Source organism: Schistocerca serialis, chromosome 7 (genome assembly GCF_023864345.2).
Source record: "Schistocerca serialis cubense isolate TAMUIC-IGC-003099 chromosome 7, iqSchSeri2.2, whole genome shotgun sequence".
NCBI lineage: Eukaryota > Metazoa > Arthropoda > Insecta > Orthoptera > Acrididae > Schistocerca > Schistocerca serialis.
In genome coordinates, this window is record NC_064644.1 from 516,463,053 (window position 1) to 516,705,992 (window position 242,940).

The window sequence follows — 242,940 nt, forward strand, 5'->3', positions numbered from 1 at the left end:
TGACTTAGAAAAGATTTCTATTTGGTGAAATGAATAGCACCTAGTTGTAAATGTAAAAGTAAGTCAATGCTGATGAGTTGGTAGAACAAACCAGTAATGTTGGGATACAATATTAGTAGTGTTTTGCTTGAGACATTCAGTCGCTGAAATACTTGCGTCTAACGTGCAAAATAATATGAAATGGAACGAGCGTGTGAGGTTTGTGGTAGGGAAGGTGAATGGTCGACTTCAGTTCACTGGGAGAATGCTAAAAAAGTGTGGTTCATCTGCGAAGGAGATCGCATATAGATCGCTAGAGCGACGCATTCTTGAGTATTGCTCGAGTGTTTTGGATCCTTACCAGATCTGATTGAAGGAAGACATCCAAGCAGTTCAGAGGCAGGCTGCTCGATTTGTTACTGGTAGGTTCAGACAAGGTGCAAGTGTTACAGCGATGCCTCGGAAACTCAAATGGGAATCCTTGGTGGGAAGCTGACATTCTTTTCGAGGAACAGTATTGTGAAAATTTAGAAAACCATCATCTGAAGCAGACTGCAGAAGATCCCACTGTCTCCGACATACATTGTGCGTAAGGACCACGAAGATTAGATGTGAAAAATTAGGATTCAAACGGTTGTATATAGACAGTCCTTTACCCCTCAATCTGTTTGTGAATGGAACAGCGCAGGAAGAGGCTAGTAGTGGTATTGGGTACGCTCCGCCACGCGTCATACGGTGAATTGCGGAGTCTCTGCGTACAGGCGTGCTCAAAAGTATCCGAACGACCTGAATTGCATTTCGCCTGATTCGCATGCAACCGGCATAACGCAGCTGTCGAGCAGATCCTCTAATCGCTACTCGGTACAGTCGTATACATCATTTCCTCTTCGAATTAACATACTGTACTTATTATGTAACAGAAAAGACATTAAAAATTTAAGTTATTCATGAGCAGCTAGTTGAGACTGTGTATGAACTCCAAATGTCACGAATAACCGTGTCGTTCTTCATATGGATTAAAACCCAGGTCATGCAGACTAAGTAAAGATTTCGTGACTGACGGAAACTAACAGTCATCCCTGACTAGGCATATAGAGATTGATATACTTCGATTATAGACAATATTAGTTAGCAAACATCAACTTTGTATTACAGAACGTAAACATTTTTAATGGACGCGAATTCTTACCCATCGTCTATTGTCCCTGTTAACAAACTACGAGAGATGTTAAATATCGCTTCTTCACAAGTAATTTACTCGAAATGCAGTGAGGTAAAGCTTTGTGTTGTGCGGGGATTCGAACCCAGAACCTAATCGGATTGTTATGGAAGCACAATCAACTGTGACATATCGGATTTTCTCAGCAATAGCTAGATCTTTTAACTGAAATGACGAAACGAAACATTAATTTTTTCCTACCCAGGACTCCAACCCGGCACATATCGCTGTTATATTCTAGAGGACACGAACGTTAAATATGGGTTTGTTACACCAGCAGTGACATGTGAGCATGTTTGAACTAGAAATAATATGACGAAGAGTTCAGTGCTGACTGGGAATCGAACCCAACACATATCGATGTCGTAGATGACTACACACAACGAGACGTCAGCTGCCGAATTTTGCTCCACCAGCAGCTCGGAACAACATCCTTGAACTTACAGTGATCTCGCAAATAATTTTGTGTCTCGCTGAGACTCAAAACTGTCAGATATCGTTAGTGTTGACAACGAATGAAAATACATTAAAAATCAAAATTATTGTCCATCAGGAGATAGGTGTTGTCATGCTAGAGCGTGATAATACATAATGAAAACTTTAGTACCGGGTCAAGATTCGAACCCATTCACGCGTAATATGAGGAGATGTTGAGGAATCTGCAGTTTTGAACGAACAACAAAGTGTAGTCGAGCTGTATTGTCACGAAAGGGTCAAATTAATCGTTAGGGGCGGTCTAGTTGAATTCCCAGATTAGAAACAATTTTATCGACATACAGAAGCTCAAATAAAAGATGGAATAAGTGTCCTGTGACTCAACATAGCGTTTGTTTCGTCACTAGAAATAAATAACTAGTATAAGAGAGGTTACTAGTGATAGAATTTCTACATGTCGCCACTCCTGAGTTTATTGTGGTTCAACCTAACGTCTACTTGGTAGAGAAGGAATATCATGTTTAATGTGAATTTCAGACCACAATGCTAATATATCTTTTTCACTTGGCGTAGCCAGAGGAGTACAGAATCTGTCTCTCAGTATCAAAGATAATCGGGAGAAGTTGGAATTGAACCCACATCGTAAGTATATGAACCTATCATAAATCCAACAACAACACCATTTCCTCTTGTCTGTGAATCATTTTTCCGTCATAACACCGTTGAGCCACGCTGGATGAGAATTCTGACACACAGACTCCTTGTAGTGGCTTGCAGCATGTTCAGTACATTCATTTACTTGGTTGACCGAATCGCCATGAACTAGCTGACTCAGCTACCCAGTGCATATATTCGACTCTATTTTATAATCACCGAAATAAAATGACGTAACTGCCACCTACACAGAACTTCCAACAGTGTAGTATGCAGAAATTTAAATAGGAAGTGTTCCTTTCCACTTGAGCTGCTCTATTGCGCTATCTGTTTGTTGAAAACTTCGTGCAGTGCAAAAGAAAAGCTGTAACTGTCTGACTCTCAGAAGTCTAGATCCGGCCGTATGCATTATCTCACAGCACTGTGGAATGCGGAAGTTCTGGAGGAATTGTTATTGACTTCTGAAGCTGCTGTAGCTACGTGTCAGCTAGAAGTGTAATGGTGGTTGTCGTGCACCGTATGCAAGAAGTTGCAAGTTCGTGTACAATCACTACTACATTTTTTAAACCGCAATTCTGCTGTCTGCTGAAGTCATCAATCTGGTGGAACTTTGAACATAATTCCCTTCACTTCTCAACCCAAAATAGTCGAATGTGGAAAAAGGGCTAACTTCTGTGACATTTAATAAATGGCCAGGCAGGAGATGCATCTCGAAGCTTTTGTATTATGTATGGGAGCAGTGCATCGTACCAAAATACGTCAGAAAAGTATTTTCAGCCAGCCGGGGTGGCCGAGCGGTTCTAGGCGCTACCTGCCACGGTCGCAGGTTCGAATCCTGCCTCGGGCATGGATGTGTGTGATCTCCTTAGGTTAGTTAGGTTTAAGTAGTTCTAAGTTCTAGAAGACTGATGACCTTAGCAGTCAAGTCCCATAGTGCTCAGCGCCATTTTTTGAAAAGTATTTTCTACATTAGCTGTCATGTGGTAGTGGCATTTTATTCTCCTTCAAACCTTGTTTGACAGATTTAAGTCAGAACAATTTTTCTACATGCATGTAATCAATAAACTCCATGTGCATTATCAGACTGTTATAGATAACATCAGAGAATTCGCATATATCGTTGATGATTAATTGCTCTCTCATGTTTACTATTGTTTTAACAACACTAAAAGAAACATAACGAAAATTGTGCACAGTATTATCTGAAATGAAATAAAACTACCCACAATAACCTTACGACGAAAGTCTGTTTTAATAAAACTAAGTATCTGTACACAAGCGTGCCTCTATCGGCACGCATTAGTAAAATACTGCTTACTTAGATTTCGACTGTGTGATATGCGAATGTGGTATTTCATAAATAAAGTTATGTATTCTAGAAACCCAAAATTTGCTTGTCAGCAGCGGAAAGAGGCGTTACCTGTTGTGCAGCATTGTACGTTTTTCACCATTGCACTATGAGCTGAAAGTATTTTCTTGCCATTTCCTTATCGATGTTTGATCTGACTGCTTGTAGCCCTTTCACATAAGGGATGAAAACGTTGCAGTCACCAAGACTGGAAACGCGAACTATAACAGACCCTTTTCCACAGGTCAGCATGTTACCTCAGAGCTCAGGTTTATGTCTTGGCTGCCTATTACGAGAGATATAGGGGCTAGAACTCGTAAACCGCTATTAAAAGGACGAGATTAGTTGCTATTTCCTCGTGCAACAACTTTCCTGGACTGAAAACAGTAAATTTACAGTCTTTTGTTACACCTCAAGCGCTAATAACTCAGATTATTCAATGGAAATGACAGGAAAAATCAAGTGAAGTTTGGGGCTTAATTCCGTGCACACGAGGAAGTAACTCGTCGGTCACAGCGTTGCCAAACATATCTTGCCTTGCTGAAAAATCTCAGTTACAGTACCAGCAGGAAGAAGACGAACCGATGTGTTCCTCCAGTGGGCTGGGAAGTGACCATAGCTGGCGTCTCAAAGACAGCTGCCACGGCCTGTAATACGTAATACGTCTGATTTGCATTTCTATAACTAGCGTTAGGGACTGGAGCGTAGTTATTATTAATACTCAGAACTGACTGCAATCTAAGCATCATAAATCAGTAACTCTCATAGTTTTTTTTATATTTCTTTCGTAAGTGTACTCAAAACTAAGAAACTCATTCACGGACGTATACGTGCCTCGCCGATAGTTGAGCACAACAAATAAAAAAAAAGAATGTGTGTGTGTGTGTGTGTGTGTGTGTGTGTGTGTTTGTGTGTGTGTGTGTGTTTGTGTGTGTGTGTGTGTGTGAGGGAGAGAGAGAGAGAGAGAGATAAAAATAAAAAAGAATGAGAGAGAGAGTAAAAATTGTTGAAAGAAATTGAATCATGTTGTGTAAAGAAATATTTCGTTAGTTTCATACTTACCTTTGGAGGTGACCTGGAGAAGAATGCAGTGTTGGGAAAAGGAACTTAATATTGAACTATACTGTTCCGAGAGATTCAGATCCTCGATACGAATTCGAATCACAGTCCAGCACCAAATTTTTCAACGTCTCTAGTTCAATCAAGAAGAAGTAAAATAAGAGCCCTGTTCCTTTAAATGGCTATCGGTTCATCAAATAAAACTACATTTTCTAATGTATATAAGTTTACTGGCGACAGTATTTCTGTTTACCATGACTTCGCCTATGTCATTTCCCAACGTAAACCGGCTCTGCCCAGTTGGTAATCAAGGAACGTGGTGTTTCATGCGGATTCTGGATTATAACGTCTTTCTCTTGAGGTTACCAGAGGTAAATTAAATCTGTTTGTGCCTCTTAAAATTAAATGCCTGAACTTACGCATTGCACCTGTGATAGTTCGTTCCACCAGACCATTGTGACAACGTTTCCAAGCCCCAGGAGTGTGCTGTAATGGATGATGTACTTAGCTTACAAAATTAGTCACGGTGGAAAAAATTCGAGTCTATTAGATGGTTAAGTAGAAACTACCTTCTGACATGGAGATTATGCTGTTCTTATGTCAGCAGGATGTAAAGGCTCTTCTAGGCACCATAGCCTCGATGTGGAGCCATTTCGAAATTTTCACTAATTCAGCAAATTTCTTAGTTCGAGAAAATCCACTGTGAAATGTGAAGTTACCGGATAATTCGATTATTACCGTCCTTATGACTATTATTTTCTTCATTCTGCTGATGGAATACATGTGCTTGAAGATCACTTAATGCCTTTTGATCATTATAGAAGTAGTTGCCCAAGAACAGGTTCTTTCCCTGTCTACGGAATCCATTTCATGTTAATATCAAACATCAGCAATTACTCGTAGATTACATCAAAACTAAAGTAACTGATGAAGACGTTACTTGATAACAAAAACGCGCTGCCTTTCTTAATTTACTTGCGCCTAGAAATGGATGTCGAATACTGCCAAACCAAAAGCCAAGGGATCTTACTGCCTTCCGATATACGTCGCTATCAGTTCTTCCATATGATTTGGTCGACGTGACCTGTTTCAAGTTGTGTATGACAGAGACTGTCTTAGAAAATCAATTGGTTCCCTTTGCAATAAACAGAAAGATATTCTTTCTAGACTATCCAAGTTCAAAAGTTTTGCGGTATTAGTTCAAATTTAATATTCGCTTCTATAATGTCGGAAAGTATTTCGCAGTTGCAAAATCCGCATCCAACTCATTGACCTTACACGTAGTCGCTGACCATAAATTCTAGCTCAGATGACACCAGTTTAAGTAACCTAATGTAGCGAAGACTGTTTGCCAGTGCTCTTTCTCCCCGAATAATACACAATTCACTCCTTGGGCTCCATAAGTACACTGTACCAGTAATTTCTGCCTGTATGCAATACATATGGATTGTATAATTCAGTGGTGCTCTCTCTTCCACTTCTGTATACATTATGCCTGACCTAAACGGGCCCTTTAGCATTACACGCCCTGGGCAGTGCAACATCATACTGACAGTAGTAATGTGCTTATACTGACAACCTCACTGTTCGTTTTACCTGATTTTATAATCATTTAAGTGAAACAACATGACCTTCCAGTGGTAGACATTTCCTCCCGCTTTTCCTTCTGTGAAATTTGCCAGTAAGCTTTTTGCCTTCCAGCCAGCGAAATCCGGCAGAGTACGGCCGGTAAACGATTCACAAACCACGATTTAGTCCCGTAAAGACAGTTTCTTTAAATATTGTCGTAGCTGAAGGAGTTTAGTTTCTTCTTAAATCGTCTTATGCAGCAACGTTCACAGATAACTCAAATAGGAAAAGCTCTTTATTCAGGTACGAAGGTTGTAAAAGAAACTTCACACAGTTTGTGTCAGGTTGATCTTTTCGTCTTATAGAACTGCGTAAGTATATTGTCTAAGAGGTATCACAAGTAGTGTTCCTGTAGCTGTGCGAATCATTGGTTGAAAACGAGTTTAACACCAATGGGTACAGTACTGCTAAATATTCTAAATGATTATCAACCTAAGTCTGAGTTCAAGCTCTAGAATGACTTACCTATCTGCTGGTGGATAATAATTTTGATTTTTAATGTATTTTCATTCGTTGTCAACACTAACGATATCTGACGTTTTTGACTACCAGTGAGACACAGAACTATTTGCGAGATCACTGTAAATTCAAGGATGTTACTCCGAGCTGCTGGTGGAGCAAAATTAGGTAGCTGACGTCTCTTTGTGTACAGTCATCAACGATAACGATATTTGTAGGGTTCGATTCCCAGTCAGCACTGAACTCTTCGTCATATTATTTCTAGTTCAAACATGCTCACATGTCACTGCTGGTGTAATAAACCTATATTTAACGTTCGTGGCTTCTAGAATATAACAGTGATAGGTGCCGTGTTGGAGTCCTGGAAAGGAAAAAAATTAATGTTTCGTCTCGTCATTTCAGTTAAAAGATCTAATTACTACCGAGAAAATCCGATATGTCACAGTTGATTGTGCTTCCGTAGCAATGCGATTAGGTTCTGGGTTCTCACGGCAAGTTACTTGTGAAGAAGCAACATTTAAAATCTCTCGTAGTTTGTTAACAGGGACAATAGATGCTGGGTAGGATTTCGCGTCCGTTAAAAATGTTTACGTTATGTAATTTAAAGTTGATATTTGCTAACTGATACTGTCTAAAATCGAGGTGTATCACTCTCTGTATGCCTTGTCAGGAATGTCTGTTAGTTTCCGTCAGTCACAAAATGTTTGCTTAGTCTGTATGACCTGGATTTGAATCCATATGCAGAATGAGACGGTTCGTCGTGTCATTTGAAGTTCGTACATATTCTCAACTAGCTGCTCATGAATAAATTAAATTTTTAATGTCATTTTGTCTTACACAATAATTAAGGTATGTTACTTTGAAGAGGAAATCATGTATACTACGAACTTACTACATGCATTACCTATCTGACGTAATAATGAGAGGGGTAACATTTCAGGTATGTCATTTATTGTAATAAATGTGAGCTTACAAGCCGTAAGGACAGTCTTATCTGTGATAAGGTGTTCCGTGATATTTGTAGTGTCTTGGTATTACTTTACATCTTGAGTTTTTGCGGTACAGAGCAGTGTTTTCTAGTAGTGACTTGTTGGAACCATTTTCAATAGTCAAACGACTGTACTGAGGAGCGATTAGAGGACCTGCTAGGCAGCTGCGTTATGCGGGTTGCATGCGAATCAGGCGAAATGCAATTCAGGTCGTTCGGATACTTTTGAGGACGACTGTACATGAAGATGTCTCTGTGTCCGATCTCCATAAAATGGATCGTTTGTAGCGCGTTCACTGGCGATCGCACAGGCGCGAGAATGAAATATTCATAACATCCATCATTTCTTCTAACCCGGCTGATGCATCGAAACGAGGTTCTTGCGAATAATATCACACAAGGAGGAGAATATTTTTCTTGTGCATGGCGCATAGCTGGAGTTATAAATTTTATTTCATCTCTTTTCGATCCATTACTAGAATTTTTAAGGTTTATTGACAGATATTGTATTTCTGTTTATTTATTTACAGAAAGCAACACTACAGTGTTTGAGATACTATGTATATCTATTGTGTATGTGTGTGGATCGTAGTGTTTTTTGTGTAGTATCACTACGATAAAAGGGTGAAACCCGGTGCGGGCACGCGAATAGCATGAAGGATGCAGTCAAGCTTAACGTCCCCATCTGACGGACGGATCACCAATAGTGTCACGTGTCTTCACTTTATGAGACTCTGCGAAGACCAAAACTTCTCGTCCCCTTGTCGGCAGAGTAGAGGGAGCGAAAATTTTTTCTGCGCCGGATTCGAACCAACTTACCACAGTGTCGAACACCACCGCGCAATCGAACGTAATCGAGCTCGGCTACAGATACGGGTCATTAACGCAACTGCTGGAAAGGGAATTTCATAGTACGAAAACAAACATGAAGTTTCTTCTCGTATGTTACTGCAAACTGACACAATGAGATTTTCCGTAAGCTTTTGACCTTCCTGGTCGCCAACTACTTGCTTAATGAGACACACTGTATCAGTATTCAGTTGCCACAGCTGCTGCAAGGTGAGTTTGCGTAATTCTGCTGTGCTTTGACAAAGGAAGCATAGTTAAACCTGTTAACAGGAGAAGTGTAGCCGTAACTCATAAATGATGATGCATCTTCGATTGAGAAAAGGTTAACAATTCACACAGGAATAAACAGACAATTCTGTTGCAATTTTGGCGACATACCGATAATCCATTGTATTTTTAGTAGTGAACGACTGCAAGGGAAACTTACCGAAGGATTTTCTTCCTGTTATGTATCTGAGCAATAGGATAATGACGGATGTGCCCTTCAGGCAGAGTGACACTGGTTACTCAGCTAGGGTTTGCCAAACTGACAATGTGTGATTCGCGAATAAAAGAGTTGTTATTGAGAAAAGTAAATATTTGATGCACCACACAACTCGATAGTCAGTGTACTGTTAGCAACTGAGACAAATGCACGCGACACGGATGCGGAAGCTAGCCGTGTATCCCTTGTGTGCGGAAGAGTTCACGTCGTTCGAAAAACATTGTCACGAATGTAGGCCTGCCTTTGTCTGCAATACATTTCAACACATTAAACATATCAGATAATCACAACCTTTCAGGATACTCATAATTTAGGAATAATACCGATCACATATTCATTTGTATAGCCTGTCATGTAGTTAGTGATACCGTGTATGCAACCACTGAACTGCTTTTCCTCGTCACTACACGACGATTAAAACATTGTCATTTGTGGGAGTTTCTCGACTGTTTTTAGGTTAGTGTGAAAATTTGATGTACTCATGCATTCCGTATAATGTCTCTTATTACATCCATACCCATGTAATAACTGTGAAATTTATATACTTCAGATCTTCACCGCGTTTTAGCAGAAGCACAAAGGGAAATTTCCACTTCTCGAATTTTTGTAACAATTCGTACAGATACACCAGCGTAATAGGCGGCACTGTTTCACTGTATAATATTTAAAATTTCTGGCATTGTTACTTGATCACATGATTTTACAATATTACTCCCTATTTCACTACCCACACCACGAACCGTCCGTCCCTTCTTGTGATCTGAAGACATTGTGCAGTCAGAACATACAACAGCAAATCACAACATGAATGGACGTGGCTTGGGTAGTTGAAACCACTACTCAACTTCGACGTCCTGGGTCGGTGAACCACGAAGCTCGTAACGATCACACAGCTCCACACACGCTCCGACACTGTGCAGGGACCGCCAGCGGACCCAGCCGACTGCACCGCGGAGATAACTTCCCTCGTCCGCAACAACTGACCGACTCACTGCCAGTACGCTGACAATATTTAAAACAAGTTGTCAGTGAAAATGACACCAACTACATAGACAAGCTGACAAACACTTGCACGAAGACCTGAACGATACGCAACTAAACACGCACGAAGACAAATCGAGAGTCGATGCACACACACACGGCCGACTCATGAACGATCGGCGAGCCAAAACGTGTCGTCCGGCAGGACGATCCACCAAGACCGTGGCCCGGCTAAAGCGATGCGTGGCGGCAATGGCCGGGTGAGTCATGTCGACGCAGACCTCACTGCTGCTCCAACCCGACTCCACTAGTGCCGCATTGCAACTCCCCGACTGGCAGGTCCGGACTGCGCTGCAGACGCATTCCAGCTGACTTGCAGCTCGAACTCGCGACCCGATCTCCCTTTACGACAGACAACGAGAGGGAAGTAATAGCAGTGAAGCAAAGATACTACGAGAGGGGATATATCGATACGAGCTGCTAGCGCCGGTCACGCTGATGCAAACTAGCAACTCAATTTAAATTAACGTAATGAGGTGGAAGTACGTTAAAACATGGTGTAAAATAGATGACGGGGGAAACATGAGCCACACACGATTGAAGTAATGTATAAAATGCATATTTACCCAACCGGTGTTTTTACTTTAAACTCAAATTCTAACGGTTCTGCCTTGGACCATCTTCATGGATGAAGGGTTAAAATGCTTCAAGACGCCATATTCTGTCAGTCATTACTGAAAATGTGTAGTGCGTTTCATGAATATAAATATACACTCCTGGAAATTGAAATAAAAACATCGTGAATTCATTGTCCCAGGAAGGGGAAACTTTATTGACACATTCCTGGGGTCAGATACATCACGTGATCACACTGACAGAACCACAGGCACATAGACACAGGCAACATAGCATGCACAATGTCGGCACTAGTACAGTGTATATCCACCTCTCGCAGCAATGCAGGCTGCTATTCTCCCATGGAGACGATCGTAGAGATGCTGGATGTAGTCCTGTGGAACGGCTTGCCATGCCATTTCCACCTGGCGCCTCAGTTGGACCAGCGTTCGTGCTGGACGTGCAGACCGCGTGAGACGACGCTTCATCCAGTCCCAAACATGCTCAATGGGGGACAGATCCGGAGATCTTGCTGGCCAGGGTAGTTGACTTACACCTTCTAGAGCACGTTGGGTGGCACGGGATACATGCGGACGTGCATTGTCCTGTTGGAACAGCAAGTTCCCTTGCCGGTCTAGGAATGGTAGAACGATGGGTTCGATGACGGTTTGGATGTACCGTGCACTATTCAGTGTCCCCTCGACGATCACCAGTGGTGTACGGCCAGTGTAGGAGATCGCTCCCCACACCATGATGCCGGGTGTTGGCCCTTTGTGCCTTGGTCGTATGCAGTCCTGATTGTGGCGCTCACCTGCACGGCGCCAAACACGCATACGACCATCATTGGCACCAAGGCAGAAGCGACTCTCATCGCTGAAGACGACACGTCTCCATTCGTCCCTCCATTCACGCCTGTCGCGACACCACTGGAGGCGGGCTGCACGATGTTGGGGCGTGAGCGGAAGACGGCCTAACGGTGTGCGGGACCGTAGCCCAGCTTCATGGAGACGGTTGCGAATGGTCCTCGCCGATACCCCAGGAGCAACAGTGTCCCTAATTTGCTGGGAAGTGGCGGTGCGGTCCCCTACGGCACTGCGTAGGATCCTACGGTCTTGGCGTGCATCCGTGCGTCGCTGCGGTCCGGTCCCACGTCGACGGGCACGTGCACCTTCCGCTGACCACTGGCGACAACATCGATGTACTGTGGAGACCTCACGCCCCACGTGTTGAGCAATTCGGCGGTACGTCCACCCGGCCTCCCGCATGCCCACTATACGCCCTCGCTCAAAGTCCGTCAACTGCACATACGGTTCACGTCCACGCTGTCGCGGCATGCTACCAGTGTTAAAGACTGCGATGGAGCTCCGTATGCCACGGCAAACTGGCTGACACTGACGGCGGCGGTGCACAAATGCTGCGCAGCTAGCGCCATTCGACGGCCAACACCGCGGTTCCTGGTGTGTCCGCTGTGCCGTGCGTGTGATCATTGCTTGTACAGCCCTCTCGCACTGTCCGGAGCAAGTATGGTGGGTCTGACACACCGGTGTCAATGTGTTCTTTTTTCCATTTCCAGGAGTGTATGTCACAGGACTTTAAAAGCGAACATCCAAATTATATACAATTTGTATTTGGATGTGGTGCTTTAAATATGCATTATATACCGTTATTCGGCTATGTGCTGCAACTTAACTTTCTTTGGGAAATACTGTAGGTTGATGTTGGTGAGACTTATGGTATGGAGAAGCCTATGCATTAGATTGTTTAGTCTTTCAAATGAGATCCCAGGTCTGTAAGTCAGCGTTTGGAATGTTGGTATCCCGATGAAGGTGGTTAGTAAAATAAGCAAAGTAAAACGCCCCATTACGTTGTGCGGGTGCTGAACGTAGAAATCCACATGGCGGTTAGCAGTAAAGCAGTGGAGGTGAACACTTCAGAGAGTGGACCTACAGCCAGGGCTACAACCAGCGATGGTGACGGTAGGTGGAACTGCCTAGAAGACCAAGGATGGCGTGGGCACTAGGATGGACACTAGGGTGGAATGGATAATGCTTATCTCTACGGATGGGAGCAGGCATAATTAATTACCTGTGAACATTGGTAGGTGTGGAAGTGACTGGCTTATACTAGACAGACAGTGATACAGACATGTAGCCACTCACTCTTCAGTTCACCGTGTTCTCTGAAGGTTTTGAGCTTTGAAGTCTCGGGTCAGAGGGGGTGGTTGCAAAGGTGGCATTGTCAGCTTGAAACTGCTAGTTAGCGCCGGTCACAGGTTTTCTTATCGAGTGTTGGTTGTAACAGGACATTCGATCTCAGCATGGCGTGAGTACCAATTTCTAGTTAACATGAGAGCCCGGAATCGGCATACATAATCTGAGATGTTTACATGGCAGGTACTAATTTTCAAAGTTACTGAGTGCTATAAAAGGAAATAAAACACACAGCTCGTGTGTACAACATAATTTGCTTGAAGGTTAATATTGACCGGTTTAGTGCTGGGCTAATTGCAATGTTATGAATTTACATGCGGAATATTATTTTTTCAGTAGCATTAGGACACGTGATTCCCAATCCAACCCATCGCTTTCCAATGATTATAGGTATTGTGCACTGCGTAAGACTGCTGACTCGGTACCGTACTGAAAGTAGGAGCGAATTAGAACAGACTGACCAGTCGTGGTTTGGGAATAGGTGGATAGTAATTGGGATGTCATGGCTAGACTGGGCCTATGACGGGTGGACGTGACAAAGGAAATGTATGTAGTGTGCTGAGATACTACACACGAAAAGTTTGTGAAAGTTGGTACAAGAAGTATCACGGACGTCCGTCTGCAGCAGGAACATCGATGCACGCGAGAACCACGCCCCCTGGAGCGGCAACAGCACCACGAAGAGAGACGTACGCGTTAAGTAGCCGTGCACGAGCAGAAATTGTGAGCTGCAACTTGTAAGTCAGTGCAAGTTTCGCTAGGGAGCTCCTGCAGGATGTTCGTCGTGTCTACAATTCGTCGAGTGGGATAGAAACAGTGGTCGACGGATAGACAGCAGTTAGTTTTCAGTAGAAACAGAACACTGAATAGTGTTATCGCGTGTGGACAGAGACCGTCCGCCTAGAGATTTAACTGAGTTCGAGTCTCGGTCGGGCACACAGTTTTAATCTGCCAGGAAGTTTCATATCAGCGCACACTCCGCTGCAGAGTGAAAATCTCATTCTGGAAACATCCCCTAGGCTGTGGCTAAGCCATGTCTCCGCTTTATCCTTTCTTTCAGGAGTGCTAGTTCTGCATGGTTCGCAGAAGAGCTTCTGTAAAGTTTGGAAGGTAGGAGACGAGGTACTGGCAGAAGTAAAGCTGTGAGTACCGGGCGTGAGTCGTGCTTCGGTAGCTCAGATGGTAGAGCACTTGCCCGCGAAAGGCAAAGGTCCCGAGTTCGAGTCTCGGTCGGGCACACAGTTTTAATCTGCCAGGAAGTTTCATAACTGAGTACTGTTATCAAGACGAAAACTAGTTTTCTTCCGACTTTAGTTCAGATTAAGTTACTTAGTTTGTGTTCCTGGGACTGTAGAGCGCGAGAAGAGAGTAGTGTTTAACGTCCCGCCGACAACGAGGTTATTAGAGAAGAAGCACAAGCTCTGATGAGGGAAGGATGGAGAATGAAAGTGGCCAAGCCCTTTCGAAGGAACCATCCCGGCATTTGCCTGAAGTGATATAGGGGTGTAACCAGCATTACCAGAGCTGAGTAATATATTTTACTATTCTCTATTCTGCGTTACTTTTATTGTGTGTGTTTGCTGCCCTAGAACCTACGCATACGTCTTAAGACGACACCATTTCATCTTTTATCAACGGAGGCGAGATTTTCGTCAAATTACCAGAGCTGAGAAATATATTTTACTATTCTCTATTCTGCGTTACTTTTATTGTGTGTGTTTGCTACCCTAGAACCTACGCATACGTCTTAAGACGACACCATTTCATCTTTTATCAACGGAAGCGAGATTTTCGTCAAATTGGACTCCCCGAGTCCACAACTGGAAAGGCACAGAAACAAAACGGGTACCAATGTACTTCAATCCAACGAGGATTTTTAGCGACAAGGTAGCAGCACTAATCATTTACGTGCTGATAAATAAAACTAAAGAGATCACACCCGACGGAAAATCCGGGAGAAGAGTACTAATTGGACTCAATAAAAAAGGTGTGGCGATATCTCAGAATTCTGAATGCAAAGATAACGTATGAAATAGGTACTGCCGGGAGGGTTTAGCTGAAACCACCCTCCTCCAACAAAAGAAAGAAGTACAGGATAGCTTCTGTAGCTGAAGAGAGGGTAAGAGACACAAAGCGTTGGACAAAATATATCCTATGTTAAGCCACAGACTGCCGTGAACTGAAATCTGCACAACATACGATGGCGATCGGACAGCCTGAACAGCGTAAATAATCTCGCTATGGGAAAAGTGGTCCGAACTTGACTCTGGTAGCTGTAGATAAGAATCAGTCTCCTCACGAATCTCAGACAGCAAAATACCAGCCAAAACGGGAGGTAAAATGGTTCCGGCATTTTGCTTGTTCCTCACCCAGGCTTTAGGCAGATGACAGGCAGATAATACTTGTAATCCCTACCACGCATTGCTGTCAATCCACTATCAATGTTCTGTCACAAAAAAAAAAAAAAAACAAGTCAGCAGCATGACAAGCGAGATAGGCTGGAACACTGTACAGCTGGGACCGCGTTTATTTTACGAATATGCACATCGACGCCTTAGGTTTTAAAGCGAACGGTTTTGCGTTTGTGTACCGATAAACGAGGTGTGTATAATGTATTTGCCGGTAGTGTGACCAAAGCGTTTGGCAACCGTTAGGAGTGTTAGCCTGTCACGCTGAGATACTTAACTCAGCGGAAAGGTAGCTGCTGAGCACATCCAGGGAACCGATGTGCAGAAACTCACACAGCCAGTGATCGTGTATCGCTGGTTGCCATATCGGATTGGGGTTTTAGCAGAGCTATAATGAACAGTATAGATTTAAAGGTAATCAGGCGATTAACACAATGATGGCTTGTTAGCACAATGGCACGCAAAGGGATGCAGTAAGTATGGAATAAAGGTCAATTCTGCGAGTGAGATTGTTACAGTGAACTGACAGTTCCCGACAAAGATGCAACAAAATTCAGCTCTAACACAGGGGAACTTTGGAATCTCATGGGTGAGTTTCTAGCACATCAATATGTCAAAAAGCAAATAATGACATATAAACAATAACAGAGCAACAGACAATCATATATCATAATCAAATTACGATAATAAATAAGACAAGATCACCCAGGCTGCAGAAAGTTAAAGAAGGTCCTGCGGTGACGTGACTGTTCACTAGCACGTTATCTCAGTATGATTGCACTGGTTCAGTGTCAGAGACGGCTACACAAATAAAGAAGCCAAATAGAATGACTGGATAAGTACACTCACTCCATGCGATCCGCTAACATTGGCCAGCATGGCAAGCTGTTAGCTCATTGGCTCTCCATGTAACGTGATGTCACGCGGCGAGTGACTTGTGTCAATGGAAGGTGTGACAATGTAGTTCCATCGGCTGCAGTGCCCCCGTGAGGCGGCCATTGCTATCAGCCTTGTCAAGCATCCCAGCCTACTGATTATGCAACTGAAGACACTGTGCCATGCAAAGATGTATGGGTGGGTGCCGGACGACGTAACATCTCCCCCCCCCCCCCCCGGTCCCTCCCTAGGAAAGCACCTCTAGCGTGGTCTAGAAGGGCGTGTAGGACGACGTGCGTCTGGTGCCTTGTCGTTTGTTGATGGAGTAGTGTTAGTCAGCCAGCATCATCTGGTGGCAACAGAAGCAGCAACATGGAAGAAACCGATTTTGTGACTTCTAACGAGTTCATCTGTGTGGTCGATAATTCCTTGAGTTTCTGCACCTTAATTTAATATCTAATAGACACAGTTCTTCGTTTGCGTCGCAAAGTAAACCGATTTTATGACATATTGCAAGTTCCAATTCAGGGGAGAATTATATAGTCTCACCAGAGTGCTTCAGTAGTTCGATTTTTCAATCTATACATATTAATGTGATTTATTAGATATAGCTCTTGCGTTTTCGTCAGGGTCTACAGTAGAGTTCCACTGCACGTGTCGATAGTAAGTTTTTCTGAATAGTGTAATTTTCCACGATGTTTGGTATAGATAGGGAATGTGATGGTTGTGTGCAGATGCAAGCCGAGTTTGTGACACTTCATTCTCACCTCCAGGCTGTGATAGCTTCGGTTACACAGTTTGAAGCTGCAGTGTGGGCTGGCCATGGGGATCCAATGGAATCCAACATGTCCAAGTCCTCTGGTCGTCCTCACTGGTAGCCAGACAAGTTACTGATGGCACTGAAGTTGACCTCTCACCTGTGGCCGAGTTGGAGGTCTTTTCGAGTTTGGCTTGCTGCGAAAGACTTCCCAGGGGGCCACATTTAAGCCCTCCCTAGTTAGTCAGACAAACAGGTTAGAAGTGCTGCCTGTGGCTGACACTATCGCTCAGCCAGATGCCATCGCCTGTCCCATTCCAGAGGAAATCTCTCAGCCTGCAAGATTTGGGCAAACACAGAGTGTGGGGTTATTGGTTGTAGCGAGCTCCAATGTTAGGCACATTATGTGACCCCTTAGGGATATGGCTACCAAGAAAGGGAAGAAAGTCAATGTACATTCTGTGTGCGCATTGGGTGGGGCAGGTCCTCTTGGACCTCTTGCTCCTCGTGGAACAGGTTCTCTAAGATGCCATGAAGAGCACAGGGTGCAGCCAACTGCAGGTGATGCCTTACGTCAGTACCCATGATGTGTGTCACTTTGGATCAGAAGACTACTGACCTGTGGCACAGAGCCAAGTAGAGGATCTCAATAAGAGGCTCTGACAGGTCTGCAACCGTGTAGCCTGCAGATTTCTCGACTTGCGCCATAGGGTGGTTGGGTTTCGGCTGCTGAATAGGTCAGGAGTCCATTACACACAGGAGGCGACTGTACATGTAGCAGGGACTGTGTGGCATGGACTGGGCAGTTGTTTAGGATAGAGGGTCTAGGAAAAACACAAACTGGGCTTCATTTCAAAGGGTGCAGGGAGAACATAGGAAGAATTTAAATACAGAAACCATCGGTATAACAGTTCAAATTGTCATAGCTGTGTTGGGAAAGTACCACAGCTCCACGCGCTAATAGAAAGCACTGATGTTCAAATCCTTATAGGCATTGAAAGCTGGCCAAAGCCGGATTTAATTTCAGTCGAAAGTTTTGTGCAGAACTTAGCGATGTTCCGAAAGGATAGGCTAAACATAGTTGGCGGTGCCGTGTCACTTTTAGAAGTAGTCTGTCTTGTTGCGAAATTGAAGTAGATAATTTCTGTGAGTTAATATGGGGAGAGGGCATTCTTGGCAACGGAAATAAAATAATAATTCGATCCCTTTACCGACCTCCCAGTTCAAATTCAAAATGGTTCAAATGGCTCTGAGCGCTGTGGGACTTAACGTCTGAGGTCATCAGTCCCCTAGAACTTAGAACGACTCAAGCCTAACGTAAGGCATCACACACATCCATGCCCGAAGCAGGATTCGAACCTGCGACTGTAGCGGTCGCGCGGTTCCAGACTGAAGCGCCTAGAACTGCTCGGCCACAACCGCCGGCCCTCCCAATTCAGATGATACAATTGCTGACAGGTTCATAGAAAATTTGAATTTAATTTCAAACATGTACCCGGATCATACAATTATATTGGTGGTGACTTTTACGCACGATATGTTGGCGAAAATACATGTTTAAATCCGAAGGCATGCATAAAACATCATCCAAAATTGTGCTACATGCATTCTCTAAAATTTTTTAGAGCATGTAGTTCATGAGCCCACCGAATAGTAAATGGTTGTGAAAATACACTTGACTTCACAGCAACAAATAATTCTAAGCTAATGACAGGCATCAAAACGGATACAGGGATTAGTCAACACAGGGTTGTCGTGGCACATTGAATATGGTAATCCCCCAAAATCGCCTAGAATAAACGAAAAATATACCTATTCAAAAAAGCAGATAAAAATTCACTTGACGCTTCCGACAGACAATCTCTACTCCTTCCAAATTAACAATGTAAGTGTAGAGCAAATGTGGCCTGAATTCAAAATAATATCGGCAGCAACTGAAAGTTTTATATCAAATAAATTAACAAACGACGTAGCTGAGCCTCCTTGGTACACAAAACGGTCAGAACATTGTTGTAAAAACGACGAAAGGAACATGTCGAATATAAACGACCGCAACATCGTAAATATCTGCGATCTTTTACAGAAGCTCGAAATTTAGTGGGACGGCAGTGGAGATGCTTATAATAGGTTCCACAACGAAACTTCATCTCGAAACCTGGCAGAAAATCCAAAGAGATTCTGGTCGTATGTGAAGCATGCTAGCGGCAAAACACAATGAATGCCTTCTCTGCGCGGCAGCAATGGAAATACTGTCAACGACAATGCTACCAAAGCAAAGTTACTAAATACAGCCTTCCGAAATTTCTTCACCAAAGAAAATAAGTATAATATTCCAGAATTCAAATCAAGAACTGCTGCCAACACGAATAACGTGGAAGTAACCATGCTCGGTGTAGTGAAGAAACTTAAATCAACTTAACAAAAGCAAGTCTTCCGGTCCAGACTGTATACCAATTAGTTCCTTTCAGATTATGCTGATACAATCTTTGTGTGGGCACTTTAAGAGTGGACAAGGAAACGCAGATGCTGGAAAAAATCGAGGCCTGAAATTTTAGCTGACATATACGAGTGCATCGGAATGCTGGCTGAATGGTACTGCACAAACAAATGACTACTACTGTGAAGCGAAGCTTCATGGTTATTATAGTTCTTGGGAGTGTCTGAACAGGAAAAGGGTCTGAAATGAATCAAAGGCTAAGTATCCGCATTAATATTAGGCTTAGGAGACGCAGTATTGATTTGAAATTTAACATTATGTCCACCACTGTCCAACTTCACGAAGTTCGCACACCTAAATGTTTAACGATGCAGGCCACATTCTGTTGAATAGAATTATCAATAGGACAATCAGTTTTATGTTTATCGGCGTTATGCGTAATGGAGCGTACAGCAGGACAAATATGTTGAGCAGTATAAGCATGAGAACTTCATAATACCGTATTTTCAAAGCCATCGCCATAAAAATCAGTTTCACTGGCTTGTAGGGACGAATCACATAGAAACACTGTAACACCCATAGAATCTGAGCGGCGCTGTTTTTGTAAACATACTTCAGCTTTGTAACCACTTTTGTGGCAAAAGGCTTTGTAGGTATTGCATAGGACAAGACAGTTTCACATGGAGTATGAAGCTCTGGGCACAAGATTTGACAGGCGACGACCGACTGCCGTGAGGTGGTAAGTGTTAGTCCCATGCCAGGGGTCGCGGTTATAAGCGACTTTCAGGCAAAGCAGTGCCTGGGGTCATGAGGCATATCCCACCCTATGCGACAGACAACCAGAAAAAGAAAGCAGGGCCAGAACCTGATGTGTGGTCAAAGGTCTGGGTGCCTGGCACAGATGGACCTGACCTAGAACCTCTGGTAACGGCAGGGTGCCGGAAAGTCGTCTGAAATACATCAAAATCGACTCAGAGGAATGTCCATGCAGAGGTTTGAGCTTGTTCAAATGAAAGCACCACTTGTAACGTGGTATTTTTGGTTTTTCTTATTCTAGGATTGAGGACAACTGTGCAATTTGAAATTACATGTTTCATGTCGTAATATTAGCACAGAAATACACACTTTTACAGAGTTTTCAATGTGACAACATTAAAACAGCTGTCAGGATAACGCATCTCGTCAATATCAAAAGAAGTGAAATAATCCTAAACACCACAATATGAAACTTTAACTCTCAGAAAGAAAATTAATTTTAAACACAACAATATAAACAGAAAGTTAAATAATTCTAAACACAACAATATTAAAGTTTAACTAAAAGTTTCTTTACAAAATTGTTCCAACACTTGCGTTATGATATTGGTCAGTACTACGAAAATCATCCGATTGCGGTTCAAAGTTCGGTACTATTTTTAGGATGACAATCAAGTCTACGGTGGATGGCTAGTTATGTGACAAATTGAGTAAAAGATTACTCAAGGTCGCTCGAGTTTACTGTGGATACAAGCTGGTGAGCCAACAAGTTTACGCCTCTGCACGCGGTATTTACCTTAAGCTGCGATGAACTGTCGAAATTAAAAACTTTGCTGACACTTTTCAGCATAAATTCTCCCTTTGTTTCTCGTTAGGCTACAAAACATGACCTCATCCCTAGTCTTAGAATGTGGCGATACACACGCACATGGTTGGAGCAGCGTGCATATTACAATGCTCTCTCAGTTCTCGCAAGAACAATTAACTAACTGGCTGATTCGTTACTCCACAGTTGGAGCTAAACGAAGCTACAGCTAATTTCTAGCTGGATGTCAACCGCTGTGAACGCAGTGTTCACCCAAATTTCTTCTCTGTGTCGTACAGAGCGTTATGCACTCCATTCTGCACTAGGCGCTAGTTCAGCGAAGAGTCTCCTGAAATTTCTATCTTGTCTTACTCATAGCTGAACTGTCTCCCCACCTAGGTTCTTCCGTTCTTCACGTCATGGCTATTTCTATCAATAGGAGCATTCCTCTTATTTTGTGGAATCTATCTCTACCAATTGCAAGGTCCCTATCATTAAATTCCATATAAGTTTTGGCTCTTTTCTTCTTCCTAGCGCGTTTCCGCCAATCGGGCATTTTGTCGCTGTTTCAGACTCCTAAATGCGTACATTGACTCTCACATGTGTGTAGCACTCGCCGGACATCGAAAATGCGTCACTGTTTTTTTTCCAACACGCAGTTTTTAAAAGCTCTCCTTCCTCTCCTCCCTGATGGGCCATTATACTCGCTCTCACCCCCCTGAGTCACCTGGCCAGTCGTTAACCCGACTTGGAATGCCCCTTTAAGTGGTTTCTGTGGTACCTCCAGTGCGCGGCCTTGCCTCTGCTTGCCCCTCTTGAAATTCCAAAGTAAAACGCCTCTTGCTGCTTGTTGCACCTTCAACTCATAGATATGCATTATACAGAAATGGTGTGTTAATTACCATCGATTGAATGTCATCCCTGTTTTGCATTACATACTGATAGGCAAATTTGTTCATTGCCACCGAATTACTTTAGGTGTCATATTCACCTTCCTGTTGAAATGTTTAAAGCTCTCATGTAAGGTGTGAATCTGACATTCATTTATTCTTCCACCTTACAAACTGATAAATATCTCTTTAAAGATGGGTTGGATTAGGAGCCCTAATTTTGGAGTGTGGAAATGTCCTTGACCTCAGAATCTGCATAAGGCAAGACACAGTTCGGCTTTCCCCATATCAACTGACAGTCACAAGGAGATTGTATTTTAAGTACATGATTTTACAGAATGTTTATATGTATGAAGAGACACATGTTGCTATCAGAGGAAGGCTTTCCTGAAAATATATGATTCATTTATATTTTATGCTTGTACATCTCAATTCACTTGGATGCTTATCCAGAACAAGTTGTTTGACAAGTTCAAAAACAGGAGCATCAGCAGTGGACAAGAAATGTGCACAGTTCATTGCATCACTATAAGGTTCACATGCAGCAAAGTATTGATCCAAACGGTTCACATAGCAGAACCACTGGTCCTGCACCAAGTCGACTGGGGGAACGCTGGTGATGTATGCCAAACGTGTAGATTGTGTTGCGACTCGTCCTGCGAGTAGTGTAGGAACCAGCCTGCAGGGACTGGATGAGAGTAAACATTTGAACTGAGAATTCCACAGGCTCCACCATCTGGAATAATACACACACAATAACAATTCGTTGCATCAAACGTACAAGAAGCAAAACATTCTCTAAGGCTCCAGCACGAAGTCATGAAGGAAATGGGAAAGCCATTACAAAATACCCAGGGATGTATGTTATTCAGCGTTGTACACAATGGTTCCGTTATCGAATCGAGAGCTCGGCACGGACATTTTGTTTATTTACGGAAAGGCAAATGGTAACTGGCTGCATCCAGCAAGGTTGTATCAGGAGACCTATCACCACCGACAACAACTACAGCATACAATATCTGCAACAGTGTTTCACCGTTTGTCTGAAACAGGGTCGTTTCAGGAAGGAGACAATCATGAAGAACATACCTGAAATGGTCTGACACCAGACCTGGAGGAAAATGTAATTAACACTTCGCAAGGCGACCGCCGTCTCAATACCATGCCGTCTCAATACCATGCAGTTACCCGACCACTCGAGGGTAAGCGAGACGTCCGGGTGTAGCATTGTTACTACCCTTATCACTTAAAGGTATGCATGGCTTACTAGCGACGGCTTGCCGCATCGGGAGCAGTTTTATCACTTCACCAGGCAACCACGATTCCGGGAGTTGTGCAACCCATCTTATTCACAGATGAGGCCACCTGTATTCACAAGTCATCTGCAGAATCGTCAGCATCGGTACAGCCGGAATGGTGGGCCAGGGTGATTGGCGACCATGTTTTGGGACCAGACTAACTTCTACATCGCATAACAGGCCGGCGTTTCTTGTGGGTGACTTTGCCTCCCTGCTGGGAGGAGTGCCGCTGATGATTCGAAGAGTTGTGTGACTGCTACATGATGGTGCTCCAGCAGACTTCGCCGTTAATGTCCGGACGCATCTCAATCGTGTCTTCCCTGGACAATGGATCGGACGAGGGGGTCCAGTTGTATGGCCTGCTCGTTCACCGGATCTCACCATGTGCGATTTCTGGTTATGGGACAGTTTCAAAGCTATCGTGTAAGCTGAGTCCCTTGCAGATGTGGAGACACTGGAGCAGCGTTTTCATGCTGCCTTTGGCACTGTTTGGATGCAGCACGGCCGATATGAACGTGTAAGACAGAACATGCTACGGCGCGTACATGCCTGGGTTGAGGCAAATGGGAACCAACTTCAAAACGTACTGGGTAAGTCGTCTTTTTCTATGTCTGAATGTTGGCAGCACGATAGATTGCATTAATGTCACTGACAGCGCTGTGCGCACTCTGTAAGAAACTCTGTGACTGGTCGGACTCGTAGTAAGAAGTTAATAGTTAGCAGTGATGGAAGTTAGCAGTGTTAGCGCGAGCGGACGGTTTGGACATGTGTCAGTCATGGAGATTTAGTTTTGGTTGGAAATGGATTTTAAATGATGATTGATGTATTTGCTGATGGTTGGGAAAAGGAATTATTGACGATGGTGTAATTTGGGAACTGGATGTCACATGATTAAGGTAAAATCTGCTAAATACATTGTTAGCTCTGCAACAAAATCTTTCTTTTGCTACCATATGCCTATTAGTAGTTAGAGCCGACAGTAGTTAGAATCTTTTTATTTAGCTGGATGTAGTTGCTGCATGCTGTCTTTGCTGTAGTTCGTGTCATGAAGATTTTCCGTAAGTGACTTATGAGACACATGGGTTATTATTACGATTTCTTCCAATTTAGGACCATTCTTTTGTGTTAATTATTTGCACTCAGCATTGCGTCTGTATATTGTGGGTCATAAATGAATTGTATAAGTTTCAGTTGTATTTGTCAGGGAAAATTCTGTAGCTCAGTGTTGAATTGATAAAAACAAGTAAAGCATTCAGCAGTTTAAGCAGGTTCAGTTTAAGTAAAAAACTCAGAAGCTTCACCTATCGACCATTAGCGGAGGATACTTCACTGGGATCGTCTGATATTCTTGTAGTTTGAATAATTTGTGCAGCATTAGAAATTAGTTATTGTTTACTGTTAGCGCGTACTGTATACAAAAAAGTTGCTTCGTAGTTGTAGTATCTTATTGTTATACTGTATTGTAATGAGCAAAGCAATTGTGTCACGCATGTGTATTTGCACTAAATATCTCGCAGTCGCTTCTGCAACTCATTAGATATTTATTATTTTCAGTGCTATTTTAGTGTGTCTTCCTATTTTTTCTTTTAAGATTGTTCTTTGTGTGTTATCGCGTGAAATAAGTGTGACAATCATGGCGTGTGGTAAACTGAAAACTATGGTGCAAAGCAAATTGAGAAATGGCAGTGACGACAAGCGTAGCTTGTTAGCACCACCTTATAATGAAGTGACAAATGTTCGGGACAATAATTTGATAACTGTGCACAGGGACATTGATGAGGCAGTAAATAACGGGGTAGAAACTGAACAATTAGTGAACAGGCAAGTATTGTCGATCGATCGGTCGGTAACAGTTCGCCTCAGGAATGTGAAACAACAAAATAAAATCTTGCAAATACCGTAGATTCAAGTTTTACGCCATTGCATTTTCCTCAATTAAGTCAAGACACACTTTCTGCTTTGCGAAATATGAGCATTTCCTGTGTGAATGCACTGTCGTAAAGCACAAAGGAACATGAAACAATAGAACAAAATCTTGCAAATACCGTAGATTCAGGTTTTGCGTCATTACTCTTTTCTCAATTAAGTCAAGATTCATTCTTCGCCTCTTCAAAATCCGTATATTGCCGGTACCAGTGCACTGCCGAAAAGCACAAAGCAACATGTTTCATTTACTAATACATTGTTACTGCAATTAATGCAACAAATGGAAAAAATCAGAAACAAGGTAAAGAAGCACTTAAACAACCGCGTGAAGGTTTAAGCGCAGAGTTACTCAAAAACTGAATCGAAATATCAAAAAATTTCTGAACATGTAAAAACACACATTTGTGAGCATATTCAGCCTATTTTTTCGCGACATGAAAACGCATTACAGAATCATGAAACAGCCATAAAAGAACTGCAGATTATTTTTCACAAAAATCACGACACCTTGCAGGCTAAAACTAACTCTTTTGCATCTACCGATACGCTCATGCAACTTGTAGAAAATCAGGAAAACTTAAAGGACACAGTAGATACTCTAAAATTTGCTCAGAAAAGCAAGCGGAGGAAATCAGCATATTATCGGAAAAAGTAGCCGAATTTTCGGATCAGTTAACAAACTTATCTACGAAGGTAGATAATGATTTAAATGACACAAGACCGGTAGTCTTTACTGACGGAGAGGAGTACCAGGAAATTAGGAAATTTAAACAGAATCAGAAACAAATAAATACGCATCATAAAAGAGAAATGTGGGAAGTACAAAATCAGTTGCCACACGTGATACAAGAAGTACATATTTCAGAGGATACTCGCGCTCCGACACGGGAAGTAGGATTTAGAAATACGGAAAAGTCACATAGTAACAACACAGGGTATTTCGGAAATTTTGCAAGAAACCGGCAAGGTGCAGCGAGCTTTTGAGATGGAACCGCCGATACGACGCAAGAATGACCGATTTGCGACTCGCCGACATGATGACTTTGACTACAAGCTTGTCATCACAACGCCTAAATTTAAAACATTCAAGAATTTTAGTGATGACATTCATCCACAAGCTTGGCTTCATCAATTTGCACATTCTTTTCCTTATAATTGGTCATTAGAGCACATATGGGAATATATGTGTGGATATCAGTAAAATGAGCCAGCTGTAAGAATGCGATCGGTAATCCGCGACTGTCATAGTGAAGGAGATTTTTATTATGCCTTCCTTTCCGCATTTTGGTTTCAGTCTACTCAGGATCGAGTAAAACACAGCATTGCAATGACGAAACATTTCGAGCAGTCCGAATTTTCCTGTCCTGTAAAATATTCTGAACATATGTTACACAAGAATCAGTATTTCTCAAACCCATTCAGTCCCTCGTAACTTATCCGCATTTGCTTAATTAAGTTGCCTGAACATTTAAGACATATTATTTTGGCAGGACGTTGTAAAGATGACATCGAAGCTTTTCAGGGACTTTTGCAAGAGCTGGAATTCGACACGGACAATCGCATGATGCGAAAAAAGGAAAACGACAATAATTACAGGTCACATCCATAACTATTCCGTGTTGATATAAATAATAACCGGACACGACAAGGCTACGGTTATAACTCAAGTCGTGCCCAAAACAGACACCACATGTATGACAACCATTGGCAGAATAACAATAGTTACAGAAAAAGATCACATTTCCGTGGTAATGACTATGACAGAGAAAACCTTAGAAGTAGACAATATGGGAACTAGAATAATTATTATCAAGAGAAACAAAATGACTTCAGACGCATCGGTTCACCCCGTAATTACGATTCCGGGAGAAATTCTCCACCGCTTAAGAAATTACATACATTACCGACATGACGACAGACTTGAATCAGAACTGGCGTGATTCAAATAGGGCAGGGCCCTCTCGACAAGCTGAGTTTGACGAAATTAGACCTCCAAATCCCAGTAACTGCGCGCGACAAGAAAGAGATAATAGACAATGACTCACACTGCAGGCAGCAACAAAACATATCTACGAAACTGACGACGTAGCCGGCATGAATATCAATTAGTACAGTAATTTTACGAGTGCACTTTTATGGGGAACAGACGACATACTCATTGTATGTACATTTTTGGTTGTTGGTTGCATGATTACGTCACGAGTATAAGGTTCACATTCTTGGAGCACATACTGCTAATGAAGTTTTACTGGAACGTTTTGGTTTACTTGAAAAGACATTTTTATTTAAAGCACTTTCTGGAAGATCACAGATGAGACAGTATTTGATTTGTTTCTCAGGTACACGATTATATCATGACGCTACTAACGGGTGACACAATTTTTATTTTTACTTTTACGCTGTATCTGTTTTATGTCAGCACAGTTTTTCTACATTCTTCTGGAAAGTAAAACATATTTTTGTAATGATGTAAGTGGCACGGTTACAATGAGACAGCTTTTTTCGCAACACAGCTATACATTACAGTATAGTACTTTCAAGGTCAAAGCAATGAATGTAATAACTACGATATTTATAAGCAAAGCACTTTACTTTTGTATATGAGAAGGTACGTATATTGATTTTTGGAGAACTTTGATTATGGATGACGATAAATACGACACTTGGTCCATGTTTACTGTTAAGCAACGACAGATATTTCCTTACAACAAGAAGCATAGTTTAGCGCTACATGACACCCATTTCAGTGATTAATTTATGGACTTGGATTATTTTTAGAAATATTTTTTAACTGCAATGATACATTTCATTCCGCAGTTTTAATCTGCAACATCTTAGGTATAATTACATTATCTCTCATTGGGGTACACCTACTTTGTGTACCTTGCGTGCGGCAAGCGCAAAGAGCCCTAGCTAATATGGTATTTGCTTATACAATTTTACACATCGGTACCATATTTCTCTAACACAGAATTACACAGCTATCTGGTCATTTAGCAGAGAGAAATGGATATTTTTACTAGGTCAGTGATATACATCTAAATAATTACACAGTAGTTTGTCTGCATTTTGGGAACTGTTCACATTTACTTTTGGAACCATTTGCAGCTTTGGGTGATGTGTATTATATGGGATCATGATTTTTAAATTACGTTTGATGTAAATGACACAATTGAAACGAACAGAAAGCATTTTTTAAGGTTTTGAGTTTATTGAAGGAACCACAACGATTTTGAGATTTGATTGATGTGTTATGATGATATTATTATGAAGACGATGTGTGTTATCATGGTGAAATATGGTTATGGTGATATGAGGAATAAGCTCATGCTATGTGTTTATTATAACGAAATATTGTAGCAGGATCGACATATATGTATATGAATAATGAGTAGGGGTTAGGGACTCTGGTTGTTGTAGCGAACCTTTTTTCTATCCCAACTTCCGTATCTTGCATGAAAGTAGGAATGTTAATTTATCTGTATATTGACTGGTATTGAGGGGTTTTGTTTTATCCCGGCTAGTTCTTAAATTAACCCCAGTGAGTCACTACACGTATTGTCTTCCCAGTTCTGAAGGAAAAAACCATAAGTTAATTACTACTAGTGTTTTCGATAGATTCTCGTTCACTTGTTTCAGTTACTAGTCTGCAGTTTATTCTTGGTGAAAATCACATAACCTAATTATTTATGAGCCTAAATCGAAGTAAAGTTCAAGACGAATAGTCAGTTTCAAATTAACACGTTATTTTATTTAACAATAATTATTAATAAATCAGTTCATTCACACGATCGCATTCAAAGGGGTTCTTAAAATAAGTATCTTGTCTGGAATCCCGTCAATATCAGAGATACTCAACAATGTTCCGTCACTTTCGATAAAAAGATTGTTCCCGTTTAATATCCATGAACTGTCACGAACTATGATTACTAGTCGCGTGAAGTAAAGCTTTTCCACTATCAGAATAAAAAGTCCGAATCTGTCCAGAAATCTTTAATTCCGTAAAATATTTAAATCTTCACACAAAGTGACGTTAAACTCAGAGACATTATTGGTCACCTTCCCGTTCCTCTGACATGACAAAAGTTCTAATTCTGATCTGAAATTAATGCTTCCCAAAAAACAATCTCGTCGCGATTTATTCTTGCGCCCTGGTTTAATAAAGCTACTATTGTTGCTTCCTAAAGCTGTACGTCCTAATTGACTTCGAACAGACTAGAGGATAGAGACTGGAGTAACATAATTGCATTGTACGTCTATTTATACTTTAGTAAACGCTATCTTGGTGTTAAAGACCTACGTTCTGTGACTATAATATTGATTTTCTCATATATAAGAATAACTAACAATTAAACAATTTCTACCGTTTTCCCCCCTCCCATGCTTCCAAAATTTATGATTAAAATTTTCTTTTTCTATTATTTTTCTACTGTAGATTTCCCTCTATTTGTCTCTTATTTCTATTTCGTAAATTACGACTTGTGGAGGGGCTTGGGACATTTTCTGAATTTATATTTCGAGGGCATGGGAGCTAATTTGGCAGCTATTTTGGTTTATTAACACTGAGAGGCGTTGTAGGTGTTACATTGTGGAAAAAATTGTTGGAAAACAAGAAATGTACCTTAAGAGTTGTGAGATGTGAGTATATACGTGAAAGTGAGTACCAAAATTCCGCCGGAAATTTTTGGACACTGTTATTGATGACATTTCGTTTCTATGCACTTCTTCTGTAATTTTTCAACCTGTGAAAATTTTATTTGTATAAAACTGTCATTGTAGCTGAAACTGTTGTAAAATTTTGGTAAAAAGTATATGTGACCTTGACGTAATGCTCTGCTGCACCCAGCTATGCGCTAGTCGCCAGGGAAAACACATTGTTGTGTTGCCTGTCGACTTTAATGGTGTCGCTTTAAATGCTTTTAAGCTTACTGCACTCCCACAAATGCTCACACAGCTGTAGGAAAGAGAGGCTGTTGACCTTGCTATTGATATTTCTTTGCAGACACAACACAAACACGACACACTATTACTTGGAAACATATGAATACACTCCAGAGGTTGTATTTTGTGTTACTGTAATGCTTATGAAGTGATGAGAAATGTTCATATGTCTACACACCTGATTATGATAAGTATCTACGAGAGTTGAGAGAATTTCTACTGACCTATGAAATGACACATGGCTATTGAATGGTGTTTTTATGCCTTACTTTGTACATACATGGTTATTTTATTTTATATCTGGTTTCCAGCTGCCCTGCAGCATTGGTTTTATAATATAAAATTTAATACATATGCTAATGTGAACACTTTCTGTCAACAGATCCATTAAATAATAATTTTATGATCCATATTCTTAAAAAGAAACATTTGGAAAGGAAAGAACACTAAGGAGAAGGGACTAGTAACAGGAATTCCTTATATAATTTTCTTTTCAGCGATTTGGTAATTTTTTTTTTGCTAGAATAAGTTGTGGTGCACCACTTTAGTGTTAAGATGTGACATAGACATTAAGATGTGAATAGACATTTCCCTTACCTGCATTGCTGTCTGTCTGCTTGTGTTTTGTCATGTTTAGGTATAGGTTATTGCATTTGCTGCTGCTATTTGTCATTGTCCTACTGAGTTTTACGTTGTGTTCCTGAGATAAACCAGTTTTACCACCGATTTATTTTTCTTATTTGCTGCATATTGCCTTATATTAGTTGTAATGTTGCATTTTCTTTGTTAATTTAGATATGCCGCTACTTGCTTTGCTAATTTGCATTTTGGTTGTGGTTATTTGTGCTATTTGTTTTGTGCTGCTGCATCGACTCAGTCTCTAGTTTACGTATCTGAGCTCAGTAGATTTAAGTCAGTTAAGAGGGGGTATGCTACATAAGAAAATGAATTATGAGTGAGTTGGAAAGAAATGCACTAAGATTCTATAAGAAAAAGTTCTGGCCGAAAAGTATTGTATAATAAGGAACAATTATTTTTAAAGGGAAAATGAACAGATATAAGTAGGGAATAGCGACCACAGGTTTCGGTAGTATTTTCTTGGAAATTAATGATGGGCTAGGAAATATATAAAAGTATAAATGCAGATAGAATGCGTATGCAGGATTTTTGTGGAAACAAACATTGCAGAAAGAAAAGTCTATTCGACTTAAATGAAGTTGTGGTAGGAAATGAATTAGTGTTGGCTGAAACTAAAGGAGGTAGAAATAAGAGGTATATTATTGAAGAGAAAAATGAAACAGAATTATAAAATGCCCACCATAAGTATTGGAGTACTAAATGCTGCACTGAAAACAGATCCTGTCCTTTCGCTTTGTGTTATTCTGCTATATTTATGTTTACCCTTGTGTCTCTGTGTTCTTCCTGTCTCTGTGTGTTTACCTGATAATATAAATTTGGTAGAATTTGTTTTCTAATACTAAGCTCCATTCGCCATAATGAGGAATGCTGTTATCCACAAATCTAATTTGTTTCTATTCCAAATTCCTAACTTTGTGAGGATGTTCAGACATTATTTTTTCTGATATGTTTTCTTTTAATGCTCATGTGTCAAGTTAATGTTTCTAAGGACATTCTGATTTTTCATTTATTTACTTATTTCATGATTCCTGTAATATGTATATAGTTATTTTTATTCGTTTTGTAAAGCCTGTATTACTACAAATGTTATTTGTATTACCATGTTCTTTACTATAATGTTTTCTTTACATTCGTAATTTTGTTCTTATGCTGTAAAATTGTAATTGTATAGACACCAGTTCACCAAGTTAGGTACATAGCAGGGATTCATTTTACCGCACACATTTGTCTGTTGCTCATACTATATGTATAAAATCTCAGAGGTTATATGACTGTGTTAGTGCTTCCACGCGTGTTGATACTCCAGCAAGGGACTGGATAACAGCATTGCTGGTTCTAAGGATATTATAAAAAAATATTGAGCGCACAAGTGCTGGTTCATGGACTTGCTACATTATCCTCAAGATGGTTGCTGACCATCTCTACAAGGACTACAGTGCGTCTGCACCTTTGATGGCCCATTACTACCATAATGTCTACAAGGACTACAGTGGGTCTGCACCTTTGGTGGCCCATTACTACCATAGCCTACACAAAGAATAGTGTGGGTCTAATCTGTAGTCACCTACTCTGCTGTAGCCCATTACCAATCTTCTCAGCTGAAATCCTCATATCAAGAGTCAGCACTGTGTTTCATGGCGAGGACAAGATTATTTCTTCCAGACAGCATGGTGGTCCACTACTTACATGTGTGTCCTTTTTACTGCTCAGCCTTCGTGTATAGAACTGTCATAGATTTCTCTTCTGATGAATGATTAGGACTGTCTTTATGGACTTTAAGGACAATTTTGCTTTATTGACCAACAGTGTATTACTAATTGTGTGCTTCTGATCTATTTAAAATTGTTAAAATAAAAAAAATTAACAAATCTGTATTGGCCACTGCCCAAAACACTATGTAAAATATTTTGAGGGGAGCAAGGGGGCTATGTAATTAGCTTGTTCATATGTTTGTATGTTGGCAGCACGATACATTACCTTAATATCACTGACAGCGCTTGCACCCTCTGTAAGAGACTCTGCAGCTGGTCAGACTTGTAGTAGGGAATTAATAGTTAGCAGTGATGGAAGTTAGAAGTGTTAGTGCGAACGGACGGTTTGTACGTGTGTCCGCCATGGAGATTTAGTGTTGGTAGGAAATAGATTGTAAAATGATGATTGATGTATTTTATAATCTTTGGGAAAAGTAATTATTGACGATTACATAATTTTTGGAACTGGATGTCATATGAGTAAGGTAAAATCTGCTAAATACATTGTTTCCTCTGCAACAAAATCTTTCTTGATGAAATAAATCTCGGGTGAACGGCCTGATATGAGTGTGGATAGTGTCCTATGCACACTCATACCAGGCTGTTCACCCGAGATTTATTTCGTCATAAAATACGCCCAGAGAAATTGAAGAATTACAAAATCTTTCTTTTGCTAACCATATGTCTATTAATAGTTAGAGCCTACAGTAGTTATAATGTTTTTAATTAGCTGGCTGTAGCTGCTGCATGCTGTATTTTGTATACTTCGTGTCATGATGATTTTCTGTGAGGTAAGTGACTTATGAGATGTATGGGCTATTGTTAGGATTTCTTTAAATTTAGGGCCATTCATTTGTGTTAATTATTTTCAGTCAGACTGCATTGCGTTTGTATGTTGTGGGTCGTAAATGAATAGGATAAGTTTGAGTTGTATTTGTCGGGGAAAATTCTATAGGTCAGTGTGGAAATGACAAAAACAAGTAAAGCATTCAGCAGTTTAAGCAGGTTGAGTTGCATTCAGCAGTTTAAGCAGGTTCAGTTGCACTCAGCAGTTAAAGTAAAAAATGCAGAAGTTTCAATTGTAACTCTAGCTGCATGGTTCAGCGCATGTTAGACTGCAGTCTCTGTAACAGTGTATGACTGAATAAATGGTCTCTAGCATGGAAACCATACGTTCTTGGTAATAATTCCATTACACCTTTTTCCTTCTGTATCCTCTCATCGATCAATCCTAGAACCTATGCATGGTGAAAAAAGCACTCTGTATAGCTTGTTTCATTAAAAGCATTTTTATTAAATAGGTGGCACGTTATTGATCTGTGATTGATATATTTTTTATGTAAAATTAATTGATGGTTTCTATTAGTTGTCATTAGGATATTGTGCAGGGTGATACTTATAGTTAACATAGGGTTTACGTTTGCTAAATGGTTTCATATTTTGCTAGTATATGACAACATGTAAGTAATGTTCCTTAAGATCTTACCCATCAGTATGTAGTTGTTATTGTTTCGTTTCAACAGATTCAGAGGCATTGACATTAGGATTAAATTCTAGGCGTTTCTCTATTTGTGACACTGTAGTTATTCTACAATGACATGTAATTTTGATCTCGGATTAGTAGATCCACTTTACTATTACATACTGTATACTGGGTGTTACAAAAAGGTACGGCCAAACTTTCAGGAAACATTCCTCACACACAAAGAAAGAAAATATGTTATGTGGACATGTGTCCGGAAACGCTCACTTTCCATGTTAGAGCTCATTTTATTACTTCTCTTCAAATCACATTAATCATGGAATGGAAACACACAGCAACACAACGTACCAGCTTGACTTCGAACACTTTGTTACAGGAAATGTTCAAAATGTCCTCCGTTAGCGAGGATACATGCATCCACCCTCCGTCGCATGGAATCCCTGATGCGCTGATGCAGCCCTGGGGAATGGCGTATTGTATCACAGCCGTCCACAATACGAGCACGAAGAGTCTCTACATTTGGTACCGGGGTTGCGTTGACAAGACCTTTCAAATGCTCCCATAAATGAAAGTCAAGAGGGTTGAGGTCAGGAGAGCGTGGAGGCCATGGAATTGGTCCGCCTCTACCAATCCATCGGTCACCGAATCTGTTGTTGAGAAGTGTACGAACACTTCGACTGAAATGTGCAGGAGCTCCATCGTGCATGAGCCACATGTTGTGTCGTACTTGTAAAGGCACATGATCTAGCAGCACAGGTAGAGTATCCCGTATGAAATCGTGATAACGTGCTTCATTGAGCGTAGGTGGAAGAACATACTGACGAAACTAAAATGAGCTCTAACATGGAAATTAAGCGTTTCCGGACACATGTCCACATAACATCTTTTCTTTATTTGTGTGTGAGGAATGTTTCCTGAAAGTTTGGCCGTACCTTTTTGTAACACCCTGTATATCTATTGTTCCTGAATTTATACAGGGTGTTTCCATAAGAGGGCGGAAAACTTTAACAGGACGTGAAGGATGCTCCACTGATCAATTTGAGGTAGGAAATCTGGGGTCGGAGAAGCTATCATAAGATGATAATACGAATAAAATCACATTACCGTGCATTTTTTAATTTACTTAGTTACAATTACCTACGAATACCATCATTGACACAATGAATGTACCATTCGTACTGCATCTTGCAAAATGTCCTGAAACTGATGGTCATCAACCCCAATGCAAGCATAATGTCGGCGAACAAGATTCTGACGCAACTTGAGAAATATCCCTGGTGAGGCCCTCATGTTGACAGGTCCCTAATTTCTTCTTTCCAATGAACCAATCTCTCGCATTCATCGGTCGAGTGAAATAAACACCCATTGTGACGGATGATGCCTGTTAAAAAAATCGTTCCCTGTGCACTCTTTCAGCAATGAAAACACTGCAATGTACTTCCCGATACACAAGGTGCATGTGAGTGCGTTCTGCGTAACTGTACCGCTCCATGTTATTGAACTGTACGTCTCTGAATAGCACTGAGTGATGAATGGGTCTGTCGTTGATTCATAATGGACATGATCAATGTGAATACGATACAACATGGCCATCTTATGCACAGGTAAAGTAAACGAAACTTGCATCGTAAGTTCCCAGTAATCAGGATCGTCCTCCTTGTTTCCTTGCAGGAAATAAACACAGCACAGTACGTGTAAAGTTGTAAATCAGCTGGAGAATAGTAATGTGAGACAAAGTGGTGGAGAAGCTTACTTCCATATCTCTAGCTTCTCCAATTCCAGGTCCCTTACCTCAAATTGTTCAGAAGAGCATTCTATATGTGCTGTTACATTTTTGCACGTTCTTACGGAAACACCTTGCATATTCAAACATTTGTCAACAGTTCTTCCATTTTATTTCTCTGTTTGTCATTGACTTTGATCTCATACCTTATACAGTTTGGTTTTTGTAAATGTTTATGACATATTACCGCTATACACAATTGATCTCTTGTGTTTTACCCCGCCCCTTTATTACGTAGTTCACACTGTCATTGTTATTATCTTTACGCAGGGGACTGAAGATGCCTTATTGAAACGCTTAAACTGGTCGCGTAAATAAATTACATTCAAAATATAAGTGGCAAAAAACGTTTCAGTTTTACATTTTTATCCTCATACAATATTGAAAGCTTGTCTCTCCTCCCGCCTGCAACACCTGCAGTGATACCTACCCAACCAACTCTGTCAGTTGCAAGGCCAAGTCCACACCCACCAAACTATAACTATGCCCATCCACCCTATTTGGTTAATCACTGGAAAGCATATGTTTGAGAACAAAACAACATCGGGAAATTGTCATGAACCTTGCGCTGTACAACACTATCTGGCATAACATCAAAGGGGCAAACTTAAACATTCTTGAGACAGTAACTGAGACGTCGATGTCATATGGATGTCAAGAGAACCTGATGTACATAGGAAACAATATTTATATAATATGTTAAATTATGTAATTATAAACGTGAAATATTGCACCCAATTGTGAACTTTCCACAGAATACCTGAAGATAGCAATCACACATAAATAGGCCTACTGTAATAAACAATATAGTCGAACACAGTAGGGTCTTGGGCTCATAGCAAATTACAAATATAGGACTCACAAGTGTTCTAATGACTAACCTGCTAGGTTAGCCGAGAGCGCTAATCCACTGCTTCCTGGATTCAGATAGGCTCGCCGGCCGTGGATCGAATGTGTCTGGCGGATTAACGACGTGGGCCGGTGTGCTGGCCAGCCTGGATGTAGTTTTTAGACGGTTTTCCACATCCCACTAGGTGAATACTGGGCTGGTCCCCACATCTACATCTACATCGATACTCTGCAAGCCACCTGACGGTGTGTGGCGGAGGGTATTGTGAGTACCTCTATCGGTTCTCCCTTCTGTTCCAGTCTCGTATTGTTCGTGGAAAGAAAGATTGTCGGTATGCCTCTGTGTGGGCTCTAATCTCTCTGATTTTATACTCATGGTCTCTTCGCGAGATATACGTAGAAGGGAGCAGTATACTGCTTGACTCCTCGGTAAAAGTATGTTCTCGAAACTTCAACAAAAGCCCGTACCGAGCTACTGAGCGTCTCCCTTGCAGAGTCTTCCACTGGAGTTTATCTATTATCTCTGTAACGCTTTCGCGATTACTAAATGATCCTGTAACGAAGCGCGCTGCTCTCCGTTACATCTTCTGTATCTCTTGCACCAACCCTATCTGGTACGGATCTCACACCAGTGAGCAGTATTCAAGCAGTGGGCGAACAAGTGTACTGTAACCTACTTCCTTTGTCTTTGGATTGCATTTCCTTAGGATTCTATCAGTGAATCTCAGTCTGGCATCTGCTTTACCGACGATTAATTTCATATGGTCATTACATTTTAAATCACTCCTAATGCCTACTCCCAGATAACTTATGGAATTAACTACTTCCAGTTGCTGACCTGCTATATTGTAGCTAATTGATGAAGGTTCTTTCTTCCTGGTTATTCACGGCACATTACACTTGTCTACATTGAGATTCAATTGCCATTCCCTGCACCATGCGTCAATTTGTTGCAGATCCTTCTGCAGTTCAGTACAATTTTCCGTTGTTACAACCTCTCGATGTACTACAGCATCATCCGCAAAAAGCATCAGTGAACTTCCGATGTTACCCACAAGGTCATTTATATACATTGTGAATAGCAACGGTCCTACGACACTCCCCTGCGTCACACCTAAAATCACCCTTACTTCGGAAGACTTCTCTCCATTGAGAATGACATGCTACGTTGATATCTACGAACTCTTCAATCCAATCACACAATTGGTCTGATAGTCTATATGCTCTTACTTTGTTCATTAAACGACTGTGGGGAACTGTATCGAACGCCTTGCGTAAGTCAAGAAACACGGCATCTACCTGGGAACCCGTTTCTATGGCCCTCTGAGTCTCGTGGAAGAATAGCGCGAGCTGGGTTTCACACGATCGTCTTTTTCGAAACACATGCTGATTCCTACAGAGTAGATTTCTAGTGTCCAGAAAAGTCATTATATTCGAACGTAATACGTGTTCCAAAATTTTACAACTGAACGGCGTTATAGACATAGGTCTATAGTTCTACACATCTGTTCGACGTCCCTTCACGAAAACGGGGACTACCTGTGCCTTTTTCCAATATTTTGGAACGCTTCGCTCTTCTAGAGACCTACGGTACATCGCAGCAAGAAGGGGGGCAAGTTCCTTCGCGCTCCATGTGTAAAATCAAACTGGTATCCCACCAGGTCCTACAGCCTTTCCTCTTCTGAGCGATTTTAATTGTTTTTCTATCCATCTGCCATCTATTTCGATATCTACCATTTTGTCATCAGTGCGACAATCTAGAGAAGGTACTACAGTGCAGTCTTCCTCTGTGAAACAGTTTTGGAAAAAGACAATTAGTATTTCGGACTTTAGTCTGTCATCCTCTGTTTCAGTACCATTCTGGTCACAGAGTGTCTGGACATTTTGTTTTGATCCACCTACCGCTTTGACATAAGACCAAAATTTCTTATGATTTTCTGCCAAGTCAGTACGTAGACTTCCTGGCACTCGCCCCAGTTGTACAACCGACTTTGCTAGCGATGGTTCACTGACAAAAGACGCTCTCATTTGCCGAGACGATAGTTAGCATAGCCTTCAGCTACGTCATTTGCTACGACCTAGCAAGGCGCCATTACCAGTTACTATTCATACTGAATCATGTACCGTCAAGAGCGACGCTCATCATTTATGGATTAAAGTTAAGTATTCCACCAGCTACGTCCGTTTTTGCTAAAGTCTAATTTCCTTGGCTTGTTCCAGACCTCACGCCAGCCTGCGTGAGCTAAAACGCGTGCCTTTCGGCTTCCTCTAATATCACGGTGTTGGCTCTCGTGCCAACCCATAACACTTCTTATTGGAAACAATGAAAATAAGCCCTACATGTCTCTGGGCTGTATTCAAAACAAACACGAAATCAATGGAACACTATTACTAGTACTCGAATATTAAAGCTTCCTAAATGCAAAAACACACGGAAAAAGAAGTGACAAGTAAGAAAAACACAGTTAATACTTAAATTTATGTAGCTTGCTGCACAGCAGATGCGAAGCAGACGGCAGTTACACGACTCGCAGACATTTGATACGTGTTCACATTATTTCTTGGTTTACACTAGACACAGACAGCTGGGGTACACTGATTCTGTCCTGGGGGGTACGGGGTGGCGGCAGGAAGGACATCGGGCCCCCCCTTCTCATAACCATGCCAAATCCGATTGTAACAATGCCGACCCTGTGAACTGCGGGATAAAGGCACAAGCGAAAGATGAAGAAGAAGTGTTATAATTGTTGTCATTTCATGTCATGTTGTGCAACTTACGTACAATAGTACGAACGTGGTAAGCCACAGGTCGAGTTACAGAGTTTTTTAAATGCCAGATATTCAAATTTGTCACCGCATTAAGGATCAATATCGGCTACGTAGTCGTGTGAACAGTTTATATCCTCAGCAGACGCCCATTTGCATTAAGAATTGTTTTGAGCTACAGTTTCTGCAGAGTGTCTTACGAAAACCTTCTGAACAATCAGAGACGACGATTTTTATGTTCCTGTACCTAACCGGTACAAACAGAACCCTTACAGAATGATTCTGCTGTCCGTCTGTCTGTCTCTCCGTCTGTTATGATCCCTTTTTCTCAGGTACAGGTGGAGCTATTAAGTTGAAATTTATGACAAATACTTATGTCTACGGTTCCTTAGAGGTTTAAGAAAGTTAAGCTTCTACATAAGTGCATTCGAAATGTACCGGTACTATACATATATCTTATCAAATTTGTTTGTAAGGAACCCTCAGAGCACAAATTATACTCACACTTGCCTATTCTTTTCTTTTTTTTGATTTCACAAATTTGGCCGTTAAAGACCGTGAAAACAGTTATTTCTTGCGCTTCTGGGAAGTCTTCTTTCTCTCAGTCCACACTTCTTTCATTCTTGCGCTGAAGGCGGCTTTTCTCTCTTCAGACCATTTAGTTCCACAAGTCTTCTTAATTTTCACACCAAAACCCGTGAATGAATTCAGTTTTTTTCTACAAAGGTTTCTGTTAAATATTGTTTCCTGATCTATGTCCATTTCTTTTAGATCTCTTTCTGTGTTGATAAACCATAAATTTTTATTTTTTAGATTTGCGATGTACGAAAATATTTGTTTTGTATGCCTATTCGGGTTCATCCTCATGATGTGAGCATAAAAGGAGCATCTTCTTTTTCTAATTTCGTCTGTAATTTTGCTGCACTTCGTATACACTTCTTTGTTGCTTTTTAGTCTGTATACAGGCTTGCCTTGATCATCTGTTATTTTCCTGTGTCCAAGAATTGTCCTCACAATTCTTCTTTCACGATTTTCTATCTGTTCTGCGTATGTAAAATTTGCCAGTGTTTCTGATGCATATAGTATCTGCGGTCTAATGACAGTCTGGTAGTGTCTGAGTTTAATGTTTTTGGATATACATTTTTTTGAACACATTTGTCTGCAGTAGTGAGTTGCTGTCTCTAGTTTTTGTATTCTAGCCCTGCAGGCTGGATGACCTTTTGCCACAGTCTGAATTAGTTCACCAAGATATTTAAAATGTTTAGATACCTGTATTTTCCCGTATTTCGTAGTTATTTTCTTTGGTGGATTTTTGATATTTGTAATGATTTCTGTCTTTTCAAATGAAATTTGCAAGCCTGCTTTTTCAGCAGTTTCTTTAAGTAATTCTATTTGTTTTATTGTGTCTTTTTGTGTGTAAGCTAAACAGGCGAGATCGTCAGCGAAGGCAAAACAGTTGGTTTCAATGGCTTTGTAGCACTTCCCTCCAATTTGGACTTTCTCAACTCCATGTTTTTGCGTGAGTTTTCTCCATTCCGCTATGACTTTATCCAGAACACAGTTGAAGAGTACCGGGGACAGCGCATCTCCTTGTCTGACGCCGGTTTTGACCTCGAAATGCCGTGAAATTTCTCGTTGGCATTTTACTTTTGATGTTGTATTTGTTAATGTTTCTTTGATTATGGTGATTGTTGTTTCATCTATTTCATATTCTCGAAGTGTTTTGATGAGTGTGTCCCTATCGATTGAGTCATAAGCTTTTTTGAAATCAATGAATGTTATGAAATATTTCTTGCTCCTTGTAGATAAATAGTTCATTGTTGTTTTGAGGTTAAAAATTTGATCGGCGCAGGATCTCCCTGGTCTGAAGCCAGCTTGATATTCTCCAAGTTTTCCCTCTATAATTGGTGATAAACGATTGAGCAGGGCTTTTGATAGAATTTTGTATGGGACTGGGAGAAGCGATATTCCACGATAGTTGTTAACATCCCTTTTGTCACCTTTTTTAAACAAAGGGTGAATTAGGGCAGTTTTCCAGTGACTTGGGATTTTCTTGGTTTCCCATACTTGTTCAAGTTCTTTGTGTAGTGCTTCTACTGATGTTTCTCCCCCAAGCTTGAGCATTTCTGCTGTAATTGTGTCTTCTCCACATGCTTTCCTGTTTTTGAGATTTTTGATTATGTTTGTGATTTCCTCTCGTGTCGGAGGTGTTGAATGTGTTGGTAATGTTTCTGGCTGCATAAAACTGAGAGTCTGGATGGGTGTTTGGCAGTTTAGGAGTGTCTCAAAATATTCAGCCAGGATTTCACAGTTTTCAGTATTGTTGGTGGCGAGAGTCTTATTATTTCTCATAAGGTTTAGGCAAGGGGACTAGTATCCTCGGAGTTTCTGGTTGAATGTTTTGTACCAAGCTGCCGTGTTGCATTTCTTGAAATTCTCTTCGATTGAGTCCAGTTGCTGTTTTTCATATTGTCTCTTGGTGTTGCGAATAGTTTTCGAGGCATTCTTTCTGGCTTGCTTAAATTCATCAAGGTTGTTTTCAGTTTTATGTGAGTTCCACTTTTTCCAGGCTTTAAGTCTTTCATGCAGAACTTCATTACAGTTGCTGTCCCACCACGGGTGTCTCGGTTTGCTCTTTTTTGGAAAGGTTGTTTCTGTTGCCTCAATCAAGTTGTTCTGAAATTCTTGGAGGTTTTGTGAAGGGGAGAATGTCTTTAGTTTTTTCTGAAATTCCTTGAGGTTAGAGTTGGACTTAAGGTTGTAATATCTCAGGGTTGTAAGATCAAAATTTATTGTATTTCTGTTTTCATATTCACCGTTTCTGCTTTTCTGTGTGTTTTGTGGGATCAGTTTAGTTTTTATTTTCGTGAGATAGTGATCGGAGTCGAGGTTAAGAGATTTTCGGACACGTGTGTTCAATATTTCTTTTTCACATTTGGAGGAGATGGCAACGTGATCTATTTGAAAATCTCCGATACTCTTTATCGGAGATACCCAGGTTTTTTGTTTTCTGGGAAGATGTTTAAAACGTGTTGACATTAGCTTGAGTTTAAACTGCTTACAGAGCATAATTAACCTTTCTCCATTTTTGTTGGTTCGTTTGTGTGCGGGAAAGTTGCCGACAATATCGCGGAATTTCTTTCTTTTCCAATCTGAGCGTTAAAATCTCCTAGAAGTATTTTTGCATTGTTTTCTGGGATTTCTGATATATGATCCTTAAGGTTTTCCCAGAATTAATCTGTTTCTTCCCTATTTTTAGCATTATTTTTGTCATTTGTGGGAGCGTGAACATTAATTAATGTGTATTTTTTATTTGCGCATCGAAAAGTGAGGAAAGATGTTCTCGATGATGTTGACCAAAAATGTTCGACAGAGTTCAGAATTTTTGTGTTTACAGCAAAAGCTGTGCCAAGCTGAGGGCATTTCTTCATTACAATTTTTCCAGGTTTTCCTTTAAATATTCTGAATTTCTTTGATTCAAATGTGTTTTCATCAGTGAAGCGAGTTTCTTGTAGCGCCACAATTTGTATGCCTTCCGTGTGTAACTGGTCCGTAAGGTGCTTAAGTTTTCCCACTTTGAGAAGGGAGTTTATGTTGAGAGTTGCTATGTTGAAGATTTTTCTGGGTTTAATCTTGTTGGATTTGCATGGTGTTGCAGACTCCCCAGAATCCATGGGTCTGCTTGCGTCGTTGCCGACGGTGGATTGGCCACCTGGGGTAGTTTCGTTATTGAAAGACATTTCCATCATGCGTTAAGATTGTAACTATTGAAATTCTTCAAAGTTGGGGAGATTACTTGCGTAACCTACCAGGAATACGACTAACGTTGTTAGCGTTAGAAGGTTTTCTTGAAACAGCCGCCTCTAACATGAGGAACAGACGCTGCCCACAAGCCGCCCAATCTGGGTACAGACGCTTGCAGTTATAGATTTTTGGTTCCTCCGCTCTCTCAGCCGTTGGGAGTTAAAAATTCTTCATCCGCCTACGAGACCGTTGACCGGTTTTCACCCGTAACCCTAGGCAGGGGCCCTCACAGGGTGCTACCATCCGGAGCCAGATGGACTCAGGTTTTTTTACGAGGTTGTTACTCCTCCCCCTCCTCCTCCCTCATCACTTGTAAGATGAGGATCCGGGCTTGGGACCGGCAATGGCGGAGTTTCTTTTTTTTTCTTTCTTTTTTTATATTATCTTTTAAAAGGATCGTGCATTGAAGTCTGCACTAATTTTCTAATTCCCTAAAAAGTCACCCATGTTGGAGATTTTGCGTTCTTTTGAAACTTACATACTATTTTCGTTGCTTTTGCAACAGTTTTTTGACCTGTTTTGTTTTTCATACGGGGTTTGTTCAAGTTCTTATCAATTTTCTTGTTATAAAAATTGTAATTACCATTACGTAACTATTATCAGCTGCAGCATTTGTTACTAGCATTCACGTTTATAGTTTCTTCTTCTATTAATCGTAGATTCACAATTTGGCAGTCCATTGACTCTTCTCTACTAAGTATTATTAACAATGGTAAGTGTATTTTTACAATTTGCCTCTTATATCCGGTGTTTTAAATGCTGAATATACTTTAGTTGTAATAGGAACGTTGTTTGTTTCTTAACAATATTAAAGCTTGTTGTCATTTTTGTGAAGGCTTCTCATATTTCAGTAAGTGCATACTATTTGCATTACGTGTCTTTGCACGTTCGCCATTTTTTGCATGAGGAACTCTTCCCTTGCGTTGTGTGATCTTCCCGCGTTCCTATTGGCCTGTCGACAGACATTTTCGTGAACAAGGTGCTGTGTATAACTGAAGTAATCGAATTTCACAATTTTGATTTCTTGTTTTTTTGTAGTCAGATTTTAAGAGTTCCTATGTGTGATGAACTGCACATGCTCTCTAAGAGACATATTAGAAATACAATTTATTAGGATGGGAGTCCGGGAAACATGGCGCCGGGTAAATTACCGTGCATTTCTAAGCTCCTGATATGTAAATTAGACACTGAAAAACCAACACCAATACTGTAAGCAACTTTACAGAACTCAGCATGCCAATGAGTCGATGATTGTACTTCGTTCTCCGATTCCTAAGTCATAATAAATTGTATCAGTCTTCAATAACAATAACATTCTTAAACAAACATATCTTTACGTTTGTCCTTTTAGATGGATGACCCGTTATGTTGCTGAAGACGGCACAGGCCGGACCATTTTTATTACAATGCGGTCGTAATTTTGGAATTGACTACTTTTGAAAATCATGTGCAGTTACACATGGTAGCTATCAGTTTGTGCTATTAAGTGGCTGAGAAATAAAATTAGTTTATTTTAAAGGTTGAGTTACTATATTTCATGCATGTTGCGAAGTCAACAATCAGGACACATGTCAACGACAAAGGAGCCCGGAAATGTCCATGACTTGCTTAGTGATATTTTATGTTGAGATTGTGATGGAGCATGGCCAGATAGGGAGTGAATATGTAATTTGATCTGGTAATGAGGAAGTCTATGTCGCAAGGTAACTACACTGACGGCAAAAAATCGCAACAATAAGAAGAAGGTGTGCAACAAGAACGAAAGACAGATGAAGTGAATTCAGATGTCGCACCAGTCAAAGAAGAGTGGCTCTAGTAGCTTCACTAAGAGGAGGCAGATCTGTATTACTTTAAATACATGATATAACGGTTGTGAGCGTGGAGCGTGGTGAATTTATGTTCGTCAAAAACGCGTCTAAGGCGACAACGCCTCATGAATTTGAACGAGGTCCTGTATAGGGCTAGAGAAGCTGGATGTTTCTTCTGTGATATTGCAGAAAGACTTGGCAGGAATTTAGCCACTTTACAGTGTTGCTCTCAACGGTAGTCGGAAGATTGTACGGTCGCAAGAAGACCAGGCTTCGGACAGCTGAGTGGCACTACCGAGAGGGAACAACATCATGTTTGGCGTCCGGCTCTGGCGCATCGTATTGCATCTGCAGCTGCAATCTGGGCAGCAACTGGCTCGACAGTGACCCAACGAACAGTTGCAAGACGATTACTTAAAGTACAGCTCCGAGACAAACGAGCTGCAGCGTCCATACCACTGACCCCAAACCACCGCCACTTCCGACTTCAGTGGAAGGCAGGGTGGAGGTCTGTATGTTTTCTGATGAAAGCTGCTTCTGGCTGTGCAAGAGATGGCCATTTTTTGGTTAGAATGAGGCCAATTGAGGGTATGCAACCAACCAGACTGTGCTACACAGACTGAACCTATATGTGGAGTCATAGTCTGATGTGCGATATCGTATGATAAGAGGAGCACTGGCTGCAAAATTTTACGACAGTCTGGTGACTTGACTTGTTGTGATGCCATTCATGAACAGTATTTCGTGGGTTATTTTCCGGCAGGATAACGCTCTCTCAGATAGCGCTACTGTAGCCCAATACTGTACAGATCTGTTTCAAATCGAACATATATCAGGCCATCATAGGACGAAACTCCAGCGTCATCCACGAACAGCATTAAGTGTCTCTATACGGACCGACCAAGTGCAACAGGCAGGGAAGTGTAGCCTCCAAACTGACATCTGGCACCTATGCAACACAATACACGCACGTCTGCATGATGGCATTCAACAACGAGCTGTTACGCCGGGTACGCATTGTCTTATCTCTTACATTACATGTGACCTTGCAATGCCAATCATTCAATATGTTACCTGGACAGGTTTATATAAGAAATATTGTTATTCTATACTAATTATTTTTTGGTGTTGCGATTTTTTCCCGTCAGTGCATGAAGCTATAACTGTATTTGATAGTGGTATGTCTGCTGAGGTAGACAAGTGTTCGGAACTGAAAGGCATATAGAGCAGAAGAAAAAATGGGACAAGTTGACATGATAACGCAATTGATGGAGATAGTGAAAGTTGCACACATTGATGTTACGGATTCTAAAGAGTATCAGACAGGCACGAATAAAACGATGAAGTTGACTAACTGAAAGATTACAGCGATTGCTCGCCAGGCAGAAGAAGTAATTGAAGAGGTAAATTCTTCAATGCTGGAAGTGAAATATCGTTTTGGGCGATGATGACCAAGCTAAAAGCGACGATAGATTCCAATTTCAAGACTATCGACAAGCAAATCGAGTAAGTCTCAAAGACAGTGCAACTTGCTATAGAAAGGTTACTCCAAGTCGAAACTGGAATGGGAAAAATTGAGAAATTTAATACTTATCTTTGTGAAACGGTGAAAACAATAGAAGGCATGAATAAAGAACTTGCACAAAGACTGCAAAATCGTGGGGAACGGACAGTTTCAGAGATGAGAGAGCCAGTGAAACTTGTAGACACTGAGAAGTTTGTTTCGATGAAACGTGGAATTGAGAAATTGAAAAGAAGAACTGAGCGACCGCAAGTAGCGGAACAGCTTTTAACAATATTGGAGAGTGTGAAAATTATACGCAAAAATTCACAGTTCAATATCGCTGCAGTATCAAATATAGAGAGAGTCTCTACTAGAGAAGCACATGCGGATTCAGTATCAGCACCCAGAAACGAGAGGTCGTTTGATCAGAAACACTTTTCCTAGTTAACAAAATGTTTAACAAGCACTATAGGTGGCGATCTACGTATCAAAACTTAAATCGTCCAATTTAAAAATAGCCTACTAAGCTGCTGACGTATCCAAAGGGCACTCGAATGTAATACAAAACTGTGCACGATTGAAGGCTTTGAACCTGAGATACTGAAGTTATTATATTGGTTGGCGGTGGAGCAGGACAAAGACATTTCACCACCTATAAAACTCCATCCCCTGCAGCGATAAGCTTCCAATGATGTGCCATATATTTTGATGAAAGACTTAACGGAATCGACATTTGGATTATCAGTATAACATTGGTGGACGAAGACATCTGGCATAAGAAGTCACTCTCATTCAGCCAACGGCCTTGCCAAAGGGCGGAGGGACAGTCAGAGGTCCTGTTGCCCTTTGGATGGCAGACTACCTTTCATGGTGGAGGAGTCAGCAGTGATCAAGGGCACGAAGATACAAAAGGCAAGCAATGGAAAGCGCTGCATTAACAACGTACAATATATAGCCACAGGACGTGAGGTCTGTAACTGGAAAAGTGTTATGGTGATCTCTCCATTGGCAGAAGATTCCGAACGAAACCCCCATTCGGATCTCTGGGAGGGGACTGCCAAGGGAAGGTGACCAGGATAACAAGATTGAAAAACCGACGAAACACTAACGTTCTACGAGTCGGCAGGTGGATTGTCGAAAGTTTGAACTCGATAGACAAGGTAGAAAATCTGAAAAGCGAATACCAAGGATCTGTCTAGATATATTGGTGGTCAGTGAAGTGAGATGGAAAGAAGGTCGGATATCTGGTCAGATGTCAACGGCAGCAGAAAATGGTACAGCAGGAGTTCGATTCGTTATGAATAGGATGGTAGTGTAGACTATGACGGAAGAAGGAAGAGGTCATCAAAGCTAGACTAGCACTGGCAAATAGAGCATCCCTGGCCAAGAAACGTCTACTAGTATCAAACTTAGGCCTTAATTTGAGAGAGAAATTTCTGAGAATGTGCGTTTGGAGCACAGCATTGTATGGTAGTGAAACATGGAATGTGCGAAAACCGCAGAAGAGAATCGAAGAATGTTGAAAATAAGATGGACTGATAAGGTAAGGAACGAGGAGGTTCTCCACAGAATCGCCGAGGAAAAGGAAAGATGGAAAACACTGAGAAGAAGAAGGGACAGGACACTAGGACATCCGTTAACACATCACGAAACAATTTGCGGGATACTAGAGGGGACTTTAGAGGGTAAAAACCATAGAGGAAGATAGAGATCGGAATGAATCCTGCAGATAATTAAGGACGTATGCTCCAAGCACTGCTGCAATGAAAAGGTTGCAAAGGAGGAGAATTCATGACGATCCGCATCAAACAAGCCAGAAGGTTGATGACTCACTAAAAAGAAAAGAAAAGATTGTTGAACTTGTCCAGTTATTTACGAACTGGTGTGAATACGTATGTAGGAGAGAATAGAAGTAGCAATAGAAATGTTTCAAAGCCGAATTGATTTAGACAGAAGCCTTGGTAGTTTAAGGGAAAGACGCCTTAAAATAACAGTATCTTGGCACCACCGAAGGAAAGAGGAAACAGAACTGTTGAAATAGTAGAATTATGGGATCCTACTCAGGGTCGCAGTCCCCAATACTAGCTGGAAAAGGAGCAGACTGTCAACGTAGATGAAGTCTGAGTTTACTTTCTAAACATACACTACTGGCAATGAAAATTGGTACACCACGAAGATGACGGGCTACAAACGCGAAATTTGACCTACAGGAAGAAGATGCTCTGATATGCAAATGATTAGCTTTTCAGAGCTTTCACACAAGGTTGGTGCCGGTGGCGACACCTAAAAAGTGCTGACATGAGGAAAGTTTCAAACCGATTACTCATACACAAACAGCAGTTGACCGGCGTTGCCTGGTGTAACGTTATTGTGATGCCTCGTGTAAGGAGGAGAAATGCGTACCATTACGTTTATGACATTGATAAAGATCGGATCGTAGCCTATCGCGATTGCGGTTTATCGTATCACGACATTGCTGCTCGCGATGGTCGAGATCCAATGACTGCTAGCAGAATATGGGATCGGTGGGTTCAGGAGGGTAATACGGAACGCCATGCTGGATCCCAACGGCCTCGTATCACTAGCAGTCGAGATGACAGGCATCTTACCCGCATGGCTGCAACGATCGTGCAGCCACGTCTCGATCCCTGAGTCAACAGATGGGGACGTTAGGAAGACAACAACCATCTGCTCCAACTGTTCGACGACGTTTGCAGCAGCATGGACTATCAGTTCGCAGACGATGGCTGCGGTTACCCTTGACGCTGCATCACAGACAGGAGCGCCTGCGGTGGTGTACTCAACGACGAACCTGGCAAAACGTCATTTTTTTGGATGAATCCAGGTTCTGTTTACAGTATCATGATGCTCGTATCCGTGTTTGGCGACATCGCGGTGAACGCACATTGGAAGCGTGTATTCCTCGTCGCCATACTGTCATATCACCCAGCATGATGGTATGGGGTGCCATTGGTTACACGTCTCGGTCACCTCTTGTTCGCATTGACGACAATTTGAACAGTGGACGTTACAGTTCAGATGTGTTACGACCCATGCGGGGACTACTCAAGAAGACGTCGTTAACAAGAGAAAGAAAACTGGCGTTCTACGGATCGGAGCGTGGAATGTCAGATCCCTTAATCGGGCAGGTAGATTAGAAAATTTAATAAGGGAAATGGATAGGTTAAAGTTAGATATAGTGGGAATTAGTGAAGTTCGGTGGCAGGAGGAACAAGACATTTGGTCAGGTGAATACAGGGTTATAAATACAAAATCAAATAGGGGTAATGCAGGAGTAAGTTTAATAATGAATAAAAAAATAGGAGTGCGGGTAAGCTACTACAAACAGCATAGTGAACGCATTGTTGTGGCCAAGATAGACACGAAGCCCACGCCTACTACAGTAGTACAAGTTTATATGCCATCTAACTCTGCAGATGACGAAGAAGTTGATGAAATGTATGATGAAATATAAGAAATTATTCAGGTAGTGAAGGGAGTGAAAATTTAATAGTCATGGGTGACTGGAATGCGAGAGTAGGAAAAGGGAGAGAAGGAAACATAGTAGGTGAATATGGATTGGGGCTAAGAAATGAAAGAGGAAGCTGCCTGGTAGAATTTAGTGCAGAGCATAACTTAATCATAGCTAACACTTGGTTCAAGAATCATCAAAGAAGGTTGTATACATGGAAGAACCCTGGAGATACTAAAAGGTATCAGATAGATTATATAATGGTAAGACAGAGATTTAGGAGCCATGTTTTAAATTGTAAGACATTTCCAGGTGCAGATGTGCACTCTGACCACAATCTATTGGTTATGAACTGTGGATTAAAATTGAAGAAACTGCAAAAAGGTGGGAATTTAAGGAGATGGGACCTGGATAAACTGACTAAACCAGAGTTTCTACAGAGTTTCAGGGACAGCATAAGGGAACAATTGACAGGAATGGAGGAAAGAAATACAGCAAAAGAAGAATAGGTAGCTTTGAGGGATGAAACAGTGAAGGCTGCAGAGGATCAAATAGGTAAAAAGATGAGGGCTAGTAGAAACCCTTGGGTAACAGAAGAAATATTGAATTTAATTGATGAAAGGTGAAAATTCAAAAATTCAGTAAATGAAGCAGGCAAAAAGGAATACAAACGTCTCAAAAATGATATCGACAGGCAGTGCAAAATGGCTAAGCAGGGATGGCTAGAGGACAAATGTAAGGATGTAGAGGCTTATCTCACTAGGGGTAAGATAGTTACTGCCTACAGGAAAATTAAAGAGACCTTTGGAGAAAAGAGAGCCACTTGCATGAATATCAAGACCTCAGATGGAAACCCAATCCTAAGCAAAGAAGGGAAAGCAGAAAGGTGGAAGGAGTATATAGAGGGTCTATACAATGGCGATGTACTTGAGGACAACATTATGGAAATGGAAGAGGATGTAGATGAAGATGAAATGGGAGATATGATACTGCGTGAAGAGTTCGACAGAGCACTGAAAGACCTGAGTCGAAGCAAGGCCCCGGGAGTCGACAATATTCCATTAGAACTACTGACAGCCTTGGGAGAGCCAGTCCTAACGAAACTCTACCATCTGGTGGGCAAGGTGTACGAAACAGGCGAAATACCCTCAGACTTCAAGAAGAATATAATAGTTCCAATCCCAAAGAAAGCAGGTGTTGACAAATGTGAAAATTACCGAACTATCAGTTTAATAAGTCACAGCTGCAAAATACTAATGCGAATTCTTTACAGACGAATGGAAAAACTGATAGACGCCGACATCGGGGAAGATCAGTTTGGATTCCATAGAAATGTTGGAACACGTGAGGCAATACTGACCCTACGATTTATCTTAGAAGAAAGATTAAGGAAAGGCAAACCTATGTTTTTAGCATTTGTAGACTTAGAGGAAGCTTTTGACAATGTTGATTGGAATACTCTCTTTCAAATTCTGAAGGTGGCAGGGGTAAAATACAGGGAGCGAAAGGCTATTTACAATTTGTATAGAAACCAGATAGCAGTTATTAGAGTCGAGTTGTATGAAAGGGAAGCAGTGGTTGGGAAGGGAGTGAGACAGGGTTGTAGCCTATTCCCGATGTTATTCAATCTGTATATTGAGCAAGTAATAAAGGAAACAAAAGAAAAGTTCGGAGTAGGTATTAAAATCCATGGAGCAGAAATAAAAACTTTGAGGTTCGCCGATGACATTGTAATTCTGTCAGAGACAGGAAAGGACTTGGAAGAGCAGTTGAACGGAATGGACAGTGTCTTGAAAGAAGGGTATAAGATGAACATCAACAAACGCAAAACGAGGATAATGGAACGTAGTCGAATTAAGTCTGGTGATGCTGAAGGAATTAGATTAGGAAATGAGACACTTAAAGTAGTAAAGGGGTTTTGCTATTTGGGGAGCAAAATAACTGATGATGGTCGAAGTAGAGAGGATATAAAATGTAGACTGGCAATGGCAAGGAAAGCGTTTCTGAAGATGAAAAATTTGTTAACATCGAGTATAGATTTAAATGTCAGGAAGTCGTATCTGAAAGTATTCGTGTGGAGTGTAGCCATGTATGGAAGTGAAATGTGGACGATAAATAGTTTAGACAAAAAGAGAATAGAAGCTTTCAAAATGTGGTGCTACAGAAGAATGCTGAAGATTAGATGGGTAGATCACATAACTAATGAGGAGGTATTGAATAGGACTGGGGAGAAGAGGAGCTTGTGGCACAACTTGGCTAGAAGAAGAGATCGGTTGGTAGGACATGTTATGAGACATCGAGGGATCACCAGTTTAGTATTGGAGGGCAGCGTGGAGGGTAAAAATCATAGAGGGAAACCAAGAGATGAATACACTAAGCAGATTCAGAAGGATGTTGGCTGCAGTAGGTACTGGGAGATGAAGAAGCTTGCACAGGATAGAGTAGCATGGTGAGCTGCATCAAACCAGTCTCAGGACTGAAGACCACAACAACAACAAAGATATACGACCAGTGGCTCTCCCCTTCATTCGATTCCTCCGAAAACCTACATTTCAGCAGGATAATGCGCGACTGCATGTTACAGGTCCTGTACGGGCCTTTCTGGATACCCAAAATGTTCGACTGCTGCCCTGGCCAGCACATTCTCCAGATGTCTCACCAATTGAAAACATCTGGTGAATGGTGGCCGAGCAACTGGCTTGTCAGAATGCGCCAGTCACTACTCTTGATGAACTGAGGTATCGTGCTGAAGCTGCATGGGCAGCTGTACCTGTACACGCTATCCAAGCTCTGTTTGACTCAATGCTCAAGCGTGTGAAGGCCGTTATTACTGCCAGAGGTGGTGGTTCTGGGTACTGATTACTCAGGATCTATGCACCCAAACTGCGTGAAATTGAAATCGCATGTCAGTTCTAGTATAACATATTTGTCCAATGAATATCCGTTTCATCTGCATTTCTTCTTGGTTTAGCCATTTTCAATGGCCAGTAGTGTATTAAACTGTGTTTCTAGCTGACATGGACGATATACACATATTGTGGTTTTAGATGTTACATTCATTTCGTGGAAGTCCCTTCATTGTCAGAGAGCTAATTCGACTGCTAAATGAGGAAGTGGCAACAAAACGACTATTCACGTTGGTGTGTAGAATATATGAGTCTGGCGATAAACCATCTGACTTTCGGAAAAGCATCATCCACACAATCCCGAAGACGGCAAGAGCTGACAAGTGCGAGAATTATCGCACAATCAACAGCTCATGCATCGAAGCTGCTTACAAGAACAATAAGCAGAAGAATGGAAAAGAAAATTGAGAATGCGCTAGGTCACGATCAGTTTGGCTTTAGGAAAAGTAAAGGGACGAGAGAGGCAATTCTGACGTAACGGCTAATAATGGAAGCAAGGCTAAAGAAAAATCAAGACACTTTCATAGGATTTGTCGACCTGGAAAAAGCGTTCGACAATATAAAATGGTACAAGCTGTTCGAGATTCTGAAAAAAGTAGGGGTAAGCTATAGGGAGAGACGGGTCTTATACAATATGTACAACAACTAAGAAGGAATAATAAGAGTGGACGATCAAGAACGAAGTGCTCGTATGAACAAGGGTGTAAGACAAGGCTGTAGCCTTTCACCCCTACTCTTCAATCTGTACATCGAGGAAGCAATGATAGAAATAAAAGAAAGGTTCAGGAGTGGAATTAAAATACGAGGTGAAAGGATATCAATGATACGATTCGCTGATGAACTTGCTATCCTGAATGAAAGTGAAGAAGAATTAAATGATCTGCTGAACGGAATGAACAGTCTAATGAGTACACAGTATGGTTTGAGAGTAAATCGGAGAATGACGAAGGTAATGAGAAGTAGTAGATGTGAGAACAGTGAGAAACTTAACATCAGGATTGATGGTCACGAAGTCAATGAAGTTAAGGAATTCTGCTACCTAGGCAGTAAAATAACCAATGACGGACGGTGCAAGGAGGACATCAAAAGCAGACTCGCTATGGCAAAAAAGGCATTTCTGGCCAAGATAATTCTACTAATATCAAATACCGGCCTTAATTTGAGGAAGAAATTTCTGAGGATGTACGCCTGGAGGACAGAATGGTACGGTAGTGAAACATGGATTGTGGGAAAACCGGAACAGAAGAGAATCGAAGCATTTGAGATGTGGTGCTATAGACGAATGTTGAAAATTAGGTGGACTGATAAGGTAAGGAATGAGGAGGTTCTACGCAGAATCGGAGAGGAAAGGAATATGTGGAAAACACTGATAAGGAGAAGGGACAGGATGATAGGACATCTGCTAAGACATGAGGGAATGACTTCCATGGTACTAGAGGGAGCTGTAGAGGGCAAAAATTGTAGAGGAAGACAGAAATTGGAATATGTCAAGCAAATAATTGAGGACGTAGGTTGCAAGTGCTACTCTGAGATGAAGAGGTTAGCACAGGAAAGGAATTCGTGGCGGGCCGCATCAAACCAGTCAGTAGACTGACCAAAAAAAAAAAAAAAAAAAAAAAAAAAAGATAGAGTGATGCAGCGGTGAACTATGAGAAGCATTAGAGTTGTTTACTGAGATATGTCTTATTTGTTTTGTTTCAGGAGTACGTAAATTATTGCACAAGGTAACGGAGAATCTCGTATTGTTCTCTTCCATGCTAACAGTCTCTTGCTCACCTCTTATACGATGCCTCTCTCTTTGCTTTTATATTGTTCCAAGTATGAAAACCCGTGTCCTATTACATTTATGTTTCCGGATTATGCTATATGTGGGTGACTGTTAATCTCTGACACTGTTTGACACAGTTCGGAATGGTATAACGTTGTGCATTAGTAGACAGGATGGTGTTTTTTAATGTGGGTGTTTTGACAGTGTACGGTTTGGTTTTCGTTGTCATGTTCAGCGTTCAGCCATTTAAATCTTTTTTGGACCTGATACATAAGTGAGATAAAGTACCTCAATATCATTTGCATATGGTTTCCTTCCTAAAACACGTCTGAAAGCTTTTAAATCATCACCCCCTAAAGTAATGGAAATAATGTATCTTGTACCAGCGAGGAGAGGGTTGAAATATTTTCTTTATTTCAGCAACCTCCGTACCACCACCGCTGCCCCAGTTACTTGCCGTTCACGTACCACTTTGTTCACTAATCAGTTTATTAACACAGCGACAGTGCTTTGAAACGTCAAAAACCTTTCCAGTGCCAACACTTGTAGATGTAACAACTCCAATTATTATTTAGAAAGCAGACACGAAAATTCATGAACAACATACATAAGAGTCCTCCAACAGACCACATGGCAGAAAAGTACCCTACACACAAAAAACGGAAAAACAGTATATTTTTTTCTCAAAGCTGTAAGACGATTTGGAGAGTGGGAAAGTAGTGTGAAAGACGATCGATATTCTCGTATGCCTCAAGGAAAACTAGATACTGATCTTCGAATATTGAAAAAAAAAAAAATGCGCAAACCAAACAAACACCTACACCTACACAATAGCAAAAACATGTCCTGAAAAACACGTAATATAAAGACCTCATTGAAACCTTAGTCAGCAACGATCTCACAAATGAGCCTGGACACCGTAGGTTTGAAGCGATCATCTCTACACATGACAAATACCTGAAATTTAGAAATTATTAGCAGGGAGCATGATGTTAAAAGTTTGAAGCGAAGACCAAGTATGTAGGGACTGTCACTTAACGTGGCACTATCGAATTCGAAACTCAGCTGCATGCAACGTTGTAGACTGGGAGGGCTCTGTGCTCAAAGTGCAGTTTAATGTGATGCTTTTCACTAATCGATCAAAGATAAGACCAATTTTTCCAAACGAAAATGTGGAGTGTTGTGTTTTTGAGCAATAAGAGTCATTCACAATTCGCGTACTGATACGTAACATGAAGAATGGTAAACTGGTCGTAAAACTGATCTTTCGCTGAAATGGGACATGAGCTCTGGGCGACAGCCACTCTTTGGGGCGACCATACCGCCTCACCAGTGCCGTCCACAGCAGGAGGCAGTGAGCTGAACTCGGCAAGATGAAAACTGACAGTGAAAGAACGCTTTCTACAGTATAGAGATTTGCAAGGGGATGGGAAAACATGAGAAACTAAATGCGACTGGAATCTACTGTACTAAAATGGAGGTCAGCAGTAGTTGCATAAGTTTGGTAAGGCAGGCCAGGTTTGGCTCAACCAAATTAATTTTTACCGGGGGTGAAAATTCGCGAGTCACTACATGCAGCCGCTATCATTGATGAAATCTTACTCCAGTCTTACTGTGGGACGGAATCTCTGTTTTCTGCCCACAGTCCAAGAGTGAAAAGTGTATTACTAGTTCATTACCTGTAATTTTTTAAGAGTAGGGAGACAGCTAGCATTTTTATTGGACGGAACTTGTAAGTTCCACAGCGATTGGACAACGAGATACAGATCTGGTAGAACCAACAAAAATTCTAGAAGGAGAGGGTATGAACACTTTTTTTACCGGTACAGCTATAGAAAGGGAACAAGGGAACATTCGGTCTTCGTCTGCATTTCCAGCAGCTTTGTATGCTAGATGGTCGTTTTGAGATTTCGTCTCAGAGACGGTCACGGATGATCCTGGGGCCGAAATTGTAACTTTCAGCCATCACTACAGGCATTCTCTCTGAGTTATAGGATGATTATACACACGAGAAACGATCCTGAAGGATGTGACGAAGCGGACTTGAAGTTATTTGTTCCGACTTACGGTCTTGCTTTTCTGAATTAATTCATACATTCATCTAGTTGAACTCATCTTGTGCACAGACAAGGGTGCGGGTGTTAAAATGTACTCCTCTGGGCTTTCCTTTAATCGGTTAACTAATTCAGCAATCATCGGCGGTTGACATCGGTATAGCAAATTATACAGTATTTGCATTCTGTTTCCTTTCCCCTTCCTCACCACATCCTCAACCCCCCCCCCCCTGTGCCACGTATTATTGTCTTCAAGAACCCACTTACGCCGGTTTCAATTTAATAATTACTTGTAACATATCTGTTCCTTGTTTGGGGTCAAGTCCATGCGTTTTAGCAATAAACAGTATTTCATTGTGACCTTCAGTTTCATTCCATAGTCTGATGAAAACCTTTCTCATTATTTCTATGGGCGTTAAGGTGCCCATAATTCGTATTTAATTGGGCCACCCCTGTTCAACCTGTTCAAGCTCAGATGTTCAATGACGTCCGTTGCCCGACTTCGTCTTATAATTCCATATGACATTATGGGGAGTGGTTCGTTCACAGATCTTTATATCACGCGGGATCCTTAAAACTCATTCATAATCTTACACCGACAGCAACTGAAGTTCAGTTTCCTTTCGTTTTAATTATGCTCGTAACAACGTCTTCGTCTTCTGTCTGTTCCTGCAGCCGTAGGCTTCTTTTCTTGCTTCTTCTTATAGTTCCCTCTATTGCTCACTGAACGACTCGTCTCGCTGGTTTAAATCACAACTGTTAATATTCAGTGACTATACACTAACTTTCTCAGACGCAACATGAAGCCTAGTTTACAAATCACGACTCAGTTCATTTACAGCACTGCAGTGTGTGTATCACGTTGTAACATTTCGTGCCACAAATTTCTTTAACATATACCCACAATGGCAATCTACAAGCAACGTGTTACAAATATCTATAGTATCAATACCTACAGCTATACGTTGTAAAGGCAATGTTAAATCTAGTTAATTTCCTATCGAACAAAATATTAAGTATGTCACTGAACTTGACATTTGGTCTAGAAATTCGGATTCTAATTATACACTACTGGCCATTAAAATTGCTACACCAAGAAGAAATGCAGATGATAAACGGGTATTCATTGGACAGATATATTATACTAGAACTGACGTTTGGTTACATTTTCACGCAATTTGGAGGCATAGATCCTGAGAAATCAGTACCCAGAACAACCACCTCTGGTCGTAATAACGGCCTTAATACGCCTGGGGACTGAGTCAAACAGAGCTTGGATGGCGTATGCAGCTTCAACACGATATCACAGTTCATCAAGAGTAGTGACTGGCGTTTTGTGACGAGCCAGTTGCTCGGTCACCATTTACCAGACGTTTTCAATTGGTGAGAGATCTGGAGAATGTGCTAGCCAGGGCAGCAGTCGAACATTTTTCTGAATCCAGAATGGCCCATACAGGACCTGCAACATGCTGTCGTGCAGTATCCTGCTGAAATGTAGGGTTTCGCAGGGATCGAATGAAGGGTAGAGCCACGGGTCGTAACACATCTGGAATGTAACGTCCACTGTTCAAAGTGCCGTCAGTGCGAACAAGAGGTGACAGAGACGTGTAACCGATGACACCGCATACCATCACGCAGCCTGATACGCCAGTATGACGATGACGAATACACGCTTCCAATGTGTGTTCACCGTGATGTCGCCAAACACGGATGCGACCATCATGGTGTTGTAAACAGAACCTGGACTCATCCGAAAAAACATGACGTTTTGCCATTCGTGCACCCAGGTTCGTCGCAGGCGCTCCTGTCTGTGTTGCAGCATCAAGGGTAACCGCAGCCATCATCTCCGAGCTGACAGTCCATGCTGCTGCAATCGTCGTCGAACTGTTCGCGCAGATGGTTGTTGTCTTGCAAACGTCCCCATCTGTTGACTCAGGGATCGAGACGTGGTTGCACGATCCGTTACAGCCACGCGGATAAGATGCCTGTTATCTCGACTGCTAGCGATACGAGGCCGTTGGGATCCAGCACGGTGTTCCGTATTACCCTCCTGAATTCATCGCTTCCATATTCTGCTAACAGTCATTGGATCTCGACCAACGCGAGCAGCAATGTCGTGATACGATAAAGCACAATCGCGATAGGCTACAATCCGACCATTATCAGAGACGGAAACGTGATGGTACGCATTTCTCCTCCTTACACGAGGCATCACAACAACGTTTCACCAGGCAACGGCGGTTAACTGCTGTTTGTGTATGAGAAATCGGTTGGAAACTTTCCTCATGTCAGTACGTTGTAGGTGTCGCCACCGGCACCAACCTTGTGTGAATCCTCTGAAAAGCTAATCATTTCCATATCACAGCATCTTCTTTCTGTCAGTTAAATTTCGCGTCTGTAGCACATCATCTTCGTGGCGTAGCAGTGGTGTCTGAACTTTCGAAGATATCCTTTCCGTTCTTTCCCTCTCCACCTTCAGTTTACATATAACTGGTGTTCTACTACCTCCATATCACTCATTTGTTTGGACATTGTTGCAGAGTTTTGCGGAAAACATTGATATTTATAAGTCTGCTTATATCTAAAGCTGAGAAACACTCGTAAGTAAAGGAATTATGGATTGATAATTAGCTAAAACGTGTATCAAATGAATGATGCTGACAAATGAACTGTTCTGTGTATGATTACATCCAATTTACGCCTAAGTTACACTATAAAACAACGTACTTTGACGTCATCGGGAAAATATGATGAACGCTTCATTTTCAATGATAAACTGAGCGCCATTTTGTGGTCTCATTGTCAATGAGACAGCAGTAGTCAGTAGGGGCTCGCGCAGCATCAGGCGCGTAAAATTAGGTTAGCACTATAATACTGGTTTTAGCTGAAACTGAAGATAAAACATACTAGTTGTAAATATATTATGAAAATGTAATTATAAGACACTGGTTGTAGATATAGCAGGGATGTTAATATAATGTACTAAACTTGTGAACTGTGACTTGTAGATTTATCATCATAATGAAAATGGAACACACTAGACGCCTCTGACTGGTGGAGACATTCAAACTTGTATGTTTAATATATCTCATACTGCACAAATGTGGATTGCACGTGTACAGTCAGCTAATTGTGCGGTGCTCATATTTCAAACGCTTGTTGCACAAGCTATAAGTTAGTCATATTTCACCAAGTCGATTTAAACTCAGCGATGGAGGAGTGTTGATGGAATGCTGAGTCTGGTGTAAGTTCTAGTTCTGTAGTCCAAGTAGAATATAATCTTAGACAGGTGTAAAATCTGAACCAATGACACATACATGTATTATTCAGAACACAATGCCATCTAAAACTCTGGTGATATAGAGGACTTTTCCTGAAAAGCAATTTAAAAAAAAAAAGACACTCGATGAAAGTTTGGTTTTGCACATATCATTCCGTCAACAGTACTCGCAGTAACAGATGGTGCCCACATGTCAGACAACAGTATCTTTGTATAGTAAATAAACAAACTGTTAGGCTTTGCTTATAAATATCTAAGACACACATTCAAAAGGAAGTAATTTATTGATTTAGCAGTGCAAATAGCTGGATGTTCAAATATTTTCTCCCACAAAATTGTAATGTACGAAATAAAATCTACTATTAGAGTATTACACTATCATTTATTGATGACTACAACAAGATGAATACACGAATATTTAGGCACATACTGCTTAAAACAGCTATATCGAAAGCAGTAGACCTATCCTACTAACTCAATAATACCCTCAACAACGTTTTTAGTATATTTAGACATCTCTTAGACAACAAAATAAAAATCAACAAAAGAATAATAACAACTCATATTTTCCAGAAAAAAACCCCAATTATAGTCTTCCTAGTGCAGAACATGGTGCACCGCCATTTTCTTCCCTAAACTGGTTGTTGATGTAGTGCACCAATTCTGAAAATCGTCTGATGACATGAGTTCAGTTAATATACCACTAGCGGAACATAACCTCAACGAGGCGTGATATCAAAACTAATGAAAGTAAAACAGAAATTCATATTAGCCAGACAACAACGCAAATTATACTTTGCTGTCATATGTATATATAGGAAAGATCTATGTAGTTGTGTTATCACTATTATTATTGAAAATCAATGCAGGGGTTAAGAACATATAAGCTACATTCTAGCATATTGGAAGATGCCATCCTCATTAGTCTGGGTTTCCAGCTCTTTGATAATTATTGACTAGACTTTATGTTTAAAGGGACGCCGTCTTACTGATAGAGGAAGAGCTGCAGCACTTACCGACGCCATCTAATAGGGTGTGTAGATATAAAACTGGAAAGCAAGATTCGTAAAGTATTGCTAATTCTCTGTGAACATACAAGCTAAATGAATGGTCACTTAACGATATCTGACGTAAATCTAAGTGTTAGAACACGAAACCTAGAATCTATATGTGCAAACTAGTCGGGTTTACACACACGTCAACGGGTAAGGGAGTTCTATGGATATTAATTGTCCAGCGGCTTCCACTGTTGGCGACACAGTATTATTATGTATTAATTCAATTTTGTTTCATTCTCAAATAGTTATTTTCACTTATTTTTTATTAAAGTATGTTTAGCGAGATCTATTAATTTCGTTCGGTAGTTGTAAAGAAAATCTTTTACATTGATTTACGTAGATCCAGGTAGTTACCATAACTGACTTGGCGACACGGTTCATGATGAAAAATGGAAAACCATTGTGAAAATGTCTATGATCATTTCAAAAGATGACTTTTCTTACGTAATGTTCGTGAAAATGCCAGGAGGAAATTCGTGATTGAGTTTGATAAGTTTCTTGCAGAAAGTTACCTGCTGATGGTGGCGTCAAATACACAAAAAGAATCTTAGAGTTAAGTCGCTGTGGGACGTTGAGTCTAGTGATTATTTTATTGAGCTTAATGGCGGAGTTTCCGTGGCTGCAGCACGCTGGAATCGAAAACAGTAGGTATCGGCTTGCTCTTGTCCAATTCATCAACTCATCATCGGACACTAAAGGTAGCACATTGTTACTATAGCCTTTCTTCCCTGCCTCTCACCATACTTAGCTTTCGGTTGTAGTTAGTGCAGTTCATTCCACTCTTACCGGTTTGTGATACAGATGTTAAGAGTCTCCCTCTTGATTCTTTCCCATGATTTTCCTTTCTTAGATCAGTTGACCGCTATATTGCAGGAGAATCAGGTACCAGACAGTACCCGTAACTTCACTGTCATCTTCTTTCATAAAGCTCTTCGTTTTGCTCTTCATACTGACAGATACAGTCGTCTTCATTTAAAGCTAACCGTCGTCTTTATATATTGCATCTTTCAGATAAAAATTTAAAATACAGATAAGTACTCACAACAGTCTTTCCAGCAAGTTCTAGTAAAGACACATCAGGCTCTAATTTGAGTCGAATATTCATCTAATCTTTGGTAGCGCAACGGATAACAGAACCTTCGTGAGTTCAAAGATAAGTGATTAGTTAGTACTACAAAAAGGGGTAAGTCATATAGGGGTGCACAGATTATGAACTGTTAGTGTGACTGAGGTCGTCTTATAGTGTACCGTCCGTGCAATGCACATGTTTCTGCAGTTTGTGTAATCTGAAACATCTTTGGACCTTACTGACAGACTAAACACTAACCTTTGAACACAAAGCGAGGTTTATCTGAGAATTGAATGTGATCTGCAGTAAGTGCTGACCATGTTGCTGCCTTTACCAACTGTGTACTGTACGTTTTTTGTTGTTGCCTTCAGTCCCTGCTCGTGTGCAAGCCTCTTCATCTCCGAAAATCTACTGCAACTCACATCCTTCTGAATATGCTTGCTCTGTTTGTCTTTTGTTCTCCCTCTACGGCTTTTACCATCCACATTTCCCTCCAGTACCAAACTGGTGATCTCTCGATGTCTCAGAATGTGTCGTATCAAGCGGTCTCTTCTTTTACTCAAGTTAAGCCACAGATTTCTTTTCTTCCCTGTTATGTTCAGCACCTCCTCATTGGTCATGTGACCTACTCATCTAATCTTCAGCATTACCACATTTCGAAACCCTCCACTCTCTTCTTGTTTGAGCTCTTTATTGTCCACGTTCCAGTTCCACACAAGACTACATTCCTGGGAAATACCTTCAGAAAAGACTTTTTAAACTTAAATTTATATTCGATATTAATACATTTCTGCGGAAACGGCTTTCTTGCGATAGCCAGTCTACATTTTGTATAGGGTTTACTTGGGCCATGATCGGTTATTTTATAATAGCAAATCTCATCTACTAGTTTTAACACCTCTTTTCCTAACTTGATTCCCACCGTATCGCCTGATTTAATTCGCCTATGGTACGCTTCAGTTGATTTGCTTTCTGATGTTCATCTTATATCCTCCTTTCAAGACACTGTCCATTCCGCTCGACTTCTCTTCCAAGTTCTTTGTTGTGTCTGACAGAATTACATTGTCATCGGCAAACCTAAAAGTTTTATTTCTTCTCCTTGAATTCTGATTACTTACCTAAAATGCTGAAACACCTGTTAATATGGAATAATACCCGTGGCGTTTGGGAATTTTAGGATATATGTGAGGGTTGCTAGAATTAAACAGGGCATGGAATTGTAGACTGTTGCAGACAGAGAGCTTGCATAGGTACACTATTACGGTAAAAAACAAACGAAGGTTCTAAAAAATAGTCACATAAACACCAGATTTGTTAATAACTTCCTCGATTAGAAAACTACACGTTTTACACAAACAGCAGATATGTACTGATGTCATTAATCCACATCTAAATGCAGTCTAAGCAGAAAAGAAGTCGATCACTTAGAGGATAAACAAATTATTGATGTGAGAGAATTTAACAGATTGTCACTGTATCAAAGGGAGATTTAGTATGTAGCATTCAAAAATAAATTCGTTCTACATGAATGCAGTCAGTTATATCTGCCTTGCATTTCTTAAATCAACAGCGTGTAGCAATCTCAGTAACAGACTTGCAGCAACGTGAAGTTAAACAGCAATCGACGACTGCTAGGCTGAGCAGAACCAAGACGAGCTACAAGAGTATCTGGGACCACACCAGGCCGGCTTTAGAGAACATTCTTATGGCGGCAAGCGCCTGATTGGCCGCCAAAAACCAGAGAGCTCCCAGTGAGAATTTTTTTTCCTTTTCAATATTATTTAGCCATTACTGTGAGACGTGTCAGTCACTCGTCTGACATGACCAAAGATCTGCTCAAGACTGTGCACAGTCGATGCCGTCTACGTGGGTGCCTCTCTGGATGATGGCGTCATATTTGCGTATCAATCAAACGAGTCGAGTACAAAAGTGCACACGTTTCAGTATGCCCTGGTTTTAAGTTCACGGGTGTAAATGAGAGCATGATAGCCAGCGAAGAGGAAGTAACTGTGATGCGTTTTGTTCTCCTGCTAATTTCGTGTCAGACTTTTGTGCGAAGAAAGTTCGCCGAGATTACGCACCATTGTAGCTTATTACCTTCTTCTTTACGTCCGTAAGATTAGCTTCAGTGTCCTTGCGTGTTACTGGTGTGCTGAGAGTGATTCAGGGAGCCAGATACGGTGAAGATGCTACTCAGTCCATGCGGTCTGACGAAAGATTGCACGATGGTTACCTCTGCAATAAGCTCACACTGTGCACATTCCCATAACTCTCTCAGCATTGTCTGCGTTATATGTTTTTTATCCCTTGAAAATGAACTACTGATTTAAAATATTTCCTACTCAGTCCCTTATTACGGATTGTAACGTTCATTAAATTCTAACACAGAGAATCTGGTAGCAAGATGAATTCCTCTCATTCATGTGCACATGAAAGTTTTGCACGTGGTATCTCAATCTGGATCGTTACATAGTGTTTGAAAAATTTGAGCAAGACCTGTAGAATGCTGCACGTGGCCTGACGCGATTGCAAAAGCCGAGTAGCGGTACAGGAAGTTGTGAGAGGCTTGCTCTTCAGTTGGACAAGCCAACTAGAAAAGAAACAGCAGTGGGGCATTCACCAGGAACTGCAGCTGCCTCTATCCGGGTCCAGCGTTCACTGGTATATATGCTGCGAGTGTTTTTGAGAAGGTCATCCTGAAACAATTATGCCGAAATGCAATTGTTATTTTCTTTTTTCTCTTATGTTTTGAGTCATCGACCTTCTGACTGGTTTGACGCAGTTCCCCATGAATTTCTCTCTTGTACCAATCTCTTCATTTTAGAGTCGTATCTGGCCGAGCGTAGTGGCCGCGCTGTTTGAGGCGCCATGTCACGGATTGCGCGGTCCCTTCCTCCGGAGGTTCGAGTCCTCCCTCGGGCGTAGCTGTGTTTGTTGTTCTTAACATAAGTTGGTTTAAGTAGTGTGTAAGTCTAGGGACCGATGACCTCATCAGTTTGGTCCCTTGAGAATTCAAATACATTTGAACATTTAGAGTAGTATTTGCGCCTTATTATTTGTTTATGTAATCCAATCTCTGTCTTTCCACACGGTTGTTTACCAGATACTGCTCCATCTAGTACCATATAAGTTATTCCCTGTCGACAGATATCCTACAATACCATCCCTTCGCAGTATTTTCTGTTTGTTCTTGTAGCACAGGAAATGATCAGAGTGGGCGGTAGCTATGGGTTGCGTGGCGTAAATCCTTGACAATTAGTACATACATTTATTGATTACATTCAAGGACTCCAAACGCATACATAATATAACGTTAAGTGAGGTAGTCAGTGGTCAAATTACCCAAATTCAAAACTTAATATCTAACACAATAGAAATCACACCATTAAAAATGATTAAAGCACTCTCAGTATTAGTTTAAGGATAAGAGTTGATGCTGATAACATATTAATGAATGAGACTGACAAGAGAATTATGTAAATAGGTGGTGGAATGTAGGCAAACAAATGTAGAAAACTACAGTACTGGTGATCCAACTACAAGCTGTTGCAGAAATGAACAGTCGAAGCTGTGAGGAGCCTCCATTGTCGAGATCAGGGTAATCTGGAAAACGGAATGAGTTGATGAGAAATATTGCATTTCATAAGAATCTGTATTTCTCACGTGAGGTAGAGGTCTTAAGAGTATATAAGTCTTGCCTACCGGAGAGCCGGGTGAAGTAAGGCAGGACGCTGAGTGGAGCCGAGTAGTTGGTGAGCCAGATAGGGCCGTCTATGATTGGGTGTTTTGGGTCCACCTCGTCCCTCCAGATGCCCTTGGGCAGGTAGATGTCGCGGCTGACGGCGCCCTCCTCCAGCACCGGCGCCACCAACAGGTCCTCTCCCAGCAGGAACTCTGCACAGAAGACACGGAACACGTCAGAAACGTTTGCAAAGTCCCGCCCCTTTAGCACCAAAAGAGCGGTGTAGAAATGTCTGAAATAGTGAAGGCACAAAATAACATATGTCTCCCTTCGCATTTACCAGTCCAGTGTCTCAAACTATGCAGTCCAATATGCTCAAATCCCATTTTTTATGTTCTCTTAGTTGATTACTAATTGTATCTTTAATTTTACGTTGCTTCCTGTGCTCTGCCTACTTCATCACCTTTACATAAGTCACAGGACGTGGAGAAAGTAGATACTCAGTTTTTCATGTGCTGAGATGATTATTGCATTATTGATTAGTGATGATGCCTTTTGCACTCATTAAAAACTACCTGTACGTGCTTGGAACAACAGTGCTCAGTTGATTATAACGTATCTCCTACTACTGGAGGCATTTCCGGTAGTCTCACTGGTGCTCAGGATCACATTGCACGCGTCGCTTCGTCTCCCTCGAGTGCTGGTCCTCCTGACGTTGGCTTAGAAACCCACGCCTCTGACTCACAAAAGGGACAAAAGAATAACTGAGCAAGTTAAGACCTCCGGTACATCTAAACCGTCAATCTTGACATAACATTTATATGGCGTTGGGAATCGATTCTGGAAGATGGTGACCAGGGACAAGTGCAATCTATGTAAATTCACTGAAGGATAAGAAACATTGTCTAAATAAGAGCTTAAGGGGAGAACGTACGTCCTATACCCACAATGTTAAATTTGCAATATTGATGACCCATTATCTCAGAACCTGTGACAGATAGAGATCTGAAATTTTTGGGATGTATAGTATCACTCCTTTTCTGATTACTGAACCAAAATCAAAATGTACAGAGAAATAATTAGCTAGTTATGATTTTTTTTAAATGTTCAATATTTTCTTTTAAAAGTCCACTTTTTCTTCCGCAAGTAAAAAACCGTTATAGGTAGAGATGTTTTCGGAGGTTCAGTAGCTGCAGTATACTAAGTGGTAACATAGTGTAAAATTAGAGATATGTATCTGTAATAGTTCCTTAGATAATGGGTCGAATAATTTTAAAAATGTCATTTCTGGCAAATCAGGTTCAAACATTTTATTTGATATTAACTTACACATGGAGGCATGCCAGCTTCTAGAAACAGCCAGGCCCATGATCAGCATTATCGCTATCCTGTTCTTGACTATCCTGCAAACCTAGAAGCCTCCTTCTTTCCCTGCCTCTTGCTGCACGCTGGGCTTCATGATCCTAAGTCGATCCATTCGGTGAAAGGCTTGCAGTGTGTTGGCACCTGGAGTGATACCAAGTTCCTCTAGTACCCCAATTCTTCCCTTTATACCATCATTAAACGTTATCACAGCATCACACCCAAGCATAGAGTTTTCCTTCCTACAAAGACATTTTTTGGTACACGGGTCCAAATTACGTTATTGAAAGACTCATTCAGGTTTTGTGTTCGACCATGGAGACATTTGGAAAGAAGGTCTGGGTGAGCTAATTCTCTATATATTGGTTTAATAGCTTCCATCACTGCAGACGGTATGCTGTTTTTGTGCCTAAATTGTTCCTCGCTACCCGCTGCCCGAGCTTTGCGGTACTTGCACCATGAATCAGCACAAGGCGGACAAAGACCATGTATAGGTGCATCATCAGTGGAAGATTTGTGGAAGAATGTAGGCCAAACTGCTCATTTCATCCCTTGTAGGTCATGTGTATTGTTTTTTATAGCCATTCCATAATAATGCTGGAGTTCATCAAAGTTTTTGTCTGTAAGTCTTTTACCATTTATAGAGTCTTTCCATCTGGTAACTTCTCTTTTCGTTTTGTCTGCTTCAATTTTCGGAGCCGTTTTCCCATCCGTTTTTGAACGTGGCCAACACACTCAATCTTAAAAATCTGCTTATTACAATAAGGTTGGCTTTACACTACTGATTTGTAAGCTTTTGAAACACCATCCCCCAAGTACTCAGTGTAACACACACCTCTCTCCTGTTGTGAACGTCTGAACATAGAAACAACTGCAGTAGTCTCCATACCCCCACTGGTTCCCTCATAATTCTTAGCACAATTTGTTTTATGGCTTTCACTTGTTTCGTCAACTGATTTACACTGATGACAGTATTTAGTTAGCACTTCAATGTCTAAAACTTTACCTGTGTCAACACTAGTGACAGTTGCAACTGCATTTCTTGATGTGTGACCTCTCTTCTGCCATGTGCCATCAACTGCCACAGATAAGTATGTTGTGTTATTCAATTCTACTGCTTCCTTAGCAGCAGCTTTCATAGAAGCAACAGCAACAGATTTGACGCATTCACCAATTACTTCTGTGTACTTACTTGATCTGGTTGGTGGGTTTGGCAAGTTCAGCGTTGCACATAATACTTCAGCTGCAGTCAATCCTTTCCCAATGCACCTCATTCCATACAGGAATCTAACTTTGCTCTCAAACAAGTCATTCTTGCACTTTTCAGAACTCCAAAGTGATGTCGAGAGACTGCAAACTTCGCACTGAATATCGAGTTTGTTAGCCAGTCCAGTCCTTGCAGATGAGTCTCAGAGATGCTAATTTGCCCACCACAAACCTTACATGACACAGCATCCTGCAAAACGTGTCCTAACACACTCAAATCTAAAAGAACATAACCCAAACTATTTTGATCTTTCCCAATAAATAAATCCTCATGGTCTCCAAGTATCCTTTTCGAAGCACTAGTAGGCGTGTCTTATCACCTGTCTGTGAAAAATCTATTTCAGGATCAACACTGGATTCAGATTTTGGGATATGAAGATTTCCATGGAAACGTTGCTTCTTAAAACAACCCTTTCTTTTAGTCATGTTGAAAAGAGGTATAAGAACGTATAATAACACACCAAACCCCTATGTTTTCAGTTCAAAACTTATGAAACACGACAACCACAAAGTAAATAAACAAAATGCATGTGCTATACCGCCATTTCTGTTTACACAGTGCATCCAACGTCTTAACACGAACATTAACACTATTTCAAGGAATAAATAGCTGAAAAACACAGCCTTCTAGATTGAATAGTTCAAGAGATAGGGATACTTAGGCAAGTCAGTGCAGAACAACTGGATAATTTTACACACGCACTATTAACTTTTAAATGATAAAAACTACACTTCCAATTGGAATTTTTCAACAAATAATGCATCAAATTATTCAGGAGAGATCAAATATTAATAAGAGATAATAATCCGGAAATGTCACTTTTTGACCAATTCCGCCATACGTACTCCCCTTAACACTTTTCTAAAATGTCCAGTATGATGTGCTGTACTGGTCAATAAAAACTGAGACCCATTACTAAGTGTTGAGTTTGTGCGTTTATTTGATCTGCTTCGTAATCAACAGTTTGTGATGTTGACATATCAGTCTATAAAGTAATGTGTAATATTAGTTTCATTCCCACATTTTCGACAAAATATCTCACTGTATTTTTCATAGTAACTCATTCTAAGTCTAACGCTGCTCTCAGTAAAATACCCCTTTATCGCTAATCATATTAATTACGAAATGGTCATAGAACACGATCCTACTTTCTCATTTTTTTTTAAATGTACATATGTATAGTTCCAGTACAAGCTGCCGAGATGACCGCACTGAAGTACGATAGGACGCCGCTAGAGACGTGGAAACAAGACGACGTAGCCCATTGATAAAGTGGGGTATCGCGAGGTATTTCTTTCTCGGCCACAGCAGATTTTCTCATTTCATAATATTGAACGCCTACGCAGGAAGAACACATGGTTACATAAACGAAGGGCATTACGCTTCTTGTGTTTTATGCTAGTCTCAGACAGAAGCTTGTAGCATATTATTAGCATAGTTTGTGTTGTGTGCCGTGGTGCTGCGTGTGTTTACCAATTTAGTGTCTTATGACATGAAGTTCTTCTTTGGCAATTTCTGTGAAGATACGAACATTGCTGTTTTTAAGTACTATCGACTGTTTCCAAACGAACAACATCCCTTAACATATGGTTTTCAAGCGTTTGAAACACATTCCGTAAACGTGTTTCTCTTTCTTTGCTCTAAATAAGATGTAAATGAAAGTGAGAACGTTATTCAAGGAATTTTATTGCGTCGAAGTTGTAGGTATATAAACTTTTCTGCACTACTCAGTGTAGCACACACAGCGTGTAAGTAGTAGGCCTACGTGATTCACTATCGGTGCCATCAGTAAGAAAAAAGAACTGATGATTGGCGTCAGGACTTTCGTGAATTGGTTATTTTCTAATCAAAGAAGTTATTTACCAGATTATGCTACTAACGAATCATCGCCACATACAACATAATTAAAAACAATAATAAGTATCAGTCACAGATGGGTGAATGCCCCAGTACTACTTGATCTATGGTGTAAATTGCATCTTGATCGAGGAGTTATTGCCTGTCCATCGAAATCATCCGGGTTTATTAACAGTAGACACTATTGCCTGAGATTTATTAACGGCCAAAGAATGGAGATAAGAAGCGTGGAAAAATTGACTTGTGACTGACGTTACGATAGATCGCCCATAAATAATTAACACTGGCGCCGCACAGCGACCAAAGATGACGACACCAAAAATGAATGCCAGAATCTCCGTATTGTTGTATCCCATTGGCTGACCTGTGCCAAGACAGTAGCAATAGCCCATTTGCTCGGCCGAAATTGCCTGTGCGACATTTATGCTCTGTACATCGGTCCCCCACAGTCCTGACAGTCTGACCAATATACTACATGCCACAACTGCAGGAAATGGCACACACACGAGCCTTGCGTAAAAAGCGAAACTAAAAAAAGTCCTACTCGTAGATGGAGATAGGAAAACACATTTCACATGTTATTTCCCCAAAACAAGACCAATCTTACTGGAAATACTTCGTGCATAAGACAGACTTCGGTACCATCTCGGTGTATTAGCATCACACACCTGGTGCACGGTTGGTCAATAGCACAACGCACTTCTGATCTGCCTTTCACTATATCCTTAGCTGGTGCGTTGCTGGCGCCAGTTTCCTTCGATTGTCTCGACTTCGATGCTTACTTGTCTTCTTAACGTCTTTGGCGGCGCGGGATTTTAACTAGAGTGCTCGCGCTCTGCTTGGGGGTCGTGTGTGAGCATCCGCGGTGTGAGCTAGAGTGACGTTGGACCGTGTCTGAATGCAGAACGGTGAGAGGCCGAGTCGGCACGACGAAGGAGCGTGGCTTGCCGCTACCGCGTGTTTAACCGTTACAATGCAGATCTTCTGCCCATGGTGTCTGGGATTTCCTCTAGCTTGGAAGGACAAGTTGTGTCGAGTCAGTTACAAGTGACACAGGCCGAATGAATTGGAGTCGTCGAGTTGCTTCGGTGGGTGAAATTCATGTTAACTAAATATTCCAATGTACTAAAAACCGTTTGGAATTATTCCAGTTGTTTATAGCTGAATTTGGTGTCGTTACCTGACACCGTGACGGCAGTTAAGGAAGTGTAGCTACGCCCACCAAATAGACACGTAGCATGCCTGAACACGTAACTACGTAGTGTAACTAAGTGGTGCGAAATTCTTTGTCTGGCATTCCAAGCTACGCTGAAATATTTTTCCCATTCTACCTGTTATATCATTATTTTAATCTGGAGTTTAAATGTGCGCCAAGGTAATTGTTGCTATTTGATTTTTATGCTTTGTTTTTAGTGAGGGTTTTAAGGGATTGGCTAATCAAATTTTGAGACTGTTACTGGCCAAGTAGTCACGGAGGTTAATTATTTTGGTTTCATTGTGAAGTATATCATTGAAAGTTATTGATAATTGGTTGTGTAGATAGGATTGTGTATCTCACGCCTCAGAATATTGTCTGCCGCTGATGTGTTTTATGTTGCAGATAATTGGCAGTAGTTGACGCGAGCAAACTGGGATCGGATTACCACTGCGGCAGAGTGATATTTAAGGCCCTGCCCCCCTCCCCCCTGGGTTATATTATTACTGTCTTCTAATTTCATCCTTTTGGTGGAGTGTTGTGGTTTCTGGACCACAACTGCAGTCCAAAGTTGAGTACCGTTTTATTTCATTATCTGTCCCGTGGATATCTTGTATTGATTAAAATCTTTTGGTATGCTCACGTCCATCACTAATTTTCATGCAGAGTGAAAGCGGTCCGCCTTAAGGTCTTTTGGGAATTTCTTCTCGTTATAGTCTGGTAATGAAATCATACGAACCTGGTACATGCAAGTGGTATTGTTCTAATTAATGAAAAGTCAGCCGAATAAACTTTAAAAATTTTGGTTAGTCACGTTAGTCATATTTTACGAATCAGGATTTTATGAACATTGTATTAATTAATGGAAAGTTAGCCAAATAAACTTTAAAAATTTTTGGTGTTTGTTGAACTCAGAACTTTTATCTGAGATAGTTATGGCAGTCATGCTTTTATGAATATTGTGCTTAAATTAGGGAAAGTTGGCAAAGGAAGTCTTAAAACATTACTGTATGTTAAACTCCAAACATGAATGTGATGAAAGATAGATAAAAGGGTTTCCATGTAAGTGATGAAGTAGGTGTGGTTTATTTGTCAGTCATATTGCATTAATCATGGGTCCATGGACAGCGTTTAAATCAATGTAAGTTCTTGGAAAGCAACGATGTCTGAAATATATCTTGAAAGATTTTGTGTTCTATAAGACCAGCTTTGTTGTAATTGTGGTTATTGTTAATGTACTATGTTTGTAATAAAAAAGTGTGTGGAAACTACAACTGATTACGACTGTGATTTCGCTGTGTCAATAGGGACATAGGGACCACACTCCATATCCATTCGGACGAAAGATGATCTCAACATGACTCAATTGGTGAACTAGCAGGATCTGATATGCTGGGGGCTCTGCGAACCAGTGCAATAAGTACCCCTTATGCTGAGTCTGTAGATACAAGTCAGTGTGAGCAAGCTTCGTGTAAACAGCTTGTCCCAACGTACTGTCAACCTTTTCTCTGACCAACACATCAAGAAAGAGAAGGCAGCCATGGAATGATTTCAGGAGTTCTAAAATGTCGTTCAAATTCTCACAGCCATAGAACCAAACAACAAAAATATTGCATACGTATCTGAAAAAAACACTCAGGTTTCAAAGCCGCTAATTCCAAGGCATGTCCCTCGAAGTATGTCATAGGCAAATTTTCAATAAAAGGTGGTGACGGGCTTCCCGTCTCGACTCCATCTCTATGCTCATTGTGCTGATAAGTGAAAGTCAACAGACGTCGAAATAGCTTCAGTAATTCAACATTAAACCTACCTCTATGAACCATGACGAATTACAGAAGTGCACGAGTTAAGAGAGAGTCCACATCAAAACTTACTAGAGTCTTTCAAACGCATTGCTTCTAATCAAAGCAAGAAATCCGCCGTCCTTAACGCAACGCTCACACCGACTCAATAATGGGCTCAACAGATTAGCTAGGTGTTTTGCTAAACGATATGTCGGAGCACCAATGTTACACAGAATCAGATGAAGAGGAACTCCTTTTTTGTGGATTTTCGGAAGGTCATATAACCAAGGAGCAGTAAGTATTACGAATGTTGACACGCTCCAGCCACAAGCAAGTTTTCTTCGTCGTAATCTTTCGCTCAATTCTTTTCTTGGGGTCAGCACGAATCAGCGATATGCTGAATCAGGTAGTAAATACTGGATCTTTTGAACGTACGGCGTCGGTCATATTTATTGTATGGTGGCGCTAGTGTTTGCAGTGTGTGTGTGGATGTGTGTGTGTGTGTGTGTGTGTGTGTGTGTGTGTGTGTGTGTGTGTGTGTGTTTCTGTTACCCTTCCGGAATTTCTCTGAAAACCGAGGTTTTAAATTTCCTTACACACCGTTTTCCTGTTGAATTTTTTCCTTGAAAATGACAGTGTAGTCTCCTGTCGAAATATCGGCGATTGTTGACGACGTCACCCAGCTACATTCCCGTAAGTTATCTGAATATGATGTACGCCAGGAGAAACTCAAGTCTAGTATCTGTCTGCAAGGGCACAAAAATACACTGGAGCAGCCTGTTCAGAAGTTAAAGCTATGAGGGGAAATACAATAAAGCAAATAATGTTACAGTAATTGAAATATTATGTAAATTGAGGGAGGAGGGAGAAGAAAGGATAGGAAAGGGAAAGAACTATTGATGTCAATTTCATCGGGACTTACGTAGAATCAGTAGTGACGAGTGAAAATGTGTGCCAGACCAGTATTCGAATATGGGTTCTCCTGCTTACTAGGTAGTTGCGTTAACACTGGGCCATACAGAAACAGCGTTCCTCACTATTTTGCGGACTGCCTCTGCACGCCTCCAGACCGACCCACATTCGCACTCAGCGCCACCTATAAGCAGTCCCCTTGAATGTCCTCCCTGCTCGCTACTGCGACATTCTCACAGGAAGCCGAACGTAGTCGTGCATCGGCACTGAATTTGGTGGATTCACTGCCCATGGAAGAAAATCAGTTATATGTAGGCACGGTGTTTATTCATTCAGAGGTGTACAAAAGAAACCACACCATACATTCATATATATATAATTAAAATGTACCCCTTTGAAACACTTCCACACAGCTATATATCAGAAATCGCTGCAGATTTAATATATCTACACCCTTCATCTCCTTTCCCAAGGTGGCTTCCATCAACTCCCCGTCCCAGATGATGCCCTTTCTCCCTCCATCTATCCCTCCTATCAACTCTGATCCTCACCCTCCATCCTTTCCCTGGGCTCCCTCTTCCACCCCCCTTCCACCTTTTTTCCTCCCCACCTAACCTCTCCATACCTGCCTTCTCCCCCCCCCCCCCCAAGTCCTTTTGTATTCCCCTCCACTGCTTCCCCTCTTCCTGTCGTGTCTGCCCAGCACCCCCCTCCCCATCTTATGGGTCCTCGTCCTCCATCGGCTCCTTTCCCTCCTTCCTCCCCCCCATTCGTTTTTCCTCTCCTTCCCCCCTATTTATTTCCCGTCAACTGTCCAGGTCCCCCCCACATGCCCTTGGCTGAGGTATGTCATATTTGCCAACTTTTTAGTGCAGTGTCCAAGTGAATGTTCAGTGTCGTTCGTCCTTCCAAAGTGTTGCGAACAGAAATCATACTGTCGCTGGGTGTGAATTTTATGTCTCTTGCGAACAGAAACCAGACTGTCGCCGTGTTTTTTAATTGCCTTTCTATTATTTTATCTGTCTGCTTCATATGTATATTATTAGCATCATCATCCACTTGCTTTATGTTTTAAGTTACCATTTAAGTCTCCGTTTTTATCGCCTGTTTTTAATATTTATTATCTTCATCTTTTTAAAACAAATTCTGTAGGCTGAAGAGCGGCATACTAAGCTGATGGCAGCCCGCCCGCTTCTGGTGGAATCGAAAATCAATCAAGGAAAAAAAAATTAATGTAAGTATATGTGTTTCTTTCATTTCCCCCAATTGTGTCCCCTTCTCTCCTCCCCCCCCCCCCCAAATCTATCATCACCCCTTCCCCCCTTCGTTCCCTTATCCCTCGTATACCTACCCTTGGCAGATCCAGTTTTTTCTTCATCAGTGTGGTACGTCAGTGTTGTGGTTTTAATTGTGTGCCTGCCTCGTACACATTGTTGCTGTCCGTGATTGTTTTGTGCTACGCCACCCATTGCACCTTTTATGCTCCGGCCCTGTGTATTTTTAATCCTTTCCGTGTGCGTTTTTTTGCGTAAATTACTTTTTTAGATTTTTTCTCCATTTTTACATGCACCCCCTTTTTTGTATTGTCTCTTTCACTATCTAACCCCCTTTTTACATCTATATACTGCCATATTTTTCTCTTGTATGTTGTTTTAAATGTCATCCGTAATATACTTGATGTCTTTCGGGTGAAAGAGCAGCGCCTATGCTGCTGCCAGCCCGCTCCAGATGGGGAATTGAACTACAATAATTGGAAAAAAAATCCCTCAAAATTGTGAATCATTTCCTTTCAGACACAAGATGTATGGTAGTGTCTAGTTGACGCAGGAAGGACGCTAGATAGCAGTGGACCACCACACAGTTTAAGATAGAGATGCCTCTCACGCCGTACCTGAGTTTATGCCGAGGGCCGTTTCGTCGGTAGGGTCGACCCACCAGACTGGGGGGTTGACTGGACTGCCGTCCTTCACAGCCTTCTTCATCAGGTCTATGATGCGCGGGGCGTGGCGGGCGTGCAGCGCTGTCAGCTGCCGGCTCAGCCCCACCGTCTGCAACAGAGCGAACACTCCCAGCACTGGCTGTCCACCCAAACTTCACAGAGGAGGAATAAGTACAGTTCTCAGGGAAACACTAGTGGCAAACAGGAAGTTCAGGCGATTCACCCTTCTGTATGATCTATTTCCTCAGTTACATGAAATGGAACATGAATACAAACTATTCGTAATAAATCATAGCATGTAAGCTTTCACGTCCGGCGTCTTCATTAATTAAAACTTACGAGCTGAATTGCCGTGTTCCATACATAAAACTTCTCCTTCCTGACGTTTCGTTGTCTATTGCGGGCAACATCTTCTGAGGTGAGTCGACGACTGGCTGCTAGGCATTTTTTTTCTTTATTGTTATTTTCAAACCTGGGTACAGGCAGGCCAGCAGCAGCATGCTACGCCACTCTTTGGCCTCAGAGAAACGCACAAGATATAAAACATGATGGACATAGAAACGGAGACAATCACTTTTTAAAATACATGGAGCCGTTCACGGGCGTAGAGTCCAAGATACAATTTGTTCAGACACTTGGACAGAGACGAATATTGTCACATGTGAACAGAGGTGCACAAAACGAAGAATACTGAACCACTTAAGCACAAAACGACGATACACACAGAACACGAGGCGTAGATCTCCGGCGCGCAAATGTTCACTAACCGTGTTCGAGTCCGGGGACCTGCCAAGAAAGGAGGAGGGGGGGTGGGAGAGGGAGAGGGCAGAGCAGATGCCAAGGGTAGGGGAGAGAGGGGGAAGGGAGGAAGGGGGAGTGGAAGCCGGGGGAAGAGGGGAGGAGGGAGGAGACAGGGGAAAAGGAAAGAGAAGGGAAGGGAAGAGAAGGGAGGGAGGGTGCCGAAAGGAAAGGACACAGGAAGTGGGGGGGAGGATCAAAGTTGGTAGGAGGGGTAGATGGAGGGGAGGAGGATATCATCAGGGAGGGGGAGCAGGCGGAAGCCACCTTGGGAGAGGATGAGGAGGGTGGAGAGATGGAGACTGGGTGGGACGTGGGAATACAGGCGCGGCAGAGAGCGGGGGTGGGAGAGGATGGGTGAGACAAGCGGATGAGGAGGATCGAGTTTGCGGGAGGTGTACAGGATCCGTATCCTTTCAAGGAAAAGGAAGAGGTGGGGGAAGGGGATGAGATCGTAGAGGATGCGCGTGGGGGTGGGGAGACGGATGCGATAGGCGAGGCAGAGAGCATGGCATTCAATGATTTGGAGGGATTTCTAAAAGGTAGGGGGGGGGGGGCGGAGATCCAGGCCAGATGGGCGTAACAAAGGATAGGGCGGATGAGGGATTTATAGGTGTGGAGGATCGTGGAGGAGTCCAGACCCCACGTATGGCCGGAAAGGGGCTTGAGGAGACGGAGTCGGGAGCGTGCCTTGGCTTGGATTGTCCGGAGATCGGGAGTCCAGGAGAGGCGACGGTCGAGGGTGACGCCAAGGTACTTAAGGGTGGGAGTGAGGGCGATAGGACGGCCATAGATGGTGAGATAGAAATCAAGGAGGCGGAAGGAAGGGATGGTTTTGCCTACAATGATCTGCTAGGCACTGGAGGTCCCGCTTATATAGAGCGCTGAGATGTCGCCACCACTCATCACGTGCTTTCGACTAGTGCCATCTCTCTCGATTACAAGTAATTGATTGTCACATCGTTGGTACAAAGTCGACCGCCATATCTTGTCTAGTTTTAATCCTTCTTCTTTTCTATTAAAATTATTTCCGTGCTTGTAGATCTTTATAACTTCTCTATACATGCGAGTATAATAATGTGAGATCCTAGCTATCACGTTTGTCTCACTAAATTTTATTTCGTGATCACCGTCTTTGAAAACGTGTTCCACTACAGCTGATTTGTCAATCTCTCCCAATCTACAGTTTCTTTAGCGTTCCGTCAGGCGGGTATTAACACTCCTTTTAGTTGTTCCAATGTAAACCATGCCACAGCTACACGGAATTTTATACACACCTGGGGTAGCTAAGGGGTGTCGTGCGTCTTTCACCGATCTTAAATTTTTACTAATTTTCTTAGTAGGTAGAAAGATTGTCTCCACTTCAAACTTAGCCAAAACTTTCCCAATACGGTCCGTGATGCTATGAATAAATGGAAGAAAAACTTTTCCAGACGACGGTTGTTGTTGTGTATTTTCGGACACTTCTCTTCCTGACAACGAAATAGATCGAGCACTCCACTCTAGAAGATAAAGTTACTTGGTACAATGCTATGTCCTTTTGAAGAAATTGTCGAACTGTGGTAGATCCTATTTTCTTCAATTACTTTTCTCTCACATACCACTTTCACTTTTGGTGGGACAGTATAGTTGGCATGAAAAGCATTTAATTATCTTATATTAGACCCTTAAAATACTCTCTATAAATGTGATTTGACACATTCTCTTATTGAAGTGCTACTACTTTCTCTGGGAAGGCAACTATGAGCTGAACATAATCTCTGTTTGTGTATTTTTCTCTCACATCACATCCGTAATCGTCGTAACAGCTATTAAGTAAAAGACATAACTTAATGGAGAATGATGGTGGCTTCCAGAATGAAGTAGAACACCTTCGGACCTGTCATGGTTTTCAGCCCTCGTGGTTCGCACCATCCTTAGCGTGATCATATAAAGGTGGAACACTGACATGTCCTTGAATAAAACGGTATAGGGTCCGTCTATGACACCTGCTCAGCAACACCCTCAATGGAAAGCACAAACCTTCGTTAAGCTTATTAAAAATCTGTCTGTCAGAGACTTCGACACTCATTCAATTGAGAGATGCCTCACAGCCTCTCAAGTGCTACAGGGCAGGCAACACCTTCCATACTACTTAGCGGCATCGAGTCAAAAAGTCTTCATATCCCTAAATTTGTGACATCATAAGACAGGACCTTGATGATATCGTGTGAGGTCATTCCCTTTGAACGTACGAGAGTTGGAATTTAACAGTGGCAACTATTTATTTACAGCTCGAACAAAATAGATACGTGTTTCAAAGTTTTACTGACCTTCAAAGTAGTCAGCAGCATTGTTTATTACCCTTTACCAACGATGTGGAAGTCGGAGGATACTATTACGAAGGTTTAAGTCAGGGGAGTGCAGTAGGTGGTATAGCACTTAGCAGCCCCATCAGTCAAACCAACCATGAACAGCTTGCACTGTATGTGCTTGAGCATTGTCCTGCAAAATGATGGTCAGGTCCTGCAGAAAGTGTCATCACTTCTGTCTCTACGCTGTTCATTATTGGAACACAACCTACGACCAGCTTAGGGACGGAAATGGTGACACTTTCTGCATCTCTCGTAAGTGCAACTCGATTTCTAAACTGAAGGGAACACTTCACGGCATTCATTTTAGAACTGCTTCAACTTCGACAGGCAATAGACCGCGCCGATCGAACTATCAACACAACTGGCACTGCCAAGAGTATCCTAGGACTTCCACATCGCTGGCAACGGGTTATACACAATGCTGGTGACTACTTTGAAGGTCAGTAAAACTTTGAAACAGGTATCAATTTTGCACGAGATGTAAATAAATAGTTGCCACTATTAAAGTTCCAACCCTCGTATAATATCATCAATGATCTTGTTATGTGCACATGTGATGTCACGTATAACTTTCAATTTATGATGTAACCAAGACCGAGGTTTGTAAGAATTTTAAAAATTAAATTCTGGAGCATACACACACACACCCACCCACCCACACACACACACACACACACTCACGCGCGCGCGCACACACAGTATGCAATTTGTTATCTAGTACAGAGCATTAATGCCCATTACGACCCTGAACGGAGTCATTGATCTTTTGAATTTCATCATTTGAACACGAATGTCAAGCATGGTACACCATCGATGATCTTGAGCTCATGACATTATGAATCAATCAACCAAACAATCAGTATGTGGAAACGGAAAGCAAAATCACCCTTAATCCATCTGACCATAGTGCAACATTAAAAACGAAAGATAATGGGAAGAATCCCATTTATATCCTCTCCATCTGCTATTTCCAACCAATTAGTGGTTAGTATTAGAAAATAGTTCAGTTGTATTAGTGATACATTAAAAACTCTCTCACCTTCACATTTTGTCTGACCAATCATACTGCAGTATTCAAAATCCAAGTTTGGGGAAATATCCCATTGCGTTAATGAGAAAACTGAAACCCCAGTACATCAGAGTGTAGTATTAATCTAAATACCAATGGAAGATCCGAAGTTGGAGTTCTTGCCAATATGTATGGATGCAAGAAAATTTAGTATTTTGAAGGATACATGAAAGATGTGCTTATAAACATCCACTCATATTTGGATCTGCTTAAAAAGGATGGTTACATTGTACGTACATGTGGTGTCCTAGAGACTATCTACTCAGCAACAGAAAAGCCGTTTCCAGAGTTTAAAACCAAGGAAATAACAAAATTTAGTACGCAATTGTTTGTTAAAATTGTAAACTTCAAGCTTTATGCATAAATTCAATAATAACGTGGTGCGGGAGGGTTGACAACAAGCACCCAAGAACATACTGAATGCTTCAACAACAGTGTAGTGCAGAAAATAAAATGCTGTATTAAAAAGCTATGAATTTTGCCAGCTACAAGAAATGCAAGAAAGGGCTGACCTAACTGTTAAAGCCGCAAAAGTGATAGTTTACAGGGAAAAAATTATATACTTATTAGAAAGTGAAAACTTGTCTTCTTTATATTTGTGAAATTACTGGTTGTAAAAAGAAATATGATGTTATGATGAAAATTTAAATAATAAGATAAACGATGGACTGGTATTTGTGTGTAAATAAATTTGCTAAAATTAATAAAGTGTTTTCTTATTTGTTACACTAACGAAAAACCTAAAAGAAAATATTTTCGCGTTTGGTTTGAATGATTATCTTACAAAGTAGCCGAATGTGGATGGATGAGTTATCTTGAAAAATGGTTGAATCTAGGTAGCTGAAGGCATTGCAACCCACATTTCATACTTGTGACATCATATGTGCATGGGTCAAAGCCATTAATGAAGTCAAACATTCAAAGTAAATGACTTCAGACGATGTCTTCAGGACGATGGCTTGTCATATCACAAATGTAAACAAACTGAAGCGTCTAGCCATACCACTGTAGTAGCGACAGCAGTTGATTATTTTCTTTCTTTAATTATGGTTATCTCTTGAAGTTAACAGCACATACTGTTTCCCTTTTTTGGTGTATAAATATAGTTTGCTTTCTATTCACTAAGAGCAAATTACATTAGGGGTAGCTAGCTGTAAACATATCAGTTACAACCATCAACAGTTCCACACTCTAGTACACCAGTTATGAAGTCCTAATTTCATAGATAGGTGCACTCGCAAATCCAGTACCATGATAAATACATCGATTATATGCAAAATGTTTACATAAGTAAATCTTATAACTAAGTGTAAAGCTTAAGCAAGCAATCATGCCTTATTTTCTTTTAAATAATCCTTAGCTGTTATAGTTGCGTGACTATTGTGGCAAAGGTAGAACTTCTTTCGGCAACCTAGTAAGTCGCTTACAGTTACCATTTTCATACAATAGTCAGACGTGTCATCCATGGAAAAGTAGAACAAGAGGAGTCTAGATCGAGATAGGTAAGGTCACAGTCTTCGTATGCCTCTGATAATGCCAGTCAGATATCCACCATAGCGTGATCCACAGCGATATGTCCCTTTCATTGGAAATGAGGTTTTCGAATTATCATAGCAGGCAGTGCTCTGTGAGTGCAGGTGGCATCGACCAATTATCATGAGAGTGTACCGCCAAGAGTAGTTCCACTAGATATTACAGAAATGGGCTCGACTTGAACTGAAATAATATTCCAGGCGTTTCAACAGCTTTTGAGTGGGTGTAACGATGTCAAAATGGGATATATTGAGCAGTAAACCGCTACTGGTCAGAGTAATGCGATAGGTTAGAGGAACCAGTGCGACATCATAACAGATTAAGCTAATGGTTGATGGTACAGGTACTGACTACAGACGGCTGTTGTCATTAGGAATAAATATAGGATTCTATTGTGCAGTTTGTAATATTTCTGGCTTAGTCAGCCATCAGATTAGGCTCCAAGAAGCTGTTCCCAGAGCAGTGGAAGTGCAAGAAGTATGTAGATGAAATGTGGTGTGAGGTGCCTGTGACAGATGTTAGATTCAGTACCATTCCCGTGAGAAAGACCGCCTGCATAACACTACTGCTCTGTGATTGGCTGCTGTGTTCGGAGCAAAGGCGCCAAAACGTTATAGTTATTACTATTAGTTAAACTACTCATTGGAATGACTTCACTTTTTAATATAAATATCTCTCAACAGATGACTATCAATCAGTCATTTTAGAATTATAAAAAAACATTTTAAATCAAAAACAAAAGACTGAGAAATTGCAGACGAAGCTTTCGGGTCACGCCTTTTCTGGTATGGCGTGCGAAGTGTTTCGGGCTGTTCGTCACTCTGAGTTGGGCAGTCGAGAAGAACAGACATGTTGTCTGTCGTAGGATGTGTTTCCAATTTTTATTTAAGTTCCTGTTCGTCACTCTGGATTAGGCAGTCGAGATGTACAGTCATGTTGTCTGTGGCAGGATGTGTTTGCCAATATTCACTATTAAAAGATTCACTCTGGTAGTCATGAGGCACAGACACATGCCACAAATAGTGTGAAGATACATTTTCGTAAACATTGTGTTTGATGATGTACTTTGCTGTATCAGAATGTGTTGTATTAAGATCATGTAGTCTTCTCGTGTGGCTATATTAAAATAAGCGAGTGGCATGCCAAAGAAGTGATATATTATTTCAGAACAGAATCTCGCTAAAAGTCAGTTTCAGCCTCAAGATACAGAACCTACGACCTGCGTGCTGTTTTCTGCGCTGGGGACAACAACTTGAAGACAGCAGCTTAGTGAACTATAACAGAACCTTGGTAATTCACACAGTGCAGTGGAAACAACTAGGCGCCTCAGGTGTACTGCATACACAGAACAAATGTGCTCAGTGACACGTACCCTGCAGTAAGCAGGGGAGGTAAAGGAGGATGATCATTATTAACGCCAACAATCAATTCATTCTTCCTTTCTTGCTGTACATGGCATCCCTTGCGGGGAGATCTTCGCTGTTTGAGTGCTTTGGAGATATGAGGCTTGATTATTAGCGTGAACTGTGAACTGTGAAAAATTTTAGTAAAAATTTATAACAGCAAAAGTGATAATTTGCTACTAAATTACTACAGAACTGTGTAGGAACTGTGTAAAATGTGTTTGAACTGTATTTTAACTCTCTTCTGAACTTCAGTTGAACTTTGATTATTGATGCCACAGACAAATTTTGTTTTATTCACGAGAACATAACGTTTGCTGAGAGTGAAACTTGATGTGTTGATGTGCAATATTCAAAAAATCAAATACGTGTGCCCGGTCCATGGGATTACGTTATTACGAGGTGCATTCAAGTTCTAAGGCCTCCGATTTTTTTTCCAACTAACTACTCACCCGAAATCGATGAAACTGGCGTTACTTCTCGACGTAATCGCCCTGCAGACGTACACATTTTTCACAACGCTGAAGCCATAATTCCATGGCAGCGGTGAAGGCTTCTTTAGGACTCTGTTTTGACCACTGGAAAATCGCTGAGGCAATAGCAGCACAGCTGGTGAATATGCGGCCACAGAGAAGGTCTTTCATTGTTGGAAAAAGCCAAAAGTCACTAGGAGCCAGGTCAGGTGAGTAGGGAGCATGAGGAATCACTTCAAAGTTGTTATCGCGAAGAATCTGTTGCGTAACGTTAGCTCGATGTGCGGGTGCATTGTCTTGGTGAAACAGCACACGCACATTCCTTCCCAGACGTTTTTGTTGCAGTGCAGGGAGGAATTTGTTCTTCAAAACATTTTCGTAGGATGCACCTGTTACCGTAGTGCCCTTTGGAACGCAATGGGTAAGGATTACGCCCTCGCTGTCCCAGAACATGGACACCATCATTTTTTCAGCACTGGCAGTTACCCGAAATATTTTTGGTGGCGGTGAATCTGTGTGCTTCCATTGGCGCTTTGTTTCTGTATTGAAAAATGGCATCCATGTCTCATCCATCGTCACAACCGACGAAAAGAAAGTCCCATTCATGCTGTCATTGCATGTCAACATTGCTTGGCAACATGCCACACGGGCAGCCATGTGGTCGTCCGTCAGCATTCGTGGCACTGGACGACACTTTTCGCATTTTCAGGTCGTCATGCAGGATTGTGTGCACAGAACCCAGAGAAATGCCAACTCTGGAGGCGATCTGTTCAACAGTCATTCGGCGATCCCCCAAAACAATTCTCTCCACTTTCTCGATCATGTCGTCAGACCGGCTTGTGCGAGCCCGAGGTTGTTTCGGTTTGTTGTCACACAATGTTCTGCCTTCATTAAACTGTCGCACCCACGAACGCACTTTCGACACATCCATAACTCCATCACCACATGTCTCCTTCAACTGTCGATGAATTTCAATTGGTTCCACACCACGCAAATTCAGAAACCAAATGATTGCACGCTGTTCAAGTAAGGAAAACGTCGCCATTTTAAGTATTTAAAACAGTTCTCATTCTCGCCGCTTGGCGGTAAAATTCCATCTGCCATACGGTGCTGCCATCTCTGGGACGTATTGACAATGAACGCGGCCTCATTTTAAAGCAATGCACATGTTTCCATCTCTTTCCAGTCCGGAGAAAAAAAATCGGAGGCCTTAGAACTTGAATGCACCTCTTATTTCATCGAGAAGTTTTCGACGTATGACGAGGCGACGCAAGGCAACACGAGGAGGCAGCAGTAGCAGTGTGATCGGGCACAGTTCACAGCGGCAGATACATGCCTTGGCAGCCAATAGCAACGCCCCGACAGAGCTGTAGCAGCGTAGCTGAACTGGGTATTTCAGCAGTCAGGAAAGCAGTACGTCACGCCAGCTTCAGCAGCGGGAGCAGAGAAGAAACTTCTCGACGGCGGCACACAGAAGAGCATCTAAGAGTATGTGTTACTCTGGCACAACAATTTAATTTATGTAACGGACAGTTCAATAGTTGTAAAATCTTAAAGTGTAGTCTAAAATTGATTCATTTAAACATATTTGGCTAAAATTCATAAATTTTATAAAGTATAAAATGTGTGACGAAAGGGAAACGAGATATCTTCTTAGAAGTAGGGAAAGAGATCAAGTAAATATCGATGGGAATGATCATTGAAGTCAGCCACAAGCCTTGCAAATAAATAACATTGTAGATGATATAGCTGATCAGTTGCAAAGTTCAGATAATAATGAGATTAATAATGTTTCTCAAAGTGTTGATTCTATGTTAAATGATTGCACTGAGAACGTAGATATTGTCACTAATGACCACAATAACGTGGTAAATTTGGATGACGACGTCAGAGACACACAATCTGACGTCGACATTACAAATGAGCCGACAGTGGAGTTAGGTAGATTAAGTCACAGAACTGGTTCTGCTGACACCTTGCCAACTGAGAGTAATAGTCAGGATAAAGGAGTCAAGCAAGATCCAAATCAATCTATAATGTCAATGTTGCAATCATTTAGAGTAGAGCAAAAATTACTTTTAAAATAACAAAAAGAGGAAATTATAGCAGGGCAAAATGAAACTGAAAGGAAAATAGGTAATGGGCAGGAAGAAACTAAAGAAGAATTATGAAATAAAATAGAGAAGGCATATGCAGGGATAACTCAAATCAATAGCAATTTCAAGTTTTTAGAACAAAAGGTATCAAAACCTGAAGATAAAACTGAAGCTTGTTCCAGTAAAATAGATAGGGAAACAAAAGAATGTAGTAAGAAATTAGAATTATGTAAGCTTGAAATAAATCAGAAGTTTGTTAGTAAAGTTAAAATGCTGAGTGATGATATGGAGGCTCAGGATTGTGTAATATCAACAATAAACAGTAATGTTAGTCAAGTAATAAAGGAGCAAGTCAAGGCTGCTAAAGAATGTAGCGATAAACAAGGCCAGCAGTTAAGGGGGCTAGAAAACATCAAATAAGAGCAGCAAATACTCAGTCGTAAGGTTTCACAAATAGATGCTCATTGTAAAGGTACCACAGATGTGATTCGAGGTGAATTGGAAGAAATTAGGGAAGTATTGAATCGACTTCCAGATAAAAGCAAGGATAAAGTGTGTGTGCATGTTAGTGATGTAACAAATCCCATTATTGTTTACCATTCTTTCTCCAGTAGAGGTAACATACATCCAGTTGATTTTATTAAACATTTCGGGGGTACACTTCCTGAAAACCTAGCAGAACAACAAAAAATAAAAGCTATGGCAAGCAGATTTCAAGGAGACGTAATATCATGGGGTTCAGGGGCCAGTAACACATGTACTACATACAAGGAATTCGTACAAACATTCTTAAATCAATATTGGTCTACTAGCACACAAAACAGCGTCAGGAGTGAAAATTTTGAGGGAAGGAGTTTTTCTAGTTGTGGTTGTAATATCTATAAAGAGTTTTTTCAACACAATTGGGAAAAGAACCAACACTTAACTGACCCGTTAAGAGAATCAGACCTTATAGAAATAATCATACTTAAATTTTCAGTGTCTGTACAAGAGAAGTTAATCAATGTAAACAAAAGCGATGTCATTAACCTACGGCACGTCCTTGAGCAGTTAGATGCGTTGTCCAGCAACAAGCAAGTGCAGGAGGGCTGGAGAAGGAACAGGTGGCGAGCAGACCGCCGTAATGACCGTGAGTCAAGCCAGAGCAGAGGTACAGACAGAGATAACGAGCGTCGATGTTGTTGTTGTTGTGGTCTTCAGTCCTGAGACTGGTTTGATGCAGCTCTCCATGCTACTCTATCCTGTGCAAGCTTTTTCATCTCCCAGTACCTACTGCAACCTACATCCTTCTGAATCTGCTTAGTGTATTCATCTCTTGGTCTCCCTCTACGATTTTTACCCTCCACGCTGCCCTCCAATACTAAATTGGTGATCCCTTGATGCCTCAGAACATGTCCTACCAACCGATCCCTTCTTCTGGTCAAGTTGTGCCACAAACTTCTCTTCTCCCCAATCCTATTCAATACCTCCTCATTAGTTATGTGATCTACCCATCTAATCTTCAGCATTCTTCTGTAGCACCACATTTCGAAAGCTTCTATTCTCTTCTTGTCCAAACTATTTATCGTCCATGTTTCACTTCCATACATGGCTACACTGCATACAAATACTTTCAGAAATGACTTCCTTACAGTTAAATCAATACTGGATGTTAACAAATTTCTCTTCTTCAGAAACGCTTTCCTTGCCATTGCCAGCCTACGTTTTATATCCTCTCTACTTCGACCATCATCAGTTATTTTGCTCCCCAAATAGCAAAACTCCTTTACTACTTTAAGTGCCTCATTTCCTAATCTAATTCCCTCAGCATCACCCGACTTAATTAGACTACATTCCATTATCCTTGTTTTGCTTTTGTTGATGTTCATCTTATATCCTCCTTTCAAAACACTGTCCATTCCGTTCAACTGCTCTTCCAAGTCGTTTGCTGTCTCTGACAGAATTGCAATGTCATCGGCGAACCTCAAAGTTTTTATTTCTTCTCCATGAATTTTAATACCTACTCCTAATTTTTCTTTTGTTTCCTTTACTGCTTGCTCAATATACAGATTGAACAAGGGCGTCGATATCGAGAGGAAAATAGGCAACCTCGTTACAGTCGTAGTCCTTCAAGAAGAGGGAGAGGTGCTTTTCAGAGGTGTATGATTAGGGGAGGCTATTATGGTAGAAATAGAGAAAATCATAATAATGGAAGGGATCATGCTCCTGAAAGAGACAGGAATCAGGAGGAGCCGGAAAACTAGTGGGTGTTTCAGACCTGGTTCAGTCGCGAACGGAAGAATGTAATGGACCATTAGTAAGATTCTTGGGCTATGACGAAAGAGATGAGATAAAGAATGCACTCATGGACGAAGATAAGCAGGAAATAAAGGAGGTTTACCAACCTGCTATAGAAATTGAAATACAGAAAACAGTTGCGATCTTAGATCCTGATAGTGAGATCAGTGCTGCTTCAAGTAATTTGTATGAAAAGATAAAGAAAGATACTGATGTTCCAGAGTTATCAGTTGAAGGGGTCAAAGTAGTTACTGCGTGTGGGTCTAGAAGTGAAGTTATAAAGAAACAGATTTTATTAGGGTTTACAATGCAAGGTAGGAAGTCTTCAGTGAATGCAATGGTAGTTCCCGGGCTCTGTGGGAATTTAATTCTGGGAACAGATTGGTTAATTGCTAATGGAGTGATGCTAGATTTAGCAAAAGGTGTAACGAGGATTAAAGAAGAAGAAGAGAAACAAGAATTCAAGTTCGAGGGAAATGAGGCCACACAAAGTGACTGTAATCACGCTATACTACAGATTGTAAGGGAACAAATGTATTGTATAGAATCAGAAGAGAGTATATGTTTGTTTGTGGGAGTGACATCAAATGAAGAGGTAGACATAGAGGTCAGAATCTCGGAAAAGGTCGCAAATATAGAAGAGTTATACGAAGAAGAGGCATATGAGCTGAAGGAAGTATTGTTGCAACATCGAAAACCTTTCTCAAAAAAACCTCAGTGCATGAAAGAGTACGAATATGGTTTCCAGGTAAAGCCACAGGATCAATTCAGATTTAAGCCGTCTTCCATTCCACTTGCAAAAAGGGAAGCAGTAGATTAAGAAATGGAGAAAATGTTAGAGTGGAAGATTATTGAGAGCTCACAAAGTAATTATTGGGGCCGTCTCGTCATTGTCCCAAAGAAAGATAGATCGGTGCGCATAATATTAGATGCTACATCAATAAATACAGTTATTTTACCACAGACGGACAGGCCTGATGTACTACCGGATTCTATAGCAAATTTTCAAAGAATCAAGCACTTGACGCGAAGTCTCTACGAGAATTGACTGAGAAGAATGCCACATGGATTTGGACAAAAGAGTGTGACCAAGAATTTCAAACAATCAAGGATGAGTTATGTAACGCTATTGTTTTGTCCCACCCTGATTTAAATGTACCTTTTTGTATTTTCACTGACAGCTCAGAATACGGGCTTGGGGCTCATCTTTGTCAATTTGTAGAAAATGGGGACACTGTAGAAAGAAAATCTGTTGGATTTGCTAGTCGTGTACTCAACAAATGGGAGAGAAGATATTCAGTAATGGAAAAAGAGGCCTAGCAGTAGTATGGGCGCTTAAGAAATTCAGATATTACGCCATGAGAAGGAAAGTTAAAGTGATCACAGATCCTAAGGCACTGTCATTTCTGATGGATTGTAGGCTAAGTCATAATCGGCTACCACGATGGGCTTTAGCGCTGCAAGAGTATGATTTTTCAATAGAATACCTACCAGAGGAAAGTAATACGGAAGCGGATGCACTATCCAGATCGCCATTGGTTATGGATAAAGCAGATTTTAATGATTCAGGGCAGAAAGAGGTTTCCATACTGTACTTAACAAAGGTAAAGCACGAAGAAAAAAAAGGATATACTGAAAAATTTGAGAAGGGAACAGAATAGAGATGACACAACAAAAATTATCAAAGCAGGGTGGAGTAGGAAAACTAGTGACAATGTGAGGAAATACTATATCATACACAAGGGAATATTATACTGTAGGGCTGATCCACAAAAACAACAATGGAAAATCTATTGGCCAGAGCATGAGATTGAGAGGCTTGTTTGGTTTATACATTTTAGGTATGCTCATTTTGGTGCTAAAAATGTGCAGACAAAATTAAGGAGAGTTGTTACTTTAATAACTTAAAAAAGAGAAAGAGAGGTTATACAAAATTCTTAGATCCTGTAGTGTATGTCAGATAACATAAGCACCAAATGCTAGTAACACACTTCAAAAGAAGGTTTTATATATATATATATATATATATATATATATATATATATATATATATATATATATATATATATATATATATATATAAGGCTCACCGGCCACTTGACCATCTTCTTCTTCTGTGCGAATGCACAAACAGTGCCCGAACTCATACGGGAATCGGCAACACGCCGCGAGTAATGAGTATAATGGGCGGGGGCACTACGAATGCAGTGAGGGGCAATACGTTGAGAATGTGGGTTTCGCGGGAGGCGTGCGAGAGATAAATCCCTGCAGTCGCGCTAATCTCTGTGTCCTCGGTGGCTCAGATGGATAGAGCGTCTGCCATGTAAACAGGAGATCACGGGTTTGAGTCCCAGTCGGGGCACACATTTTCATCTGTCCCCGTTGGCGTATGTCAACGCCTGTAAGCAGGTAAGGGTGATCATTTCATTGTAATTTCATTCTAACGAGCTGGATGGTCACCGATGGTATCTGTTCTTTCGGACGTGTCCAAAAGAACAGATACCATCTTAGTATATATATATACATTTATAAATATTTGTTTGTTGTGTTGGACATGTTATCAAAACACGTAAAACTGGAAGCACTAAGAATGGCAACAGGTAAGTCAGTCTCAGACAAAATCAGGAATGATTATGTAACAAAGGTAGGAAAACCAGATAGGATAGTTAGTGGTAATGGCTCACAATTTACATCAGAGTGTTGGAAAAATTTGTTGTCTGATCTCGACGTAAAACATATTTACATATCCAAATATCCCCCCCCCCCCCCAATCAAATATGAGTGAACGGATGATGAGGGAAATAAACAGACTGTTTAGGGCTTACTGTTCTAAAAAGCATCACACGTGGGTAGACTATGTGGAAGAGTTTGAGAGAGTTATAAATGAGTTGCCTCACTCTACCACAGAAATACCTCCTCAGGAACTATTGACAGGAGAGGAAGTACCTAGTATTATTGTACAGCAGGTAAGTTTTCTACCGAGAGATGACTTTTCAAGTACTGAAAAAAGGGACCTAGCTCTAAGCAGGATTAAAGAGAAAGCAGATAAAAGACAAAGCATATACAACAGGCAGGTTAAGAAAGGTAAATATCAAACTGACGAATTGGTGTTGATCAAGACAAGAACCAGGTCTTCTAAGATAAACTCAGAAATTAAGAAATTTTATGAATTGTATGAAGGGCCATAGAAAATAATTAGGATACCACACCCCAATGCTGTGGAAGTACCTAACACAAAAACGGGAGTAAGCAAAGGACTCTACAGTATTGTAGACATCAAAAAATACTTTGAACATTAGTTACCCTCAGGGGGCAATAGCGTTCATTCCATTGCTAGGTAGATGACATCTACCATGTACCCAGGTTAACTAACACCATTGCTTCACTTCCTTTCATGCTGTTCGTTCTTCCTCTTCTTTCATTCTGAGCTGTATTCTGTCTTCTTTAACATTCTTCCCTATCCACGGCTATGACAAACGTTTTACACAAACTGTGACAAGAAACCCAATTATTGACAGAATAGTAACCCAGCAGGATAAACATCTGCATTGCATGGGTGAAAAAAGGATTTGACAGAATATATGTGAACATGAAGTTTTATAACACGAAAGCATAGGATCACAGATGCACAAGCAAGAGAACACGGTATTACGTTGCATTAAGAAACACCAGAGTACCTTTAAATGACATTTGGAACATCTATCACAAAGTACACAGTGGAACGATTCATTTCTGAATTTTAAAGAACCAGCAAGAACAATATTACGCATTATGTTAGATTAGTAGTGCAAAGGTTGTGTTAAGCTTTGTTGTTGTTGGTGTGGTCTTCAGTCCTGAGACTGGTTTGATGCAGCTCTCCATGCTACCCTATCCTGTGCAAGCTTCTTCATCTCCCAGTACCTACTGCACCCTACGTCCTTCTGAATGTGCTTAGTGTATTCATCTCTTGGTCTCCCTCTACGATTTTTACCCTCCACGCTGCCCTCCAGTACTAAATTGGTGATCCCTTGATGCCTCAGAACATGTCCTACCAACCGATCCCTTCATCTAGTCAAGTTGTGCCACAAGCTCCTCTTCTCCCCAATTCTATTCAATACCTCCTCATTAGTTATGTGATCTACCCATCTAATCTTTAGCATTCTTCTGTAGCACCACATTTCGAAAGCTTCTATTCCCTTCTTGTCTAAACTACTTATCGTCCATGTTTCAGTTCCATACATGGCTACACTCCATACAAATACTTTCAGAAACGACTTCCTGACACTTAAATCTATACTCGATGTTAACAAATTTTTCTTCTTCAGAAACGCTTTCCTTGCCATTGCCAGTCTACATTTTATATCCTCTCTACTACGACTATCATCAGTTATTTTACTCGCCAAATAGGAAAACTCCTTTACTACTTTAAGTGTCTAATTTCCTAATCTAACTCCCTCAGCATCACCCGACTTAATTCGATTACGTTCCATTATCCTCGTTTTGCTTTTGTTGATGTTCATCTTGAACCCTTCATTCAAGACACTATCCATTCCGTTCAACTGCTCTTCCAAGTCCTTTGCTGTCTCTGACAGAATTACAATGTCATCGGCGAACGTCAGAGTTTTTATTTCTTCTCAATGGATTTTAATAAATAACTCCGATTTTTTCTTTTGTTTCCTTCACTGCTTGCTCAATATACAGATTGAATAACATCGGGGAGAGGCTACAACCCTGTCTCACTCCCTTCCCAACCACTGCTTCCCTTTCATGTCCCTCGTCTCTTATAACTGCCATCTGGTTTCTGTACAAATTGTAAGTAGCCTTTCGCTCCCTGTATTTTACCCCTGGCACCTTCAGAATTTGAAAGAGCGTATTCCAGTCAACATTGACAAAAGCTTTCTCCAAGTCCACAAATGCTAGGTTTGCCTTTTCTTAATCTAGCTTCTAAGATAAGTCGTAGGGTCAGTATTGCCTCACGTGTTACAACATTTGTACGGAATCCAAACTGATCTTCCCCGAGGTCGGCTTCTACTTGTTTTTCCATTCGTATGTAAAGAATCCGCGTTAGTATTTTGCAGCTGTGACTTATTAAACTGATAGTTCGGTAATTTTCACATTTGTCAACACCTGCCTTCTTTGGGATTGGAACTATTATATTCTTCTTGAAGTCTGAGGGTATTTCGCCTGTTTCGTACATCTTGCTCACCAGATGGTAGAGTTTCGTTAGGACTGGCTCTACCAAGGCTGTCAGTAGTTCTAATGGAATATTGTCTACTCCCGGGGCCTTGTTTCGACTCAGGTCTTTCAGTGCTCTGTCGAACTCTTCACGCAGTATCATATCTCCCATTTCATCTTCGTCTACATCCTCTTCCATTTCCATAATGTTGTCCTCAAGTACATCGCCCTTGTATAGACCCTCTATATACTCCTTCCACTTTTCTGCTTTCCCTTCTTTGCTGAGAACTGGGTTTCCATCTGAGCTTTTGATATTCATACAAGGGGTTTGTCCAAAGGTCTCTTTAATTTTCCTGTAGTCTGTATCTATCTTACCCCTACTGAGATAAGCCTCTACATCCTTACATTTGTCCTCTAACCATGCCTGCTTAGCCATTTTGCACTTCCTGTCGATCTCATTTTTGAGACGTTTGTATTCCTTTTTGCCTGCTTGATTTACTGCATTTTTATATTTTCTCCTTTCATCAATTAAATTCAATATTTCTTCTGTTACCCAAGGATTTCTACTAGCCCTCGTCTTTTCCCTACTTGATCCTCTGCAGCCTTCTCTACATCATCCCTCAAAGCTACCCATTCTTCTTCTACTGTATTTCTGTCCCCCATTCCTGTCAATTGTTCCCCTATGCTCTCCCTGAAACTCTGTACAACCTCTGGTTTAGTCAGTTTATCCGGGTCCCATCTCCTTAAATTCCCACCTTTTTGCAGTTTCTTCAATTTTAATCTACAGGTCATAACCAATAGATTTTGGTCAGAATCCACATCTGCCCCTGGAAATGTGTTACAATTTAAAACCTGGTTCCTAAATCTCTGTCTTACCATTATATAATCTATCTGAAACCTGTCAGTATCTCTAGGCTTCTTCCATGTATACAACCATGTTTCATGATTCTTGAACCAAGTGTTAGCTATGATTAAGTTATGCTCTGTGCAAAATTCTACCAGGCGGCTTCCTCTTTCATTTCTTACCCCCAATCCACATTCACCTATTACGTTTCCTTCTCTCCCTTTTTCTACTGCCGAATTCCAGTCACCCATGACTATTAAAGTTTCGTCTCCCTTCACAATCTGAATAATTTCTTTTATTTCGTCATACATTTCTTCAATTTCTTCGTCATCTGCAGAGCTAGTTGGCATATGAACTTGTACTACTGTAGTAGGCGTGGGCTTCGTATCTATCTTGGCCACAATACTGCATTCACTATGCTGTTTGTAGTAGCCTATGTTTTTAATCATTATTAAACCAACTCCTGCATTACCCCTATTTGATTTTGTATTTATAATCCTGTAGTCACCTGACCAGAAGTCTTGTTCCCCCTTCCACCGAACTTTACTAATTCCCACTATATGTAACTTTAACCTATCCATTTCCCTTTTTAAATTTTCTAACCTAGCTGCCCGATTAAGTAATCTGGCATTCCACGCTCCGATCCGTAGAACGCCAGTATTCTTTCTCCTGATAACGACATCCTCCTGAGTAGTCCCCGCCCGGAGATCCGAATGGGGGACTATTTTACCTCCGGGATATTTTATCCAAGAGGACGCCATCATCATTTAATCATACAGTAAAGCTGCATGCCCTAGGAAAAAATTACGGCCGTAGTTTCCCCTTGCTTTCAGTCGTTCGCAGTACCAGCACAGCAAGGCCGTTTTGGTTAGTGTTACAAGGCCAGATCAGTCAATCATCCATATTGTAATCATATAATGATATGCTGTTTGTAAACTGTTGACTTTTTGTTCAAATTATTGTGTGATCAGTAGATGTAATTTCATGTTGATATTGTTTGTGTCGAAGGGTGTTACTGTTTTGAATTTATTGACGTCATCATATAATTTTCTTATTCTCAGATTTTGGAAAGAGTTTACTAATAATGATAGGTAAAATATGTAAAAGCCATTTCCATGTTTACGTGTTGATACAAAGTAGGGATAGTGTGATAACTTGCCTCTTGAGAGATTACCTACTAGTTTACAGTTCTCTCAAAATTTGGTTCAATTTATTTGTATATTTCCAAAATTGTGTGTTGTTTTCGAGAACATTCAAATTTTCGGAAATTTCAGAAGGAAGGGGATGTGTAATGTTTCTGGCTTAGTCAGCCATCATATTAGTCTCCAAGAAGCTGTTAGATTCGGTACCATTCCCGTGAGAAAGACCGCTTGCATAATGCTGCTGCTCTGTGATTGGCTGCTGCGTTCGGAGCAAGGGTCCCAAAACGTTAAAGTATAGTTATTATTGTTAGTTAAACTACTCATTGGAATGACTTCACTTTTTAATATAAATATCTCCCAACAGATGACTATCAATCAGTCATTTTAGAATTATTAAAAACAATTTAAATCATAAACAAAAGACTGACGAAATTGCAGACGAAGCACTTCGGAAGCGTTCGGGTCACGCCTTTTCTGGTATGGTACTAGAAGTGTTTCGGGCTGTTCGTCACTTTGGATTAAGCAGTCGATAAGAACAGACATGTTGTCTGTCGTAGGACGCGTTTCCAGTTTTTATTAAAGTTCCTGTTCGTCACTCTGGATTAGGCAGTCGAGATGTACAGTCATGTTGTCTGTGGCAGGATGTGTTTGCCAGTATTCAGTATTAAAAGATTCACTCCGGTAGTCATGAGGCACAGACACGTGCCACAAATAGTGTGAAGATACATTTTCGTAAACATTGTGTTTGATCATGTACTTTGCTGTATCAGAAGGTGTTGTATTAAGATCATGTAGTTGTCTCGTGTGGCTAAATTAAAATACGCGAGTGGCATCCCAAAGAAGTGATACATTCTTTCAGAACAAAACCTCGCTGAAAGTCAGTTTCAGCCTCAAGATACAGAACCTACGACCTGCATGCTGTTTTCTGCGCTGGGGACATCAACTTGAAGACAGCAGGTTAATGAACTGTAACAGAACCTTGGTAATTCACACAGTGCAGTGGAAACAACTAGGCGCCTCACGTGTACTGCATACACAGAACAAATGTGCTCAGTGGCCCGTACTCTGCAGTAATGCAGAGGAGGTAAAGGAGGATGATCGTTATTAACACAAAAAATCAGTTCATTCTTTCTTTCTTGCCGTAAGTTACAGAACTTGGGCATAGGGATCTAGACGTTCGTGCTCAAAAAAAGAGCTATCTCACACCTGGAAGTGTCAGCTCGACTCGGTAAAACAGAGCACAAATGTTTTTTTGCTTCAATACAGTTTTAAGCATTCAGTGTTGAGGATACTGGAAAGTCTTTGCTAATGCCTAGGGAATCACGAGTCTGTGAAGTAATATTGTTCTGTAGGGTGTTCCATGCAATAGGGACAGCATGCATGCAGTCTTACAGAGAACAACCTGTAGGGCTTTGGTTGTTTCCAGGGCAGAATTGATGTTGAGTAAATCTTCAATGCATCCTTATTGGGCCCCTATCGAAGAAGTTGTCAAGGTTTCCAATTTCTTGCACTGATCAGTCGGTAGCTACCCGACTCTTCTCTTGCAATAAACGGGCAAGGAAATTTTACTCAGTTGCTTTCACTGAACATTCTGATGGGCCACGATGGATGGCTTTATTCTACGGAATGGCATCCGAATGACCAGGAGTTCCGAACACTGCTTTAGGCACTGCTTTCCAGTACTGAACAACGTCGTCTTTCTTCAACATTGAAGAGCAGCATCGGAAATGCTACGTAGCTGCTCGCACGTGTTGGTAGTCACTTGGACACGATCTTATAAGGACCAGAAGGTTTCTTTTTAAACAGAACGCCTTAAAGCCTACACAAAACCTGACACCTGCTTTACGCCAGTTTCCGTTCAAACAATATTCCAGACATAGAGGGTTATATCTGGAACGGTTTTACTCGACGAGAGTAGTTAATAAAGCAAACAAAGCAAAATACACTGACATCCCACATTACACTCAGTACTACAGCGATCAAGACAATTGGAACGGTGTGCGCTTCCTCATGCAGAGTGTACAAATGACGACAAAAGATGATAGATAAGACGATCTAGAAGATTATAAATTAACAGCACTAAAATGTTGTTGAGTGAGGTAATTTACATAATGTATTCTAACAATGAGGCGAGACACCAGTTGTCACCTGTGCAAACTCGTAGAAGTGGAGATGACTTGCCCGCATCTCGTGGTCGTGCGGTAGCGTTCTCGCTTCCCACGCCCGGGTTCCCGGGTTCGATTCCCGGCGGGGTCAGGGATTTTCTCTGCCTCGTGATGGCTGGGTGTTGTGTGCTGTCCTTAGGTTAGTTAGGTTTAAGTAGTTCTAAGTTCTAGGGGACTTATGACCACAGCAGTTGAGTCCCATAGTGCTCAGAGCCATTTGAACCATTTTTTTGGAGATGACTTGTCAATAAGAGTCGTACAATGGTACAGCCTTGTAGAACTTCAGCTGTCGCAGTGAAAAGGAATTACAGAGGAAAGGAGGGGTGGTAGGAGAGGGGCCCTTTTGGCTTAAAGGTGATGTAAAGCGCCAGACCTCTTGTTTTTATGCTGAATATTAGTTGTAAGAACACATTAGACTTTTAGCAGCTTTCATCAAGACACGAATGTTCTTGAATAAACCGTCAGGATTAAATCCTATTTCTCAGCAGAAGCCAGAATCGGTGTACACAACCTGTAACTATAAGGATCAATTTTCGGCACCACACGCGGGAAACATGAAACCAGGGTCTGCGGTGCAGCTTAGCTGAAAGCTAGGGTTGGCAAGTTCGTAGAATAAAGGTAACATATCGAAAGTGATGTTCTGGATAGCACTCAAAAGCGAGATCACCTGTTCGACGCTATGCCAGGCAATCCAAAGTACTCGCATTGTGCAGAACATGGGGCTGCCTGCTCCACACCGGCTGCAGAGGGAGTTCAGTGACGGGTAGGTACGGGTGTATGACAGCGTTGAATTAGGTCGGCCAGAGCCCAGCGCAGGGGGTGAAATTACTTCAGCAAATGTGGGCACTCGTTGTCGTGCTAGGTTACCTGCAAGGACGAATACGTCCTCGCAATAATCCAGTGATACATGGACGGTTGATCAGGCGTACCCTGGATTGCAGAGGACAACCGAGTCACTGGTTATTAGGTCTTTTACGAAGTGGTAATACTAACTACTTACAAGTGCTGCACACCACTCCACTCCCTGCGACTAAACTTGAAAGAGGGGAGAAGTCGAGTGTAGTAAGAAGGGAAGCGCATTGGTTCAGTAATCTTGGCTGAAAAGGTGAAGTAGTGAACCGGTACTGCCGGAAGGGCTTAGAACGAAGTACTGGTCTTCAGGAAAAAAAGAAATGAAAAACAGAATTGGTGACACAACGTGGAGGTAAGGATCTTACAGGAGTGGCCAGAAGTGAGCAGTGTAGCCACCAACGGCAATCGGCCACCAAAACAATAAGAACTGACGATGGTGATCTGGACACCCAATAGCGTGAAAAAAATATGGCATCGAAAACGAGTCCTAACTTGTCCTTGTCTGTCATAGGTGCATATCAGGCCGTCACAATGCCTAACCAGTAAGCACGTAACGCTGAAGGCCAGCTGGGATGGATATCGTTATAAGACGTTATAAACATTTGACGTTCACATCTACAACAAAGAACACCGTAGAACTAGAAACTGTGCAGGTTTGACGTACATGGTACCTGACTCATTGGTAGCAGGTAAAGCCCGGAAAGGTGAAAAAAATTGTTTGGCAAATATGTATACATTTTGTACTCTCCTGCAGAGATATTGAACTGGGAAGTTTATGTGTAAGACGTAATTCTCATATTACACCCACTATAGTGCTTACAAATAGATGGTATTGGGGACAAGAATAACTCTGTTGATATTGTAGAGTGTAGTGCAGATAGCTGTATACTTTACCAATGATAACTAATGAGCTGTGCATGGCTCGTGTTCGTGCCATATCTCATTTTAAATCCTATTTTTACTGTACTTCCACCTCGTTATGTTAATTTCAATTACTGGTGTCACTCGGTTGCCGCCTTGCCTGCCCGTGAGCCGCAGCAGCAGCGCTTATCGAAAAAATGGTTCAAATGGCTCTGAGCGCTGTAGCGGTCGCGCGGTTCTAGACTGTAGCGCCTAGAACCGTTCGGCCACCCCGGCCGGCAGCGCTTATCGATGTACGTCCTTTCATATTATCTTTGCTGACCGCTATTACTTCCCGGTTGTCGTGTGTTGGGAGTTACGAGGGTTATTCCAAAAGTAAGGTCCGATCGGTCGCGAAATGGAAACGACTATGAAAATCCGATAAAGCTTTGCACAGATGTGTTGGGTAGTGTCTCTAGTATAACCCCAGTTAGCATCACGTCGCTCTTCTCATTTCTGAGCTCGCAGTGAGTGCGTAAAGATGTCTAGAAAATAGTGTCTGCCGCCAAGTACGAGGGCCTGGTGAGAAATTTCGCCTGAAGCTATGCAGCCAACATTACATAACTGTCGTGCTGTTTCGTCTTCACGACAATTGTCAGCCGCATTCTGCAGGGGCAATGAAGATGCTCCTGCATCGTTTTCAAATGGAAATGTTAGATTACCCACAATACAGTCCGCAATTGTCTCCCCCTGAGTTTCATCTCTGGTCACATGAACCGCTGTCTTTGAAGACAACATTTTGACACAAACAACGAGGTGTAGGCCAGCGTGGAGAATTGGCGGAAAGCACTGGCGGCTGCCTTCTATGATGAGGCTATTGAAAAGTTGGTACAACGCTATGACAAAAGTCTAAGTCAGAACGGCGACTACGTAGAGAAGTAGCTGAAAGGTATAGCTAATTGTTACAAGTAAAACATTTCTGATGTTCACTGTGGTTTCAATTTGGCAACCAATCGGACCTTACTTTTGGAATAACCCTCGTATTTCGGATCTGCCAGGGAGTTGGTTGGGAGGCGCTAGCAGTGCAATTCGTACCTGGCAGTGTTAGGATGCGGCAGGCGTTCAGTCGGGGCGCGGCTGCAGTGAGGTCCGGTCAGCCATGACTCTCCCAACCGTTCCCGACACATATCACTTGAGTGTGGACCACCTTGGCTGGTCGTCGGTCGGTCGTGTTGTCGGACGACGTGTATGTTGGCCGGCGATCGCTTATGGGTTGCCTGCGTGTGCCGACTCGTGATTCGTCCTTGTTACTGCACAGTCGCTGCCGCTAGAACTGTCTAGTCCTTCGCGCAAGTGTTCGTGAAACTATGTGTAGCTTGTGATGCTGACTGCTCAGTTATTTTAGTGCTGTCTCCGTGTCGATGTGTGGCAGTCAGTAGGTTGGCGTGGAGCAGCGAGCAAATCTCCGCGGAGTGTGGTCTGCACGCGCCCGCTGGCAGTCTCTACGCAGTGTCGGACTGTGTGGGGCTGTTTCCGTTGCTACGAGGTCCGAAGCTCACTGACCCTGGACACAAAAGTTGAGTTTAGATTTAATTTATCAGCAAGTCAAGACTGTTCACATTGTGCCATCTGGTTCACGTTGTTGGCTGTTGGGATATTCCCGCGAGCAACAACGTGTGTGTTCGACTTGGCGAAGGTTTAGCCACCGTCCGGTGGAGTCTAGATGTATTTGGTTACTTGCAATCAAAGTGCGCCAGCGGAATTTTCTGCCTTGTGGCCGTTGACGTTCCGGTTTCCTGCGCTGGTCGTTGACGTAAATTCAGGTAGTGTCCTTTCCTCACCGTGTTGTCGCTGTCCAGCACGGTGTGTAGTTTGACAGCTTAATGTATGGTTGGTTGTGGGCGTCCATGCCTTTTACGCTTTGCATTGAACTCCCAGCTGTGAGCTGGTTGAGTGGAGTGCAAGTCACCTTGCCGGTGGGTCCGTTGACTGTCTGTTGGTTGGGTTGTCGTCGGATAGAGAATGCTTGGACCGACTGCCTGTCTCACCTAAGTGATCTTTAGTATTTCAAGTGCTGGCCGACCCCCGAAATTTCTGAGCGCCGTTAGCTGCACTGTCTTTTCTTATTTTCTGTTGTGTGAATTTTTATGGCTCATAGCCGATGGTTTTGAATTAAAGTGGAATTGTTTTTAGTGGTGTTTTAAGTCATGGGCCTTCAGCCAATGAAAAATTAAAATTCCTTGCTAGTCAAGTATTAGATTGTTTGGGCCTTCAGCCTGATTAATATACTGTTTATACACTCCTGGAAATTGAAATAAGAACACCGTGAATTCATTGTCCCAGGAAGGGGAAACTTTATTGACACATTCCTGGGGTCAGATACATCACATGATCACACTGACAGAACCACAGGCACATAGACACAGGCAACAGAGCATGCACAATGTCGGCACTAGTACAGTGTATATCCACCTTTCGCAGCAATGCAGGCTGCTATTCTTCCATGGAGACGATCGTAGAGATACTGGATGTAGTCCTGTGGAACGGCTTGCCATGCCATTTCCACCTGGCGCCTCAGTTGGACCAGCGTTCGTGCTGGACGTGCAGACCGCGTGAGACGACGCTTCATCCAGTCCCAAACATGCTCAATGGGGGACAGATCCGGAGATCTTGCTGGCCAGGGTAGTTGACTTACACCTTCTAGAGCACGTTGGGTGGCACGGGATACATGCGGACGTGCATTGTCCAGTTGGAACAGCAAGTTCCCTAGCCGGTCTAGGAATGGTAGAACGATGGGTTCGATGACGGTTTGGATGTACCGTGCACTATTCAGTGTCCCCTCGACGATCAATAGTGGTGTACGGCCAGTGTAGGAGATCGCTCCCCACACCATGATGCCGGGTGTTGGCCCTGTGTGCCTCGGTCGTATGCAGTCCTGATTGTGGCGCTCACCTGCACGGCGCCAAACACGCATACGACCATCATTGGCACCAAGGCAGAAGCGACTCTTATCGCTGAAGACGACACGTCTCCATTCGTCCCTCCATTCACGCCTGTCGCGACACCACTGGAGGCGGGCTGCACGATGTTGGGGCGTGAGCGGAAGACGGCCTAACGGTGTGCGGGACCGTAGCCCAGCTTCATGGAGACGGTTGCGAATGGTCCTCGCCGATACCCCAGGAGCAACAGTGTCCCTAATTTGCTGGGAAGTGGCGGTGCGGTCCCCTACGGCACTGCGTAGGATCCTACGGTCTTGGCGTGCATCCGTGCGTCGCTGCGGTCCGGTCCCAGGTCGACGGGCACGTGCACCTTCCGACGACCACTGGCGACAACATCGATGTACTGTGGAGACCTCACGCCCCACGTGTTGAGCAATTCGGCGGTACGTCCACCCGGCCTCCCGCATGCCCACTATACGCCCTCGCTCAAAGTCCGTCAACTGCACATACGGTTCACGTCCACGCTGTCGCGGCATGCTACCAGTGTTAAAGACTGCGATGGAGCTCCGTATGCCACGGCAAACTGGCTGACACTGACGGCGGCGGTGCACAAATGCTGCGCAGCCAGCGCCATTCGACGGCTAACACCGCGGTTCCTGGTGTGTCCGCTGTGCCGTGCGTGTGATCATTGCTTGTACAGTCCTCTCGCAGTGTCCGGAGCAAGTATGGTGGGTCTGACACACCGGTGTCAATGTGTTCTTTTTTCCATTTCCAGGAGTGTATATCGAGTACAGCAAACAGCGGAACACAAAATATTACCTTGCAGAATGAGTCATAGATGGCTCGAATAGAGATTTTACCATTAAATCAACATCAGCTAGCTCACTTGCGCTAGCGTGTTTTCATGGAAAATCCAAGTGTCGTTAATAATAGTCGAACTTTTCGCGCTTATTAAACCTATGATAGCGATGCGGTCAACCTTTGAGGAACAACGAAAACAATGAGAAGTGAAATCATCTTACCACAGTTCATACACCCTATCCTAATTTGCGATTACATCACAGAGAAAATGTGGTTTAATGTCCGATAAAGTACTGATTACCATCTCATCACTCTGCAAACAGGAGATAATGTAGTGCTGACAGCGCCATGACAAGAACGCTAAGTATCTCCTGTCTATAGTGCGGTGAAATTATCATAGGTAATAGGCGGTCGTCTTTGAGTGGCCAGAAATTGTTGAAACCATTTAAGCCTGCATGTGATAAATACAGTTCTGAATTACGATTAGTTCTTGTGTCACCGAAACAGCTACGGATCTCTGTAACCTACTACACTCTGGCTGGATCAAGTAAGTTGTTGTTGTGGTCTTCAGTCCTGAGACTGGTTTGATGCAGCTCTCAATGCTACTCTATCCTGTCCAAGCTTCTTCATCTCCCAGTACCTACTGCACCCTACGTCCTTCTGAATGTGCTTAGTATATTCATCTCTTGGTCTCCCTCTACGATTTTTACCCTCCACGCTGCCCTCCAGTACTAAATTGGTGATCCCTTGATGCCTCAGAACATGTCCTACCAACCGATCCCTTCATCTAGTCAAGTTGTGCCACAAGCTCCTCTTCTCCCCAATTCTATTCAATACCTCCTCATTAGTTATGTGATCTACCCATCTAATCTTCAGCATCCTTCTGTAGCACCACATTTCGAAAGCTTCTATTCTCTTCTTGTCTAATCTTTAGCATTCTTCTGTAGCACCACATTTCGAAAGCTTCTATTCTCTTCTTGTCTAATCTTTAGCATTCTTCTGTAGCACCACATTTCGAAAGCTTCTATTCTCTTCTTGTCTAATCTTTAGCATTCTTCTGTAGCACCACATTTCGAAAGCTTCTATTCTCTTCTTGCCTAACTATTTATCGTCCATGTTTCACTTCCATACATGGCTACACTCCATACAAATACTTTCAGAAACGACTTCCTAACGCTTAAATCAAGATGTTAACAAATTTCTCTTCTTCAGAAACGCTTTCCTTCCCATTGCCAGTCTACATTTTATATCGTCTCTACTTCGACCATCATCATTTATTTTGCTCCACAAATAGGAAAACTCCTTTACTACTTTAAGTGTCTAATTTCCTAATGTAACGCCATCAGCATCACCCGACTTAATTCGACTACATTCCATAATCCTCGTTTTGCTTTTGTTGATGTTCATCTTATACCCTCCTTTCAAGACACTATCCATTCCGTTCAACTGCTCTTCCAGGTCCTTTGCTGTCTCTGACAGAATTACAATGTCATCGGCGAACCTCAAAGTTTTTATTTATTCTCCATGGATTTTAATACCCACTCCGAATTTTTCTTTTGTTTCCTTCACTGCTTGCTCAATATACAGATTGAATAACATCGGGGAGAGGCTACAACCCTGTCTCACTCCCTTCCCAACCACTGCTTCCCTTTCATGTCCCTCGACTCTTATAACTGCCATTTGGTTTCTATACAAATTGTAAATAGCCTTTCGCTCCCTATATTTTACCCCTGCCACCTGCAGAATTTGAAAGAGAGTATTCCAGTCAACATTGACAAAAGCTTTCTCTAACTCTACAAATGCTAGAAACGTAGGTTTGCCTTTTCTTAATCTAGCTTCTAAGATAAGCTGTAGGGTTAGTATTGCCTCACGTGTTCCAATATTTCTACGGAATCCAAACTGATCTTCCCCGAGGTCGGCTTCTACTAGTTTTTCCATTCGTCTGTAAAGAATTTGTGTATTTTGCAGCTGTGACTTATTAAAATGATAGTTCGGTAATTTTCACATCTGTCAACACCTGCTTTCTTTGGGATTGGGATTATTATATTCTTCTTGAAGTCTGAGGATATTTCGCCTGTCTCATACATCTTGCTCACCAGATGGTAGAGTTTTGTCAGGACTGGCTCTCCCAAGGCCGTCAGTAGTTCTAATGGAATGTTGTCTTCTCCGGGGGTCTTGTTTCGACTCAGGTCTTTCAGTGTTCTGTCGAACTCTTCACGCAGTATCATATCTCCCATTTCATCTTCATCTACATTATCTTCCATTTCCATATATTGTCCTCAAGTACATCGCCCTTCTATAGACCCTCTATATACTCCTTCCACCTTTCTGCTTTCCCTTCTTTGCTGAGAACTGGGTTTCCATCTGAGCTCTTGATATTCATACAAGTGGTTCTCTTTTCTCCAAAGGTCGGATCAAGTAAATAGTACTCAAAATTGAAGATGTAACTATTGCGTACAGTAACATGACACAGGACAAGAAGGGAGAAATAAACGACATAGATTATAACAATGCGACATATTGTTCCTGTGATCCACATGAACGTGTGTTACGATTATCCGACAAAACAGCATCTAATAAACGCCGTAGTACCCTAAAATGTTAGGCAGTTTCATCCTGTGCGTATGCACAGTATGGCTGGGCCAGGGAAATGCCTGCTGTCCTAATGGAGGATTCTATGTATTTCACTCGACTTAACATGGAGTCTGTGGGGGCTCTTGGGACACAGTCATCTCTCGGCCAAAGTGTCTCAGTACAGCAGAGGAAAGGAGCTTCGGCCTTCGTCTTGCTGAACATGTGTGCACAAGTTGATGTTGCGCTTTCAGCAGCAGCATTGGTGCCCAATTTTGCCCGTGCGGTGTCGCTAGGTAAAGCAGCGCCGTCCACTGTTTGTTGTGACTTCACTGCCACGATATGCCTGGAAACGTGATACTGGAGCCAAACTGTCCCAGCGTCCAATTCGTTGCTGATATTATGGCCCTGAAGTTGGTACAGCAAATAGAGAGCGACATTGAATGATAAGGACACGTTCAGTCTTAAGAAGAGGCACTAAGCAGCAACAAGAGTGTAGTGTACTGGGCCCGAAGCGGACGTGTAACTCTAGTGTAACAGTAAATATAAAGGACGGTATATTTACACTGCACACAATCTATACTGTGTACGTTTGGACATTAGGTGAAAACTGAGGAAATAAAGGAAGTGTGACTTTGGTGTGTATACGTATTGATAGAAAAGGCACTTTCATGTGCTCAAATGTCCTACTTCCATTGACAGGCATGTTGATGAAGTAGTGTCGTTATATCAAGGTTCAATGCCGCTATGACTTGTAGTTCATAGCAAGGTAGTATATGCCAATCAAGGATACTCACGGTAACGGAACCATGCACTTGTCTTTTTAGTATACTGTACCACAATAGTAAAAAGTATACAGATAAATGGGAGGCCTCAGTGACGCAATGTAAAGAGTCCATCACTTGTCTCCCTTCTGCAATATCTGTTACTGTGCAAGCGTCTTATCATGGAACTTATAAACTGATCAGCCACAACATTATGAACACTTACCTAATTGGCGATATATCCTCCTTTGGGACGGCTAACAGCGGACACGCGGCTTAGCATGGAAGCAACGAGTTCTTGTTAGGTCGCTGGACGCAGCTGGCACAACAACTGCACACACAAGTCACCTTGTTCCCGTAAGTTCCGGGGAGGGGAGATGATTACGCGATACTACCTTGTAGAAGGCAGCGAATATCAGTGAATCCTTCTCTGATGAGTCATCGTATGTCATTTTCTGGACTAGCAATTTTATATGTAGGGTGGTCCATTGATCGTGACCGGGCCAAATAGCTCACGAAATAAGCGTCAAACGAAAAAACTACAAAGAACGAAAGTTGTCTAGCTTCAAGGGGGAAACCAGATGGCGCTACGGTTGGCCCGCTAAATGCCGCGCTGCCATAGGTCAAACGGATATCAGCTGCGTTTTTTTAATAGGAACCCCATTTTCTATTACATATTCGTGTAGTACGTGAAGAAATATGAATGTCTTAGTTGGACCACTTTCTTCGCTTTGTGATAGACGGCGCTGTAATAATCTCAAACATATAGCTCACAATTTTAGACGAACATTTGGTAACAGGTAGGTTTTTTAAATTAAAATACAGAACGTAAGTACGTTTGAACATTTTATTTCGGTTGTTCCAATGTGATACATGTGCCTTTGTGAACTTATCATTTCTGAGAACGCATGCTGTTACAGCGCGATTACCTATAATCACAACATTAATGCAATAAATGCTCAAAATTATATCCGTCAATGCATTTGGCAATACGTGTAACGACATTTCTCTCAACAGCTAGTAGTTCGCCTTCCGTAATGTTCGCACATGCATTGTCAATGCGCTGACGCATGTTGTCGGGCGTTGTCGGTGGACCACGATAGCAAATATTCTTCAATTTTCCCCACAGAAAGAAATCCGTGGACGTCAGATCCGGTGAACGCGCGGGCCATTGTATGGTGCTTCTACGACCAATCCACCTATCATGAAACATGCTATTCAATACCGCTTCAACCGCACGCGAGCTATATGCCGGACATCCACCATGTTGGAAGTACATCGCCATTCTGTCATGCAGTGAAACATCTTGTAGTAACATCGGTAGAACATTACGTAGGGAATCAGCATACGTTGCACCATTTAGATTGCCATCGATAAAATTGGGGCTAATTACCCATCCTCCCATAATGCCGCACCATACATTAAACCGCCAAGTCGCTAATATTCCACTTGTCGCAGCCATCGTGGATTTTCCGTTGTCCAATAGTGCATATTATGCCGGTTCACGTTACCGCTGCTGGTGAATGACGCTTCGTCGCTGAATAGAACGCGTACATAAAAATCTGTCATCGTCCCGTAATTTCTCTTGTGCCCAGTGGCAGAACTGTACACGAAGTTCAAAGATGTCGCCATGCAATTCCTGGTGCATACAAATATGGTACGGTTGCAATCGGTGTTGATGTAGCATTCTCAACACCGACGTTTTGGAGATTCCCAATTCTCGCGCAATTTGACTGCTATTGATGTGCGGATTAGCCGCGACAGCAGCTGAAACACCTACTTGGGCATCATCATTTGCTGCAGGTCGTGGTTGAAGGTTCACATGTGGCTGAACACTTTGTGTTTCCTTAAATAACGTAACTATCCGGCGAACGGTCCGGACACTTGGATGATGTCGTCCAGGATACCGAGCAGCATACATAGTACGCGTCCGTTGGGCATTTTGATCACAATAGCCATACATCAACACGATATCGACCTTTTCCGCAATTGGTAAACGGTCCATTTTAACACGGGTAATGTATCACGAAGCAAATACCGTCCGCACTGGCAGAATGTTACGTGATACCACGTACGTACACGTTTGTGACTATTACAGCGCCATCTATCACAAAGCGATAAAAGTGGTCCAACTAAAACATTCATATTTCTTTACGTACTACACGAATATGTAATAAAAAATGGTGTTCCTATTTTTAAAAAAACGCAATTGATATCCGTTTGACCTATGGCAGCGCCATATAGCAGGCCAACCATAGCGCCATCTGGTTTCCCCCTTCAAGCTAGACAAGTTTCGTTCTTTGTAGTTCTTTCGTTTGATGCTTATTTCGTGAGATATTTGGCCCGGTCACTATCAATGGACCACCCTGTATATATTGCTAGTCCAGAAAATGACACACGATGACTAATCAGAGGAGGGTTCACTGAATTCGCTGCCTTCTAGAAGGTAGTATCGCATAATCATACGTCGCAAAGTTTAACACGCTAATTTCAGGCTAGATTGTAAGTACAAACAGTTATATGTCTTCTCTGTCATCTGTAAAAGAGTAAAAGATCGGTGTTGATTTGTTTCTTCCCAGTATTCACTCATTTAGTCAGACCGATTATTGAGGTCATGAATTGCTAATACAAAATGTTTTTGAGAGTACGATCTCTAGTACAACTGCGTCTCGCCGTTATACTAATCCACAATGAACACGATAATCGACGGTGCGATCCAGCACCAGCTGTGCTGCTGAAAAGGCGGACATAGTCCTGAAAGTTTCGTAGTGGAAAAGTTTCACGGGAAGTGGAGTTGTGTCTGTGCGAGGGTAAGGCAGGAGTCCAGTGTGACAGCAACAGGTTGACGGTGGAACATGTGTCCTGAAAAAAAGTTCTGGCTCTCCCGAAAGGCGGGGGAATGGGGTTAGCCTGCTTAGTCTACGGCGTAGATGCTCTAGTTTACTGCTTTACACCGTCCTGCTAAAAAGTTTCTTCTTTCACTGAGTACCACTTGGCTCATAATGACCCCAAGTAATTTATGTGTGATAACACTGACAGTATTTTAATGCACTGACATAAAAACATTAATTACAGTTGTTCAACATAACTGTCACCATCCTGTTTTCATAAATATTGTATTGAAGGAACAAACAGAATTTAGACTGCGGTCATATTTCACCAGTGTTATTCAGTTCAAAGAACCATTAACAGATTTTAATATACAGTAAATATAAAACTGAAGATAAAAACACTGAATACAGTTGGCTCGGAGGGAGAAATTTATTTATTTTGAAAATAATACATTTGAAGACGAGGTAGAGTAATTTTCTGTTGTGCTTATCGGATCATATTGACTACAGTAGAATGAGGAATGGTGGAACTGCAGATGACGCAAGAAACCCGAACAATGTGTTTATAATAAATGAGAAATAGTATTTTACTGTTTAAAGTTTTTCTTATACCACCCGTTCAGCGTAACAGTCATCATTCTATGTTCAGAAATGTTACATTCAAGGAACATACAAACAAACAATCTGAACTGGGGTCATACTAACTCCAGTGGTACTCAATGTGAATACCATGAAGCTGGCAGCGGTGGACGAGCGGTTCTAGGCGCTTCAGTCCGGATCCGCGCGACTGCTACGGTCGCAAGTTCGAATCCTGCCTCGGGCATGGATGTGTGTGATGTCCTTAGGTTAGTTAGGTTTAAGTAGTTCTATGTTCTAGGGGACTGATGAGCTCAGATGTTAAGTCCCATAGTACTCAGAGCCATTTGAACCAACACCATGAACAACCTTTGATGTTTTGTACTCATAACAATGAAAGAAACATCACTGGATTAATTTTCTCACAGGGAGAAAGTCATGTATTTCTTAAACAATACCTTTGAAAACAATGGAGACATTTATTTTCAGTGTACATGTATGATTGACCCCAGAAGTACTTGGAGGGTTAAGAGCAAAACAGGGTCCGTTTTCGCTGGTCTCTTGAGGGGAAATCTGAGTGCTGATAATGTGACTCGGCAGGCACGTGGTGCAGAGCCTCGTTTACGGGTGAAGAGACGACTATAGTGACTCTCGAAGTAGAGAACAGCAAATAGAAGTAACAAACAAAGATGGGACGGTCTAGTAGAACCATCACCAGGAAAGATACGCATCTGAATCCTTGCAGTATTCACCTTTCGGATTTTCACGCAACAGACCACAAGAAAGCTCAGAATCGACAAGTTTAAACTGAAGACAGGGATGATGTAACACTCAGCGGAGGCGTTCCTCAACAAAATGCAAAGTAAGAGTGCAAATAGTGGGCAATGAAAGTTATTTACGAAGGCAGAAGTCTGCAGGGCGCTCTACATTTAGTTAGAATTACCAGTAGGAATAAATGTTACCTTCCTCAGTTACAGTTTGTAAAGAAGGACACGAAATGTGAAATAGCAGTGCAGTAGAGCGAGCAGCAAACGAGTGACGCAGTAGTGACACATAATCTGAGTAGTGTCTTGCCACCCGATGAAATGTAGGTGTGAGCGGCTGCTAAAAAGATGACAGGGATGCCGGTCCCGATATTCCACTACACTAGAGCAATATTACACAATGTGCTCCCGAACCCATATGTTTGAAGTAAGCAGTCGTGTAGGTGTGTATGTGTGTTGGATTAAACTCTCTAAACGGCTACAAAAGTAGAAGGCCGACGTAAGCAAGTATACAGGGTGAGTCACCTAACATTACCGCTGGATATATTTCGTAAACCACATCAAATACTGACGAATCGATTCCACAGACCGAACGTGATGAGAGGGGCTAGTGTAATTGGTTAATACAAACCATAAAAAAATACACGGAAGTATGTTTTTTAGCACAAACCTACGTTTTTTTTAAAATGGAACCCCGTTAGTTTTGTTAGCACATCTGAACATATAAACAAATACGTAATTAATGCCGTTTGTTGCATTGTAAAATGTCAATTACATCCGGAGATATTGTAACCTAAAGTTGACGCTTGAGTACCACTCCTCCGCTGTTCGGTCGTGTGTGTCGGAGAGCACCGAATTACGTAGGGATCCAAGGGGAACGGTGATGGACCTTAGGTACAGAAGAGACTGGAACAGCTTTATATTGGTCTTTTTCACTGACGCACATGTACATTACCATGAGGGGTGAGGTACACGTAGACACGTGGTTTCAATTACGGAGTGGAATAGAGTGTGTCCCGACATGTCAGGCCAATAGATGTTCAATGTGGTGGCCATCATTTGCTGCACACAATTGCAATCTCTGACGTAATGAATGTCGTACACGCCGCAGTTCATCTGGTGTAATGTCGCCGCAGGCTGTCACAATACGTTGTTTCATATCCTCTGGGGTTGTAGGCACATCACGGTACACATTCTCCGTTAACGTACCCCACAGAAAGAAGTATCATCGTAAACATGTCCCTGCAGATGCTGCTCGCCGTCCGTGGCCCGTGTTTGTTACAACACGCAACTGAACGTCGGAGGTTTCAAGCGTCCACTTTAGGTTACAAAATCTCCGGATGTAATTAACATTTTACAATGCAACAAACGGCACTGATTACGTATTTGTTTATGTGTTTAGATGTGCTAATAAAACTAACGTGGTTCCTTTTGAAAAAAACGGAGGTTTGCGTTAAAAACATACATCCGTGCATTTTTGTATGGTTTGTATTAAACAATTACACTAGCCCCTCTCCTCACGTTCGGTATGTGGAATCGGTTCGTCAGTATTTGATATGGTTTACGAAATATACCCAGCGGTAACGTTAGGTGACTCACCCTGTATATACACTCCTGGAAACGGAAACAAGAACACATTGACACCGGTGTGTCAGACCCACCATACTTGCTCCGGACACTGCGAGAGGGCTATACAAGCAATGATCACACCCACGGCACAGCGGACACACCAGGAACCGCGGTGTTGGCCGTCGAATGGCGCTAGCTGCGCAGCATTTGTGCACCGCCGCCGTCAGTGTCAGCCAGTTTGCCGTGGCATACGGAGCTCCATCGCAGTCTTTAACACTGGTAGCATGCCGCGACAGCGTGGACGTGAACCGTATGTGCGGTTGACGGACTTTGAGCGAGGGCGTATAGTGGGCATGCGGGAGGCCGGGTGGACGTACCGTCGAATTGCTCAACACGTGGGGCGTGAGGTCTCCACAGCACATCGATGTTGTCGCCAGTGGTCGGCGGAAGGTGCACGTGCCCGTCGACCTGGGACCGGACCGCAGCGACGCACGGATGCACGCCAAGACCGTAGGATCCTACGCAGTGCCGTAGGGGACCGCACCGCCACTTCCCAGCAAATTAGGGACACTGTTGCTCCTGGGGTATCGACGAGGACCGTTCGCAACCGTCTCCATGAAGCTGGGCTACGGTCCCGCACACCGTTAGGCCGTCTTCCGCTGACGCCCCAACATCGTGCAGCCTGCCTCCAGTGGTGTCGCGACAGGCGTGAATGGAGGGACGAATGGTGACGTGTCGTCTTCAGCGATGAGAGTCGCTTCTGCCGTGGTGCCAATGATGGTCGTATGCGTGTTTGGCGCCGTGCAGGTGAGCGCCACAATCAGGACTGCATACGACCGAGGCACACGGGGCCAACACCCGGCATCATGGTGTGGGGAGCGATTTCCTACACTGGCCGTACACCACTGGTGATCGTCGAGGGTACACTGAATAGTGCACGGTACACCCAAACCGTCATCGAACCCATCGTTCTACCATTCCTAGACCGGCAAGGGAACTTGCTGTTCCAACAGGTCAATGCACGTCCGCATGTATCCCGTGCCACCCAACGTGCTCTAGAAGGTGTAAGTCACCTACCCTGGCCAGCAAGATCTCCGGATCTGTCCCCCATTGAGCATGTTTGGGACTGGATAAGCGTCGTCTCACGCGGTCTGCACGTCCAGCACGAACGCTGGTCCAACTGAGGCGCCAGGTGGAAATGGCATGTCAAGCCGTTCCACAGGACTACATACAGCATCTCTACGATCGTCTCCATGGGAGAATAGCAGCCTGCATTGCTGCGAAAGGTGGATATACACTGTACTAGTGCCGACATTGTGCATGCTCTGTTGCCTGTGTCTATGTGCCTGTGGTTCTGTCAGTGTAATCATGTGATGTATCTGACCCCAGGAATGTGTCAATAAAGTTTCCCCTTCCTGGGACAATGAATTCACGGTGTTCTTATTTCAATTTCCAGGAGTGTATATAAGAGCATATGGCGTGGCAGCAGAATCCTCTCGTTATTGCAAGTGAGACTGAGTACCGTATTTGAGTGTCAATTTTGGCTCTAATTCAGTCAGGTGTACTACAACGATGGTGCGCACAATAGAGTGACTATTTCAGCCGTAGCTTCGTTGAAAGTCAACAGCTAGCAGGCTGTCTACAGTTGAGCGAAACACAGTGGTAGCACGCAAGATTATGTTCTTCCCTGTATAGTCCCAGCACGGAGTGATAAAGGGTTGTCGACAGAACCTGACCTCTCACAACTACGAGCATGTTCCGTCAACCCGCAGATCAGCGGCATCGCCCAAAGACCGCGGTGCCACACCAAAGTCGGCGATACTCGCCGATATCAAAGACATTAGCGATGTCTCGCTGCAAATTGTAACGACGAATGAGAAAGGCTGAAGAAGACACATCCTCTCTCTGCACATAGGCGCCCTCACAAGGAAGCCAATATACGATGGGCGTTTTGAAAAGTCCGTCAAAAATGGAAACTACCTACGTGTCTGGGGTAAACCTTTTTTAATTTTTCGACACAGTCCCCCTTTAGACTTATACACTTCGCCCAATGCGATCTTTGTAGATCCCTTTCGAATAATAGGAATTGTCCAAGGTTGCAAAATAACTAATAGTTGCTCCAATCACCTCCTCGTTTGAATATAATTTTGTCCTGCCAACCATTTCTTCAAATTGGGGAACAAATAGTAGTCCGAGGGAGCCAAGTCTGGAGAATAGGGGGGATACGAAACGAGTTGGAATCCTGTTTCCATTAATTTTGCGACCACAACCGCTGATGTGTGTGCTCGAGCATTGTCGTGATGGAAAAGGACTTTTTTGCGGTCCAACCGCTGGCGTTTTTCTGGCAGCTCGGATTTCAAAAGGTCCGGTAACGATGAGTTATATGCACCTGTAATAGTTTCACCCTTTTCCAGATAGTCGATGAGGATTATCCCTTTCGAGTCTCATAACCTTTCCAGCCGAAGGAATGGTCCTCACCTTCTTTGGTGCAGATTCTGCCTTGGTAACCCGTTGTTCATATTGTTGTTTGGTCTCAGGAGTATGGTAATGGATCCATGTTTCATCCACAGTGACGAAACGACGCTTAAAGTCCTGCGGATTCTTCCTGGACAGCTGCAAACCATGCTCAATGGGGGACAGATCCGGAGATCTTGCTGGCCAGGGTAGTTGACTTACACCTTCTAGAGCACGTTGGGTGGCACGGGATACATGCGGACGTGCATTGTCCTGTAGGAACAGCAAGTTCCCTTGCCGGTCTAGGAATGGTAGAACGATGGGTTCGATGACGGTTTGGATGTACCGTGCACTATTCAGTGTCCCCTCGACGATCGCCAGTGGTGTACGGCCAGTGTAGGAGATCGCTCCCCACACCATGATGCCGGGTGTTGGCCCTGTGTGCCTCGGTCGTATGCAGACCTGATTGTGACGCTCACCTGCACGGCGCCAAACACGCATACGACCTTCATTGGCACCAAGGCAGAAGCGACTCTCATCGCTGAAGACGACACGTCTCCATTCGTCCCTCCATTCACGCCTGTCGCGACACCACTGGAGGCGGGCTGCACGATGTTGGGGCGTGAGCGGAAGACGGCCTAACGGTGTGCGGGACCGTAGCCCAGCTTCATGGAGACGGTTGCGAACGGTCCTCGCCGATACCCCAGGACCAACAGTGTCCCTAATTTGCTGGGAAGTGGCGGTGCGGTCCCCTACGGCACTGCGTAGGATCCTACGGTCTTGGCGTGCATCCGTGCGTCGCTGCGGTCCGGTCCCAGGTCGACGGGCACGTGCACCTTCCGCCGACCACTGGCGACAACATCAATGTACTGTGGAGACATCACGCCCCACGTGTTGAGCAATTCGGCGGTACGTCCACCCGGCCTCCCGCATGCCCACTATACGCCCTCGCTCAAAGTCCGTCAACTGCACATACGGTTCACGTACACGCTGTCGCGGCATGCTACCAGTGTTAAAGACTGCGATGGAGCTCCGTATGCCACGGCAAACTGGCTGACACTGACGGCGGCGGTGCACAAATGCTGCGCAGCTAGCGCCATTTGACGGCCAACACCGCGGTTCCTGGTGTGTCCGCTGTGCCGTGCGTGTGATCATTGCTTGTACAGCCCTCTCGCAGTGTCCGGAGCAAGTATGGTGGGTCTGACACACCGGTGTCAATGTGTTCTTTTTTCCATTTCCAGGAGTGTATTTAATTACCACACGAAATTCTGTTTCGTTCATTTTTTGACAATCACTCGACTTCCATGATTCACACGAATGCCAAAGACAAAGAAATAGACCAATATGGCTGCAACGTGGCAAGCGTTCTTTCCAAAGGTGCTACTAACTAAACATGACCTCGATAAGCGCAGGTGGTGCCATCTCTCGCACTTTGCGCGGAATTTTCAAACGCCCCCCGTAGAGCAGGGTATGGGTGCGCTGCGCCCAGCTGAAGCAGTGAATATCAATGAAAAGGTCCAATGTTACTCACATTTCAGGTGGAAGTGTATTATTGTAAATGTTGAAAAGAGTACTTCAAGAGCAGTGTTTGCGATTACATGACTCAAGGGCTGCTTTAACAGTCAATTACAGATGCAAATATTCAAGTACTGCTGTGGGAAAGGATTGCATCAAGTTAAGTAAATCTATTAGAGAAGATAAACTTCTTTTCCAAGTTCGCTAATAATAATCTTTCATGACCGGTTCCGACAATCAATGTTACTAGCTTCATATGGCGACAGGAATGTTTTTGCATATTTTTTTAAAATAGAATTTAAACACCCTTTCTCATGAGAGGGTCGCTAAGCATTGACTTCGGAAATGCGTGGATTATTACGTGTTGCTCGACCATTGTATCCTACTCTAACTCCATACGCACAGTCATTGCTCTGGCTGGACTGCTGGAAGCACTCTGGAAAGTTAGAGTGATTTCTCCTGTAGATTTAAAGCCAGTTTTACAACTGCCCTCAACAATGTTCGAAGATTTCTGTTCACCAGTACAGGACAATTGCCTGGTCTCAGTTCACCTTTGGTTGTGCCTTCATGTCTCAATTTCATGGTAATGTCATTAACAGAAAGGAAGGAAGGAAGATTGGGTTTCGTGTCCTGTCGAATTCGAAGTCATCAGAGACGGAGCACACGCTCGGATTGCGTCAAGGATGGGGAAGGAAATCGGCCGTGTCCTTTCAAAGGAGCCATTCCAGCACATTCCACGAGCGATTTAGAGAAGTCACGGAATACCTGCGTCTGGACGCCGGTTTCAACTTTCGTCCTCCAGAATGCGAGTCCAGTGTGCTAACCAATGCGCCACCTCGCTCGGTAATTAAATTGCCTTTGGGGGACTTGTTACCCATATATATCCGATGACTGGCCTGAGGTGTCTCGACTGACCCATTCTATTGTTACTGCATCTATACTGGCAATACAATACTTCCTGCCTCCTTTTAATCTGGGGTGTCTGCCTCTGGTCAAACATAGTTGTCAATTTCGCATTATGTAATGGTGAATGGATATTTATCAACAGATAGCACACTGTCTCTCTTTTTCTACTTTGTCTGTGCAGAATTTGAACCCACTGTGCGAACATAAAGCACCATTTTTACTAAAATTCACACACTGCAGTTAAATTTCCTGGGAAATAAATCTCCAGCTCTCACAAAGTTTCTTGCGTCATAATGTATGTTGAAGTAATGAGTCCACAGAGAGTTACGTACCTCGCCGTCGAAGTCCCAGGGCACGTAGGAGAACTGAATGGCCGGCATGAAGACGGTGGCCTGCAGCCAGCGTATGAAGAGCTCCTTGGTGGGCGCCTCGCTGCCGTAGCCGTTGCCGCCCACCTTGTCTGGCAGGACGAAGGGTTAGCCCACCATGTTCATCTGCAGCAGCGTCGTCACCAGCGTGGCCAGGCCGTTGTCGAAGCCCCACCTGCTGTCCTTGTCGATCATGCGGATGTAGATCGGAAACTGCTGACTGTGTTGACCGACGCGAGCCTCTACCATCGGGCCGAACTGGGCGGCGGTCTTCAAGTAGTCCAGTGTGTATTGCACCGGGTTCATCTCCGTTGTCAGCACGGGAGGCTGTGGTAGCCAACTGGTCTCCCCGGCGTCGAATTTGAACGAGTCGATTCCCGTCTCAGTCTTGAGTTTCTGAATAGTTCCAGAACAGAAAAACGTTTAAATATTGTTATGAAACATCATAAACTTACACAAACTGAATATTGTGCATCAAGCTAGTGATACATTAGTACTGTGAAGATAGGTGTCTAATAGGTGACCACGAATTTCGTCACACGATTAAGGGGAAAAATCAGTCCAATTGCACTGTGGTTAGTCCTAGCCTAGCCAACCTCGCGTTCGTATACAAAGAACGCGTCCTGTGTCTCGGAATTTTCACCAAAACCTTGAGCTGGCAATATATATCATGCCTGACGATACTAATCCTGCGTTTTATACCCAACACCTTGCAAGGCTTTAGAGGGTTCTACAACCCAAAACAAGGACCATACTAGATTTTAGTGGAACTATATTCTACATATAAGTTACCAAGGAGCTACGCCATTCTCTCACCCAAAGTGTAGGTGCGTTTAAGACATTATGAATGTAATGCGTTTTATTTCTTTATCATCGCTTTTACAGTAGACGTAAACGAACGTATACTGATAACACAAACGGTTACGTGAGGAGAAAAGGAATAAATACTTTGATAGTAATGGAAGTTTGTGACAGGCTGGCTCTCGAAGCAGTTTCGCTGCTTTTCCTGAGTATTCGCCTTAATCACCGGGCTATCTCAGATTTAAACTTGATGGAGATGAATCGAGCTGATAGGGATAAAGTGAAACTAGTAAAGGCCGTGCGGACTAACGTACTCAGTATCTATTAATGAATTAGGCAAGTTTGAAACCTTTAAGACCCACAGGAAGATTTTTTATGTCTGTCTGTCCTATGATCATTATCCGAACGACAGCCTCAGGGATAAAGAAGGTACATACAGTTGCCAAAGACCAATAGAATATTAGGAACATGGCCAGCAGCGGGAACATTTTTCAACGTTTCCAATAAAAAATTACACTCTTCACAAAAAAAGGTTCGAGAAAAGCAACCTTTTCGAATTACAGAAATATCGAAATAGTGTAATTTACTGCGAGATGACTCATGTGACAATGAAACAGACATACTGGTATTTATCATAGTTCTACCTGAACATTGCTCCTACTTGACGATAACAGATAAATCAACGCATCTACTCCTTTTTTTACTGATAAGCTGCATATATTTTACAACAGAACTAAAATTTTAGTGAAAGAAAGTGCTTGAAGTACTCCTGGCTTAATTTCATTTGCTGTCTTTATATCGCCCCTGCAGGCAGACACACGAAACATGTTTAAAAATCTGAAAAGATGCTTCCTGAGTACCTCATAATTGTTTATTACACTGTATTATGAATGAACTAATAAACATAATTATCTAAATATGATCGCTGTGGATTTCTCTGTGCATACCAGCAAGTCGAATTCGCATCCTGACCAGCAGTCAGTATATTCTTAGAAATTATTAAGTGCTAGTTAATTCAATTTGTCGCCCTGTAGGACACTTCATTTCGAAGAAAGCGGAAGAGCAGTCACTGCCTGCACTTCGCTATTTTTTGAATAGATCTTTTTCTACTGTACTGTTATGACGAGCCTTTTTGATGGACGGGCACGATGGTATGTAAATGTAGATATCTGAAGTTGTTTCTATTTAGAAAGTTATAAAGTGAAACGAGGTACTGAGTTTGAAACAGAGCAAGCTAGAATCGTACCAAATGTTCGTGTTGCGCCACTACTAATACACTACTGGCCATTAAAATTGCTACACCACGAAGATGACGTGCTGCAGACGCGAAATTTAACCGACAGGAAGAAGATGCTGTGATTTGCAAATGATTAGCTTTTCGCAGCATTCACACAAGGTTGGCGCCGGTGGCGACACCTACAACATGCTGACATGAGGAAAGTTTCCAACCGATTTCTCATACACAAACAGCAGTTAACCGGCGTTTTATGGTGAAACGTTGTTGTGATGCCTCGTGTAAGGAGGAGAAATGCGTACCATCACGTTTCCGATTTTGATAAAGGTTGGATTGTAGCCTGTCACGATTGCGGTTTATCGTATCGTGACACTGCTGCTCGCGTTGGTCGAGATCCAATGACTGTTAGCAGAACATGGAATCGGTGGGTTCAGGAGGGTAATACGGAACGCCGTGCTGGATCCCAACGGCCTCTTATCACTAGCAGTCGAGATGACAGGCATCTTATCCGCATGGCTGTAGCGGATCGTGTAGCCACGTCTCGATCCCTGAGTCAACAGATGGGGACGTTTGCAAGACAACAACCATCTGCGCAAACAGTTGGACGACGTTTGCAGCAGTATGGACTATCAGCTCGGAGACCATGGCTGCGGTTACCCTTGATACTGCAACACAGACAGGAGCGCCTGCGATGGTGTACTCAACGACGAACCTGGGTGCGCGAATGGCAAAACGTCATTTTTTTCGAATGAATCCTGGTTCTGTTTACAACATCATGATGGTCGCGTCCGTGTTTGGCGACATCACGGTGAACGCACATTGGATGCGTGTATTCGTCATCGCCATACTGGTGTATCAGCCGGCGTGATGGTATGCGGTGTCATCGGTTACACGTCTCGGTCACCTCTTGTTCGCATTGACGGCACTGTCAACAGTGGACGTTACATTTCAGATGTGTTACGACTCATGGCTCTACCCTTCTACTCTTTATTCGATCCCTGCGAAACCCTACATTTCAGCAGGATAATGCACGACCGCATGTTGAAGGTCCTGTACAGGCCTTTCTGGATACAGAAAATGTTCGATTGCTCCCCTGGCCAGCTCATTCTCCAGATCTCTCACCAATTGAAAACGTCTGGTCAATGGTGGCCGAGCAACTGGCTCGTCACAATACGCCAGTCACTACTCCTGATTAACTGTGGTATCGTGTTGAAGCTGCATGGGCCGCTGTACCTGTACACGCCATCCGAGCTCTGTTTGACTCAATGCCCAGGCGTATCAAGGTCTTTATTACGGTCAGAGGTGGTTGTTCTGGGTACTGATTTCTCAGGATCTATGCACTCAAACTTTGTGAAAATGTAATCAAATGTCAGTTCGAGTATAATATATTTGTCCAATGAATACCCTCTTTATCATCTGCATTTCTTCTTAGTGTAGCAATTTTAATGGCCAATAGTCTAGTACGAACAGTTATGGTGGCGTTTCTTGTTGGGAAAATTAATAAGGCTACACATCATACATGGCACGGAGAAAGGATGAAGATTTTGCGATACATCTGTCGTAGGGAGGGTGGCATGGTGGAAGTATCCAGATATTTTTATTGGGTAATATGTGCTGAATGCAGGTCGCACCACTAACAACAAGGAGGGAAGAAAATTCGCACACCTACCCTGATGGAATTAGAGTAATAACTGAACACAGTTTTGGATGCATTTGTATATATTGTTCTTGGGGAATTAGCGTACGTTTTAGGACTGCTGGTCCTTGCGAAAGCTCGCGGCCTACACCGCGACTGGAAGGCAGCAAACCACGGCTCTGCCCATTCCAACTACTGTAGTTAGGGTTTACACACCCGCCCGGCCCATGCGCATTCTTGACAGTAGTAGTACAGAGAAGGACTGACAGCTGCCGTGTGACCAACAGACACGTAGCAGAGACCTGAAGGAGAACGTCGTGGCAGGACTAGCATGTGGCGTGAAGTGACATGACGATCTTCAGTGGATTAGGGACCACTGTACAGTGTGGTGTTTGTTTAAATATAGGCGTTGCATTCGCACTTATACTGTCCCAGCAGCGGTGGCTCTTGTTTAAACATTTAACTTGGGTATCACTTTTTCTGATAATGTTGTTGGCACAGCAGAGAACATAATTCGGTTGTTTGCTTGTTGTAAATAGAGTGAATACCTTTATCACTGCAGTCCTATCCTAACTGGCGGACCGAGCGAGGTGGCGCAGTGGTTAGCACACTGGACTCGCATTCGGGAGGACGTCTCCGGCCATCCTGATTTAGGTTTTCCGTGATTTCCCTAACTCGCTTCAGGCACATGCCGGGATGGTTCCTTTGAAAGGGCACGGCCGATTTCCTTCCCCATCCTTCCCTCACCCGAGCTTGCGCTCCGTCTCTAATGACCTCGTTGTCGCCGGGACGTTAAACACTAATCTCCTCCTCCTCCTCCTAACTGGCGGGAAATTTTGTACATGTTATTTATCGGTGTTTAGATACCCCGCCATTACCGGTTGATCAAAAAGTCAGTATAAATTTGAAAACTGAATAAATCACGGAATAATGTAGATAGAGAGGTACAAATTGACACACATGTTTGGAGTGACATGGCGTTTTATTAGAACCAAAAAAATAAAAAAAATACAAAAAATGTCCGACAGATGGCGCTTCATCTGATCAGAATAGCATAACAAAGTAAGACAAAGCAAAGATGATGCTCTTTACAGGAAATGCTCAATATGTCCACCATCATTCCTCAATAATAGCTGTAGTCGAGGAATAATGTTGTTAACAGCACTGTAAAGCATGTCCGGAGTTGTGGTGAGGCATTGGCGTCGGATGTTGTCTTTCAGCATCCCTAGAGATGTCGGTCTATCACGATACACTTGCGACTTGAGGTAACTCCAAAGCCAATAATCGCACGGACTGAGGTCTGGGGACCTGGGAGGCCAAGCATGACGAAAGTGGCGGTTGAGCACACGATCATCACCAAACGACGCGCGCAAGAGATATTTTAAGCGTCTGTCGGACATTTTGTGAACTTTGTTTTTCTTTTTGGTTCTAATAAAACCCCATGTCATTCCAAGCATATGTGTCAATTTTTACCTCTCTATCTACATTATTCCGTGGTTTATTAAGTTTTCAAATTTATACTGACTTTTTGATCACCCAGTATTTACAAGTCAACAGTAAAGTTATGGGGCTAGACTGCTTTTAGGTGACCTGACAGTGACGTCATCGTTTTAACGCGCTGATAATGCAAGGATGAGTTCTTCACTGCGCAATATAGACTGCGTACGTAGCAAAAGCGTGTTATTTCCTTTGTGCTAGTATATAAATTTAATTTTTCCTATGTTCGTTTAAATATTGCTTTTTTCTGATTAACATGAGGTATCTTTGTATTTGTTGAAATATCACGTAGTGATAATTGTTTAACGTGGGATATTGGTGTATTTCTTAAATTACCGCCCTGTGGAAATCGTTTTACATTGAAAGTCTCGTAATAACGATAGCATCAAATTGATTTACTACTGCTGTTTCAATTGCAACTCAATTACTGTATCTGGAGTGAAGGAAAAATGTGAAATATAGAATGTCTAAGTGGAATGGCAAGTAGTTTGTTTCGTTTCAGAGATTTATCTGGCGCCTGATTTTTTCCCCATCGATAGGGGCGGATTCTACCAAACGACTGCTATTGCAGACCTCAGAAGTAAGAATTTTGTTACATTTACATTTTGAAACATCCATATATCAAATGGAAATCCGTTAAACTAGCATTATTGGACTTAAAAATCACCACGTCTCAATACCCCTCATTACCAGGAGCCAAACAGCATGATGCAGCAGCGTAATGCAAGGCCCCTCCCTGCAGGTCATACCACAAATGCTTTGACAAGAGTACGGATCCTTAACTGCCCTACCTGGGCCGCTGATTTTTCAGCCGTACACCATGTGTGGGATGCGACAGGAAGAAGTACATTTTCATATCAGCCTTCTGACAGCTATGTTGTTGAAATGATACAGCATGTGTTTCAGGCGTGGTACGAAATGCTTCAAGACGACATTGGGAGGCAGTTTGTTTCCATGCCACAGTAAATACCCGAGTGTACTGGCTACCGTGGTATTACACATAATGTCGATGTTGATTACAGACATAATTTCTGATTCGAACGGTTCTTTTATCCTTTTATTCCCCTTATGGGATGAACGTCTCTACATAGCTTGATAAATACCGAACTGGTACTTCATGATTGTACCAGAGTATGGTGTTTAGACAATACGAACTTCAGGTCCCATTTCGTGCCGCTGCTCGACGGCTGGGAAAGGCCCACGCTCCGATACGGCTGTGGCCGTCTAATGCACCATGTGGGCGGTTGTCCTCCACCTCTCGGTTATCGGTTGGACTGTCGAGCACTGCCGGCGCTCTAGCGTACTCACAATGTCGGCCGGTGACAGTACAACCGCCTCGCGCTCTACAGTGCCGAATCGCATTAGAAACCGTGTGTAAACGCAGTTGACAACCTGGCTTTGAGCAGCGCATACAGCGTTATGGATAAACCAAGTATAGGTCGTACACGTTCCATTCATGAAACGAAAAGAAGTATTATGGAGGGAATTAGGAGCGGCTCATTAGCCCTGAAGAGGAAAGACATGTCGGAAGAGGAGGCGAAAAGTGAAGCTTGGAAATCGTTTGCACTTGTAGTGGATCCTGTCACGCAGGCTTCTGCTGGTTTCGTGCAATGTACCACATGTGATACCATACGGTCGTACCAGTGAAGCACAACAGGTATGATTCGGCACTGCAAAAGTAAATGCGGAACAGAAGTCCACCGGCCACTTGCAGTACCAAGTAGCATAAAGAAAGTTGTTGTTGATAGGTTGGGCGATATGAGTGGAATAGATTTGCTACCGTTAAATAGTTGTAGTAAGATTGGCTTCAAGAATTATTCGCAGGAGCTCATCAATGTTGACGCAACTTACGGCAAAGTCAGTATAGAAGATGTACTTCCGTACCCTACTACTGTATCGCGGCATATTAAAGAAAAGTCAGACAAAATACGGGTGACAATGGTGCCCAAGCTAATATGTGCTTAAAGAAAAAATGTGCGCTTTAGACGCTGATCTGTGGTCTGATAACTACAAGAAATTTTTTGACTGTGACGTCGCATTATGTGAATGATGAGTGGCAGCTAGAAACGCTTATTTTGATAACAACTGAGTTTCCGGACGTACCTAAGACAGGAGAGAACATACGGCACGAAATCGAAGAGCGGATGCTTGGGATAGGATGCTTGAGTTAGTAATTAACAAGAATGATCTTACGAAATGTTACTTTGTCACCGACCAAGGAGCTAATATGAAGAAAGCACTTGAATCTTACGACCGTTTGCCTTGCTTTGATCACTGCTTGATGACTGCGCTTCGTCACACACTTCAAGAGACGTTTTTAGAAGACGAAGCCCCTGAAATCCTGTCGTGTCTACTATCAGCAAGAGCTATAGTAGGCTATTTGAAGAGATCGGGTCACTCGGGGCGTCTGCGGCACTCTGTGAAGCAAGAAGCTGTAACTCGGTGGAACAGTATACTGTTAATGCTCAATTCCGTCGTAAGTCAAATGGACGATATTCGAGATCTACTAGAATGAATGGGGCAATCGACACTCTTAGAAACCTTCCAAGAAGGGTGCGTACGAGACGTTGTCGCTTTTCTAACCCCCTTTAAAGAAGCGAGTTTGGATTTGGAAACTGCCAAGATAACAACGCTGGAACGTGTGCTGCCGTGGTACAAGAGTCTGTTACATCATTGTGAACCAATAGACAGTGACAACGAGGTAAAAACAATTTCTATAGGATACGATCATTTATACAACTGTTGAATTATCAGAGTGCAGTTAGGTATATTGGGTTTCATTTTCAGCTCATGGCGAAAATAAAAAGGAGAGCAGCATACTTCATCACAGAGAAGTGCAAAATTGAGGCTATCCATTACGTTGGCACTATTCTTTGTCCATCACGGCGTCATTTGAAGAAACTCATAGCAGACGAAAAGCAAGCCGCGTATGCTGAAGTTCGACGATTGTACTCTGAACTGCCCGTAAATGGTAAGGTTCATTCAATGAAACCAATTACTAAACGAATGTTTGTTTGTCTAACCTGCCATCTTTCGTTAGATCAACATTTATTACGTCTACAATGTGATATTTGGGAAAGGTTTCTCAGCTTAAACATTCCACAATGCGTTTTGATGTAATTTGTGCGATATACAGGGTGAGTCACCTAACATTATCGCTGGATATATTTCGTAAACCACATCAAATACTGACGAATCGATTCCACAGACCGAAAGTGAGGAGAAGGACTAGTGTAATTGGTTAATACAAACCATAAAAAATGCACGGAAGTATGTTTTTTAACACAAACCTACGTTTTTTTAAATGGAACCCCGTTAGTTTTGTTAGCACATCTGAACATGTAAACAAATACGCAATCAGTGCTGTTTGTTGCATTGTAAAATGTTAATTACATCCGGAGATATTGTAACCTAAAGTTGACGCTTGAGTACCACTCCTCCGCTGTTCGATCGTGTGTATCGGAGAGCACCGAATTACGTAGGGATCCAAAGGGAACGGTGATGGACCTTCGGTACAGAAGAGACTGGAACAGCACATTACGTCCACATGCTAACACCTTTTTATTGGTCTTTTTCACTGACGCACATGTACATTACCATGAGGGGTGAGGTACACGTACATACGTTGTTTCCGTTTTCAATTACGGAATGGAATAGAGTGTTTCCCGACATGTCAGGCCAATAGATGTTCAATGTGGTGGCCATCATTTGCTGCACACAATTGCAATCTCTGGCGTAATGAATGTCGTACACACCGCAGTACATCTGGTGTAATGACGCCGCTGGCTGCCACAATACGTTGTTTCACATCCTCTGGGTTGTAGGCACACCACGGTACACATTCTCCTTTAACATACCCCACAGAAATAAGTCCAGAGGTGTAAGATCAGGAGAACGGGCTGGCCAATTTATGCGTCCTCCACGTCCTATGAAACGCCCATCGAACATCCTGTCAAGGGTCAGCCTACTGTTAATTGCGGAATGTGCAGGTGCACCATCATGCTGATACCACATACGTCGACGCGTTTCCAGTGGGACGTTTTCGAGTAACGTTGGCAGATCATTCTGTAGAAACGCGATGTATGTTGTAGCTGTTTGGACCCCTGCAATGAAGTGAGAACCAATGAGGTGGTCGCCAATGATTCCGCACCATACATTTACAGCCCACGGTCGCTGTCGCTCTACCTGTCTGAGCCAGCGAGGATTATCCACGGACCAGTAAGGCATGTTCCGTAGATTCACTGCCCCGTGGTTTGTGAAACCCGCTTCATCGGTAAACAGGTAGAACTGCAACGCATTCTCTGTTAATGCCCATTGACAGAATTGCACTAGATGATTAAAGTCATCACCACGTAATTGCTGATGTAGCGACACATGAAACGGGTGAAAGTGGTGACGATGCAGTATGCGCATGACACTACTTTGACTCAGTCCACCGGCTCTCGCAATGTCCCGTGTACTCATGTGTGTGTTCATGGCAACAGCAGCTAACACACCAACTGCACCCGCTTCTCCTGTGACGGGCCTGTTACGGACCCGTTTGCGTGCTACGACCATACCTGTTGCATACAGTTGGCGGTAGATGTTTTGCAATGTGCGGCACGTTGGATGCTCTCTGTACGGGTACCGTTCTGCACACACCCTGCAGGCTTCAGCTGCATTTCGTCGACACTCGCCATAGATGAGTATCATCTACGCCTTTTCAGAGTTCGAATACACCATGGTCACAGTTCCTACAACACTACACTATCACAGACGTCTGGTAACACGGTGTACTACAGTTGGTCTGCTTGCGGAGACGAATGCAGAATAACAATAGCAGCAAGCGCTACATGCGGACACTGCGACAGCAAGACCAAGCCACAACGGTGCACTACAGCCACACTCGTAAACACGGTCGCCATCGTAAACATGTCCCTGCAGAAGCTGCTCGCCGACCGTGGCCCGTGTTTGTTACAACACGCAACTGAAAGTGGGAGGTTTCAAGCGTCAACTTTAGGTTACAATATCTCCGGAAGTAGTTAATATTTTACAATGCAACAAACGGCACTGATTACGTATTTGTTTATATGTTCAGATGTGCTAAAAAAAACTAACGGGGTTCCATTTAAAAAAACGTAGGTTTGTGTTAAAGAACATACTTCCGTGCAATTTTGTATGGTTTGTATTAAACAATTACACTAGCCCCTCTCCTCACGTTCGGTCTGTGGAATCGGTTCGTCAGTATTTGATGTGGTTTACGAAATATATCCAGCGGTAATGTTAAGTGACTCACCCTGTATATAAAATGTCACCGTAAATAAAGTCGTTTAGTAACCAGTAATTCTAACTACGGTGTATACATATTTGAAGGTGACAGGAATATCTTACGGATGTTTTCATTCATGTTTAGAGTCCATTCAAGCAAACAGTGACCAAGTTCTTCCCATGAAAAAGTCCAGGATGGACTGGAGTTCAGATGAGGACGACGAAGATGGACACACGGATAATACCAATGAACTAGACAGGTACCTTTCTCTCTCCGAATCCGACTGTAGCTGTACCGAAGGACAAATTTTGCAGTGGTGGAAAACGCACGCGGAGTTATTTCCAAGGCTGTCGGTAGCAGCCAGAAGAGTTCTCTGTATTCCTGTCACTAGTGCTTCCAGCGAGAGAAATTTTAGCCAGGCCGGTCACCTGCTGTCCAGCAAAAGATCGTGCCTGGTATCAGACGAGGTGGATGATCTCTTATTGATCCATCACAATTACGTAATATTCACAACAACCACGTAATCACAAGGAAGGAAACATTCCTCAAACTCTATAAATATATGATTCCACTTTCATTGACTTCACAGGAAGAAGTTCAAACCGCCAGCTGTAGTAATAGCTCCAGGAACACAAATGACGCATGTGTATCAGGGAGCACCAATGACGAAATACGAATTGTATAGTCATGATTCACTTGTAACGTTATTTACAGGTCATAATTTGTTCAGAAATTAACGTTTGTGCAACAAAATTTCTTGAGTATTACTTTTAACTCCGTCATTCCTTCCCGGTCCTGCATTCAATATTAGTACAACGTATACGTGGCCGAGTTTGGAGATAGGCTACACATAGTCCATGATTAGACGACTGTGTTGTCTACCGAACGGAACAAAATACTAAATACAGACATTACAGTTTTTAACGTTACAATTACTGGAATACATGATAACCTCAAAGGCGAAACTCCAGTAGTCTGCAACATATTAACAAACATCAAATGTAACATATACAAGTGTATTATTTAGGTCATAGAACTGGTAGCACAAAACGAAAGACATCTGTAAAAGAAATAAGTGAGTGCTTAATGTGAAGTGGTGGCCTCTGATCTCAAGGAGTGTGACGAAGCGCCCCTCGCTGGCACTGCGTCCACCGGTTACTGGCGACCGGCCGAGCGTTTGGCGCACTCGGACGAGCGCTGGCGATCGGCTGCCCACAGGCGGCGGAAGAGGACGCTCGGCCGCATACTCCCGAGAACCAGAGGGGCGAGCGGGACTCGCCGGTAAAAATCGGAGATAATGCAGACTTCTAGTATTCACTCAGTATCATTTATGGCAAGTGAAAGAAGTTTCATCCTTCTCTGCACGCAGTCGTCAGTTTCCACTCGTTGATATGAGTGGTATTCCCATTGAATCACTACGCATATACAGCAGTTTCTCGGTTCACAAAAACCACTAGGTTTTTTAATTATCTTGAGTACTACTCGAGCGTTTGTGATCTCTATCAGGTCGGATTGAGGGAGGACATAGAAGCAATTCAGAGGCGGGCTGCTGGATTTGTTACTGGTAGGTTTGATCATCACGCGAGTGTTACGGAAATGCTTCAGGATCTCGGGTGGGATTCTCTGGAGGAAAGGAGGCGTTCTTTTCGTGAATCGCTACTGAGGAAATTTAGAGAACCAGCAATTGAGGCTGACTGCAGAACAATTTTACTGCCGCCAACTTATATTTCGCGGAAATACCACAAAGATAAAATAAGAGAGATTAGGGCTCGTACAGAGGCATATAGGCAGTCATTTTTCACTCGTTCTGTTTGGGAGTGGAACAGGGAGAGAAGATGCTAGTTGTGGTACGAGGTACCCTCCGCTACGCACCGTATGGTGGATTGCGGAATATTTATGTAGATGTAGATGTAGACATACATTTTCCCTTTTCAATTGGATCGGTTTCAACAAACGTGGCAGCGAACTATTTTCCATACAGGGTGTTACAAAAAGGTACGGCCAAACTTTCAGGAAACATTCCTCACACACAAAGAAAGAAAATATGTTATGTGGACATCTGTCCGGAAACGTTTACTTTCCATGTTAGAGCTCATTTTATTAAATCTCTTCAAATCACATTAATCATGGAATGGAAACACACAGCAACAGAACGTACCAGCGTGACTTCAAACACTTTGTTACAGGAAATGTTCAAAATGTCCTCCGTTATCGAGGATACATGCATCCACCCTCCGTCGCATGGAATCCCTGATGTGCTGATGCAGCCCTGGAGAATGGCGTATTGTATCACAGCCGTCCACAATACGAGCACGAAGAGTCTCTACATTTGGTACCGGGGTTGCGTAGACAAGAGATTTCAAATGTCCCCATAAATGAAAGTCAAGAGGGTTGAGGTCAGGAGAGCGTGGAGGCCATGGAATTGGTCCGCCTCTAGCAAGCCATCGGTCACCGAATCTGTTGTTGAGAAGCGTACGAACACTTCGACTGAAATGTGCAGGAGCTCCATCGTGCATGAACCACATGTCGTGTCGTACTTGTAAAGGCACATGTTCTAGCAGCACAGGTAGAGTATCCCGTATGAAATTATGATAGCGTGCTCCATTGAGCGTAGGTGGAAGAACATGGGGCCCAATCAAGACATCACCAACAATGCCGGCCCAAACGTTCACAGAAAATCAGTGTTGATGACGTGATTGCACAATTGCGTGCGGAGTCTCGTCAGCCCACACATGTTGATTGTGAAAATTTACAATTTGATCACGCTGGAATGAAGCCTCACCCGTAAAGAGAACATTTGCACTGAAATGAGGATTGACACATTGTTGGATGAACCATTCGCAGAAGTGTACCCGTGGAGGCCAATCTGCTGCTGATAGTGCCTGCACACGCTGTACATGGTTCGGAAACAACTGGTTCTCCCGTAGCACTCTCCATACAGTACGTGGTCAACGTTACCTTGTACAGCAGCAACTTCTCTGACGCTGACATTAGGGTTATCGTCAACTGCACGAAGAATTGCCTCGTCCATTGCAGGTGTCCTCGTCGTTCTAGGTCTTCCCCAGTCACGAGTCTTAGGCTTGAATGTTCCGTGCTCCCTAAGACGCCGATCAATTGCTTCGAACGTCTTCCTGTCGGGACACCTTCGTTCTGGAAATCTGTCTCGATACAAACGTACCGCGCCACGGCTATTGCCCCTTGCTAATCCATACATCAAATGGGCATCTGCGAACTCCGCATTTGTAAACATTGCACTGACTGCAAAACCACGTTCATGATGAACACTAACCTGTTGATGCTACGTACTGATGTGCTTGATGCTAATACTGTAGGGCAATGAGTCGCATGTCAATACAAGCACCGAAGTCAATATTACCTTCCTTCAATTGGGCCAACTGGCGGTGAATCGAGGAAGTACAGTACATACTGACGAAACTAAAATGAGCTCTAACATGGAAATTAAGCGTTTCCGGACACATGTCCACATAACATCTTTTCTTTATTTGTGTGTGAGGAATGTTTCCTGAAAGTTTGGCCGTACCTTTTTGTAACACCCTGTATACAGTGAACTATATTTCCCTTTTAGGTATCCCTGTGGCAACAGATAGTTCACATAGTTCTCTTATCGATGTAATAACCACTTGTAGCAATTTTCTCATGTACTCCACCCGGATCATTCTGAAGGAACTTAATGAAAATTTCTGTGCCAGAGATCCATGCCATACCTACCTTAAATGAAGTGGATATTACATAAATCTTCATCAAATTTGAATCAGCATCTGCACACCCAGCAAACCACCGTATGGTGCCTGGCGGAGGGGACTGTTTACCACTGCTACACATTTCCTTTCCTGTTCCACCCCCTGCACTGGCCCTAATTTCTCTTATCTATGTGGTTCTCACGCAAATGTACGTTGGTGGTAGCAGAATCGTTCCGCAGGCAGATTCAAATTCTGGTTCTCCAGATGGTCTCAGTAGTGATCTTGCTTGTCGTTAGAGCCTATCGGTAACAAATCTGGGGGCCGGCCTCCAAATTGATTCGATATCTTCCATCCGACCTGCCACTGATTACAAACACTCGAGTGATACTCAACTTCCTAAAATTCTCCCTACAAGCCGAAGTCAACTACGCTACTAAAGTCTCTACATGTTCGTTCCGTTTCATAGCGCTTTGTAGTGATACGCCTAGATATTTAGTCGACGTGACTGTGTCAAGCAGCACGGTACTAATGCTGCATTCGAACATTACAGGTTTGTTTTCCCTACCGATCCGCATTAACTTAAACTTTTATACATTTAGAGCTGCCACTCATAGCATTAACTAAAAATTTGGTCCAAGTCATCTTTTATCTTCCTACAGTCACTCAACTTCGACACCTTTCCGTACACCACAGCATCACCAGCCAACTGTCTATCCGGCAGATCATTTACATACACAAAATATAACAGCGGTCCTATAACTCTTCCCTGGGGCGCTCCTGATGGTGCCCATGTCTCTGACGAACACTCGCCGTCGAGTACAACGTACTGTGTTCTGCAACTTAACAAGTCTGCGAGCCACTCATATACCTGAGAACTTATTCCGTTAGCTCGTACCATCGTTAACAGTTTGTTCTGGGGCAATGTTCAAAATGATTTTCAGAAATCTAGGAATAAGGAATCAACCTTTTGCCTTTCATCCATGGTTCGCAGCATACAATGAGAGAGAATTATCTCCGGCAAGAGTGATGTTCTCTGAACTGTGCTGATTCATGGGCAGAAGCTCTGTCTCAAGGAAATTTATGATATCCGAACTGAGAATAGCCCGTAGCGTCAGATTTATAGTCGGACACTGCGGCAGATAAAATACTGTATAACATGCATGGCGCAAAAAAAAGAAGTTTCATTGCCATACACACCACCTTTATGACAGACTGAAAACATTTCACCGACCTCTGGAAAAGGTAAGACAGTAAGCCAGTAGCGCATAGAAACTAAAAGCTCGTATCGGCGCTACTTACCCACAGCTGACTCGACCACTCGCCTGCAGTCGTAGCGTTGGTGAAGTCGATGATGCCGCCTCGGCCGTTCCACCAGCTGGTGATGGTGCTGCTCTCGGTGTTGGTGACGAACCAGCCCCTCTTCAGCGCCCTCGAGTAATGCGGTTCACAGTCAGAGTTGATGAACGGGTGCACCCACAGCGTCACACGGAACCCCATCGAGTGCAGGTCTTCTACGAGCGCTCTGACATCAGGGAACTTGTTGGAGTCGAACGTGAGGCTGCCGTAACAAGTCTCCCACTTGTCATCTATCTCAACCTGGCTGTTGCTGAAGCCGTGTTCCACTATCTCGCTGGCGAACTGCCTCACTTTTGCGTCGTTGATATCTTTCTTGTAACGCGCCCACGTAGACCATATGGGATGCGTGGTCATGCGCTCGTCTGGAATGTCTAAGGGTTTGTCGAAGTATTCTTTGATGGCATTCTCGTGTGCTTCTCTCGCATTATCAAAGTGGCAGAGAGTGTACTTCAGAAGAACTTCTGTCCGATTGACCGGGTAAGGTTGCTTGTTGTCCGCAGTGAAACATATTTGATCCTTTGATTTATTTGTGTTTTGTTCTATAAAAAGCGTCACATGAGGAGGAACATAAAAGTAACGGCCATCGGAGAACAGCCAGTAACGCTCGGCCACGCCCATATTGTCTTGCTGTTTGCTGACGTACGAGTAATTGCTGTACACGTTGTGCTCCGTGAACCAGCTCTGGTTGTATTGCTCGGGTCCTCCATAGATATGACTACTCGAATGGTTGACACAAACGTGCAGAACCATTCCAGCACCCTCAGATGACAATTCTACTTTGGGGCAAAACGATGCTCCACGTGGGCGACGGTGAGTGATTTTTGGCTCAAATAATGAGGGGCCATCTGAGATAAACACAGAGTCAAAGCGCAGTTTGGGAGAGCCCGTAGCGTTTCCAAGTGTAACGTAGCCAACTTCAACATTCTGGTCATCTGAAACATTAAGGCAGATACAGACTCAGAATTTATTGCATCCAGTCACTCGACAATTGGCTGTTAAATTTGCAAGTTTGAATATTCATTTTTACTATTTTACAGTTCTTACATGTGGGTATAATAGTCATTGGAGAGTTACTACAAAGATACGAAATTGTTGTTGTTGTTGTGGTTCAGTCCTGAGACTGGTTTGATGCAGCTCTCCATGCTACTCTATCCTGTGCAAGCTTCTTCATCTCCCAGTACCTACTGCAGCCTACATCCTTCTGAATCTGCTTAGTGTATTCATCTCTTGGTCTCCCTCTACGATTTTTACACTCCACGCTGCTCTCCAGTACTAAATTGGTGATCCCTTGATGCCTCCGAACATGTCCTACCAACCGATCCCTTCTTCTAGTCAAGTTGTGCCACAAGCTCCTCTTCTCCCCAATTCTATTCAATACCTTCTCATTAGTTATGTGATCTACCCATCTAATCTTCAGCACTCTTCTGTAGCACCACATTTCGAAAGCTTCTATTCTCTTCTTGTCTAAACTATTTATCGTCCATGTTTCAGTTCCACACATGGCTACACTCCATACAAATACTTTCAGAAACGACTTCCTGACACTTAAATCAATACTCAATGTTAACAAATTTCTCTTCTTCAGAAACGCTTTCCTTGCCATTGCCAGTCTACATTTTATATCCTCTCTACTTCGACCATCATCAGTTATTTTGCTCCCCAAATAGCAAAACTCCTTTACTACTTTAAGTGTCTCATTTCCTAATCTAATTCCCTCAGCATCACCCGACTTAATTCGATTACATTCCATTATCCTCGGTTGGCTTTTGTTGATGTTCATCTTATACCCTCCTTTCAAGACACTATCCATTCCGTTCAGCTGCTCTTCCAGGTCCTTTGCTGTCTCTGACAGAATTACAATGTCATCGGTTAACCTCAAAGTTTTTATTTCTTCTCCATGGATTTTAATACCTACTCCGAACTTTTCTTTTGTTTCCTTTACTGCTTGCTCAATATACAGATTGAATAACATCGGGGAGAGGCTACAACCCTGTCTCACTCACTTCCCAACCACTGATTCCCTTCATGTCCCTCGACTCTTATACCTGCCATCTGTTTTCTGTACAAATTGTAAATAGTCTTTCGCTCCCTGTATTTTACCCCTGCCATCTTCAGAATTTGAAAGAGAGTACTCCATTCAACATTGTCATAAGCTTTCTCTAAGTCTACAAATGCTAGAAACATAGGTTTGCCTTTCCTTTATTTTTTTTCTAAAATAAGTCGTAGGGTCAGTATTGCCTCACGTGTTCCAACATTTCTACGGAATCCAAATTGATCTTTTCCCCGAGGTCGGCTTCTACCTGTTTTTTCATTCATCTGTAAATAATTCGCGTTAGTATTTTGCAGGTGTGACTTATTAAACGAAATTACGAACGCTATAGCTATCTTTGAGCTCAGCCTATGAGATACGCTGGAAGTCAGTTTTCGATTTTCGGGAGTGCGGGCCACCGACATCGCTGTCCGCTCATATTGTATGCTTGGAGCTTGTGTTTGTGTAGATACCTGTCTTGCGTTTCCTTGCGTTGAGGAAGGAGGAGTTTCTGGTGTCAATTGCTGCTGATCACTCAGTTCGCATAGGATGAGGTGGTCGCATGTAGCTGGGTTGTGTGTTAGCAACGCACTCTTCCACAACGAGAACTCTCACAAGTGCTTTTTGAGGCCGCTGTTTTCTACGCCTGGTACAAAATCTGCTTGCTATCACTCAATGCAAATAGTAGTAAAGGCAGCTTAGTTAGCCTCCTCATTAATGAACCTTTGTAAATGTTTCACAAATTACATTCGACCATACTTTAGTGAATTTTCTTACACTACGGTTACATGTTCGCCACATATTCTTTGGACACGAGTAATGTCTACACCGTTGTGGCTTTCCCACTTTTGAGATCAGTCAGACGAATTTAGAACTATTCTCCTCACCATACATTTTGTTGTTTAAGTGTACTTGCTCAATTTCTATTTTACTATTGTCGTGTGGTAATCTGATTCAACACCTGTTGCTTAGCTCTCACTCTGACTTTCTAATGGCAGTTGATATCAGCAACAGTATTAACCATTCGATAAGAATACTTCGTATTTCTCTGGATGTTTCCAAGAAATAAGGTGTGTTCTGGAGCTGACGCTGTCCGCAGGAACGTTAAGATTTTCCACAAATATATGCTTATTCGTATTTTGTTTATCATTACCACAAATAGGGAATACATTTTCATGGCAAAGAAAATGGCTATAAGCCACTTCGCTTAAACGCTGCGTGAGATACTAGATACGATTTCTCATGTTTACTGTATTTCAGTTTCCAAAGCCTTTTATAAACCGTTGTGCTCATAAAGCTTACGTGACTTCATTTTTGCGATTAAATAGTGTTGCTAAATGTAATTCATTGGCAAAAACTTGGTATATAAGAGAGCACAATTTTTTAAATCAGGGAATTTGAGGATATACTTTCATATGTAATCCGAACTCAAAACCTGACAGTAGCCTCACACACTGAAGGTCGAATCTAATTTATGAGCAGTAGGAATGCACTTACAAGGGGAGGCCGCCAATTGTGAAATTCAGATTCGATTCATACTGCGCATAATAAAAGCTCATGGCCAGAGGTGTAATGTGGCAAAGCACCAAGACGCACTTCTCAGCCGTTGTCGAGAAAATCGACAGTTAAAAGAAACCGTTGCCGTGAAATACTCTCTACGATTGATAACTTTCTATAGCCTCGTGGCGCAGCGGTAAGCGCTCTGGGTCGTAATCCGAAGGTCGCCGGATCGAATTTCGCGCCATGCAACCCTTTTCTTTTAGTATTTGTTTTTTGTAATTCAAATATATATATATATATATATATATATATATATATATATATATATATATATATATATAATTCCCGGCAATCAGTTGCAACAATTATGCATATAATAAGTTGTTGAAAGTCGTTTGTCGTGGAAAAACTGGCGACTTCGAACATCATTATGTTTTCCGCAAACAAAGTTGTGTTTCACAAATGTTATTAATTATCTTCATAATGTTATCCACGTATAGTTAACGGAAGACGTAGAAACGATATTCCGAAACGAATACGTATAGCGTTAGTCAAACGTTCGAATTAGAATAGAGACACCACGAACGCAAATTTGCTGTGGCAGGTATGAAATATAAACTCCGTTACTCGCTCGTTACACTTGAAGGACAGATGTTGAATGGGCCGAAACGAGCCGCCGCATAACAGCGTAGTTGCGTGCTAACTTCGAAAGAAGGTACATGCGGTCCCTAGCGCAACTTATAACATCGTCGAAAATCAGTGCAGACGGGAGAGCTTTGGTACACCCTGTTAAAAAAAAAAAGGGAAAAATGGAGGCGATACAATTGGAGAGCGATCCGCCTTCACCAACATGCGTAAGCAATTCATTAATAGTATATATATATATATATATATATATATATATATATATATATATATATATATATATATTTGAATTATAAAAAACTAATAATAAAAAAAAGTTGCACGGCGCGAGATTCGATCCGTCGACCTTCGGATTAGGAACCCGAGCGCTTACCGCTGCGCCACGACGCTGTAGAAAATTATTAATCGTAGAGAGTATTTCACCGCAACGATTTCTTTTAACTGTCGATTTTCTCGACAAAGGCTGAGAAGTGCATCTTGGTGCTTTGCCACATTTCACCTTTGGCCATGAGCTTTTATTATGCGCAGTATGAATCGAATCTGAATTTCACAATTGGCGGCCTCCCCTTGTTAGTGATGAAGATGAATGAGATAATTTTACAGTGGGTTCAAAATGGTTCAAATGGCTCTGAGCACTATGGAACTTAACATCTATGGTCATCAGTCCCCTAGAACTTAGAACTACTTAAACCGAACTAACCTAAGGACATCACACACATCCATGCCCGAGGCAGGATTCGAACCCGCGACCGTAGCGGTCACGCGGTTCTAGACTGAAGCGCCTAGAACAGCACGGCCATACCGGCCGGCTTTTAAAGTATGAAAATATAAACAAAATAATGGTATGTGCTAACTTTTAATTACACCAATCCGTTGCAGTTTCCTGAATGCGACATTTAGAAAGAGATAATTACTAGATAGCCGTTTATGTAAGGAAAAATGTAATATATTCAACAAACAAGTTTCCAAATATACATATGAAATGGATAATCTTTTCAATTAGTTTTCCATACCTACCAGGCACAGTAGAACCCTGTAAATAGGATTCCTGAAATGTGTCGTGGCAACGGTGTGTGGTTAGTAGTAATGTGTAGTAAGCATCGTCAGCTGCAGAGGACCTGGGCTGTAGAAAGAATGGAGCAGCAGAGCTAGTTATACCGTAACCACTATATAAAATTATTTTATAGAAGCAGTGATAGTGCTGAAGATTCATAAATAGAACTGAGAAGTTTTCAATTACTTTTAAGATATAACAATTATCATCTCCATGACCGCTCTACATTAGAGACAAAACAGAAAAATTTGAAATCTCTGGATCAGCTCAAGGAAAAAATAATCCCACAATACTAATAACGAACAATCCGTTTCATTTCGCATGTCACTTTGTCAATAAGAATCATCAAGATAACGACCACAACGCTGGTCCATTTAAATAGTTGCAAATTGACAATATGATGTGCAGTATCGTCTCAAGTATTCAACTAAAGTTGTTTGTTGTTAGTAAATACTGGACTTGGATGTCGAGATGCTGAGTGGCTTTTGCAACACAAATTCTAATTGAGATACAAGAGCACCGAATTTTCTGGTGTTACAGGTTAGTTACACTTCGTTCGAAGGGTCAGTTCTATCAACAGAGCTTACGGTCTCTGAGGTTGAAAAAACGCACGTGGTTGGTCTTACAACTCGTTTTGGTACAAACGCAGATGATATGCATTAAAAAGAAAGAACTTTTCCGGAGACCCAGCTGGCACAAGACGACACGAGAACTTCACGTTTTGATGAGCGGCGTATTTGAGAACAATTTGATATTCACATTGTCTTTTTAAACAGACTTCAATTCTAGGGTAATGTAATGTAAAGAAATAACAGATATGTGACCTACCAATACACACATGAAAATGTGTAGCTATTGCTGCAGGAAATATCTTTGAGAATCCTTATACTGTATACAATGTTCCTGCAACGCTCAGTCGATGATTGAAATGTACGTCAAGGGAACGACTTCGATCTATAAAGAGAAACCCTCCAGATTTATTCAAAAAATGCATTGCATTAATACGACGAAGAACGTATTGATAAAAGTTTAGACTGGATTCGCAAAGCTTCGATGTCGGTATGTCAACATCACAATGCAGCAACAGGTAACAACAGATAGCAACAGAAAAAAACTTAATTGTAATACTTTATTTTTCTCTTAGAATGCTAATAATTTTAACTATTTTCAGTTACTAAATACAGCGACTCTACTTGTCGTGACTGTGAATAATGACGAAAAGTGAATATCTTTAACAACAGTGACGGCTTTATAACGTACCAGGATCCTTGTGGGATTATACCTCTAAACCTCTGTAGTCTGCTACTGCGAAAACGTCCTCCTCTTTGAATTGGGGTTTTACTGAGATAACAATATAACGTAGCAAGTAAACGTCGACAGTTAGTTGGCATAGCTAAATCGGTTTACATGAATGTCGAGTATATTATCGCAACTAAACAAGGAAGATACAATATGAGTTGATTAAAAAACGTCTGCTTTGTTTGGATTAAATTATACACACATCAAAAAAAGTTTTGCATCACTCCGATTCCCAACACTCCTGAAGATAGACGTTGACTGTGGATATTGTATCACAGACGTAATCCCTCTGACTGTTCAGAGATGTCACTACACCCGCCCAAAGATGTAAATAACCACGCATGAGAAGTGCCTATCAGATGGAGGGGGTGCAACAGCCGTTCAGTTCCAGTCACTCCACCAGGAAGGAGGTACACGGTTCGTGTTGTCTGTAGTTCAACTATGCCCAAGCGGTCAATACTGCGGTTCGATAGCGTCCGCATTGTTACTTTGTGCCAGGAAGGGCTCTCAAAAGGGGAAGTGTTATGACGTCTCGAAGTGAACCAAAGCGATGTTTTTCGGACATGGAGGAGATACAGAGAGACAGGAACTGTTGATGACATGCCTCGCTCAGGCGCCGATGCGCAGTGAATGACCGATACCTACGGATTGTGGCTCGGAGGAACCCTGACAGCAACGCCACCATGTTGAATAATGCTTTTCGTGCAGCCACAGGACGTCGTGTTACGACTCAAAACTGTGCGCAAAAGGCTGCATGATGCACAATTTCACTCCCGACGTCCATGGCGAGGACCATCTTTGCAAAACGACACCCTGCATGGCGGTACAGATGCGCCCAACAACATGCCGAATGGACCGCTCAGGATTGGCATCACGTTCTCTTCACCGATGGGTGTCGCATATGTCTTCAACCAGACAATCATCGGAGACGTGTTTGGAGGCAACCCGGTCAGACTGAATGCCTTAGACACACTGTCCAGCGATTGCAGCAAGGTAGAGGTTCCCTGCTGTTTTGGGGTTGCATTATGTGGGTGCCGACGTACGCCGCTGGTGGTCATGGAAGGTGTCGTAACGGCTGTACGATATGTGAATGCCATCCTCCGACCGATAGTGCAACCATACCGGCAGAATATTGGCGAGGCATTTGTCTTCATGGACAACAGTTCGCGCCCCCATCCTGCACATCCTGTGAATGACTTACTTCAGGATAACGACATCACTCGACTAGAGTGGCCAGCATGTTCTCCAGACGTTCGGTAGGGTTATCGGACGTGCTTTGAATAGATTGAAAAGGACTGTTTGTGGACAACGTGACACACCAACCACTCTGAGGAATCTACGCCGAATCGCCGTTGAGGAGTGGGGCAAACTGAACCAACAGTGCCTTGATGAGCTTGTGGATAGTATGCCACGACAAATACAGGCATGCGTCAATGCAAGAGGACGTGCCACTGGGTATTGGAGGTACCGGCGTGCACAGCAGTCTGGACCACCACTTCTGAAGATGTCGGTTTATGGTGGTACAGCATGCAATGTGTGGTTTTCATGAGCAATAAAAAGGGTGGAAATGATGTTTATTTGATCTCTATTCCAATTTTCTGTACAGGTTCCGGAACTCTCGGAAACGAGGTGATGCAAAAAAAAAATTTGATGTGTATATTTCAAATTTCATTACAGCTGTGGCACAGGGGTGATGTCTCCCTGTAGTGGATCTAGGTGCTGTTTACGGTAAGGTCTGCCTCACAATATGTGGGAAGCTTAGGTCAGTGTCGAGTGATTAAGTATTGAAACATGCATGGCGGAAATTAATTAGTTTCAGTGTGTTAGAAAAAAAATTTAGTGCACTCGACCCAGTATACAGCTATTAGGCAGTTTCTGTTAGCGTGTACCTCAACGTCGAATCGCTTACCAGTGGTGCACCGCAGGACGAATTACAAAGCCATCTGTTTGGTAGAGTTTTCTCTATTCCTTGGGTTGTGTTAATGTATTGGAGTAAGGGTGGCACTGTCAGATTTATTACTGCTCATGATGGACAGGAGTATTCGTACACTGTAAATTATCCTTTGTAGTTGAGTTTCCTACTCGAAAGCAATGGTTTTGGGTCCTTAAAGTGCACTTGGCACCAAAAAATTATAACATGTTACAACAACTTGAGCTTTTTGTCATGTGCCTTCCTTGTAATATTTATGAGTGAAGTGAATTTTAGTACTTAATTTTTCTAATCAAATAGAAAAGCTTTAGGGTTTTTACCTAAACATAGAACTTACTCCCTGGATTGCACAACCACAATTATTTTCTCGAAAATTTTACTGTTTCTCATTTCTTCAGACGCTGGCCAGAGCACTCACCCTTTCTCGTGGTGATCACAAGTCGATTGCTATCCTCATCGAGTTGAGTCTGGAAGTCAGCGACTGCTGACGTCACTACCAACACCAACAGCAGCGTTGTCAGCCAGGCCACTGTAACACAGTGCGAGCAATGTGACGTCTCTTCCCATAATATGACCCACTATACAGTACACAATGTTTGCTGGTACCTAGTATACACTCTGAAAAGCCTGTAAAAGTGTTGCTGGGCAGATTGTGCTGCTAAATAACTGATAGGAGAGACTTCGTACATGGCGGCGTGTCCCAGTTAATTGGCATTGAAGTTAGCCAATCAAGCTGTTGTACGTGTGCAGATTCAGGCGTCCCGCCAGATACAGCTAATGTCAGTTGTTCTCATAGCGCAGATGATAGTGCACAAGATCCCTTGGCCTTTGGCTTAGATTCGATCCTTACTATCTTCCCAAGTCCAATTTTGGTATCGCTCTCTTGTTCGGTTTTAGGAAATCAAAAGAAGAAAACGTTTGGCGACACCGTCTGGGTCGGATCGCTTGAAAATGCCCTGATGGGCTAGTTAACTCGAAATCAGTGCAAGGTATAATATTTTTTTCTTAATAATTATTTCTCTGCACAATCTACGTTGCGACATCCTTACAAGCTTTTCAGACTGTTCCTGACCACCCTGTATAGTAGTTCTCTAATTAACTTTTCTTGTGTATAATTTTTATGTGAATAAATATTTTAGATACGAGCCACAAGACACCTTATTGAGCCTCGTTGTAGACTCTGCATTAATTCTCTTAAAATAATGTTTAATTTTATATACTCAATAGTAAAACGAAAAAAGTTAGTATTTGACAAAATCAAGAGACCAGATCTTATGTTAAGAAAAGAACAGTAATAATAGTAATGCAAGCAAAGTAAGTAAATTAAGGAGTTAGGTGATCTGAGGACACGATTAATTTGGCAGTAACTGTTGCAGCAACACATATCCTTGGAAATGTTTGGCTTTGATAGAGCAGCCTTGGTAAGTGTATGGCATATTTTGCCCCATATTTCATCTGCATTCTCCAGTGGAAGAGCAAGCAAGACGTGGTCCACCACACTGATATATTCTGCAGTAGTAAATGCTCATCAGCGTCAGTGTGAAATTTATCTCCTTCCTTAGTACAGACAAGGTAGCACTGTCAATTAGTTTCTCTGCACAATTGATGACAATCCCCTGACGTTCTTTTTGTGGTCGTTTAGCCACAATGTGTTTATATTTAGCAGTCTGTCTGCATGTAGCTGACAGCCACGCTCTTTTCGCTTGAGACCAGGTTATTAATTTAACCACGCCCACAAATTAGGGGAGGGGACGACGCCAACTGCGGATGGAGTGCGAAGAGTCCTCTCGAGGTTTTGTCATGTCCGTGTCGGTCGTAGTGGATGCACTGTCTTAGCTGGACAAGACTGGCAGGTGTCTGGGTTTCTGATGTGATGAAAGACCTCCGCAAAGATGGTACGGTTTGGATCTCTCAGCATCTCCACAGGTAGACAAGTGTGGCCAAAAGGCACGCTTTCCAGTTACGAAGATTGTACAGTTTCTTAATGCTGCTGATCATCACATGGAGGTACCTGATGCCTGATTTTGGGTTTACCCAGCCTAGGAACATCTGGAAAATTTCCCGAGTTTTCAGGTGGGTTTTGTCATCCAGAAGGCGTGACGCTTCTGCAAGCCAACTTCATCCAACCTTCAGGCGTTCCTGATAACTGATTGATTTCCACATTTATACCCTCTTCCCCCCCCCCCCCCTCCTAGCTCCCCACCCTTCCCAGAGCCATCTCTGACCTAGGGTGGTGGTGAGTGCAGCATAGTGCTTGGGTTCCATCCAGTGCCCTCATTAGCGGATCTCTGCCAGCGTTATGACAATACGTCCTTGTCTCCTCCAGGTCTTATTGCTGGAGCAGATTTCTTTGTAGACTGCCACTCTGCTTTGATAATTCTCAGGGGTGAGTCCATATCCTTGGCCAGGGATGACCTAGGATTCTGAAGAGGGGAGTCTACCGTACATGCCTTGTCTGTGTGGGAAAATGTATGTGGGCCACGCTATCGGGACGGTACAGAATAGACTCACAGCATAAACGCCTCAGAAACGACAAAATCCACTGTGGAAGAACACTGCATCTCCCAAGGACATACCATGAATTACGACAACACCAAGTTCATGCACTAAGCCAAAATCTTCTGGGATTTTATTCAAAACGAAGCTGTAGAGATCTACAGCAGCTGTCAACTAAGCAAGACTTTGGACCCAGCCTTGAGAATGATCAACGTACAACGACAATTACATGAAAATCCACTTCTTCCACAAAAACTGAAAAAAAAAGAAAGAGGTATTGTCACCATGCCAGCACATCTGACACCGGACGTAGCACTACTGACAGCCCCGTGTCGCCCCTGTCTCCCTCTTACTCCACCACTGCACCAGATCCACAGCTAAAGTTGGCTAGCTCGAGGTTGCAGAAGGGGGAATAGGATATAAAGGCGGCATCCATCAAAAATCAGATAGACATCAGGAACGCCTTAAGATGACAAGAAGCTAGCTTACTCAAATACTGCATCATCTGGATGGTGCCATCCTTCTGACTGCTCGAGGAATCGACATGATCATGCGCTGGGGAAACATAAAACCATATCAAGTACCTCTACAGGGAAGAGACGCACAGTAAAATTAAGAAGCTCGAAAAGCTCCAGAATGAGAACGAGCGTCTTTTGGTCTCCATTGTCTTTCTGCTGAGATGCCAAGAGGACCTAATTGTACTAGCATTAATGGGGGTCGTTCATTGTATCGGAACCCCAACCATCAACTGGATCACCAGAAGAGTCAGTCAGACCCTGATCAACGGATGAATCTGCTACACTCGACATGGACTCGATGAGACCTCAAGAGTAATCTAGCACCACGTGCAGTCTACACTTTCCCCTGATTCATGGGAGTGGTGTCTACTGCAGATAGCCGGTCTCAAGCCAACAGGGCACTGCATACTACTGAATATGAATTCACTGCATCTGAAACACCACAAGAAGAACCTCAGAGAACTGTCACCAGCAGTATGGAGATAATAATTAGTGATACTACATTATCTGTATTGAGGAAGAGACTAAATTTCGCACTGCCACCACTGATCCTACCAACAGCAGAACGTATCACACCAGTGGCTTAAATCGCTCTTGATTTTCAGCAGGGTGACTCAGGGGAAATACGATGTGTGTACACTTACCGCGACTCAACACAGCTAATCATCTCGAGGGAAAAGAGGAAGTTTCTCTGATAAGATAGTCACCTTCCCAGCGCATCGCCTTGCCACCACATCATTTTTTTTTTCTGACTGGTTTGTTGCGACCCATCAGTAGTTCCAATCCTGTGCCAACCTCTTCATCCCAGAGTAGCACCTGCAACCTTTGTCCTCAATTATTTGCTGTATGTAATCCAATCTCTGTCTTTTTCTACCGTTTTTGTTCCCTACCGCTCCTTGTAGTACCGTGGAAGCCATTCGCTGATGTTGTAACAGATGTCCTATCGTCCAGTCCCTTCTCCTTGTCAGTGTTTTCCACATATTCCTTTCCTTTTGCACAGAATTTCCTCATTCCTTACCTTTCCAGTCCCTCTAATTTTCAACATTTGTCTGTAGCACAACATGTCAAATGCTTCGATTCTGTTCTGTTCCGATTTTACCACAGTCCATATTTCACTACCATACAATGCTGTGCTCCAAACATACTCGTACATTCTCAAAAATTTATTCCTCAAATTAAGGCCTATTTTTGATAGTAGTAGAATTCTCTTGGCCAGGAATTCACTTTTCGGCAGTGCAAGTCTGCTTTTTATGTCATCTTTGGTCTGAGCATCATTGATTTTTCTGCTGCATATGAGGCGGAATTCCTTAACTGCATCTACTTGATGACCATCAATCCTGATGTTAAATTTTTCGCTGTACTCATTTCTACTACTTCTCATTACTTTCCTCTTTACTCTCACTCCATATTCTGTATTCATTAAATTTTTTTCCACTCCTTAACCTTTTTTATATTTCCATCATTGCTTCTTTGATGTCAAGATTGAACAGTAGTGGCGAAAGACTACATCCCTGAAACTTCCTGGCCGGACCGAGGCTCAAACTCGGGACCTTTGCCTTTTGCGGGCATGTGCTCTACCGATTTTTTCTTGTTGATCTCATTTTGTTCGTTCTATTTTTCGGTGGGTAGGGGAGGAGGGGGGACACATATCACATGACGCTTATTCAAGTTCAACGTTGATCCATCAACTCACTTTCTTTTATTGCAGAGGGTAGCTAACCCTCTGACCGAACACGCTGAGGTATCGTGATGGCGGCAGACTGAGCTATCTCCAACCTTCCAAAATTTACAGAAGCTCTTCGGCGAACCTTGCAGAACTAGCACTCCTGGAAGAAAGGATATTGCAGAGACGTGGCTTAGCCACAGCATGGGCGCTGGTTTCTGGAAACATGTTTCTGTCTCTGGCTAACGGAATGTTCGCTACTACTAGCTGAAGTTTATTACGGAACTCAGTTAGCCTTTCTCCTCTCTCATTGCTTATCCCAAACCCATATTCTCCTGTTACCTTTTCTCCTACTCCTTCCCCTACAACTGCATCCAGTCCCCCATGACTATCAGAATTTCATCTCCCTTTATGTACTATATTACCCTTTCAGTATCCTCTATTTCTTCACCGTCAGCTTGCAACGTCGGCACGTACCCCTGACCTATCGTTGTCGGCGTTCTTTTGCTGTCCATTTTGATAACAACGACCTATCACTGAACTGCACACAGTAACACACTCCTGCCCTACCTACCTATTCATAGCGAATCCTACTCCTATTATACCATTTTCTGCTGCTGTTGATATTACTCTACACTCATCTGACCAGAAATCCTTATCTTCTTTCCATTTCACTTCACTGGCCCCTACGATATCTCGATTGAGCCTTTGCGTTTCACTTTCCAGATTTTCTAGTTTCCCTACCACATTCAGCCTTCTGACATTTCACGCCCCGATTCATAGAACGTTATCCTTTTGTTGATTATTCAATCTTTTTTCTAATGGTCACCTTCCCCGTAGCAGTCCGCTCCCGGAGATATGAATGGGGGCCTATTCCGGAATCTTTTACCAATGGAGAGGTCATCATGACACTTTTTCAATTACGGGCAAAATGTCCTGTGGATACACGATACGTGTCCTTAATGCAGTGGTTTCTATTGTCTTCTGCATCCTCATGCGGTTCATTATTGCTGATTCTTCCGCCTTTAGCAACAGTTTCCCACCCCAAGGACAAGAGAGTGCCCTGAACTTCTGTTCGCTCTTCCGCGCCCCCTTTGACAAGGCCGTTATCAGAATAGGGGTGGCTTCTTTTGCCAGAAGTCTTCGGCCGCGAATACTGATTATTAATCCGAACCCGGGACCGAAGACATTTTGGTTACTAATCTGCTACCTCTATACCAAGTTCTTTTTTTATTTATTATCAGAGCGACTTGGTACTATCATGGAACTTCAGTAGACCATAGTCAAATCATCACGTAATATAAGCAGCAAATGGGAGAAAAAATTAATTATGATAACGGAATAATAAATAAAAAGAGAAAGGAAAAAAATCCGAGGAAGTGGCCGACAAACCACAACCAAGGTCTCATGATACGTATCATAAAAGTTTTTATATAATTTTTATATATTTTATTGATTTTTAAAAATTTTATTTATGTAATATTATTTGCATTTGTTTTTTGTTTTTATATAATATCTAAATCAGAAAGACAACGAAATCAGATTATATTCTAAATAGCAAAGTAAGAAAAATTCCAATTTGATTGCACCGATTGTATACGCGCGTGTGTATATATATTTCGTCTGTACACATTTTATAATAGAACTGGAGCGATACAGAGTCAAAACACAAAACATAATAAGCAAGGAAACTGGGAGAGAACAAGCCGAACCAAACAGATGTGAACATACATACCAAAAGAAAACACCTATCATCAGAAAGATGAAATTAACCAATACCTTGCCGACGGAAAACGAGATTCAACACGTTGGCGAAGAGGTCTCGATATCGGGGAATTCGCGAGCATGTTCAATAAGCCATGATCATGTACTGCAAGAAGTTCATGTGATCTTCCCCCTCGCCTTGTCACCTTGTACAATATAATGAACGAAGTGTCCCAGCAACCGCATAACGGTATGGGTTTTCGATCGTGGAATAAAGAAAGAACCTGGGCGCAATATGACGTCCTTAGTGTATACACTCTCAGAAGATGGAGTAAGGAGGGCCAGTTGTTTCCTAATCCAAGACCAATTTGCCAGATGACAGCCACAAGTAAGGCGATGCCGTATCGTATCTGTAGACGTACAACGACTACATAAATCCGTGTCGCTAAGCACAATACGAGAAAGTAGCTCGTTCGTTGGCACCAAGTTATTTACTACCTTATACCACGAGGACGTTACACGCATCGGCAAAATCGGAAGACATATTCAACCAAACTGTAGTCCAGGTTGTTTGCGGCGATTCTCTTTCAGCAAGATTCGCGCAATGGACTGCTTCCCAACGAGTCTTCAGGAATTTCACGGTGAGGACGGGTCTCGTCTCTCATGGATATCCATGAATTACGACGGAACAAAGTTATTGGAACATTTCAACACCTTTTGGGATTTCACTTCGAAAGAGGCTATAGAGAGTTGACTACGTGACATATCAATGAACAATGGCAGCGGATTTCAATTAAGCAAGGCCTGGGGCGCAGTTGCGAGCGTGATAAAAAGCACAACGGAAATCTAGGTGGAAATCGGCTCCCGTCATAACCACTGAAGACGAGGACGCATTGTCGCCACGCCGGCAGCGACCGGCGTCGATGCAGGCCGCGGCGCTACTGAGAAGCCCCAACGTCGCGCCTACCCTACCACCACTTGAGGTCCACGCCCAAAGGTGGCATACTGGTGGCTGCGGGAGGGAGGAAAAAGACGTAAAAGCGGGGTCCAGCATGAATCTGTCGTCAGGAGGATGGCAAGTGGTTGGCCTGCCGAAATATCATTGCGTCTGCACTTTACCACCAGCCTTAATACCCGAGAAATATGCAAGATTTCCCTAAGGCAGAAATCCTAAAATCACACAATGGAAAATTTGTCGAATAGAGATAAGTTATTGTATACGTTTACACAAAAAAAAAAAACAGGGAAAAATCCCAGGAAGCTTAAGAGTGAAGAAATGCAAAATTTCGTTTGTGTTGTACTTTGACATATCGGAAGCACAAGTAGAAGATAGCTTTCAGAGATGACATAGTGAAGGCAGAAGACGGTCAAATAACCAAAAAGATAAGCTCAAATATAAATACGTAGATAACACAGGAGATACTGAATTTAACTGATGAACGGAGAAAATATAAACGCAGTAAATGAAGCAGGCGAAACGGAATATTAACGTCAAAAAAAGGCGCTTAAAGGGAATATAAAAGTAAAAAAAAAATGAGACTCACAGGAAGTGAAAAATGGATAATCGGGGATGCATTTAGAAGCAAAATCACTAGGGGAAAGATAGATACCACCAGAAGGAAATTTGAAGACGCCTTTAAACAAAAGAGAAACAGTTGTACGAACGTCAAGAACTCACATGGAAAATCAGTGGTAACCGAAGGAGAGAAAACTGAAAGGTGGAGAGAGAATACTGAGGGTCTGTACAAGGGATATTAACTTGAAGGCAGTACTATAGAAAAATAAGAGGACATACATGAAGATGAGATGGGAGATATGATGATAATGAGAGAAGAATTTCACAGAGCAGTGTAAAAAGGCCCCGGGACCAGACGGTATACCGTCAGAACTTGAGAGAATCAGGCGTCATAAAACTGTTGCATTTGCTGCGCAAGATGTATGGGACGGCGAAATAGCTTCAAACTTCAAGCACAATATAATAATTCCGATTGCAAATATAACAGGAACTTACAGGTGTGAATATCAGTTAATAAGTCACGGTTGCAAAATACTAGCATCAGTTCTCCACGGGAGAATGAAAAAACTGGTAGAAACCGACCTCGGGGAATATCAGTTTGAATTGTGGAGAAATGTACGAACACGTGAAGCGATAGTGACCCTACGACGTATCTTCGAAGATAGATTAGGGAAAGGCAAACCTACGGTCATAGCATTTGTAGACTTAGAGAGAGTTTTGGTAATGTGGGCTGGAATACCGCCTTTGAAATTTTGAAGGACGCAGGGATAAAATACGGGGAGGGAAAGGTTATTTACAACTACAACAGTAACGTAGCGACTGTTATAGTAGTCGACGGACATGAGAGGGAAGCAGTTGTTGAGATGAGAGAGAGACAGGGTCGTGGTCTATTACCGCTGTTATTCAGTCTGTTCGTTGGACATGCAGTAAAGGAAATCAAAGAAGATTTGGAGTAGGATTTAAAGTCCAGAAAGAAGAAATAAAATTTTGAGGTTTCCCAGTGACATTTGAATTCTATCACAGACAGCAAAGAACTTCGGACAGCTGTTCAACGGAATGGACAGTGTTTTGAAAGGAGTCTATATGATGATCAACAAAAAAAAAAGAAAACAAGGTTAAACTTTCTCATTTTGAGAGTATTGAAGAGCGATCTGTTTTAATTGCTAAAAACATTCAAAATCCGAGATCGCACAAAATAATTTTTATTCAAGGCAACCAGTTTGAATAGTCTTAGTTGTCATCTTTAGGTCTTTTTTGTAGTAAAACACGTTAACTTTACGCAGAATCTCATGCACAAGATGTCAAGTGAATATAACTCAGCACATTATAAACATTTATCGTCACTAAAATACACAAAAACACACCTTGTCCAAAAGGGCCATGTCCATATGCATATTGCTCACAAATGCTTGTTACATGATACAAATACGGTTCACAATGCACATTTGTTTACATACGCTGGACACATATGAAATAGTGGTAATCCACTTTCAATGATGTATAAGGTACAACTAGTTGGACATTTTAGGCAAGAAGAGAACAGAAGCCTTTGAAATGTGGTGCTTCAAAATAATGTTGAAGATTCGATGCATAAATCACGTAACTAATAAAAAAGTACTGAACAGAATTGGGGAGAAAAGAAATATGTGTTAAAAACTGACTATAAGAAGGAATAGGTTGATAAGACACTTTCTGAGACAACAAGAGATCAACAGTTTAGTACTGGAGGGAAGTATGGGTGATAAAAACCATAGAGCGTGACCAAGAGATGCATACAGAAAGCAGATTCAGAAGGATGTAGGTTGCAGTGGTTATTCGGAGATGAAGAGGCTTGCACAGAATAGATTAGCGTGGGCAGCTGCATCAAACCAGCCCCTCGGACTGAAGACCACAATGGCGACAAGACGACAGGCGCTAAGTATACTCTAATTTTCCCCTGTATTCCACAGCAGTTCCCTGGTTCGCATTAAATAATGGTTCTCTGCAGCCACTGCGTACTGATTGTTGATTCTATGACCAACACATTTTGTCGTACTATTGATGGAAAATTTAATATATAACGTATATATCAAAAGCAAGACTAAATATTATACAATATTCAGTTTCCATGCACCACGAAATGGAGACAACAAGAAAACCGAAACAAAGTAAAAAACGGGTGAGGAGATCTGAAAACAGTCTGTCGAAACCTCTGAAGAATAACATAATAATCGTTGTGTGAGACTTCAATGTTCAAACGGGTAAGGAGATATCATTCCGAAAAGTTACTGGAAACTGTTCAGCTCATAAGATAACTTATATAAATGGCTCAATATTGCCTGTTACAGGGAAGTCTTTCGACCTTAAAATCACTTCAAAAATCTACCTAGAAAGCAGCTTGGATATCACCAAATCCCGACTTGGGAGAGTTTCAAATTGATCATGTAGCCATTTTCAGAAATAATTTCCAAGAAATGAATAGTATTAGAGTAAAGAGACGAACTGAAGTTGATTTAGATCACTACCAAACTGAGATCCACATGAAATTTATTCCAAAACATGACATCATGAAACGTACCATTACGACTAAGAGAATTATTCTTTCTTTCTTTCTTCGTTTGGATCATCTAAGGACCACGCATTAATTTCAATGCTCTCTTCTTTGTTGTTCTTTCTTTTTTCTCCAGTATTCTTTCATATTGTCACTATGTATCCTTTTTTTATCCTCTGACCATTTTGACCCTGTCTTCTTCTCTGTCCTGCCTTGGAATCCTTCCATTTTTAATACTGCCGGCCGCGGTGGCCGAGCGGTTCTAGGCGCTTCAGTCCGGAACCACGCGACCGCTACGGTCGCAGGTTCGAATCCTGCCTCGGCCATGGATGTGTGTGATGTACTTAGGTTGGTTAGGTTTAAGTAGTTCTAGGGGACTGATGACCTCAGATGTTGAGCCCCATAGTGCTCAGCGCCATTTGAGCCATTTTTTAGATACTTTCCTCTTAAACATACCAGAACTCCTCTATGTGTCAGAAACGCTACTTTTCTAGGATGCAAAAGGGCATTAAAAAGGATTTGGAAAAGACAGAAAGAAGAATTCAGTGAAAAAAATTGTGTGCAATCGAGAACAATGACGGTCATGGGATTTAAAAACCAAATAAGGTAATATACTCACTCTGATCTAAATAACAAAGGAGCTCAAGGAAAGATGCGGTACGCTCTATGTACAGGGAAAGAATGAGAGACCATCAAATAACACAGAAGATCCACACTTTCTTCCAACAGAGGAAACCAGGCAAAGAAAATGGATGGGGAGGCAAGACAAAATAGATATAAAAAAAAATACAGATTGAGACACAAATTGTGTCAAATGGTCAAATGAGGAGAAAAGAGCTCGTTCTGAGAACATGGAAGAGTTTTTGAGGAAGATTAAGAGAAAGAGAAATAAATATTTGACAGGTCCTAAGTTGGTCCGTAAAGATATACAAAACAATATTTCATTAATATAATTTTATCATAATCTCAGTATTTAATACACACTTGCTACACGCTTAACGTGCGCTTATGTGTACTGCTCTTTCTTGATCCATATGTTTACCTGGTGACCCCTTCTACTTTTCAGAGTAATACAGATGACCTATGCAGAGCATAAAAAGTACAGCGACAACTTGTGGGAGAGTAAATTAATCGTCTGTAATCAATGTGAACCAACATTTCATTTTTTACAAATGATACGCAATCACATTTTTCATTTCTTATCACGCATTGCAGTCCTGAACGACTGCCTACATCTGATCTGTTCGGCGTACCGCGCATATATTGGTTAACTGTTGACGACGTAACATTGTGGTGTAGGTGACGTCGAGGTGGATGAGTTGATAAGCTGGCCTACAGAAACCACTTAAGCTGGGTGACATCGCTGTCGGGGAAGACATGAAGCATGAGAGAATACAGGTGTTTTGCACCTGTCAGAATATATTCGATTATACCACAGGCCCCATGCAGGCGAAGGAGAATGTCTCCCGTAGCACAATACTGCTTCCACCAGCCCGTGTCAGTGGCTCGTTGCACGTTTCGAGCCCCGTTCACATCGATGGCGGCTTTTGTGGAGACGACCATCGACCTAATGTAGCAAAAATGTGATTCATCCGAAGAGCCGACCCGTTTCCGTTGATCAACGGTCGAATACTGATGGCTCCGCGCCCACTGCAATCTTAATTGGGTCAACAGGTGATAAAACAGGGGTGGTCTGCTGCGGAGCTCCATATTCAACAATGTACGATTAACGGTGTGCTCCGAAACACTTATGCGTGCACCAACGTTGTGCTCATTCGACAGAGATGCCACACACCACCATCTATCCTACTTTAGACAGCAGACGAGCCTTCGAACTCCACGTTCCGTGAAGAGTCGCGAACGTGCAACCAGTTAACGCCTAGTGTAGTTTCAGTGCCATTCTACCTTTTTCCACAGACGTTCACGACAGCAGTACGTGAACATTCGACCCGCTTCGCCCTTTTCGAGATACTCGTTGACAAGCTCTGATTAATGATAATCTGTCCTTGGTCGTTTATCTCAATGGATTTCGACATCGGCAGCCCATACCTTCGCTAGGCTGATCCCTATCGGTGTCCGCTCGGCTTACATACTTTTGTTACCACGTCACGTGTCCGCAAAACCGCAACGTCGCCAGGCGGCGCGCAACGGTGCGGTGGTCATATTCTTTTGGCTTATCAGTGTAAAAAGATATTTAAAGCCTCGTGCACAGAGCATTCGTTATTGCTTAAGTGGTCTTTGCAGGCAATTTGAGGGTTTTCCCGACTTCAAGGAGCCCAAGTGTCCCACATCAAAATATTCGTCTCTATATCCCATGCAGCAGTGTCGTGCATCATAATGAGTCATTGTTTCTGCGCTTACATAGGGACGTCTCATGATGCGAAAGCTTCCTTATTAAATTTTGCTTCCTGGCTGATGTGTCACACATAGGTATTGATGGATAATTGCTGAAATATCATCACCTGAACTTCTGCATGATCTGCGCAACTTCATCGAAGAGGCGTAATCTTATGTCTTTACGAATGCACTCGAAGCACTTGGAGTAACGTCGTTTCTTAGAACAATTGCAGCACTCAGCAAACCATCCCAAACTCTCTGATCACCAAGCTAAGGCACACAATTTGCGATTCAGATTGAATCTTTCACTCGGCAGCAGGGAGTATGCTGTTTTGATACAGGCTAGGCTGTAGGTGGACCATTTCTCCGAAATATTCGTTCTTGAAGGAGTGCTATAACTGTGAGGTGTGCGGGAGAACTTCTGTGAAGTTTGGAAAGTAGGAGGTAAGGTACTGGCGGAAGTAAATCTGCTAGGGAGGGTGTTGAATCGTTTAGGTGTGGGATTAAAATTCTGGATGAAAGCATACCAAAATTTGCTGATGGAATTGCTGCGTTCCGTGAAAGCGATGAAGAAAAACGGGAGCTGCTGAATACAATAATAGTGTAATGAATACGGAATACGGATCGAGAGGAAAACAAAGGAAGACGAAAGCAGCGAGGACTAACAGAAATGAGACAAGCGATAAACTTAAAATCAAAGCTGGGGACCAAGGAATAGATGAAGTGAAGACTGCATTGTATTGTATGGAACTGGGGACCTAGAAACGATGGAGAGGCTTCGTCCCCGCCGTAGGCCTCAGTGGTTCACAACCCCACAACAGGCTACAGCAGTCCACTCATTCCACCGCCGCCCCACACCACGTGGAGAAAGTGTTGGCGCAGCAATCGTCGACATAGTGTAACTGAGACGGAATAAGGGGAACCAGCACGCATTCGCCGAGGCAGATGGAAAACCGTCTTAAAAACCATCCACAGGCTGGCCGGCACACCGGACCTCGACACTAATCCACCGGGCGGATTCGTGCCGGGGACGGGCATGCCTTCCCGCCCTGAAAGCAGTACGTCAGATCGCATGGCTAACCCGGTTGGCTTGAAGTGAAGATACTCTGCTACGTTAGAAGCAAAAATCACGACTAATGGAATAGGTAAGGAGATATAAGAAGACAGTCTAGCACGAACGAAAATGGGCATTCCTAGCTAATAGACGTTTACTGTGAGACCTGAGTTTCTCCTGGCGTATACAACTTTCAAAGAACTTCCGGGAATTCAGCCAGGTAACACTTTCAGCGACCGCCGATATTTCGGCGGGAGAACACCCCGCCATTTTCAAGGCAAACTGCAACGGACAGGCGGCGTACATGCAAATTTAATACCTCGGTTCTCGGACAGAAGCAGGAAAGATAACACACACACACACATACACACACACACACACACACACACTGAACACTAGTGCCACCAAAGATGACCAAAGTCAGAGCTATCGATAGCGAGACTATGAATTCGCAGGTGAGGCAGCATTGACTCTGTTCCTCTGTTTTTTGACAAGGGAGAGAGCCGGATTCCAAACAGAGTTTAAACAGAAACCTCCATCCCTGTTAACGAGGTTGCTCGCTAATTTAATCTCAACTGCCTCCCGAATCACACTGTCCCAATAGCTGGACGTGCATGCCAATATCTCGGTGTTATTATATAACATGGGGTGACCAGTATCCAAGCAATGTTCGGCAATAGCAGATCTATTTGGCTGCTGTAATCGTGTGTGCCGTTTATGCTCAGTACATCTGTCCTCCACGGTCCTGATAGTTTGACCAATATATGCCATGCCGCAGCTACAAGGAATACGATATACACCCGCCTTATGCAGTCCAAGATCATCCTTAACGGAACTCAAAAGTGCTCTAAGTTTAGATGGAGGTCGGAAAACACATTTCACATCGTATTTCCGTGAAATACGACCGATCTTATTGGACGTGTTTCCTACGTAAGGCAAAAAGGTAGTAGACTTAGGTGTTGACTCAGAATTATCATCAATCACCCGATGTACAGTTGGTCGATAGCGCAACGCACGTTCAATCTGTCTATCACTATAACTATTTTGACGAAATGTAACTTCAAGATGGGACAGCTCAGCTGGCAAAGACTCAGCGTCAGAAACGACATGTGCCCTGTGTACCAAGGTACGAAGTACCCCTTCACGCTGAGCCGAATGGTGACAACTATTAGCTTGTAAGTACAAGTCGGTGTGAGAACGTTTCCTGTAGACTGCATGTCCCAATGATCCATCATCCTTCCTCCTAACCAACACGTCGAGAAAGGGAAGGCAACCATCCTCTTCCACCTCCATCGTAAAACGAATGTTCGGGTGGATCGAGTTCAGATGTTCTAGAAAGACATTCAAATTCTCCCTACCGTGAGGCCAAACAACGAAGGTATCGTCAACGTATCTAAAGAAACAGACGGGTTTTAAAGGCGCCGACTATCGATAGCTCTGACTTTGGTCATCTTTGGTGGCACTAGTGTTCAATGTGTGTATGTGTGTTATCTTTCCTGCTTCTGTCCGAGAATCGAGGTATTAAATTTGCATGTACGCCACCTGTCCGTTGCAGTTTGCCTTGAAAATGGCGGGGTGTTCTCCCGCCGAAATATCGGCGGTCGCTGAAAGTGTTACCTGGCTGAATTCCCGGAAGTTATTTGAAAGACGTTTACTGCTATCTAAAGTACTGTAAAGGATAAAACTACAGGAGAACATGGAATAGAAATCGTAGCCCAGGACTGGAACGAGGACACAGACAGGCAGCAGACGCTTCTCACCGAACTACGTGATCAGCTCATGTGCCGTCAGACCACGAGCTCCGAAATCAGGCCGCAAGGCACGGACACCGACCGCAGCTGGTCGTCGCTCTTGCTTGATCAGCACCTCATGCAGCGGTAAGGCTTCCTTGACACCGTTCCTGAATTCCCACGGGCGCCAGGCTTCGAGAAGACACTCCAGCGTGACTGACCTCCACGTCATCGACGCCCGCTACCGACTTCGCCAGACCCTGGCCATTGCCCCCTTCCAGATGGTTCCGAGTGGTACCGAGGCGTCACGCCTTCCGCAACTGTCAGAGCATGGGAGCAGTATATAACTACGGCCGTACCCGCCCTTCAGTGTGTTCGGCCAACTGGGCAGTGAGTGACACGCTGTTTCGCCCGTCTGCTGCCACTGGGTCGCGGAAGAGGGGCCCCTGCATTGTCTGCCAGCCAGGGCAGCCCACACCGCTCCAGTCAGATCCGGCACCGTGACCTTCCACTACACCGGCCTACGTCACCGGCTGCCTGGTTCACGCAGCAATCGGGCCACTTGTGACGCCCGCACACTCTGTGCGATGTGTCAGCCCTCCACTGAATAAGCAGAAGAAAGAATGAAGGAAGACTGAGTTTCACGTTCCATTGACATCGGATTGTATCAAGGATGTGGAAGGAAATTTCAAAGCGACGTTTGCCTGGGGGATTTAGGGAAAACACGAAAAACCTAAATCGGGATGGCCGGACGCGGATTTTAACCGTCGTCCTCCCGAATGTGCCACCTCGCTCGGTACTGAGTAAGCAGCTTTCATGTCTGTCCCTCCAACCATTACCACGCCGGCCATTACAATGCCGAATATTACATGAAGAAGAAAATGAGCTTGAGTGACTGTACCAGCCGGATGGGACAACGAAAGGCTCTTTGTGTTCCTTCTCGTGCCTGTCCATAGGTACTTCTGACTCTTTTCCTGGTGGAAACTGTGGTGTCACCGCCAGACACCACGCTTGCTAGGTGGTAGCTTAAATCGGCTGCGGTCCATTTAGTACATGTCGGACCCGCGTGTCGTCACTGTGTGATCGCAGACCGAGCGCCACCACAAGGCAGGTCTCGAGATACGGAATAGCACTCGCCCCAGTTGTACGACGACTTTGCTAGCGACTACACTGACGAAGCCTTTCTCTCATTTGCCGAGAGACAGTTAGAATAGCCTTCAGCTAAGTCCATGGCTACGACCTAGCAAGGCGCCATTAGCCTTACATAGTTTGATAGTTATCGTATGAAATGTCTCATCAAGAACGATGTACACATGAAGGAATAAAAGTTAAGTATTCGAGGAGCTGCATACTTTTCTTATTAGCATTCACTACTTATCCTGTTCCAGAATTCACACCCGTCTGCGTTAGATAGCGTGCATTTCGGCCTCCTCTATCTACAAGGTGTTGGCACATTTGCCAACACATCAGAAAGCACGTTGTATGCATTAGTGAAGAAGCAATCAAGAAGTATTGTATCCTCACATGGACCCGACTCTGCTGTTGTCCACATCCCCCATCTTCGGCAAGGCACCCAGCCCACCCGACCAATCACTTGTATTTCTCCTATTACAGTATATTTTAATTTGGGCAAGAAATTTCTGAGAATGTAGGCGTGGAGCACGGTAGCCTATGTAGGTGGGAAAACCGAAAAGCAAGAGAATCGAAGCGTTATAGTGTGACGAAAGCATGCAGAATATGAGTGGAATGGTAAGATGGTAAATGAAGAATTTCTAAATAGAATCGACGAAGAAAAGAATATGTAAGAAAACACTTATAAGAAAAATGGACAAAATTGCAAAGCACGAATTAAGACATAAGGGAACAACTTCTGTTGTATTAGAGGGCGCCGTGGTAGGGAGAAGCTATAGGGGAAGGCAGAGATTGGAACATGCGCAACCAATAATCGAGGATGTTGCCTGAGGCTAAACGCAGACGAAGAGGCTGGCGCAGGAAAGAAAGTGGCGACGTACTGCAACAAACCAGTCATAAGACTGACCACACAAGGAAAAAAAAATGGAAGGCAGTTAGCAAGATGTACGAGAGTGTCCTCACTGAAGGTGCGCGGATGCTGCCATGTCAGCGGATGCCTAACCAGCGCTGGAGGATATCAGATAATTCAACAAGGACGCATTGCTGAGATGGAGTATTGTATCGATCCCTAGAGAGGTTTGTTCGAAATTAGTTTCTTTTGGGACTCGAGAAGAGTTGTTGTTGTTGTTGTGTTCCTCAGTCAGTCAGAATATTGGTTTATGCAGCTTTCCATGCTACTCTATCCTGCACGAGCTTCTTCATCGCTGAATAACTACTGAAACTCACACCCTTTTCAATCTGCTTATTCTGTATATCTCTTGGGCTCCCTCTACGATTTTTACCACCCACACTTCCCTCAAATACCAAGTTGGTGATCCCCTGGTATCTAACAATGTGGCCTTTCAACCGATGCCTTCTTTTGGTCAAGTTGTGCAACAAATTTCTTGTCTCCCTAGTACATCCTCATTAGTTACATAACAGATCTCTCTGATCTTCAACATTCTTCTGTAGCACCACATTTTTATTCTATTCTCTTTTTGTCTAAACTGTTTATCGTCCATGTTTCACTTCCGTACGTTGTTACACTCTGGACAAACGTCTGCGCAGAAGATTTTCTAACACTTAAATCTATATTTGATATTAACAAATTTCTTCTTCAGAAATGCTTTTCTTCCATTTCCTGTCCACATTATATATCCTTTGTGGGCTTTGTGTCTATCGTGGCTACAATAATGCGTTCACTCTGCTGTCAATACTAGCTTACCTGCATTCCTACTTTCTTATTAATTATTACACCCACTCCTAAATTATCTCTGTCTGACATTGTATTTATTACCTGTATTCACCTGCCCCGAAGCCTTGTTCATCCTGACATCGAATTTCACTAATTTCCACTGTATCTAACTTCAACTGATCCATTTCCTTTTCTAAATTTTGTAATCTACTCGCCCGATTAAGGGACCTAACATTCCACTCTCTGATCCATAGAATGTTAGTTTTGTCTCTTCTGATGATGACATCCTCTGAATACTTTCCGCCCAGAGACCCGAATAGCGGACTATTTTACGTCCTGAATATTTTACGCAAGAGAACGCCATAGCTGTACTGCTCGAGTGATTGGAATTCACACCAGGTCGGATTAAAGAAAGATATCTAAGCAATTCCGAAGTGCGTAGCTACGTTCCTGACTTGTTGATTCGATCATGACGCCAGTATTACAAAGATGCTTCGTGGTCTCAAATTGGAATGCCTGGAGAAAGACGGCGTTCTTTTCGCCGAATAATACTGATAAAATTTAGAGAACCGACATTTGAAGCTGATTGCAGGGCGATTGCATTGCCACCAACTTACGTATCGCATAAAGACCACGAGGATATGGACAGAGAAATCAGGACACGCGCGGAGGCATGTAATCGTTTAGTAATGGAAATTACTAACGGTGGTACAAAGTATCCTCCGGCATGCTCCACATTGTGGCTCGCGGATTGTAGATGTAGATGTAGATTTAGATTTTCACTTTTCTTATCTCTACTTTTTTTATGTCGGACTTGACTGCCCCTTCATTTCTAGACAGACAGTTAATTTTTGGACCCCAATTTCTTTTATTGTAACTAGGCACCTTGGATGTGGCCGTTCCGCAGTGGTAACAGCGGTTTCCGTCAGATCACCGGAGTTAAGCGATGCCGGGCAGGGCTAGCACTTGGATGGATGACCATGAGGTCTGTGCTATTGGCAAGCGGGCTGCATTCAGCTCTTGTGAAGCAAACTGACGAGTTACTTGATTGAGAAGTAGCGGCTCCGGTCTTATAAACTGACCTACGGCCGGGAGAACGGTGTGCTGACCACATGCCCCTCCATACAGGCATCTAGTGACATCTGTGGGTTCAGGATGACACGGAACCGTTAGGTCTTCAGGACCTGTTCGGGCGGAGTTTAGTTTAGTTTAGCGTCTTACATGTGAGACATTGAACGAGAATGTTTTTAAAGAAACACAAGGCATTAAAAACAGGAGGTTGTATGGAACAACTTTAAACATGCGCCTTCTTTGCAAAAGTAATTTCTCCCCCATGTGACAGACACTGGCCTTGTATGTGAACCGCGAAAATGGGAAGAGAAGGAATTGAGAAATTCATCCGCTGGAGAGCTGTCCTTGTTTGAGTTTTCTACTCTTTCATAAATGATTTAAGACAATATTCACGATAGTCACTTCATAGAATCCTATCCTTTGCCTTTATCCAGTTTGGTCAATTTTTCAGCCACAGTGCCATCTCTAATGACGTCCGAGCTGGTTCGGCAGGGAAAGCAGTGGTTTTGTTCTGACAAATTCACACGACGTCCGGAAACTTCCTAGAACATTTTTTCCCCGATTAATTATGATTTCCAGACATCTGTTCTTCTCACTATCGCTCAAAAGTGCAGATTACATGGTATCTGAATTTGTGATAGCGTTATTTGAGCAGACAGCAACGTTTTTCTTGAATGGAGGCAGTACGCCATTGTGATAAGAACATCGGGAGACGTATTTCGCCGTAAAAGAAGTGTCTCTTGAATGGATTCTGTGCGTGACTGTGATAAGAATATCGGCAACCTTATCTCAGAGATAAGGCCTATCGACAGGCAAACATTATCAGCACAATTTTAGAACAGAAGTGATAATCTGCAAATGTGTAGCTCAGCTCCGGGAGTATACTCAACAAACGCCATATTTACAAATTGGCTGACCAAATAACTTCTAGCTAAAAATTTCGTACACCTAACTGTCTCAGAGACCTACGGGAACAACCTTTATTGACCATGACAGCTAAGCGTTCTTTTTGCTTAATCGTGAATTTCATGCTGTCTGATCTACAAAATTTCGTAATTTGTGAAGGAAAGAAAGGTAAAGTCAAGCACTTGGAGAAAGTATCATTATCGTCTTCTTTTCCAGATTACCTAAATTAAGAGTTATGACGTTGCTGTTTGCACTTCAGGAGTTACAGAAGGCTAGTTTTAGTTCATTTTCAGCTGCAGCAACCTTATCACACCTACACATCCTCCGTAACACCCATTACAGTGAGGTAATAGGCCGCATCGTTGTTGCTCATCAGAGCTAAGATACAGTACAGTGAAGCGTCAAAGAAACGGGTATAGGCATGCGTATTCAAAGACAGAGATGTGTAAACGGACAGAATACGGCGCTGCGGTCACCAACGCCTATATAAGACAACAAGTGTCTGGTGCAGTTGTTAGATCGGTTAGCGCTGATACAGTGATAGGTTTCAAGATTTAAGTGAGTCTGAACGTGGTGTTACAGTCGGTGCACGAGCGTTGGGATACAGCATCTCCAAGGTAGCGATGAAGTTGGATTTTCCCGTGCGACCATTTGACGAGTGTATCGTGAATATCAGATATTTGGTAAAACATCAAGGCTCCTACATCACTGAGGCCGGAAAATGATCCTGCAAGAATGAGACCAACGACGAGCGAAGAGAATCATTGAACGTGACAGAAGTGCAACCTATCCACAAATTGCTGCAGATTTCAATGCTGGGCCGTCAAATATGTGTCAGCATGCGAATCATTCAGCGAAACATCATCGATATGGGCTTTTGGAGCTAAAGGCCCACTCGTGTGCCCTTGATGAGTGCACAATACAAAGTTTTATGCCTCGCCTGGACCCGTCAACACATACAATGGACTGTTGATGACAGGAAACATGTTGTTTGGTCGGGCGAGTCTCGTTTCAAATTTTATCGAGCGGGTCGACGTGTACGGGTATGGTGACAACCACATGAATCCATGGACCCTGTATGTCAGGAGGGTACTATTCAAGCTGGTGGATGCTCTGTAATGGTGAGGGGCGTGTGCAGTTGGAGTAATATGGGATCCATGATACGTCTAGATACGACTCTCGTCTAAATACGACTCTGATAGGTGACGCGGACGTAAACATGCTGTGTGATCACCTGTATCGATTCGTGTACATTGTGCATTCCGACGAGCTTAGGCATCCCAGCAGGACAACGCGACATCCCACACGTCCAGAATGTCTACAGAGTGACTCCAGAAACACTCTTCTGCGTTTAAACACTTTCTCTGATCACCAAACTTTCCATACATGAACATTATTGAGCATATCTGGGATCCTTTGTAACGTGCTGTTCAGAAGAGCTCTCCACCCCGCCGTACTCTTACGGATTTATGAACAGCTCTGCAGGATTCATGGTATCAGTTGCCCCCAGCACTATTTCGGACATTATATGGATATGCTGACTGTTCTTTCGGACATGTAGACGAGATAATCGGTTACCTAGAACCGCTACGATGTTAGGTGAATCTGTTGCATGACTGAATGCAAGCGGGCTCAGGTTTCAGGCCGCACTACCGCAATTCTGGGCCCCAGCTAGGTGACCGGTACGAGCGAACTAGGTACAAACACTAGGAGCGTCGCCTGAAATGGCGAAAATCCAGAAGTTGGGAATTTGGACGGCTGTTACCCACATAGCCTTTCTACAGGAGACGCTCCAAGAAACGGCAGAGTGTCTGACAATCCTAAAGATGACTAAGTTACAGCTCCTGAGATTGGACAATAAGTCACTGTCAAATATTAGTGCAGATCTGAATACATCTGCGATTTCAGAAAAACAAGGTGCATCCAATGCGCAACATTAATTTCAATACCTTTAGAACTGCAGAAGTTAATATTTCACAATGAATAATCATTTCACAATGAACCTCTGAATTAATAACTGTTAATCGCTTTATGTGATTTCAAAAAATGATATCTCAGATGATAGCATAGTACTACAGCCATTATCTCAGAAAGTTGCATATCCGTATCTGGTATATTTATTAATTATATCTTTAATACCTTTTTTATTATGCAAATCTTTATCAGAACATTGTATCCGCCACTATTACACCAAATGAATACAGCGTGAATACCTCTTATTTTGTGATAGTTCCGTACTCATTTAGTTTACTATTTTGCCAGTAACATTATTTAAATGTTGATTGGAAGTGCTGCTAAAATGCTGTTCTAGTTCAAAAGTGGTTGGCCACTTAATCGCTGTGTTTCGTCGTTGCGGAAGTCACATGTTATCCGTTCAAGTTCCTTTCTTGCTCTTTCCACTCAGTTTTTTTATTACAGAGGCCAACCGGCTTTCTGACATGTGTTAGCCGACACCACAGCAGAAAAGAGAACCAAAAGATGCTTATGTCAAGAAAGCGTAAATGATTGTTTAGATAATAATTAATGACAATCTGTTGTCATTTATAGCGTGTGTACTTGCTCAAGGATACTGGTTTATTTATTTACGGTCGGCCGGAGTGTCCGAGCGGTTCTAGGCGCTACAGTCTGGAACCGCGTGACCGCTACGGCCGCAGGTTCGAATCCTGCATCAGGCATCGATGTGTGTGATGTCCTTAGGTTAGTTAGGTTTAAGTAGTTCTATGTTCTAGGGGACTGATGACCTCAGAAGTCCCATAGTGCTCAGAGCCATTTGAACCATTTATCTACGGATAAACCTTTATTTGTATTTATTGTGAGGGGTTTGGGTGTGACTGAATATTTATAATGATTCTTTACTTAAATATTCTTGCAATTTATTAGTTTTGTGCGGGAAAGTGGACATCTTGAGTCAGATGATGTCTGTAGAACTTAATGACCATGTATTTTTGGTGGGGACGATCTTCAGCGAATGTAAAAACACACAGTAGCGGAACACTGGAACTTTTGGAGTGAAGAGCTCAAGGTAGCGATTCTAGACACTTTGTGTCGAGTACTGAAAGGAAGCAGACCTGTCTATCGTCACGAAAGGTATTCGTTAGTGTGGGTGATTGATTCCGGACTGTGAACGGCCGCTACTGTACTTTAACTTTCGAGAGGTCTGAATGTGCTCCAGCGTAGTACTCTACTTCCACTTGATCTACGGAATTGACAACAGACAGCTTATCAGTTACTGTTCTTTGCATCACGTGTGTTGATTTGTAAATCACCATGTTGAACTATGAACAGTTTCGACCTGATGAATTTTTCGAAATTGGCCTAGTTTTCACGTATCTTTTATCGCTGTTTGGTTTGGGGATTTTCCATTTAATAAGGGTAATTTTTGTTTGTACTTTAACTGAATATCGTAGGACCGTTTCCAGTTTATTTGAGATGTCTGTTCTTGAATAAATAGTATCCAACATTTCTCTGTCGTCTACATCAACTACACACATTACAAAGAGACCTTTGTTATCAAATTATTCATTTAACTTTTATTTTGTATTTCTGTGTATTTTACTAATTCGCTATTCTAACCAATGCATTGATTATTTTACTACAGGATCTCACCTACAGGTTGTGTTTGCAGTAAATTAGTTTCGGGTCATTAAAGCAGACGTGCGTGGCGCGATTCTATGACCACATCGAGCCATTCTTTTTTAAACATTGTCGGACAAAGCCCAAGTACCTAAAGTACGAGTGACTGCAGGCAAAGATGCAACGGGTTTGCTCGCGTGGGATGCTGCTTGGAAGGCCAACTACGCAAGCAGTAACCGTTAGGCACTGTCGCAGAATCCATCAAAATATCTTCATCAATCGACCTTTAAAATAAAATTATTTGCTTCTATCAATTGTGTGACTGTAATGTTTCGTTAATAATTTCAGTTCCTTTTGGTTTATAAAGTTATTATCCTTGAAGAAATTTCATTACGCAGACTATACAACATTAAAAGATACGGTAGAATTAAATTATGTAAAGTAATGGCCACTAAATTAATTGCAGTTTCATTCAATTATATAAAAAATCGTTTTAGAAAACTCTTAAATATTATCTGTCTTCGAATAATTGTTTTTGGCCTAGTACCTTGGCTGTCACAATGGATAACTGTACGAACTGACGCAATCTAGACAGAATTACGATCAGTGTAAGGAACGGCAGAATTATTTTCATCTGGGAGGTAAATAATGCAACCCACATGAGGAATGATGTCACCTATGATTTAGGCTCGCTGGGGATGATCTCGGAAAAGAAGATCATGTAATCACAGTAGGAGGTGCAGGTAACAATTTGCAGTGTAGCCTTAATTTAAGAACTGTGGATGACCTCATGGAGATTGCTGAGTACGGTCTTCACTCTAGTATGAAAGTGTATCAGTCTTTGAGCGATATAATGGTCACTAAATGAAGTGTTCTGTGGAACAGTTTTCTGCAGGGCTTGGAAAATCTTTCAGGGAGAATGACGTTCCCATATGTGTGTGACTGATTCACCACCACCCGCTCTGTCATATCACTCATGGCGCTGTATTACATCTGAACACTTCTGGTGAGAGGTTACTTGAATGACTAATTGTCAGAAGAACCATTGTGACCAAGCCACAATCCATCCTAGCCCAGTGATTTCCAATCTTTCACTATACATTCGGTCGCAGCTGCAGAATAAATATAATTACAGGTGTGCTGTTTAATACTTTCCCGACGTAGTAGCAGCTTCAATGGATCACGGGCGTCGACAGTTGAACAGTAACTGGTACCACAAAATTCTGCAGTTTGAAGAAAGCCAAGGATATTAAACAAACTGCATTTAGTACCCTCGTAAATAAAAAGGGTTAACTTCACATTTTTATTCAGGACAATAAAAGGGACAGACGCAATTTCAGCAGACAGATCTATCTTGATGAACAAAAGCTGACTTCGTACAAGTGTAGGACGAACACAAAGATAGGGTGAGTGGCTAAACATGAACAAAGTGGAAGTACTATAGCGACGGCGACTCCAGCACACGTCCTACACTGCCAGCAACGAGATATGTAAAGATATTGACAGTACTGGTCCAACTTACAGTATTTCATGTTTAAAATATCTGTCAAAAATGCACAACTTTCGTCAGCATGATACATTAACACGCGAATGTAATTCATATATTTAAAACGTCTGTCAAATATACAAAGGGTGTGATGTACAGTATTTCTGCATCTAAAATTTCTGTCAAAGGCACAAAAGCTTCATCACCAACACATTATGTGTTGGTGATGAAATGCCAGTAATATTGCGCAAGAACTTTCTGGCGCGCTAACAGACTCTGACGCAACTGCTCCAGCCAGCGATACTGGCTGCAATGGGGCATCAGATGACAAATTTTCGACTTCACCGAAACACTCATTAGGCAATTCCAACATTTGCAATTGTTCCCAAGTGTCCTCTTCAAATGTAATTGGACTCCATCCCTCTGAACTTTTACAAAACTCATAACTATGTTCTTTGGCACCCTCACTGTGAAAACTCCAATGGGATTCTCCACAAGGTGAATCTCTTCCAGAAGCAGATCCTTCCATTCTTGATGCAGACAATGTGTACAATTCACGTCGTCGGATTTACAGGTTGTGCAAAGGCAAAAGCAATCAATTGACTTGCGCCTGGCGTCAGCAAATGTTGTCATACCTGAAAAAAAATGTACGACAAATAGTTTTCAATGAAACTCCATGCGCTGCAGGGGGGAGGGGGGGGGGGCTGCGCCACCCCCTGACCCCCCCCCCCCCTGCCAAAAAAAAAACACCTACCCTAACCTCGTATTCAGGGCTACGCTACAGGCGACTAAGCAGCGTGCGCTTGGATCTTGAGCTATAAATAGCTGCTGATGCAACCTCGCGCATTCATTATATGAATAGCATCATACGAGAATGGTTCGCCGTTTTGGATATCGCCGTCGCAGACGTATGCTGGTCTATAAAGATTTGTTGAATATTACTGGCACTTTTGGTACCGTTCCAGCGCCAGGTACGAGTAAGAAAGTATCGAATGGTTCGCCGTTTTGGATATCGCCGTCGCAGACGTATGCTGATCTATAAAGATTTGTTGAATATTACTGGCACTTTTGGTACCGTTCCAGCGCCAGGTACGAGTAAGAAAGTATCGAATCTGAAGAAGATTGCGAGTATATCTATATTGTCAGGTCCTAAATACTTTTCAGGTCTGAAATTGAATTTTTCTATTGCAAAAGCATCCGAATCAAGTAGTATAGGTAATGGTTGGATTACTTTTGCTGCTGTTGTTTGTCATGATGCTTCTAGGACTGGATTGGAAAGTTTTACATATCGTGAAGTGTTAGCATTTCGTACTGTACATTTGCCCGAAATTATTGTTATTAATGAAGGTTCTTATTTAGTACCTTATGGTTCATTGTCTCTTAATTGTAGGTCTAGGCGTAAGTCAAGATTCACTATGTTATTTCCACATCTGTATTAATTACCAAATATACGCGAAGTATCTAACTTACGTTGTTTACACGTGTGAAATAACTATCAAAAATACGCAGGCTTCAGCAGCAACATATACACAGAATGTTTTTCAGTATTGTTTCTACGTCAGTAGTATTTGTCAAAACGCAGTGAGGTTGTAACTTGCAATATTTCCATAACAGTATTATTTACGAAAAATATTTATTTATAGAAAAAAATTACTGACAGATGTGTGTTGTAACATGTGAAGTTGTTTTTTACGTTAAACAGTTATTGCTGAGATCCATTCACAAGCAGAGCCAAGTCAGGATCAGCAGCAGCCGCACCTTACCATTTGTACACAGATTGTATACAACGTTTGGTTTACTGATAACCTCACTTAGTTCTGAGTAGAAGTGAACAGTGCCTCATTATTTGTTTTAGTAGCGCATTTTTATTTTTATTGTAAGATTTCCCGTATACTTCTATTGTCTGTGTAGAGTGGATTCAATTCCCTCCGTTAGGGTTGCATTACCTTGTTCACACAATAATTGATTAGCGATGGACAAAGACTGCGCGTGTTGTGTATGGATGTAGGTGGGATTGTTCAACGTCGGTAAACAGCGGCTAGCTGTGTTGGTCATCACCAACAGGCTTTCGGTTGCTTCCTGGGCTGAGGTGACATTTCGCAACCGATACCAACGCCTTGACACTTCTGGAGACCACAGTGGCGCCTCGATCCTGATGCCACTGCGTCATCCATCGGAGCCAAAACAAGACACCTCGCCTGTAGGGACTGTGGGAAATCTTGCTGCGAGATGTTGACAAGCTCCAAGGGTGGAATTACTTGTCACTGGGAGCTCCAAAGTTAGGCACTTTGTGGAGCCATTCACGAAAAAAGCGGGCGTTTTGGGAAAGAACGCCAATGTCCCCTCTGTTTTCCTCCTGGGGGGGATATGTGATCTGAGATGTGGAAGAGGCTCTGCTGACTGCGACTCAGCGCACTAGGTGCACCTGCCTTCAAATTGTGGCTCTCTTAGGCCTGAATGACGGTTGCCGGATGGGTTCAGAGGCCATCGCTGGTTCCAAAACAGCCTGGTTGTTTTTCTGTAGACAGCTAACCCCGCCTGTAGTACGGAAGCACAGCTATCGTTTTGCAGCATCGTTTCCAGAACTGATCGTAGTCCTCTTTTCTGGAACAGAGTGGAAGGCCCAAATCAGACACACACACGCTTCTGAAACGCTATCTGAAGCAAATTTGTTGACCTCGGCTATCGGGTAGGGAATGTACGATTTCCCTTTCTTTAGGTCAGGCATGAACTACGCGCCGGAAACGGCTACTAGGATAGCAGAGTACGTGTGACATGACCACAGGGATTTTTAGGGTAGAGAAATCCCTTCACAGTACCGGTAAGATGCCTCCTGAGTCTAGACACAGTAGCATTGGTCAGAATATATCGGAGAAGGAAATATATATATATATATATATATATATATATATATATATATATATATATACACTCCTGGAAATGGAAAAAAGAACACATTGACACCGGTGTGTCAGACCCACCATACTTGCTCCGGACACTGCGAGAGGGCTGTACAAGCAATGATCACACGCACGGCACAGCGGACACACCAGGAACCGCGGTGTTGGCCGTCGAATGGCGCTAGCTGCGCAGCATTTGTGCACCGCCGCCGTCAGTGTCAGCCAGTTTGCCGTGGCATACGGAGCTCCATCGCAGTCTTTAACACTGGTAGCATGCCGCGACAGCGTGGACGTGAACCGTATGTGCAGTTGACGGACTTTGAGCGAGGGCGTATAGTGGGCATGCGGGAGGCCGGGTGGACGTACCGCAGAATTGCTCAACACGTGGGGCGTGAGGTCTCCTCAGTACATCGATGTTGTCGCCAGTGGTCGGCGGAAGGTGCACGTGCCCGTCGACCTGGGACCGGACCGCAGCGACGCACGGATGCACGCCAAGACCGTAGGATCCTACGCAGTGCCGTAGGGGACCGCACCGCCACTTCCCAGCAAATTAGGGACACTGTTGCTCCTGGGGTATCGGCGAGGACCATTCGCAACCGTCTCCATGAAGCTGGGCTACGGTCCCGCACACCGTTAGGCCGTCTTCCGCTCACGCCCCAACATCGTGCAGCCCGCCTCCAGTGGTGTCGCGACAGGCGTGAATGGAGGGACGAATGGAGACGTGTCGTCTTCAGCGATGAGAGTCGCTTCTGCCTTGGTGCCAATGATGGTCGTATGCGTGTTTGGCGCCGTGCAGGTGAGCGCCACAATCAGGACTGCATACGACCGAGGCACACAGGGCCAACACCCGGCATCATGGTGTGGGGAGCGATCTCCTACACTGGCCGTACACCACTGGTGATCGTCGAGGGGACACTGAATAGTGCACGGTACATCCAAACCGTCATCGAACCCATCGTTCTACCATTCCTAGACCGGCAAGGGAACTTGCTGTTCCAACAGGACAATGCACGTCCGCATGTATCCCGTGCCACCCAACGTGCTCTAGAAGGTGTAAGTCAACTACCTCGGCCAGCAAGATCTCCGGATCTGTCCCCCATTGAGCATGTTTGGGACTGGATGAAGCGTCGTCTCACGCGGTCTGCACGTCCAGCACGAACGCTGGTCCAACTGAGGCGCCAGGTGGAAATGGCATGGCAAGCCGTTCCACAGGACTACATCCAGCATCTCTACGATCGTCTCCATGGGAGAATAGCAGCCTGCATTGCTGCGAAAGCTGGATATACACTGTACTAGTGCCGACATTGTGCATGCTCTGTTGCCTGTGTCTATGTGCCTGTGGTTCTGTCAGTGTGATCATGTGATGTATCTGACCCCAGGAATGTGTCAATAAAGTTTCCCCTTCCTGGGACAATGAATTCACGGTGTTCTTATTTCAATTTCCAGGAGTGTATATATATATATATATATATATATATATATATATATATATATATATAGTATTAGTTAACTGCAGGAGTGTCTGTAGAAAGGTCCCAGAAGTACTCCCAATAACGGGAGAATGCCTACTTAGTACCAGGGAAAGATAGCTGGCTGAAAACCGATGCCAAAAGCAATGAAATTATAAGTTCTCAACAGGATGTTTATAGCAAAGATAGCTCATAAGCCCGTTATATCACTAAATAGGTTGCAAATATTACTGCAAAAAAAAGGCAGGGAAACCTGTAACGCCGGAAATGCATATCCTCCTATTGTCATCTCTTGTACTATTATTTTTTTCCTTGTTTTGTTACCTCAAGATATGACATTTCTGTCTCTTTATATATTGTAATTGCTTTACTGTTTGGATATATATATATATTTATGCACTTATGTCGATGTATAATTGGTTTGTTTCGTAAATATTATTTGTATTTTTACGCTGGGTCTTGCCTAGGGAAAACTGCTATCGAACGATTACATCGATGGGTCGTGTGAAGAATCAAAGTGTGTAGGATCTTTGGTAGTGTTAACTCTGCCGCGTGGAGCGCGGGCAGAGCAGTGAGAGTCTGGCTGGAGTAGCGAGTGGAGCAGGTGTGTTGTGCGACGCTCCCGCGAGTTGCCGCGCTTTCGGGGTTTGGCAGCATGTAATTGCGCTCGACTCGCGATTATACTTTCTGACATGGTGTCGCGGACGGGAAGCATTAGCTGGCGCACATCAAGAGCCCGTTTCGCCTGGTGACCGTGTCGAGAAGACGGCGCGCCAACATCCAGCTTCTGCAGCAGCGACGGCCGACAATGAGTGACTGTCGCCACCTCCTCGATCGACGGTTTCAAACCTTCAATCAAACAACAAGGAAGACTAAAAGCACGTAAAGTTTCAGAACTGTATGGCAGACCTCAGCTTTTCAAATTGTTCCATTTGCCTCGCAAAATTACAGCAACTTAGCATGAACCTTTGTTGCTCATTGTCCCAATTGCATTGCCAAGCAGGGTCCCTTCCTTTTCCGAAATGAGCCCGAGGGTCGTTGAAATTCAAACGCCAGCATCATTCGATTTCACTGCTTTAATTTCAAAGTTCAGCTGGCTACAATATTTAGATTGCACAAGCACGAATTAAGAGTGCGAGTTTTGTTACCGTATTTTAGTTACCTGTGACTGCAGCTCAGCTTGGTACGTACTAAATTTTACTATTGTTAATTGTTCAGAATCATTTAATTCAAGTTCAAAGTTAATTCTCTTATTTCTAAATTGCGTAGATTCAAGTAGCTTTTGAAATGATTGTTGAGGTAGTCCAAGACTAACCTTATTTTACTGAATGTCGATGTGCTTCAGAAAGAAAGCTCACTATTAACTACAGTCACTAAATTAACTTTCGATTTTCCAGTTTTATTAATTCTTTTGCTAAATTAAGTCAGAGTGTAGCGAAATTTATTACTTCTGACAAACTTTCAGTTTTCGCACTACACGTGTCAACCTTCAGTTGCCACGCTTCTAGTGCTAATTATATGTGTAATTACCTTTATTTTTCAGTTACTATAGTAATTGTCCTTAGGACTGGCGACTGTAATTTCCCCCAAATCTCAAATATCTAATTACCGCTAGTTAATTGTTAACGTAACGGCCGCACATTTACTTTCTTCATTAACTTTACCCCTTTTCAAAATTAATTTCCACCAGTTTCATTTACATTTTTCCTTTCATTTAGATGTAACCCTTTCCTCCCTCTTTACCGACAGATTAACTTCGGTGACGATTGCTTTTCCCAAATTTCCATTAGGTACACGCGGTTTAATTTTTCACTGTCATTAAGGTCGATAAGTGAGGGGGAGGTTACACGTGGCGACCTGGTGACTGGACAATCTTCAAATTTGAGGTTGTTCTGGACACGAATTTTGCATTGTGTACATCTCGTAACAAAGTACTGGTTACGTACAGGCCGTTACGTCAGTGAGAATAAGTAGTGGGAGTAATCCTAATTATATTTGAGATTTGGCAGTTATATTGAAAATTATTAAAATGAGTGAAGGCAACAATTGCCAAAATTTGGTAGACTTGGATACGGAACAATCGGTCGAACAGTGGGAAACGCGCACCGCGGTACCCATTGTTCAGGGGCAGGCGGCTAGCATGAAAGACGCCACCGCCGAAACGCAACAAAGAGCAGAAATGGAATTCCAAACTTTAGAAATTGTTTCGGAATCGGAAGTGAAAATCGAATCTGAATCCCTTGATGAAGAATACAGGGGGACAATTAAAGAGGAAGCCGCTGCGGAAGTAAAACCGGTAGTTTCCGGGAATTTAACTGATTTATTGAATGTTTTGATTAACGAAATCAAGAGTCAATCGGCCAAGCAAGAAGATCAGGCTGCCAAACAAGAAGCTCAGGCTGCCAAGCAAGAAGCTCAGTCTGAAAAATTTGAACGGATGCTAGACAATCAGAACAAAGCTATTAACGTTGTTATCAACAATGTTGGAGTTGTTAACACAAAAGTTGATAAAATCAAAGAAGATATTGTTGTAATTAATACCGAAATCGGTAATCTTAAACAGGAAATGATAGGCGTTCAGGCGGAAATTGCGAGCATAAATACTCGTTTTGATTCCGAAATTAGCAGAATCGAGAAAAGTGTAGGAGACGCAGTTGCTCCGATCATCGAGGATGAGGTGACGGAACAAATTCAATTAGTGAGAAAAGAGGATCATCAGAAGGTGGAAACTTTAAAGGCTTTAGTATCCGAAGTAGATACCAAAGTGACGAAGCAGGCTAATACCTGCGAAGAGAAAAAGAGGGAAGTGGAAACGCTTGCGACAACCACTTGCCAAGTGATTACGAGGGTGTCGGAATTAGAAAGGAAACTTGACGAAAAACAGAACTATGTGCCAATCTGTGCACATAGTTCGGAGTTGTTGACGAAAGAGGAGCGGTTCGACCCCTTGAAAAAAGGCGGTATACACCCGACGGATTTCATTAAGAATTGTGAAAGAGTTTTGCCCAGATCATGGACTAATGAGAGAAAAATTAATGCGGTTATTGATGTGTTGGCTGGTGATGCCAAGCGTTGGGGCTTAAACCTCAACATTACGAACCTGACTTTTGACGAGTTTAAAAATTTGTTTCTGGCTGAATACTGGTCAGAGCAGAAACAGCAAGGTGTCTGGCGCGAATTTGTCGTATCGAGGCCTTTCGATGCGAATTCGCGCGTTTCGATGAAGGAGTTTTGTGAGGGCTGGATCCGCAAGTTGGAATATTTGCGTGATCGCCGCACGGAATCCGAAATAGTCTGGGAACTCTACAAGAAGCTTCCAGATGATACAAAACGCTACATAGGAAGCAGTTACAAGACAATCAATGATTTCCTAGAAAGAGTTGAGGACGAGGACAATTGGCGCAATAATCGCGACAGTGGTAGAGGCCGTGGTAACAACAACGGGAACCACAACAACGATAACCATGGGAATAATGCATACCGCAATCTTGGCAGCAATAACAATAATGGTTCGGGCCGTAATGACAATCGGTACAATGCAAATAATAACCGGAATGACGGAAACCAGTATCATACTAGCGTGATACGGGCTGCGCAGAATAGTAATAACGCCAGAGGGTGTGACCAGCCGCCTGAGCAGTATCCGGGGAGCGTATCTGCTGGGACGAGACAGGGAAACCATTAGCCGCGCCGGTGAGGGGCCGACCGGGCGTGGAGAAATTTTGGCGGCCCAATAACAGGAGAAAACCCAGGTGTCGTCGTTATGAAAATTCCGTATGGAATAATCAACGGCGGGAGAGTGTGCCAGTGTTAAGAGAAAGGAGTGCGTCCACAAGTAGTAGATCAGCTGTAGACACGGCAGTAGAAAATACATTCACTGTCAGTGAGAACAATTTAAGTAGTGTTCCGGAAATCGACTATAAAGTGGCAGCTGTAATTGAGTTTAAGAATGATTCGCAAGTGTTGAAAGAAGATCAGGTGTCGGATAAAACGTCCGTCATCGAGCGAGGGGATGCAGAGAGGGATGAGGTCTGGTTAAGGCAGTTCGGTCGCTTATACGACGAACTAAAAGATTATAGGGGCCTGTACGGGAGAAGTGTTTATGGGGAGCACGGGCAGGATTTGCCGCGTCTCGGCCCGCAGGAAGATAGTGATTGTGAAGTGATGGAAAGTTCTGGCCCTAACCGGCAGACTTTACTAGAAATAGTTGATGTTAACGGGGAGCACGAGCAAAATGCGTCGTGTTTCGTCCCGCAAGAGTTGGATGTTGAAGTAGTAACGGAAAGTTCTGGCCCTAACCGGCAGACTTTACCGAAAGTTTCAGTGGTAGAAGTAGCCGACCCATCCGACGCAAACCTCCAGTTTAAACATTGCGAAAGTATTAAGGAGAAAGATTGCGAAAATTTTAGTGATAGCCGGACACGATTGGTAGAAAACCACGTAAATTACAGTGTGTATGAGGTTAGAGCTGACGTTATACGGTCAGACGATAACAGTGTGGGTTGCGCAGATCTAGAGGAAGTAATTGCAGATACTACTGGGCACATTTCTCCAGGTAGATTGGCAGATGAGATCAATCTGGCTAAAGAGGAAACAACGAAGGTGACAATTAGTGAATTGATAGCAAAGCAACACTCGCTAGTTGACGAGTTACAGGAAAAGGTTTCGGTATTGGAGGCGAAGCTACAGACTATGCCTCAGGACAAACGTGTTGAAATTAAAACTGTATGTGAACAGAGGCTGAAAAAGCCGCCAGATAAACCGGATTTAGGATCAAAGCCGGATGGTTTTTTCTGGAATGACCTGGATATAGACGAGGATTTACTGTGGGAAAATAAAGAAACAGTCGAGGACAAGTGTAGACAGATAGTAGTGTCTGTTAATATGCACGACCTACAACTAAACGTGTTGATTGACACCGGTGCAGAATTGAGTGCTGTATCTGGGAAAATATTTGAGTTACTGAAAGACAGACCCGGCATCGTAGTTATGCCAGTAACAGGAGTGGAAATTTTCGGTGCTACTCGGAAGGCCAGTAAACCGGTCACAAAACAGATTTTTGTCAACTTCGAGATATGTGGGGCACGATTTGAACAAGAGTTTGTCGTCGTGCCAGACTTAACTACGGAAGTAATTATCGGGTTAGATTGGCTATTAAAGTACTGTGCAGTGATTAACTGCGAAAGCAAAACTTTGACATATATGTCACTAGATAAAACAATGGTAGTTGGTTTTGACGAGGCAGGAGACGGTGTGCATAGGCAATACCAGCCTATACACATTGTTAACTGGCCGGATGACATTGACATAGGAATGAGTTTGAACTGCCGTAACATGAGGAATTTCGGCATTGACAAAAGTGTAGAAAGTGAATTGGAAGAGATAATCAAATTCCCTCCACGGATTAACATTAGTATTGGTGTGAAAAAAGATCGTTTGCGAGAAGTAATGAAGCTAAAAGCCGATGCTCGCATACGTCGTCATGACGCTAAAGCGCGTTTTGCTAAGTTTGCAATCGGAGACGTAGTACTTGTAAAAGCTCATGAGAAATCGAGCGAGATAGACAATGAAATCTCTAAATTTAAGTTTGTTTATAATGGACCATATAAAGTCATTGGTATACCTCACACAAATGCTTATTGCTTAGAGTATCCAAGCTCTGGAAAGCTATTAGGTATACGAAACATTGTAGACCTGAAATTGTACCAACCAAGGATTGATTAGTACCACAGATAGGGTAATTTGTACAGTATGTAGATATAGAGTGTAAGATTTAAGGATGTGCCATGTGGCCATGCTTTTGACTGACCAAGGTCATTAAAGATGTTGTAATTAATAAATAATTAATTTTGATTATTCAATTTAATTTTAATCAATTTAATCATGATCTAATCAACTGAAAAATCCAAGCTGCTAGTTTAAGTTTTCAGCTGAGTCACAGTAGATTAAGGAATGTAAATATGATTTTGTAAATAGCTGTAAGATTTCATAAATATGTGATTTACTAGTCATTGCCGATGTACTTAGACGCTGTTTTAAGTTTCAGGCTAGTACATGCGTGTGATGATGGACAGTGTTGAGTTATCCACTGTGATAGTGTTTATGGACTCCTTGAGATTACTCGGGAGTGAGTTTTTCCGAAAGAATTCAGTGAAACGGACGTTATGGAAATGCCGTTACACAGGCGAGTGAGATCAAGCGTGCCGCACAGGCGGGCGCAACAATACTGGCGGGACGGAACCGCTGTCGGCTCTTGTGCCGCTGTCGGCTCTTGTGCCGCTGTCGGCATTCTTTGTACTTGCGAGTACGGAAGGCGGAATTGTTTTTCTTCCTGGACAGCTGAAAGAATTCTACTGTCAATATTTATGTTTTTGTCGATCTGCTGTACATTATTTTCTTGTTTAGCGTTAAATAGATTCTCGTGACGAGAATATTAATTATGAGAAGGTTATATAAAATGTGTAGTCTATTTAATTATTTATTTGCGTATTTTGATCTACCTGTTTTTATGGCCATGTACTCTGATTAATTTTGTAAATAGTATTCCATTTCATGATAGTGTTACGGATTTTGACGATTTTGGAATAGCTAAAACATTTTCTATATCTTCTATGAATTTTAATATGTTGTCAACCTGTTTTATTTTGTGCAAGATGACAGAGTGGAATAAGATTAGGAGTGTCTCCACTCAAATATTATGGTCTAAAAATTGATTTATGGTTAATTAGACGAATGCTAAATTTTGTTGTTTTTTGAGCATATACATTTCCGCTGTTTCTTTTTTGGGACATTTTCTGAGTCTGTTTACGTTACACGTACATCCTCAGACAATGTGGGGCACGTGTAACGCCGGAAATGCATATCCTCCTATTTTCATCTATTGTACTATTATTTTTTTCCTTGTTTTGTTACCTCAAGATATGACATTTCTGTCTCTTTATATATTGTAATTGCTTTACTGTTTGGATATATATATATTTATGCACTTATGTCGATGTATAATTGGTTTGTTTCGTAAATATTATTTGTATTTTTACGCTGGGTCTTGCCTAGGGAAAACTGCTATCGAACGATTACATCGATGGGTCGTGTGAAGAATCAAAGTGTGTAGGATCTTTGGTAGTGTTAACTCTGCCGCGTGGAGCGCGGGCAGAGCAGTGAGAGTCTGGCTGGAGTAGCGAGTGGAGCAGGTGTGTTGTGCGACGCTCCCGCGAGTTGCCGCGCTTTCGGGGTTTGGCAGCATGTATTTGCGCTCGACTCGCGATTATAGTTTCTGACATGGTGTCGCGGACGGGAAGCATTAGCTGGCGCACATCAAGAGCCCGTTTCGCCTGGTGACCGTGTCGAGAAGACGGCGCGCCAACATCCAGCTTCTGCAGCAGCGACGGCCGACAATGAGTGACTGTCGCCACCTCCTCGATCGACGGTTTCAAACCTTCAATCAACCAACAAGGAAGACTAAAAGCACGTAAAGTTTCAGAACTGTATGGCAGACCTCAGCTTTTCAAATTGTTCCATTTGCCTCGCAAAATTACAGCAACTTAGCATGAACCTTTGTTGCTCATTGTCCCAATTGCATTGCCAAGCAGGGTCCCTTCCTTTTCCGAAATGAGCCCGAGGGTCGTTGAAATTCAAACGCCAGCATCATTCGATTTCACTGCTTTAATTTCAAAGTTCAGCTGGCTACAATATTTAGATTGCACAAGCACGAATTAAGAGTGCGAGTTTTGTTACCGTATTTTAGTTACCTGTGACTGCAGCTCAGCTTGGTACGTACTAAATTTTACTATTGTTAATTGTTCAGAATCATTTAATTCAAGTTCAAAGTTAATTCTCTTATTTCTAAATTGCGTAGATTCAAGTAGCTTTTGAAATGATTGTTGAGGTAGTCCAAGACTAACCTTATTTTACTGAATGTCGATGTGCTTCAGAAAGAAAGCTCACTATTAACTACAGTCACTAAATTAACTTTCGATTTTCCAGTTTTATTAATTCTTTTGCTAAATTAAGTCAGAGTGTAGCGAAATTTATTACTTCTGACAAACTTTCAGTTTTCACACTACACGTGTCAACCTTCAGTTGCCACGCTTCTAGTGCTAATTATATGTGTAATTACCTTTATTTTTCAGTTACTATAGTAATTGTCCTTAGGACTGGCGACTGTAATTTCCCCCAAATCTCAAATATCTAATTACCGCTAGTTAATTGTTAACGTAACGGCCGCACATTTACTTTCTTCATTAACTTTACCCCTTTTCAAAATTAATTTCCACCAGTTTCATTTACATTTTTCCTTTCATTTAGATGTAACCCTTTCCTCCCTCTTTACCGACAGATTAACTTCGGTGACGATTGCTTTTCCCAAATTTCCATTAGGTACACGCGGTTTAATTTTTCACTGTCATTAAGGTCGATAAGTGAGGGGGAGGTTACAAACCCTTCACAAGAACGTTAAGAGACAGAATTCATATTACCTAAGCGGTCACCACAAATTTCGTCTCCAGCACTAACAACGTTGAGTATCGACGGATAAAGTTCAGTTTGGTCAGGTATATGCCAAACAAAGTTGTGAGGCGTGGAAAAGATTGGCCGTGGCCCGACGGAGATGATGGAAAACTGCGAAGAAAGCAAAGAGAGCTTCAATAAAAATTTAAACGTAGCCAGAATCTCACAGACAGACAAAAATTAATCGAACGCAAAATTAGGCTGAGCAAAGGCATGTGTGAAGCGTTCCACGAATTAGAAAGTAAAATTTTGTCGACCTATTTCACAGAATATCCCAAGAGGTTCTGGTCTTATGTTAAATTAGTAAACGGATCGAAGCCATCTATCCGCTCTGTGACAGTAATGGCATTGAATTGGAGGACGAGACAGAAAAGACCGATACACTGAGTGTCTTTTTCCAAAACTGTTTCATAGAATGAGATCTTGCCGTAGTTGCTGCTTTAAATTGTCGCACGAACAACAAAATGGCTGATATAGAAATAATTGACCATGGGACAGAAAAGCAACTGAAAATTCTCAAACGAGAGAAGGCCATTGATTCTGTCAGTAGGACAGGAAAGCAACTGAAATCGCTCATCCGAGGGAGGGCCACTGGATCTGACGGGATGCCACTTCGATTTTGCACAGAGAGTATGCGGCAGAACTTGCCCCTCGTCTAGCATCAGTGTACCGTTGGTCTCTGGAGGAGAAGTGCTCCTGATGACTGGAAAAAAGCAAATGTAAATCCCGTTGTCAAAATGGGCCGCCGAACAGACGCACAAAACCACAGACCTATGTCTGTGATGTCGGTCAGCCGTATAATTTTGGAACATGATTTATGCTCGCATGTTGTGACGTTTCTGGAGGCCGAAAAGCTACTCTGTAGGAACCAACATCAGTTCCGAAAGCAACGATCGTGACAAAACCAGCTCGCTCTTTTCGTCCACTGACCGAGAAAGCAGCAGATGCGGGCGTCCGTACAGGTGCCGTGTTTCATGACTTTCAGAAGGTATTTGATACCAAACTGAACTGTCACATAATGAAGAAAATACGAGTATACAGAATAACAAACCAATTGTGTGATTTGATTGAAGAGTTTCTAGAAAACTGGAAACAGCGTGTCATTCTACACGAAGAGAAGTTTTCATACGTAAAAGTAGATTCTGACGTGCCTCAGAGGAGTTTTATAGGACCGTTAGTTATCACAAAATACGTAAATGAGCTAGTAGATACCGTCGGTAATTCCATGGGGTTTTTACGGATAATGCTGCCGTATATAGAGATGCTCCGATGGTAGAATGATAGAAAACGTAGCGAAATGCTCTAAGACCAACAGAGGTTCGATGCTTGGTACAGGGAATGGCAGTTGACCCTCAAACAAAACAAATGCTATGTATTGCAAATACTTAGACAGAAACAGCACTTATTTTATGATTACACAATTTCAGAACAGTCTCTGGGAGCAGTTACTTCCATAGATTATTCGGAGCATGTATACGTAGAGATATGAAGTGGCACAACCACTTACAACTAATCGCGAAAAGCGGAGGTGCCAAACTGTGAGTCATTGAAAGAATCCCCAGGACATGTAGTTGGTCAACAAAGGAAGGATCCCACAAAACACTCTTTCGACCAACACTTGAATATTGCTCGTCGGCGTGCGATTCATATCAGAAAGAACTGACAAAAGAAATGGAGAAGCACCAAAGATGTGCACCGCGTTTCCTTACTGGTTCATTTAGTAAGCGTCTCAGAGATGACCAACTAACTCAGGTGGCAGACTCTAGAAGAGAGAAATTCTGAATCACGTTGTGGTATATTGTTTAAGTCCTGAAAGCGTGTATTTGTAGAAGAGTTAAAATGTATATTCCTTCCTCCTACTTGTGTGTTACGAAAAGACCATGAAGATGAAATTAGAAAGATTTGAGTTCGAACGGAGGTTTTCCAGCAATCGTTCTTCCCGTCAACTATTCGCCTCTGGAACAGGGCCGCGCGGGATTAACCTAGCTGCCTAGGGCGCTGCAGTCATAGGCTCTGCGGCTGGTCCCGGCGGAGGTTGGAGTCCTGCCTCGGGCATGGGTATGTGTGTTTGTCCTTAGGATAAATTAGGTTAGGTAGTGTGTAAGCTTAGGGACTAATGACCTTAGCAGTTAAGTACCTTAAGATTTCACACACATTTGAACATTTTGTCTAGAACAGAAAGTGAGGAAGTGACAATTGGTCAAGTTAACTGGGCCACACACGGCAAGGAGACATGAGGAGTCTATGTGCAGATGTAGATATAGACGTAGATCTCACAGGTTGAGCTTCACTTGTCGTCTCGCATAGTTCGATTACTGTACCACATTTAGTGTAAGCTGCGACGTAACTCCAAAATAAAAATTTCAACAACTAAATGGTCTATATTATTGTCCTTATTGTTCTATCAATGTACAAAACTTGTATTAGCTACAGTAATAATATTTGTTAAGCGTTATGACGTTATTTCTACATGCAAAATATCTGTCAGAAATAGGTATTGTATGTAACTTACAATATTTCTCCATCTGCCTTATTTCCAAAAATGTGTATAAACATACACACAGCGGTTACATTAATGTTAATTCTACAGCTAAATTGTCTGCGTTGTTGTTTTGTGCAACATACGTACGTTAGATAAAACGTTTGAGCAACTGGAAGAATGCAGTTATTGCGTAACTTACACTAGACGCTTAAAATGTTACTGTGGACCCTCAAAATTAAGTGCCAAAATGGTATTTACGCGTCCAGAGTGTCTGTCTTATGCAACAATAAAAGCTATGTTAGCTAAAGCAATGCAACGCGTGCAGTGGTCTTTAGCAGCTTACTTATTGTGGCAGGTTCTACGCACCATCTAATGTCAATGATGCAAAGGCTGACATAACGACGTGAGGCTGTCCTTCTCTCCGTGTAGTTATTCTTGATTTATGGCTCGAACGTACAGGGCGTTGGGGTATGTGTTGTGAAGGAGTCATTTACACTTACATCCTTGAGTTTACACTATTCGCTTGCTTATTCACCTGAGAGGAACTTACCGGCTTAATGTAACCATAGTGAGCGAGACAGCGCAGGGTCAGCACACTGGACTCGCACTTGGGAGGACGACAGTTCAAGTTCCAGACCTGCCATGAAGATTTTAGTTTCCGTGCTTTCCTTAAATCCCCCCAGGAAAATGTCATGGAGTTCCTCTGTATAGCGTACAGCTCGTTTCTTTCTTCATCCTTTCCTACCAAGAGAATCGTGCTTCATCTCTAAACGACGTGGTAGTCGCTGGGACGCTAAACTCCAACTGTGCCATCCTTCCTTAATGTAACGCTGACACTCTGCTTTGTCCTGTGGTACTGATTCACCAGCTCTAGCTGTTCCTACAACTATGTAATTTGTGTCTCTGTAAGCATTTTGTATGTCATTGACTATCGGATCATACGGTATCCTTCGTCTAACTGTTCGTTTCCATCTTGCTGACGTTGCAGTCTGTTTCCATGCAGGTGTATTTACAGCTTAATGTAAATCTGCAACTGTTGTATAGCTCTATGTGTTGGGATGTTTGTCCATCTCTGATAGTTTATTCCTCCTATTTACATGTTTCTGTTTGTGTGTGTGCTATGATGCACTTCTTCTGAATTTGTACGTAGTTTCTCTTCCTCTAGTTTTTCAGTCAGTGTCAGTAGACTTGTCTGAAAGGTACCTCACTGAAAAAATTCACGTTTCAGTTGTTTTGCGGCTTTATAAGTAACTGAATCTCCTATGGTGTTATCCATGCATCCTATAGTGTCTAAGTAGCTATTCTGGACCAGTGGCGTGAGAATGTCTGTGTTATGTCGGTTCTCGATACGTAGACTCATTTCTCTCCACCATGAGACGACTCTGTGCCCGTCACGCGTCCCTGTTGAAGGTGACTCGTAGTTGTTGCTATTGTTTCCTGTCTGCACGTGTGTCCCATTTCAGTGTTCAATATATGGGATGGTCTAGATTGCCACCTTCTCATGTTATTATAATATTTATCCACTTCTTAATATAGTCGACTTGAACCCTTTCCAACAGCCTATTTAAAATTGTTAGAACTTCAAGAAACCTGGTCCACCACGTTTGTTACCGTCTCGTCTATTTTTTTTTTCCAGAAATTCAGTCAACATTCACTTTCCTATTTTTTGCAGGCTCGTTTTCTGTGTCAATGGCCTGTATCCTCCTCACAAACTAAGTCAGTGTCATTGCAGGGTTCGGTGAAAGGACGTAGATAAGGATACTTTTAATGCTTCTTCACTGCAATATGATCCATCATATTTGATAACCAATAAGCAATAAAGACATGGTCTATTTGAAATAGCTGTCTTGCTACACGTGGGCTGACGTCAGTCACAGGGTTGATCTTTCATCGACAATTTGGTACCATTTTGAAACAGAGTTCCACCTCTGGTTCAAACTCTGCTGCGTTAAACTGGTTGCACACTTTTAGGGCATACAGTTCTCTTAGGAGGTGCTGTTTTGATAAAGTTGCTGAGATATGATTGATTGGTATCAACAGTTGTCTTTCTTGGGTTCCTGACAAGCTATTTCACTATTTTTTTCTGTTTCTTGCTTGACTTTGAGACAGTTTTCTTGGGTTTCGGCTTCAGCCGTTACTAACATTTTCTTAATGCTTTAACTTTGAGTTTGTTTTCCGTGAGATGAATGTTCTTCATCAGAGTTTGCCTCACTGTCTTATAGACATTTTATGTTGTGGACTTCATGAACGAGTGCTCCCTGCTTTTCTGTCGTCTTCTGGATCTTTGAGTTCAGTATGGACACCCCGTTTCCAGTACATCGTCACTGCCCGTTGTTGCTTCTACAGTCGCACATGATAGGGGCGGAATTTGGTTTCCGTCCTGTCATAGCTTCGTGTTCTATACTTTCTGTTTTCACAGTTCGAATTCTAATTGCTGAATTCTAATTTTTGCGTTCGGAACAAATTTATGGCTTCCTCTAGTAGTCCGCTTTTCTCCTCTTTCAGAACACGAGACTGGCTGAGTGCTTCTTGAGACATTACGCTTTTTTGCGCAATTCATGCGTTCACTACACCTAATCAATTCTAAGTGAATGTTTTCTTTACTTAAACTGTAATTTTCCTGCTTTAAGTTTGCTGTCTTTCACGCTAGGCTCTAAGTTTTATTCCTGATAATTTCACTACGGTGCAAAAACTTCTTAGTCTTCAACTCAGCGGAGTTTTAACTAAGAATGGGTCCCACTGATGAAATCTTTTCGATGGGTGGTGAAAGGGATGGTGTGCCCGTCGTTCGCATGATTGTTCTACATAACATTGGAAATTACTTGATTCTCGGGACACATTCGATGCCAATAAAGATATCTGAACACCTAAGGTGTGTGATTTATTAAATAATACTTACTGTGTGTACTTATATACTGACGTAACTACAGTTATATACTGACGTAACTATAGTTCAAACGTTAATTTCGCTGTTTCTCAAGTTTCATAAGAAGTGACTTGTCTGTCCTTTTTTTTTTCCCCGACTCTAATTTGTAGTGAACCTGCTTTCAGTTATTATTGTTAATGCTGTGCTTCAGTTCAAGACACGAAAGAAGTAGTGTTTGAAGTGGCATTCCCGTGTAATCCTGGTTCGAAGAAATTGCGAGGGAGTATATAAACAGGATACATATATTTTTAAGGGTATTTTCTTTCTTTCGTTGCAGCTACAAAAATGCGTGTTTTTTTTTCACCAATTGCGCTTCGCGTTATTGAGGTAAAGTATCATCAGTAACCTGTAATTAAGTTTTTACATTTTGATTGGATTTTAGATCGAAAAACAGTTGCTAAAGAATATGTTGATTTGTACTTACAGTGATTTTCGCTCGATTTCTCGCTTACATCAGGAAATGTCATCTGCTAGCTCATCGTTGTTTTTATGCATTAGACACTGATAATTTTGGTCTAATTTTTAGTTGTTCTGCAGCACTAAGCATTACTTACGTCTTTAGCAACAAACATTTATGCACACCACTGTATTCTGTTTGTCTTTGTACTTGTAAGTATGTGTTGTGGTTTGTGTTTTGTAGTGTTGCCAACACAACCATTCCACTACTTTTTCTTTGATCTACAACCTTTTTTTTCTTACGTTATTGTATGAGTGTAATTGTGTTTAATTATGTTTCTGCGTATCTGTATACTGTGTAAGAGTACGGAAGGAATAGTACAAATCAACATATTCTTAACGAACTGTTGTTCGATCTAAAATCAAACCATAATGTAACAACTTAATTAATGACTACTGATGATGCTTCACCCCAATAAAGCGAAATGCATCTGCTGAAAAAAATCACGCATTTTTGTAGTTGCAACGACTGAACAAAAATGCCCTCAGAAACTGTAAAGCAACTAAGGACACTATGGCCGCACAAATGAACAATTTAAGACATACATATTATTTCGTCTTCGCAGAATGGAATGAGTTTAGTAAGGAATGTGCGTTTCTGTTGTGGTATCCGTGCATGCTGGGGCATATGATGACTCGGCCTGCAGCTGGCGTGTGGAGCCACTCGGGCGAGGGATAGTAACAGCGGCCTGAACGTAGTCGGTGTGCTCCGCATGTTGGCTTTTCTTCAGGGTTCTTGGACCTACTGATAACAAACAGACCCGAACTTTTCGACTCTGTATGTGCAGAACAGGGAATAAGTGATCATAAGGCCGTTGCAGCATCCCTGAATATGGAAGTTAATAGGAATATAAAAAAGGGAGGAAGGTTTATCTGTTTAGCAAGAGTAATAGAAGGCAGATTTCAGACTACCTAACAGATCAAAACGCAAATTTCTGTTCCGACACTGACAATGTTGAGTGTTTATGGAAAAAGTTCAAGGCAATCGTAAAATGCGTTTTAGACAGGTACGTGCCGAGTAAAACTGTGAGGGACGGGAAAAACCCACCGTGGTACAACAACAAAATTAGGAAACTACTGCGAAAACAAAGAGAGCTTCACTCCAAGTTTAAACGCAGAATCTACTATGTAGGAATCAACATGGATTCCGAAAACAGCGATCGTGTGAGACCCAACTCGCTTTATTTGTTCATGAGACCCAGAAAATATTAGATACAGGCTCCCAGGTAGATGCTATTTTTCTTGACTTCCGGAAGGCGTTCGATACAGTTCCGCACTGTCGCCTGATAAACAAAGTAAGAGCCTACGGAATATCAGACCAGCTGTGTGGCTGGATTGAAGAGTTTTTAGCAAACAGAACACAGCATGCTGTTATCAATGGAGAGACGTCTACAGACGTTAAAGTAACCTCTGGCGTGTCACGGGAGAGTGTTATGTGACCATTGCTTTTCACAATATATATAAATGACCTAGTAGATAGTGCCGGAAGTCCCATGCGGCTTTTCGCGGATGCGGATGATGCTGTAGTATGCAGAGAAGTTGCAGCATTAGAAAATTGTAGCGAAATGCAGGAAGATCTGCAGCGGATAGGCACTTGGTGCAGGGAGTGGCAACTGACCCTTAACATAGACAAATGTAATGTATTGCGAATACATAGAAAGAAGGATCCTTTATTGTATGATTATATGATAGCGGAACAAACAGTGGTAGCAGTTACTTCTGTAAAATATCTGGGAGTATGCGTGCAGAACGATTTGAAGTGGGATGATCATATAAAATTAATTGTTGGTAAGGCGGGTACCAGGTTGAGATTCATTGGGAGAGTCCTTAGAAAATGTAGTCCATCAACAAAGGAGGTGGCTCGTTCGACCTATACTTGAGTATTGCTCATCAGTGTGGGATCCGTACCAGATAGGGTTGATGGAGGAGATAGAGAAGATCCAAAGAAGAGCGGCGCGTTTCGTCACAGGGTTATTTGGTAACCGTGATAGCGTTACGGAGATGTTTAGCAAACTCAAGTGGCAGACTCTGCAAGAGAGGCGCTCTGCATCGCGGTGTAGCTTGCTCGCCAGGTTTCGAGAGGGTGCGTTTCTGGATGAGGTATCGAATATATTGCTTCCCCCTACTTATATCTCCCGAGGAGATCACGAATGTAAAATTAGAGAGATTAGAGCGCGCACAGAGGCTTTCAGACAGTCGTTCTTCCCGCGAACCATACGCGACTGGAACAGGAAAGGGAGGTAATGACAGTGGCACGTTAAGTGCCCTCCGCCACACACCGTTGGGTGGCTTGCGGAGTATAAATGTAGATGTAGATGTAGATGTAGCTCAGTCGGTAGAACCAGAACCCTCAAAGGTCGGTCAGCCTGCCTTTTCCTCACGAGAGTGTAGAGGTACCAAGCTGAAATTTATGACAAATGCTAAGGTCTATGGATCGTTAGCGGTGTAAAAACAGTTAACCCTTAAAGCAAATGCATTAAAAAGGTAGAGCTACTTATGTCACATATTTTGATACCCTTAGACTCGCTCATCAAAATGTATGAATGAACTGTGTGTATGAAGTTTGCATGGAGCCCTCAGAGAGCGAGCTCTAGCCACAGTAGTTTGTTTTCGATTCATTGTTATTTCAGTTCCCCAGCAAGGGGCCGGCTGACAGCTGATAAAGCCGGTCTTCGGCCAAAGGTTACACAACGTGGAAAGAGTTTTTAAAATACATAAAAACGGAAGACAATAATAAATGATGATACTTTTAATACATTGGCGGACAATACTTATGATTTTTACTTAAAAACAAATGATAGTAAGTGAAGGCTTTTTTTACTAAAACAGGTTGATGCATAATATTGATCAATTTTTTAAACTTTATAAATGATTTTATACTGAGCAAGTAGTAAAGGAAACAAAAGAAAAATTCGGAGTAGGAATTAAAATCCATGGAGAAGAAATAAAAACTTTGAGGTTCGCCGATGACATTGTAATTCGGTCAGAGACAGCAAAGGACCTGTAAGGACAGCTGACGGAATGGAGAGTGTCTTCAAAGGAGGATATAAGATGAACATCAGCAAAAGCAAAACGATGATAATGGAATGTAGTCGAATTAAATCGGGCGATGCTGTAGGAATTAGATAAGGAAATGATACACTTAAAGTAGTAAATGAGTTTTGCTATTTGGGGGGCAAAATAACTGATGATGGTCGAAGTAGAGAGGATGTAAAATGTAGACTGGCAATGGCAAGGAAAGCGTTTCTGAAGAAGAGAAATTTGTTAACATCGAGTATAGATTTGTCAGGGAGTCGTTTCTGAAAGTATTTGTATGGAGTGTAGCCATGTGTGCAAGGGAAACGTGGTCGATAAATAGTTTAGACAAGAAGAAAATAGAAGCTTTCGAAATGTGGTGCTACAGAAGAATTCTGAAGATTAGATGGGTAGATCAGATAACTAATGAGGAGGTACTGAATAGAATTGGAGAGAAAAATTTGTAGCACAACTTGACTAGAAGAAGATATGGCTTGGTAGGGCATATTCTGAGGGCATCAAGGGATCACCAATTTAGAATTGGAGGGCAGCGTGAAGGCTAAAAATCGTAGAGGGAGACCAAGAGATGAATACACTAAACAGATTCAGAAGGATGTAGGTTGCAGCAGGTACTGGGAGATGAAGAAACTTGCACAGGATAGAGTAGCATGGAGAGTTGCATCAAACCAGTCTCTGGACTGAAGACCACAACAACAATAACAACATGAGAGTTGAAACCTAATACTTATGACAACATCAGTGTCTACAACGCATGAAAATGGTCACGATGGAGGAATGACGTGACTTCTGTTCTTGTAGTGTATTCTGGATACACACTGAAAAGGATTCACCTGTTGCAAGTACACAGCAATTTGCCGCTTAAAATAAACTGTTGCTCTATTTGATAGGGATCCATTTTTTGCGATGTCTACGCAGATAAACATCTTTTTGTTTTACCTTTCCTTCAGTTTGGCCCTTCTTTTGAAATTTTAAAATTTTTTTAGCCTTTGCCTTAGGAAGAATGTTCGTTGTCGTTAAGTCATCAATCTGCGTCTTATCTTGCTGCACTATTAAAGTTTCTGTTTTTTCTGCGAATGCATCGCACACCGTGTCTACATAATGATGCACAAAGGAAATACTAGTGATCGCTGACTTATTTGCTTCCATTCCCTAAAAATTTAACTTGCCTGGTTTCTTAAAGCAAAATTTCGAAAGCTAAAACCTCTGGACAAGATTAGTCTTTTCCACTTTTGACTCTTAACGGATCGGTATGATTAGTCTGAATAATGCTTAGCACTAACTCAATTTTGAAAAAAAAGTTACTTATGTAGGTTTTTCCCCTCATACTTCGCATGTATGCTGAAGAGAACTACTGATGGCCTTGGGAGAGCCAGTCATGACAAAACTCTACCATCTGGTGAGCAAGATGTATGAGACAGGCGAAATACCCACAGACTTCAAGAAGAATATAATAATTCCAATCCCAAAGAAAGCCGGTGTTGACAGATGTGAAAATTACTGAACTATCAGTTTAATAAGTCACAGCTGCAAAATACTAACGCGAATTCTTTACAGACGAATGGAAAAACTGGTAGAAGCGGACCTCGGGGAAGATCAGTTTGGATTCCGTAGAAATGTTGGAACACGTGAGGCAACACTAACCTTAAGATTTATCTTAGAAGAAAGATTAAGAAAAGGCAAACCTACGTTTCTAGCATTTGTAGACTTAGAGAAAGCTTTTGACAACGTTAACTGGAATACTCTCTTTCAAATTCTGAGGGTGGCAGGGGTAAAATACAGGGAGCGAAAGGCTATTTACAATTTGTACAGAAACCAGATGGCAGTTATAAGAGTCGAGGGACATGAAAGGGAAGCAGTGGTTGGGAAAGGAGTGAGACAGGGTTGTAGCCTCTCCCCGATGTTATTCAATCTGTATATTGAGCAAGCACTAAAGGAAACAAAAGAAAAATTCGGAGTAGGTATTAAAATTCATGGATAAGAAGTAAAAACTTTGAGGTTCGCCGATGACATTGTAATTCTGTCACAGACAGCAAAGGACTTGGAAGAGCAGTTCAACGGAATGGACAGTGTCTTGAAAGGAGGATATAAGATGAACATCAACAAAAGCAAAACGAGGATAATGGAATGTAGTCAAATTAAATTGGGTGATGCTGAGGGGATTAGATTAGGAAATGAGACACTTAAAGTAGTAAAGGAGTTTTGCTATTTAGGGAGGAAAATAACTGATGATGGTCGAAGTAGAGAGGATATAAAATGTAGACTGGCAATGGCAAGGAAATCGTTTCTGAAGAAGAGAAATTTGTTAACATCGAGTATAGATTTAAGTGTCAGGAAGTCGTTTCTGAAAGTATTTGTATGGAGTGTAGCCATGTATGCACAGGATAGAGTAGCATGGAGAGCTGCATCAAACCAGTCTCAGGACTGAAGACCACAACAACAACAACTGAAGAGAACTAATGTTTTCCTTATTTAATTTGCTTTCTTATAAACCGTCACAGTACATGAGTGGTGTGCCATCACCTGACGAAAACACACTTTTCCATTTGTATATTTACAAGTGGTGGACAAAAACACGAAAACAGGGCGACAAATACAAGCTTGATCGTAAATACAGATGTTGGCCAAGCTTGCAGGTTGCGCAGTTTGACGGAGAGCGGCATCTGTAATATGTCCTCAAGTGGAAGTGGTGGTCAGCACACTGTTCCGTGTGGTTGTAAGCGCGTTATTTGGGAGCTCAGTCTATTGGAACGTGCGCAGACAGTTGGTGTTCGAATGGTGGCTGCCCCCGCAACCAGGAATACAACGGCGACGAAGGTGTGTGTTCAGTGATCGTGACGGACGGTCATTGAACAATGTGTGACGAGAAATAAGAGGACGACAGCTCCAAAATCATTGCAGAACAGAATGTTGCACTAGTGATCGGTGACAGCACCGAAACAACACCGAGGGACTTCCAGGAACAGGCAACTGCAGGCTGAACTGGGATTCCATACACATCTACATACATACTTTATCACTTGTTCCGTAGATCATGAATACATTTCGTAGTGATGTGGAACGTCACACTTTAGCATAAGCCTTCTTTACACAAAATAATTAAATTTTGTTAACTTATCTTATATATTTATGTCCCCAGTGAAGTATATCAACGCCTGTTTGTAGCTAGGGTGTCTATTTAATTATCATTTCATTTCTAGCAAAGCTGCATGGTCATCCACGGCATGTGTTCTTTCGGGAACAGATACTACCGTCATATATAATATATTTATTCATTTTTTTACGGTTACTACTAGCACACCAGTGGCAAGAAGAGTCTATACCGTCAGTGCGCGATTGCAATGGAAATGTTACGGATGATGGTACCACTAAAGCGGAGTTACTAAATACAGTTTTCCGTAATTCCTTCACGGAAGAAGCCGAAGTAAATAGTCCAGAAATCGAAACCAGAACAGCTGTTAGCATGAGTGACATAAAAGTAGATATCTTAGGTGCTGCAAAACAACTCAAATCACTTAAGAAAGGCAAGACTTCCGGTCCATATGGTATACCAATCAGGTTCCTTTCAGAGTATGCAGACACAATAGCGCCTTTCTTAGCAATCATATACAACAGCTCACTTGACGAAAGGTCTGTTCCTAAAGACTGGAAAGTAGCACAGGTCACTCCAATATTCAAGAAAGGAAGTAGGAGTAATCCATTGAATTACAGACCCATACCACTGACCTCAATTTGCAGTAGGATTTTGGAGCATATACTTTACTCAAACATTATGAATCACCTTGAAGAAAATGGCATATTGATACATAACCAACACAGATTCAGAAAATATCGTTCTTGTGCAACGCAACTAGCTCTTTATTCCCATGAAGTAATTAGTTCTGTCGACAAGAGATCTCAGATCGATTCCATAATCCTAGATTTCCAGAAGGCTTTTGATACCGTTCCTCACAAGAGAGTATTAATCAAATTGCGAGCATATGGAGTATCGTCTCAGTTGTGTGACTGGATTCGTGATTTCCTCTCAGAGAGGTCACAGTTCGTTGTGATAGACGGTAAAGCATCGAGCAGAACAGAGGTGATATCTGGCGTTCCGCAAGGTACTGTCATAGGCCCTCTGCTGTTCCTGATTTACATAAATGATCTAGGTGATAATCCGAGCAGATCCCTTAGATTGTTTGCAAATGACGCTGTAATTTACCGTCTAGTAAAATCGTCAGACGGTCAATTCCAATTATAAAATGATCTAGAGACAATTTCTGTATGGTGCGAAAAGTGGCAATTAGCACTGAACAAAGAAAAGTGCGAGGTCATCCACATGGGTACTAAAAGAAATCTGATAAATTTTGGGTATACGATAAATCGCACAAATCTAAGGGCTGTAAATTCTACTAAATACCTGGGAATTACAATTACGAGCAACTTAAATTGGAAAGACCACGTAGATAATATTGTGGGGAATGCGAAACAAAGACTGCGCTTTGTTGGCAGAACATTTAGAAGATGCGACAAACCCACTAAACAGACAGCCTACGTTACACTTGACCGTCCTCTTCTGGAACATTGCTGCGCAGTATGGGATTCTTACCAGGTAGGATTGACGGAGGACATCGAAAAAGAGCAAAGAAGGACAGCTCGTTTCGTGTTATTGAGCAATAGGGGTGAGAGCGTCACTGATATGATACGCGAGTTGGGGTGGCAGTCACTGAAACAAAGGCGGGTTTCTTTGCAGCGACATCTATTTACGAAGTTTCAATCGCCAACTTTCTTTTCCGAATGCAAAAATATATTGTTGACACCCACCTACGTAGGAAGAAATGATCGTCATAATAAAATAAGAGAAATCAGAGCTCTAACGGAAGGATTTAGGTGTTCCTTTTTCCCACGCGCCATTCGAGAGTGGAATGGTAGACAAGTAGTATGAAAATGGTTCGATGAACCCTCTGCCAGGCACTTAATTGTGAATTGCAGAGTAACCATGTAGATGTAGATGTAGATATCTAAAAATTCATCTGTTGAGTAGAAGGTGTTGTCATTCAAAAATTCTTCTAATCTGTTTTTGAACATTGGTTGGCTATCTGTCGGACTCTTAGTGCTATTTGGAAAATGAGCAAAGATTTCTGTGGCAGCACAATTCAACCCTTTCTCTGTCAACTTCACATTTAACCCAGAATATTGGAGGTCACCCTTTCTTCTAGTGTAGTAGCTATGTACTTCACTGTTATTTTTGAATCCTGATGGGTTATAAATAACAGATTTCGTAAGTGAATACATGTAATGCGAAGGTAATGTGAATACATTGAGTTCCTTAAATAACTGTCTCCAAGGTGACCTTGGGTCGGCTCCAGCTATTATTCTGATTACCCGCTTTCGTGGAATGAACACTTTTTCTCTTAATCATCAATTACCCCAAAATATGTTGCCATATGAAAGCATTAAATGAAAATAGATATAGTAGACTAATTTGCGGGTATATTCAAAACCACTTATCAGTGATGTGAATGCCCGTAACAGGAAAACGTGGTGCAGAAGCCATAAAACCTGGAATATGGAACAACAGGAGAAAGTCATTTGGTGGATGAGTCTTCTTTTACACTGTTGCCAGCTTCTGGCCGAATTTACATCCCAAGAGGGAAACATGGTGGGGTTTATGCAATGATTTTCGAATCTGTATTATGGTACTGCGTGGGATCCATGGTTGCTCTGCGAAGTCGCATTACTGCCAAAGTTTATGCGACCATTTGGCTAATTAGATGCACGCCGTGGTACAATGTTTGTTCCTCAACGGTGATACTGTGTTCAAAGGGGAAGGAGCCGCTGTTCAAACAGCTCGCATAGTCGAGAGCCGGTTTTGCGAACAAGTGGATGAATTGTTGCCTACCTCGGCCACGATACTCACCGGATCCCAATCTTTTAACCTATTGTGTCTACTTCGAGTGAACGCCTTGTGTTTGTTATCGACCGTCTTCATGGTTATCTGGACTGTTTTGCACGAAATATTGTAAAAGATTCCCTGTTTTTATCCATTCCGAGACGATTGGAAGCCGATTAGAATGTCAGCGGTTTTCCTACACCCTATCAGATGTGGTAATATGTTGTGATTTGATGGTTCTATTATTGTTTTGTCCACCCCCTGTATAAAGGCTATTACGGGAGCAGTCGAATTTTGCGTCGTCCTGTTATGAGGACTCAAATCAGAAGGAAAACGACTTCAGAAAACGAGAAGATCTCACTTCCGTTAAACAACCGCCAGTCGATGGACTTGCACCAGAAGTTTAATGTATCTACACAGCGATAAATTATCTGTATTCGATTCATTAGTTGAGTCATTATTACGTAAATTTACATTTCAAATAATGATGGATGCTATATCACGCCCTGCTGCATATTAGGCAGTCGGCAACTGCTCGAAGTGTGCGTAATTGTAGTTCCTTCACCTACGGCTAGGAGCGAACGCCACTCCTCGTACTAGGTGCTCGTTTTCCGGAACGGGCAGCCAACTCCCAAATGTCAACGCGCATGTGTGCTGCCAGTTCCATTTGTGTCCGCCAGATGACAGCCACAGCGGCTGCTTTGTGCTGCTGCCACAAGCCGATCGAGGAACTACCACAGCCGCGTAATAGCAGCCGACGCAGACGCCACCGTTCTACTTTTAAAACTTCGTACATTCTTCCGACATGCTGAAGATTCAGCAGCACTCAATTAATTTTAGTTTGTAAGTCTTTATCCCTCTGTAAGTTTGCTTTAAGCGTAATCGTCTTTCATCTAAAAATTTGGTCTCCAAGTTGTTATCTCTATTTACGTGCCATATAAACCTTACAACATGCGTTTTATGCGTTAGATTTCGCGAAAATATTTTGCTCTGGAAATAAACAGAACCTACACCGCTTTTTCCATTACCATGAATGCTGTTTTACTCTGCTTGATATTTTAAAAACTGCGAGACGCGCCACACATACGAGACAGTAGCGTATTATTTGTTGACGTACTTTTGCCTGCACACAATGTTACGAGCTTTCAAGCCCTCCGATGTTACAAACATGCAGTGTTACTTCATAAAGTCTCCTAGGAATTATTAGTGTTATTTATGTACCACAGCATGTAAACTTACTTGAACGGCTCCACATACAGCACTGCAGCAAGTTCTGTGACAGTCACCAGAAAAACACTTCAAGCTCGAACCTTTGCACGCAGAATTGGCATTTATTAGTAGATCATTGTGTTAACTCACTCCTGTGGCTATTAATCACGCACGTGACGGGTTTTTACCTCGAAGATCTGCAATTAATTCGCTGTACTACGAGAGAGCACTCACTGCACGTCTGCACGGTTCCGCTGGAAGAGCGGGACCTTGACTGCACGGTGGATCAATGTGAAAAGCGTTACATGGTAGACGGAACCACGTTTTTTGTTAGTCCAGGTCGAAGGTCGCTTGCGGATACGACGTCATCCAGTAGAACGCCTGTTAGAAACATGCACCGAGCCACAAATGTTAAGACGGTGGACACAGTATTATGATCCTGGAGAGCTTCACCCGGACTTACGAGGGGTTATGGTAGTAACCTAAGGTGCTGTGACTGTTCATACGGTCTTGCACGAAATAGCTAACTGACGTTAGGAATGGCTGCTGCAAAAACCCACTTCTCTCTGACTGTCTCAGTAATAAACGAACTGAAATCGAGGTAATGTGCGGAGACGAACCTAGGCCTTCCCCACTGAAGCACATGTCGTGGTCTGTACTAGCATTCAGTGCATCTTGAGTAATATGACTGGAATGGGCGGCTGTTGGTCATGTCAGGAGCAGCTGTTCTAATGAATTCTGCGACTAAAGTCTCACAATGTTAACTTCTGGAATGCAAAAATACATTCCCCCACATACTTTCGGTAACCATCCATGATGAGAACAATTACGAAGGAAATGTTTCCAGGCCGAAATTAAAAGGTGGGTCTGTCATTGCAGCAAACGATGCAGCTGAGTCGTTTCATTCTTGGGAGCTCAAACCAGCATGCTAAGGTGAGAAAGAGTCATAGATTTCTGGTAATGAGTAGTCTAAAATACTATCGAGACCTAAATACTTATTTGTTACATTAAAAACCAATACACTTTTACAAGAAGAAAAATTGAAACAGCTCACCAAAATCCTTGATGAGTAGAGCTAATTAATTTTACATCTACAAGAAACAAAATTCAAAGACGTAAACTTTATAAAACTCGAGAATTGTAGGATTTATAAATGCCAAGCGGAAAACTTATAACGAAAGGCGACAGCCTTCGGTATGAACAACAGAATTATTCATACTGTGAAGAAATCTGCATCTACGAAAGGATTTCCGCTGCTAATGATGAGGCATGGGAATCAAACACACACATTAATTGTTGCTCGTACAGTAAGAAAGTAAAAGATTTCTGGGAACTACTAGAATCGGGAGTGCCACAATATTTCAGATCATAATACTAAAATTGTAGGGGAATTGTAGGGGAAGACTTGGGTACACAAATTTGCGAAGAGAAATATTTTAACCAAATTGCTGTGGACTTTTCAGCACACAAACGAACAAATGGAACTCGCATAGTATATGCAGAACTGTGCCCACCCTGCTAAAATAAACTGATGTCTACAAATTACAAGTGGTTGCCTCGGAAACAGAAATCCCTGAAATCGCCAAACTGGGGTATTCCAAATAGGCCATGTGGCGATATCAACGTAAAATCAGAAAATCATTATGAATATGAAGGATAAAATAGCGATAAATATCGAAACAGTCCACAATTTGACATGTGTCAAGCTGAAGTTCATGTCTCCAAATCGGTTAAACATTATGAAAAAAGGATAGAAAGATTCTATTTAGAAAATATAACAATCAATAAAGAACTTCACTTGCAACTCTGGCACATAGTTGCCCGAACGTGGGAAGAAACGGAGGTCAGAACGATTACAATTGCTGAAGAAACAGCTGTGACAAGGAGAAGCGCGGATGGCGGTAATCTCAGACAAAATGGAAGAAGGCAAGACAAGAGTGGTATCGAACAAGAAAGAAAACTCGTTTTCACAATTCAGGATGTTCGCCGACAAACAGCAAAGATGTAATATAGATCAATTACGTCAAAAAGGAAAATATTTTCAGAAAATGAATTTTATCCATAGTGGATGCTCTTGAACTTCGTGACTGTTCCTTTATAGGGTATAGAAAAATTTCCGCTATCAGACACAATAAAAGGTTATTTATTTGTCATACGACCGGTTTCGGGCTTGCGCCCATCTTCATGTGTTTATACATTCATGTACATGTTTATATGCCTTAGGTCACTGTATAAATACAAAAAAATTATTTGCTGGTGACTAAACATATTCAAGTGGGACAATTGTAAGTGGCACGGCAGCATTTTTCGGAAATATACCTGTACATACATAAAGATCTGTACTTACATAATGATGCTTCATATTTATGTAAGTACAGATATATATTTTCGACAAACGCTGCCTTGCCACTTACAGTTGTCCCACTTGTATCTGTTTAGTCACCAGCAAATAATGTTTTTGTATTTATACAGTGATCTACAGCATATAAACATGTACATAAATGTATAAACACCTGAAAATGGGCGCAAGCCCGAAACCGGTCATGTGACAAATAAATAAGTTTTTACTGTGACTGGTAGCGGAAATTTTTCTACCCCCTATTTTCAGAAAAAAATTACTTTTCCATAGAGTGTACAAATAGGTATTACCTCTGCAGGTATGACCCCTCAAATATTTTTTTTTTCGAAAAGAAAACTGAAAACTAACATTATCCAACGAAATAAGTAAATTATTACCTAAATATTTCGAGACGTACTAAATTGAAACGAACCAAAAGAGAGACTTCACATCTCAACTGCTGAACTTTCCAGAACGAAAGACACTAGACAAGAAGGAACTTACAGAAATCATTCAAGATACGGAAAACAACAAAACTGCAAGTGAAGATGGAACTGTTGCACTATTATGGAAACTGGGTCACGGAAATCTATTGTAAACGAAGAATGCGGAATATATGGCTTAGAGAAGAATTAACAGATGATTGAAAAAGCACATTAATTCATACTTTACATACTTATAAAAGAAAGGACATAAAACTGATGCCAACAACTATAGATAAATATCATTGTTACCAGTCAGTAGGCTAGAGAAGCAGGTAGACGAAAAGATCAGGGAGTATCAAGGTGTATTTCGGATGGGAAGGTCGTATGTGGAGAAGATCCTATGTCGTAAGCTTATAATATAAGAGAGAGTAACAGATGCATGCCCTACGCGGCAGGATTTGTGGGATTTAAAAAGACACACAATTCAGCTGACACATTATCTCTGTTTGAAATACTGGAAGAGTTTTCTGTGGATAATAAATCAACAACTACAATTCAGCAAACACGAGTTCTAAATTTATTTTTAGGAGAGATGTGTAAAGCCTTTGAGGTGCGAGTAAATGCTAGGCAAGGACACTGTCTATCTACTATTTTACTCTACTGTGTCCTTGAATATTGGATTTCCATAGAGATAATAAGATTTGAGAAATCTGAAAAGTGATTATTTAACTTTCACTGATAGTGTCGCAATATGATTAGGAGACATAGCAATTAAGACAAGTCAACATTTAGAAAAGAACTGCAGAAGAAAAAGAAAATCTTAATATATCTTCCGAGAAAACGGAATATATGAGAAATATAAAAGGTGCTCCACATTTCATGAACACACATGCGGAAAAATTAAAGAGGGTCAATAAATTTATGTGTCTCTGAGGTACCGTAAGACGGCGAAATATCGGACACAGGAGTAATTTCGGACGGGAACAGCGTATTTCTGTTCTTACGTTAGTATCACTGAAATCAAGCTTCTATTTCACGCGCGCGTTTTGCCGTTTACATGTTACGTATTGTCAAGCATATACGAACACACACTGTTGCGGTTGGAAGTTGAAACAGTGATGTGTAGCAGATTACAGTGCAGTGCACAATAATTGCTAGTTATTTTTCTGTGAATATTTTCTTCATTGTATGTACAAGAAGAGAAAAAATTAGTAAGCTTAATTTGCTTATAGTTTACTTACATAAATGTTAAGAAGGAAGTGTGAATACGGTTTGTCTCCACATCTCACATTCGCTAAATGTCTAGTGAACTGTTTACGGATAACTACACACGATGGATTAATGTCGGACAATGCCGTGTACTTACAAAAGGGGGCTTGGTGCTCTTCCTAGGCCCAATTATGATCCTGAAATACCTTGAAAAGGCGGTTGCTGCTGTAAGATCAGGAAAAATCTTGTACAGAAAGTCGTCAAGCAAATTTAATGTACCACGTTCAGCATTAGAGAATAAAGTTAATAATACAAACACTCTAGTGGTTGGAAGGCCTACTGTCTTAAATACCATTGAAGAGACCACAGTTCGTATTTTAAGGGTTGCACGTTGGAGTTTTCATTTTACCTCTAATGATGTTAGGTACATAGTGAAAGGGTATCTTGATAAATATGTACGAAGGGAAAAACGCCTTCCTTGTAACATGTCAGGGGTTTAGTGGTCGCTTTCATTCATACAGCGTCACTCTGCCGCATTAAGCGTCCGCTCTTCTGAGAACATTAAAAGGCAATGTTCTGAAGTGAGTTATGAGACAGTGAAATCATATTTCAGAATGTTGTTGAAAAAACGGAATATATCGATCGCAAAAATGTAATCAATTATGACGAGACCAATCTGTGTGACGACCCTGGGAGGAATCGTGTGATGGTTAGATGGGGAACAAAACAGCCTGAAAAGATCTTAGAATCTTCTAAGAATAGTGTTTCAGTAATGACGGCTGCCACTGTGGACGGAAAACTATTACCTCCCTATGCGGTCTATAAATCGGAGCGTTTGCTGGACACCTAACAAGATAGAGGTGCCAAAGGAATCCGCTACAACCGCAATAAAAGTGAATGATTGGATCAGTCTACATCTGAAGACTGATGTATTACTATTGCATTGTCTTACCTGAAGTCAATGGAGCGGGAGAAAATTATGATAGCAGACAACCTTTCAAGTCACATTTCGCTGCGAGTAATTGATGAATGTAATAAGAATAAAATCTGTTTTATTTTGTTGCCACCAAACAGTACCCATATTTACAGCCATTAGATCAAGGTTTCTTCAGACCTTTACAAGCTGCTGGGCGTCCAGTACTTGCGCAATGGAAGAAAAGCTCCCGTGCGCCAATATCGGAAGATGCTTTCCTCTCACTTTTGAAGGAAACACTCAAAAAGTGTCAAAAACTGAAGAAGACAATATAAGAAGTGCATTCCCTGCAGTGGGATTAATTCCATTTGAAAGGGTCCTCAAAAAACTGTCTGATGGAGATAGTTCTCAAAACAATTCTTTAGAGTCCTGGTCTTCGAGTTTTGAAAATATGCTTCAGAATGTTCGCTACCGAATGAAAAATAACACAAAGTGTCCAACGAAAGCGAAAATTAGCTGTTGTGCCAGGAAAATCCATTTAAGGCATCGATGTGAGAAAGAGAGATAACGCTGATCCGGTGCCTGAATTGCTTGTGAATAATGATGCAGCACCCACTGATGACCAAAGCAGCAGAGCAGAGGAAGCAGTTCTGTAGGTGGAGGCTTTCTTTCTTGTGGATTATTTACACATGATAGGAGGGTAACAGCGAAACAGGCAGTTTGTCGGAATTGAAACAGAAGTGGGAGAAAAGAAGTGGCAGTCAGATTACCGAGTTTATATCGAGGCAGTGAATCTGTGTTTATTTTTCCTGCCATCCCAGACGATGATACTGTAGACAAAGGCGAAATTGTAAGAGTGTTGTGGACTCCAGGAGAGGAAAAGAGGAAGTTTTCTTTCGCTGAGAACGTATCGTAGATTACTGTTGATTTGTTGTATGAGTAGATTGTCTTTATTAATGAAATATTTTGTAAATATATCTGTGAAAGTTTTCTAAATGTGTGTGAAATGTTTACTGAAGATGTGTAGAATATCTTGTACCCATCTGTAAAAAATATTTAATACCTGTAAAAAAATTACATCTGTAAAAAATATCTTAACAAAGGAAGTGTTCAGGCGTCTCGGAGTGAACCAAAGCTTTGTTGTTCGGACATGGAGGAGATACAGAGAGACTGGAACTGTCGATGACATGCCTCGCTCAGGCCGCCCAAGGACTACTACTGCAGTGGATGACCGATACCTACGGATTATGACTCGGAGAAACACTGACAGCAACGCCACCATGTTGAATAATGCATTTCGTGCAGCCATAGGACGTGTAACTGCACATGCCAAACACCGCTGTTTGGTGTTCATTTCCTTGTAAGAGGCATTTTCTTCTGCTGATGCTCATTTTACAAGACAGATGCGAGCATCGTATAATTTCTGAACAGTAATGTGAGCAGTGGGTGCTATACACCTCGAGAAAGCTATATTGTGCATGTCTGACAAAGGCAATACGTCTTTCTTTGGTGCAGAAGGAGGTAGTTTTATCATCTTAAAGTCTGCCACTGTGGTGAGTGGGATAGAAAATAGCAGGGTGGAAGTATGTCAGATGTCCGATATACATGTCCAGCATTAGAGTACTAAGAGCATTGCACTCCAAATGACTAATATTTCGGCAGCCACATGGCTTTATCATTGTAGGGTGCTGAAGTGCAGAAACGTGTCGCATTAGAAGAGCATGTGTTTATGTTCTATGATCATTTCTCTCACACTAATACCTTCATGTACTGGCCCTAGCCACTAGAAAAATACTTCAGAATTAATAGCATAATTGATTCATGTAAAACCCTTTAAACTCCATTCTTATGGAACTTCACCATGCATAAACCACATGTTTCTTCTTAGCTGCCTGTTACGTCATCACAACACTTACAGATCTACTGTACACCGACAAGGGGTGCTAACTACCTCGACATGCTCGCATCTGGAGAGATATTATGCTCTTAAATGGGTGCCGTCAGTAAGACTGAAGTAGAACAGTCTTCACTGAATAGTTATGGACTCATCTCGTTCTGTTCCTTCATGAACCGTGGACCGTAGTGGGTGTGGTACCCTCATACTTCTAGCCAGCTGCAAATTAAATCATGACTGTTGTAGGAAGTGTTGGTCAAAGACAATGTGGGCAGATTTTTCAATCTACAACTTCATCCTAAGAATGCGGGAATGCTCTGTGTCTCTCATCCACATAGGAATAGATGAGCAATCTAAATATAAAATACGCACTATGATCGAAGGGCTAGAAATATGTAGATAACCAAATTGCATCGGTGTAGGAATATGTTTGAGAATTAACCATAAATGAACTTACTGCAGAGTCATCTATCTACATTCGATATCTAGTTTATGGTACATGCAAAGTACTGGAGTGGTGGATTAGCGATGATGCAGAAATTGGGAAGCATGCTGCCATGTCATTGATTGCCATTGAAATTACAGAAAAATTGGTAAAACTGCTATAACTGATCACACTAGCAACTGTGAGACTTATCAAGGTACATAGTTCTATATGGACGATGTCTTTTCCCTCCATGCATCCACTAGTACACTTTTATTACCACGTAATGTTTGACTGATACCACTTGTTAGAAATGGAGAGAGTCTTGATTTGATTTTATCAAGGAAGCAAAAACAATATCACTGGTGAAGCCCGCTGCCGCCCGCACCGAAACAGAGTTTATTGTTTGGTATCGTTCCCTGTCTCTCTAGTAAAGCCAACCAATGCCCTTGAACAGTGCAAAGAGAGCCTTTACGAGTGCTTTGTTAGACACAATTTCTTCAGGTCTGATCCATCCGAATATTCTGTGTCTTTTAATCTGCAATTCCTCGCATTTTAAGATCAAATGCGATGCGGTTTCCTTGCCCATAGCACACATCCTACATTTGGAGTCTTCTTCTATTATCCCCATAGTACGTAGGTGCTTTTTGAAGTTCCCATGGCCTGTCAATAGTCTAATCATGATTTTCATTTCTCCCCTGTTCAGGTTCAGGACTGAGTGACTTCTCTTAGAACATGACTTCGGCATCAGTACCTTGTTTTTGCTTTAGGACCTTAGCCCAATATTCTACTGTCTCCTTGTCCAGTCTCCTATTTTTATTTTGATCATCGCCTTGGTGATTGTCAGGACAGGTTCCGGTCAATAAATGGTATCATCGCCCCTACCTGGCCAACATATCGGCTTGCTCATTACCACTAATCCCTGATTGACCAGGGACCCACAATAGGTTTAGCGTATTGCTTTCCCCTATCTCTACAAAGACTTTGTGGCATTCTGCCGCGATCTATGATCTTGTTGCAGAGGCTGCCAGTGCTTTCAGGGCTACTTGGCTGTCTGGAAAAATGAAAATACTACGCCCTCTATAGCACCTCCGCAAATTCTCCTCCACACACACACTGACAGCAGATATTTCTGCTTAAAACAGAGTGGCAATCTTCCCTAGAGAGACTGCACTCCGTGTACTCCAGTCCCAACAACTTGGTCCGTTTACGAACCGTCAGTGGACCAGGCTATATCCCCAGTACGGTGTGAAAATTTGTTCTCAGAGAGCTCTCAACTTCCAATTACTACATTGAAAGACTTGTTGAAGCAGCTGGGAGTTACTTTATAGTCGGCCGGAATTTTCCCAATCATTCCTGTGTCTACCTCACTCAGTATTTTCGTGTGAGATCCTGGAAACCCCGTGAGTTCCAGCTTTTGCCAGTCTTTAACCTGTGTGCTCCTGCTGCTGCCTCCATCTTTACCCACAGTTGTAATGGAGACGTGTCGATCATGGTTCCCATCCTAGCAGTGAGTGTGCTGCTAATTCCGCCTGTAATGACTCTGCATCTCAACAAGCTCCTTAGCAGTTAGTTGCTGTTCTACCTTTTTCCACCACACTGTAGCCGCTTAAGTTATCATAGTTCTCATTACCGTCGTGTACATCCAGTACATATTCTTTGTGCTTACGACCCAGTTTTTACCTCGAGCTCTCTTGGTACTCATTAGAGTACCTTTCGCCTTGCAACAAGTACTCCTTATATGAGGGGTCCACGATAGTTTCTCATCCAGGGTGAGCCCTAGATATTTCACTCTCCCCTTCACTGGTAGTTTTCATTGAGAAGCTTGAGATTCCAGTATGTGTGTTGGATCTACTTCCTTGTAAATGGTACTACAACAGTCTTCTTACGACTGACCCCTAGATCCTGTTTCCTACCCAAATTCTACACAATGTTCAATGCTCCTTGTGCCATAGCTCTGACTCTACTTCAAAATTTGCCATGTATTACAACGACAAGATCGTCTGCGTGTCCCTGGCAAAATCACTGCCTAGAGTTTTTTTATACAATGAGTTCATTCATCACAATGTTCCACAGTAGAGGGGACAGGAGTCCTCCTCGTGGACAGCCTCTGGCGGTGTTGATTACCATTTCTTCTTGCATCGTGGTGGCTTCTACCTTTCCACCACTAAGCATGGTTCTAATCCACCTGCAAATGGTGGTCTCCAAGCCATGCACCTCTGCTCGCTTTACCATGGATTCGAAGGTTGTGTTGTGAAAAGCCCCTGCCATGTCCAAGAAGGTGCAGTGTAGTGCTTTCTCCACCTTTCCAGTGAGTTGGTGGAGTGCAGTTTCACACGATTTTCCTGGTTGATATGGATGTTGGTTTCTGTGTAGAGGGACCCTAGTTAACCACCGCTCCCTAACACGTTGACCAGTTTTTCTAATGTTTGAAGAAGAAAGGAGGACAAGCTGATTGGTCTCATATCTTTGGCCTTGGTATGATCAATTCTCCCTGGCTTTGGAATGAAGCCAATCTTCATGGCCCTCCAGACGTTAGGAATGATTCCTGCTGCTATTCTAATCCAAAATAACCTACGTAGGAAACTTATTAAGTTCCCTCCTGCTTGCTGCAGGAGCGATGGAACAATTAAATCTGGGCCAGGTGACTTGAATGGTTGGAATATTCCCACTGCCCACTGGATTTTACTACAGTCAGTACATTCTCTGGTAGATTCCCAGTTCTTCCTTCGAATACATGAAAGCCGATATCTCGCAGGGATCTCGTCCTGGTGTATCTTGTCTGTCAGAGTACATTGAGGAAAATGGGTCTTGAGGAGTAGTTCCAGCGTTTCATGTTCCTTAAAGTTCCTCCCGGGTTAGTTGGTATCCTAGTGAGGATTTTGTGAAGTTTGGCTTGAGCAGCGGTACCCTGAGGAGTCACAGAATACCTTCCAGGACGCCTTCTTTGCTTGATTAATTGCAAGATTGTATTTGACAAGGGCCTCCCAATATTCTGCCAATTGTCCTTTCCTTCTCACAAGGTTAAACAGTCTTTGTACCTGTTTCCTCTGTGATTCCAGGTTATTGGTCCACCAAGATACTTCCCTATTCGTGCACTTCTTGGTGATTGAGTAGTTGTCATGGTATGAGGTCATGATGGCAGAGGTCACTGCATCTGCTACCTCCTCAAACTCTTCCAGATTCCTTATCGAAGTACTGATTCCGATAGGCTTGAGTCGAGGTCTTTCCTATACGCCTGCCAGTCGGTTTTCCTGGGATTCCTATAGGACATGGTCTAATGCCCATTTCAACCTTAATATACATATGGTCTGATAATGATAGCTCTAAAGCCACATGACTTTGTTTGATATAAATATCCATTAAAGTGGAACCGAACGTTATGTAAATTACCTTTTTCCTAAATGTAGGTTCCTTGCCCCTATTGAGGATCTCTAAGTTATTAGCTGGAAGAAATTCTAGAAGGTTCTCAACTCTACCGTTGGTGTTGGTGCTGCCCCACACTAAGTTGTGGGCATTAGCACCACCTACAACCAATAGTTGGTCGCCCTGTTGTGCACAGGCTTCTGGCAGTCACTTCACCTCATGAGGAGGAGGGGCACAGTCCTCGAAAAGAAGGTATATCGAGGCCATTACAAACTCCCTCGTGATATCTTCCTCATGTTGCCACATCCTGATGGTCTATAAGTCCCCAGAACAAAAGTCCGCCATCAGCATGGAAGGGACTCAATTTTTTACATAAATGCACATTCTGGAGTTTCTTATATTTCTAGCATAATCCAGCTTACCTCTCATGCCGCAAAGGCCCAATACAACCCCTTTATATAAAATTAGGGTTCTTGAATCAGGGCCACAACCCATTCTTGTCTTACCAGAAGACGACTTAGGGATGCTGTGGCCACTTTACTGTGTTGCAGAATTATCTGCAGCACATTCAGACTCCGTCTTGCCGCCAATGTCGCTTCTGATAACTTTGATTACCCTGACGGCAACCTGCGAGAACCCCAAGAATAGTCTCAGTTCCTGTTCCTACATTGCCTTCAGGGACTTCTCTCCGACTTCCGTCACTAGTGTGGCCATTAGGTGCAACCTTCTGGGTGAATACCGTGCAATTCTCTGTCGAGACACTCGGGTTTTGAGACCCTATTTTCTCAATCTCTCTGGAGAGGTATCCTTAAGGAGGTTTGGCACATGGTGGTCTTGAAGAGACCAGCCGCTGTCTTTACCAGCAACTTCATATCCCACATGGTGAAATTATGGGCACCTATTTTCCGTAAGCCAGTCCACTGTACCCACCCCCTCACAGACAAAGATAAGAGCACTGTGATCCAGATAGACTCTCCTGAATTTTGGTCCTGGACCAGTGTCCACCCCAATCTTCTCAAAGAGAGCCATTTGCATATGTTCGGCCCTCTGTGAGATGATCTTGATCAGTGGATAGCCTTGCTGGATAACCGCCATCCTAAAAACCGAGACGACACTACTAAAGGTCTGTTTCTCTATTTCTTGCCTCAGCTTTTTCTGGATACGCTTATCCTGAGAAGCGAGAGTCTTGGATTCCTCCATTGTTCTCTTACTGCCCTGGGACAATATTTTCTTGGAGGACTTGGGCTCAGGCCCTTTCAGTTAACTTCACTTTTGCTTAGGAAGCCACTCTTTTCCTTCCTTTAGCTTTTGTTCTCTAAGAAGTTTCCTCCTCTGAGTCCCAGGCAAGCCGCTGATCTTAATCTGGTCCAATTTATTAACAACCATTGCAATTTCTTGAACAGATCTGTTCCCCTGTTGAGCTGAGGGGATGTTTTCCATCAGTTCCAACCAAGATGTTTTGGTGCCTGAGGTCTCAACTTGCCCTCAGTATTGCTATTTTCTTTTGGGTCTATGTTGGTCCCACGAGAGTTGGGGATCTAATCGGTCCACACCACGGAAACCCCAGGCAGTGCAAGGCTAAATACTCAGGTAGGTCGCCTGGTATCCCTGAGGCTCCGTTCACAACACATCTTCCTATGTGCCACGCACCCCTCAGCAACGATCGCATCACACCTTGGGTTGGGTATTGAAGATTTGGAGAAGGACAAGGAATGGATGTGGGATGACGGTCGTTGTGGAACACAGTCTGGTCCATCAGCCAATACCTTACCAGCCATAGGTTTTCACAGCCAACATAGACCTCAGCTTTACGTGACAACATAAGACTACCCACCTACATCGACAGTGCTTTTTCAGGTTGGTGTACCCCAGAGAGGTGGAGAGAGTGTTGGTGGAAGCAACACCGTCTGTGGATGACCAGCACTTAAATAGTGATCGCGTGCATGGCTGCAATATAATGCTCTTGGTCTCCTTGAAATGTAACTTTAGACTTTGCTACATAGCTCCTGAGAACGATGAGATGAAATGTAGTGGTCATCACCTTTGTCCAGCTGCTTGGAAACGCTCCACAATCCTGAAAACTCTTCCATTTTGCACTTTTTGCAATGTCTTCAACATTTTTGTGAATAAGAAACACCGCCTCTCTCTGTTATTTTAACCATGCTGTGTGTTGTGAGATCAGTATAGTTCAAATCCTGCATTCTCTAGCTTCCTGTGAGACCAAACGGATCAAAATGATTTAATATCGGTTTAGCATCTGACACAGACCTCGAAGTCATTGCGAGAAAACAAAATGTATGGTGGTCTGCAAAGCTGTAATCATACTCTGTGCGGATGTGTGACAGTGGAAAAGCAATGTATCAAACTACTTATGAAAGAACAACACAGGAACCCTGTCTTGTAGTCGATAGTCTGTGGGATATAATCCTCCTATAGTAGGGATGCACTGGTCTGTGAAAGTGACTTCGATCACAGGCCACCTGCTACAATGGACCAATGCCTGTATAACTAATAGGATCTCTACTAGGTGACGTAGTGGAGTTTTAATAGTTTACAGTTTTTCTTTGCTGAATGGTACAAAATAACAATGATAGAGGAACTGTTTGTGAGACAGAGAGGAATGCAGTCTCAAGAACACAGACACCTTTCAGACTGGAGTACCTGTATGTAGTTTGGAAGCTCACTGCAATGCAGTAGGAAAATTCTAGTCTATTTTCCAGTTCCCATATGATGTGGGATATTCCTAATCTTCCTGATAAGAAACACCATCGTAATAGCTCATACTGTCTTTTCTACTGCCTTGTTTTACAGGTGAAAGCTTCATTTGGCTCTGGCCTAAACAATTGTGCACGATTGGTGGACCTACCACAACATGTTCCCATTTCCACCGAGTGGTCAAAACACGGTCCTGACGCAGTAATTCAGCTCACTGTGTTTCTCCATGGGACGCCTAAGATGGTAGACACAGCACTCTACGACTTCCGCTCAGCTATAAAAAAATGTCTCTGACAAAATTTCGTGCGGCGAATACATCTGGCAGAAAAAGCACGTTGAAGAGTGGCAATCTGGCAACACTGTAACCACATGTACGGTAACTACCTCTGTCACCACAGGTCAGTTTTGGATTAGCATGGAGGAGGTCGAGGGTTCGATCCTGTGTTGGGCCGCATTTTTTTTTAAATTTTTTATTTGCTAATTTCATTCTGACATTTCATACTTTAATAAACACAGTTTCTTAGGTCACATATATCCTAAATTTATAACATTTTGTGGTGTCACCGCCAGACACCACACTTGCTAGGTGGTAGCTTTAAATCGGCCGCGGTCCATTAGTACATGTCGGACCCGCGTGTCGCCACTGTGTGATCGCAGACCGAGCGCCACCACAAGGCAGGTCTCGAGATACGGACTAGCACTCGCCCCAGTTGTACGGACGACATTGCTAGCGACTACACTGTCGAAGCATCGCTCATTAGCCGAGCAGATAGTTAGAATAGCCTTCAGCTACGTCCATGGCTACGACCTAGCAAGGCGCCATTAGCCTTACATAGTTTGATAGTTATCGTATGAAATGTCACATCAAGAACGCTGTATACAAATGGTGGATTAAAGTTAAGTATTCCAGCAGCTACGTACTTTTCTTTATAGCATTTATAAAGTATCCTGTTTTAGACCATCAAGTCCGCCTGCTTGCTTAATGGCCGCCTCCCTTAAATAATGTGCGTAGTGTTGGCAATCTGTCAACACTAAACATTTTGTAACGCTGAACATAACAAATATGTGGTTGGATAAATAAGAAATAGATAGTTGAAACAAGTGACCTTTCATAGGACAGAATAACTACGAAAACAATGTCAATTTCGAGGTGCTAAAGCTGACAGCACAGTACAATAACACAACATCTACTTGTGATTTATACTGCATGTTATATGAGCTCTCAGAAGTCGCACATTACCAACCAGTGACAATAATAATGTCCATATTAATGGCCGCATGACCTTCACAATAGAATACGTTGTCCTCAGAACAACAGATGCTCAAAGCGACCCTCCTGTACATCCAAACATTGCGCGACTCGTCAGATCGTACAGCTCTGGATCCTTCGAAACAAAGCTGCGTCCACAGTAACAAGAGCAGCACGAACAGACGCTAACAATTCTTCCACATTCGTCGGCGGGGTAGAGTATACGTGCTCCTGCAGGTGTACCCACAGGAAGAAATCCAGGCCATTTAATTTAGGTGAACATGGTGGCCACGCAATTGGACATCCACGTCCGAGCCATTTCCGTGGAAATGTTCTGACCAAATACAATCGCACATTAATTCCAGAGTGTGGAGGTGCACCATCATGTTAGAAGCGTATCTTCTGCCGAACACGTAGAGGAACATCTTCCAGCGCATCAGGCAGACAGTTTGAGAGGAATGCAGTCAGGCAACATGTAGGGGCCCAAACACCTGTCGCCCAATATTTCGGCCGAGACGTTGATACCTAAGCGAACTTGATATCCACGGTCGTGAGTGACGTGCAGGTTAATGTCACACCAGTGGTGGACATTGTGCGTATTGATGACACCCTCACGAGTGAATGCTGCTTCATCAGACCATATTACGGTGTTCACGAAGTCGTCGTTGGTTTCCTGTTGTTGTTGGAGCCATTCACAGAATTGAATCCGCTGATCTACACCCCTATCATTATTCTTTCACACGACAAATGATAGGGGTGCAACCCATGCTCGTGCAGTACGCTAATGACCAAGCGTTGCGGGACACGGAGCTGACTATGCTACGTGTACTTCACTGAGGTTCTTGGTGCATGACTAGCAGAATAGCTTCCTCAGTAGCTGGAGTATGGCGAGTCTATGGACAACCTCTGTCCCGCGATAGTGAAAGGAGAGAACCTGACTCCCGAAGGCTCAGCTCCAGATGACAAAACACATTTTTATCTGATGGTTTCGACGAGGATATCTAATAGCATATTCACGAGCAGCAACACCAGTCCTGTTATCAGATGCATCAAGGACCAGAAGCATATCCACATATTAGTCGTTTGTGTATACGTCTGCAGGACTGGTTTAGAGGTTTACAATGAGAAAATTCGATACGTGTACACATGTTCATTGGAGTCTGCCACAGGCACATTACTCATTTTGCAACTACTGCCCGGTGCACAGCGCATACAGTATAAACACGTCGTCAGTCCTACGCGCTGTTCCACCTAACGCACAATGCCCCTCTGACAGATATTGTTCTGCATGATTCATTCCGACACCACTAATTGTGAAACTGTGAAATTTTCGGTTTCGAATCACACTGTTTCTGTAATGGTAATAGACATGATGTTTCCATAATCCCATAGATACAATAATAATAATAATAATAATAATAATAATAATAATATTAATAATAATAAAATTAAAATTTTTAACAGAACAACGAGTAGCTGATCAGCTCCATGTAATAATAAAAAATAACAGGATACCCCAGTCAGAATTATAAAACATCAAACAAGAAGTACAACAAATACTGGAACAAAATAATGTGCAATCAGAAGAAGAAGAAAATACAGTAATGGACTCAAATATCCCAGAGCAAACAAACAAAGAACACCACGCATCAATTAAACAATCAGAGAGAAACGAAATCTTAAGATGGTCACCAGAACAAGCACAAATAGAACATGAAGTGACACACATGTTAGATATAGAAGAAAAATTTCAGCTAACATATTTAGAATACAAAGACACAAATACAGACATTAGAACATTCTTGCATAGACCACCGAACAACCCACAAGTCGAAACAACAATAGCAACTATCAACACAATCATACACAACAAAATAAATGAAAATACAACTATGGAAGAGTTACAACTACTGGTTTAAATAGGAGCACTCACTACACTAAATATACACAGTAGGCAGAGATCAGAACAAACCAACACACAGAAGAAACCCATAAACCAGCATGGCAACACAGGCTACAGATCAGAAAAGAAAAACTGAGAAAAGACATCGGACAGCTAACACAATTTATAAGAAATGAAATATCAGGCAAAAAACGAAAAAGGTTAGGTAAAATCTCACAACAAGAAGCGATAGACCAGTTAGATGAAAAGAAGCAGAAATTACAAGCATTGGCCAAACGACTTAGAAGATACAAAAAAAAGTGAAAATAGAAGGAAACAAAACCAAACATTTAACGCAAACCAAAAGAAATTGTATCAGACAATAGATAACACACACATTAAAATAGACAACCCACCAAACATAACAGACATGGAACACTTCTGGAGCAACATATAGTCAAACCCGGTACAACATAACAGGCATGCATGGTGGATACAAGCAGAAACAGACACATACAAGATGATACCACAAATGCCTGAAGTCATAATTTTGCAACATGAAGTCACCCGAGCAATTAATTCTGCACACAATTGGCAAGCCCCTGGAAAAGATAAAATAGCAAACTTCTGGCTAAAGAAGTTCACCTCAACACATTCACATCTAACTAAATTATTTAATAGCTACAATAGACCCATACACATTCCCTGATACACTCACACATGGAATAACTTATCTGAAACCTAAAGATCAAGCAGACACAGCAAACCCAGCAAAATATCGCCCATAACATGCCTACCAACAATATACAAAATATTAACTTCAGTCATTACACAGAAATTAATGACACATACAACACAGAAAAAAATTATAAATGAAGAACAAAAAGGCTGTTTCAAAGGAGCACGAGGATGTAAAGAGCAACTGATAATAGATGCAGAGGTGACATATCAAGCTAAAACTAAACAAAGGTCGCTACACTACGCATACATTGTTTACGGAAATGCTTTTGAGAGTGTACCCCACTCATGGTTACTACAAATATTGGAAATATACAAAGTAGATCCTAAATTGATACAATTCCTAAACTTAGTAATGAAAAATTGGAAAATCACACTTAATAACCAAACAAATTCAAATAATATCACATCACAGCCAATACAGATTAAGCGTGGAATATACCAAGGAGACTCATTAAGTACTTTCTGGTTCTGCCTTGCTCTGAACCCACTATCCAACATGCTAAATAATACAAATTATGGATACAGTTTTACTGGAACATACCAACACAAAATCACACATTTGCTATACATGGATGATCTAAAACTACTGGCAGCAACAAATCAACAACTCAACCAATTACTAAAGATAACGTAAGTATTCAACAATGATATAAATATGGCTTTTGGAACAGATAAATGTAAGGAAAATAGCATAGTCAAGGGAAAACACACTAAACAAGAAGATTACGTATTGGATAACCACAGCGACTGCATAGAAGCGATGGAAAAAACAGAAGCCTATAAATATCTAGGATACAGACAAAAAATAGGAATAGATAATACAAATATTAAACAAAAACAAAAAGAAAAACATAGACAAAGACTAACAAAAATACTGAAAACAGAATTGACAGCAAGAAACAAGACAAAAGCTATAAATACCTATGCAATACCAATATTGACCTACTCATTTGCGGTAGTGAAATGGAGTAACACAGACCTAGAAGCACTCAATACACTTACACGATCACAATGCCACAAATATAGAATGCATCACATACATTCAGCAACAGAAAGATTCACATTAAGCAGAAAGAAAGGAGGAAGGGGATTTATCGACATAAAAAACCTACATTATGGACAGGTAGACAATTTAAGAAAATTCTTTATAGAAGGAGCAGAAACTAGCAAAATACACAAAGCAATCACTCATATAAATACATCGGCTACACCATTGCAATTTCATAACCACTTCTACAACCCTTTAGATCACATAACATCAACAGATACGAAGACAGTAAATTGGAAAAAGAAAACACTACATGACAAGTACCCATATCATCTAACACAGCCACACATCAATCAAGACGTATCCAACACATGACTAAGAAAAGGCAATATACACAGTGAGACAGAAGGGTTCATTATTACAATACAGGATCAAACAATAAACACCAGATGTTACAGCAAGCATATTATTAAAGATCCCAATACCACAACAGATAAATTCAGACATTGCAAACAACAAATAGAAACAGTAGATCACATCACAAGCGGATATACAATTCTAGCAAATACGGAATACCCCAGAAGACATGACAATGTAGCAAAAATAATACATCAACAACTTGCCATAGAACATAAACTAATAAAACAACACGTTCTCACATACAAGTATGCACCACAAAATGTACAGGAGAATGATGAATAAAAATTATACTGGAACAGAACTATTATAACAGATAAAACAACACAACATAACAAACCTGACATCATACTCACCAATAAAAAGAAGAAATTAACACAACTAATCGTGATATCCATACCCAATACAACAAATAGACAGAAGAAAACAGGAGAAAAAATTGAAAAATACATCCAACTGGCTGAGGAAGTCAAAGACATGTGGCATCAGGATAAAGTAGACATCATACCAATTATACTATCAACTACAGGAGTCATACCACACAATATCCACCAGTACATCAACGCAATACAGCTACATCCAAACGTATATATACAACTACAGAAATCTGTAATTATTGATACATGTTCAATTACCTGAAAGTTCTTAAATGCAATGTAACATATACCGTACAGTTAAAAGGAAGTCACGCTTGATCAGGGTCCACGTCACTTTCCATTTTTAACCAGACATAACGTCTGAGACAGGATGAAAAATAATAAAAATCCATTGAGATACAAACTAAACGTCATGTGGTTACCAGACTCAATGTTGAAAGGCATAATTGGTGGGACCATTAGTGGGACCATTATTAGCAAAGCACATTGTTAGTCTTACTGGTACTGTAAGCCCCTAACGAAATGTAATTGATCTGAACGAAGCAGGAAGAATAGTTGGTACTAATCTATGGGACCATTGGAGAAAACTGGTTCCGCATCTGGTAGATGAAGTGGTGCGAATAAATTCACGCCCATGACGTAAAAAGAGCTTCTTTCAAAGCTGACCAATCTTCCATTTCTATGATTGTCTTATGTAGGTGTAATTGTTTTCTGGAGGACCCGCTGCAATTTCTGTTGACGACTAAGATGCCAGATACCGTACCACATGGACTACATTTACCAAATAAAAAACATGTGCCTCAACCAAGGATGGAACCATCGATCTCCTACACGTTAATCCAAAGCTCTACCCACTGCACTAACTGTACAGCACGAGAAAGATGTGCTAACAGAGGTAGTTATCATATATGTGGTTACAGTATTTCCAGGTTGCCAGTCTTTAACGTCCTTTTTCTGTTGGATGTACTCGCTGGACGAAATTTTGTGACAGACTTTTTTTATCGCTGTCATGAGAGGAGTGGCACTGCGAAGCCCTAGTGTGCGAATTTCGCTTCACTCTGTATATCTGAAAACCTATTATATTGGTCATAGGATTTTGCACATTTCTTACTGCTTTAATCTATCGTTGCATTTTCGAAGTGATTGCTCACATAGCAGACCATCTATTGTATGTGATCAATCTCAATCAACTATCACCCTCTCTCGCCTATAACTCCGTGGATATTTTGCAGAACCTCTGTTACGTTTTCTGCAAGGTACAGAGATATAATGCATTACTATTACTATTTGTTAGCGTGCGAAATATCTAGCAGCAGCGTGAGAATATCTAGGAATATTGGCCTAATACCATATCTGCAGATTGTTTAAGGACACAGAAGGCAAGTGAGCTTAAATTTGAAATTTTTAGATACCTCCAACGCAATGGACTTACTACCAAAAGACCTGTCTGTGGCAGTATCCGCTGACAGGAGGTATCGGAATAAAAAAATCGGTAGGTTTTGTAAACTGGGTAGTTGCAGGTTCTAACCCTGCCAAACAGTCCAATCCTAGGAACCACTACTACGATGCAACGAAAAAACTGTCTCATGCGAAGTCAATGAATCTGGTAGAATAAGTCATTATTTCGAAGACATCCACAGCTCAGGGTTCACGAGGTAAACACTACTTGGGTTGCCGTTGGGTCTGACCGCAGTCGATGTCACATGCAGGCCTGGAAATGGTAAATGGCAGGACGTGACAACTTGAGAGGGTGAGAAAGAGAGAGAGTGTTAGAGAGATCATATTTTTCTACAAGAATTTCTCAGGTATCAAATACCAAAGTGTTTCCAGCACCTTACACTTTGTACGTGGATTATCGCTACTTCCAGGTAAAGTGCGGCCTGCATGTGCAGGAATACATGAAGTGGCTGGCCCTGTAAAGTGGTCAGGCCATGGGCGTGCAATGCTCTGCTGTTGGTGTGAAAGATTTTTAACAGTGTAATGATGGGTGGTAAGTTATATTGACAGTATTCCTTGTGCGATCAGAAGACAAAGTGCCGCAATTGTTTAAATATTCCATACTGCATTGTCTTCCACAGAATGTTCAAATAAACAGTATTCCATACGTACAGTCATTTTCTCGACAATTTTTCTTAATTAATAAGTAAACTACATTCAAACACCATAACACAATATAGCTGTAGACCAGATGTGCATTGAATTCAAAGAAATAATATCGGTGTAACTAAGAGATTTATACCACACAAATTAACAAACGACGGAGCTGATTCTCCTTGGTACACAAAATGAGCCAGAACAATGTTGTAGAAACAACGAAAAAACATATCAAATTTAAACAGACGCAAAATGTCCAAGATGGGCAATCTTTTGCCGTAGCTCGAAAATTAGCGTGGACTACAATGCGAGATGCTTATAATTGTTTCCACAACGAAACATTGCCTTGAAACCTGGCAGAAAATCCAAAGAGATTCTGGTCGTTTGTATAGTATGATAGTTGCAAGACACAATCAATGCCTTTTCTGCGCGACAGCAATGCACATACTATCGAAGATAATGCTGCGAAATCAGAGTTACTAAACACAGCCTTCCGAAACGTCTTCACAAAAGAAAACGAAGTAAATATGCTAAAATTCGAATCGAGAACAGCTGCCAACATGAGTAACATAGAAGTAGATATCCTCTCAGTAGTGAAGCATCTTCAATCATTAAACAAAAGCAAGTCTACTGCTCCAGACTGTATATCAATTAGGTTCCTTTTGGAGTATATTGATGCAATAGTTCCATCCATAACAATCATATTCAACCATTCGCTCGACGAAAGATCCGTACCCAAAGACTGGAAAGTTGAACAGATCACATCAATATTCAAGACAGGTAGTATGAGTTACAGGCCCATATCATTAACGACAATATATAGCAAGTTTTGAACATATATTGTGTTCGAACATTCGAGTTACCTCGAGGAAAACGGTCTATTGACAAACAGTCAACACGGATTTAGAAAACATGGTTCTTGTGAAACACAACTAGCTCTTTACTCACATGAAATGTTGAGTGTTATTGACAAGGGATTTGAAATTAATTCCGTATTTCAGGATTTCTGGAAGGCTTTTGACACTGTACCACACAAGCGGTTTGTCGTGAAATTGCGTGCTTATGGAATATCGTCTCAATTATGTGACTGGATTCTTGATTTCCTGTCAGAGAGGTCACAGTCCATAGCAACTGATGGAAAGTAGTCTAGTAAAACAGAAGTGATTTCTGGTGTTTTCCAAGGTCATGGTAGAGGCCCTTTGCTGTTCTTTATTTTTATAAACGATTTAGTGACAATATGAGCAGTAATCTTAGGTTGTTTTCAGATGATGTTGTCGTTTATCGACTAGTAAAGACATCAGAAGATCAAAAACAATTGTAAAACGATTTAGAAAAGATATCTGTATGCTGCGGAAATTGGCAATTGACCCTAAATAACGAAAAGTGTGAGGTCATGCCCATGTTTGCTAAAAGGAACGCGTCAAAGATCTGTTACACGATAAATCAGTCAAATCTAAAGACTGTAAATACAACTAAATACCTAGGAATTGCAATTACGAACAACTTCAATTGGAAGGAACACATAGAAAATTTTGTGGAGAAGCCTAACCAAAGACTGTGTTTTATTGGCAGGACACTTAGAAAATGTAACAGATCTACGAAGGAGACTGCCTACACTACACTTGTCCATCATTTTTAGAGTAGTACTGTGTGGTATGGGATTCTTACCTGATAGGATTGGCGAGTACATCGAAAAAGTCCAAAGAAGAGCAGCACGATTTGTATGATCGTGTTACAGGGGAGAGAGTGTCACTGAAATGGTTTGTTGTGGACATCATTAAAACAAAAGTTTTTTTTCGTTGTGGAGGAATCTCGTCACGAAATTCCAATCACCAACTTTCTCCTCTGAATGCGAAAATATTTTGTCACCATGATAAAATAAGGGAAATCAGAGCTCGTATGGAAAGATATAGGTGTTCATTTTTTCCACACTATACGAGATTGGAGAAATAGAGAGTTGTGAAGGTGGTTAGATGAACCCTCTGTGAGGTACTTAAATGTGATTTGCAGAGCATCCATGTAGATGTAAATGAAGACCATAATGCGTTCAACAAACTGTTTAAACAATCAATATTCCACTCATTGCCTTGTCTATCAGAAATTGTTTAAACGATATTCCATACAATGCAATCGATTTCCCGCCCACTAGCCAACCAAATGAGTGGGGATGGATGGGAGGGGAGGGTTAATTTATTGATTGATTTATTATCAAGCAAAATTTAAAATGTGGGATGGCGTTACTGGAATACCTGAGGCTTTTATTGGCAAAGGGGAGTTGGAGGGGCAGGGGAGGTAAAGGGGAGGGGAGGTTCTCGGAAGGATGGATTATCCCCACGGGGTCAAAAACCACTTAGCAGAACAATATGTGAGGGTAGGGTGAGGGAGTCATAAATCAGTCAGCTGTCACAATTTAATTAATGTGATGTCAATGTGATATAAAGTGGCGTATAGTAAAAGAGAACACTCCAAGTTTAAACGCAGCCAAAACCTCTCAGACAAACAGAAGCTAAACGATGTCAAAGTTAGCGTAAGGAGGGCTATGCGTGAAGCGTTCATTGAATTCGAAAGTAAAATTCTATGTACCGACTTGACAGAAAATCCTAGGAAGTTCTGGTCGTACGTTAAATCAGTAAGTGGCTCGAAACAGCATATCCAGACACTACAGGATGATGATGGCATTGAAACAGAGGATGACACGCGTAAAGCTGAAATACTAAACACCTTTTTCCAAAGCTGTTTCACAGAGGAAGACCGCACTGCAGTTCCTTCTCTAAATCCTCGCACAAACGAAAAAATGGCTGACATCGAAATAAGTGTCCAAGGAATAGAAAAGCAACTGGAATCACTCAATAGAGGAAAATCCACTGGACCTGACGGGATACCAATTCGATTCTACACAGAGTACGCGAAAGAACTTGCCCCCCTTCTAACAGCCGTGTACCGCAAGTCTCTAGAGGAACGGAGGGTTCCAAATGATTGGAAAAGAGCACAGATAGTCCCAGTCTTCAAGAAGGGTCGTCGAGCAGATGCGCAAAACTATAGACCTATATCTCTTACGTCGATCTCTTGTAGAATTTTAGAACATGTTTTTTGCTCGCGTGTCATGTCATTTCTGGAAACCCAGAATCTACTATGGAGGAATCAACATGGATTCCGGAAACAGCGATCGTGTGAGACCCAACTCGCCTTATTTGTTCATGAGACCCAGAAAATATTAGATACAGGCTCCCAGGTAGATGCTATTTTTCTTGACTTCCGGAAGGCGTTCGATACAGTTCCGCACTGTCGCCTGATAAACAAAGTAAGAGCCTACGGAATATCAGACCAGCTGTGTGGCTGGATTAAAGAGTTTTTAGCAAACAGAACACAGCATGTTGTTATCAATGGAGAGACGTCTACAGACGTTAAAGTAACCTCTGGCGTGCCACAGGGGAGTGTTGTGGGACCATTGCTTTTCACAATATATATAAATGACTTAGTAGATAGTGTCGCAAGTTCCATGCGGCTTTTCGCGGATGATGTTGTAGTATACAGAGAAGTTGCAGCATTAGAAAATTGTAGCGAAATGCAGGAAGATCTGCAGCGGATAGGCACTTGGTGCAGGGAGTGGCAACTGACCCTTAACATAGACAAATGTAATGTATTGCGAATACATAGAAAGAAGGATCCTTTATTGTATGATTATATGATAGTGGAACAAACACTGGTAGCAGTTACTTCTGTAAAATATCTGGGAGTATGCGTGCGGAACGATTTGAAGTGGAATGATCATATAAAATTAATTGTTGGTAAGGCGGGTACCAGGTTGAGATTCATTGGGAGAGTGCTTAGAAAATGTAGTCCATCAACAAAGGAGGTGGCTTACAAAACACTCGTTCGACCTATACTTGAGTATTGCTCATCAGTGTGGGATCCGTACCAGATCGGTCTGACGGAGGAGATAGAGAAGATCCAAAGAAGAGCGGCGCGTTTCGTCACAGGGTTATTTGGTAACCGTGATAGCGTTACGGAGATGTTTAATAAACTCAAGTGGCAGACTCTGCAAGAGAGGCGCTCTGCATCGCGTTGTAGCTTGCTCGCCAGGTTTCGAGAGGGTGCGTTTCTGGATGAGGTATCGAATATATTGCTTCCCCCTACTTATACCTCCCGAGGAGATCACGAATGTAAAATTAGAGAGATTAGAGCGCGCACGGAGGCTTTCAGACAGTCGTTCTTCCCGCGAACCATACGCGACTGGAACAGGAAAGGGAAGTAATGACAGTGGCACGTAAAGTGCCCTCCGCCACACACCGTTGGGTGGCTTGCGGAGTATCAATGTAGATGTAGATGTATTATCGGCTGATATCGACCAGAATACTACGTTTGCGTGTGAGAGTATTCCTGCCTGTGATATACGCATCCTGGATTAAAACAATCTGCCAGAATAAAGCTTGTCTCCCTGCTTGAGGCTAGGCAGGAACCCAGGAGGACAACTTAAATTGCTGTGGTCGAAACGAATAAGAAGAAAAGTCATATTCTTTCTTCTCACAAATATTTGGCTCTTTATTCCCGAATATGTCGCACCTCTCGAGTGTGTGGTTAAACGAAAACCTTCACGAATATTCTGCTCTTTGTTTCCGAATGTGTGGCGATTTACGGGCGTGTGGTTAGGCTGGAAGGTACGAGTAGAGCTTTAATGCTGCGGCTAAAATGGAGTGCGATAAAATTTGTGTTTTTTTTTCCTACGCATATTTATCTCCTTATTTCCCAATATGTAGCGACTTTTGAGGGTGTGGTTAGGGAGGAACCTCAGAGGACGGCTTAAACTGCTGCGAGTGAACCGAGGAGAAAAAATATTCATATCCTTCCTTGTCGCTAGGTCGATAGACGATCATGCAGTTGTCGACATTTCGCGTGACGTCAAAACTACGTCACGTTTACAGGAACATTATTAACTGATGACATTTTCTTCGGATTATATCTAGTAAAAGGAAAAGTTGTAATTTATCAAATTACATCAGATATAGGAGACGAAAATACTCATTTTATTAAAGGATACTAACATTGTGAACTGTAGAAGTATATGATTATCTACATTAACACATAGGTACGTTCAGTGAATTCGTCTATAATTAGGGAGTTCCGTTTCACGTACCAGGAACTTCGTCGACGTAATGTACAGGGAAGTGTGAAAACGCGATGGGTTCGTGGAAGTCTGCAAAGCGATTCATGCGATTCACGTAACCTTTTTAAGAGATGAAACTGCATTTACTGTACGGCTTAGGCGGAATATAATATCATCCTCCACGCTGAGCTTCGTCATAGCCCATTAGACGAACTGCTTCATTCATAAATCTGACGCAACATTTCCTGGATGGGAAAAACCGACTGGTTAAAACAAATGCAGGTATTTTAGTTATGAATAGCTGACAATTTTCGGTATTTGTTTGGTCTCAGTTCTAGCTCGTGTATTTTATTTTTTACTAATAACCGAGTAAAAAATGTCAGCTGCAGTACTAAAATTTTCGTTTTTAAATAAACCGCTTTAGAGCAGCTTTTATTCATAAAATTGCATTCGACAGCTGATGCAGTACGGTCTTCGACGAATATTGTTGTGGAAATAATTAGTGCGACGTCCCTTGTCGTTTGGCAACGTGTCTTGAAGACATCATCTCAGTGCTTGCGATCGTGGACGAGAATCTTTACGCTAGAAGCCAGTCAAAGTGTTACTATTGTGTCATAGTAATAGGTGTGTCCAAAAGTATTATCCCGCCATTATGAAAAGGCAAATGAATGTTAAAATGCTATGCGACAGCATGCCCGTGGTCAGAGGCCGACCACAACACAATGAGATTATCAGTACGTGCTAGTTGTGAAAAGGAGCTAGACAGATCGCTGCAGACCTTGCAGTAGGTACTGGTACATGTGTCTCCACAGAATCATTTCTCGGTGATTAAATCAGTCAGATTTCAATGATGAGATGCCTGTTAAATGCATCCAAATGCAAGCACAACATCGTCAAGATGGAGTTCGTTGTTGCAGGGAGCATATTGGTTGGGATCAGGAACCATGATCCGCAGTGACATTCTTCGTCGAATCCTGCTTCACTGTGGCAAGCGATTCTGTATACCAGTTAGTGTGTAAAGGGAATGGAACACGGTGCACACCATAAAGCTTTCATGAACGTCATGACCATGGCCAAGGCGTTATGGTGTGTGTAAGCATTATGTGCAATGGTCAAACAGCTCTGCATATCATTCTGCGAGATAACGCTACAGCATAGCGCTGTTATTGCAGGGACATTATTCTGAATCACGTCTGTATGTTTTGGGGTGAGGTAGCACCTCACTTTCTGTTTATTGACGATAACGTCCGACCACACAGTACCCACAGCATCGCTGAGGAATCGGACACAGTGGAAAGTGAAGATATTGAAGCATGGAATGACCTGCACACTACCCTGACGTAAACCCTGTATAACATGACTGGGCTGCTGTTGATAGATGTCTTTCTCGGCGAACACCCTTTCCCCAAACGGTGAAAGAACTGTAAGCCGCTTTAAGAGAGAATTGGGCAATATCATCCAAGGACTACTTAACGGTTTGGTAGCCATTATGAATAACAGGTGCAGAATGTGCAACAGTGCCCAAGGACAACATATTCAGTAATGATACTGAGATGCCAATATCGACTTTTGCGCTTGGAGTCTGATCTGTATCATACATGAACTATATTTATGTGTGTTATCCTACTTTCCCATGTGGGAAAACCTGTACCATTTTAACATAACCACCTGGTTTTTCTATATAAAGGACTCTACGATATTTTATTTATAGGCACGCTCTTCTTAGTTAAGAACTCGACTTCAGTCGTTCTAGGCAAACACCCGAGAAACTATTACAAACAGAGGTCAATATCGACCTTTTACCAAATTACGTGCGAACTGGATAACATTAATGGGGCGAGTTACCATGAAGCAACACGTAAATGTAGCGGGAGCTCTGATGTTATCATTTGGACTGGCATAAGTTCATTCATTAACTTACTCACTCATCTCGCTTGTAGCTATTAATTCAATAAGCGTTCTAATTGTTTAAATTGTGGAGTGAAATCAGAATCATTAGGATTAGGCAAAGGGGTTCGAGCAGTTGACGAAATTTAGTTTGGTGACAATTTGCATTTATTTATCCTAAAACTGGTAAAACAGTAGCTGCAAAATATACAATATTTTCTATGCAACATATTCTACACATTTCGACATTTTGAATTACGATGCCGATACAGTTACAGAATTTACCAGCAATGGCCTCGCTGATCTCATTATTTTAGTCACAACTTCCTCTTCTTGGAAAATAATGGAAAGGATAAAGACGATTCACTCAACTACACTGTACACACCACTTCAATTACGTGGACATGCAGTTAGAACAACACAGGGCGTGGACCGAGATCTACTTGAAAGTGGTGAAATTATCAAGTTAATTAACTGTCTAGTTTATTACCAGTAAGTGAAACCTCTGATTAAGCAACATACGCGGAATTTTCTTTCTGGAGCGAACAGTGCAATACCTATTTCTTAAAATTTGTGCAACATGTGAGTACATAACTAATTCTGGACAGTGGAACACGTATTACTGCTGTCATTACCACGAAAATCAGGACAAGGGGCAAGATCTGATACAAAAGATTACGTTAACGTAAAAAATACTAAAACAGTACCAAATTACGGGAAGATATGAGATAGGTGGAATGCTTGACACTCTTGGTTCATTTCTAAACGATCTCTAAGATTACTAACTTTCCTGACAAAAATAAATCGTTCATTGTAATTGTGTCTCAAATAATACGGATCGACACTACAATTACTAGCATTGGATTGCAAAAGGGCACCTTAACGTTTGTATAAGGTAAGTAACCGACACGTGGTCGTACACCAGCACAAAGAACACTATAAAACAATTAAAATTCTCACAAGATATCTTTCTGATACCGTTCATATTCTCATAATTCAGTTTGCAGGTCTTTAACAGAACAATGAGATAGTAATACACATTATATAGTCTGAGAGCGGCCTCCCATGTACTGTAAAGCTGAACACAACACACAAAGAAACCTGCACAAATAAATCAACATTCCCCCACAAAATTACTGGTCCACAAACGATTTTGAAGGTACTTTACTTTTAAAAAAAATTGGTAACAAGAAAACATTATGCCACACAAAATATACTCATATAAGGCAAAAGGCGTGAATATGTGCTTGATCACAAATCATGAAAGAAACACTAAAGTTTAAATACGATTATCCCACAAAATTACTGTAGTTATTGGCTCTAACTGTGTGTAGAACACGATCGAAAAGACACAACATTATAGTTTAACCATACTTTAGCAGACATGCAACAAATGGCGCCAAGATGTGCCCAGTTACACCATACAAATATAGGGCCTAAAATAATTTAATAAATGTACGAAAATAATATTGTCACGGCAACAGAAAAGTATTTTGCATAAATGGACAACAAATGCAAGCTTCAAGCAAACAAAATAACGACGTGAACTGGAGTCCACACTCCACGTCCACTCACGAATAGGTCCCTACTTTGTATCACTTATTTAAGCAAAATCATGATAATTAACCCGAAATTAAAAGTTTCATTGCCAAAATTGCGTAAATTCATTACCATTTCCGTTCTCCACGATGAAATAATGCATTTTCACGCCTTCCTTTGTTACCCAAATACGAAGATGTCCCGCTGACTAGAACAGCGTGTTCCCCAACAACGGGTCTCCCGTCCAAACTTCGGTGGTTGGGGTACGACGACCATCCCTATGACCAAACTGACGACTCCTATTGTGCCATCTAGGTTATCTTTGCTGCTACCTTCCCTCTGCTGAACTTGCCCAGCAGGTTCAGTTGATACTGCCTCTACACTACTTTGACTACCTCTGGTACGCCTTTACCCCTCTAAATTCAATCTGCACTCACTCTCATACGATCATTCATATAAGGATGGAGAAGGAGAAAAGGGAAAGTGACTCGTAAAACAAATTAAACAAAACAGTACAACTTTTCCTTCGCCAGGCGAACCATACCAAAGAAAAGTCGGAAATGGTTATAGATATCCCAGTTATCGATGTCAAAATTATTAATTGAAAGTAATGAAATGAAGCGAAACAAAAGTAACACTTTACTACACTCCGCGTGATAAAGCGAAAAATGGTCTAGTATTGTCTTTCACATGGAATGGCAGTACTGGACATTTTTGTACCGACGCAACGAGGAGGAGACCTTAAGCTCCACGCTGCCTCAACCCATTGTTTACAAGACAATTTACTAAGAAAAAGCCCAAAACAACAGTTACCATATGATGAATAACTCATTTATGAATCGATAGTCTCTAATTCACAAAGACACACAACATCTGTGAATGATAATTGTTTCATGGTTCATGTGCTGAAATGTCACACTAGAATTCTGGACACAATACGTACTGTTTATGCACATGATCAACATACTGAGACGAGTGTTCATCTACATTAGTGCATAGTACAGCAAAATCAACAAAAATGATCTGCTGCTTTACAGAGCAAACATATGAAATACAGCAACAACTGTTAAAGGTGACTAAATGAATCATCGTGAAATTATAAAGCAAATATCTTAGCAAGCTCTCCTCATTTGATAGAAAAAGTAACTCAATACTGTGTTACACAAACACGTTGGACATGATATTATGCACTAATCAACGATGTTCCCTGCAATTTGTTACATTTACTCACACAGACGTCTTGTTTTCAAATATTCTTCTATGACTTGAATATCACATTAATCAATGTTACCACACAGATACACTTTAAATTAGATTTGAAATTATTACTATTTGTGTTTAAGATAACCACAAGAAGCTGTTTGGAGTTTATGATGTCATTCATCACTCAGACAAAGCAGAAAGTAATGGTGGCTAACCTAAGCAAAATTATAACTCCACAACATCAATATGATATGACTTTCATAAGTCTCTGGTTCACGTGATACACATACACAAAAATACAACAATCTTAACTACCGTTTCAAAAGAACATTCATTCACTTAATTCTATGAGATATACAAATAGGTGAACACCGAACACAAAGTAGCAGTGGTCAATCCATCAAAGGCTCTTTAGTAGCGTTCATATTACACGATCACCAAAACACAACACAAATACATTCAATTAATCGACAGTTTGTAGATATGTTGAAAATCTCAAGAAAACCAAGAGAAAGAAATTAATTTATCACTGAGCTCAACCAGTATACTTTAGCTCAATCTTACGTCAACAAATGGCTTTCTTTAAAACCTCACTACATTTGTCATCACACAGCACAAAAAAAAATGTGTGTGAAATCTTATGGGACTTAACTGCTAAGGTCATCAGTCCCTAAGCTTACACACTACTTAACCTACATTATCCTAAGGACAAACACACACACCCATGCCCGAGGGAGGACTCGAACCTCCGCCAGGACCTCACACAGCACAGGAGTGATCACTTGCACACTGGCTAAGGACATTGTGTGTGTGTGTGTGGGGGGGGGGGGGGGGGGCACATATTTCAAAAGCAACACAGTGCTTCTAAATATTCTTCTCACTCATGTCACTCTCACACTCGTAAGGTCTGTCGCGGGAAGCACCCTTTCAGTTCCTCTCGTCCCTCTAGCCCATCAACTGTCCATTACAAATCAGTGGTCAAAAGTTATTGAAAAGACTATGTATGTAAGAATAATTGATTATTTAATATCACACGATTTGCTATCAAATGGAGAGTTTGGCTTTAGAAGTAGTTTAACAACTGAAAATGCTATATTCTCTTTTCTCTGTGAGGTACTGTACAGTTCAAACAAAAGGTTTCGAACGCTAGGCCAATTTTTTTATTTAACTAAATCGTTTGATTGTGTCGATCACAAAATGTTGCTCCTGATGTTGGACCATTACGGATAATGGGGAGTAGATCAGAACTGGTTCACCTCTTACTTTAGCAACAGATATGAAAAGGTCATTATTCACAGTGTTGAGAATGGCTGTGAAGTGGGGTCTGAGTATGGTACGTTCAAGTGTGGGGTGCCCCAGGGATCAGTGTTGGGGCCAATCCTTTCCCTTATGTGTATAAATGATATGTCCTCTAGTATTACAGGTGATTCTAAAATATTTCTATTTGCTGGTAACACTAGCTTGGTAGTAAAGAATGTTGTGTGCAACATTGGCTCAATAGTGTAGTTCATGACATAAGTTCATGGCTTGTAGAAAATAAACTATCTCTAAATCACAAAAAAACGCTCAAATGGCTCTGAGCACTATGGGACTTAACTTCTGAGATCATCAGTCCCCTAGAACGTAGAACTACTTAACCCTAACTAACCTAAAGACATGGCACACATCCATGCCCGAGGCAGGATTCGAACCTGCGACCATAGCGATCACGCGGTTCCAGTATGTAGCGCCTAGAACCGCTCGTTCACCACGGCCGGCGTCTAAATCACAGTAACACTCAGTTTTTACAGATTCTAACACACAATTCAACAAAACCTGACGTTTTAATTTCGCAGAACGGGCATATGATTAGTGAAACTGAACAGCTCTAATTTCTAGATGTTCAGATAGATAGTAAACTGTCGTGGAAAACCCACATTCAGGATATCGTTCAAAGGCTTAATGCTGCCATTTTTACTATTTTGACGGTATCTGAAGTGAGTGCCCATTCAACACAAAAGTCAATCTACTTTGTTTATTTTCATTCGCTTATGTGCCTGAGCTGAACATCGTGAAACAACTAGCCAGAGCTAACGGATATCATCAAAACGTTGTCAATAAATTAATACGACAGAAACAGCGCGCGAATGCAAGGAAGAATACCGCAAATAATATATCGAGAGTCACAATACCATACTTCGGTAATATTCCGCAAAAAGTGGCTAACATTTTCAAACCTTTTAAAGTTGATACCGCTTTTCAAACCAATAATACGCTGCGGTTTAATCTAAGAAATAATTTACAGCAGGAAAGCGACAAATATGAGAGAGCTAGGGTCTATAAAATTCAGTGTAACACGTGAAAGGCAAGCTATGTAGGCCAAACTGGTAGGTCCTTTAAAGTACGTTACAAAGAATATAGCGATGCTTTCCGGCTTAATAATTTCGAAAAGTCAGCTGTAACCACGCATATTTGGGAAACGGGACGCCCCATGTTGGGAATAGATCGGGATCTCGTTATGTTACATAGACAGGACAAAGGCAAAAAGCTGGATCTACTAGAACAGCTGGAAATTACGATACGTAGCGTGGATAATCAGAACACACTGAATGAACAGCTAACTGGTGATAGAAGTAACATTTTTAAACATTTCACTGGTTTCTTTTAGTAACTACATTTTCAGCAATTGGCAGGATACCATCATTTCATGAGGTCCTTGGAACATGTATACGTTATCTGTTTGTATAGACATCTATGTGACTTCCTTGTTTACTTGCGCATGAGCTCACTCGCGTTTCAGTGTCGTGTTTGGCTACGTGGTGTGTGGTATCAACGAAGATGCACGGGCTGTTTATGACGATAGAGGAGAGAGCCATGTGGTTAGATGTTGAACACCATAGGCGACACCATTTTAGAGTTTTTTATACTTTGACGACTACGAGGAGATGCACCTTGGAAGACACGGCTGCAACAAGGGAAGTAGCCACGATGTTTAAATTTTATTATCAATTTTATTGTGCCTGGTGCATGTTCCATTTCAGCGAGTTTTAACAGGTTCTTTTACTTTTTATTATTCTGATGATGGAAGCTTGACTTCCGAAATGCGTCAGTGTTTTACACTAAAAGCAAGTGGTTGAGTCGATATATTTTTTTAACATCTGACAGCTCTCCTGGACGGTGGGGTGTGTCACACCACTGGCTACACTCAGCAGCAGATTGGGCGCCAGCATTCCAGTCCACGGCAGGTCGCTGGTTCGACCCTCTGAGGCCAATGCAGGGTCTGCAGCCAGCCAGCGGTGGGTTATGTCACGGCGTGCTACTGCAGGCAGTCTTGTTGGCTCCCAACACACGCCGGAGGCATCCCGAGACGAGGGCCGCAGATTCGGACGCCAGATCGCGGGCGTTTGTTGTCGCCGCGATCTTAGCCACACCAGCAAGGACGCATGCCACGGGCTGCTTGCAGCTCCCAGTGGTCGGCACTGAGGTGGCAGAGATGGAGACCGCTGTGTCGACCGCCGGCGAATCCTGGCATCATCACAGCTTGGCGGGCGTACAAGGATGACACACAGTAGTGCACTGCACGGGTCACTGAGGCAGCCGTTGTGTGCCAAGCTGTTTCGCATTTCAGCATTGTGGGACCCGGTGATCCAGACCGAGAGGAACAGAAGCACTGTAGCTGGAAATAATAAATCACTTGGGAAACTCAGACGAATTTAATATGGTGCGTCCTGACTGCCTATCCTCTTCCAACATCCATCTACATTCCCATTGGACCAAAGGACCATGTAGCCTTTAATTCCTTCTCTGGCAAGCATCATATCTATTATTTTCTTTCTCGGGGCTACTCAGATTCTTCATCATATAAGTCAGCTTCACTTCACATCGTTATAACAGCATACTAGTGTAATAGAAACACGACTTTGCGAATTTTGCCACTGATACGAGTCTGGATTATAACATTGGCGCGCATCTTTGGTGCACCAAAGTCTCATAAAGGGCTATTTCACCTGAGTTATTGCAGCTTCAAGTCGTTCTCCTTTCAACTGACTCTTTATTGAGACATACCACTTCGAAGATCGGAATATACTATTCAGACACATACTCATTCTCTTATATAAGTTGTATAATAACTCTTGATGGGATTATGAAAACCTACGCGCTTCGTTAGTGTGCCAACTAAATGCATGCTCATGATAACCGAACTGTGTCTTGATTCATTTACTGCTGCCTCAATTTAACTTAGAGATGTGATGCAAACCCCTGGGTTGACGTAATCTGAGGGTTTCGATCTCGATAGCTTGGGAATGCGGATTTTGCCTAACCCTAAATGGACCTGAGTGCACATTGAAGAACTTGCTGCATATGTGACGATGTCTTTTAGACAACTTATGGATTTTGACCAATATTTCGTCTCCCACATTGAGACTTAATCTCTTGACCTAACCACTTTGGCTCTTTCACGTTCGCAAGGCTTCCTTTTTGATGCGCTTAAGTGCCAATCGAATTAGTTCTTTATGGTGCCTCCTGCTACTGGGGGCCAATCCACTAACCCCTTAATTCGGTCAAGTGGTGAATGGTTCGTCAGAATCTCTATCTGAGAGAGTCCTACCGTGACCTGTGACATTTTATTCGTGATTTTCTGGAAATCTTTCAGGTACTGTGCCCAGTTTCGTTGTTGCGATGGCAGTAAATACGACAGAGTCTAGTAAGTTCTTTAATTACACATTACCCCGGTATAGAGAAATAAATACAGGTTTTACCTTTCTCCTTTTCAGAATGGTCTTCCACTGCCTTTGAGCTGTGGCTGGCTCGCGTAATGCCTTGTTTTTTTTTTATCATTGGTAGCAGTCCAGTGGTGTCTTATTTCTTCTTTGGTTACTGGCATAACGTTGCTGTCTTCTCGCCGTGAGTGGCAGCAGCAGCGTGAATCGATACCAGTACTGCTATGCTATCTTTGGTGTGGCGGACATATTTTCTGGCTGTGCTCTGTGTGGCAGTCAGTCGGTTGGGGTAGAGAAGAGAGGAATTCTCCATGGCGTGTGGTCAGGCTGGAGCCACTGGCGGCGTGCACGCGCGGTTCGAGTTGTGAGGCGCTTCTTGCGAGGGTTGCGAAGTTCGTCGCCCACCGATCCTGGACACTGAAGTTGAGTGCTCACTTAACCTACTATTAAGCCTCAACTGCTATCACATCTCTTTGTTTGAACCTGGTTGTCGCTTTCTGGAAGATTCCTGCAAGCAACGACGTGTGTGCATTGAAGTCGGCTGGAACTGCAGCCGTCTTCCTGTGTTGTGTTCAACTTAATTTAATTCATTCCTTCATTAGAAGTGTACCAGCGGTAACTTCTGCCTTGTGGCCATTGACGTTCCAGTGACCTGCCCTGGTCGTTGACATAGTTTTCGGCAGTGTATTTTCCTCGTCATGTTGATTCTGTCCAGCACGGCGTGTAGTTCGATAGCTAAGGTGTTGTTGGTAGTTGTGGGTGTTTATTCTGACTTGGCTGGATTGGGCACCAGTATCCAGAACGTTGTACTATTGCCACCTTGTTGTCGATTTGTTGGTCGGGTGGAGCAGAACTGATCTTGTTGGTTGGTGCGTCAGCTGGCTTTTGGTTGGGTTGCCTTCCGATTAAGAGGTTGTTGGTCTGGCTGCCTGTCTCTCCTAAACGTGCACTAGTGTTACCTTCCCAGGCCGATCCTTGGAACTTTCTGAGCTCCTTGTGTTTTACATAGTGATTTCCCTTTTAGTCTTAAGTACTCTGTGTGGCCTTCAACCGAGCTTTAGCTTATTAAAATTGCATGGCTTTTCTTCTTAGGCTTTAAGCCGTAAAAAAATGTTTCTTGTTTGGTATGTGGCCTTCAGCCGAGTTTCAGCCTTTCAAAATTAAAACTGAAAATTCCTTGTGCCTAGGTCTTAAGCCATAAAATTGTTTCAAGTTGGTATGTGGCCTTCAGCCGAGTTTTCAGCCTTTTCAAATCAAAAGTTGAAAACTTTTGTCTAGGTCTTAAGCCGTAATAAATATTTTCTAGTTTGTATGTGGCCTTCAGCCGAGTTTTCCAGCTTAAACTAAAAATTGGAAATTTCTTTGTCTGAACTTTAAACCGTGGGATTGTTTGGGTTTCATATGTGGCCTTCAGCAGTGTTTTATGTGAAGCATTTTAGGATAAAGCCTTTAGCCTATTTTAATTGAAATTTAGAAGCTCTTCCCTTTAGGCCTTAAGCCGGAAAATTGTTTTCTGCATGGTGTGTGGCCTTCAGCCGAGTTTTAATCACTGTTAAATTAAAAATTCAAAATCCTTGTCTTGCCCGTAAGCCATAAGATTGTTATTCTTCAGTATGCGGCCTTCAGCCGAGCTTTACCCCAAATATTTTAATATAAGGCCTTCAGCCTTTCCAAATTGAAAGCCCTTCTTCGTAGGCCTTAAACCATTAAATTGTTTTGTTGATATGCGGCCTTCAGGCGAGTTTTCAACCTATTTAGATTAGACATTGAAAATCTTTGTCTCGGCCTTAAGCCGTAACACGGTTCTTGATTAATGTGAGGCCTTCAGCCGAGTTTTACGGGAAAAATTTAATGCTTTCAGCATATTTATATTGAAGATAAAAAAATTTTTTCTAAAGAAGTGAAACCTCGAGAAGAACTCCTGTACCTCAATTTCTAGCTTAGGCTTTGTGCCTTGGATTTTCGATGTGTCCTTCAGCCGATCTAAATTAAATCAAAGGAGCTCTTTCGTTAAAAGTTTGAGAGTTTTTGATTCTTGCTTGTGTGATTGTGTGTTTTAAGAAATAAAGTTATATGTTGAGTGCAACTGACAATAACTTATTTTGGCCCCTTTCCACAAATATAACCTCATCCGCTCTTTCCTGCTAGCCCAGAGATTTCACCCTTGACCTAAATTATTGCGGACCATTGTCGGATATTGTTCTATGTAGTCGTCCCACGTTCGGTAAGACTGGAACCGTCTTCCCTGTTGCACCTCTGAGAGGAGTGAACGTTGTGTACTTTGACACAACAACAACTACATACTTGCATCCCTCTGCCGTTACTGGGTGTGGTCTAGAAGGTCCGCTGCTGCAAATTCTCTTAGATTCTTCAGTATAATGGGACACAACGCTGTTTGCCTGGGCTCTGTAGAGTGCTTCGATCTCTGGTAAACTTTTCAAACCCTGAGCACTTCTGGTTTGCCGTCCATACTATTGAAGTATACCGATTCACGCAGTTTCAGTGAGAATTTGTGCTTCCGAAAATGACCGTAGCTAACGGGGTGTACCACACTAGTTTGTTAATATGTTGTTCCGGAAAGCATATTAACCAAATTTGCACTCTCGGCTGATCATCGGAAAAGTAGCATGTCTTTTCTTAAAATATAGAACCGTTTAAGGGCGTCATCTTTCCCGTCACGTACTCTGGCTTTTGTTTCTCTAAGGACATCGTCTTTGTCCTGCTGTCGAGTACAGACCTGGCCAGTATAGACTCGGATGTCTATGACTCATTTTGGGGGGATTCACACCGACTGTAAGAGAAATACTTCTGAACACGTTTTCTGAAAATTTTCTTGAGCAGCTAGCTCGGCAGTCACAAAGCTATGGAAATATCTTAGCCGTTGTAGCTACAAATAGGCCGGACCTTATCGACAATATCAGCATAGAAACACTGGCGATCATGATGTCATTGTACCAGCAATCATTACGAAAGTTAATAAACCAGTCAAGAAAGCTAAGAGAGTTTTTCTCCTAGATGGACCAGATAAGCAGGTATTAACATCTCACTTAAAAATTGAATAAGCATAATTTATTTCCAGTAAAGTTTAAGAAGATTGTAAATAGTGGTCTGCAGAGTTACGAGGCTAGTAAATGGATAAAGGATGGAAAAACACACCATGGTTTAATAAAGAAATTTGGAAGATGCTGAGCAAGCAGAGGCTAGGTTCAAAAGGGAGCTCATAAATGACGACAAGCGAAGGTTAGTAGAGATTGGTGCGTCTGTGAAAACATTTATGCGCGAAGCTACTGCAGGTGCCACCGTCACACCTTAGCAAACGGTGTGCCAGAGAACCCGAGAAAATCTGGTCGTACGTAATACAGCTAAGCGGGTCTAAGCCTTCCATTCAGTCCCTTCTTGGACAGTCTAGTGTAGTTGTTGAAGAAAGCAAAACGAAAGCTGAAGCTTTAAATTTCGCATTCAAGAAATGGTTCACACAGGGGAATCGTACAAATATACCGTCATTTGACCGTCGGATAGACTCCCGTACGGGTGACATGGTGGTAAGAACACCTGGCGTAGAGAAACAACGGAACGATTTTAAAACAAATAAATTACCAGACCCGGATGAAATCCCAGTCCGATTTTGCAAAGTGTTATATCCTAGCCAGTAATGCCACCCGAGCCCGCTGCCAAAAGGTTGGCAGCATCAAAGTCCGGACGCCGTCCGCATAAGCAGCGCCAGTGAGACAGGAAATCGCCGCAAGTTTGCGCGCGCCACCGCTGGCTTCTGGCTTCTTAAGCGCTGGAGTCGCGAGCGCTAGGACAGTTCTGTATTCGCCGCTCAGTTGTATACTCGCCACCGAATTGTGTACTTGCTAGTCAGTCGTGTGTTCATCGCAGCAGAGTTGTTGTTTGTCGTCAGCCGACGCTGACCTAGCCGCTCCGACTCGAACTAGACAGATTTCTGTAGACACGGAGTTCACTATTGTGTTGCTGTATCTTCGTTAATAAAGATAATTACCGACTTTTATTTAATCAGAGTGTTTGGGTTTTCATCTTTCTGTTCACTGTTCCAGCGGACCGGTCGGCCCGCTATTAAAAGTGTGGCGGTGACTTCGTAAGCCGTTTCTACAGCGAATTGTTTGTCGCTACGAACACCGCCATAAAACAAAGAGTACGCTACGGCATTCGCCCCCTACCTAACTTGCATTTATCGTGAGCCTCTTGCCCAGCGCAAAGCCCCAAGTGAATGGAAAAAAGCGCAGATGAGTCCAGTATACAAGAACGGACCCGCAAAGTTAGAGACCAATATCACCAACTTGTTTCCTGCAGAATCCTTGAACATATTCTCTGTTCGAATACAATAACTTTATTGAGACTGAGAAGCTTATGTACAAGAAACAGCAAGATTTTAGAAAACATTGCACATGCGAAACACGGCTTGCCCTATTCTCACATGATATACTGAGAACTATGGATGAAGGGGCAACAAGCAGATTAAGTATTTCTAGATTTCGAGAAAGCGTTTGGCACGGTGCTCCACTGTAGGCTGTTGACGAAGGTACGAGCAAATCGAATAAGTTGACAGGTGTGTGAGTGTCTCGAAGTCTTGTTGTCCTAGGTGGCGGGTACTCATCAGAGGCAAGGGTACAAGGAGTGCTCCTGAGAAGTGTGATAGAACTGCTAATGTTCTGTGTATACATAAATGATTTGGCGGTCAGGGGGGCGGGGGGGCGGCAGCAGCAATCTACGGTTGTTTGCTCGTGATAGCGTGGTGTACGGTAATGGGTCGACGTTGAGTGACAGTAGGAAGATACGAGACGACGTAGACAAAATTTTCAGTTGGTGTGATGAATGGCAGCTAGTCCTTAATGTGGAAGAATGTAAGTTAATGCGGATGAGTAGGAAGATCAAACCTGTAATGTTACGATACAGTACTGCTATCGTCCTGCTTGACACATTCAAGTCGTTTAAATATCTGGGGGTAACGTTGAAAAGCGATATGTGGTGGAACTAGAGTATGAGAACTGTGGTAGGGAAGGTGAATGGTCGACTTCGGTTTATTGGGAGAATTTTAGGAAAGAGTGATTCACCTGTACATGAGGCCGCATGCAGAACGTTGGTGCGACCTCTTCTTGAGAAATGCGCGAGTGTTTGGGATGCGTACAAGGTCGGATTGAAGGGAGACATGGAAGCAAATCCGAGGCGGGCTGCTAAATTTGTTGCCGGTAGGTTCGAACGACACGTAATTGTAAGTGCTGCGGGAACTCAAATGGGAATACCTGGAGGAAAGGCGAGGTTCTCTTCTAGAAAAACTATTGAGAAAATTTAGAGTTCCGGCATCAGAAGCTGACTGCCGAACGATTCTACTACCACCTTGCGCTGAAGGACCACGAAAAGAAATTAGGGCTCATACGGAGGCATACAGACAGTCGTTTTTTCCCTCGCTTTGTTTGTGAGTGGAGCAGGAAAGGAAATGACAATTACGCACCGTACGGTGGGTTCCAGTGTGTCTGTGCGGATGCAGACGTAGACTGTTAATGAGCTCTGTTCTGACATGGTCCTCAAGTGTCTCCGGGCTCATGTATCTTCCATCGATTCTGTTTTCTGTGATCTCCTCATCACAACCACGAGCGAGACCAATTGGACCGCCAGATACAGCATCGGCTAGTGCGTACCTGTGAGCCACGTATGTAGACAATTTTGAAGATAAATTCCTACAAAAACAATGCCTTTCGAATGAGATGATAGTGAGCAACCTTTGCCGACATCAGAAATTGTAATGCCTTGTGATCCGTGGATGCCTCTGTCACGCGTCGATACAGGTAATATCTAAATTTTGAGAATCACCAAATTAAGGCGAGAGCCTCTAATTACGTGACGATGTATTCTTCTCTGCCTTATTTAGCACGCGACTACCAAAGGCAACGGTTTTCGGTACCATTCTTCCGTCTTGTTCACACTTTTGTAAGATGGCCACTCTGATCCCTTTCTGGGAACTGTCTGATGCCATACAAAACCCTTGGCTCAGGTCTGGATGGATCATTGGAGCATTCAACAATGCTATCTTTACTGCCCCAAATTCTACTTGTGCCTCTTTGTCCCAGCTCCATTGGGTTCTCTTCCCTGTCAGAAGACATAATTTAGGCATATTGATACTTCCCAGTTTCACGAAACGCTTACAAAAATTAAACAAGCCCTTCTTATTCCTACTTATAGTATAGTCTTTCGTGGCAAGCAACATCTCTGGATCAGGGAGGATTCCTTCTGCCGACAAAATGTGTCCTAGAAATTGAATTTCGTTCCTGCAAAAGACCGATTTACTCAAATTTACAGTTATATTACGATTTTATAGTACATCTAGTAAGTTTTTTAATACATCATGGTGATCCTTCAATGACTTTTCAGCTATTAATACATCGTCTATACCGAAAGATATTTTTCTTCTGAATTCTTCCTGCGAAACTGCATTTAGTGTTCGTATAAAGCCACCTCAAGAGATGTTGGTACCAAAAGACAGTGTCCCTAATTAATAGCACCAACCAGAGCATAGGAAAGCAGTTTACACCCGACAGTATGGTTCAAGTTCCACCTGTCAGAAGCTGCTTCCCAGATCAATGGACGAGAGCACTTTGACTCAATTAAACCTCTGGAGCAATTCATCCAGATTCTCTGGCCTGTCAGTTTCAGTCTCTATTAGGTTCCAGGATTAGCCTAACCATTCCGTTTTTCTTTACTGCTAAATGTAGCGGATTATTTTATGAACTGGCAGCAGATTCAATTACATCTTGCTGCAGCATAGCTTTTAGTTCTTTCTCTACTTCAGCTCGGTAGGCGACAGTGATGGGATATGTTTGCACAGCGAAAAGTTTGAGTGGCTTTACCTCGAAAATTTATATGAAACTAATGGGCCCCGGTGATCCAGAGAACATTCTCTTCTGTTTCAGTAGAATCCAACAGTAATCATTCACAGTAACAACAGTTCAAACCACATTTCTAACAAAGGAAAACAGGCTATTATGAACTAAATTTCCACCCGGATGCGTGCTGGTGATTCTTCAGTAATACAAGCACTAAATCCAAAGTTAAAACCGCCCAATATGTCTATATTAACAAATTCTAGGTGTAAATAAATCACACCGAACCGAACGAGTGGGCCATATCAAAACCTAAAACCTCTCGGCACAGTTGTCATAAAATCGGCGGGAGGACCGGTCGGTGACAGGTCTCAGAAGCATACAAAATAGAAACTTCGCATAAAGACCCGAAAATGATGTCACTACCGAGGCTAACCTACTGCACCGATCGGTGTGAACGATACAGAATAGGGCCTCTCATCATTGATGCAGCTCTAAATAGTTTACAAATAATACTTACTCTACGGCATTGGCTCATTGCCTAGCTTGCATTTATCGCGAATCTCTCGCCCAGCACAGAATCCCAAGCGACTGAAAAAAGCGCAGGTGACTCCAATATGTAAGAATGGTAACAGAACGGACCCGCAAAATTACAGACCAATATCCGTAACTTCTGTTTGCTGAAAAATCCTTGAACATATTCTCAGTTCGAACATAATAAACTTTCTTGAGACGGAGAAGCTTTCGCCCACGAATCAGCATGGTTTTTGGAAACATCGAATGAAACGCACATGATATGCTGCTAACTAACGATGAACGGCACCACGTCGATTCCTTATCTCTAGATTTCTGGAAAGCATTTGACACGGTGTCCAATTGCAGGCTGCTAACGGAGGTACGAGCATAATAAATAAGTTCACATATACAGGGTGATTCATAAATGAGGAAAAATATTTCGAGGATCGCGTGCTGATATGGGTAACACGTGACGCACCGTTGATAATTTCTTCTCCTCGGTGTGCTGTGTACGTAAAACAAAAACACCTGTTAATCATTGAACGAGATACCGACACGCCTCACGATCATGACATGTCATTCACCCATAGGTAAAACACATGACACACCAATGAGTTGATTTGTATCTACCAGCGTTTGAAAGATACGAGAAAGAACAAATCCCATCGTAATGTATGTGAAATTGTATCAGAACTTGTGCGTCACACGTTGCCGGCGGTAACGGAGAGTACAGTCCCATTTTATGGAATGTGTGTCCCGTAAACGGAAAGAGTGGTCACCGGCGGAAGTAAATCCGCGTCGTGCATGACGTGTTTACAACACCTCCGCGCTGCCCACTCTGCCCGATAGTCGCCGAGTCGACAGCTGCTAACGGTCGCGTCGCATTGTTACTACAGTACCATGGCAAGTTTCACAAACTAGGAATACGCCGAAATCCACCTCACTTACGGGCTTGCAGATGGAAGAGCTGACATTGCAAGGCAACTGTATCACGAGAGGTTTCCTAGCCGGCGCCTTCCATCCGCAAAAACGTTTTACTCTGTGGACAGGCGCTTGAGGGAGTGCATGTGTAGCACCTCCAGGATTTAGTGGTCGTGGCCGACCGTTGATGTACGTTGCGGATGACGGAGAAAAAGTGTTGTATGTTATATCTTGACCAGAGTCCCAGAAACGAAGGAGGCGCTCCGTTCCAGCCACAGCCGCAGTGTTCCACAACCCCACGACGACTACCGCAGTCCACCCCTCCGCCGCCTCACACTGAAACCAGGGTTATTGTGCGGTTCGCTCTCCTGTGGAACCCCCCTAGGGAAGGTCTCACACCAGACGAGTATAACCCCTATGATTGCGTGGTAGAGTAATGGTAGTGCATGCGTACACGGAGACCTTGTTTGCGCAGCAAACGCCGACATGGTGTAGCTGAGGCGGAATAAAGGGAACCAGCCCGCATTCGCCGACGCAGATGGAAAACCGCCTAAAAACCATCCACAGACTGGCCGGCTCACCTGACCTCGACACAAGTCCGCCGAGCGGATTCGTGCCGGGGACCAGGCGCTCCTTCCCGCTCCGCAAAGCCGTGCGTTAGACCGCTCGGCTAACCGGGCGGGCTAAGAAAAAGTGTTACAAACTGTTGCGGAGGACCGAACAATGAGCACCAGGTCTCTCGCTACTGCGGTCGAAATGTCACATTCTACTGTTAAGCGAGTACTCCATAGAAACCATTACCATCCCTTTCGCATGCAGAAGGTACAGCCGTGGTTGCCGGAAGACTACCAGAGGTGGCTGAACTTTTGCAACTACGGCGACAGACCAACGACCAGCACTTTTCACGAACAATACTGGTCACCGACGAAGCCTATTTCACGAAGGAGGGTATAGTGAATTCGCATAATTGGCACGAGTGGGCAGAAGAAAAGTCCTACAGCACTGTGCTATGAGGGTACCAACAACGATGCGGTGTCAATATCGGGTGTGGTATTATTGATCACCATCTCATAGGGCCACATGTGCTACCACAAAGGCTTACAGGAGAGCGGTATCTACGTTTCCTGGATGCTACATTACCGAAATTATTGGAAGTCGTTAGTTTGGCCTGTCGTATGAATCTGTGGTACTTGCATGATGGTGCCCCGCTCACATCAGCGGCACAGTGCGACGCCACCTGGACAATGCCTTTCCTTCGAAATGGATCGGTCGTGGAGGCCCTGTAGCATGGCCAGCAAGATCGGCAGGCCTGAATCCACTGAATTTCTTTATGTGGGGCCATCTGAAATCTGTGATTTATGAATAAGAGGTTGTTGAAGTCAGCACCCTTCAGCGCAGAATACAATATGCCTGTGATATTACGCAAAGAGATACAGATATGTTGGATCGTGTTCAGCAATCCTTTCTGCGAAGAGTAAAACTTTGCCACACACGCCTTAGACGTCATTTCGAACAGTACTTACAAACCGCCACTGCAGCTTCTGGTCATGTGTTTCTATGTTAGTTTCAATTTGTACAGCTGTACTGTATTCGTTTGTATTAACTGCCACATACCTGTGTAGTTGTATTTTGTATTCTGCATCTACGTACTCCTTTCTTAAAACTAAGTCTGGAACACAAAAACCAAATTATAAAATATGCATGTACAGTAGTGCAGCCCCTCCCCACATTCCTTTCCCTACGCCAACCAGCCGCGATACATAATACCGGCCAGCGTAACCGGTACGACGCAGATGTGGGCGCTGTCATTGCTCGCAGTGACACGCAGACAGTCCCTTGACGCCTCATGCCTCGCCTTCTCGTGAGCGGCTAGACTACCTACAACATTCGCATGCTGTGCGCTGTTGCTGATATGTCCCCTTGGCCAATGTCGGCGCACAGTAACACCCAAAAGTTCACTTCATATTTCCAGATTTTTACCATTCAATTGCATTGTCATTTATTGACATAGGAACATACGGAAAACGAATTTATGTTTGTACCTCAGTGAGTGACATTTTGTACGACATATTTTTCCTCATTTATGACTCACCCTGTGTGTGAGTGGCTTGAAGACTTCTTAATTGCCGGGCGGTGTGGCCGTGCGGTTCTAGGCACTGCAGTCTGGAACCGAGCGACCGCTCCGGTCGCAGGTTCGAATCCTGCCTCGGGCATTGATGTGTGTGATGTCCTTAGGTTAGTTAGGTTTAATTCTAAGTTCTTGGCGACTGATGACCTCAGAAGTTAAGTCGCATAGTGCTCAGAGCCATTTGAACTTCTTAATTAATACACTCCTGGAAATGGAAAAAAGAACACATTGACACCGGTGTGTCAGACCCACCATACTTGCTCCGGACACTGCGAGAGGGCTGTACAAGCAATGATCACACGCACGGCACAGCGGACTCACCAGGAACCGCGGTGTTGGCCGTCGAATGGCGCTAGCTGCGCAGCATTTGTGCACCGCCGCCGTCAGTGTCAGCCAGTTTGCCGTGGCATACGGAGCTCCATCGCAGTCTTTAACACTGGTAGCATGCTGCGACAGCGTGGACGTGAACCGTATGTGCAGTTGACGGACTTTGAGCGAGGGCATATAGTGGACATGCGGGAGGCCGGGTGGACGTACCGCCGAATTGCTCAACACGTGGGGCGTGAGGTCTCCACAGTACATCGATGTTGTCGCCAGTGGTCGGCGGAAGGTGCACGTGCCCGTCAACCTGGGACCGGACCGCAGCGACGCACGGATGCACGCCAAGACTGTAGGATCCTACGCAGTGCCGTAGGGGACCGCACCGCCACTTCCCAGCAAATTAGGGACACTGTTGCTCCTGGGGTATCGGCGAGGACCATTCGCAACCGTCTCCATGAAGCTGGGCTACGGTCCCGCACACCGTTAGGCCGTCTTCCGCTCACGCCCCAACATCGTGCAGCCCGCCTCCAGTGGTGTCGCGACAGGCGTGAATGGAGGGACGAATGGAGACGTGTCGTCTTCAGCGATGACAGTCGCTTCTGCCTTGGTGCCAATGATGGTCGTATGCGTGTTTGGCGCCGTGCAGGTGAGCGCCACAATCAGGACTGCATACGACCGAGGCACACAGGGCCAACACCCGGCATCATGGTGTGGGGAGCGATCTCCTACACTGGCCGTACACCACTGGTGATCGTCGAGGGGACACTGAATAGTGCACGGTACATCCAAACCGTCATCGAACCCATCGTTCTACCATTCCTAGACCGGCAAGGGAACTTGCTGTTCCAACAGGACAATGCACGTCCGCATGTATCCCGTGCCACCCAACGTGCTCTAGAAGGTGTAAGTCAACTACCCTGGCCAGCAAGATCTCCGGATCTGTCCCCCATTGAGCATGTTTGGGACTGGATGAAGCGTCGTCTCACGCGGTCTGCACGTCCAGCACGAACGCTGGTCCAACTGAGGCGGCAGGTGGAAATGGCATGGCAAGCCGTTCCACAGGACTACATCCAGCATCTCTACGATCGTCTACATGGGAGAATAGCAGCCTGCATTGCTGCGAAAGGTGGATATACACTGTACTAGTGCCGACATTGTGCATGCTCTGTTGCCTGTGTCTATGTGCCTGTGGTTCTGTCAGTGTGATCATGTGATGTATCTGACCCCAGGAATGTGTCAATAAAGTTTCCCCTTCCTGGGACAATGAATTCACGGTGTTCTTATTTCAATTTCCAGGAGTGTAGTTCCCAGTGGTGTGTCGTCGATGGCGAGTGTTCCTCGGAGACACAGGTATCGTCAGGACTGCGCCAGGGAAGTGTGATAGGACCGCTGTTGACCTCTATATACATGCATACATAAATGACTTGGTGGACAGGATGGGCATCAATATACGGTTGTTTGCTGATGATACCATGGTGTACGGTAAGGGGTGAAAGTTGAGTGACTGTAATAAGAAACAGGACGG

The 242,940-nt window shown here is 42.4% G+C and overlaps 1 protein-coding gene across 1 annotated transcript; it reads right to left on the bottom strand.

The window, feature by feature from the left end:
• Positions 1 to 65,330: 65,330 nt before the first annotated feature.
• LOC126412516 (myogenesis-regulating glycosidase-like) lies at positions 65,331 to 195,506 on the bottom strand. The gene is given in 7 exon segments (XM_050082146.1): positions 65,331 to 65,600; positions 65,700 to 65,891; positions 75,948 to 76,104; positions 117,018 to 117,449; positions 132,470 to 133,458; positions 141,402 to 141,512; positions 195,256 to 195,506. Coding segments are annotated over 7 exon segments (2,028 nt in total). The 5' UTR covers positions 195,272 to 195,506; the 3' UTR covers positions 65,331 to 65,469.
• Positions 195,507 to 242,940: the final 47,434 nt, after the last annotated feature.